We start from the raw sequence: 278,556 nt of genomic DNA, 5'->3' as shown, positions 1-278,556 counted from the left end.
GATTGAAAATCGAACCGTAACCTCCTGGTTCATAGGCCGACACTCAACCATTGAGCCACACCGGCCAGGCCAAGCATTTTCATTTTGTTTTAATAGTAGGAAACTGAGGCCCAGGTGGGCAGTTAGAGATGGGCTGGCTCTAGGGGGGAAGGGCTGGTCTCCCCAGTCTTCTCAGCCTGCTTCCTCTGCTGTCAGACATTGGACCTGCCCGAGATGGTGGCTGGGGGCACATCCAAAGGTTACATGCGGGTGTGTGTTCATGTCTGGAAGCAGCATGTGGCCCCCCGAGCAGGAATGTGTGGCCGCGTGGGTACCCGTGGAAGTGTGGGATGTCCACCCAGAAGTGCGAGTGGGTCTGCAAATTTTGTGCCTACAGCCCTAGCCGGTGTGGTTCAGTGGATAGAGCGTCAGCCTGTGGACTGAAGGGTCCCGGGTTCGATTCCAGTCAAGGGCACATGCCGGGGTTGCAGGCTTGATCCCCAGTGGGAGGCGTGCAAGAGGCAGCCCATCAATGACTCTCTCTCATCATTGATGTTTCTATCTCTCTCTCCCTCTCCCTTCCTCTCTGAAAGCAATAAAAATATATTGTAAAAAAATGTGCCTACAAAAATGTGTGCTTGTACCCTAGTCGATTTGGCTCAATGGATAGAGCATTGAGCCAAGGACTGAAGGGTCCCGGGTTCGATTCCGGCCAAGGGCACGTACCTTGGTTGCAGGCTCGCTCCCTGGCCCTGGTGTGGGCATATGTGGGAGGTTGCTTCTCTCTCTCTGTCGCTCCCCCTCCCTTCCACTCTGTCTACAAATCAATGGGAAAATGTCCTCGGGTGAGGATTAACAGAAACATTAAAAAAAAAAATGTATTTGTGAAGGGGTGTGTGGAGGAGGGAAGGGATATTTTGTGTCTGCGAATGCTGTGTGTACCCACCTAGAAAGGGGTAATTGTGGATAATTGCACCTTCGCAAGAGGTGAGTGTGAGTGTGTGTGCACCCATGGGTCCTGCACCCCCCTCTCCCCACACTGAACCCCCAAGGCCAGGCCCTGAAAGAGGAGGGAGGGGTGAGAAGGCCAAGGGACACAGGCCCCGGGGTGTGGGGGGGGTGTCCAGGTCCCCATGCCCAGCAGGCTCTAAGGAGTCACAATTAGGGGATACTTCTCCTGGGCTGGAGGGGAGGAGGGGAGAAGGGGAGGAGGAGGAGGATTATGGCAAATTCATTTCTATTTTCCAGCCCAGTAGGCCTGCAGTGTGTCTGGGGTGTTAGCATGAGAATGGGCCGGGGCTCCTCGCCCCCCCTCCCAACCCCCTGACCCCTCCCCACCACGTGAATAGGGGGCTCCCAGCCTCTCCAACCCCTTTCTGTGAAGCCAAGCCTCCTCATCGGGTAATTTAATATATTGGAAGCCCCCGGCGCTCTATTTTCCCTCCCGTTCGGGTTTGTTTTAGGCATTCACGGCTCTCGCCCCGTCATTAGACGGCCTTGTTTGACGGATGGAAGGAGCCGCCATGAGCCCGCGGCCCTTTGTGTCGCCCACATAAGCTGCCTTTCCCTGTAATTAGAATGGTGTTCCCAGCCATTGAGGCCTTTCAGAGGCGGAACAAAAACTCCCCGAGACGAACATCCCCCAACTCTCAGCCCCCGCCCCCTCCCGCCCCCGGCTGGGAAAGGGGCTGCGAGTTAAAGGTACTCTTTAGGGAAGGCCGTTTGGGGACGGACAGCCGGGGTCCTGCCAGGGTGCAGGGTGGGGACTTTAGGGGCCATGGGGAGTGGGCGCCAGACAAAGGCTCTTGAGGTTGCCCGTCAACACCAGTGACTTATCCACACGCCCCACGCGCTCAGCCAGCCTAGGACCCGCCTATGTCCACGGGATCGAGGGAAATGGAGCCAGGCTGGGGGGCCGGGGGGGGGGGGCGGGGGGGGTACATGTGCAACACACACTCACACGCACACTGAGTCATCCAGACCCAGACTCAGATGCGGCTTCTAAACACCCCAAAACCACCGTCACTCACATAGGCTTGCATTACCCTCTCAACACGCATGCATGCGTGTACGCCGACACGCTCAGACATAAGACCGCATGCCACAGAGCTCGGTTGGGCCATCCACAGCTGGGCATGGCTCAGGGGTTGAGCGTTGACCCAGGAACCAAGAGGTCACTGGTTCGATTCCCGGTCAGGGCACATGCCCGGGTTGCAGGCTCAGTAGGGGGCGTGCAGGAGGCAGCCGATCAATGGTTCTCTCTCACCATTGATGTTTCTCTCTCTCTCTTCCTCTCTCTGAAATCAATAAAAACACATTTTAAAAAAAGATTTCGCCTTTGGAGGCAGGTACCTGGCTCTCTGGTACATCTGTGGCTTTTTCCCGGTCCCAGAAAGGCGCTGATACTAGGTCTGAGCAGCTGCAGAAGAAAGATTCCAACCTACCACCTGCCCCCCAGGGAGGCAAGCCCATGGAGAAGTGGTGAGGGCTCAGGTAGGGGCAGGGCGGTCACCAGCCAGGGATACTGCGGGGGAATTTATGTAATTCAGCCCCTCCTCTGTGTCAGATACAAGCCTTTCTTCAAAGGAACTTACAGCCTATTATTTATCCATTTATTTATTTATTTAAATACATTTTTATTGATTTCAGAGAGGAAGGGAGAGGGAGATAGAAACATCAGTGATGAGAGAGAATCATGGATCGGCTGCCTCCTAAGGGATCGAGCCCATAACCCAGGCACGTGCCCTTGACTGGAATCGAACCTGGGACCCTTCAGTCCACAGGCCAACGCTCTATCCACTGAGCCAAACTGGCTAGGACACTTTGAAGCCTCTTGCGATGTCTTTTTTGTTTGTTTGTTTAACCACAGTGTTGCACGGTGTAATGTAGGGGTTGAGGGTCTGGGCTCTGAATGCACCCAAGTTCAAATCCACAAACAACAACAAAAACCCACATACCAGCTATGTGTGACCTTGGGCACCTCTCTTGGGGCCGGAGAGTCTTCAGCTGTAAAGAGGAGACGATAACAGTCCCGCTCTGCGAGGGTTAAGTGAGCTAAGACAAGCCAATGAAGTGCCTTGCATGCAGGAAGTGCTCAATCAGTGTTAGCCAAAGTAAGTTTTTGTTGGGTAAATGAGTACGTTTTTCATTTTGTTTGCCTTTAGGATAAAGTTACAGGAAAATAAGAGTTTCCTGGGAGCCTCTTGCGTGTAACTTTGGCAGGAGATGAGGGAGGGGTCAGTCCGCACAGGGTGGTTGGAGGGTCCCTACAGCTTAAACACAAGCTTTCCAGCCTTCTGAGCTGGGGCTGGCCCCGGTTGTTACCCTGAGCGCCAGCAGGGGGAGCCCGAGCGGTCACAGCGTGGGAGGAAATGAACACATAACAGCACCTACTGTGTGCAGTGCACATACTGGGCAACGCAGCACCCTCAGGAAGTTGGGGGTGTGGATGAAGCAATCAGTTGCCCTAGGGCCAACACAGACGTGGAGGTCAGACTTGGACTGGGGAAGCCCAGTGGGTGGGGACCTGCTCTCAAAGGGCCATCTGGTTCTCTGCTTCCCCACTGCACCCTAAGCACCCACCTCTGACCAATGGACTGAGACCTGCTCAGTCCAATCAGAACTCTACAAATTGCACCTAATTTGCAATCTATACTGACCAATCAGAAACCTCGTTTGCCTGTTTTGTAATACTCTTTTGGGGAACTTTTTGTTGATAGAAGTTTCTAAAATGGTGGGGGGGCAAGGGGAGAAGGAGAGGCCTTTAAAGTCACTGGCTGAAGGCCAATGTCCCCTTCAGCCAGGGTCTGGGTCTGAGGAACTGAAGTGGGACCCTGGCAGGGGAGGTCACCTCACTTTTCCCATCTGTGTAATGGGTGTGAACATGTCCGCTCACCCATCCTCAGTGGAGGTGGCCAGTTGTCCTGGCACAGACATTTTAATGACATAATGACACTATGGGGGCTGTGATAAGAGGTTTAACTTGGCCCGAGCTGGTTTGGCTCAGTGGATAGAGCTTCGGCCTTCGGACTGAAGGATCCCAGGTTCGATTCTGGTCAAGGGCACATGCACGGGTTATGGGCTCGATCCTCAGTAGGGGACGTGCAGGAGGCAGCCGATCCATGATTCTCTCTCATCACGATGTTTCTCTCTCTCTCTCTCCCTCTCTCTTCCTCTCTGAAATCAATAAAAATACATTTTTTTTTTTTAAAAAAAGAGGTTTAATTTGTCTCAGTGACCAAAAGGAAGTTCTTCTCACTCATTTCTCAGGTGGAGAAACTGCAGCTGGGAGCCGTTAAGTGCAAAGTGACTTGCCCAAGGTCACCTGGGGAGGGGAGGAGCTGGGAGTTTGGAAGGCAGTCTGGGTCTGGCCACCCCTTCATGCCAGGAAACCGAGCCCCCCACTTGTTTGTCTGCCTCGTTGTCCCCTGAGGGCCTGTCCTTGTTCAGGAACAAGTGGCTGTGGGGAGGCACTGAGTCCTCCCCCCTGGAGGGTCTGAGAGAAGAGGAGGGAGAAGACCAGGAAGGGCATGTGGGGTGGTCCAGGACCCGGACAGCGGTGGGGAACCCCAAACCCGGAGTCATTTTATTTTATTTTTTAAAAATATTTTTATCGATTTCAGAGAGGAAGGGAGAGGAAGAGAGAGAGAGAAACATCAATGAGCCCTAGCTGGATTGGCTCAGTGGATAAAGCGACAGCCTATGAACTGAAGAGTCAGTCCCAGGTTCGATTCCGGTCAAGGGCATATGCCCGGGTTGTGGGCTTGATCCCCAGCGTGGGGCATGCAGGAGGCAGCCGATCCATGATTCTCTCATCATTGACGTTTCTAGCTCTCTCTCCCTCTCTCTTTTCCTCTCTGAAATCAATAAAAGTATTTTTTTAAAAACAATAATGAGAGAGAATCATGGGATCAGCTGCCTCCTGCACGCCCCACACTGGGGATGTGCCCTGATGGGAATCGAACCAGTGACCTCTTAGTTCCTGGGTCGATGCTCAACCGCTGACCCACACCGGCAGGGCTCCCCCCTGCATGTTTAACTCTCCAAAAATCGGGGCCATACAGTCGGAAACTGGGACGGAAACTATTTGAAGGGGCCAGCCCCTCCCATCGGGGTCCCCAAGCCCGAGGTGGCGGGTTCCTCCGCGCTCACAGCGGCCTCGTGTGGCGGCGCGTGGCATTGCTACCTGGGCGGCCAACCCAGGTGTCGGAGGGAGGCGCTTCCCGGGCGGGGTTACTATGGAGATGAGAAGCGAGAATGCGCGTCTAAAGCGCTTAGCACAGTCGCTACCCTTATTACTATTATTGTTGTCGTTGTTGTTGTTGTTGCCATGGCTCTGAGAAGGGGGAGGGGACAGGGAGGCTGGGGCTGAGCGTTTTCTGCCCCATCCCCGGTGCCAGGGGCCGGCGGGCAGGGGAGGGGCCGCGTGCCTGCCCAGGCCGGAGAGCAATTTCCTGGAGGAGCTCGTTTGGTGCCTCTGATTCCAAGTTAATTAAACATGGCCGCTGGGGGTCGTTGCCATGGTGACAATTAGGCCGGGAAGGAGCCTCATTAAGGAGCAGTTTTAACGAGGCCTGTTGTTTTTACCCCGAGATCCGTGCGCGCCGAGAGGAATTCTTCGGGTGGCTTCCTGTTCTCCTTTTGTGCATTTTTAAAATATATATTTATATATTTTTATTGATTTCAGAGAGGAAGGGAGAGGGAGAGAGAGAAACGTTAATGATGAGAGAGAATCATTGATTGGCTGCCTCCTGTACGCCCCCTAGTGGAGATGGAGCCCCCAACCCGGGCATGTGCCCTTGATCGGAATCGTCCTGGTTCATAGGTTGATGCTCAACCACTGAGCCATACTGGCTGGGCTCCCATTGCTGCATTTTGGATCCATTTTCAGGGAGATGTTGAGTAAGAACAAGATAGAATTCCTGGTTGAGTCCCTCTGAAGAATCAACAGGGCAACAGATTTTTATATATATATATAATTGATTTTTATTTTATTTTTTAATATATTTTATTGATTTTTTACAGAGAGGAAGGGAGAGAGATAGAGAGTTAGAAACATCGATGAGAGAAACATCGATCAGCTGCCTCCTGCACATCTCCCACTGGGGACGTGCCCGCAACCCAGGTACATGCCCTTGACCGGAATCGAACCTGGGACCCTTGAGTCCGCAGGCCGACGCTCTATCCACTGAGCCAAACCGGTTTCGGCAATATAATTGATTTTTAGAGAGAGAAGGAGGATAGAAAGAAACATCAATGAGAGAGAAACATCATCAAGCAGCTGCCTCCTGCATGAGGCACTGGGGATGCCCCCCACTGGGGATCACCCCCAGTAGGGACATGTGGGAGACAGCCAATCAATGAGTCTCTCTCATCATTGATGTTTTCATTTCTCTCTCCCTCTCCCTTCCTCATATATATATATATATATATATATATATATATATATATATATAATGTTCCAACTGTACAAAGGATAGATAGGAAAGGAAGTTGTAGTGGTGGTGTGCCCGGGAATGGCACAGACCTGCAGAAGTCAGGGAGGAAGTGGACGGAGCAGCCTGTCAGGGCTTCAGGCCAAGGACCACGTATGACGTACTCAGAGGGTGGAGCTGGGAGTCTTTGCGTATGAACAAGAGGTCGTCTTGAATATGCTTTCACGTCCGGCATCTGGCATAGCGGCCACAGGTAGCGCTCCGTGGATGTTTCTGGATGAATGACTAAGTGTGGGATAGAATAGAGCAGTGGTTCTCAACCTTCCTGATGCCGCGACCCTTTCATACAGCTCCTCGTGTTGTGGTGACCCCCACCCATAAAATTATTTTCGTGGCTACTTCATCACTGTCATGTTGCTACTGTGATGAATCGTCATGTAAATATCTGATATGCAGGGTGTATTTTCATTGTTACCAATTGGACATAATTAAAGCATAGTGGTTCATCACAAAAACAATATGTAGTTATAGATGTGTTTTCCGATGGTCTTAGGTGACACCTATGAAAGGGTCGTTCCACCCCAAAGGGGTCGCGACCCACAGGTTGAGAACCGCTGTGCTAAAAGCTCTATAAAAATATATTTTAAAGCCGAAACCGTTATTGATTTGGCTCAGTGGATAGAGCGTCGGCCTGCGGACTGAGGGGTCCCGGGTTCGATTCCGGTCAAGGGCATGTGCCTGGGTTGCGGGCATATCCCCAGTGGGAGATGTGCAGGAGGCAGCTGATCGATGTTTCTCTCTCATCGATGTTTCTGGCTCTCTGTCTCTCTCCCTTCTTCTCTGTAAAAAATCAATAAAATATATTTAAAAAATATATATATATATTTTAAAAATAAATAAAATAAAGTGGGATTAGGTTCTAGGCTGAGATTTTTCCTAAAAGTCACACACAAGAATGTCTGAGATTGTCTTTCTAGTGACTGCCAGTGCCCACAAAGTCCCAGCTAGCCCTGTGTCCATCCACTGACCACCCCCACCACACACACACACGGATTGTCAGGAGTGGACAGCAGACAGCCCCAGCAGCGACCAGGCCCTCTTGCCCAGAGCTAGGAATGTGAGTCCTCAGAGCCACGGCCTGGAGAATGGCCCCTGGAGACCCATCTGTGCCCCCCACCCCTCTCCCCGGGGCTCCTCAGTCACTTCTTTCATCTCAGTTCTGCTACCTTCAAAGTGTGCACAGGCCCGGCCAGCGTGGCTTAGTAGATTGAACATTGTCCCATGTACCCAGAGGTTGCTGGTTCAATTCCCGGTCAAGGGCACATGCCCAGGTTGCAGGCTCAATCCCTAGTAGGGGGCATGTAGGAGGCAGCCGATCGATGTTTCCATCTTCCTCTCTCCCTCTCCCTTCCTCTCTCTTTAAAAAATCAATAACGGTGCCCTGACCAGCTTGGCTCAGTGGATAGAGCATCGGCCTGCGGCCTGAAAGGTCCCAGGTTCAATTCTGGTCAAGGGCATGTACCTTGGTTGTGGGCACATCCCCAGTAGGGAGTGTGCCGGAGGCAGCTGATCCATGTTTCTCTCTCATGGATGTTTCTAACTCTCTATCCCTCTCCCTTCCTCTCTGTAAAAAATCAATAAAATATATTTAAAAAAAAAAAAATAAAAAATAAAAGCTACTGCCTCTTGTCCTGCCCTCCCATCATCCTGCTAATCCATGCTACTGTTAAAAAAAAAAAAAATCAATAACAACTTTTTTTAGAAGTGAAAGTTTTTTTTTCAAGAAAAATGATTTTAAATATACTAATGTTATGTGCAATAAACACCAATTATTCAAGAAAAAACTATCTTAAATGTAATACTAGAGGCCCAGTGCACAAAATTCATGCACAGGTAGAGTTCCTAGGCCTGGCCAGTGATCAGGGCCAAGCTGTGGGGTGACCAGCAGGGTGATCAGCCCCCCCCCCGCCCCTCCCCTCTACCCCTGCACCCCCCTTGGCTGGCCTGGGGCCTGCAGGCTGGGGGCAGCTCCTGTGTTGAGCATCTGCCCCCTGGTGGTCAGTGTGCCAGTCATTCTGCCATTCCGTCGATTTGCACATTAGGCTTTTATTATATAGGATTACGTGCAATAAGCATTAATATTTCAAGAACAAAAGGATTTTAAGTATAATATTATTATCCAAACTCTACTAACATAGTATATCACAAAAGTTGTAGGAAATATTAAAAATCTGCAAATAACAAGATTACTTTTATTATATTCTAGAAAAACTTTTTTTAAAAAAAAGTGTGCACTGCCCTAACCAGTTTGGCTCAGTGGATAGAACGTCGACCTGCGGACTCAAGGGTCCCAGGTTCGATTCCGGTCAAGGGCATGTACCTTGGTTGCAGGCATATCCCCAGTGGGAGGTGTGCAGGAGGCAGCTGATCAATGTTTCTCTCTCATCGATGTTTCTAACTCTCTATCCCTCTCCCTTCCTCGCTGCAAAAAAATCAATAAAATATATTAAAAAAAAAAAAAAAAAGTGTGCACAGCCCGGGTGGCGTGGCTCCAGGGTTGTGCGTCAACCTAGGAACCAGGAGGTCACGGTTCGATTCCCGGTCAGGGCACATGCCCGCGTTTTGGGCTCGATCCCCAGTGTGGGGCCTGCAGGAGGCAGCCGATCCATGATCCTCTCTCATCATTGATGTTTCTCTCTCTCTTCCTCCCTCTCCCTTCCTCTCTGAAATCAATAAAAATGTATTTTTTTAAAAAAAGTGTTTACACAGTAACTCCAGTTCGACTCCCTCCCCCTCCAAGCATGGCCCTCCCTCCGTGGGCTGCAGTGCGATCCCCTTTCAAGGCCCACAGATGAGCCTGTGAAAGGTCCTCAGAGCTCGTCTGATTGGGGGGGAGGGGGTCTGAGGGCGCTGAGCCAGGCGCTGGGAATCCCGCATCCCCAGAGTGAGCGGCCCTGACTCACAAAGAGGGCGACAGTCACACTTCCTTCCCAGCTCGGAGGTTCCCAGGCCAGGGGGGGCGGGGCGGGGGATGGGGGAGCCCCAGTTTCCTGAACGGAGGTCAGCTCCCGGCGGCTGGCACTCCTTGGGGGGCCTTGGCTGTGGCGAGTAGGGGAGGCGGGGGCTTGGCACGGCCTGGCCGGGGACACAGAGTCCCGTGTGTGGCTCCAATGGGCATTCAGAAGCTCAGGGCCTGGCAGGCTCCGCCAGTCAGTGGTTCTCAACCTTCCTCATGCCGCGACCCTTTAGTGCAGTTCCTCATGTTGTGGTGACCCCCAACCATAAAATTATTTTCGTGGCTACTTCATCACTGTCATGTTGCTACTGTGATGAATCGTCATGTAAATATCTGATAGGCAGGATGTATTTTCAGGGGTCGCGACCCACAGGTTGAGAACTGCTGCGCCGGATGCTAGCAAAGGAGCCGATGGGGCCCGTGGACGCCCTGAACCCGGGGTGGATGGGGCCCAGGGGTGCCCACAATCAGGGGGGTCAAGTCCTGGCTCTGAGCTTGGAAGTCTTAGTCTGAGCACTACTTTATTTATTTATTTTTTAATATATTTTTATTGATTTCAGAGAGGAAGGGAGAGGGAGAGAGAGAGAGAGAGAGAGAGAGAGAGAGAAACATCAGTGATGAGAGAGAATCATTGATCGGCTGCCTCCTGCACGCCCCCACTGGGGATCGAGCCTGCAACCCGGGCATGTGCCCTTGACTGGAATTGAACCAGGGACCTTTCAGTCCCCAGGCTGATGCTCTATCCACTGAGCCAAACCAGCCAGGGCTGAGCACTGCTTTTTACAACTAATGTAGAACTGATGATCACCCACGTTCAAACAGGGCCTGAGAGAGACGGCTGCTGTTTATACAGCACAGCCTGTGAGTCAGAGGCCCGACAGCCATCATCCCGTGTAAGGCACACCCCATCCTGTCGTACAATCACGGTTTCTGGCCCGGGCGGCGTGGCTCAGTGGTTGCGTGCTGGTCTCTGAACCAGGAGGTCACGGTTCGATTCCCAGGTCAGGACACATGCCCAGGGTGTGGGCTCGATCCTCAATAGGGGGCGTGCAAGAGGCAGCCGATCCACGATTCTCTCTCATCATGGATGTTTCTCTCTCTCTCCCTCTCTCTTCCTCTCTGAAATCAATTAAAAAAAAGACCTGTTTCTTTACTAGCGCTGCTTAGCAGTGAAGCCACTGAGGTCACATGGCCAGAGCCGTGGCGCCCAGGCGTGCCTACACCTGAGTCTGGGCACTTCCGGGCGCTTCCCACGGTGCCAGGCGCTTGGGGGAGGTTCCTGTCTGACCTCTCAGTTGGCTAAGCACATGATCTTGTCGATGTGATTGGCCAGTTGGGGGTCAGGGGTCAGAAGAGGGGATATATCTGAGTGTCCTGAGCTGCCCCCCCAGTTGCCAACCAGCCACCCCTCAGGAGGTGCACCCCTCCCCAGAGGCCCGAAGGCCTTTCGGAAACCCACTCTCATCTGTTGGCAGTTCCTGCTGCTTTCGGGGGAATAAGAAAGCAGCATTCTAGCCTGGCCGGTGTGGCTCGGTGGTTGAGCGTCGACCTAGGAACCAGGAGGTCACGGTTCGATCCCTGGTCAGCGCACATGCCCGGGTTGCGGGCTTGATCCCCAGTGGAGGGCGTGCAGGAGGCAGCCGATCCGTGATTCTCTCTCATCATGGATGTTTCTCTCTCTCTCTCCCTCTCGCTTCCTCTCTGAAATCAATAAAAATATATTAAAATGGAAAAGAAAGAAAGAAAGCGGCCTTCTAGCTCCCCCAGCTGCCCAGGCTGGGGCTCTGCTGGAACTTCCCGGGGCCCAGGGCCAGCTGGGGGGCTCCCTCCGCTTTCATGAACTCAGCACAGCTGCCCGCGCCCTGAGTGGCTGTGGTCCAGCTGGCCCTCCTGGGGGGTGTTGGGAGGACGCCTGGGTGGGAGGGTGGGAGAGCCGGCTTCCTGGGCCTCCCCGGGCGCTGAGCAGCGTGGCCACTTCTGAAGGCCCCTTTGTTCGGCCCTTTATCCACAAGAACGGCTGCGATTGTGCAGGGCACAAAGCCCCCGTGGCCCTGACTTCCCACCCCCGCCTGTGGCCGGGGCGGGGAGAGGGTTTCCCAGGCTCCCGGTAAGGCGGCCTCCTGCCCCTCCCGGCCGCCCGACACCCGTTCCCTTCATGTGCAGAGCCAGGACCTGTCCGTCTGGCCCACGTCAGCTTCCCCCCTGCCCCCCGGGCATTCGCATGGGTCCCCAGCTGGGCTCCCTCGTCCTCCAGGGCCCATCCCTGGACACACGGCCAGCGGCATCCACGCTAAATGCTGGGGAGACTCCGGAAGGTGCCCCGAGCGCCATTCACAGGCCGAAAAGCCTTGTCCGGGGGTTGGCGGACGTGCGGGGCGGACAGAGTGGGAGCCACCCCAGGAAGCAGCTGGAAAGTGGGGCGAGGCTGGGGAGGGGGCAGGAGGGCGTGTCTGCGGGGTACTTGTACCCGAGGAGGGAGGAGGGAAGAGGAAGCAGGGAAGGGAAGTTCCTTCCCTTCACCCCCCACCCCTATAAGCTCTTTATTTATTTATTTATTTTTAATATATTTTATTGATTTTTTACAGAGAGGAAGGGAGAGGGATAGAGAGTTAGAAACATCGATGAGAGAGAAACATCGATCAGCCGCCTCCTGCACACTCCCCACTGGGGATGCGCCCGCAACCAAGGTACATGCCCTTGACCGGAATCGAACCTGGGACCCTTCAGTCCGCAGGCCGACGCTCTACCCACTGAGCCAAACCGGTCAGGGCTACTTATTTATTTTTAAAAAATATATTTCAGAGAGGAAGGGAGAGGGGGAGAGAGAAATATCAATGATGAGAGAGAATCATGGATCAGCTGCCTCCTGCACACACCCTACTGGGGATCGAACCCACAACCCAGGCATGTGCCCTTGACCGGAATTGACCCTGGGACCCTTTGGTTTGCAGGCCAAGGCTCTGTCCACTGAGCCAAACCGGCTGCAGTGGTCGGCAAACTCGTTAGTCAACAGAGCCAAATATCAACAGTACGACGATTGAAATTTCTTTTGAGAGCCAAATTTTTTAAACTTAAATTATATAGGTAGGTACATTGTTATTCACTGAATTAGGGTCCTCCTAAGGCTTAGGAAGAGCCACACTCAAGGGGCCAAAGAGCCGCATGTGGCTCTCGAGCCGCAGTTTGCCGACCACTGGGCTAGGGCCCCGCCTCCTCCTTTTAAGCCCTTTAAACCGGAGGTGGGCTCAGCCCTGTGCCCACCATGATGCATTCACTGCTGCCAGTGTTACCCTGTCCCAAGGTGGAGAGAAGTGCCTGACTGTCTCAAGGCCTCATGGCTCATACGTCTCTGACCCCTAAGGCCGTGCTTCTAGCCCAGGGGTGGGCAAACTTTTTGACTCGAGGGCCACAATGGGTTCTTAAACTGGACCGGAGGGCCGGAACAAAAGCATGGATGGAGTGTTTGTGTGAACTAATATAAATTCAAAGTAAACATCATTACATAAAAGGGTACGGTCTTTTTTTTTCAATAGTTTTATTCATTTCAAAGCGGGCCGTAGTTTGCCCACGGCTGTTCTAGCCAGTCTTTATGAAAGAGGGCAGCAGGCCCGGCCGGTGTGGCTCAGTGGTTGAACGTCGACCTATGAACCAGGAGGTCACGGTTCGATTCCCAGTCAGGGCACATGCCCGGGTCTCAGGCTCCATCCCTAGGGTGGGGCGTGCGGGAGGCTGCCAATCAGTGATTCTCTCTCATCATTGACATTTCTATCTCTCTCTCCCTTCCTTTCTGAAATCAATAAAAACATATATTTAAAAAAAAAAAAAGAAAGAAAGAAATAGGGCAGCAGACTGCAGGCCAGGCCCCTGCCAATGAGGGCAGGGAGCATCCTGGGAGAAGGCCGGTGGGGGGCCTGGAGCACCCCCCTCCCATCTGTCCGCCCACCCGGGAGCCTCCCTCTGAGATGTCACATGAATTCAGTGGTGACAAAAGCCGGGGGCAGAGGCGGGAACGCAGCACAGCTGCAGGGACGAGGTGGGAGGGAGGCGGCCAGCCAGGGATCTTCCCAACCCCAGCCGCCCCTAAATTCACGATAGAGCATCGGCCTGCGGATTGCAAGGTCCCGGGTTCGATTCTGGCCGCCAGGATGGACACAGGTCTTGTCAGGAGAGAGGACGCTGGCGCCCCACACCTCCAGGGCTGAGAGCACCTCCTCGGGCGTGGGCATTGGGCAGGTCTTGGAGGCAGGCAGGGCAGGGCTGGCATCCCCGGGGCCTATGGGGAACCCGGGGGTGACCTGGGCGTGGAGGTGCGGGCCCTGGGCTGTGATCCACCCTCACCTGTGGTTGAGCACCACCCGCTCCCGATACCAGGCCTTCCTCCCACACTCCAGCCCCACCCTCCTGGGAAGAATGAGGAACAGAATAAAGTTCTCATTTCCATCACATGTGCCGTTTCCTGGTCTAAGTAACATGTCAGGAGAGTGATGAGCTAGAAGCTGCTGATGGTCGTGGCTCCAAGGCAGCCGCCAGCGCCAGCGAAGAGAGCCAACATCAGACGTAACGTGGTCCAGCCTGTTTGGGGTGCCTAACCCCGCAGTTAATCAGCACTGGCGTTGGGGGGGGGGGGGCGGGGGCTGTGTGCTCACCCCCAGAGGTGGGGAACCTGGCAATTAAAGGGAAAGACACCCTCTCCTGTCTGGGGGATGGTGGTGAGGTGTGAGGATGCCTGGAGGATGCAGGGACCAGGGCAGAGTCCCCAGGAAATCAGTCTGGTTACTTTGAATTCAAACACATAGTGGGCCCGAGCCTGGCTGGCTCAGTGGATAGAGCGTCGGCCTGCAGATGGAAGGGTCCCGGGTTCGATTCCGGTCAAGGGCACGTACCTGGGTTGCAGGCTTCTCCCTGGCCCCGGGCCCTGGTTGGGGCCCATGCAGGAGTCAACCAATCGATGTGTTTCTCTCACATCAGTGTTTCTGTCTGTCTATCCCTCTCTCTGAAAATCAATGGGAAAATATCCTCTCCCCTGGGTCGGCAGCTAAAGTCTGCAGCTTGTTTGCAAGCGTGTTTCAAGCATATGGTACCAGCCCGGCCGGCGTGGCTCCGTGGCTGACGGCCGGTGTGGCTCCTATGAATCAGGAGGTCACGGTTCGATTCCCAGTCAGGGTACATGCCCGGGTTGCGGGCTCGATCCCCAGTGTGGGACTTGCAGGAGGCAGCCGATCCATGATTCTCTCTCATCATGGATGTTTCTCTCTCTCTCTCCCTCTCCCTTCCTCTCTGAAATCAATAAAAAATATATATTTTTTTAAAAAGCATATGGCACCTTAGGAATAAGGGAGTCTGGGCCCTGGCTGCTGCTCACACTGACCAATTGGACTCGTCCGAGTTCTTCACGTCGATGGCACCTGTGATGTCAGGCACCACCGCCGGGATTCGGGGCTCGGGCATTCCCGCAGCCGCCCCGCACGCCTGGAGCCCCTGTGCAGCGGGGCTGTGTTCTGGGATTCAGGACCTGCCAGGGCCCAGGGGGAGGCTTGGAGGTCGGGCCAGGGGGGCTGCAGATCGGGCCATGGGGGCGGGCAGCGTGCCCTGCTCCATGGTGGGACTGCGCCCGGGTTCTGGGTGGAGGAAAACCTTCCGATCTCTTGCCACAGAAGCCTCTGAGCCCACAGGCTCTTTTTTTTAAATTATTGATTTCAGAGAGGAAGGGAGAGGGAGAGAGAGAAACATCAATGATGAGAGAGAATCATGGATCGGCTGCTTCCTGCACGCCCCCCACTGGGGATCAAGCCCGCAACCTGGGCATGTGCCCTTGACTGGAATCGAACCCGGGACCCTTCAGTCTGCAGGCTGGCGCTCTATCCACTGAGCAACACCAGCCAGGGCCTGGCCGCAGGCTTCTGATCTCCTGATCTTTGCCCCCTGAGGATCAGTAAATTAATCCACTGAAGAGGCCTGGTTGTGTTTATCTCACTCCTAACACGCCCCCTGCCCACGCCTAGTCCCCTTTGTACATACACCCCGGGGCCTGAGAGACCGGACAAGACTAAAACCCACAGAGGGGTCAGAGGGGAGCGCCTGGCAATTAACCCCACATCCTGAGCCGGGTGGGGTCAGGGGTCAGTGGGGCGAGGGAAGGAGCTGGCCACCAGCTGCCACGCCCAGGAGGAGGCCTCCAGGGGCACCCACAGGTGGGTTCCGGCCAGGTCGTCCCCCCCATTCCCCCCCCCGCAGTTGGGCAGAGAGAGGGCAGGAAGTTCTTGCTCCGGCCCCACCCCCGCCACCAGCCCCCAGCCCCCTGAGAAGGAGCCTCTTTGCTTTGCTCCAGCACCATGGCCAGGGCCCACCCTGCTCCTGGGGGGTGGGGTGGGAGGCTCTTCCTGGGGTGGGACCCTGCCCCCCCATCTCTGAGCAGCAGCTGATTCTCCATCCCTCCCCGCTCTCTGCTTCTGGAGGAGAATAACCTGCGATAATTTTTTTTCTTCTTCTTTCTGGCAATTAATGGCCTCCTTAAATAGCAAAAATTGCGGCCTGTAATTAAGATCTTGCTTTTTAAATGATTAATCATTGTAACCCCTTTGAGCAGCATCCTCGTTTCCACTCTTCGCACATTGAAATGCAGATCGCTGGCAAAGGGAGGGAGGCGCTCCCAAGCCACGGAGGAGCAATTAAACCTTCCCAGCTGTCACTTGTCCCCGGCTGCCTCCTGGCCTGTCCAGACGCCGCCAACACCGCCACCGCCACCGCCACGTTGGAGAGAGCACCACGGGGTCCCTGTTCTACGCCACACGCACCAGTGGCCTGGCCAGGAGGGAGGGTGGGGCGGGGGGTACCGGCAGGCCTGCCTCCCAACCCGACCCTGGCCCCTGGCTCTCGGAAACTCCTGGGAACGCAGATAACATTTGTTGAGCGCTTTCTCTCTCTTTAAAAAAAAAAAAAAATTCATTGATTTCAGAGAAGAAGGGAGAGGGAGAGGGAGAGAGATAGAAACATCAATGATGAGAGAGAATCATGGATCGGCTGCCTCCTGCACGCCCCCTGCTGGGGACCGAGCTCACAACCAGGGCATGTGCCCTTGGTCGGAATCAAACCCGGGACCCTTCACTTCACAGGCCGACACTCCATCCACTGACCAAAACCGGCCAGGGCTGTTGAGCACTTTCTTTCGTGTGTGTGTGTGTGTGTGTGTGTATGTGTGTGTGTGTGTGTGTGTGTATGTGTGTATATATGCGTGTGTGTATGTGTGTATGTGTGTGTATGTGTATGTATGTGTATATATGTATGTATGTATATGTGTGTATGTGTGTATATATGTGTATATGTGTGTATGTGTGTATGTATATATATGTGTGTGTATGCGTGTATATATGTGTATGTGTGTATGTGTGTATGTGTGTATGTGTGTATGTGTGTATGTGTGTATATATATATGTGTGTATATGTGTATGTGTGTATATATGTGTGTGTGTGTGTGTGTGTGTGTGTGTATGTGTGTGTGTATGTGTGTATATGTGTGTGTATATATGTGTGTGTATGTGTGTGTATATGTGTGTGTGTATATATATGTGTGTGTATGTGTGTGTATGTGTGTATGCATGTGTGTATATATGTGTATGTGTGTATGTGTGTATGTGTGTATATGTGTGTATGTGTGTGTGTATATATATGTGTGTGTATGTGTGTGTATGTGTGTGTATATATGTGTGTGTGTGTGTGTGTATGTGTGTGTATGTGTGTATGTGTGTATGCATGTGTGTATATGTGTGTATATGTGTATGTGTGTGTGTGTGTATGTATGAGTGTGTGTGTGTGTGTTGAGCACTTGCTACACGCCCGGCACTTTAGCCATCAGATCTCTTCCAGTGTTCCCAGTAGCCACGGGTGAGAGTGTGAGGGAGCCTCGTTTCTCCGAAGGGGTGGGTGGGAGGCTCCAATTCGCCAAATGAGTGAGCAGGTTTCCAACAAGGCTGGGCTGATCCCAAACCAAGACCCCCGCTGACTCTTCCCCGCGGTGGGTGGGAGGCCCCGGGCCACCCCGCTGACCGCGCTGGCGGGCCTATGTACACGCAGTTCCTCCCCAGCCTGCAGCGCGCCCTCTGGGCTGGTCGCCTGTAAGCCACCCTTGCAAACAAGGGCCGGCATTTACCAGCCCACAGAAGTGTTTTCCAAGCTTCTCCTCCCTTTGAGGCAGACATGGACTGGCAACGTGACTTTGGAATGAAACATCGTTAGAGCTAGGAGGGGACTGTGTCCCCAGTTTGGCTCAGGGGATAGAGTGTCGGCCTGAGGACCGAAGGGTCCTGGGTTCGAATCCGTCAAGGGCACGTATCTCAGTTGCAGGCTCCTTCCTGGCCCGGGCCCTGGTCTGGGCACGTGCAAGAGGCAACCAATCAATGTGTTTCTCTCACATCGATATTTCTCTCTGTCTCCCTCTCTCTTTCCCTCTCTCTCAAAATCAATGGAAAAATATCTTCGGGTGAAGATTTAAAAAAAGAGAGAGAGAGAGAGAGACACTGGGGCCCAGAGGTTAGGGGACTTGGCCAAGAGGACATATCACATACACAGCCCTGAGCGGGAGGCTGGCCAATCTTGGCTGCTCACGTAATCGTCGAATGAGCAAACCCAGGTTGACACACGTCTGCCCTCAGGGCCCCACTCTGCATGTTTCGGAGGGATTTGTGTTTGTGTTTGAGGGGTGGCGGCGGTCGCAGGGATACCCCCTTAGAAACTGTTCCAGCGGAAGAGGCAGGAGAGAGAATGGACTTGGGCGTGAACAGGCCGCCCTGTGTGCGTGTGCCAGGTCCCTGCACAAGGGCCCAGGGCTGGGAAGGCTGAACGGCCGTGCACTGCTGGCCACACCACGGTGTGTGCAACCAGCCAGGCAGGGACACGCCCTCGCTAAGAGCCTATACGCCGTGTCCTGGGGGTGGGAGGCGGCACCTGCCCCACCACGGACCGTTTGGCAACTTATCACCATGTCATGCCCTAGCCCAGTGGTTGGCAAACTGCGGCTCGCGAGCCACCTGCGGCTCTTTGGCCCCTTGAGTGTGGCTCTTCCACAAAATACCACATGCGGGTGCCCACGTACAGTGCGAAGTTGACTTAAAACTTTAAAGTTTATTAAGTTAATTTTAGGGAACGTTGTGGAGTGAAAGAAGATGCAGTGTCGAGGATGGAGAAAGGTGTGTGGAGATGGTTTGGACACACAGAGAGAATGAAGGAAAGGAGACAGATGAACAAGTATACAAGATGCGTGTGGATGGGAGAGTTGGAAGGGGTCGACCTCAGCGAACGTACCTCCATCGGATTGAGGACGTTTTTAGCAAAGGCCAGCTTAGGAGTTCCCTAATGAAGTTAATAACAATGTACCTACCTATATAGTTTCAGTTTAAAAAATGTGGCTCTCAAAAGAAATTTCAATCGTTGTACTGTTGCTATTTGGCTCTGTTGACTCATGAGTTTGCTCAGTGGATAGAGCGTCGGCCTTCGGACTGAAGGGTCCCGGGTTCGATTCCGCTCAAGGGCGCATACCGGTTGCAGCCACGTGCGGAAGGCAAGCAGTCGATGTGTCTCTCTCACATCGATGTTTCTCTCTTTCTCTCCCCTTCCTTTCCATTCCCTTTAAAAATCAGTGGAAAAATATCCTCGGATGAGGATTAACAAAAAACAAACACACAAACAAACAAAACAAAAGTCACCAATGCCCCTGGGTTTGTCTCAGCAATCCCCCTCCTGGGAATGTATCCGACAGATACACTCACACTGTTGAGAACTGACTTCTGTTCACGGTTAGTTTGTAAAAGCCAAAGGTTGTGCCCGCTCCGGTTTGGCTCAGTGGACAGAGCATCGGCCTGTGGACCGAAGGGTCCCGGGTTCGATTCCAGTCAAGGGCACGTACCTCGGTTGCGGGCTTCTTCCCGTCCCGGGCCCTGGTCGGGCTCATGCAGCAGGCAACCAATCCATGTGTCTCTCTCACATCGATGTTTCTCTCTGTCTCTCCCTCTCTCTTGCACTCCCTCTAAAAATCAATGGAAAAATATCCTTGGGTGAGAATTTAAAAAAAAACAAAAAAGACAAAGGTTGAAACAATACTATGAAGCTGATAAAAGGAGGGAGAAATCAGAACTCACGTTTGCACTGGCTTGTTGATGTATGAAGACACTCTACCGCGGTTCTCAACCTGTGGGTCGCGACCCCTTTGGCGGTCCAACGACCCTTTCACAGGGTCGCCTAAGACCATCCTGCATAGCAGATATTTACATGACGATTCATCACAGTCGCAACATGACAGTGATGAAGTAGCCACGACAATAATTTTATGGTGGGGTCACGACAAGAGGAACTGTGTTTAAAGGGCCAGAAGGTTGAGAACCACTGCTCTAGAAGAATACCTGAGAGACGGGGAAGAGTTATTGTCTTTTTAGGGAGTCGTGAGAACAGATGGGGGACATGGACAGGAGGGAGACCTCCCTGCCGATGTGACTTTCGTCCTGGGTGAAAGTATTGGCTGTTCAGACAAGTTAAACACCGACGATCTTTCTTTTTTTTTTTTTAAATATATTTTATTGATTTTTTTACATAGAGGAAGGGAGAGAGATAGAGAGTCAGAACCATCAATGAGAGAGAAACATCGATCAGCCGCCTCCTGCACATCCCCCACTGGGGATGTGCCCGCAACCCAGGTACATGCCCTTGACCGGAATCGAACCTGGGACCCTTCAGTCTGCAGGCCGACGCTCTATCCACTGAGCCAAACCGGTTTCGGCACCACCGACGATCTTCAGTGCCGTCGGCGATGCGATCTGTGCTTACATAGAGGCTCGCACCAGGTCCTGCCCCGTCAGCTGGTCCCGGTTGGTTCAAGGGCACACGCCCACCCCAGTGGGCACACGCTCTCGTACCCGGTGCCCACGAGACGGCACCACGGTGGCCTGTCTGTGGGAGCTGAGGCGCTGTCCCAGGTCCTCACACCCCCCATGGCCATGTCCCTGCCCCTCACGGTGGCTCTGAGTGGCACAACCCCTTCCTTGTGCCACTGTGGGGTGCAGGACCGGGAACGTGAGCCCCGGCTGTTCTGTGTCACGTGGGGTTGTACCCGGCTGTACGTGAACCACAGCCGGATGGCTGGGACGGGCTTAAACGGATAGAGTCGTTCACCCCCCAGGGCAAGGGGGCGAAGGGTGGTCCCCGGCTGGCATGGAGGCTCAGTGATATCAGGGAATGGTTTGGCATCTCTGGTAGCCCTGGGACTTGAACCTCAGGCTCTCTCTTCGTTTTGTTATTTTAATATATTTTTGTTGATTTCAGAGAGGAAGGGAGAGGGAGAGAGACATAGAAACATCCATGATGAGAGAGAATCATGGATCGGCTGCCTCCTGCATGGCCCCTATTGGGGATCAAGCCTGCAACCCGGGCACGTGGCTTTGACTGGAATCGAACCCAGGGCCCTTCAGTCCACAGGCTGATGCTCTATCCACTGAGCCAAACCAGCTAGGGCTTAATTTTTTTTTTTTTAATCCTCACCCAAGTTTATGTTTATTGATTTGAGAGAGGCAGACAGACAGACATCAATGTGAGAGAAACACCCACCGGCTGCCTCCATGCACACCCCAAGTGGGGATGGACACTGCAACCTTTTGGTGTTCAGGACGGGATGATGCTCCAGCCCACTGAGCCACACCAGCCAGGCGAACCCCAGGCTCTCTCTCTCTTTTTTAATTTATCTCTTTTCTCTTTTTTTTTTTTAAAAAAATACATTTTATTGATTTTTTACAGAGAGGAAGGGAGAGCGATAGAGAGTTAGAAACATCGATGAGAGAGAAACATCGATCAGCTGCCTCCTGCACACCTCCCACTGGGGATGTGCCCACAACCAAGGTACATGTCCTTGACCGGAATCGAACCTGGGACCCTTCAGTCTGCAGGCTGACGCTCTATCCACTGAGCCACACCGGTCAGGGTGACCCCAGGCTCTTGTAATGCCGTCCCCTCAACACGCTCACCCACGCCTTCAGGAGAAAGCGCCAGTGACCCCTGACCCCGGCCACCCTGGCACCACACAGGCCTGGGAAGGAGGCCTGACTGAGGTGGGGGACTGTGGCTTCCAGATGGCCTCCCTCCCCCCATGTCCCCCTCCAGCCCCCCTGCCCCCGGCCTCGCCTGGAGGAGAAGGGAGGGGAACCCCCCCCCCGCATTCCAGGACAGGGGTAGGAGGGGGGTCAGGCCCCCCAGCCCGTTCCCATCCTCCCCAGGAGGGATGAATGCAGGGCCGCTCAGCAGAGTCACAATCGCCAAATGAGGCCGGGAAACACCTCCCGGCTGAAAGGGGGCGTCTGGAGCAGCAGACATCTTCATTCACAGGGTCTGCAGCTCCGTCTGGAGGTGCACAAAGCGCCCGCGCTCAGCCGGCCGGGCAGCCTTTATGTCGTCCCCCTTTCATCTGGCAGCCAAAGTGTACAGGCCGCCCGGCGCCTCCCATCCCAGGGCCCCCACAGAGGCAGCGCTGCACGCAGCGGCCTCCTGGGGGGCTTTACCTCCCGGGGAGACGGGGGTGCCTAACCCAGCGCCAGCCCCTCCCCTCCTGCCAGCCTGGCTGGGATAGCCGCTGGGGGTCGGGGGTGGGGTCCCGGCTCACCCAGAGACAGGGTGGCCCCAGGCAGTCAGGTCTGAGCGGGTGGGTGCACCTGAGGCAGAAGAAGAGGGAAGCTTGCCCTGGCCGGTGTGGCTCAGTGGATAGAGCGTCGGCCTGTGGACTGAAGGGTCCCGGGTTCGATTCCTGTCAAGGGCACATGCCTGGGTTGTGGGCTTGGTCCCCAGTAGGGGGCATGCAGTAGGCAGCCCATCGTTGATTCTCTCTCACCATTGATGTTTCTAACTCTCTCCCTCTTCCTTCCTCTCTGAAATCACTAAAAATATATATTTTTTAAAAGTAGGAAAAGAAAGCCAAAACCGGTTTGGCTCAGTGGATGGAGCGTCGGCCTGCGGACTGAAGGGTCCCAGGTTCGATTCCGGTCAAGGGCATGTACCTTGGTTGCGGGCACATCCCCAGTGGGGAGTGTGCAGGAGGCAGCTGATCGATGTTTCTCTCTCATCGATGTTTCTAACTCTCTATCGCTCTCCCTTCCTCTCTGTAAAAAATCAATAAAATATATTTTTTTAAAAAAAGTAGGAAAAGAAAGAAAAATAGTGTACAGCCCTGGCTGGTGTGGCTCAGTGGATAGAGCATCAGCCTGCGGACTGATGAGTCCCGGGTTCGATTCTGGTCAAGGGCACATGCCCGGGGTTGCAGGCTCGATCACGTACAGCAGGCAGCTGATCAATGAGTCTCATCATTGATGTTTCTATTTCTCTCCCCCTCTCCCTTCCTTTCTCTCTAAAAATCAATAGAAAATATTTTTTAAAAAAATAGTGTACAGCCCTGACTGGTGTGGCTCTGTTGGTTGGAGCATCGTCTGATACTCCAAGGTTCAAGTTCAATCCCCGGTCAGGGCACATACAAGAATCCACCAATGAATGCATAAAAAAGTGGAACAACAAGTTTCTCTCTCTCTCTCTTTCTCTCTCTCATCAAAAAAGCAATAAAAAAAGAAATAAGACTATCCCAAGAAGAATAAGGTGATCATACGCCTGACCCTTTGCAATTATATTGTTAGTTTCATAAAATTCTCCCGCAATTGTTATATCTAGGATCATAACAAAGCCGGCCTAAATTATAGGTAATTATGTGAATTATACCTAAAACCCCGCCGCGTTTCAGTATTTGATGGGAAGACTCGATACTGTCAAGATGTCAATCCTTTCTAAATTAAAACACCCAGTCGACGCCGTGCCGTTGAGACGGAATTCAGATGCCGATTCTAAAGTTCATTTGGAAGAGCAAACGTGAAAAGTTAACCAAGAACATTTTGAGAGGGAAGACGTGTTCTCAGGAGGCGCAAACACACAAATAAAAGGACGTATCGCCCTGGCCGGTTTGGCTCAGCGGATAGAGCATTGGCCTGCGGACTAATGGGTTCCAGGTTCGATTCCAGCCAACGGCACATGCCCCGGTTGCAAGCTAGATCCCCCCAGTAGTGGACGTGCAGGAGGCAGCCAATGATTCTATCTCATCATTAATGTTTCTATCTTTCTCCTTTCCTCTCTGAAATCAGTAAACAGTATATATATTAAAAGAAAGGACATATTTTTTTAAAAACTTTTTAAAAAATTTTTTATATTTTTTTTTATTGATTTTTTTACAGAGAGGAAAGGAGAGAGAGAGAGAGTCAGAAACATCGATGAGAGAGAAACATCGATCAGCTGCTTCCCGTACATCTCCTACTGGGGATGTGCCCGCAATCTAGGTACATGCCCTTGACCGGACTCGAACCCGGGACCTTTCAGTCCGCAGGCCGATGCTCTATTCCCTGAGCCAAACCGGCTTCGGCAGAAAGGACATATTATAGCACATGTTTTTGTTGCTGTTTGTTTTTTAAATATTTTTAATTGATTTTAGAAAGAGAGGAAGGGAGAGGGTGAGAAACATCGATGTGAGAGAGAAACATCCATCCGTTGCTTCCTGTAACCGGGACTGAACCCAGAACCTGGGCATGTGCCCAGACTGAGAATTGAACCGGCGACCTTTCGGTGCACAGGGACCAACTGAGCCACATCGGCCAGGGCTGTAGCGCAGGTTTCAATGACACGGAATTGAAAACACCCTGAAGTTCCCTCCCCAGGGGAATTGTTAAGTAACACAGAGGGATGGGTCTCAAACTGGAGCCAGCACAGGGGGCTGGGGAGGAAGGACTCTAGGATTCTGCATTTTTAACAAGTTGCCAAGTGATGGCGGTGCGGCTGATCCGGACCACACTTTGCGAACCACTGATTTAGAGCAAGCATGTCAAACTCCAAGGCTGACACGGGCCAAACAAACAAGGTTTACGTTTACGTGGGCTGCCAAAAAACACAAGCTTCAATTTTCTTTTTTTAAAAAATATATTTTATTGATTTTTAAAAAAATATATTTTATTGATTTTTTACAGAGAGGAAGGGAGAGGGACAGAGAGCCAGAAACATCGATGAGAGAGAAACATCGATCAGCTGCCTCCTGCACGCCCCCTACTGGGGATGTGCCCACAACCAAGGTACATGCCCCAGACCAGCATCGAACCCGGGACCCTTCAGTCCGCAGGCCGACGTTCTATCCACTGAGCCAAACCGGCTAGAGCTTTAATTTTCATAGAAACGTAGGTTTATTTAGAAAAGTATAGCATAAAATAGAACAAGAGCAATGATAAAATTCGTGTTTTCTTACATACCGTTATATTGGCTGGGCAGCAAAAATATTCGTTGTGGGCCGGATGCGGCCCGCGGGCCGAGAGTTTGACACGCTTGATTTAGAGATTCTGTTAGCAAATACTCCGAAGCCGATCCCAGGACAAGGCGGATGAGCTGCAAAACCACAGCGTGCAACCCTGAGGGTCCCCTCCCCCGGCCATCTGCATCCTCCGTGCCTCATGCACCCCGGGGCGGACTGTCAGCTCTGCTCGGAGGAAGGGACTGACTCATGATGGGGGTGGGGCGGAGGCGGCAGAGGATCTGATAGAGCTGGATTCCTACTTCTGCTTCTCGCCAACTGGCTGTGTGTCCTTGAGCAAGTCGCCGAACCTCTCTGGGCCTCACTTTCTCCATCTGTGCAATGGGAAGCCCAGTCCCCACCTCCCAGGGCTGCTGTCCAGCTTCGCGAGCTGCTGGCTGTGTACAAAGGACAAAGTCGCGTGGCTGGGCCTGGTGCCTGTGGGGAGGTCAGGAGACTGGAGAGAACTTTCTCACATCCTGAGTCCCCTCGGGCCGTGGCTCTTCCCCCCAGGACCTTGTCACTCTGGTACCTCCCGGGCTGCTCCCACCCTGTCCCAGCCTCAGCCTGGCCCACGTGGGCCCAGGCACGGGGACAGAGAGCTGCCCACTTCACCCTGAAGGAACCTGGCGGCCACCACTCTGTCCTCTCTTGGGGTCCTCGCTTCCTTCCCCATCCTTCATCTTTTTTTGTTGTTGTTAAATCTCACCAGAGGATATTTTTCCATTGATTTTAAGAGAGAGTGGGAGGGAGGGGAAAAGAGAGAGAGAAAGAGAGAGAGAGAGAAATATCGATGTGTCCCACATCGACTGGTTGCTTCCCACACAAGGCCCAACCAGGGCCGGGGATGGAGCCTGCAACCGAGGTACATGCCCTTGACCGGACCCGAACCTGGACCCTTCCGTCCACAGGCTGACGCTCTGTCCACGGAGCCAAACCGGCCAGGGTCCCCGTCCTTTGTCTTAATAGGCCCTTAAGGACATCCCAGAGCACACCCCCCAGCTGGAACTTTCTGGAATGCTTGGGGAAAAGCCCCACACTGGGGGGAGGATTCCCAAGGCCCGGGCGCCCGAACCCTGGGCACCTGCACCCCCAGCCAGCCCGCTCGGGGGAGAAAGGTCCCGGTACCTCCCGTTTTCCCAGCCAGGAGGCCTGCGGTTCCCACATTATCACATGAATGGAGCACAAGCCCCCTGTCCACTCGAGCAAACAATTTGGCTAGCAAATTGACATAATTACGAGAGACAGAGGGGGGAGAGCGCCCCCCGCCCGGGGCCCCCCAGCAGGCGGCTCCCCGCAGAGCTCCTCCCGGCCTTTGTGGGCCGGGCGCCCCAGCCGATGAGCAGTCTTGTGGCCTTTTCAAGAGCCCTAAGTGATGGGCCCCCTTAATCTGATTACAATTTGCAGAGCCCTTCCAGCCGGCGCTAAAGGGCCGCTCTCAAGCACCCGGCTTCATGGTGTGTGCACAAGAGCTCACACACACACACACACACACACACACACACACACACGGCACCCACTCCGCCAGCAGGTGGAGGCCTGCCTCTTTCCTCCACATGTCTGGGACTTCTAAGCGGCCCCAGTCGCTGCCCTAAGGCCCCGCGCCCCTCAAGACGGGGTCTTAGCCCAGCCGGTGTGGCTCAGTGGTTGAGCGTCAACCCAGGAACCGAGAGGTCACAGGTTCCATCCCCGTTCGGGGCATAGGTCCCAGTAGGGGGCGCGCAGGAGGCAGCCGGTGTTTCTCTCTCATCCGTGTTTCTGTCCCTCCACCCCTCTCCCACTCTATCTAAAAAAAATCAATAAAAACATTTTTAAAAAAGAGAGGCTTTAAACCTCAGATACACGCAGGGGCTAACGCCGCCCCTCCCACCCTGGGTCACCCACGGAGGGAGACACACCACCCAGGCCAGGGGCCCAGGGGCACACTCACACCCCTGGGCACAACTCCCCGCCTCCCAGCCCTCCTCAGGGCCGCCCCCCTCAACACCCCAGCGCCCCCCCCCAGCAGCCTTATTTCAGGGGCCTCTCTGGCGGCAGCTCCCAGGGGATTAGGCCTGGCAGGCGGCCTGTCCTAGACAGGGCTCCGGCTGCTGGGACCAGCCCCCCTGGGAACGCACGCAAGGGCTGCCGTCCACGGCCCCCCCGCCTCCTCATCCACTTTGTAGCTCTTAATCCCCAGGATCAGCCGCAGTGGCCCTGTTTGCCATCCTCGCTTCTGGGGCGCAGGACCCGGCCCGGCCCCCACACCCCGAACGGAGGCCTTCAGCTCCGGATGAGAGTGGGGTGGGGGCAGATCTGGGGCAACGCACACGGGGGCAGAAGAGGGGGCTGTGCCCTTGTTAGCTAAGCACCCCCACCCCAGTGACCCCAGCCCCACCTGGGTGTGTATGATGCTCCCCCGCGGGGGGGCTGGGAGGTGAGGGCACAGGCAGGGCAGGCACCCAGCGTGGCACCCAGCGCATCCTTTGAGTGGGCAACGGAGGGGACTTGGGGGACAGCCGACAAACACGCACATGGGGGGCAGTCTGGGGGTGCCCCTGCAGCCCTGTGGGCAACTCCAGGCTCAGCAACGCTCCGTGAGGCCCTTCACAGCTGCTTTGCCAAGACAAGCTTCCCAGTTGCCAGCATTTTAAAGACTTCATCCCCCACCCTGGCCGGGGTGACTCAGTGGTTGAGTGTGGACCTATGAACCAGGGGGTCACGGTTGCTGGCTTGACCCCCAGTAGGGGGCGTGCAGGAGGCAGCCCATCAGCGATTCTCTCTCATCATGGATGTTTCTACCTCTCTCTCCCTCTCCCTTCCTCTCTGAAATCAATTAAAATATTTTTTAAAATAAATGAATAAAGACCTCACCCCCGATCACATGGCCCGTAGAGAGTCTGGGCAACAGGGTGAGCCCAGATCAGTCTCAACATAGAGGGGAGGTGACTGCTGGCCCTGCCCTGGGTGCGCTCCCTGCATGGCCCCCAGACCCAGGGCACATAATGGGGGGAAGGCCCCCCCTCCCCCGCCCCGCAGCCTGGTCTGAGGTTGAGCCTCGTGCTGCTGTCAGGGAGACTGCTGGCTGCCCTGGCATGCGGGCTGGGGCACCTCCTCCCCCCTGCACCCCTCCTCTCCCCCTGGTCCACAGGCCCCTCCTCCGCCCTCCTGGGCGTGCCGGGAGCCCTATCAGCTGAAATCAAAGCGCCGGCCCCTCCCGGGCGCGCACCCCTCCGAGCACCCCGCTGCTCCAGGCGCACCTCCTCCTTTGTCACAATGTTTTTCACTCGGTGGAGCAAACTGTCCAATTAGAGCCGGGCCCTCCGGCTTCCATCTTCGCCGACGTTTAATTAACATGCTCCTCTTGGCAGCTGCTGACAAGTTCCAGAAACAGGTTGTGATGGGTTTTTGTCTTCCCCAGCGTGGAAAATGAGGGTGTTCCTCGCCGGAACATGAATAGGTTGCGTTGCGGCTCCCTCCTCTCCTCCTCCTCCTCCTCCTCCTCCTCCTCCTCCTCCTCCTCCTCCTCCTCCTCCTCCGCCCCTTTGGCAAGGGGAGTGAACGCCTGAGTGAGTGAGTGTGTGTGTGTGTGTGTGTGTGTGTGTGTGTGTGAATTGTGATGGGGCAGGGAGGGCGGATTTGCCGGCAAGAGAGACCCTCTCCGCCCTTTCCCCTCAGCCCTTCTTTGGGGTCTTTGCGCCTCAAAAGGATCTGGATTCTGCTTCTTAGTCGCCAGCTGCCACACTTTTGCCTCACCTCTCTTTCCCTCCATTCCCATCCCTGAGCCTCTGCCCATGCTGTCGCTTTGCCAGCCTTCTAGTAAACTCCTATTCAGCCTCCAAAACCCTACTCAGGTGACCCATTCTGGGAAGCCACCGGGGCACAGGAGGCATGGCCATTTCACATGGGTGTGTTTCTGGGATGGCTAATGTGAAGTAAGAAGGGGCCCTTGGGGAAATACCCAAGTCCCCAAGCTGAGCCTTGCCAGGGGGCTCCAGGCAGGGGCCGGCTCCAGCACACCCAAATTCTTCCCCGGAAGCCTGGGGTAATTTCCCTTGCAGCGTGGATGGCAGCTTGGGGTGGGCGGTCACAGGACTGGGGCTGGAAGCCAGGTCTCTGCATCCTGTTCTCCTTCAAACTGTTGCAGTGTTTGCACCCATGTTACAAAGAACACCTAGAACTTTTATTCACAGAGGCCGCCATGGGCGTATGGCACAGAGAGGTCTGGGTGGGGTGGGGTGGGGGCAGGGAGCATGGGTCGTGCAGGCCGAGAACCCAGCAGCTGGGGGCTGGCAGTCAAGTTGTTGCCCGGGGAGGGCTTGGGTCCCCTTCCAGGCTCAGCCCCGCTCCTGCCTGAGTGAGGCCACTGGGATCCCTGGTGGCCGGCGTCCTGCAGCCGGAACCTGGCCTGTCCGTCCACTTTGTCTATTCCTCCTCCTTCTTCATGTCCAGGCAGCGAAGGGGAGCGAGGGTGGCGGCACCCTGGGCCATGCCAGCAGGCGGGGTGCTGCTCCCCTTGCCCTTGCGTGCCCAGCTTGGCCGGCACCGGCTCCTCCTGGGCGCCGGGACTGTCTGTGGAGCCTGCAGGGAGAGAGCCGAGAGGAGGGGCCACGGTCAGGTCCTGCTTAGCCTTGTCAGGCACCAAAGCCACTGGTCACAGCCTGGCCTTTCTCTTTCCTTAAACCCCCATGTCCTCTCCTGCCCCAAGTTCATCCACTTGTGAGCTGTGTGACCCGGAAGCTCAGAACCTCTCTGAGCCTTAACTCCCTCGTCTATTCAAGGGAGGGGAGGCCCTGGCCGGTTTGGCTCAGTGGGTAGAGCGTCGGCCTGCGGACCGAAGGATCCCAGGTTCAAGTCCGGCTAAGGACAGGTACCGTGGCTGCAGGCGCGTGCAGGAGGCAACCGGTCAGTGTGTTTTTCCCACATCGATGTTTCTCTCTGTCTTCCCCTCTCTCTTCCACGCTCTCTGAAAACCAATGGGAAGATATCCGCAGGTGAGGAAAGATAAGTAAGTAAATAAAAGAATGGAGGGGAGTAATCGCACCCGTTTTGTGGGGGTCTCTGGAGGGTTGGATGCAGAAGGCTGGAGAAAGGGCTCGGTGCCTCCCCAGAGGGGCAAGGAAATGTGAGTTGACAGAAAGGAGGAAGGAAGGGAGGGGCTTACTCCAGCTGATGGACTGAATAGAGCCAGTCCTGCCCTCCCCACTTTTATAAATGAGACTCAGGCCCGGCCGGCGTGGCTCAGTGGTTGAGCGTCGACCTATGAACCAGAAGGTCAAGTTCGACTCCCGGTCAGGGCACATGCCCGGGTTGCGGGCTCGATCCCCAGTAGGAGGTGTAAGGAGGCAGCCGATCCATGATTCTCTCTCATCATTGATGTTTCTATTTCTCCCTTCCTCTCTGAAATCAATAAAAACATATTTAAAAATACAAGTAAGGGAGACTGAGTCCCCAGAGAGAGGAGACCCTCAAAGGCACTCGGCTGTGAAGCGGCAAAGCCATCATTCATTCCAGACCCGGGCACCTCGCCCACATCCCTGTGTGTGCCACGCGGTCTGACCCCGAGCGTCTCTCCCACCAACGCCAGCGTGCCCACTCCAGGCAGGAGGGCTCTATTCTATTTCTTTGATGCTTTCTCTTTGCCCCTTTGCTGGTGGTATCTGAATCCCAGGGCTGGGCCCCCCGCTGGGAGAACCTGCCCATCCATTCCCCCACTGACAAGCCACGCTCCCCTTACCTGCTTCTCACCTGCCCTGGGAGCTCAGGGTTCTGGTGCCTTGAGGGTAGAGTCCTCATGATGCGAGGCAGCGTTCTTGGGCTCCTCGGGCACCTGCAGAGAAAGGAGGCAGCTCAGAGGAGGACCCGGAGGGCGGGTGTCCCCCATGGAACTAGAACAGCCTGGGCAAGTCGGGAGCCGCAAATGGTGTGTGGCGGGCGCCACCTACTGGTCATCGTGTGGATTGCACGTCGAGGAGCAGGGCAGTCTTTACTGTGCATCACGCCCCTAGGTCACGTCTGCCACTGTCCAGGGTGCTGGGCATTCCAGGACGAGACAGAGTGATGGGAAAGCATTCGAGTGTCCTACATGCACACGAGAGGCTGATAACCCGGCCTGGGGGGCTTCCGGTGGTGCCGAACCCACTTGTGTGCCCGGTGAGAGGCAAGACAGCATGCTAAGCTCCCGGAACTGCAGGCAGCTCCAAAAGTGCGGTGAGGGCCCTAGCCGGTTTGGCTCAGGAGATAGATAGAGCGTCAGCCTGCAGACTGAAGGGTTCCAGGTTCAATTCCTGTCAAGGGCATGTAGCTTGGTTGCAGGCTCAATCCCTGGTCAGGGCATGTGTGGGAGGCAACCAATCGATGTGTCTCTCTCACATTGATGTTTCTCTCTCTTGCACTCTCCCTCCCTTCCACTCTCTAAAAATCAATGGAAAAGTAAAAAAAAAAATCTATATATATATGTGTATATATATATTACTAAATAAATACAAATAAAATAAAATAATTCAATGGAAAAATATCCTTGGGTGAGGGTTAACAAACAAACAAACAAAAGAAGTAAGGTGGGGGAGGCCAGAAGTGGATCCGTCAGTTGTGTGGGGTGAAGAGGGCCAGCCCTGCCTTAGGATTTAATCCTAAAGACTGCTATCTCCCCCCTCCCTCTGGGAAGTCATATTCTAGATGAACCTCCCAAAGTCCAGCCCCACAGTGGCTCACTTCCTCGGGCACAGGATTCTACTGAGTGCGGCTGAAGGGTATACAGCAGGGAAAAGGTGTGAACTTAGAGTCCTATATAATAAAAGGCTAATATAATATGCAAATCGACTGAACGGTGGGACAACCAGTCGCTCTGACGTGCACTGACCACCAGGGGACACTCAATGCAGGAGCTCCCCCCTGGTGGTCAGTGGGGGAGCCTCTCCCACCTCTGCAGCAGCCGGACATCCCCCGGGGGCTCCCGGACTGTGAGAAGGTGCAGCCCGAGCTGAGGGCCCCACCCCCCACCCCCAGTGCATGAATTTCATGCACCAAGCCTCTAGTAAATTATAAATATCAAAACAGAACCTGGAGCAAACATTGATGGTGTTTTTTTAGTTTGTCTCATTAGCATTAAATCCATGTGGGTTGTAACTGTGGTGTCTAAAATAGTTTAAGTTCTGAGTTTAAATATGAAGCGAAAATAATTATGCTGCTAAAACAGAGAGTTTAGTAAGAATGAACGAAACCGAACACTTCTGGTGAGAGGTAAAGAGAAGGAGCAGGGGACCAAATTGGTGTATAATACCATCTTGGCTGTGCAAGAAAAATCTAGGCAAATCATTAAAACAAAAAGAAAGACTTGAGCCCTAGCCAGTTTGGCTAGGTGGCTAGAGCGTCGGCCTGCGGACTGAAGGGTCCCGGGTTCGATTCCGGTCAAGGGCACATGCCTGGGTTTTGGGCTTGATCCCCAGTAGAGGTTGTGCAGGAGGCAACTGATCAGTGATTCTCTTTTATCTTTGATGTTTCTCTCTCTCTCCCTCTCCCTTCTTCTCTGAAATCAATAAAAATATATTTTAAAAATACAGAACCAAATGAAAGGCCATCATGGGCCGACCCTCATATCAGGGGCCACACACACAGGCTAGGTCCCCGTCTTTGTCATGAGGGGAAGCGCAGGCGACAAGGAGGGGCCCCAGCCATCCTCATCATCTAACAAACACAGGTAAACACCTCCCATATGATTCCTGGGGAGGAAGGCCTGCCCGAAGTCACAGGGAGCCCACACCATGGCATGTTTTAAAAGACATCCCACGACTTTCAGCTTCTAGAATGATGTTTGCAGGTTGGGTTTCTGCACAGGCACCCACAGCAGCCCTGAGGGAGCTGGGAGTAAGCCTCCCCCGTAGAGGCAGCCCTGCTTCTGGGGGACGGGGGGCGGGGTCTGCCTTGGGGAACAGGCTCTGGAGGCAGACATGCTCCCCCTGAGTTTCGGATTCAGGAGGGACAAGTTCTCAGGGGATGCTGATGGGGACCCCACTCTCCGATTCATTGCTCTAGACCAGTGGTCCCCAACCTTCCTGTGGCCACGCCCCATCTAAGCGTTTCTAACATCCTGATGCCCCGCCCCTCCCCCATGATATAGAATTCTCATTATTCAAACACTGAGCTCCTATTCATGTGGAAGAAGCCTCAAAGGCCATGAGCTTGGTCTCAACAAGCTTCCAAAGAACATGGCATCCATGACAGAGAAAAATGAAAGAATGGAAGGACAGTTGAAGTACCGAGGAAGAAATCGCTAAGAAATTGTTGGAAAAATACTAGTAAGAATAATATGAAAAACTAGCATATAAAGTTTTAAAACATAGAATAGAGGCTGAAATGCATAAATATATCACAATATATATTTATAGACTGTACATGAGGCCCCTAGAACCAGAAGAAATGCAAAAAGTTCACTGTTTTTTAGTTTTTTAAGTAATACATTTTTTATTGATTTCAGAGAGGAAGGGAGAGGGAGAAAGATAGAAACATCAATGAAGAGAGAGAATCACTGATTAGTTGCCTCCTGCACGCCCCCTACTGGGGATCGAGCCCACTACCCAGGCAAGTGCCCTTGACCAGAATCGAACCTGGGACCCTTCAGTCCGCAGGCCGACGCTCTATCCACTGAGCCAAACCGGCTCCGGCAAAAGTTCACTGTTAATAACTCATTTTCGAATTGCCCCCCTTAAAAATCAAATTGCCCTCCTATGGGGCATGTGCCCCATGTTGGCAACCACTGCTCTAGATGAAAGCCTTCAACCCCAGGAGACAGCCTCCGGGAGGAAGGAGCAGGTAGTGTGGGCTCCGTCCCCACCCCTCAGTACCAGGCTCCCCAGGCCCCAGCTCAGGGGAAAAGGGAGACAGCATCTTTGTGCCGGGGGTGGGGCTTGGGGCGAGACAAGTCCGTAGAACTCACCTCCCAGTAGACCGCATCCTCGAAGCAGTTCTCATCAGAAGCTTGGCCCCAGATGGGTAATTTCAAAATGCCTCCTAAGGAAAGTCAGAGGTCACAAGAGGTCAGGACCCACTTCCTCTCGGCCTAACCCGACCTCTAAATTCTTGGGCTCCCCGACCACCAAGTGTCACAACGGCCCCGCCTCCCCTGGCCCAGCCACTTCCACTCACCCACAATGAGGCCGCCCACGAGGGCCATGGCCAGGGACACGAAGATGCCTGCGGCCTGGAAACTGCCCTGCAGGCTCGCGGACCATTCAGTCTTGAAACCGTCAAGGTTAAAGGCGTGGGCAAGCCTGGGGTGGAGACAGGAGGCAGGTCAGGGCCCCTCAGGGAGGCCACGGAACCCCGTGCTGCCACTCCACAGATGTGAGCGGGCGCCACTGTTCCACAAGCCCCGGGCCTCAGCCTTGCCATCTGCAAAATGGGGGCATGGGAGCGATCAGACGGTCTCAGACGTTTGTGGAAGGACAGAGCTTGGGGAGAGAGACCCGTGAAAAAGAGGCGTCCCGTTGGGGAAGGACCAGAAGAGAGACACAGCCTTGGTCCCCTGCATCTCCTCCATCTGTACCCTTCCTTATTTAAAAATACATTTTTATTGATTTCAGAGAGGAAGGGAGAGGGGAGAGAGATGGAAACATCAGTGATGAGAGAGAATCATGGATCGGCTGCCTCCTGCACGCCCCCTACTGGGGATCGAGCCTGCAACCCAGGCATGTGCCCTGACAGGGAATCAAACCGTGACCTCCTGGTTCATAGGTCAATGCTCAACCACTGAGCCACGCCGGCCGGGCCATACGTACCCTTCCTGTCCATAAACTTGACTGTTGGCGCAGGCCGCCGTCACAGCACCCACGATGCCGCCTATGATGCCGGGCATGCCATGCAGGTTGTGGATGCCACATGTGTCCTGGATCCGTAGGCGGGACTCCAGGAATGGCTGGGGAGGGGAAGGGGTGCTGCTCAGGCCCAGAGCTAAGGCTGGGGGCGGGGAGGCCAGGATTCTGGAAGTCTCAATACAGAGACCCAGGATTCCCCATCCCCCCCTTGCATCCCCCCACTCCGCTCCGAGCCTCACCGTCAGGTACACAAAGCCCAGCGTGGAGACGATGCCGCAGATGAAACCGACAATGAGGGAGCCGTAAGGCATGAGCATCATCTCGGCGGCGGTGCCCACGGCCACCCCTCCGGCCAGCGTGGCGTTCTGGATGTGCACCTGGGCAGGGCGGGCAGGGCGGGCGGGACGTCAGGCCTCCCGCACGCAGAGCTCTGCGGAAAACCAGCTATGCAATCGGGACAGCTCTTTTCTCTCTGAGCCTCAGTTTCTTCATCCGTGCAATGGGTACAACGATCCTTACGCCGCCTGCCTCACAGAGTCCTTGGCAGGGCCTGGGGATGTGTGCCCACCAGGCATAGGCGGTCGGAGCTGCACCCCTCCCCAGGTCCCCACGGCCTCCCCCCCCTCCCCGCCCCCTGCTCACCATGTCCAGCTTGCCCTTCTTGTGCAGGGCGCTGGACAGCGCCACCGCGGTCAGCACGCAGGCTGCCAAGGAGCAGTAGGTGTTGATGGCGGCTCGGTGCTGGGCGTCTCCGTGGTTGGACACAGCCGAGTTGAAGCTGGGCCAGTACATCCAGAGGAAGAGGGTGCCTGTCCAGACCAGACGGGGCCGGGGGCGGGAGAAGAGGCGTTAGATGGGTGGGCCATGCCCAGCTGTCTCCCGTCCCTGTCCCTGTACTCACGCTGGGGGCTCTTCTTAAAGGTCCCCCCCGCCCCGCCTCGCTCACTACCTCACGCCCCCGAGGATATTTTTCCGTTGATTTTAGGGAGAGTGGAAAGGAAGGAGAGACAGAGAGAAAGATCGATGTGAGAGAAACACATCGATTGGTTGCCTCCTGTCTGAGCTCTGACGAGGGCCTGGGCGGGGGAGGAGCCTGCAACCGAGGTACGTGCCCTTGACCGGAATCGAACCCAGGACCCTTCGGTTCGCAGGCCGACGCTCTATCCACTGAGCCACACTGGCTAGGTTTTAAGAGACCAGAGGGGGTGGCGGACATGTGTGTTCTCTGGAATGAATGGGCACAGGGAGGAGATGGAGCACCCCGCCCTGGCCCCAGGATGGGAACCACAGTGTCGGCCCCGGGGCAGCCTGGGGAAAGCACAGGGTGGCTGCCAAAGCATCGGGGATTCTGGAAGGGTCCGTGAGCACCCTCCCTCCCCCCACGGGGAACCGGCAGCGACCAGTGTGACCACAGCGGCCCTCAGGCATCACGTGGGCCCTCAGTCCCTGTGGCAGCCTCACCGATCATGGCAAAGAGGTCCGAGTGGTACACGGCGCTCTGTCTGGCCTTGCTCTGGTACAGGTTGGGCCGGTAGAGGACCCAGGTCACTGTGAGCCCGAAGTAGGCGCCGAATGTGTGGATGGTCATGGAGCCCCCTGCGTCCTTCACCTTGGGAACAAGGGGCCAGTCACGCTCTGATGTCCTCTCCCCTCCACCCCCCCGCACGCCCTCGCCAAGCCACGCACAGACAATGCCCAGCTGTCTCTGACTTCATGAGCCTGGGACTCCCACAGACCAGTGCACTGGGGAGGGGAGAAGGTGGGGGTCCCTGAGCCCAGGCTGTACGCATGCCCAATATATGTCCCTGCTCCCACTTTAGAGACTGAGTTCATAGGGTTAAGAGACGTGCCAAGGTTGAACGGAATCCAGCTGGCATGTCTCCCCAGGCCTCTCTCTCGCTACCCCTCTGCGGTCTCCCCAAGTGTCCCCTCCACCTTCACCCCCATTCCGACCCCTGCTCACATTGAGCAGGCTGAGGAGGATGAACTCATTCACTGAGAACAGGGTCACTTGGAAGAGAGTCATGATGAGCAGCTGGATAGGGCTGACTTTGCCCAGAATTGCCCCGAAGGCCACGCAGACAGAGCCCACGCAGAAGTCGGCGTTGATGAGGCTGTGGGGAGACGGGTCCGGGAGGGGCTCAGGGGCTGCGGTGTCAGGACGAAGGACCCAGTCCCCGCCCCTGGAAGGGAGCCGCTGAGGTGTCCCTGCAGCCTCAGACTTAGAAGGAGGGGGAGGGAGACACCCTTAGAACACCCAGCCATCCTGGAGACTCGCTGATCGGGAAGCAGAGTGTGTGTGTGTACGCACACGTGTGGTGTCTGTCACAGGCTCCAGGCTCGGGGTACCCAGGTTGGATGATGAGGAGTGGGTTCAAAGCCCCGTAACTCCGAGGCCCCGCCCCCGGGCCCACCCTCACCCAGACACTGCCCCTGGACCGGCCTTTAATACAGGCCCCGCCTCTCCCCAGAAGCCCCGCCCCTCACCCAGCTCCACCACTCAGACCCCTGGGCCCGCCTTTCAATGGCCCCGCCCCCATCCGGGCCCTCACCCAGGCCCCGCCCCCAGCCTGCCCCACCACCCAGACCCCGCCCCTGGACCGGCCTTTAATACAGGCCCCGCCTCTCCCAGAAGCCCCGCCCCTCACCCAGCTCCACCACTCAGACCCCTGGGCCCGCCTTTCACATGGCCCCGCCCCCATCCGGCCCCTCACCCAGACCCCGCCCCCAACCTGTCCCACCTCCCCTGAGCCCGCCTCTGGCCCAGGCCCCGCCCCTCGTGAGGCCCCGCCCCTCAGCCGCCGGGCCCCGCCCCCGCCGCACTCACTTCTCCACGCCCACGAGAATGTAGCCGTCGTGGAAGGAGTGAAACCAACCCTGCATCAGCAGCGCCCACTGGATGCCGAAGGCCGCCAGCAGGAAGTTGAAGCCCACGGAGCTGTAGCCATAGCGCTGCAGGAAGGTCATGAGGAAGCCGAAGCCCACGAAGATCATCACGTGCACGTCCTGGAAGCCTGTGGGGAGAGTGCAGCCGCGGGTGATGCCAGTTCTCGCTCATCAGTGACGTTTCTCTCTCTCCCTTCCTCTCGGAAATCAATAAAAATACATTTTTAAAAAATAAAGGCGGCTCTCTCTCAGGACACCCCTCTTCTTTCTTGTCTAGTTCTCATTACAATTTGCAGGCCCACGCCCGCTGTGTTCACTCTGGTGTTCCCCAGTTCCTAAGAAAGTGCCACGGAGACTCTCCATAAATATCCATGAATGCCTGGCCGGCGTGGCTCAGCGGTTGAGCGTCAAGCTCTGAACCAGCAGGTCACGGTTCGATTCCCGATCAGGGCACGTGCCCGGGATGCAGGCTCGCTCCCCAGTGTGGGGCGTGCAGGAGGCAACCGATCCATGATTCTCATCATGGATGTTTCTGTCTCTCCTCCCTTCCTCTGAAATCAATATTTAAAAACAAATAAATAGCCCTAACCGGTTTGGCTCAGCGGATAGAGTGTCAGCCTTCGGACTCAAGGGTCCCAGGTTCGATTCCCGTCAGGGGCATGTACCTTGGTTGCAGGCACATCCCCAGTTGGGGAGTGTGCAGGAGGCAGCTGATCGATGTTTCTCTCTCGTCGATGTTTCTAACTCTCTATCCCTCTCCCTTCCTCTCTGTGAAAAATCAATAAAACATATATTTTTTAAAAAACAAATAAATAAATAAATATCCATGAATGGAGTGGTTGTGGTGGGTCCCTCAGCAGCACCCAGATGTGCCCGCTGGGCAGAGAAACCCAGGTGGGAGTTCACAGGCAGGTGAGGCAGCAGCCCCGTAAAGGCGGAGAGGCCCTGGTGCCCACTGCAGCCTGGCCACGGCGAGGGGCAGCCACGGGGAACGGGCACATTGCAGAATAGGGGGCAGGGGAGCGGCCACGCAAGCTGATGCAGGAGAGCTGTGGGGCTCTGAGCTCTGAGCTCTGAGCTTCTGCGTGCAGACCTGAGTGAGCTTCCACAGACGGCAGCTCGCCCCGCGTTCACAGCGCCTGCCTCTGACTCCGTGTCTTACCGCATTTCATGGGTCAGCATGCTTCCAACTGCGGTGGGGACACTGAGTTAATGTGTGTGAAGCAGCGTGCCTGGCACTGTGGTTATTCTTGGGAAGGACAGATGGGATGGGTGACAGACCGGGGGAGAGGTGTGAGGCAGCGGGAGGTGATATCTTCAGACCACAGCTCAGGGAGGGGAGCTGGCGGGGCTGTTGATAAACACAGGGAAGTGGGAAGAGGTTGCGGGGTGGGAGGGAGTGCTGGGTCTGGTGCTGGCTGTGGGGGTTGGCGATGACCCCGAGGCCGGGGGTGGGGGTGGTGAGGGATGGGCAGGGTGGCATGAAGGAGTGGGGTCTGAGATTGGGCAGACCTGCAAATAGAGCTGTGAGTCAGAAAGTGAAAGCGATGAGGGGGGAGACAGACGCTGAGAACTGGCAGGGAGGTGGGAGGAACAGAATCGGGGGGCCTTTGGAGGAGAGGGGTGTCAGCTGTCTTGTGGTATGAGGACCCTGGGGGCAGGGGCAAGGCTGAAGAGGAAGGGGGGATGGGGAACCCCACTGGATACATGTGTGGCTTGAGAGCAGGGACAGGGAGCCCTCTGCTTCCCATGCTTCCCCCTGCCTGTCCCCCTCTCTCCTGTCCTTCTCCTTGCCTCTTGTGGGTGCCATGACCTCCCCCAGACCCTGTCTGGGGCTGTCTGTTTTCCCCCTCCCTTAGGCCAGCTCCCCTCCCCCCTGTCAGTACCTCCCCAATTAATTCTCTTGCTTCCTTTCTCTTTACCTCCCACACTGTTCCTAATTTACAACCCAAACCTACCAGTTTATTAATGTATCTATACTAATAAAAGGGTAATATGCTAATTAGACCAGACATCTTCCGGACAAAGCCACGGTGGCCGGGGCCAAGGCAGTGGCAATTAGGGGCAACCAGGCTGGCAGGGGAGAACAGTTAGGGGTGACCAGGCAGGCAAGCAGAGTGGTTAGGGGCGATCAGGCAGGCAGGCAGGTGAGTGGTTAGGAGCCAGCTGTCCCGGATTGTGAGACATCCGGGCCGTCAGACATCCCCGAGGGGTCCTGGAATGGAGAGGGTGCAGGCCAGGCTGAGGGACCCCCCTATGCACGAATTTTGTGCACTGGGCCTCTAGTGTTTCATAAAGCTTGCAGCTACCTAAAATGTTTTTATCTTTATTTTTGTTTAATATATATCTTTATTAATTTCAGAGAGGAAGGGAGATGGAAAGAGAGATAGAAACATCAATGATGAGAGAGAATCATTGATTGGCTGCCTCCTCCATGTCCCTTACAGGGGATCAGCTGACAACCCAGGCATGTGCCCTTAACTAGAATTGAACCTGTGACCCTTCAGTCCGCAGGCTGACACTCTATCCATTGAGCCAAACCAGTTAGGGCTAAAATGCTTTTAATAGTAATGGTTTAAGCCCTGGCCTGTGTGGCTCAGTTGGTTGGACGTTGTCCTGTGCACTGAGAGGTTGCTGGTTCGATTCTGGTCAAGGGCACATGCCTGGTTGTGGGCTCCATCCCCAGTAGGGGGCGTGCAGTAGGCAGCTGATCGGCGACGTTTCTCATTGACGTTTCTATCTCTCTCCCTCTCCCTTCCTCTCTCTCTCTAAAACAAAATCAGTTAAAAAATAGTAATGGTTTGAAAGTTCAGTCTGTACGACCTTCAAGGACATAACCTCTGATCTGCTGTGTCTTTCCCTGTAACATGGGGAGTCGTGGCGGAGCTCAGGCAGGGCTCACTGCTTGGGTTTTGGGAGCACATTTAGTGAGGTGATCCAACCAGCGCCCAGACATAAGCCTGGCTTTTTAGCAATTGCTCAATCCTGTTAGCTACTGTTTCTCTTTTTGTCTTTCAGGACTGACCAGCTTTGCATTCATTGAGTTCGCGACTTGCTGAAGGTCAGCGGAAGTTGGTAAGACACCCCTAATGCCCACTCTTTCCCCAGCGGGGGAAGGGGGGGGGTGGCGGGAGACTCAAGCAGCCCCGCCCAGAACCCATTCTCTCAACCTGGGGTCCTTGTGGGGCAGGGTGGCACGCTGGCTGCCATCCTGAAAGCTGCCACCAGGGGGCACCAGTACACAGCTGCTCTCACTCTCGGCGTCCGAATCGGCTTCCTAGCTCACTCTTCCCTCCCGGGATAGTTCTCAGAAATCTCCAAAATCTGAAGACAGAGTTGCCCACCCCAATGGGCCACGGCAGCCCAGTGGTACCCCAAAGCTCTGCAGGCCAGCCCAGCCTAAACTGCTCCCTTTGGGGACTGCTGGCCCGACCCTCAGTTCCCCAAGGCTCTGTACCCATCTCTCCCACACTCAGGGCCACCCGCAGAATCATGCCATTGCTGCAAAATCTCTTGAGGACGTAGCCAAGGGCTGGCAATGCCACAGAGTATGGGGGGAGGGAAGCAGGTGGGCTGTGGGAGGGTGGGGGTGGGCGTGGCTGCATCCCTTGCAGGTGCCACTGACCAGTTGAGAGCTTTGGGCAAATCTCTAAGCTCCGTTTCCTGCACCACAACAAAGGAACAAATGCCACACCAGAGAGCATTTACAATGCAAAAGACAGCCCAAAGGAAGTGCCATGCTATGAGTTGAAACCAGTATTCAGGGAGCTATGCCTTGGTTACCTCTCGAAAGAGATGTTGAGCCTCCATTTCAATACAGTCAGCGACGGAGCACCCACTCCCTTATTGAGGAAACTCGGTGCCATGAGATGTGTCCTACCAGGCACCTGCCACCTTGCATCTTCCTAAAGGACCTGTGCATTCAATAACATGCCCATTTCACAGATGGGCATGCTGAGGCTCAGAGTGGCTCAGAGTGGCTGGGGAACGGGCTCACTCCATTTAGTGATGGGCCCAGATCTGTTTCATTCCCGAGTGCAGGCCATACTGCCCTCTGTTCGTGAGACAGCTTGAATGGGGGCAGTCCTCCCAACTCCTGTGTTGAATGCTTTTCTGGTAATTTTCCATCGTGAAGTGAAGATTCCATGCCCGGCACTGTCCCCCCAGCCTCACCCCTCCCCTGGAAGGCAGGTCGGTCTGATTTGTCATCCTCATTCCACAGGTGAGGACATTTGCCTAAAAAGCCACCCATCTGGGGAATGGCAGAGGCCGTGCTAGCAGTGAGGTCTGGTGATGCCAAGGCAGGCTCTTAACCTCGGCACTTGGGTGCTCCTTCTCCCTCTCCCAGCCAAAGAGGGTGGGGCCACGGACCCATACACCTCTCCTCTCTCCCAGCAGGAGGCCTGGCAGGCCAAGGAGCCATCCCTGTGGCCCCAGAACAAGGACAGGATGGCACAGCTGGGCAAGGGAGCCGGGGTCACCCCCTGGCTGGTGACCAAGATGGGGCTCGTGTCTTTTGGGGACATCAGGCAGGGCTCTCTAACAAGGAGGTTGGGGGGCACCTGGATGAGCTAGGTGAGTGAGGGTTCCCTATAGAGTGGAAGAGAGAGACATCCATGTGAGAGAAACACATGGATTGGTTGCCTCCTGCACGCACCCTGAACAGGGCCCCTCTGGGGAGGAGCCTGCCATCGAGGTACGTTCCCTTGACCAGGGAATCGAACCTGGGACCCTTCCATCCGCAGGCCGACGCTCTATCCGCTGAGCCAAACCGGCGAGGGCCCCTTTGCCACAGGGAAAAAGGAGGTTGTGCACATCTGGCCAGTTCTCCAGCGTGATTCCTAGAGAGGGGCGAGCGCCTGAGCGGAGCGGGGCCCAGACTGTGAGCGGCATCTCCCGCGCGCTCGCCCTGGTTCCCAGCGCCCCAGCTCTGGGCCGGGTGGGGACCGGCCGGGATGCGCTGGCCCTGGGCCTCCAGGGCGGTGGCACTTACTGGGATAGCGATAGTAGAATTCGTTCTCCAGGTCGCTGGACCGGTTTCCCGGCTCCTTCCCCTCGATCCAATGGGCGTCGGCCTCGGGGCTGTAGCGCACGAACACGCCGAAGAGGACCACCATGGCCACCTGCAGCAGCAGGCAGGTGAGCGGCAGCCGCCAGCGCAGGTTGGTGTTCCAGGCCATGTTGCGGGGATCCCTGGGCGCGGCGGGAACCCCTGGCCGGGCGCTGCGGGGACCCCTGGGCGCTGCGGGGACTGGGGCAGGGCGCGCTGCGGCCGGAATCGGGCGCTCGGAGGCGGACCGGCTTATAAAACCCGAGCAGGGTCGGGGCGGGGCGGGGCGGCCCCAGCGAGTTGTGGAACTGCTGACCCAGGTGCCGCCCCGATCGCTGGCGCCCAGCCGGGGAGGGGACCCGCGGCCCGGATCCCGCCTTCCCCCACCCGCCACTCCCGCCCCGGCCTCCCCACCCGGGGGCCCAGAGGCGCCAGCGCTGGGAAAAGGAACAGCAGCGAAAGCAGGGCCCACAGGGCAATGGGTAGGGGGGCCCTGACCTCTGTGGAGACCCCTGCATATACCTTCTGGGGTACCCCCCCCCTTTTAAATATATATTTTTTATTGACTTCAGAGAGGAAGGAAGAGGGAGAGAGAGATAGAAACATCAATGATGAGAGAGAATCATGGATCGGCTGCCTCCTGCACGCCCCCCCACTGGGGACGGAGCCAGCAACCCAGGCATGTGGCCCGACCAGGAACTGAACTAGAACCTCCTAGCCAGCCATGCTGGCCAGGCTAAAAAATTATTTTATAAACAAATCCTCAGATGAGGACTTTTATTTCATTTATTTTTTTTATTTTTTTAAAAAAAATATATTTTTTATTGATTTTTTACAGAGAGGAAGGGAGAGAGATAGAGAGTCAGAAACATCGATGAGAGAGAAACATCGATCAGCCGCCTCTTGCACACTCCCCACTGGGGATTGCCCGCAACCAAGGTACATGCCCTTGACCGGAATCGCACCTGGGACCCTTGAGTCCGCAGGCTGACGCTCTATCCACTAAGCCAAACCGATTAGGGCTATTTTATTTTTTTAAAATATATTTCTTTATTGATTTCAGAGAGGAAGGGAGAAGGAGAAAGAGATAGAAACATCAATGATGAGACAGAATCATTGATTGGCTGCCTCCCGCACGCCCCGCACTGGGGATCAAGCCCACAACCCAGGCATGTGCCCTTGAGCCAGAATCGAACCTGGAACCCTTCAGTCCGCAGGCCGACGCTCTATCCACTGAGCCAAGCCGGCCAGGGCTACACATCGTTTTAAATGGCAGCATAGACCATGCTCTATGGAGCCAATGCCTGGTGTTGGACAGTGAGGTTGTTTTTTATTTGATTGGGATGAGAAATGTCGCTGTCATGGACATCCGGGTACACAAGTCTTCGCACAGGCTTCAGTGAATTCCTAGAGGCAGGCTTGTTTTGAGGCAAATTGTTACATGTCCCCCCAAACAAAGCACGCACCTCATGGCTCAGGTGTGAGTGTGGTACCCATGCCCCCTCGCCGATGCTGGATTTGGAAAAAAAAAAAAATTGTTGCCAGTTTGGATCCCAGGTTTGTAAAAGCCACCAATGCCACATACAATGCCTGGAGCTGAGCGCCTGAGCAGTGTGCTGGGGGCTGGACCGTGGCCCACTGCACCAGCACAGGGCACCGGGGTGTCCCCTCTCCCTTCCCAGGAGAAGCAGCCTGCTTTAAGACACAGCCAGCCCCAGCCAGTTTGGCTCAGTGGATAGAGCATCGGCCTGTGGCCTGAGGGGTCCTGGGTTCGATTCCGGTCAGGGGCACAGGCCCAGGTTGTGGGCTCGATCCCCAGAGAGGACGTGTGTAGGAAGGAGTTGATCCATGATTCTCTCTCATCATTGATGTTTCTCTCTCTCTCTCTCTCCCTCTCCCTTCCTCTCTGAAATCAATAACAATATATTATACTGGAGGCCCGGTGCATGAAATTTGTGCACTTGGGGGGTGGTGGGCAAGGCCAAGGGACCCCATCGGTGCATGATCAGGGCCGGGGAGGGACACGGGAGGTTGGCCAGCCGAGGAGGGACCGCGGAAGGGCTCGAGGGCATGTCCGGCCCATCTCACTCAGTCCTGATCAGCCGGACTCCAGCAGCAAGCTAACCTACCAGTCAGAGCATCTGTCCCCTGGTGGTCAGTGCATGTCATAGCGAGCAGTTGAGTGGCAATAGCATATCATTAGCATATTACCCTTTGATTGGTTGAACAGCCCACCCGATGACTGGACACTTAGCATATTAGCCTTTTATGATATAGGATATTTTTTAAAGAGACACAGCCAGACACCACAGGAACAATGCCAGCCAGCGGGGCCAATTATTACGTGCCTGCTGTGGCCCGACCCTTTAAACATCTTCTTCTATAATAATGAAAGCGTAATATTCAAATCGACATCCACTGGCGCCAGGCCAGCCAAGGCGGGTGTGATGCGATTGATGGGGGACGTGGGGGGGCCATGATCACCCGCAGAGGGAGGCCCAGGCCATGGGCCAGTGGGGCAATCAATGGGTGGGGGTGGGGAGGACTCTGCAACCGCTCCCAAGCGGCCAGTGGGCGGGGCCTCCCTCTGCAGGGCAATCCATCTTGTGCGCGGGGCCTCTAGTATTCCAATGATCCGCAACCCTTGCAGGGCGTACATTGGAGTCCGCAGATGAAGAAACTGAGTTCCCAGAGAGGCCAGGGATCATGCCGGAGGCCGACACTGGGCCGTATGCTCTCACTACACAGCGTAGCCCCTCTGGGCAGAGGCAGAAAGAAGGTCCGACGTCAGGTATGAAAAACATCTGTGCGCCCAGCAAGGGGAGCCGACGGAGGGCAGGGAGGCGAGGGCTGGACCTTTGGGGGCGAAGTGGGTGGGAGCACACAGGCCTCTGGAGTCACCCACTCCCACGGGCGCCAGGAGCTGCTTTAGGATAGAGGCGATGTCTTATTTTTTTAAATATATGTATTATTGATTTCAGAGAGGAAGGGTGCCGGGAGCCAGTTCCAGCATGTCATAATGGCAAGAGTTTCATCGAAAGGTTGAGGGAACCTGGGGACTCGACAAGGGCTGAGTCACCTATGTTGTTACCTGTTGGGAATGGCTGAGGGCATTTCCCCAAACCTGGAAAGGGATGATTGCTTGCTGCCAGACAGCTCAGGGCATCTTAATCTACATGGTATTGCCTCCTACTGGCCAGACACCTGAACAGCCGCAGGCGAATTCTGCCATTCTGACAATGGACTGTGTGCTGTATATGAAACCCTACCCTTTGAAGTGTATAGCTCCACCTCGCCTCAGCACAAATAGTGTTCATAGAAAGCAAGGGGTCCTGAGGCAAGGAGATCTTAGTTTCTTTGGCTAAGCTCCTCTGACTCCCTATAATGCCTTTCAAAATTATATTTCGAAGTGGAGGAGGGGGGAGAGAGAGAGAGAGAGAGAGAGAGAGAGAGAGAGAGAGAGAGAGAGAGAGAAACATCAATGATGAGAGAGAATCATGGACCGGCTGCCTCCTGCCCGCCCCACACTAGGGATCGCGCCCGCAACCTGGGCATGTGCCCTGACTGGGAATCAAACCGTGACCTCCTGAGCCAACCACTGAGCCATGCCAGCCAGGCAGGGGTGACATCTCATTTATAACTCTCTTCCCTGCAGACAGCACAGGGCAGGTGAGGAACAGGCACTCAGGGCATGTTCTGGAAGGGTGAAGGAAGGCGTGAATGATGTTCTGTGACACCTACTATGTGCCAGGCCTGTTCTCGGTGCTGGGATATACCAGTGAGCAAAAGAGGCAAAATGCCTGAACCCATGGAACTTGCGTTCATTTTGTGTGTGAGTGGCTGGGGGAGGGAGGGTGACAGAAAGCCAACAGATGGCTAAGTCAAGTATGTAGTATGTTAGAGGGTGACAAGTACAAGGCACAAGTAATTTACACCAGTGGTTAAAGCAGAAGCAAGCATTTTCCTAGGTCGTTGAGGGCTTGGGGGTTGGGGGAGGGGGCATGGGGTGATTAAGGTGGGCTTCATGGAAGAGGTGAGTTGATCTGGGCTTTGCAGAGCAGTTAAGAGGTCGACCTTTCCCCTTTGCCCTCTGGCTTTGTTCTCTCTCATCCACCTCCCACTCGAGGATTCTAGGCCACCCTCCCCACCCCAGCCCCATGATTCTCCTGACCATCAGGAGGCTGGAGTTCTGGGTTTGTCCTCTGAGACCGGGGTTCAAGAAACTGGTTGCTCAGGTTAATGGGGCCAGGCAGGTGTTTCCCCGGGAAGCCAGCCACTTCCTCCCAAACGTGGGTGCCTAAATGAGCAAGGATGACAGGGAGGGTGCCCTCCCCAGGGGCGAGGGGCAGGGCATCACAGCCATATTGACAGACAAGGGGGTTCCGGGTGGGGGGGGCTGTGGGTTGAGAGTCAGGGGATTCAGATTATCGTGCTTTGAGGGGAGTCTTCCCGCTCCAGGCCTGGTGGCCATAGTGAAGGGGACACACAGGGACAGTCACTGTTTCATCCTCCCCTCTGTCCATCCCTCTTGTTAGATGACCCTTAGCATCCGTGGCTTCAGTCCTGGGAGCAGCTGGCGGTGGTGATAAGGGCTCTAGGCCAGGACTCACAAGTTTTGGGGGTGGCCCTAGCATTACAGATTTGGTCAGAATGCCTAACCTCTCTGGGTTTTATTTCCTCTGTCTGCAAATGACTGTTCCTAGCGGGCCCTGCCCACTGCCCTGATCTGCCATGAGACTCCAAGGAGAACATGGGCCCTGGCCGGTGTGGCTCAGAGGATAGAGCGTCGGCCTACAGACTGAAGGGTCCCGGGTTCGATTCTGGTCAAGGGCACATACCTCGGTGGCAGGCTCCTCCCCGGCCCGGGCTCTGGTCGGGGTTCGTACAGGAGGCAACCAATCGATGTGTTTCTCTCACATCGATATTTCTCCCTGTCTTTCCCTTTCTCTTCCACTCTCCTCGGGTGATGATGATGAAGAAGGAGGAGGAGAAGAGAAGGAGGAGGAGGAGGAGAACATGGTATGTAGTAATGTAGTACCTGGACACAGAGGCTCTAAGGAGCCAGGGTTCAAGCCCCAGCTCTGCTGGGTGAGCTTGGGCAAGCTGCTTAACCTCTCTGGGCCTCCATTCCCTCATTCATACCATGGCGTGACAGTGGCATCCCCACCTTAGGAGGGATGTGCGGGCTAGATGACTCTGAGGCAGCTCATGGGCGTGACGCCCAGCTCATGGAATGGATGACTTCATCACCAGTGGGTGCTTTGAGGAATTGGCCGCTCTTATTTGCATGTGGGAATGAACGGGCACGTCCTGGGGAAGATGTCATAAATAGAACTGGGCTTGTTTCCATGATGTAGACCGGAGGTTTTCAACCGGCGTGTCACAAGAACCTTTACAACGTGCAGTACCTGACTAGTGAGTCAGGAGCACTGACCTCTTTTCCCTCAGTCAGGGGTGGGGAACATCAGGCCCGCGGGCCGTATCGTTTGGTCTGGCCCTGCCCAGACAACTGCAGGCGGGACTCGAAATTCAATAAATCCGGGAGCTTTTTTCATAGCAACGTAATTTTAAAAGAATATGTTTTTATTGATTTCAGAGAGGAAGGGAGAGGGAGAGAGAGAGAGAAACATCAATGATGGAGAGAGATTCATTGATCGGCTGCTTCCTGCATGCCCCACATTGGGGATCGAGCCTGCAACCCGGCATGTGCCCTTGATGGGAATCGAACCCGGGACCTTTCAGTCCGCAAGCCAATGCTCTATCCACTGAGCCAAACGGGCTAGACCCTCATTGATTTTTAGAGAGAGTGGAAGGGAAGGGAGGGAGGGGGAGAGGGAGAGAGAGAAACGTTGATGTGAGAGAGACACATCGATTGGTTGCCTTCTGCACATGCCCAACTGAGCTGGGGAATCTAACATGCAACCCAGGTACGTGCCCTTTACCGGGAATCAGACCCAGGACGCCTGGTGCACAGCTGACACTCTAACCATCGAGGAACACTGGCCAGGGCCAGATCACAGCTTTTTAGAAGAATTATGGAGCAAAGAGACCAGTTCTCTCACCAGTTCTTTCTTTCTTCCTTCTTCCTTCCTTCCTTCCTTCCTTCCTTCCTTCCTTCCTTCCTTCTTTCTTTCTTAAATATACTAGGGGAGCCGAAACCGGTTTGGCTCAGTGGATAGAGCGTCGGCCTGCAGACTGAAAGGTCCCAGGTTCGATTCCGGTCAAGGGCATCCCCGGTGGGAGATGTGCAGGAGGCAGCTGATCGATGTTTCTCTCTCATCGATGTTTCTAACTCTCTATCTCTCTCCCTTTCCTCTCTGTAAAAAAAAAAAAATCAATAAAATACATTTAAAAAAATATATATATATACTAGGGGCCCGGTGCATGAAATTCGTGCACTGGGCGTGTGGGGGGGAGTGTCCCTCAGCCCAGCCTGCCCCCTCTCACATACTGGGAGCCCTCAGGCGTTGACCCCCATCACCCTCCGATCGCCTGATCGGCCCCTTGCCCAGGCCTGACGCCTCCGCCAGAGGTGTCAGGCTTGGACAGGGGACCCCCATCTCCCCCCGATCACTGGCTCTGGCCCCCGCCCAGGCCTGAGGCCTCTGGCCCAGGAATCATGCCTGGGCAGGGGACCCCCACCTCCCTCTGATCGCTTGCTCCACCCCCCGCCCACGCCTGACGCCTCTGACCCAGACTTCAGGCCTGGGCAAGGGGACCATCATATCCCCCCAACTCCCGGCTCCGCCCCCCACCCAAGCCTGACGCCTCTGACCCAGACTTCAGGCCTGGGCAAGGGGACCATCATATCCCCCCAACCCCCGGCTCCGCCCCCCGCCCAGGCCTGATGCCTCGGCCAGAGGAGTTGACCCTCATCACCCTCCGATCACCAATCACCGGATCGGCCCCTTGACCAGTCCTGAGGCCTCCGGCAGAGGTGTCAGGCCTGGGCAGGGGACCCCCAGCTCCCTGCGGTTGCAGGCTCCGCTCCTGCCCAGGCCTAACGCCTCTGGTCTAGGCGTCCGGCCCGGGCAGCGGGGACCTGCAGTGGCAGCGGGGGGCGCTGTGATTGTGGGCTTCGCTTTAGGCCCAGGCAAGGGACCCCTAGCTCCCGGGACTGCCAGCTTCGACCGTGCCCAGCTCCCATCGCTGGCTCCACCCCTACTTCCTGCTCTCACTGGCCAGGGTGGCAAAGGCGCCTGATTCTCCGATCATGGCTGGGGGGTCGCCTTTGCCCTGCCCCCCAGCTCTTAGCTCCCCCCTGGGTTTCCGATCACTGTCAGTGGCAGGGGGCTTCTTCCTGCTTTCCCTTTCGCCTCCCTGCATTGTGCCTACATATGCAAAGTAACCCCCATCTTGTTGGCAGTTAACTGCCAATCTTAGTTGGCAGTTAATTTGCATATAGCCCTGATTAGCCAATGAAAACGGTATCGCCGTACGCCAATTACCATTTTTCTCTTTTATTAGTGTAGATTTTTATTGATTTCAGAGAGGAAGGGAGAGGGGGAGAGAGAGGTAGAAACATCAATGATGAGAGAGAATCATGGATCGGCTGCCTCCTGCACGCCCCCTGCTGGGGATGGAGCCCGCAACCCGGGCATGTGCCCTTGACAGGGGAATGGAACCCGGGACCCTTCAGTCTGCAGGCCAACGCTCTATCTACTGGACCAAACTGGCTAGGGCAGTGACGGCGAACCTTTTGAGCTCGGCGTGTCAGCATTTTGAAAAACCCTAACTTAACTCTGGTGCCGTGTCACATATAGACATTTTTTGATCTTTGCAACCACAGTAAAACAAAGATTTATATTTTTGATACTTATTTTATATATTTAAATGCCATTTAACAAAGAAATATCAACCCAAAAAAATGAGTTCGCGTGTCACCTCTGACACGACGCGTGTCAGAGGTTCGCCATCCCTGGAATAGGGCCTCACCAGTGTTTGCAAACCTTGGGGAGAAAACAAAGACACTGGGTGCAATGCAGCAGTAAGATCTGGGCTCCAAAGAAGGAAGAAATGAGGGTGAGAACCACGGAGCCTGGGCATGGCCTGGCAGACACAGTTGGGCGAACCCCTGCGGAAATCCTAAACACAAGCACAGACCCTGAATCAGCCGCGTCTATGGGGTGGGCCCGAGCCCAGCCCTGCACTCGGGGCTGCTGCCCTTGTAGGACCAGGCAGGCTGGGCGGCCAGGGAGGCAGCGGCACACGATGGTCCGGGCGTTACCCCAGCCAAGGCCGACTTCCTGGAGGGCTGGTTCTGTGGAGCAGGAGGGCCGGTCAGGACCTGCTGCAGCAATAGACTTGCCCGTGAGGATTGAGCTCTTGTCCATTTTCTGTTTTTCTTAAAATATATTTTGAGTGATTTCAGAGAGGAAGGGAGAGGGAGACAGAAACAGTAACGATGAGAGAGAAACATGGATCGGCTGCCTCCTGCACGCCCCCGGCTAGGGATGGAGCCCGCAACTTGGCCACGTGCCCTGACCGGGAAGCGAACCAAGACCTCCTGGTTCGTACGTCGATGCTCAGCCACTGAGCCACACCGGCCAGGCCGGGCTCTACTCTTATGCTACCTCCTTGGTGGGGGTACCTACTGCTCAGGCCTCCTGGGTTTCACCTGTTCTCCAATCCTGGCCTTCCAGCCTCTCTCAGCTCTGTGAACCCTAAAAGCTGTTGACCCCACAAAGAATATACCTGTCAGCAAGGACTGCTTGTGGGTAACTGGGCCCTAATTCGTAATCAGAGTCTTATAGCTGTTGTTTACAGGGACCCCTCGTGCACCCTGCGCGGGGCTGCCAGGCCTCCTCTACCAGGTCCCCGCTATCTGAGCTGACCCTTATAAAGGTGCTCCTGGGATTGTATTTCGACCAATGGGCTGAGACCTGCCTGCCTCATCCAATGGGAGCTGCACAGCTTTGCCCTCATTTGCATCTTTACTGATCAATCAGAGCGGCTCCATCATGACCAGTCAGGGCTCAAGATTCTGACCAATCAGGACAGTGTGAATCGGACCAATCAAAGGATGCACATTTGGATCCTTCATTTGCATTGAAACGGACCAATCAGGGACCAGGGCAGACATGTGCTCTGTATTATCGGGCCTCCCCTTTGTCTCAGGGGAACACACTTTCAGTTTCCTGTGGAGGCTTCATTGCCTCCATGTGCAGAGTGTTCACATGAATTAAGTCTCTCCAGATCGGGGACTCCTGTTGGCTTGGTGGCAGAGACCTTTTGTGAACAAGACCTTCCAAAAACGTTTGCTTAAGCCAGCGGTTCTCAACCTGTGGGTCGGGACCCCTTTGGTGGTCGAACGACCTTTTCGCAGGGGTCGCCTAAGACCATCCTGCATATCAGATATTGACATGACGATTCATCCCAGTAGCAACATGACAGTGATGAAGTAGCCACGAAAATAATTTTATGGTGGGCTCACAACATGAGGAACTGTATTTAAAGGGCCAGAAGGTTGAGAACCATTGGCTTAAGCTAACCAGAGCCAGCCTCTGGAGTTCATGAGCAAGAACCCTAACTGATAAAAGCCCCAATTTACATACAAATTTGTGAAGAGGGGATGTCACGTCCTATTTCCCCAAGATGGCCTCGGCATCTTCCATCCCCCCTGCTAATCTACATGGAAGCTACTCCTTCCATGGAGAAGTAGTTCTCCGTCCCCTCTCGGATCTGGGCAGGCTCCCAGAAATAGAGTGTGGCAGAAGTGATGTTATGTGACTTCTAAAACCAGGTCTAGCCCTAACTGGTTTGGCTCAGTGGATAGAGTGTCGGCCTGCAGACTGAAAGGTCCCAGGTTCAGTTCCGGTCAAGGGCATGTACCTTGGTTGCAGGCACATCCCCAGTAGGGAGTATGCAGGAGGCAGCTGGTCAATGTTTTTCTCTCATTGACGTTTCTAACTCTCTATCCCTCTCCCTTCCTCTCTATAAAAAAAATCAATAAAATATATATTTTTAAAAATAAAACCAGATTTAAGAGGCCATGAAGCTTTGGCCTGGCCCCTTGAGATGCTTGCTCTGGTGGGGAAGTCAGCCCCCACGTAAGAAATTCAACACCTCCATGCTGCACAGGCACCTGTAGATGGTCCGGTTGACAGTCCCAGGCTCCGCCCAGCCAACAACCGGTATCAGCTGCCAGATGAGTGAGTGCGTCTTCTTGGACATCCAGCCCAGTCGAGCCTTCGGATTATGGCAGCCCCACCCAACAACTGCCTGGGAACCCCCCAGCGAGACCTGTCCAGGTAAGCCTTCCCAAATTTTCGACCCACAAAACCATGAACGAGAAACTAATTGTTTTAAGATGCTAAATTTTGAGATTACTTGTTACTTGGCAATAGAAACTAGACACTCTTGCTTGCTTACTTATCCCACAGAAAGTGATATTTTCTCAGCAAGAGGAAAGATAACAGGTTAAAAGGCAATGAAACCTACATTTATTGAGGCCTACCCTGTACGGATCCTTTTCATGTACCGCCTCATATAAAACCCTGATGAGTCTGTGACTTGGGGACAATTATCCCTTGGCTGAAAAGAGGAATTGGGTGGCCAGCTGGTGTGGCTCAGTGGTTGAGCATCGACCTATGAACCAGGAGGTCACGGTTGGATTCCGGTCAGGCCACATGCCCAGGTTGTGGGCTCGATCCCCAGTGTGGGGCGTGCAGGAGGCACCCCATCAATGATTCTCTCTCATCATTGATGTTGCTCTCTCTCTCTCTCTCTCCCTTCCTCTCTGAAATCAATGAAAACATATATTTAAAAAAAATAAAATAAAAGAGGAATTGGGGCCCAGGGGGAGACAGGCAGCTAGACAAGTGCCAGCCTGCAGAGCCGGCGTCTTTTCTGCTGGCACAAAGCTCCCAAACGCGAGGCTGAAGGAGCAAGTGAGGGAAGAAAGTTTAACAACATGATGTTGTTGTGAGAGTCAAGATGACTGAGCTCTGGGATTAAAGTGTCCACTTTGCTTCGCCCCACGCATTAGTCAGATGACAGATGGATCATGTTGCCCGTGAGGTGGGGCTGAGGAATGGGAGCGTTCACAGAACCTTCCTGGTGCACAGTGTCACCAAGCGTGACCTAAGTGACCTCGGGTGCTTATAAACCCCCTCCTTTAATATATATTTTATTGATTTTTTTTTTTTTTTTTTTTTTTTTTTTTTTTTTTTTACAGAGAGGAAGGGAGAGCGACAGAGAATTAGAAACATTGATGAGAGAGAAACATCGACCAGGTGCCTCCTGCACACCCCTTACTGGGGATGTGCCTGCAACCAAGGTACATGTCCTTGACCAGAATCGAACCTGGGACCCTTCAGTCTGCAGGCCGATGCTCTATCCACTGAGCCAAACCGGTCAGGGCAATCCCCCTCCTTTAGTTCCCACACCAGCCAGCACGTGGTTCGCCTTGAGACATAGAGACAAAATGCATTCACATGAGGATGGGAACCAGGTGGCTTAGTAATACCGTGGGGCCCGGCTGGTGTGGCTCAGTGGTTGAGCATCGACCTCTGAACCAGGAGGTCACGGTTCGATTCCTGGTCAGGGCACATGCCCAGGTTGTGGACTTGACCCCCAGTGTGGGGTGTGCAGGAGGCGGCTAGCTGATGGATGATTCGCATCATTGATGTTTCTCTCTCCCTCTCCCTTCCTCTCTGAAATCAATACAAATATATATTTTAAAAAAGAAAAGAAAAGAGGAATTGGGGCCCAGGGGGAGACAGGCAGCTAGACAAATGTCACCCTGCAGAGCGGCGTCTTTTCTGCTGGCCCCAAATCCCCCAAACGTGAGGCTAGAGGAGCAAGTGAGGGAAGAAAGTTTAACAACATGGCGTTGTCCTGAGAGTCAAGATGACTGAGCTCTGGGATTAAAGTGTGCACTTTGCTTCGCCCCACGCATTAGTCAGATGACAGATGGATATTGTTGCCCTTGAGGTGGGGCTGAGGAATGGGAGCGTTCACAGAACCTTCCCGGTGCACAGTGTCACCAAGCGTGACCTTCGTGACCTTTGGGTGCTTATAAAGCCCCTCCTTTAGTTCCCACGCCAGCCAGCAGGTGGTTCGCCTTGAGAAGCAGAGACAGGATGCATTCACATGAAGATGGGAACCAGGTGGCTTAGTAATACCGTGGGGCCCGGCCGGTGTGGCTCAGTGGTTGAGCATCGACCTATGAACCAGGAGGTCACGGTTCGATTCCCGGTCAGGGCACATGCCCAGGTTGTGGGCTCGATCCCCAGTAGGGGGCATGCAGGAGGCGGCTGATGGATGATTCTCTCTCATCATTGATGTTTCTCTCTCTCTCTCTCTTCCTCTCTGAAGTCAATAAAAATATATTTTTTAAAAAGCCAGCAAACAAGACAAAGTAATACCTCAGTGAGTTCCTGTGAGGAGCCAAGCGCCGTATGACATTTCCCTAATCCTGCGAGATTGGCTGTCCCAGGGTGACAAGTGGTGACACAGTTGCAGGTATGAAGTTATGTGTCTCCAACGTCAGCCAGTGAGGAAGTGCAGGTTAAAGGAGGGTCCCTCTGGGGTGGAGAAGGCAGGGTGGCAGGCGGGGACAGGCAGGGATTCAAGCCACAGGCCCCCAAGGCAGGGATACAAGCTGTGGGCACAGAGGCCAGGCCCTGGAAGAAGAACCAGCAGAAGGTGGGGTCCCCAGAGGCCATGGAGTCAAAGCTGCCGGGGAAGGGTCCATGTCCTCCCCCACCTATGGACACCCCACGGACCCACCTCTCACATTCATTAACTCCCCACTAGAAGGGCCCATTATAAGTTTTATTTTTTAAAATAAATTTGTATTGATTTCAGAGAGGAAGGGAGAAAGAGAGAGATAGAAACATCAATGATGAGAGAGAATCATCGATCGGCTGCCTCCTGCACGCCCCCTACTGGGGATCGAGCCTGCAACTCGGGCATGTGCCCTGACTGGGAATCGAACCGTGACCTCCTGGTTCATAGGTTGATGCTCAATCACTGAGCCACGCTGGCCGGGCCAACCTCTTCCATTGAGACGAGGCACCTGCGGCCAGAGAGGACTTGCCTAAGGCCCCCAGGTGGCAGCTCCCGATTCCTGGACCAGTCCCCTTTAGAGTCACCTTCCTTTGGTTCTGGGGATCAAACTTGGGCTATCGCCAGGGTGACCCTTTAATGTGTCATCCAGACCAGAGCGAGAGGGGGCATTATTAATAATTACACCAGGACAGCAGGTGTACACAGGGCTGCCCTGGGCTAATGGGACGGATGGTCACCCTAGCGTGACAGCTGAGTGCCACCCGCCTGCCCACCAGGAGGGCCTCTCTGTGGCTGAAGGGACCTGAGACCTCATCAGCAGCCTCCACACCTGGTGAGGGGCTGGGGGACACAGCAGCCGTGAGGGTCCCACCTTCCCCGGGAGGTTCAGGGTGCTCAGGACTGGCCGCTCTGTAACTGGACTCCCTCCCCGCCTGGGGCTGTGTATGCACAAACAGAGCCTGTGTGTATGGTCCCCACCCATCGGGGGCCCCGTGTCCTGCCCGGCCCCGTAGAGCTCCGGTTTCGGGTGCTTCCCTCTGGTGCTGGCCACTGACCCGGAGCTGTCCCCACAACAGCGCTGTGACACGGGCCGGCCGTGGGCCACAGGGAATCGGTCTCTCCCAGCCTGGTAGCCGGGTCCCAGCAGAAGCTTCTAGGATGCCAGGGATAGGATGCTGGGGCTAGGATGCCGGGGCCTGGGCTAGCTGTGCCCTTTGCTCCCCCTCCCTCCCACCTCTGCCCTCTCCTAAGAGTCACAAGCACCAAGCACCGCAGACTTCAGGGGTCTTGTGAAATGGCAGGTCCGGTCCTAACCGGTTTGGCTCAGTGGATAGAGCATCGGCCTGAGGACTGAAAGGTCCCAGGTTCGATTCCGGTCAAGGGCATGTACCTGGGTTGCGGGCACATCCCCAGTAGAGGGTGTGCAGGAGGCAGCTGGTCGATGTTTCTCTCTCATCGATGTTTCTAACTCTCTGTCCCTCTCCCTTCCTCTCTGTAAAAAAAAATCAATAAAATATATATTTTTTAAAAAAATGGCAGGTCCGGCTCCTGCAGGCCTGGATCGGGGCCCAGTGGCTGCCTTTCTAAGGAGTCCCAGGCAATGCCAATGCTGCCATTGCAGGGACCACTTTTCTTTTTTAAAACATTTTTTACAAATATATTTTATTGATTTTTTTACAGAGAGGAAGGGAGAGAGATAGGGAGTTAGAAACATCCATGAGAGAGAAACATCCACCAGCTGCCTCCTGCACACCCGCTACTGGGGACATGCCCTTGACCGGAATCGAACCTGGGACCCTTGAGTCCGCAGGCTGACGCTCTAGCCATTGAGCCAAACCGGTTAGGCCTTTAAAACATATTCTTATTGATTTCAGAGAGAAAGGGAGAGTGAGAGAGAGAGAGAAACATCAATGATGAGAGAGAATCATGGATCGGCTGCCTCCTGCACGCCCCCTACTGGGGATCGAGCCAGCAACCGGGGCATGTGCCCTTGACCTCCTGGTTCATAGGTCGACGCTCAACCACTGAGCCACACCGGCCGGGCTGGTTGCTTCTTATATGTGCCCTGACCAGGCACCTAACCCGAAACCTTGGCGTACCGGGATGATGCTCTAACTAACTGAGCTGCCGGCCAGAGCCAAGACTTCCCATTTCAGAGGCTGCGGGATTCTGTGCCCTGTCAAAGCCAAACCCAGGGGTTCCTGCTCCCGCCTCCGCTCTCCTCCTCTCTCCCCAGCTATTGGTTTCGTCTTGATCTTCCCTTCCTCCTCTCAGTGGAACGGTCAGTGGGACTCTTTCCTGGCTGGGGACAGGTCTGCTAGAATTTTTAAAAAAATATATATTTCTTTATTGATTTCAGAGAGGAAGGGAGAAGGAGAGAGAGAGATAGAAACATCAATCATGAGAGAGAATCATTGATCGGCTGCCTCCTGCACACCCCCTACTGGGGATCGAGCCTGCAACCCAGGCATGTGCCCTGGGCCGGAATCGAACTTGGGACCCTTCAGTCCGCAGGCTGACGCTCTATCCACTGAGCCAAGCTGGCCAGGGCCTGCCAGTATTTCTAATAAAAGAAAAAAGAAATGCTTACATAGACCCCTGTCACAAACCTGACACTCCAACCAGGACACCCCCTCCTAGAAGGCAAGGATCTCGGGGAGTGTCTGGCCCAGCCCCCCTCTTTCCAGATGAGGAATCTGAGGCCCAGAACGAGGGCGGGACTGGCCCAAGGTTCCCAGTGAATGAGGCTCAGAGCCTGGGACTGAACACGCCCCTTCTGGTCCCAAGCCCATCATGGTCCCTTCCCCTTCCCCTTCCCCCTGACTCGGTTCCCTGGGGTGGGAAGGGGAGGACTCCAGGCAAGGACCTGGCTCTTTAAAACCCTCCCCCATGTCCAGGCCGAGCAGAAGGGGGCTGTGCAATGAGCCAGCCCTGGAGGTGACCTTGGTGGGGTGGGGGTGGGGGTGGCATGGCAGCAGAGATTTGATGCCCAAGATAAGGGAGATCTGCGGGGGAGGGGAGGCAGCCAGCTGAGACTATCGCTGGGCACAGCAGCCAGCCCTGTTCCCAACCACCTACCCACCCAAGGGGGTAGAGAGAGGAGGGTGGGGTGGGGAGGGAAGAGGAAGGCATGGGGCAAGGACCAGCAAATGCATATCGCCTTCCCAGGCCTCCCCACTGCAGGGGTCCTGGGCTCACAGAGAAGGTGACCAAGTGAAATCATAGTGCTGCCTGCCTCTGGCTCCCTCCCACCTCCCTAACCCTCCACGTCCCCCCCTCCAATGACACCACCGCCTCCCCAAGATGCCTGTGGCCAGGAGGGCGAGTCATGGCATTTGTTGTGGTGTTTCTCAAACTTTAGCGTGTGTTCGTGTGTTCGCGTCCCTGGGGCTGGTATTAGACGCAGATTTCAATGTGGCAGGTGTGGGGTGGGCCTGAGGGTCTGTCTTTGCCATGATTCCATGCTGCTGGGCCAAGGGCCACACCTGTACTTTTATTTTTAATTTTTTTTAAATATATTTTTATTGATTTCAGAGAGGAAGGGAGACAGAGAGAGAGCTAGGAACATCAATGATGAGAGATAATGACTGATTGGCTTGCCTTCTGCATGCCCCCTACTGGGAATTGAGCCCACAACCTGGGCATGTGCCTTTGACTGGAATCGAACCTGGGACCCTTCAGTCCTCAGGCTGACGCTCTATCCACTGAGCCAAACCAGCTGGGACTACATTTTATTTTATTACTAGGGACCCAGCACACGAAATCGCGTGAGACCCAGACCCGGCGCCCTGCGGGACACAGTGTCAAGTCCCCGCCCACCCACTCCCGCCTCGCTGTGCACGCAGCCTCCAGGTGACCAGTCTTTGGTCGTTACGGCATGACGGCATCACAACCAAGGAGTTTATATAATAGAGATTATGTTTTGTTTTGTTTTTTGTTTTTAATATATTTTATTGATTTTTTACGGAGAGGAAGAGACAGGGATAGAAAATTAGAAACATCGATGAGAGAGAAACATCGATCAGCTGCCTCCTGCACACCTCCCACTGGGGATGTGCCCGCAACCAAGGTACATGCCCATGACCAGAACCGAACCTGGGACCCTTTAGTCCACAGGCCAGCGCTCTATCCACTGAGCCAAACCAGTCAGGGCAAGAGATTATGTTTTTTAAACATATTTTTATTGATTTCAGAGAGGAAGGGAGAGGGAGAGAGAGAAACATCCACGATGACAGAGAATCACTGATCAGCTGCCTCCTGCAAACCCCGCACTAGGGATCGAGCCCGCAACCGGGGCATGCGCCCTGAGCAGGAATCGAACCGTGACCTCCTGGTTCAGAGGTTGATGCTCAACCACTGAGCCACGCCGGCCGGGCAATCTATGCGTAATTCTTAGCACAGTGCTTAGCACATGGGAAGCACCATCTAAGCTTCATTGACTGTAACTAAATTATTATTTTCTGCCTCTAAGCCACGGGGTGACACCTGAGTTTCAGGATGGCTGGCTGCTGAGCTCACATGTACCTGGACAGTCAAGTTCCTGGTTCAAGTCCAAGAGGAAGGCGGGAGCCTGGCCAGGTGCCTCAGGAGAAGGTTGGGCCAGGTGAGCTGGAACGCGTAGAGTCACTGGGCATGGACACCTTCCTCTTCCTCTCACCCTGTGCTCTGGGCGGATGGCGGGGCTCTAGGCTGCACACAGCTTTATCCCTTCAGTGTGATCCAGAGAGTGAGTCAGAGAGCGGTGTTGGGACAAGGCTGCGATAGATCATTTGGCTCATTGATTGGGAGAACTCTGTGTGCTCTTTCTTAATATCCTGAGTCTACCTGTGGGTGTGTGTGGCTTGTCTGTTTCCTCTCTCTCTTTCCTCGCCTATATCCACAGCACTTAGTCTCTGGGAATCCTGAGGATCAAAGAATCATGGGGTGAACCAGGAGGTCACGATTTGATTCCTGGTCAGGGCACATGCCCGGGTTGTGGGCTCAATCCCCAGTAAGGGGGCATGCGGGAGGCAGCTGATCCATGATTCTCTCTCATCGTGGATGTTTCTTTTTAAAAAATATGTATTTTTATTGAGTTCAGAGAGGGAGGGAGAGGGAGAGAGAGAGAGAGAAACATCCATGATGAGAGAGAATCATGGATCGGCTGCCTCCTGCACGCCCCCTACTGGGGATCGAGCCCACAACCTGGGCATGTGCCCTGACCGAGAATCGAACCGTGACCTCCTGGTTCATAGGTCGATGTTCAACCACGGAGCCACACCGGCCGGGCTCATCATTGATGTTTCTATCTCTCTCTCTCTCCCTCTCTGAAATCAATAAAAAAATATATTTTAAAAAAATCGGGGGGTCAAGGGGATCCTACCCACTGAACTCTGGGAGCATCGGAAAGAAATTTTCATCATCGGAGATTTTAAGTTTCCACGGGGCTTGAGGGAAGATCCACTGGGCTGGCTTGGCAGCAGTTCAGCTCTCATTTGTCTGATCTGATTCATGCAAATAAGGCCTCCGTGAGTTTCAGGCAAACGCAGATGCCTTCAAGGGCCAGGCAGGTAAATTAGGGACTGAAGTGAGCGGATGGAAGGGCGCACAAACGGACGGACGGACGGACGGACAACCGGAGCAGCCGCTGCACGGAGCCTGATGTTTCCGTTTGGAAACACGGTCCCAGTGGCCGGCCAGACCCTCTGAGGGCTCCAGACAAGCCAGAACTCAGGGTTTCTTTCCATGAAATCTCCGGATGTTACCGTGTTTGCTCTCTGCCCTGCTCAGCGGCCAGCCGGGCCCCCATCTGTCTTTGCTCCAGCTCCTCCCGGCTTCCTCAAGGAGCCTGGGCTGCCTCCCCGGGGGACCTTCCTTTTGTCCTTGGGTTCCCACGTCAGTGAATGGACCCAGTGTTCCAGGCCATGTCCCCAGGGCCCAGGTGAGGGGTTTCTGGGCTCTGTGTAGTCCTGATAAGGCAGGTCTGGGCCACGCCTCGCTGGCTGCAGCCACAGCTCGGCTCTCCCAGGCAGAAAAGGGAGGGCAGTTCTGCTGGCTCTGGGGTTGCTGTGGCCCAGTGGTCGGCAAACGGTGGCTCGCGAGCCACATGCGGCTCTTTGGCCCCTTGAGTGTGGCTCTTCCACAAAATACCACGTGTGGGCGCGCACGTACAGTGCGATTGAAACTTCGTGGCCCATGCGCAGAAGTCGGTATTTTGTGGAAGAGCCACACTCAAGGGGCCAAAGAGCCGCATGTGGCTCGCGAGCGGCCGCAGTCTGCCGACCACTGCTCTGGCCTCAGACACGGGGAGCCCTGCTGGTGGGCGTGGAGTGGAGTAGGTTCCTAGGCCTCAGGCTAACAGGGGTCAGAGATGAGGGGGGTGGTGGGGGGTGAGGAGGGTGGGGGGGGAAGCAAGCACCGCCCCGCCTTTTCCCTACATTTTTTTCTTTTAAAGCTTGGAAGAGTCATAGCTCCTTTTTTTTTTTTTTAAATATTGTTATTGATGTCAGAGAGGAAGGGAGAGGGAAAGAGAAATAGAAAAATCAATGATAAGAGAGAATCATTGATCAGCTGCCTCCTGCACGCCCCCTACTGGGGATCAAGCCCACAAATCTGGGCATGTGCCCTTGACTGGAATCGAACCCAGGACCCTTCAGTCTGCAGGCCAACACTCTATCCACTGAGCCAAACCAGTTTGGTCTCTATCTCTGAACCTGGCCCTGCACCTCCAGTAAGCAGAGGGATGTCCAGCAACTTAACCTCTCTGAGCTGTAAAAATGGGGATTTCTGCCCTAACCGGTTTGGCTCAGTGGATAGAGCGTCGGCCTGCGGACTGAAGGGCTCCAGGTTCGATTCCAGTCAAGGGCATGTACCTTGGTTGCGGGCACGTTCCCAGTGGGGAGTGTGCAGGAGGCAGCTGATCGATGTTTCTCTCGTATCCATGTTTCTAGCTCTCTATCCCTCTCCCTTCCTCTCTGTAAAAAATCAATAAAATATTTTTTTTTTTAAATAAATGGGGATTTAAAAAACCAAAAGACCCAGAAGGGTTTGGGGATGATTAAGTCTGAACGCTTTTACCGCCATGGGAGACCCCAAGACAGTGTATGGTAAACATTCTCTCCCTTTCTGCTTGCTTCTCTGTGGCAGCTTCCTACACGTGGCTGTGGCTCCATCAAGGTCGCCAGGCGCGCGGGGAGTCCCCAGGTGGGCGGAGAAGCCACTCTTGTCTCTTTGTGCCCAGAAACCCTGCCCCACATGCATAGCTTCCCCCAGGGGCCACCAGGTAACAGCACAGTCCTGAGAGCTTGGACTCCGGCTGTGGGCTCCCCAGGGGGGTGCGTGCAGGAGGCGGCTGATCCGTGATTCTCTCTCATCATGGATGTTTCTATCTCTCTCCTGCTCCCTTCTTCTCTGAAATCGATAAAAATATGTTGAAGGAGGGGAAGGACATCTTCATTGTCATCGTCCCCCTCAAACGGAAGCCAGAGTCCTAGGTCTGGAGGGAGTTGACTCATGTGCCCAACTGCTCCCCTCTCCCCCATCCAGTGCTGTTAGATCCTTGGGGGTGGGGCCAGCTTTGGGTGTTATTTAAAGACTCCCGATGCCTCTAATGTGTAACCAGGGTTAAGAACGACTGGTCTAGTCCAGCCTCCTCACTGTGGAGATGAAAACGCACCGGGGGACAAACAACCCCAGGAAGATGGAAAGAAAGATTTAAAGAGACAGAGTCTAATGCAGAATCTAAGTGCCCCAAGAGGGGGGCTAATTGTGATGTCATTATTCATTATTTCTCTCATCGCTCTATTAGGGTCGATGCTCTGCTGGCATTTAACATTTTTTTTTAAACAAGGGGTCCCATGTTTTCACTTTGCCCTGGGCCCTGCAAGTGATGGAGCTGGTCCTGGCCCTAAGCAGTGATGGCAAACCTTTTTTTTTTTTTCTTTTAATATATTTTATTGATTTTTTGCAGAGAGGAAGGGAGAGAGATAGAGAGTTAGAAACATCGATGAGAGAGAAACATCGATCAGCTGCCTCCTGCACATCTCCTACTGGGGATGTGCCCGCAACCAAGGTACATGCCCTTGACCGGAATCGAACCCGGGACCCTTCAGTCCGCAGGCCGACGCTCTATCTACTGAGCCAAACCGGTTTCGGCAGATGGCAAACCTTTTGAGCTCGGCGTGTCAGCATTTTGAAAAACCCTAAGTTAACTCTGGTGCTGTGTCACATATAGAAATTTTTTTGATATTTGCAACCATAGTAAAACAGAGATTTATATTTTTGATATTTATTTTATATATTTCAATGCCATTTAACAAAGAAAAATCAACCAAATAATGAGTTCGCGTGTCACCTCTGACACGCGTGTCATAGGTTCGCCATCACTGCCCTAAGCAGAGTGGGTTATCACCCCATTAAAGAAAGAGGAGGGGGGCCCGGCTGATGTGGCTCAGTGGTTGAGCACTGACCTATGAACCAGAAGGTGATGGGCTCAAACCCCAGTGGGAGGCGTGCAGGAGGCAGCCAATCAGTGATTCTCATAATGGATGTTTCTTTCTTTCTTTTTCTTGATTTTTAATACATTTTTATTGATTGTAGAGATGAAGGGAGAGGGAGAGAGAGAAAGAAACATCAATGATGAGAGAGAATCATTGATTGGCTGCCTCCTGTAAGCCTCCTACTGGGGATCCAGCCTGCAACCCATGCATGTGCCCTTGACAGGAATCGAACCCGGGACCCTTCAGTCTGCAGACTGACACTCTATCCACTGAGCCACACCAGCCAGGGCGATGTTTCTTTCTTTTTTATTTATTTATATTTTATTGATTTCAGAGAGGAAGGGAGAGTGAGAGAGAGATAGAAACATCAATGATGAGAGAGAATCATTGATCGGCTGCCTCCTGCACGTCCCCCACTGGAGTTCGAGCCTGTAACCTGGGCATGTGCCCTGAGCGGGAATCAAACCCTCATCTCCTGGTTCATAGGTCCATGCTCAACCACTGAGCCACGCCGGCCGGCGGGCATCATCATCGATGTTTCCATCTCTCGTTCCCTCTCCCTTCCTCTCTGAAATCAATAAAAATATATTTTAAAAAAGAAAAGAAAGATGAGGGACATACTCAGGGCCCAGAGGCTTGCTGGATGTAGGCTGGGCTGGCCTGGCTCTCCATTCTCCAAGGAGGTTGTCTGCTCCATCCCGGGGAGGGGGCTGTCCTCACATCTCTTTCGAGAAGCAGTGCAGAACTTTGGGCTCCCTCTTCCTAGCTGTGAGGGGCCCTATGAGCCTCAGTTTCCCCATCTGTAAAGGGGAGGATATAATGCCTGCCCTGCAGAATTGCTATGAAGCGTGCATGGAATCATGGCTGTCCCACTAGTGCGGGAAATATGTATCTTCCCCCCTTTTTTTTTATTGGGGAGAGAGGGAAGCATCCTTCTCCAAAAGAATGGGCCCTAGCCAGTTTGGCTCAGTGGATAAAGCGTTGGCCTGTGGTCTGAAGCGTCCCAGGTTCGATTCCCCCATCAGGGCACATGGTGAGGTTTTGGGCTTAGTCCCCAGTAGGGGGCGTGCAGGAGGCAGCCAATCAATGATTCTCTCATCATTGATGTTTCTATCTCTCCCTTCCTCTCTGAAATCAATAAAAAATATTTTTTTTTTTTTAAAAAAAGAATGGGCCAAAACCGGTTTGGCTCAGTGGATAGAGCGTCGGCCTGCAGACTGAAAGGTCCCAGGTTTGATTCAGGTCAAGGGCATGTACCTGGGTTGCGGGCACATCCCCAGGAGGTGTGCAGGAGGCAGCAGATCGATGTTTCTCTCTCATCGATGTTTCTAACTCTCTATCTCTCTCCCTTCCTCTCTGTAAGAAATCAATAAAATATATTAAAAAAAAAGAAAAAAAAAAAAGAATGGGACCCTTTGCTCCAGGTGCAGCCTTGTCAGCCACCCCAAGGACATTGGTCTCCATGGGAGGCCCAACTATAATAAGTTCCCAGACGTCTGCTTTTCTCCCCCAAACTAAGGACAAGCAGTGGGGTGGGGGGTGTGTGTGTGTGTGGGGGGGAGGTTTCATTGTGAGTGGGACGTATAGGCATCGGAGCCCTTCAGTGCAGGTGAGCTACTGCCCTCTGGTGGTGATTCACCTGTACCTGCACCAAGTCCTGAAATCCTTCTTGGGAAGAGATGCTGGATAACATAAGACAATAAGATTTTAAAAAATAATTTATGGCTACGCTGCTAGGCAGGAAGGATACAGAGACAGATAAAGCACCGTTCTTGCCCTCTCGGAACTCACGGTTTAGAAAATAAAGCAGCCGAAACCGGTTTGGCTCAGTGGACAGAGCGTCGGCCTGCGGACTGAAAGGTCCCAGGTTCGATTCCGGTCAAGGGCATGTACCTGGGTTGCGGGCACATCCCCAGTAGGAGATGTGCAGGAGGCGGCTGATCGATGTTTCTTTCCCATCGATGTTTCTAACTCTCTATCTCTCTCCCTTCCTCTCTGTAAAAAAATCAATAAAATATTTTTTTTTTTAAAAAAAGAAAGAAAATAAAGCAAAAGTCTTAAAGAGGTGGCTTGAGTCCCGCACAACGTGCTAAGTTATCACACAAACAATGCAAACAGAATGGAATGGATGCACTTATGCCTGCTCTCCCCACTAAGGAAAGCGACGAACCCCCCAACAAGTCTGTAAGGAGACTGGGAGGTTGAGGAGTCTTCACTTTGCAGCAAGATGATTCTTTTTATTCATTAAGGATATTCCTCTCACTGTAAATGTAATATAGAAATACTGAATTGTAGAAAACTTAGAAAATTCAGAAAGTGTAAAATCAAAATTTTTTTAAAATCATCATCATCTTATCACCCAGAGACAATAGCAGACAAGTTTCGTGCACAGATTAGCGTAGCAGTTTAGAAATATACAAATGGACACAAAATCCGGAGATCTCACTGCATGTGCTGTTACATACAGTCTTTTTTTTTTTTTAATGTAACATCATAAAAAACATTATTTTAAAAAGCTACCCACGACGTTCTTTCTCCTAGGGTGCCATTCCCATTCGAGTTGTTTCCAATTTTTCTCAAGTTAAAGCCACTCTATGGATCTGATTGCCTCATTCAGAGAAACTCAGCTCTAAGTTAACTTGGCCAAAGGGAGTGAACTTTTCTATTTTCATAACTTTACTTAAAATACAGAAAATTAAAGTCCTCGCATTTGATTCTACCCCATAGAAAGCCCAGGGTAACTTCAACCCAGACGGATCCCCGGCGGGCCGGCCGCCGCGCACCTGCGCACAATCGCCCAATCGCACACCTCCTTCCCAGGAGGGAACTTTACAAGACGCCGACCTAGCACCACCTCTTTAAATTTTAAAACGAAGCCCCTGGCCAATCAGCGTTAAGTTCTTCCCCGGAACACAGGGCCCCGCCCACAGGCACTCCCTCCACCAACCGAGCAGAGGATTTCCCCAACGCCCTTCCAATCAGCGCCGAGGAGGGCGGGCGCTCACGTAAATTACGTAAGGCCAGGGACCAATAAGAGCTGTGATTGGGAGCTGGCTCCACCAATAGTGGTGTTTCCTGGAGAGCGCGGGAGCCTTTTGAGCAGGGTCCCCGGGAGCGTGAATGGCGCTGGTTCCCTGAAGCGGGGTCTGGGGGAGCCCGAGCCCCCCGGCGGCGGCGGCGGCAGCGGCCATGGCCTGTTGTCACAACGTCATGCTGCTGCTGGACACGGCGGGCGGCGCCGCTGGCCGGAGCCCGGTCCGGCGGGCCGCTCTGCGCCTGCTCCTCTACCTCAGCTGCCGGTTCGGCCTGGCGAGGGTCCGCTGGGCCTTCCGGTTCTTCGACTCTCAGGGGGCGCGGGGCCGGCCGTCCCGCGTGTCCGACTTCCGCGAGCTGGGCGCCCGCTCCTGGGAGGACTTCGAGGAGGAGCTGGAGGCCCGGCTCGGGGACGGCGCGGCCGGCGCCCACCTGCCGGGCCCGGCGCCCAGGGCGGCGCACACGCACGGCGCCCTGATGGAGACGCTGCTCGACTACCAGTGGGACCGGCCCGAGATCACGTCGCCCACCAAGCCGGCGCTGCGCCGCCGCGGGAGGCGGCTGCTGGACGCGGAGAGCGAGGCCGCGGAGGCCGGCGCGGCGCGCGGGGGCTTCGGGAACGCCGTCTTCCTGCTGGGCCCCTGCCCGCGCTCGCAGCGGGAGCTGGTGCAGTTCGTGTCCGGCTGCGAGGCTCAGGCCCAGGGCCCGCCGCCCACCCCGAAGCAGGTGATGGAGAAGTTGCTGCCCAGGAGGGTCCAGGAAGTCATGGTCACCCGGAAGGTCACCTTGTACTGGGTGGACACCACCGAGCGGTCCAAGGTGAGGGGGTCGGGAGCTCAGACTTAGGGCGCCGTGCCCTCGGGGTTCACCAGACTGGGCAGCCTACACCATACACTAGGCAGGGCCCCGGAACCTGCCAGGTCCAAGTGTGGGCGCCCCAGACCCGCACCAGGTGTGACACCCTCGGAGTCGGACCTGACCCCGGCTCAGCAAACTCAGTAGGTACTTGAGTTCTGCTAAGAAAAATTCAGCCCGGCCGGTGTGGCTCAGTGGTTGAGCATGGACCTGTGAACCAGGAGGTCACGGTTCAATTCCGGGTCAGGGCACATGCGCGGGTTGTGGGCACGATCCCCAGTAGGGGGCGTGCAGGAGGCAGGCGATCAATGATTCTCATCATTGAGTTTCTCGCTCCCCCTCTGTTCCCTCTCTGAAGTCAGTAAAAATATGTTTAAGAAAGAAAAAAAAAGTGAAAAATAGAATTCAGAGCCAAGACTCGGGTTTATTTAGAAAGTCACAGAGGTGGAAGAAGTGAGCGGAGAAGGAAGGATACAGGTGTCCCGTCTGGGGGAGAGCATGTCAGGTCCTCTGTCCTCAGTGCTTTCGAGGGGGCGATTTTAGGGGGGTCCCAGGGGGAGCATCGCAGTAGAAGATGCGGCTGCGTTTCCAGGTGCGTCCTTTCAGGGTCCTGGTCTCCTCTTATTGGTGGGCGCCGGGGGTCATTATTCAGTGCAGCTGGTCCTGAGGCCAGCCATGGCATCGCTTGTCTGGTTTGGCTGCTTTTCTCGGCCTGGAGCTGAAACGCTACTGAGGCCTAGATCAGCGGTTCTCAACCTCTGGCCCTTTAAATACAGTTCCTCATGTTGTGGTGACCCCCAACCATAAAATTGTTTTCGTTGCTTCTTCGTAACTGTCATGTTGCTACTGTGATGAATCGTCATGTAAATATCTGATATGCAGGATGGTCTTAGGCGACCCCTGTGAAAGGGTCATTCGACCGCCAAAGGGGTCGCGACCCACAGGTTGAGAACCGCTGGCCTAGATGTTATCCCTAAGGGTTAGTGCCTAAGGGAGTGGGGAGGGGGACCCTTGTTCCCCCTCCAAGGGGTTCTACCCCAGGGGAGGAAAGGTCAGGGGGCATCCAACTAGCCATATGAAATGTCAAGGGGTCAAACTGCCTGACCAGCGACATGCCAGGGGAGGAAAGGTTATCCTGGGGGCTAGGTCCTTGCTTTGCCAGTTTTGCCCATCGCCAGGCACCTGGGGCTTTCCACCCTGGCGACCTTCCGTGCCTGTGGCCCTATCTCTGCTCGAGTCTGACTGCCTGCCTACCACGAAGCGTTTAAGGTCCTTCACAATTTGGGCCCTGTCTGCCTTCCCCGACTTTACGTGTCCTACGCACGACCCATATTCCCGCATATTGCAGCCCAGTCTAGCTGGGCAGCGGGTTTGGCTGCTTGTTTGGTTGGTCACCAGGAATTCCAGTCCCAGCCTCACTCTTTAAGGCCCTGCCCAGATGGCAGCTCCTTGGTGTCAGCGTCTGAGTTCCATACTTTTGCGGCACTTGTCCCTTCTCCTTCTGTGTTCTAGTTGTGCGGCCTCCCCTCCCACATGGTCTAGAAAGACCTTTTTTAATTATTTTTTTAAATATATTTTATTGATTTCTTACAGAGAGGAAGGGAGAGGGATAGAGAGTTAGAAACATCGATGAGAGAGAAACATCGATCAGCTGCCTCCTGCACACTCCCTACCGGGTATGTGCCTGCAACCAAGGTACATGCCCTTGACCGGAATCGAACCTGGGACCTCTGAATCTGCAGGCCGACGCTCTATCCATTGAGCCAAACCGGTTAGGGCTAGAAAGACCTTAATAAAGGCGGGCACAGGCATCTTTTATCCCCTGCAGATGTGTGTTGAGCACTGTGGTTGTTCAATATTCGCTAAATTAATTCTGACGTACTTCGAATTCACCTTCCTAAAGGGCTAGTTTGGATTTTTGCTGAGGCAGTGGGGCCCTGGCCCCAGTTAAGTGCTATAATTAAAAAAAGTGTGTGTGGCCCTAACCGGTTTGGCTCAGTGGATAGAGCGTCGGCCTGTGGACTGAAGGGTCCCAGGCTCGATTCCCGTCAAGGGCACGTACCTTGGTTGCGGGCACATCCCCAGTGGGGAGTGTGCAGGAGTCAGCTGATCGATGTTTCTCTCTCATCGATGTTTCTAACTCTCTATCCCTCTCTCTTCCTCTCTGTAAAAAATCAATAAAAATATATATTTAAAATTAAAAAAAAAGTGTGTGGGTGGGTGGGCACCATTTCTTCCTGTCACTTAATTTAGACAATAAATAGTCCCTGAGAAGCTACCAAATTGAGTACCTACTACCAGCCGTGGGCAAACTAAGGCCCGCAGGCCGGATCCGGCCCGTTTGAAATGAGTAAAACTAAAAAAAAAAAAAAAAAAAGACCGTACCCTTTTATGTAATGATGTTTACTTTGAATTTATATTAGTTCACACAAACACTCCATCCATGCTTTTGGTCCGGCCCTCAGGTCCAGTTTAAGAACCCATTGTGGCCATCGAGTCAAAAAGTTTGCCCACCCCTGTTTTGGGCTGGGGACGAGGTGGCCAGCCAAAGTGGAATTTTCCTTCTAGGGCAGCGGTTCTCAACCTGTGGGTCACGACCCCTTTGGGCAGTGATGGCGAACCTTTTGAGCTCGGCGTGTCAGCATTTTCAAAAACCCTAACTTAACTCTGGTGCCGTGTCACATATAGAAATTTTTTGATATTTGCCACCATAGTAAAACAAAGACTTATATTTTTGATATTTATTTTATATATTTAAATGCCATTTAATAAAGAAAAATCAACCAAAAAAATGAGTTTGCGTGTTACCTCTGACACGCGTGTCATCACTGCCTTTGGAGGTCGAAAGACCCTTTCACAGGGGTCGCCTAAGACCATCAGAAAACACATATATAATTACATATTGTTTTTGTGATTAACCACTATGCTTTAATTATGTTCAATTTGTCACAATGAAATTGGGGGTCACCACGACATGAGGAACCGTATTAAAGGGTCGCGGCATTAGGAAGGTTGAGAACCACTGTTCTAGGGGGAATTATATAGGTGAGACTGACAGATGATATGGCTGAGCAAGTCAGCCATAGGATATCAAATAGTGCTCTGAAGAAAATATTAAAGCTGGGGGAGGGGTGTGGCAGAGGATGTACGAGTGTGTGTGGATGTTGTGCACAGTAGGGCGGCAGTCAGGGAAGGCCTCTTGGAACAGAATTGTACCGTGAAGGAGGAGAAATGTGAAGGTTGGGAAAGAACATTCCAGGCCGAGAGAAGAGCTGATGTACAGATCTGAGCGAGAGATGAGATTAGTTGGTTTGTTGGGAGTCGAGAGAGGAAGTTAGGAAAGGAGAGGCTTATCTCTCTGTAGGCCCAAGGTCGGGAGGTCGAGTTTTGTTCTAATTGATGGGAAGGTGTGGTTTAACCAGATGGACAGTGATTCCAGTTTGTGGAAACGCATGTTGCTAAACTAGCAGTGGGTTAAATTGTAAGATTACAGATGGAGAATGAGCCCTAGCCAGTTTGGCTCAGTGGATAGAGCGTCGGCCTGCAGGACTGAAGGGTTCCAGGTTCGATTCTGGCCAAGGGCACATGCCTGGGTTGTGGGCTCGATCCCCAGTAGGGGGAGTGCAGGAGGCAGCTGGTCAATGATTCTCTATCATCATTGATGTTTCTTTCTCTCTCTCTCTCTCTCTCTCTCTCTCTTCCTTTCTCTCTGAAATTAATAAAGAAATATATATTTTTTTTAAAAAAGGAGAATGAGAAGATATTTAAATAATGACATAGTATGTTAAAATTTTCAACACCTTTCACATACAAAGCCCCCCCAAGGTGTAGCAAAATGCAAAACAAGGCAGCAGGCTTGTCAAAGAAAAGGGAAGGACAGAAGTGCTTAAGGGGATGGTAGACATTTGTTGGGGAAAATGGAAACCTAGGACTTAACATTTGTTCAGGCAGCAAAGCAAAAGTTGGGCACAGCACACAACACAGAAGCGCTTGATTTGGGATAATATCAAATCATATCAAATACTGACTAGAACTACATCTTTGCAGGTGGTGTCTGGAGATTCTTTTTCTCGCTTTCAGAATAATATTAAAATAACTAGGTTGACAGGATATTTTTCTTTTTTTTAAATTTTGTTTTATTGCTTAAAGCAGTGGTTCACAACCTGTGGGTCGCGACACCTTTGGGGGTTGAACAACCCTTTCACAGGGGTCGCCTAAGACCATCGGAAAACACATAGGTAATTACATATTGTTTTTGTGATTAATCACTATGCTTTAATTATGTGTAATTTGTAACAATGAAAATATATCCTGCATATCAGATATTTACATTACGATTCATAACAGTAGCAAAATGACAGTTATGAAGTAGCAACGAAAATAATTTTATGGTTGGGGGTCACCACAACATGAACTGTATTAAAGGGTCGCGGCATTAGGAAGGTTGAGAACCACTGGCTTAAAGTATTACAAAGAGTTATTACATATGTCTCCTTTTTTTTTTCCCCTTGACCTTTCCTGGCCACCCCTACCCCCAGTGTCTTGTGTCCATTGGTTGTGCTTATTTGCATGCATACAAGTCCTTCGGTTGATCTCTTACCGCGCCCCGCCCCCCCCCGCCCCCCAACCCTCCCCAGCCTTCCCACTGTAGTTTGACAATCTGTTCGATGCTGCTCTGCCTCTGTATCTATTTTTGTTCATCAGTTTATAATGGTCTTTATTATCTAAAAATGAGTGAGATCATGTGGTATTTTTCTTTCATTGACTGGCTTGTTTCACTTAGCATAATGCTCTCCAGTTCCATCCATGCTGTTGCAAATGGTAAGAATTCCTTCTTTTTTACAGCAGCGTAGTATTCCATCGTGTAGATGTACCCCAATTTTCTAATCCATTCATCTGCTGATGGGCACTTAGGTTATTTTCAAATCTTAGCTATGGTGAATTGTGCTGCGGTGAACATAGGGATGCATATATCTTTTCTGATTGGTATTTCTGGTTTCTTGGGATATATTCCTAGAAGTGGGATCACTGGGCTGGGTCAAATGGGAGTTCCATTTTTAACTTTTTGAGAAAGCTCCATACGGTCTTCCACAGTGGCTGCACCAGTCTGCATTCCCACCAGCAGTGCACGAGTGTTCCTTTTTCTCCACATCCTCTCCAGCACTTGTCATTTGTTGATTTGTTGATGATAGCCATTCTGACAGGTGTGAGATGGTACCTCATTGTTTTGATTTGCATCTCTCAGATGATTAGCGACTTTGAGCATGTTTTCATATGGCTTAAAGTATTACAAAGGCTCAAGGCTTTCTCAATGTCCTCTTTTGCAAAGTGTCTATTTAGGTCCTTTGGCCATTTTTTGATTGGATTGTTTATCTTCCTTTTGTTAAGTTGTATGAGTTCCCTATAAATGTTGGAGATTAAACCCTTATCGTTGATAACATTGGCAAATATGTTCTCCCATGCAGTGGGCTTTCTTGTTGTTTTGTTGATGGTTTCTTTTGCTGTGCAGAAGCTTTTAATGTTGATGTAGCCCCATTTGTTTATTTTCTCTTTAGTTTCCAATGCCCTAGGACAGTGGTTGGCAAACTGCGGCTCAGCAAACCGCGGCTCGCGAGCCACATGGGGCTCTTTGGCCCCTTCAGTGTGGCTCTTCCACAAAATACCATGTGTGGGTGCCCATGTACAGTGCGATTGAAACTTTGTGGCCCATACACAGAAGTCGGTATTTTGTGGAAGAGCCGCACTCAAGGGGCCAAAGAGCCGCATGTGGCTCGCGAGCCGCGGTTTGCAGACCACGGCCCTAGGAGCTGTATCGGTGAAGAAATTGCTTCAGCATATGTCTGAGATTTTGTCGCCTTTGGATTCCTCTAGTATTTTTATGGTTTCCCGTCTTACATTTAAGTCCTTTATCCATTTTGAGTTTATTTTTGTGGTGGTCTAGTTTCATTTTTTTGCATGTATCTGTCCAATTTTCCCAACACCATTTATTGAAGAGACTGTCTTGACTCCATTGTATGTTCTTGCCTCCTTTGTCAAATATTAATTGAGCATATTGGTTCGGGTCGATTTCTGGGTTTTCTATTCTATTCCATTGATCTATATGTCTGTTCTTGTGCCAGTACCAGGCAGTTTTGAGAACAGTGGCTTTGTAATACAGCTTGATATCTGGTATTGAGATCCCACCTACTTTGTCCTTCTTTGTCAGGATCGCTGCAGCTATTCGGGGTCTTTTTTTATTCCAGATGAATTTTTGGAGAGTTTGTTCTAGGTCTGTGAAATATGCTATTGATATTTTAATGGGGAGTGCGTTGAATTTATAGATGGCTTTGGGTAGTATGGACATTTTATTTTTTATTTTTTTAAAAACATATTTTATTGATTTTTTATAGAGAGGAAGGGAGAGGGATAGAGAGTTAGAAACATCGATGAGTGAGAAACATCGATCAGCTGCCTCCTGCACACTCCTCACTGGGGATGTACCCGCAACCAAGGTACATGCCCCGGACCGGAATCGAACCCGGGACCCTTGAGTCCACAGGCTGATGCTCTATCCACTGAGCTAAACCAGTTAGGACAGTATAGACATTTTAATGATGTTGATTCTACCAATCCATGAACATGGTATGTTCTACCATCTGTTTATGTCTTCCTCTATCTCTTTTTTCAACGTCCTGTAGTTTTCTGAGTAGAGATCTTTTACCTCTTTAGTTAAGTTTATTCCTAGGTATCTTAATTTTTTTGGTGTGGTGGTAAATGGGATTGCCTTTTTAGTCTCTCTTTCTGCAAGTTCACTATTTTTTTTTTAAATATATTTTATTGATTTTTTACAGAGAGGAAGGGAGAGGGATGGAGAGTGAGAGGAAGAGAGATAGAGAGTTAGAAACATCAATGAGAGAGAAACATCCATTCAGCTGCCTCCTGCACACCCCCTACTGGGGATGTGCCCACAAGCAAGGTACATGCCCTTGCTTGTAATCGAACCTGGGACCCTTGAGTCCGCAGGCCGACGCTCTATCCACTGAGCAAAACCAGTTAGGGCTGCAAGTTCACTATTGGTGTATAGAAATGCCATAGATTTCTTGGTGTTAATTTTGTATCCTGCTACACTGCCGAATTCATTTATTAAGCCTAATAGTTTTTTTTTTTTTAAGTTCAGATAATTTTATTTTATTTTTAAAAATATATTCTATTGATTTTTTACAGAGAGGAAGAAAGATAGAGAGTTAGAAACATCAATGAGAGAGAAACATCCATTCAGCTGCCTCCTGCACACCCCCTACTGGGGATGTGCCCACAACCAAGGTACGTGCCCTTGACTGGAATCGAACCTGGGACCCTTCAGTCCACAGGCCGACGCTGTATCCACTGAGCCACACCGGTCAGGACAAAAGTTCAGATAATTTAAAAATTGTTTTCCCGGCCTCCTGTCTTCTCAGAAAGGAAGAGCTTAAATCAGGGGTGGGCAAACTTTTTGACTCGAGGGCCACAATGGGTTCTTAAACTGGACCGGAGGGCCGGAACAAAAGCATGGATGGAGTGTTTGTGTGAACTAATATAAATTGAAAGTAAACATCATTACATAAAAGGGTACGGTCTTTTTTTTTTTTTTTTTTAGTTTTATTCATTTCAGCGGGCCGTAGTTTGCCCACGGCTGGCTTAAATAATTTTTAACCCCCCCTCCCCAAATATGTTTTTAATTCTCCCATTTTTCTCTAACTGTAGAAACATATTGGCTTTAATATAAAATTACATGATAGAAGGCCCCATTTTTAAGGGCATTAAATTTTTCTTGTGGGACAATAAGAAAGTGTCAACATATCAGTGCTTTAAAAAAAGTGAGATAGAAAATCAGGGCTCTATTGGGGTCAGGCCCCAGCAGGTCCAGGGGTTCCCCAAGGTGTGGATGGAGTCGACAAAGAGGGAATGACACGGAGACAGCGTTCAGTCGATCATCATAGCAAGGTTCTCCCTCCAGGATCTCCAGCCAAGTTCTAGGTTCTCCAGCCAAGTTCTGTAGCCATGTTCTCTCGCTACGTTCTCCAGCCAAGTTCTGTAGCCATGTTCTCTCGCTAGGTTCTCCAGCCAGGTTCTCCAGATTCTCCAGCCAGGTTTGGTCACCAGGTTCTGTCTCCTAATAGTTTTTTGATGGAGTCTTTAGGGCAGGGGTCCTCAAACTTTTTAAACAGGGGGCCAGTTCACTGTCCCTCAGACCATTGGAGGGCCGGACTATAGTTTAAAAAAAAACAACAGTCGCCCTAACAGGTTTGGCTCAGTGGATAGTGTCGGCCCGCGGACTGAAGGGTCCCGGGTTCGATTCCGGTCAAGGGCATGTACCTTGGCTGCGGGCACATCCCCAGTAGGGGTTGTGCAGGAGGCAGCTGATCGATGTTTCTCGCTCATGGATGTTTCTAACTCTCTATCCTTCTCCCTTCCTCTCTGTAAAAAATCAATAAAATATATTTTTAGAAACACACACAAAAAAAACAGTCGGCTGCTAAGCAACAGGCAGCGGCAGCAAAAACACCCGGCGGGCCAGATAAATGTTTTCGGTGGGCCGCATGTTGCCCGTGGGCCGTAGTTTGAGGACCCCCCTCCTTTAGGGTTTTTTATATACAATATCATGTCATCTGCAAATAAGGACAGTTTTACTTCTTCTTTTCCAATTTGGATGCCTTTATTTCTTCTTCTTGTCTAATTGCAATGGCTAATACTTCCAGTACTATGTTGAACAGGAGTGGTGAGAGTGGGCATCCCTGTCTTGTTCCTGTTCTTAGAAGAAATGGTTTTAGTTTTTGCCCATTGAGTATGATGTTGGCTGTGGGTTTGTCCTATATGGCTTTTATTATGTTGAGGTATGATCTTTCTATTCCCACCTTGCTGAGAGTTTTTATCAAAAATGGGTGTTGGATTTTGTCAAATGCTTTTTCTGCATCAATTGATATGACTGGTTTTTTTCTCTCTCAATTTGTTTATGTGATGTATCACGTTTATTGATTTGCGGATATTGTACCATCCTTGCATCCCTGGGATAAATCCTACTTGGTCATGGTGTATGATCTTTCTGATGTACTGCTGGATCCGATTTGCTAGGATTTTGTTGAGGATTTTGGCATCTATGTTCATGAGGGATATTGGCCTGTAATTCTCTTTCATTGTGTTGTTTTTATCTGGTTTTGGTATTAGAGTGATGCTGGCTTCATAGAATGAGCTTGGAAGTGTTCCTTCCTCTTAAATTTTTTGGAATAGTCGGAGGAGGATAGGTTTTAGTTCTTCCTTGAATGTTTGGTAAAACTCCCCTGTGAAGCCATCTGGCCCCGGGCTTTTGTTTGCTGGAAGCTTTTTGATGACTGCTTCAATTTCTTCCACAGTTATTGGCCCATTGAGATTTTTAGATTCTTCCTGATTGAGTTTTGGAAGGTTGTATATTTCTAGGAATATGTCCATTTCCTCCAGGTTGTCCAGTTTGTTGGAATAGAGTTGTTCATAGTATTTTTTAATAATTCTTTGTATTTCTGTGGGGTCTGTTGTTATTTCTCCTCTTTCATTTCTGATTTTGTTTATTTGGGTCTTCTCTCTTTGCTTCTTGGTGAGCCTGGCTAGAGATTCATCAATCTTGTTTATCCTTTCAAAGAACCAGCTCTTGGTTTTGTTGATCTTTTGTATTGTTTTTTTGGTCTCTGTGTCATTTATCTCTGCTCTGATCTTTATTATTTCCTTCCTTCTGCTTACACTGGGCTTTTCTTGTTGCTCTCTTTCTAACTCTTTGAGTTGTAGGGCTAGGTAATTTATTCTCATTGTTTCTTGTTTCTTGCAGTAGGCTTGTAGAGCTATGAACTTCCCTTTCAAGACTGCTTTTGCTGTGTCCCATAGGTTTTGGATTGTTATGTTTTCATTGTCGTTTGTTACCATGGTGTTTTTTATTTCTTCTTTGATCTCTCTGGTAACCCAGTCATGGTTTAATAGCATACTATTCAGCTTCCAAGTGTTTGAGTTTTTTGGATTGTTTTTTATTGTAATTGATTTCCAGTTTTATGTCATTGTGATCTGAGAAGATGCTTAATATGATTTCTATCTTCTTGAATTTGAAGAGACTTTGCCTATGACCCAATATATGGTCTATCTTTGAAAATGACCCATGTGCACTTGAGAAGAATGTATATTCTGTGGCTTTGGGGTGAAATGTTCTGAAGATGTCAATTAGTTCCATCTGATCTAGTGAGTCATTTAGGATTGATGTTTCTTTGCTGATTTTTTGTTTAGAGGATTTGTCCAATGGTGATAGTGGGGTGTTAAAGTTCCTTACTGTGATTGTATTGTTGTCAATCTCTTTCTTGATATCCTCCAGAAGTTTTTCTTATGTATTTGGGTGCTCCTGTATTGGGTGCATATATGTTTACCAGAGTTATTGCTTCTTGTTGGATTGCTCCCTTTAGTATTATGAAGTGGCCTTCCTTATCTCTTTTTATGTCCTTCACTTTGAGATCTACTTTGTCAGATGTAAGTATTGTTACCCCAGCCTTTTTTTTTTTCATTTCCATTCGCCTGAAAAACCTTTTTCCGTCCCTTCACCATCAGTCTGTGTGTGTCTATTTTTCTGAGGTGGGTTTCCTGTAGACAGCAGATATATGGGTCATGTTTTCTTATCCACTCAGTTACCATATGTCTTTTGATTGGGGCATTTAATCCATTTACATTTAAAGTTATTACTGATAGGTACCTATTTGTCGTCATTTTTATTCTTTACCCCTGTGTTCCTTCTTTGCTTCCTATTTCTTCTTTTTACAGCAGATCCTTTAGCATTTCTTGCATTGCTGGTTTGGTGGTAATGAACTCCCTTAGTCCTTTTTTGTCTGTCAAGCTCCTGATTTCATCCTCAATTTTGATTGATAGCCTTGCCGGGTACAGTATTCTTGGATTTAGACCCTTGCTTTGTATATTTCATTCCATTACCTTCTTGCTTGATGTGTTTCTGTTGAGAAATCAGTCGCTAGTCTGATGGGGGATCCTTTGTAGGTAACTTTCTGTCTCTCTCTGGCCGCTTTTAAGATTCTTACTTTGTCGTTGGTGTTTGCCAATTATAATGTGCCTTGTCGTCGGTCTATTGAGGTTCATTTTTTGGGGGACTCTGTGAGCTTCTTGGATTTGTGTGAGTTTTTTCTTCCCTATATCAGGGAAGTTTTCTGTCATTATTTCTTCAAACAGGTTTTCTATTTCTTGCTCAGTTTCCTCTCCTTCTGGCACCCCTATTATGCGGATGTTGTTTTGTTTTGTATTGTCCCAAAGTTCTCTTAGGCTCTCCTCCTGCTTTTTAATTTTTTTTTTTTTTTCTAGAAGCTGCTCTGCTTGGGTATTTTTTCCTACCTTGTCTTCTAGCTCACTGATGCGGTCACCTGCTTCTTCTAGTCTACTGTTGATGCTTTCTATTGAGTTCTTTATAGCAGTGATGTCATTTTTCATTTCTTCTTGGTTCTTCTTCCTTTCCTCTTGGTTCTTACACATATTGTTGAATTTGTCTTCCATTCTTTTCATCCCCCTTATGACCATTTCTCTGAATTCTTTCTCTGACAGGTTGCTTGCCTCCATTTTGTTTACTTCCTTTTCTGGTGATGCCTGTTTTTCCTTCAAATGCGAGCTGTTTCTTTGTCTCCCCATGATCTCTCTTCTCTGGGTGTCTGGTTATGTAGTTCTCTCCTTATCCCAGGTGAAATCTGACCTTTCCGTGAGGGGGTACAGAGCTCCTCTGAATCCATGTGCTCGCGCCACTTGGGGACCGGTGTTTCTGGGTTCACAGCTGTTCGCTGGGTGCTATTGTTGTAGATTCCTGGGATTTTCAGGCTTCCGACAACATCCACTCTCCCCTTCAAGATGGCGTGGTCTCCGCGTCAGAGCTGGTCACTCCGGGAGGGATCCCAGCAGCAGTGGAAGCTGTCCGGTCAGGGGAACCCCGTCCGGCAATCCCGCACAGTCCTCTGGAGTATAGCTGTCCCTCAACTCACAAACACTCCCCATGCGACCACACACTCTCCCTTCGTTTTCTCACTCATGCACTATCTTGCAGTCTGCCTTCCCGTAGGCAACCATCTTCCTTCTATCTCAACAGGATCTTTATAAAGCTCCCTTCCAGTTCTGATATTCTACCATCTGAGGTTTGTTGCATCTGTTAGGTTGTTTCCTGTAAGAAAATTTGAGTCAGATGATCTTAAGCTTTTCTGGAAATTTTTTTTTTTCCTGCTGATGCTCTGTCTTTTCCCTGTTCAAAAGCCTCTGGCCAGCCAAACTGTGGAGGCAGAAGGGAGTCCTGGGCTCTGTCCTTGGGGCGTTCTCTCCACAGGGTTAGGAGAGGGAAGAAGAGAAAAGGCAGAAAAGTCATATGGGGAGACACAGCCTGGACTTATGGATGGGGGCGGGGGGGGTCCAAGCTCACAGAACTCTGTACAGATGGAGGATGCAGGGAAGTAGCGTGGACCCTGACACAGGATTATGCCTCTGTATTATTCAGTACATATTATTACATACCTGCTTGGTGTGCTGGTGAGCCAGACAGGTTACCCTATCATATGCATAAAAATGAAAAATTTAACCATACTCTATATCCTGTTTGTGGGTTTTTAAAAAAAATGTGCATATATTATTTTTGTTGTTGTTAGTCCTCACCCGAGGATAGTCTTCCATTGATTTTTAGAGAGAATGGGGGGAGAGGGAGAGATAGAGAGAAACATCCATGTGAGAGAGACACATTGATTGGTTGCCTACTGCATGCACCCCAACCAGGGCAGGGGAACCTGCAACCAAGGTACGTGCCCTTGATTGGAATCGAACCCAGGATCCTTTAGTCTGTGGGCCGACGCTCTATCCACTGAGCCAAAGCAGCCAGGGCCATATATTACTTTTTAATCAAAAGTTAATGTTCTTTCAACGCTTATTGAAGTTTTACCTTTTGTTTGATAGGCAGTCGTGTGCCTCCCACCCCCACCCACCCCGATACCTCTGGCTGAAACAATTTGAACATATTTTCTATTCAGGTTTTTTTCTTTAATGTTGATTATAAACCAGGCAACTGATTCATCAAAGGATCCATCTAAGACCATCAAAGGGCCCCACTTTCATTTTAAAAAGCACGATGCAAGATAGTCCCTGGTCTTTCACTGCCTTGCCGTGACCTTGGGCGTTCTTCTGCCCCCTTTGAACTTGAATGGAAAGTTTGGCGATGACCTAGATGGCCTCACCTGCACCTACCGATTCATGGTCTCCAGTTGTCCCTGTGGAGTAGGAATCCAGCGTGATGATCATTTCCCAGGGTAGATGCTCCTCCTTCGTGTTCCCTTTGTTCCTGAACATCATCATGTTCTATTGTGAGGCTGAGTTAAATATTACACGTTGTTGCTGTTTTATCACCCTTATCCCAACTTGAAGATTCTAGAAGGCAGGGAATACGTCTTGCTAGATCTCAGCACATAAAGGCTGCTCAGTAAAAGTTTGTTGAATGAAGAGTTGGCTCTGTGTGAAGGAGTGAGGAACGGCTTTTGCAGAGAAAGCAGGATTTGAGCTAGATGGAAGTACTGTAATTAACATCCAGTTGGTGAGCAAGGAAGGGGAGGGTACAGGAAACAGAATCAGCAGAAACATGGAAGCATTATAAACTATGGCGTGTTCAGCGCACAGCAATGATTCAGAAGGTAGGGATGGAGGTGGGAAAGATCATGTGTTTGGAAAGGTTTAGGGTTAGGTTGTGAAGAGTTTTTCTTTTTAAAAAAAAATAATTTTAGAGAGAGAAGCATCGATTTGTTCCACTTATTGATGCATTCATTGGTTACTTCTTGTATGTGCCCTGACGGGGAATGGAACCCGAACCTTGGGGTGTGGGGATGATGCTCTAGTCCAGCGGTCGCCAACCTTTCAGACCTCACGGACCACCGGTGGTCCACGGACCACTGGTTGGCGACGGCTGCTCTAGCCAACTGAGCTACCTGGCCAGGGCTTTATGGCTGTGCTGGAGTTACTTTATCATGGAGGCTGTGGGAAGAAGTTTTTAGAGAAGTAGCAGGCTCCAGATGTGTGCTCAGAAGAATACTTCTTAGAGCAACAGGGAGAGGAGATTAGAAGCAGGGCACAGGCTTTATAGGCTACGGTAGAGTCCAGGTGAGAGGTGACGAGGGATTTGGTGAAGGTAGAATTAAAAGACCTATTTGGTCCCCACACAGTGCTGTGGGGCTGTGTGATCACCCTCCAGGAGGTTCACCTGCCTCATTCCCGTGATACCTGGCCATTGTTGTGTGGGACAGAATTATGTATTAACGTATCATGGTTTTGTGTTCCTTCTGACTTAACATTTTATGATGTATCCCCAGTGATTTGCTCCACTTGTGTTTGACAGGAAACAGAACTGAAGTTGTCTTTTCACTAAATGGCCACTATCTTGAAGGCGTATTATATAGTAACTAGAGGCCCGGTGCACAAAAATTCTTGCACTGGGAGGGGAAGGCGGTCCCTCAGCCTGGCCTGTGCCCTCTCGCACAGGAGCCCTTGGGGGATGTCCACGGAGTGGGTCTAAGCACAGTCTGGCCTCCTTCTGCAGGAGGCGACTGGCAGGCCCCGCCCCCAATCACCCCTCTGCCACCATCCCCTCTCTTTGCCCACTGGCACCTTCTTTGGCTGGCCTGGCACTGCCCGCTTGCCAGCCCTGCCCCCCGCCCACTGGTCGTTCCACCGTTCAGTCAATTTGCATATTAGGCTTTTATTATATAGGATTACATTCTTGGACTGTATGGTAATAGGATGCTGGCCATTTTCTGTGTTGGGTCCAAGAAATACATTATTGTCATTTGATCGTTTAGTGTAGCAATCACCTTTCCTTCCTCCTGATTTCCCTTAGATTTATTTCTGAATGCCTCCTTTAGAATAACTTGAGGTTCTTTGTCATTCCATTCTAGCTGTGGGAGTCCCCAGACCACCTTGGATACTGGACAGTATGTGAACTGCTCCAGCACCTGGGGGGCACCGTCTTGCCGTTGGAGACTTTGAGCCCAGATGGTACGAAAGCTGGGGAGACCCTGTTCTCACGTGAGCCTCACCTCTCCTCGTGGGTGTCAGCTCTGCCAACAGACTCCATCTTAAACTGTGTGCTCTATAATTCTCCTGAGTATGAAGCCTCATTTCCACGGACAGAAGGAACGTTATTTCTCCCTGTTGAAGGTAAGCAAATAATGTTTGGGTGGGGGAGGGGGGGCCTGTGGTGTCAGTTATATTCATTTCTTTAAGGCAGGCCTATGCTTTCAAACTCTCTAGAATTTCCACAGCCCAGGCACTCAGTGTTTGTAATTAAAGTATATGCCGAAACCGGTTTGGCTCAGTGGATAGAGCGTCGGCCTGCGGACTGAAAGGTCCCAGGTTCGATTCCGGTCAAGGGCATGTACCTGGGTTGCGGGCACATCCCCAGTAGGAGATGTGCAGGAGGCAGCTGATGGATGTTTCTCTCTCATCGATGTTTCTAACTCTCTATCTCTCTCCCTTCCTCTCTGTAAAAAATCAATAAAAAATATCTTTAAAAAAATAAAGAAATAAAGTATGTCTGAGCCAAGTCAGGTGCCACAGGAAAGGATGGAACTCAGGTGTGGTACACCTGCCAGCGTTGTGTAAGAAGGCGAACGAGTGACTTCAAAGAGCTGCTCAGCTGTGTGCAAAGAAAATACTATTGCCCAGGTGCCCAAGCAAATGGGTGGTGAGGTTTCATTGCCTCCTGGAAGAGACTGATGAAGTGGGAGCCCACGGTGAGACTATGATTGATAACAAGCTAGTCAAAGGGAGCTGAAAGTGTTATCAGGAAGAGCCAGCATGCGGAATCTTCCTAACCTTCCTTTGCCGTATTATTCACTGTATAGCGAGTCTCATTTCTGAATCATTCTCACAGAAGTAATACTTTATAGAGATGTATACATAAAACTACATTAGACATTATTTGCAGTTTAACAAATTTTTTTTAAAAAATATATCTTATTGATTTTTTACAGAGAGAAAGGGAGAGAGATAGAGAGTTAGAAACATCGATCAGCTGCCTCCTGCACACCTCCTACTGGGGATGTGCCCGCAACCAAGGTACATGCCCTTGACCAGAATCGAACCTGGGACCTTTCAGTCCGCAGGCCGACGCTCTATCCACTGAGCCAAACCGGCTACGGCAGTTTAAGAAATTTTTTAAAAATATATTTTTATAGATTTCAGAGAGGAATGGCGAGAGAGAGAGAGAGAGAGAGAGAGAGAGAGAAATCGATAATGAGAGAGAATCATTGATCATCTGCCTCTTGCATGCCTCTTACTGGAGATCAAGCCCACAACCCGGGCATATGCCTTTGACTGGAATCAAATCCGGGACCCTTCAGTCTGCAGGCCAACACTCTATCCACTGAGCCAAACCAGCTAGGGCTAAGGAAATTTCAAGAGTAGCTTGGTTTAAGCAGTTTCATCTTTAGAATTTAATCTCCTCATAAGATATGTTGTGTACTGTATGTTATGGATTTAAGAAGTGATGTCTTGTTCTAGCTGGTTTGGCTCAGTAGATAGTGTCAGCCTGTGGACTGAGGGTCCCAGGTTTGATTTCAGTCAAGGGCACACACCTCGGTTGCAGGCTTCCGGCCTTGGTCGGAGAGCGTGCGGGAGACAACCAATCGATGTCTTTCTCACATCTATGTTTCTGTGTCTTTCCCTCTGTCTTCCACTCTCTCTAAAAATAAATATGCCGAAACCGGTTTGGCTCAGTGGATAGAGCGTCGGTCTGTGGAATGAAAGGTCCCAGGTTCGATTCTGGTCAAGGGCATGTACCTGGGTTGCGGGCACATCCCCAGTGGGAGATGTGCAGGAGGCAGCTGATCGGTGTTTCTCTCTCATCGATGTTTCTAACTCTCTATCTCTCTCCCTTCCTCTCTGTAAAAAATCAATAAAATATATTTAAAAAATAAATAAATAAATAAATAGATAGATAGATAGAAAAATATCCTTGGATAAGGATTAAAAAATAAGTAAAATACTTACTATTAAGTCTACTTTTAGTAACTGTTAATTACATTCTGATTTTAATGTTCATTTCTAACAGGTAAAGAGACTCAAGAAGCATGGACAGTCATCCTAGAGCCCTTGGCCATGCATCAGAGACATTTTCAGAAACCAGTCAGAATTTTCCTGAAAGGCACAGCCACCCAGTGGTCTCTCCCCACGAGTGGCACTTTGGGCACTGATAGCTGGATGCTCCAGAGTCCAGAGGAGAATAAGTCAGCCCACGGGACATTGTTTCAGCAGCTGGTCCACAGGCTGACTGCCGAAGAGTTACATCTGGTAGGTCTCTGCCACACCCTAGGTCATCCTTGTCAAATACAGCGGTCGCCAGCCGGTGGCTCTCGGACCACTGGAGGTCGGTGAGGTCCGAGAGGTTGGCAACCACTGGTTTAAGGAAACCTTTGGAGCAGCGGTCGCCAACTGGTGGTCCGTGGACCACTGGTGGTCCGTAAGACCAGTGGTTGGTGACCACTGGTTAAAATCATTGGTAAAGGGAGGGAATAAGTGTGTTTGTGAAACACCCAGGGTTGTCCTCTATAATATCATCTCAGTGAAACAGGTGATGCTTTTGTAAATAATATTAATATTGTCTACATTGTAGATCATGACAATGCTCATCAGTGAAGAAACAGTTTATAACATTGCATGTACCTGGAATCCCATTAAGCTAAATTATATTCACATAAGAAGAAAGGGCGTGGGCCAAATGCAGTGACTGTATTAGGGTGGTGAAGTGATGGGACAGTAGCCCCCCTTATCCACGGTTTCACTTTCCACGGTCAAATGCAGTCTGAAATATTAAATGGAAAATTCCAGAAATAAACAGTTCATACAGTTTTTTCTTTTGTTTGTTTTGTTTTAATATATCATTGATTTCAGAGAGGAAGGGAAAGGCAGAGAGAGATAGAAACATCAGTGATGAGAGAGAATCATTGATTGGCTGCCTCCTGCACACCCCCTATTGGGGATCGAGCTCGCAACCCAGGCATGTGCCCTTGACCGGAATCGAACCCAGGACTCTTCAGTTCACAGGCTGACACTCTATTCGCTGAGCCAAACCGGCTAGGGCAACAGTTCATATGTTTTAAATTATGTGCTGTTCTGAGAAACGTGATGAACTCTCCAGAAGTCCTGCCTGGGACTCGAATCATCCCCTGTCCAGCGTCTCCATGCTGTGTACAGCCCCACCCATTAGTTTAGTAGCCAGTTTGGTCATCAGATCGACTGTCTCGTGTCACAGCGCTTGCGTTTTAGTGACCCTGATTTTAATAATGGTCCCAAAGTGTAAGGCTAGTGATGGCGACAAATCAGAAATGCCAAAGAGAAGCCGAAAAGCGCTTCGTTCAAGTGAACAGGTGAGGACAGTACAGTGAGGTATTCTGATATAGAGAGAGAGCATTTCACATAACTTTTATTGCAGTATATTGTTGTAAGTGTTCTATTTTATTGTTAGTTATTGCTGTTAATCTATTACTGTGCCTAATTTATAAATTAAACTTTATCAGAGTGGTTGGGAGGATTCGGTGGATTATAATAAGTGCATAATACATGCACAATAGGCCCGGCTGGCGTGGCTCAGTGGTTGAGTGTGGACCTGTTAACCAGGAGGTCACAGCTCAATTCCCGGTTGGGCCACATGCCTGGGTTGCGGGCTCGATCCCCAGTAGGGGGCGTGCAGGAGGCAGCCGATCAATGACTCTCTCTCATCATTGATGTTTCTGTCTCTCTCTCTCCCGCTCCCTTCCTCTCTGAAATCAATAAAAAAAAAATTAAAAAAAAAATACATGCTCAATAATTATTCCTAGTATATTTAGCCTTTTCTTAGTTGTAAATCGAGGAGTTAGGATTACATAATCAGTAAGTTCAATTCTTGCACTAATATCCACCAAGCCTGTGTCTTCCATAGGTTTTTATATTAATAAGCATCTGGGGAAACTGTCATTGCCTTTCACTGCTGCGTTCTCCTTTACGCACGTCAGCAATGTTCTCAACCAGCTGGAACTTCTCCTGTAGGTCGCCAGCGTGGACCCCGGTGACGGCTGGCCCCCCGTCACAGGCGTCATTTCCCCGCTCTCTACCAACACTACGGTTCTCACCGTGTTCCGCACCGAGGAGGCTGCATTTCAAAGGCATTTTCTCCAAACAGCCGTGGCCGAGAACCCTCTGGACACCGCGTCCCTTTGTTCCGATGTTATGGGTGTCATACTGAGTCCGACCTCTGGTTTACTGGGAGACCCTACCACCTCCGGTAAGTTTGCAACCAGCAGCTGACACTCCAGGGCGGTGGCTGCAGGACTTCCCCCCTGCCCCCCATCTGCTCTCAGTAGAACCCCAGTATCTGTTATAAAACGGGTGAAAGCAAACTAGTACTTCAGGCAATTTAAATCGTCATTATTGATAGAATCCTGAAGCGGTTGGAGGAGGCCAAAGGCTCTGTGGAACCGCTTCGAAATTAGAGAATAAGATGAAACCTGGTTTTAACATATTTACTAAAGACTGCATGTGAACCTGTCATGATTCTGTCTGCCTTCCAGCTCATGGCATTGTCACTTACTCTAGGTAGATGAAAATGCAATTACCTTGGTATTTCTTCCATTTGCTCATTTATTCAACAGATTGAGCAAGTGCCTGCTGCATGTCAGGCGCTGTTCTATGTATTGGGAATAACACACCATTGAACAGAGTAGACAAAGCTCTCGTTCTCACGGAGTTTACCATTCAGTCGGAAAACAGTACAATAAACTAAATAAGGGAATTATATAGGATATTTGAAAGCGATAAATGCTATATAATAAATAGGAAAAGGGGAATGGGGTAGTTATGGGGTAAGAGGGGTGCCATTTTAAGCAGGCCTGGTTGGAAAGCCACTGAGCACAGGCCTGCAGCGTGCGCCTGCTGTGTTTGAGGCGCATCGAGGAAGTGTGCGCTTGTGCGTTGTCAGAGCAGCAGTTTTCATAGACACAGGCCCGTGGGAGTGGGTGCAGATGAAGGAGGGTCGCTAATGCTGCGCTTTGTATGTCCTTGGTGAGACGGCAGTCAGTCCTTGGCAGGCGCAAGAACGGGGATGTCCGCTTTGGTTCTCATGCCTCTTTTCCTCCCATCTCTGCTCCGTCCCTGCAGCTCCTCCCTGTCCAGAGTGGGCCCAGCAGGAGCTCGGCCGCACCGCGCCCTGGAGAGCTGCTGTTGCCGAGAGCTGGTTTCCCTGCTCCAACCTCAGTGGCGCCAGTTCGAATTTGATGGAGTCATTTTGGTAAAACTCCTTTTATTTCTCTGGGAACTGATCATTGAAATCAGCTCTCAATTATCTCGATAGGAGTGGTGGTGTTTTTTTTTTATAATAGACACATTTTATGGGTATAGTTCAATAACATTAAAAAGTAATTACATAACTATGTATGGTGCCAGGTGTGTACTAACTAGACACTTTGTAAATCATATAAATGTCTAATTGCTATGCTGTACACCTGAAGCTAATATAAAATACTGAGTGTCAACTGTAATTGGGGGGGAAAAAACAATTCTGAAAAGCAAATTTAAAACCAGTAGGATCATATTAAAAACCACTTCTACTGAAATTAATTTCTAGCTAAAAAAATAAATAAATGAAAACTAATTACAAATGGAGAGTGTTGTTTAATGGGTGTATAGTTTCAGTTTTACAAGATGAAGAGAGTGCTGGAGATGGATGGGGTGATGGTAGCACAACATGAATATACCTAATACCTATTTATTTGCACATGAAAGTATATTGAGTACAATCAAAATTGCAAAAGGATGGTATAGTATATTTTTAAATAATTTACAACATAAAATAGCAGGTTTTGCTGGTTTTAATCCATATGTTGTATGTCTCTATAAATAAGACACAAATTTAGAATTAGACTTTCAGCTTTACACCAGCTTTCTTGACTTGTTCACAGGCTGCTGCAGGCTGCCTCGCCCACGAAGGAAGAGTCTTCCAAGACTGAGAGTGAGTTAACACGCCGCCTGGCCGAGCTCTACCTGAGAAGGTCTCGCGAGGAACCCGCCGTGGCTAACCAGGAAGACAGCAGAAAGAAACGTACGCTCATACCAAGGAGGTTCTTGAGTGTTTTTTGAGATTGTATGTTTTATAAAGAGTTAATTCTCCCTAAAATGAGGTTGAAATGGTAACCGAATACACAAGGGCATGTTCTTCTATTTCAAATTTCAAAATAATTACGTTAGTACAATAGTGATTAAAATATCAGCCATAGCCCTGGCCCGTGTGCTCAGTGGTTAGAGTGTTGGCCTGTGCACTGAAGGGTCTCAGGTTTGATTCTGGTGGGGGATGTACCTGGGTTGCAGGTTCGATCCCTGGCCCTCGTTGAGGGGTGTGTGCGAGAGGCAACCAACCAATCTTTCTCATGTTGATGTTTCTCTTTCTCTACCTCCCTCCCACCCTCTTTCCACTCTAAAATTCCATGGAAAAATTATACTTCAGTGAGGATTAACAAAATAATAAAAAATGAGCCACAATTTTACCTTCTTAATAAACCATTTTCATTTTTAGTTATAACAAATTTAAATACAACTTTGCATGTCATTTACAGGATTAATTTGTTCATCTGCTACCTTGCCTTTTCAGTTACTATTCCACCTCACTACTTAACAAAATTTACAGAATTCTTTTGTTGTTGAATATTTCGATTGCTATCATTATAAATCAGGAGTCCTCAAACTATGGCCCGCGGGCCACATGCAAATACAAATATTGTATTTGTTCCCGTTTTGTTTTTTTACTTCAAAATAAGATATGTGCAATGTGCATAGGAATGTGTTCATAGTTTTTTTTTTAAACTAAAGTCCAGCCCTCCAACGGTCTGAGGGACAGTGAACTGGCCCCCTGTTTAAAAAGTTTGAGGACCCCTGTTATAAATGATACCGTAGTGTACATCATGCATATGATTTGATTTGTTCTTTAGTGATTTCGTTAGCATAAGCTTCTAGGAAAAGTTTTTGCATTATAATGTGGGAAAAGTAGCTCTTAGTGCAGAATTAAAGCAGTGGGGTTTTTTGGTAACTGAAGTAGTTCTTGGTCCACGGGGGTAAAATTTCTTTTACTTTCCCTCCTATGATGATTGGTAGGAGGCGTCCCTCGCACGCCAGTGCGGCAGAAGATGAAGACCATGTGCCGCTCCTTAAAGATGTTGAACGTCGCAAGGCTGAACGTCAAGGCTCAGAAGCTGCATCCAGATGGCAGTCCAGAGGCCACTGGGGACAGGGGGACCCAGCAGACAGCGGGCGGGAGAACGGCGGGTAGATTGGAGCACAGAGGAAAGACACGAAGAAGCGCCAAACCTAAAGGTACTCCTCACTTCAGCATTCAGTGTCTGAGTGCCTGTGTACCCTTTTATACCCTCACTAGAGGCCTGGTGCACGAATTCGTGAATAGGTGGTCTCTCTGGGTACCCTGCAGGGATGGGGCCGAAACCCGCAGTCCAACGCTGCCTGCAGCTCCTATCTGCTGCTCCCACTTATTCCTACCCTGATTGGGAGAGGCTGGTGCCGCAGTAGCACTCACCAGCCATGAGCCCTGCTTCTGGCGCCCTCGTAGGGGAGTGGCTTGCGGAATCGGGCCAAAACCAGCTCTCTTACATCTCCTGAAGGGTCCTGGATTGCGAGAGGGCACAGGCCAGGTCAAGGGACCTTACTGGTGTAAGATCGGGGCCAGGGAGGGACCGTGGGAGGGCTCCAGGGTGTTTCAGGCCCATCTCACTCAGTCCTGATCGGCCAGATCCCAGCAGCAAGCTAACCTACTGGTCTGAGTGTCTGCCCCCTGGTGGTCAGCACATGTCATAGCAAGCGGTTGACCACCTTAGCATATCATTAGCATATTAAGCTTTGATTGGTTGAACAGTCGACTGGTCACCAGAGGACCAGACACTTAGCATAATAAACTTTTATTATATAGGATATTTTTATGCATTTCAGTCATATTCCTCAGGCAAGCACAGCCTTTACCCACTCTGCCATCTTTACTGGAAGTCCTTAGTTTAACTTTTTTTTTTACAGATTTTAAAACTGAAGAGGAGCTACAATCTTACATACATGAAAATTACCAAAAGACTATGGCCACAGGAGAAACCGTGTTGTATTCATGTGCTCAGAGCATGATCTCAACCATTAAAGCATTTCTCAAGTCCAAAGGCACCAAGGACTTAGAGGTAAAAGCGTCCCGATGAATGCTTATTGGCATCCATCATTGCTTATTGGCGGGTTTGGTTCACATGTTTCTATGCAGGGCATGATTCATACATGATGAGGGGAGCAGGGAGGTGAGCGGTGAGCTCAGGTCCAGGTCTTTCTAACAAGGCAGAAACGAAGGGCATGGGTTAGGCCGGTAATGCGATGTGCTCTCCTCTGTCCTTATCTGAGCTGCGTGTGAGCCGCATGAATTAAGCCAGTGGCCCTCAGTCCTGCCTGGACTGTAGAGTCACCTGCAACGTTTTTGCTTGTTTTTTTGTAAATCCTCACCTGAGGACATTTTTTTCATTGGTTTTCAGAGAAAGGGAGAGAGAAACATAGGTGTGAGAGAGACACATTGATGTGAGAGACACGTTGACTGGTTGCCTTCCACACACATCCCAACTGGGGAGCAAACCTGCAACCCAGGTACGTGCCCTTGACTGGGACTCGAACCCCTGACCCTTTGGTGTGCGGGCCAACGCTCTAACCACTGATTAACACTGTCTGGGGCACGTGGGACATTTTTTAGTACCTGATGCCTGCCTTCCTCCAGACGCAGTGAAGCAGATGTCTGCATGTTGCGACCTGGGTATCTACATACTAAAAGCTTCTCACGTGACCCTTATGCACAGGGATGTTGTAAACCACTGTTTTAGACCAGTTATTGCTTCTATTCAAGGCTAGTGAAGCCAGACTCCTCTTAAGTGAACAGGGGTTGTTTATAGTATGTAGACATCTCAGTCACTACTGTATGGAATCTTCCTTTTAAGAAAGGTCAAGCCCTGGCCGGTGTGGTCCAGTGGTCAGAGCGTTGGCCTGCACACTGAAGGGTCATGGGTTCAATTCCTAGTCAAGAGTGCATACCTGGGTTGCTTGTTTGCTCCCCATCCCTGGTTGGGGCCTGGGCTGGAAGCAGGTAGTCAATGTGTGTCTCACATCAGTATTTCTCTTTCTCTCCCTCCATCCCTTCCTCTCTCTCTGAAAAGCAATGGAAAAAATATCCTCAGGTGGGGACTAAAAAAAAAGGTCAAATCTGCAGGCGTGAAGATAGAAAAGAAGAACATTTATCTCACCATTTTTTCATTAAAGTGAAAGAAGGGGCCCTGACCGATTTGGCTCAGTGGATAGAGCGTCGGCCTGCGGACTGCAGGGTCCCAGGTTCGATTCCGGTCAAGGGCATGTACCTTGGTTGCGGGCACATCCCCAGTAGGAGGTGTGCAGGAAGCAGCTGATTGATGTTTCTCTCTCATCGATGTTTCTGACTCTCTATCCCTCTCTCTTCCTCTCTGTAAAAAATCAATAAAATATATTTAAAAAAATAAAGTGAAAGAAGGGGGAGTGTGTAAGGGAATGTACTTCCCTTTGGCATTTGTCAGCCGTGAAGAAATTAGAAATGACGACAAGGAATGTCACATTTTCCCATGTGACACTTTTGCATTTTCAGATGAGCTGCCTGCATCAAGTCAAAAGTAACCTCTTAAAAACTAGCAAAAGTCTTAGACAAGACATGGGAGAAAACCGGGATAAAGAGGACAAAATCAGAGAGTAAGTAACCTTTTTTGTTTGTTTTTTAACCATTGCTCCAAAACGAACTCTAAGACTTGCTTGTAGTCATTTAGAACAGATAGCGAATTGCTCAAAGAGGCTTTTGTGGCTGATTCTTTTTTTTTTTTTTTTTTTTAATTCTTTATTAGGTGAGGTATTACAAATGTGTCCTTATCCCCCCCCATTAACCTCCCCCCCCCCCCCGGGTTCTTTATAATCTAATGCAGTTTGAGTCACCTGTTTACCTGATAACCATGTTGGTAGAGCAGCGGTCACCAACCTTTTGGACCTCACGGGCCACCAGTGGTCGGCGGACCACCGGTCCGCAACCGCTGATTTAGAGAAAGCCATGGTTCTCCGTTTTGTTGTTTTGTATATAAGTAGATCTATGACTGAGGAAGGGGCCTCAAGTTTAGTGACCTTCAGAGTAGCTATAACCTAGTGCAGCGGTTCTCAACCTGTGGGTCACGCGACCCCTTTAGGGGTTGAACGACCCTTTCACAAGGGTCGCCCAAGACCATCAGAAAACACATATAGAATTACATATTGTTTTTGTGATTAATCACTATGCTTCAATTATGTTCAATTTGTAACAATGAAATTGGGGGTCACCACAACATGAGGAATTGTATTAAAGGGTCGCGGCATTAGGAAGGTTGAGAACCACTGACTAGTGTTTCTCTCTTTCAAGGTGCCAGCTGCAGGTGTTTCTCCGTTTAGAGATGTGTGTGCAGTGCCCGTCGATACGTGACAGCATAGATGACGTGGAGCAGCTGGTGGAGGAGGTAAGTATATCGCTCAGGGCCGTTGGGAATGTGCTAGAAGCTCTCAGCGTCCCGCAGAGGCGTGTAGTCATCCGAGAATCTCCTTCAGGTGGCGGATTTGCTGCGCATGGTGTGTTTAACTGAGGACTCGGCATACCTGGCGACGTTTCTGGAAGAAATTCTGGCATTGTAAGTTTGAGGACTGCGTATGGCGTTTCAGAATCCTGGAACTGGAGAGACCATTTCTCATGCAGGGCGAGGAGGGGATGGAGGGGCCCCCTGACGGCTGTTCCACATGTAGCCAACCTGCCCACAGGTACATTGACTCCATCCCGAAGACACTGGGGCAGCTGTACGACAGCCTGGGCATTGTGGTTCCTCAGAAGCTGGCGGAGGTCCTGCCGACAGACTTCTTCAGCGACGACTCCGTGACACAGGAGAGCAAGTCGCCGCTTTCCTCTGGGCCCCTCATGGCCAGCGGCGGCAGGTCAGCGCCGGGCGGCACGGACTCCGACCGGCTGGAGGAGCTGCGAACCCGATCGGCTAAGAAGAGAAGGTAGGAGGGCGTTGGGAATTGAAGGCCTTCCCTGTATACTCCAGTTCTGACAGAGGGGGTGTTTAATTATTATTTTTTAAATCCTCACCTGAGGGTATTTTTCCCAGAGAGTGAAAGGGAGGGAGGGAGGAGCGGAGATAGAGAGAGAGAGAAACATTGATGTGAGAGAGACATCAACTGATTGCCTCCTTCACAAACCTCAACCTGGGGTGGGAAGCGAACCCACAACCTAGTGACATGCCCTTGACCGGGAATTGAACCTGGGACTCTTCAGTCCGCAGGCCGACGCTCTGATCACTGAACAAAACTGGCTATGGCCAGAGGGTGTGATTAAACCACAGTCCAGTAGTGTGTGTTTGTCATTCATCGACTCCCTTGTGCCCTCCTGTGTGAATCACAGAAGCCAGTCCCTGGAGTTTCTGCTCTGGTTCCTGGGTGTACGGAAGAGTGTCAGGAGCACGTGACACTTATCCAGGGAACACACAGTATTTGCCACTGAGTCCCCAGAGCCCTTGACTGTCCGTGGGATGTCCGGGAACTAGGAGCCTTGTAGGAGATGAGCCTAGGGTTTCAGCTTGCTTTATAAGTTTTCCTTTTATGCTTTTTCATTGTTTAAAACTAGTTGAATTTATAGTACTTACTTTTGGAAATTCTGGGATTGACTTGCTTTGCTTTAAGTTCTGTCCAATACCAAGATCACTGACCTTTATCTAAAGAATGTTTTAGCCCTAGCCGGTTTGGTTCAGTGGATAGAGCTGTGGCCTGTGGACTGAAGGGTCCCGGGTTGGATTCCGGTCAAGGGCACATGCCCGGGTTGCAGGCTCAATCCCCAGTGTGGGGCGTGCAGGAGGCAGCCGATCAATGATTCTCTATCATCATTGATGTTTCTACCTCTCTCTCCCTCTCCCTTCCTCTCTGAAATAAATAGAAATATATATTTTAAAAAAGAATGTTTTATTTTGCACTGTAGCTTCCATCTAATTTAACTACATGTAACTGCTACTGAGTGTACATTGACTGTTTCTTTCTCTTTCCAAAAGGAAAAATGCATTAATAAGACACAAAAGCATTGCAGAGGTCTCACAGAATCGTCGACAAATTGAAATCCCCAAAGTGTCCCAGAGATCCGCGAGAAACGTAAGTCGTTTCCCAGAGACAAGAAATGGCGCCAGAGACCTAGTCCTTCTGCACAAGCCACGGGAGAACATAACGAAGGACGGTGTCTGCGGTGGGGAGTGGACGTGGCGCTCACAGAAGTCAAATCAGATGTTTGTTGTTTTAATTCTCACCTGAGGCTATTTTTCCATCGATTTTTAGAGAGGGCGGAAGAGACAGGGAAAGACAGAAATATTGATGTGAGAGAAACACACATGGATCGGTTGCCTCCTGCACTCGCCCTAACCAGGGCCTGGGAGGAGCCCTTGACTGGACTCGAACCCCGGACCCTTCTGTCCGCATACTGATGCTCTATCCACTGAGCCAAACAGCCTAGGGCGAGATGTTTTTATGAATGTGTGTGCAACTATAATCCACAGACTAAAGAAATATACATGTGTTACATATTAACCCTTTTACCCAAAAGTGTGACAGACGTAATGTAAATAAAACAGCAAGCCCGAGTTAGGAAGGAATGAGTTCATTTAAAATCTTTAATGTAGATGAGAATTCTACTAAATACTGACTAACATAAGCCAAGAGGTCTTTGAATAATGGTGTGCAAGCATAAAAGGAATCTGGCTGCGTGCCAATATGTATGTTTTATTTCCATAAGACGTGAAAGAAGTGTGGGGTGGGTGGCTGGTGCTGTTGTCCCACGGGAACTTGGTTGTGGAAGGTGTAAGGACTTGAGGTTTGTTGGTGGCAGAGAAGAAGAAACCCAGGTGGAGTCTGTTTACTGAGTAGAATGAATGCCTTGGTAAGAATTCGGTGACACTTGTGAACTGCACAGATTATTGAGAAGTGTTAAAAGTCTATGAGAACTTGCCCTGGCCGGTTTGGCTCAGTGGATAGAGCGTCGGCCTGCGGACCGAAGAGTCCCGGATTCAATTCCGGTCAAGGGCACATGCCTGGGTTTCAGGCTTGGTCCAACGTGAGGAGGCAGCCAGTCAATGATTCCTTCTTGTCATTGATGTTTCTCTCTCTCTCCTTTCCTCTCTGAAATCAATAAAAATATATTTAAAAACAAGTGTATGAGAACTAGCTTTAGAAGCATTAATCATTACAGTGGTGGTTTGCTGTCTGTTTATCGAGATTTGTAACTGTCCTTTGGAATCTGGAGTGGGATTTCTGTTAAAGAGGTAGTGTCTTCACTTTTTGTCCTTACTCGAGGGTATTTTTTCCATTGACTTTTTTTTTTTTTTTTAATATATTTTATTGGTTTTTTACAGAGAGGAAGGGAGAGGGATAGAGAGTTAGAAACATCGATGAGAGAGAAACACCGATCAGCTGCCTCCTGCACACTCCCCACTGGGGATGTGCCCGCAACCCAGGTACATGTCCTTGATTGGAATTGAACCTGGGACCTTTCAGTCCGCAGGCCGACGCTCTATCCACTGAGCCAAACTGGTTTCGGCGACTTTTTTTTTTAAGAGAGACTAGAAGCGGGGGAGAGAGAGACACATGCACATCCATTGATTGCCTCCCACACTTGCAGACCGGGGTGGGATGAATCTGCAACCAAGGTATGTGCCCTTGAGCAGGAATCAAACTCTCAACCCTTTGAGAGAAACTGGCCAGGGCTGTGCTCACTTTCTCAGTAGACCTTACTATGTGAATAAGATGCAAATCTGATGTGTCTTGGAGTCCTGATTGGAGAGGGGGAGATCCCAAAGTGGACGGCCCGGAGGTGTCAGGCCGCCCTCAATAGACCTGAGGATGATTTGTCGTCGTTCATCACTGCGTGTAACTCATCCTTCGAAAGCTGGTGCTCATGGGACTGAAACTTCATTTCAGACCAGTCAGGAAAGCTTACTCCTTTAAAACTAGATTTACTGAGATTGTTTGTTTTTTTCCTATTCTGCATTTTGCCTTTTCCCATTGTGGACCTCTTTCTGTGTTAGAATATCCAGGTCTTCCTTCCTTCTCTATTCTTACACGCCTTCCTAATTCTGTTAATATCTGCATTGGATGGATGAGCCATCATTTATTTGTTTCCCTCTTTATGGATAGTTAGGGCGTTTCTTATTTTGTATTATTATTGCAGCCTTCAGTGTCCTTGGATCATGTATCTATTTTTGTGCGTTTTGCAACCATTTGTTATGGATTCCCGTAAGGAGAACTGTCAGGGTCAAAGGGTTCCATGTGGAATTTTTTTCCTTTATTTTAAATGCATATCTGTTTTCTTACTGGGTCTTCTCATCTTTCAGGAGAACTCTCGCCCCACTCTCCCGCAGCCCTCACTCCCAGTGAAAGATCCAGTACAAGGTATGCTCTGTTCTCTTGGCACCTGCTCATTGACTAGAAGGACACATTTATTCACTTGCATGTATTTAAGCAGCTGCCTAGTTATGGGCAGTTGTTGGTTAATGAAATATGTCCAGATAACATATACTAGGTGAATGAGGTGTTCAGGTGGTCTCAAAATGCTGCACTCTACAAAATAACTGGCCTGAAATATATATATATATTTTGGTAAAGCATTTCTCTTTTAAAAAATATATATTTTGCCAAAACCGGTTTGGCTCAGTGGATAGAGCATCGGCCTGCGGACTGAAGGGTCCCAGGTTCGATTCCGGTCAGGGGCATGTACCTGGGTTGCGGGCATATCCCCAGTGGGAGATGTGCAGGAGGCAGCTGATCGATGTTTCTCTCTCATCAATGTTTCTAACTCTCTATCTTTCTCCCTTCCTCTCTGTAAAAAATCAATAAAATATATTTTAAAAAAAAAAAAAAAAAAAAAATATATATATATATATATATATATATATATATATTTTTATTGATTTCAGAGGAGAAAGGAGAGATAGAAACATCAGTGATGAGAGAGAATCATGAATCATTTGCCTCCTGCACACCCCACACAGGAGATCGAGCCCACCACCTGGGAATCGAACCGTGACTTCCTGGGTCATAGGCATGTGCCCTCATACCCAGGAGACATGGGACTGAGAAGTCTTGTGTCTGCCCTTCCTCTGCAGGGTGGGGGTGGGAAATACTACAAATGGGGGGGGCACAAATGTCGACAGTGTGTGAATTTTAGCAACAACTTGTTTATTGTGTTATTCTTTGAAGTTTTCTGTAGATATTGAATTTTCCAAAAACTGGGGAGAAACAGAAAGTAGCAAGTCCAGGTTAGCTGTCAGGTCGCAAATCAGGTTCATAGACAGCCTCGGGCAGCGAGCAGGGCTCTTATGTGGAGCTGGAAGAACCTTTTTTAAACTTTGCTGTGTGATTGGGGTCCTTGGGTTACTGTATGTCACTGATGGGAAGACGTGAGGGGGCCTCCCAGTGTGTGGGCCTGCTTCCTTTGGTTTTCTTTCAATGACTGGCTCTTAGAAGACTTTACCGCAGGGCAATTATCGAGTAGCCTCCACGAGGCCACCCTAAGATTAAGAAGCCGTTTTCCTCGTGTTGCCAAGTGTTTCTTGACTCTTCAGCTTCCCCCCTCAACTTTGAATCTAGACCAGGGGTGGGCAAACTTTTTGACTCTCGAGGGCCACAATGGGTTCTTAAACTGGACTGGAGGGCCGGAACAAAAGCATGGATGGAGTGTTTGTGTGAACTAATATAAATTCAAAGTAAACATCATTACATAAAAGGGTACGGTCTTTTTTTTTTTTTTTTTTTAGTTTTATTCATTTCAAACGGGCCGGATCCGGCCCGCGGGCCGTAGTTTGCCCACGGCTGGTCTAGATGGTCACAGCTTTCATGCTGTTGAGTGAGGAAGGGCATTTAAAACAACCCAGAAATTTAGTCAAATATTTGTAAGAAGATTAAAATCTTTGAAGTTAAAGAACAGTTTCTACTTGAGGCTGAGCTGAATACACAGCAGCGAAAAAGGGAGGACAGTCCTAACTCTAGGGTGTGTTGAAAGGCCCGTGCTCTGACTTAGGGTTATGTCCATTCTTCAGCGAGCAAAGCTTCCAGGGTAAGTGTTGTGGGCCTTCCGTGTGTTCCTGAAGGTTGAGTTTACATTGAATTTATAAAAGTAAATAATTTTAGCCCCGGCCCGTGTGACTCAGTTGATTGGGCTTCGTCTGTGCACCAAAAGGTTGCCAGTTCGATTCCCAGTCAGGGCACATGCCCAGGTTTCTGGCTCAATTCCCAGTAGGTGGTGTGCAGGAGGCCGCTGATCAATGTTTTACTCTCACATTGATGTTTCTCTCTCCCTTTCCCTTCCTCTCTCTCTAAAAATCAACTTAAAATAACTTTAATGTACCATGTGAGTATAGTAGTTAAGGAAATTCCCCAGTAAGTGTCTACTAGCATATAGTAGTCAGTCTGTAGGATAGTTTCCTTAAGCAGCTTCTCTCTGTTGTGGATAACTTTCTTTCCCCAGATACGGCATTTATAAGTGATAATACTTGTCTTTTTTGTTTGTTTTCAGAAGTGACCAAAGTTCGAAGAAATCTCTTCACCCAGGAAATTTCTCCTTCAAAGAGACCGGCGAAGCGGGGGCTGCCGAGAAGCCACTCCGTGTCGGCCGTGGAAGGCCTGCAGCGCAAGCTGGACAGTGTGGGCAGGACCCGAGGTAACTTCACAGCGACCCGGGCAAGGGCTGCTCGCCCCAGCCAGTCCCGAGGCCCGCTTTTCGGCAGGAGCTCATGCATCTCCCGTTTTCACCTTCTCTGTGGTTGCCTCCAGCTACTCTTCCCCTCGGGGTCGCTCCAGCTGGGATGGAAATTAATCCTGGTCTCTCTCAGCCTCCCTTCCCAGTTACCCCTGCAGACACACATCTATTTTATAAAACCACTTCTCTTATAAAACACAGTTAAAAAGAAATGAAGAGTAGTGATTAAATAGTTTTCTAGTGGGGTTTTTGTTTGTTTGTTGTTGTTTTGTTGTTATTTTCAAATGATTGAGAGATCATTCATGTATTGAAGTATGTGATTCAGAGGTTTTGGTATCTTCCAGCCCGTTTTCATCGCTCCAGAAAGAACCTCACGCCCATTAGCAGGCACTCGCCGCTGTGGGCAAGAGCCAGTCTGCCTTCTGTGCCTATGGATTTGCCTTTGGTGGGCATTTCCTGTAAGTGGCATAAGTCATACGACAGGTCCCAGCGCTTCGTGTATTTTTAGGGCCAGCGTACATCACTGCATGGATAAACTGCATTGTACTTACCCGTTCACCAATTGGTGGGCATTTGAGTTGTTTAAAATTTACAATTTGGCCATTGTAAATGCTACAGACATTCATATACAAGGTTTTGTATAGATGTGTTTTTAATTCTCAGGTATGACTAGAAATGGGTTTGCTGGGTCATTTGGTAACTCCATGTTTAATTTTTTGAGGATTACCAAATTATTCCCAGAGTGGCTGCCCCATTTTACATTCCCACCAGCAATGTATGAGGGTTCCTCCGCATCCTCATCACCACCTTTTACTGTCTCTCTCTCTCTCTCTTTTTTTAATCTTTATTGTTGAAAATATTACATATGTCCCCTCCCCCCTCCCTACATTGACCCCCTCCAGCCCGCCCCAAGCCTTCACCACCCTATTGTCTGTGTCCGTGGGTCCTGCATATATGCGTACAAGGTCTTTGGTTGCTTACCTCCCATCCATCCGCTTCCCCTGCCTTCCCTCCAAGATACTGTCTCTCTTTCTTATTCTACCCTTTCGAGTGGGTGTGTGTCCAGTCGTATCTTACAGTGGTGATGAGTTGCATTGTCCTGATAACTGACGTTGAGATCACTGGCTATTCATGTACTTTCTTTGGAGAAATGTCTCTTCAAATTTTTGCCTATTTTTCCATTGGGTTTGTCTTTTTACTGTTGAGGTTCTTTATCTATTCTAGGTACTTATGAGATCTATGACTTGCAAATATTTTATCCAAACTGTGGGTTGTCTTTTTACATTCTTGATAGTGTCCACCAAAGCTTTTAATTTCGATGAAGTCCCCTTTATTCAATTTAGCAGCTTTTGTTGTTGCTTGTGCTTTTGGTGTCATATCTAAAAAACCACCATGTAACCCAAATCTTCTACTGTAAGCTCTGACATTTAGGTCTGATTCATTTTTGTATATGACATTGTGGGAGACAGGAGTCCAGCCTCACTCTTTAGCATGTGACTATCCAACTGTCCCAGCCCCATTTGTTGAAAGGACTATTTTTTTCTTTAAAACAGGAAAAAATGGCAGCCTGGTCTACAGTCAGTTGACCACATGTGATACAGTGTTCATTCCTCTTTCATTGTGGGTAGAATTCAGCAGGGAAGCCATCTAGTCCGAGCCTTCCTTATGGGAACTCTTTTGAAAATGAATCCCATCTTTGTACTTGTCAGGGTTTATTTAGATTTTCTGTTTCTTCTTGTGTCTGTTTTCAGTAGTTTGTGTCTTTCGAGGGGTTTGTCCATTTCACCCAGGTTATCTAATTTTTGGCTACAATTGATCTAGTATTCCCTTCTACTCCGTCTTATTTCTGTGAGAATGAGTTATGTCCTCTCTTTCATTTCTGATTTTGTAGGTTGAGTCTCTTTTTTTGTCAAACTAGCTAAAGGTTTGTCAATGATTTTTTCAAAGAATCAACTTGGTTTCTTTTTTATTTTTTTAAATATATTTTTATTGATTTCCATCCCTATTCCTCTCTGATGTCATTACCAATGACATCTTTATAAATTATGTGCCCATTAACGCAGATTTATAATTATTGTTTCATGCATTTGCCTTTTAAATCATATAGGGAAAAAAGAGAGATTGCAAACCAATTTCATTTCTTCTTCCAGCTTCCAGTCACTGTCTAGTGTCCTTTCATTTCAACCTGAAGGACTGCTCCTATATAGTTACATTTCCCACCCTTTCCTTTTTCTGTTGTCATACAAGTTACATCTTTATACATTGTCTGCCTTTTGATACAAATTCATAATCATTGCTTTATATTTTAACTCACAGGAGAAAAAAAACAGTTACAAAAAATGGTTTTACACTGCCTTCTGTATTTATTTATGCAGTTACCTTTCCCAGAGCTCTAACTCCTCCTGTGGATGCGAGTTACTCTCTAGTGCCCTTTCCTTTCAGCCTGAGGACTCCCTTTAGTATTACTTATGGGGCAGGTTTGCTGGTGACGGTTTCTATGGGGTTGGGGGGGGGCTTGTTTTTATAATCAGGGAATGTGCTCATTTCTCCTTTGGTTTTGAATAATAGTTTTGCTGGATACAGAATTGTTGATTGACTCTTTCTTCTTTTGACACTTTGGATATGTCATCACACTGCCTGATGAGAAATCAGCTGTAGATCTTACCCAGGATCCCTTGTAGCTGATAAATCGCTGCATATCAACATTGTCACATACTTTATTTTATTTAATTGTAAACACAAGAGCCACCAACTAGGTGCACATCTGTGTTAGCGGCAATCGGTGAGCAGTTCATTGCTCAGGACTGCTTATTGGGGGAACATTTCACACTTCCATCGGCTTATGTGCTCTGTAGCCTCTGACAGTGGTGAGAAGCCGTGACGTGGGGCCCTGGGGTTAGGCCTCCGTCCACAGCCCCGCGGTCCCTGCGGCCGAGGGACCGGCCGTGTCTGAGGGACCCTGTGCTGCTCGCCTTGCAGGGCACCCCAGGCTGCTGACCAGGACTGTGGCCGAGACCCCGGAGCACAAGCAGGTCTCCGGGCGGCTGCTGCACCGGCAGATCAAGGGCAGGTGAGTGACACCTGTGCGGCCGCCCCACCCCCCAGACAGCTCTCCCAGCCCCATGGGCTTCGTGACTCAGGTCCCGACTGTTTCTTACAGCCAGAGGGCACCCTGTCAGCTCCGAGGGCCAAGAACCCGCGGGAGGGGCTCTGTCTGGCCTCGCACACCTGGCGAGTGGTTTTGAGATTTACCCGTGGTGTTCCCGTGTCAGTTCATCCCTTTCTGTTACTGAGCAATATGCTGCTGAATGGATATTCCACATCTTTTTTATTGATTTCAGAGAGGAAGGGAGAGGGGAAGAGAGAGATGGAAACAGCAGTGATGAGAGAGAATCATTGGTCGGCTGCCTCCTGCCCACCCCACACTGGGGATCGAGCCCACAACCCAGGCATGTGCCTTGACCGGGAATCGAACCCTGATCTTCTGGGTCATGGGTTGATACTCAACCATTGAGGCACACCAGCTGGGCTGGCTATTTCACAATCTTAAAATCCATGTGCTGACACGGGGAAGGAGGGCGGTCTTCATTATGGCCAGGCAGGGCTGGGGTCTAGAGTCCCAGCTTCCTGTGCTGAGGGGCGGTTTCCTGGCAGCTGCCTGGGCAGAGCAGGTCTCCCCTGACAGTGTCTGTCCTTTGTGACCCCTGTCCCGGTTCTCAGAGGGCAGTTTGGCCGCACCTCTGGGTGTGTTCAGGGTGTCGGCCTCTCCAGCACCCGTGGGACCTGAGGAGCAAAAAGGAACTTCCGGGCGCTCACTGCCCGTCTCTGGGTCCTGAGTCCCAGCCAGGGGGCCCTGCTCTCCGCCCTTGTCCTCCTTGCAGCTGCTGCATGTGACGCACAGGAAGACTAGAGAGGAGCACGTGTGTGTCTTGTCAAGGCTCTGTCTTGTCATTACTGGTGTTTGGGTTTCACATACTTGTGCCAGTTTTTCTACAGAATAAATGGTAAGAAGTGAACTTTGCAGGTATTAGAGAGAATGGAAGAGACGGGGGGAGAGATTGCTTGCCTCCCACACATGCCATTAGCTGGGCCGGGGTCAAACCTGCAACCCAGGTACGTGCCACTGACCCTTTGGTGTGTGGGCTGATGCTTTAACCACTGAGAAACAGTGGCCAGGGCAGAAGTATACATCTTTAGTTAATTTTGAAGTTGTATAGAAATGTTTTAAATCCTAGCTGGTTTGGCTCAGTGGATGGAGCATTGGCCTGTGGACTGAAGGGTCCCAGGTTCTATTACCGGCAAGGGCACATGCCCGGGTTGCGGGCTCGGTCCCCAGTAGGGGGCGTGCAGGAGGCAGCCAGTCAATGATTCTTATCATTGTGGTTTCCATCTCTCACACCCTCTCTCAGGACTATTTTTTAAAAATGTTTTAACTCTGATAGTGTGAGAGGACTGGCCAACGGCAGTGCTATCAGACTTGCGGGGGAGAGGCTGTATCTCCTTAGTGTGTTCACTGTGAATTAATTCGTGATTCTGACTAATCCTTGTGCTCTTGGTTCCTTGAGGTCCTCTGACCCTGGTCCTGAAATCGACGTGGTCGAGGAGTCCCCGGAGAAAGGTATCTACTGCCTTTGGGTGGGAGTTTCACCTCCTTTCTGTGGAAACCTCCTGCCCTGGGCCGCTCAGCCTCTGACCCTGAGACAGGGATGGGGAAGGTCAGGCCCGTGAAATCATTTGTTTGGCCCTGCCAAGGCCCTAGGGGTGAAGTTGATAGTTTTGTATGGTCCCCACATGATCGTTATTATAAATAGCCAAATGGCCCCTGGCAGGAAAAGGTCCCCCACCCCTATTCTAAGCTGGTCACAGGTAGGTGACAGTGCTGCACACACCAGCAATCCTGAGTGGTGAGTGCCTTTTTAAAGGTATATGTGGTGGAGTTTCCCAAGATTGACTTTTTTTTTTAAATCAAGATACATGTTTATTGTCGAAAAATCAGAAAAAAATAGAAAAGCCAAAATTTCGATAGTCACTTGGTAATCCCATAACTCTGAAATACTGTTAATAGTATAATATATGTGACATACGCATAAACTGCAATTTTTAAATTTAAACATTTTTACAAGCGTGACTACTTTACACATTTCTCACTCCCCATCGTGCTTCACGGTGGCCGGTCATGACACTGTCTGAGGTGACAGGCTGGGGCCACATAGCGCATGCCTCTTATCTTTGCTACAACAATGAAGTCTCAGCCAGTGGCGTGTCAGGCTCCTGTCTGCATTTAGTGAGACATGAGTGTGGCTCACGTGCACATGGGAGGTCAGGTGGCGTGTCTCCCTGCTGACGGCTGTGGCTCTGCTTCTGTAGAGGTGAGTCTGAGAAGAAGCCCTCGCATCAAGCAGCTGGCACTGGGCAGGACGAAATCTGGTCCCTTCTATTCTGCGTCTCAGCCGCAGCCTCGAAGTGTGCAGAGGGTTCACTCGTCTCAGCAAAGCCAGTCAGGTAAGGTGCCTGCCCTGCTTCCACGCTGACTTGGTGGGGAGTATTTTTGGGAAAAGCCGTGAAATGTGGCCGTGATGTGGGAGAAGTAGAGCCGGTGAGTGTATTTGAGGTTCGGGTGAGGAGCAATCCGGGGTCTTTATGATCCGCATCATCCCTTTGGAGTCTGACAGCAGCCGCCCACACCATTCCCATGAGGAATGCATCCCCTGCAGAGAGCGTGACCTGTGATTCCCAGCCTGTGCTCACGTTCTACACGCGTCCCAGGGGAAGGCGGTATCTGTGTCTCTTTTGCTCTTATAATTACACATGATAATGTTTCCTACCATAGGGCCTGGGGTTACCCGCAGTCTCATTAACACTCGGGGAGGGAGCATGATCGTAGTGGTTGCTGACGTCATCCCCCTCCTGTTCGACTGGCGGTGGAGGAATGAGACGCTGTCCTTGTTCTCGCCTTGCAGACCAGAGAGGATCGCCTCCCATCCCGAGGATTCGGTCTCCGAAGACGCTGCTTTTCGGGGCCGTGTCCGAGGTGGTCAGGCCCTCGGAGGAGGGCGCGGCTCGACGTACAGGGCCTTCCGGAGACACGCTGGCCTCTGAGATGCCGACAGCTTACCAGGTAGGACACGTCTATCGTGTTTAAAACCGTCTCGGGGAGCAGACAGACGGCCAGGGAGACACTGCGCAGTGACGGGGAGGCTCACGGTGCTGAGTCGCCTTCCTTAGTGACCAGCTGAGGTGAAAGTTCCAACAGGCAGCGTTAGGTTGGCAAAACGTTGGACCCGCCTTTAAAACTTTTATTTAAAGTTGGAGATTGTCCATATTTCATTGCCCCAGCGTTTAGTCCTGAGAGCAAGTCTGGTCAGTGAAGAGGTCGGCCTCAGTGCACCAGGCAGGCTCCCACAGTGAGGCCTGCGTGTGAGCAGCCGTGTGCGTCTGCAAAACAAAAGGCCCTTTAGATCAGGGACAGTGAGTAGAAGAAAGAATACAGACAGAGCGCAGAGGGAGAGGAGAGGCAGGTCAAAGACAGAAGTGAGAAGAATGAAATCAGGGAGGAAAATGAGTTCTGAAAAGGAGAGAAAGATCAGCGTAAGAGAGAATTCAGAGAGAAGAAGATCGGGAAATTAGATTTGAGAGAAGGAAGAGATCAGATAGAAGAGTGGGATAACGGAGGGAGGTGAGTGAGGAGTGAGAAATGACAGGCAGAAGACAGATCTCTGAGATGGAAATCGGGGACAAAAAATTAGAACAGAGAGAGATCAAAGAAGAATGAGTTCAGAGAGGAGAAGAAAGAGTGGAGAGAGAAGAGACGGGGCAGGGAGAGGAAGGTGAGATCAGAGAGAAATGAGAGAGTAAGATCAAAGAGAGAAAATGAGTTCTGAGAAGGAGGAAGAAGAGTGGGGGCAAAGAAAGAGTAGCCGAGAGATCAGAGAGAAGGAATGGTGCAGATCAGAGGGAGAAAGTAATGATTGAGAGAAGGGGGAGCAGACAGAAGGAGAAGAGAGGGGAGTAAGAACTAGAAGACAGATCAGCGGGAGAGGCAGATTTAGGAGAGAAGAGAGGGAGCTCAGCAGAGGGGAGAGAATAGAGGGAAATTAGAGAAATGAAAGGCAGAAGATATATTTCAAAGAGGGATGAGAGAGACCAGATAGAGAGGAGTGGGATGAGAGGAGGAGTTGAGAGAGTTCAGAGTAAATCAGGGGAAAGCTAGATGGAGAGACGGATGAAGCCAATAGAGAGAGGGGAAAGTGAGATGTGGGATGAGGTAGGAAAAGAGGAGTGGGAGCTCAGGGAGAGAAAAGACAGATGAGCAACGGAGCTCAGACAGAAAGAAGAGAGAGAGGGATGAAGGGAGTAAGAAATGAGGAACACGGAGGACAGGGAAGAGATTGAAAGCAGAGCAGGAGAAGAAAGAGTGTCGAGAGAGAGAGCTCACAGAGGCAGAGAGAAGAGTGAGAGAGAGCCATCAGAGGTGATCAAAGGGAGCACGGGGAGGAGATGTGAGAGGAGTAAGATCAAAGAGAGAGATAAGAGTGAGTTCTGAGGCCGAAACCGGTTTGGCTCAGTGGATAGAGCGTCGGCCTGCGGACTGAAGGGTTCCAGGTTCGGTTCCGGTCAAGGGCATGTACCTGGGTTGCGGGCACATCCCCAGTGGGAGGTGTGCAGGAGGCAGCTGATCGATGTTTCTCTCTCATCGATGTTTCTAACTCTCTATCTCTCTCCCTTCCTCTCTGTAAAAAATCAATAAAATATATTAAAAAAAAAAAAGAGTGAGTTCTGAGAAGGAGGAAGGGCGCACAGAAGGTAGGAAGAGAGAAGAGCGCGAGATCGATCAGGAGTGAAGAGTTTAGAGGGAATGAGAGAGTTGGAGATCGGGGTGTGGGAGAGAAAAGATAGGGAGATGAAGGATCAGAGTGGGGTAAGGGAAAGAGTAGAGGGAGCTCAGAGAGGAGATTTATCAAGAGAAGAGGCAAGTCAAGAATAGAAGAGTGAAGTGAGAAGAATGGGATCAGAGAGAAGTGAGTAAGATCAAAGAGAAAAATGAGTTCTGAGAAGGGGAGAGGAAGGACATGAGAGAGGGAGATCAGAAACAGAAAAAAGGGAATGGAGGAGATCAGAGCGAGAACTGATGGAAATTAGAGAAGAAGAAGGGGGGAAAGGGAGAGCTCAGAGAGGAGGAGAAGAGATATATCGAGAGGTGAGATAGCTCAGGGAGATGAGAGATCTCAGGGAGAAGAGCCTGAGATTGATTGGGAGAGAGTTCAGACATGGAGGGAGATCAGATAGAGGAGAGAGAAGAGTGGGATGAGAGGGAGTGAGGAGAGAGCAGGATCAAAGAGAAAATGAGTTTTGAGAAGGGGAGAGGAAAAGGAGTGGGGGAAAGAGCAGCAGAAATCAGGGGAATAGAGGGGAGTTAAAGGAGATGAGCTCCATCAAGGAGTGAAGAGGGAGCGATCAAAAGGAGAAAAGGGTTCATGAGGAGAGAAGGAGGGAGCTCAGAGAGACTGGATAGAGGAGAGAGACGCCTGGGTAAGAGAGAGTAAAGGGAGCGCCGGGGGGGGGGGGGGGGGGGGATGAAAGCAGCACACAACTCAGAGAGATTGGGGCGTTCAGGGGAGAGAGAGAGAAAGAGGTTGAGATAAAAGAGTAGAAGGGGAGAGAAGAGAGAAGTGAGAAGAATGAAGCCAGAGGAGGAGAAAGAGTGTCAAGAGAGGTGATGAGAGAATTTATGAAAAAAAGGGTAGAGTGAAGAGGCAGGTCAAATAGAGAAGGCAGGAGTAGAGAAAAGCAGATGAGAGAGAATAGTTCACAGAAGAGAGGGAGGTCAGTGAGGGAGTGCGGAGAGAGAAAGGAAAGGCAGAAGATAGCCCTCAGCGATGGAAATCAGGGTTCAGAGACAAGAAATTAGAAAAGAACATAGAAGAGAGGTCAGAGGGAGAAAGAAGTGACAAATAGAAGAGAGTGGAATGAGAAGAATGAGATCAGAGAGAAGGTTAGAAAAGAGGGAATGGAGGAGGTCAGAGTGAGGGAGAGACCCGAGAGAGAACAGAGGGAAATGAGAGGAGGGAGTTCAAAGGGAGAAGAGGTTGAGCTCAGAGAAATAGGGAAGAGCAGGAGATGAGAGGGAAGACAGACAGATCAGAGGGAGAGCTCAGAGAGGAGGAAGAGCTCAGGAAGCGAGAGCTCAGAGAGAGAAGAGCCATACTGAGAGGTGAGAGAGTTCAGACAGAAAGAAGACAGAGTTATGGAGAGAAGCAGACAAGGGAGGTCTCAGAGAGGGAGGGAGATCAGATAGAGGAGAGAAGAGTCGGGTCAGAATGAGGGATGAGGAGAGAAAGGAAGACGGAAATCAGAGTTCAGAGAGAAGGAAGGGAGAACAGTGGGCAGAGAGAAGAGATACATTGAGAGAGGCCACAGAGAATTCAAGAGGGAGAGCAGAAGGGGAGAAGAAGCCGGGAAAGAGCAGGATCAAAGAGAATGAGTTCTGAGAGGGGAGAAGAGTGGGAAAGAAAGTAACGAGAGATCAGAGAGGGATCAAAAAGAGAAGAGTTCATGACGAGAGAAGGAGGGGGAATTGGATAGAGGAGAGACGACTGGGATAAGAGAAAGTAGAGGGAGCTGGGGGGTAAGAAATGAACGAACATACAGTTCAGAGAGAGATGAGGGAGTCAGAGAAGAGAGCGAGAGAGAAAGTTCACAGAGGGAGCGAGATGAGAGAACAGAGTGACATCAGAGAGAAAGAAAGACGGGTGGAAACTCAGAGAAAGAGGGGAGATGTGTGAGAAGAGTTGGGGGAGAGATGAGGGAGGTCAGAGTGAGGGAGAGAGAAGACATCAGCGAGGAGATGGGTGAGGAGAGAATGCAGAGACAATAACGGGATGGGAGACTGAGCTCAGAGAAACAGAGAAGAGCCGGAGATCAGAGCAAGAATAAGTGCAGAGAGGGAGATGCCCAGAGAGAAGAGGCGTCAGGGAGATGCCCAGAGAGAATAGAGGGAAATTAGAAAGAGAAACGAAGGGCAGAAGAGGTAGAGAGGGAAGAGAGGGATAAGGGAAAGAGTGGAGAGAGCTCAGAGATTAAAGAGGAAATGTGGCAGATGAGAGGGAGTGAGAGAGAAACGAGGGAAGACAGAGATGAGAAGAGTGGGAAGGGAGGGCTGGGACACTGATGGTAAAGAAGAAAAGTATTCACAGATAGAGAAGAGACATATCGAGGGAGATCAGAGGGGGGTGAGAGACAGAGATGTGAGGCCGATATTGACAGAGGTCACCAAGAGAGGAGAGAGACAGAGAGACAGGAGAATGGGATCTGAGAGAAAAATGAGGGGGGAGAAATAGAGAAGAGAGAGGGAAATTAGAGCGCGAAATGGAAGGCAGTAATGGGTCATCAGAGAGAAAACAACGAAGAGAGAGGAGAGAAGGAAAAGAAAGGGAGAGCTCAGAGAGATGATCAAAGAGGAGAAGAAAGTGTTAAGAGAGGTGATGAGAGAATTTATGAGAAAGAAGATAGAATTTAGAGTCAGACGGGGAGAGAAATGAGAGTGACAGCAGAGAGAAGAGGCAGGTCAAACAGAGGGAGTGAGGAGAGAGAAAGGAAAGGCAGAAGATAGATCTCAGAGGTGGAAATCAGGGTGCAGGGACAAGAAATTAGAAAAGAACGTAGAAGAGTGGAGAGGGGCAGAGGGAGAAAGAAGTGACAAGAATGAAATCAGACACAAGAGTGGGAGCTCAGAGAGAGAGCAGGGCAATATGTGAGAAGAGACAGGGAGAGGAAAGTGAGTTCTGAAAAGGAGGAAGGAGAGGGGAGAGGAAGGAGAGTGGGGGCACATAAAACGCAGCATGAGATGGGGGGAAGAGAGAAGAGCAGGAGTTTAGCGGGAATGAGGGAGTTGGAGATCACAGGGTGGGAGAAGAAAGCAGAGGGAGCCCAGAGGGAGGGACAAGGGAATGATGCAGATCAGAGGGAGAGTGAGAGAAATGATTGAGAGAGAAGGCAGCAGACAGGAGAGAGGGGAGTAAGGAATAGAAGAGAGAGAAGGAGAGGAGGAGGAGGATGGAGGGAGTAAGAAATGAGAAGCAGATCACGGAGGACAGGGAAGAGATTGGAAGCAGAGCAGGAGAAGGAAGAGTAGAGAGAGTTCACGGAGGCAGAGAGAAGTGAGAAGAATGAAACCAGAGAGAAGAGGGGGAGCTCAGAGAGGTGATCAGAGGGAGCACGGGGAGGTAGAGAAGAGAGAGCTTGGAAAGCGTGAGCGCAGAGAGATGAGACAAAGAGGCACGTCAGACAGAAAATAGGGAGATGTGAGACGAGTAAGATCAAAGAGCAAAAAGTGAGCTCTGAGAGGGGGAGAGAGAAGTGAGGAGAATGAAATCAGAGACGAAGAGTGGGAGCACAGACAGAGACAGCGGACAGGGCGATATGTGAGAAGGGATGGGGCAGGGAGAGATGAGAGCGGTCTCAGAGAAAATGAGTTCAGAGAGGGAGGCAGAGTGAGGGGTGAGGAGGGAAAGGAAAGACGGAAATCAGACAGAAGAGTGGGAGCTCAGAGAAAGCAGAGGGAGAGCGAAAAGACAGGGAAAGCGCAGGATCAAAGAGAAAATGAGTTCTCAGAAGGGGAGAGGGAGGAGAGTGGGGGATAGAGGGGAGTTAGAGGAGTGAAGGAGGAGAGGTCAGAGGGGTGAAAGAGAAAGTTCGTGAGGAGAGAAGGAGGGAGCTCAGCGGGGGAGTGAGAAAGGAAAGACAGCATACAATTCAGAGAGCGATCAGGGAGCTCAGGGAAGAGAGAGAGAGGAAGATTGAGATAAAAGTGTAGGGAGTGGAGAGAGCGAGAGAAGATGCATGGAGAGAGAGATGAGATAGAGTGACATCAGAACGAAGAGGCAGGTCAGATAGTAGGGAGAAGTGAGAGCTCAGAGAAAGGGGAGATGTGCGAGGAGAGACAGGGCCGAGAGGGAAGAGAGTAAGATCAAAGAGAGAAAATGAGTTCTGAGGAGAGGAGAATGGGGGGAGAGGTACGAGGGAGGTCAGAGGAGAGAGTCAGAGTCAGAGTGAAGGAGCGGAAAGGGAGACGTCAGAGGAGATGAGGGAGGAAAGAATTTAGAGCCAGCAGAGGGATGTGAGACTGAGCTCAGAGAAATAAAGAGCCGGAGATCAGAGCAAGAATAAGTGCAGAGAAGGAGATGCGCAGAGAAGGAGATGCGCAGAGATAGGAGAGGATAGAGGGAAATTAGAAAGAGAAATGAAAGGCAGACGATAGATTTCAGAGGGATGAGGGAGAAGAGTGGGATTAGAGAGAACTGAGGGAAGATAGAGATGAAAAGATTCAGAGAGAAGAGTGGGAAAGGGGGAGAGTAGGTATTGAGATTAGAGAGAAGAGAGGGCTGAGACACTGATGCTAGAGAGCGGAGAAAGTGCTCACAGATAGAGAAGAGGGAGCTCAGAGGGGGGATGTGAGGCTGATTAGAGAGGGTCCATGGGAAGGAGAGAGAAGAGTGGGGTAAGAGAAAGAGAGGGGCCTCGGAAAGAAGAGAGTGGCATTACGGAGATGACAGATGCAGAGAGGGGAGTAAGAAATAAGAGAGGAGACTGCGATCAGAGAGGAGAAGGAAGAATATACAGTGAGAAGAGCTATATTGACAGCGGTCACCGAGAGAGGTGAGAGACGAGGTCACAGAGGCAGAGAGAGCAAAGTGAGAGAGAAGTGATCAAAGAGACAGAAAGATGAGAGGGAGAGCGGGAAGGGTACAGAGAAATGAGTTCTGAGAAAGTGGGGAGGGGTGGTGGGCATCTGAGAGAGAAGCAGGAAGCAGAAAAGAGATCAGGGAGATGAGAGACTAGAGGGCAATTGGAGAAGGGATTTCAAAGCGAGAGGCCAGATCAGAGAAAGTTGAGAGAGAAGAGTGAGTTCAGAGAGGGAGGTGAACAGAGAGAAGAGACGTCAGAGAAGACAGGGAGATGGGAGAGAATAGAGGAAAGTTGGGAAGAGAGAGGAAAGCGGATCAGAGAGAAACAAGAGACAGAGGAGAGGGAGGGGGGAGGGGGGAGAGTGTAGAGAGAAAGATGAGACCAAGGAGAGAAGACAGGAGATGTGGGATAGGAGTGAATTCATGGAGGGAGAGAGAGGAGGGAGAAGAATGAAATCAGAGACAGAGAGACTGCAGAGAGACTAGATGGGAGAGACATCTGAGAGAGGAGAGCAGGGGAAGGTCGGGAAGATGAAAGGGCGATGAGAGATGTGTGAGGAGAGAAGAGGGGGCTCAGAGCTGAGACAGACTAGAGAGGCCACTCACCTGCTTTCTGCTCACCTGCAGCAAGTGGATTTCCTTGTCTCCACAGCGTAGATTTCAGATTTGGGGGTGGCATTCACAGTTCACCATTTTTATTTCAAACTAGGCTGAGACCCAACATTAGAACATTTTCTTGCTTACCTGTCTTTTGTCTCTGAACCTCTTGGGGAGCAAGAGCGGGATATTAAAGGTTTTTTGTTTTTTTTTACCTTTACTCATAATTTTTTATACCCACAGTTCCCTCCCACCCCCAAATCCTTTTTTAACCCAGTTTATCTTTATTGATTTCAGAGAGGAAGGGTGAGGGAGGGAGAAATAGAAACATCAATCACGAGAATCATCCATTGACTGCCTCCTGCACACCCCCTATTGGGGATGGAGTCCACAACCCGGGCTTGTGCCCTCACCTGGAATCCAACCGTGACCTCCTGGTTCATAGGTCGATGCTCAACCACTGAGCCACACCAGCTGGGCCCCCTTCACCTGTTGATACTCTTTCTTGGGTATCCCCCCTGATCCCGCCCCAACCCCGGTCTCCATTGGTCTAACAGCGAGCTGTCCTGCAGCTCCCTCTGGCCCCATGCAGGCTCCTGACATTGCATTAGCCACACGCACTGTCCCGTCCACCCCCCGTGAGCACCCGACTAGCAGGCAGTGTTCCCGTCAGGGTGCAGCCGTGGGAGGCGTGTGGGCTCCTGACCTGTGGGTCTGCAGGCTCTTGCCATGCGGGGAGTCATTTCCTCTCTGGTGCCCTCTGTGTGTGTCCCACGCTCCCCCGCCCCACACTCACACATACACACACGCATTGCCTGGCGCACAGTAGGTGCTCAGTGATCCCCTGGTGGCCGTGGGTGTGCGGCCGGTGGTGTGACAGCAGAGGCTGCCTCGGGGACCGGTGTCCTGTAGGAGGAAGGTTAGCTGAGCTGTGCCCGAGTGAGATATGCAAACACTGAGATGACTGGGCTCAGGGAGACGGGCTGGCTGTGCGCTTGGCGTTAGCAAACGTGGCCAAGCAGCGGCGAGTCCTGCTGTGGCCGTGGACTCGGGTCATTGCCAAGATCGTGCCTTCGGCAGCCTGCCGATCTCCCACTCGCCTTTCTAATCGCCCCAGAGGTTCCTAGAGAGTGTGGGTTACCGCGTTCAACCACTAAACTCAGTTTTCCTTGCAGACGCCTAAGAAGAGTTCCTGGAAGCCTCCCTGCTCTCCGAGAGCTACGCCCCCTCATGCCCGAAGGCCCCCTCATGCCCCTCGCACGCCGCAGACTCCCCTGTGCTCCCCCCAGAGGCGGCAGAAGCCCTGTGCAGCCCGCACACCCGCCAGACAGGGCCTGTTTCAGTCCCCTAAGGACTCCGCGCCCCACGGCCGCCACTCAGCTTCTCTGCTCGGAAGACCCCTGCCCGAAGGTGGCGCCTCTCCCCTGGGAACGAGCCCAAGAACTCCCCGAAGGCCGGGCGGCCAGCCCCTGCGGCTTCTGCAGAGCCCCCCCTGGCTGCCCTCAGTGGCTTCCAGTCCAGAAAGCACCCCGCATCCGGCAGCCTGGGGGGCGCCCAGAGAAGCTGCCTGCGTGGCTACACCTCCGACTCAGAAGCCCCAGCACCCCCACCACCTCGGAGCCTCTTGGGGCGAGGAGCCGGCACAGAGAGGGAGAGTGAACCCTGGTCAAACCCCGACAAGACCAGGGGACATAGCCGAGCCCGCTTCCCCGCTGGCGTCTCCTCTCGCCTCCCCTGCGGGTGGCTTTCCCGAGAGTCCCCCCAGGACAGCCTCGGCCGAGTCCCCTCACCCTGGACAACTGGACGCGAGAGAGCCCCCCAGGACCTCAGGGCGAGCCAAGCCTGACGCCAGCCACAGCCCCCTCCCCGCTCCTGAAGGGGGGACGAGGCTGGGAAACACCTCCAGTCCCGAGAGGGGCTCCCTGGAGGGCCAGCCCCGTCCCTGCACCGCTCCTGCCCACGGCACAGACACCAGGAGGCAGCAGCAGGAGGGGGGCCCCTCTCCGCCCTCTGAAGGGCACGGCGACCCCGGGCCTGGCTGCAGGACCGGCTGGCACACGTCCTCCCCTGTGCTCGCTGCAAGTGACACGGAGCCCCTCCCTGTCCCGGGCGAAGCCGAGGACGGGAACAGCCACAGTGCTCCCCTGGGAGACGGCGAGGGGTTAAGGCCGGCGGTTGCCGGGGAGCAGCCTTCTGACCCTGGGACTCCTCCTCCTGCGCCCCGCTCTCCCCGGACACCCCCTGGCGCCCTGCGCTGTGCGGCCCCGCTCGAGCGCCTGCCAGTGTCCGCTCAGCTGTCGGAGGCCCCTGCCCACCCCCAGGCCTACGAGGTGGAGCTGGACGTGCAGGCTGGGGGGCTGCCCAGGCTTCAAATCAAGAAGGTGGACACCAGCCCGGGGCCAGACGCCGAGCCGCTGAGAAGGGAACCAAGTGTCCCCCCCGGCCTGGCCGTGCCCAGGGGCAGCAAGGCCTCGAGACCCGACACCTACACGTCCCCCCCCTGCCTTCGCCCCGCGCACAGCAGCCCCGGCAAGAACGGCGGACAGACCTACATCTGTCAGTCCTGCACCCCCACCCGCTGCCACTCGAGCACCCCCAGCCCGTTCCAGGCAGACACTGGGGTTCCTTGGACACCATCTCCCAAGCACAGCGGGAAGACAACCCCGGACACGATCAAGGACTGGCCGCGGAGGAAGCGGGCGGTGGACGGCAGCCTGGGCACCCCTGTGGGCAGGGCCGACGCGGGCACAGACCTTGGTGCGGGCGGGTCGCTGCTGCGGCCGGAGGGCACAGAGCTGGACCTGGAGCTTGGCCTCCACAAGACTCGCATCCTGGGGGACTTTGAGCTCGAGGGGGTGTGTCAGCTGCCAGACCAGTCCCCTCCCGGAGCCGGAGATGGGGTGCCAGCCTCCGAGGATGCCTACCCCTGGGGGCCGTCTGGGCGGGGCCCCAGGAAGAGGCTGCTCTCAGCTGAGGACGCCGAGTGTGAAGCCAAGAGAGCCTGTGGCCAGCGGAGAGAGGACCCAGAGCCTCGGGGCGAGGCCAGGTCTCCAGGGCCGGACCTGCAGCAGCTCCCGTCCGCAGGCGACGACGAGCCGTGGGTCTCGGGTGAGTGGTGACCGCGCTGGGCCTGGCTTGGGCTTTGGGGCACCTCGGGCCGTGCTGACCGCCCGCCGTTGCTGTAGGTTCCACGCCCCCTCCCGGCCGTGCGGTGCGCAGCGGCCTCTCTGCCCGCGGGCTCCAGGCCCTGACGCAGTCCCCGCTGCTGTTCCACGGGAAGACGCTCGCCTCGCAGGGCAAGGACGCCCCCGGTAAGTCGTGGGAGGGCCCACACGTGGGGTGGCCTGGGCTGAGCGCAGGGCTGCCGGGCAGCTGCGTTTTGCAGGAGGCGTAGGGACAGTGCCGTGCGCGGTGCCCACCCAGGAAACCCACAGTCCTACCAAACACTTGAGGTTCCTGAAAGCGGTGGCAGGCGGCGCACGGGGCAGTCCCTGGGGGCTGAGCCGTTCCTCCCGTGTCTGCGCGGCCGTGACAGGCCGCCCGCAGCCTCGGAAAGCGCTGAGCCTGTGCTGCAGGTTAGACGGTTCCTCCGCGCTGGTCAGGGGAGCAGGAGGGGCCGTCCGTGGTCCCGCCCCTGAGGCCACGGCAGCCTACGAGACCCCACGGACCTGAGACAAAGCAGAGCCGGTGCAGGCGGGGCGGCGGGGAGTCGGGGAGGCCCAGCCTCTTCTGCGCCCTCAGCTGCCCGTCTGCCTGGCTCTAGATGAGGACTCGGATGTGTTTCCCGCCACGGAGGACTCCCCGTTCAGCCGAGCCTTTTCCAGGACCCGCCCCGTCAGCAGGACGTACTCGCGGAAGAAGCTGATCAGCTAGAAGGGGGCCGGCAGGCCTCTAACCAGACACTACAGAGCTGCCCGGCCCCTCCCTACACACGGCCGCTGCTCCCTGGGCGCGGGAACGCTGTCTGCACGGGGAGCAGGTCCCACAGGTGCCCGTGGGCACCAAGGAGCTGGGGGCTGGGTCCCAGCCTCAACCTCCCAGGCCCTGGGCTGCCCCTGAGGCTGCCTGGGGGGCCGGAGCCAGACGGGCCCTGTCAGGTCAGGAGCCCAGTCCAGGCCCGCGACCCGCGGCCTCCCTTGTCTTGAAGGGAAGGACCCCAGGACAGGCCGGGGCGGCGCTTCCCTTCCCTCCGACAATAAAGTTACCTCTGTACTTGGTGTGGCGTCTGTGAATGTTCCCGCCGGCGCCTCACTGACCTGCCCTGAGCTTCGTGGGCAGCCACGCAGGGGTCTGGCTGTGCCCGAGCCGTCCCCGCACAGGCCTCGCGCCACTGGGGAGACGCACCGCACCGGGTCTCGGAGTCACAGCGTCCCCAGCCTGACTCGCTTCCGAGCTGCTGTGTCCCCAGCTGCTTCCATCACACTCAGCGGGGAACCCCGGTTCTCAAGCCGTTGCTCTCATTTATTATAAAATGGTTTCACAAAATTCTACAAAACGTTCCCCCATTTTCCCAGGTCCGTGTGCCCATCTAGACACGGCCGTCCTGTGGCCGGTGCAGGTCCCGAGCCCGGAACGGGCCAGAGGTGGCCGTGGGCCCCGCAGTTGGAGGGAGGGGGTGGCGGGATCCGCCTTAGAGGCCAGTTCACGCGGCCGGTGGTCATGGTGAGGCGGCCGCACGCGGCACCGTACCTGCCAGGCCGGCCCCAAGGCGCGGCGGGACTACAGCGGGTGCCTCCGCACGTCGATCATGCCCGGGCTGGCCCTCCGCCGCTCCCGCCGGGGCCTCGCCAGGGGCCCGAGGTTCCAGGGCGGCCCCGCCTCCCCCCCAGGGAGCACTCGCCCCAGGGGGGGCTCCGCGGCCTCCGGGGCGCCCTGCTCCTCACCGCCCAGGCTGGAGCGCTTCCACGTCAGCGGGAGCGGGGCGTGCACCAGGTCCCGCACCTCCTCCCGGGCTCGGGGGGCGCCCTCCGCGAGGGGGGGCTGCCAGAGCTCGTCTTCGTTTCCAGGCGGCTGGCGGGTCTCCGGGCACAGGACCTTCTCCCCACCTGTCACGGACGACACCCTCGTCAGAAAGGGGGTGGCAGCCTCTCCTCAGCCCCAGCTCCCGCGCCCAAAATGACCCGGGGGGGGGGGGGGGGCGCGACCCGCCATGGGCAAGGCCCCGAGCGCTCACCCCGGCTCTGGCCCGCGGCGCTGCCCCCGCTCAGCCTCTGCCTCAGCTCCTGGTTCGCCCACACGTGGCGGCCCAGCTCCCGCTCCAGGGCCTGGATCCTGCCCTCGTACTGCCGCCTGCTGTCGGCCAGCCCCTCGCCCAGGTGGTCTGGGGGGACAGAGGGGAGGGTGGCGGGCGGCAGGCGCTGGGGGGCGCGGGGGCGGGGGCGCGGGGCTGGGAGGCGGCCTCACCTCGGCTCTGCTGCAGGAGCAGCTGCACCTTCTGCTCGTGCTCCTTCTGCTGCAGCGTCAGCTGGCGGTCGGTCTCCAGGCGCTGCCGCTCCAGCGCCGCCTCCAGCCAGAACACCAGCCGCTGCTGCTCCTCCAGCTGCATCTCCAGCTCCGAGAAGGCCACCTGCTGCTGGTGCTGCTCCTCGCGCAGCGTCACCACCTGCCGAGGCCGCCGCCCAGGCTCAGATCCAGGCGCCCTCGCCCAGGGGCAGTGCCCACCGCTAACAGATACTGAGAAACCGCAGGCCTCAGCCGCCTCACGGCACTCCAGGCAGTGATTCCCAAGTCAGGAGTGTCACTGGCCGTCCCCACCTCCAACCTTAGGGCTGCAGGGGGCCAGGATTTCCGCCTCCACACGGACATGTGAGCCTGTCCTGTGTGTGGCAGGAAGCTGAGCAGCATCCCTGGCCGCTGCCCCTACTGTTGTGACAAAGCCCCGCAGACACCTGTCCCCTGGGGCCGGCAAACTCATCCCGCTGAGAGCCAGTGACGGGCAAAGGCCACCCTGAAGGTGCCAATCAGGCGGGGAGGGCAGGGGAAGGGAGGGGAGGTGGGGGTGGAGGAGACGGTCTGTCTCACTAAATAGAACAGGCTTTGCAGCGGTTCTCAACCTGTGGGTCGCGACCCCTTTGGTGATCAAACAACCCTTTCACAGGGGTCGCCTAAGACCATCCTGCATATCAGATATTTCCATGACGATTCATCACAGTAGCAACATGACAGTGATGAAGTAGCCACGAAAATAATTTTATGGTTGGGTCCCAACATGAGGAACTGTATTTAAAGGCCAGAAGGTTGAGAACCCCTGCTTTAGAGAGAGAATGAGGCGGCCGGGCTCCGGGCGGAGCGGGCTGGCGCTGCCCCACCTTGTCGAAGTACTTGCAGAGGAGGGCCCTGGTCTCGGAGGACGAGAGGTAGCTGAGCTTGGCCATGAGGTTCATCTCGCACTGCGACAGCAGGGAGGCCGAGGCCCGCAGCACCCGCTGCCGGGAGGTGATGGCCTCGTTCTTGTACTCGATGGCCGCGTCCAGGGCCTCAATGGCCTCGTCCAGCTGGAACAGCGTCCGCTCCTCCTGCGGGGACGTGGCATGCGTGGGGTGGGGGTGACCTCCGGGGTCTTGGCATGCACGGTGGGGGGTTCCCCATTTCCTAAACAACTAAGTCCTAGCACACAGCCACAACTGACCCCTAAGTGTCCCCTTGCCCTGGGCTGTCACAGCCAGACCCTGGGGAGGCTGGGGCTCTGCCTCTGGGGGGCTCTGCACTCGGGGAGCTGGGAGTACCCTACTCTGAGGGAGGGCCTGGCAGGACTCATGCCCACAGGGGAGCTGAGAGGTGGGGCGGCGCAGTGCACGCAGGATTCGGAGTCCGGTGCAGATGGAGGGAACGAAGAGCGGCAGCCCCGGCCCGTGTCCCCGACCAGGGCTAGAGCAGGGCCGTCCGGTCCAAGCTCCAGCCCCACCCTGTGGGCCAGGCCGGCGTACCTCGGGCGACAGCAGGCCGCCCTGCCGCAGCTTGCCGTCGATCTCCAGGCGCTGCTTCAGCAGCGAGTCCTTCTCCTGGCGCAGGGCGTCGATCTCCCCGCGAATCTGCTGCTGGCTCTGGGCGCTGCCCTGGCGCAGCTGCCCACTCTTCTCCGACAGCTCCCGCTCCAGGTGCTCCAGCCGGCTGGACACGCGCACGATGTCCTCGGTCAGGGCCTGGGCGGCACCGGGCGTCAGGGGAGGGGCCACCTGTCGGATGCTAAGCAGGCCTCTCGGTCCTGCAGAAGCTGGACTGGGGGCGGGGGCAGGGTTGGGGGCGGGGGGGGGGGGGCAGAGACGGCCGGGAGGGTGCGGACAAGCGGAGGCTGAGGCCCTCCTGACGGGGACACATGGACCAAGGCAGAGCGGGGTGGGGGGTGGCCCCTCACTGAGGTGACTTGAGTTTGTGATGGGAATTATGGGAAATTAGGGGCCAAACCCCAAAGGCCTTTCCGGGAGCCTGAAGTGGGAGGAAGCGAGGGCTCGAAGGACCACAGGACACGGATAACCCAGCAGCACCCTGGGCCCTGCACCCGCTGCTGGGACAGGCTCGGGGCTCTGCGTCTGACACCCCTCAAATCCCACGGCAACGTGAAGGGGGCCCAGGAACATCCTACTCCCCCAGGGAACCAGGAAGCCCGGGGGCCAGGGCGCTGCCTCCTTGGGCCCCTCACCACCCACCCTGTCTACCTGCTGCTCCTTCTGCCTGGGCAGTCCCCGAGCCGGGGTTACAAAGGGGGAACAGCCCAGGGCGGTTTGGCTCAGTGGATAGAGCGTCGGCCTGTAGACTGAAGGGTCCCGGGTTCAATTCTGGTCAAGGGCACATGCCCAGGTTGTGGGCTCGATCCCTAGCAGGGGTCATGCAGGAGGCAGCCAACCAATGATTCTCATCCTTGCTATTTCTCTCTCTCTCCCTCCCTCTCCCTTCTTCTCTGAAATCAATTTAAAAAAATATTGTTTAAAAAAGGCCCCAACCGGTTTGGCTCAGTGGATAGAGTCAGCCTGCAGAATGAAGGGTCCCAGGTTCGATTCCGGTCAAGGGCATGTACCTTGGTTGCGGGCACATCCCCAATAGGGAGTGTGCAGGAGGCAGCTGATTGATGTTTCTCTCTCATTGATGTTTGTAACTCTCTATCCCTCTCCCTTCCTCTCTGTAAAAAAATCAATAAAATATAAATATTTTTTAAAAAGTTAAAAAAAGAAAAAGGAGGGGAACAAATTGTGGGGAGGGTACTTGGAGAGGTTCCACCCTGGCAGCAGAACCTGCAGGATCCGTAGGCTTATACAGCCCAGCAGGGCGGGTCCCACCTGCCCGGACTCAGGGGCGGCCCCCACCTGCCCGGACTCAGGGGCGGCCCCCACCTGCCCGGACTCAGGGGCGGCCCCCACCTGGCTGGACCGCAGGCGCTTGCTCTCCAGCCCCGTCTTCTCCTGCACCAGGGCCTCCTTCTTGGCCAGGATGGCCTCCCGCTTGCGCAGCTCCTCCCCCAGCTCCTCCAGCGCCCGCCGCTGCTGCAGCACCTTCTCCATCTCCTGGTCCAGCCACTTCTTCTGCTCCTCGATCTTCTGAGGGGGATGGAGGGGGCGGGGCGGGCGCTCAGCGCTCACGCCTGCTGTGCGGGCAGCACCCACTCCCCAGGTGCGGCTGTGGGTGCCCGGCGCCCACCTGCTGCTGCTCCAGGGTGAACACCGAGCCGCTGCTGCCGCTGCGCCGCTTCCTCTGGAACGCCGCGATCTCCTCGGTCTTGATGCGCAGGATCTTCTGCTGCTGCTCGTGCTTCAGCTCCAGCTCCTGCGGTGCGCAGGGGAGAGGCTGGGGGCGCGCAGGGAAGGGGCTGGGGCACGCAGGGAAGGGGCTGGGGTGCACAGGGGAGGGACTCGGGGAGCGCAGGGGAGGGGCTGGGGGCGCGCAGGGGAGGGGCTGGGGGCGCACAGGGGAGGGGCTGGGGGCGCACAGGGGAGAGACTCGGGGAGCGCAGGGGAGGGGCTGGGGGCGCGCAGGGGAGAGACTCGGGGACCGCAGGGGAGGGGCTGGGCGCCGCAGGGGAGGGGCTGGAGGGCCTCAGGGGAGAGACTCAGGGTCCACAGGGGAGAGACTCGGGTGTACAGGAGCACGCGCGGGGGGCCGGAGGGGGGCACAGATGGGGCGCACAGGGGAGGGGCTGGGGAGAGGGCGGGGCCAGCTTCTGGCCGGAGCCTAGGTGCGCCTGCCCCTCCGGACTCAGCCCTGCACAGCCCCCCCCTCCCCCCCCCCCCCCCCCCCGGCCCCACACCCCCGGCCCCATGTCGCTGGGACCAGCGCACGAAGCAAACACTGGCAGGGCTCCTACAAGGTGAGGTGCCCGCCGCCTACAGGGCTGGTGACCCTGGCCTTGACTTTCCTGTAACCCCCCCTCCCCCCCGTTTCCAGGGAGAGACCCTCGGGAGGGCCGACCTTGACGCGGTGCTGCCGCTTGCTCATCTCCGTCTCCAGGCGCCGCTTCTGCTCCGTCTCCTCGCGCAGCCGCCGCTGCAGCTGGCCCTGCTGCTGCCGCATGAGCTGCACGTTGCGCTCCAGCTCCCGCAGCCGCTTCTCGCTCTGGGCCGACAGCGACGCCAGCCGCTCGGTCGCCTGCTTCTTCTCCCTCAGCACCTGCGCCCAGCACAGCCTCCGTGGGCCGAGCGCCCCGCTCAACAGGGGGCAGGACCCAGGGAGAGGAGCGGGCGGAGGGACAGACAGACAGACGGGAAAGCGGGAGGATGGGCCCAGCCGGTGTGGCTCAGTGGATAGAGCAACGGCCTGCCGACTGAAGGGTCCTGGGTTCGATTCCCGTCAAGGGCACATGGCTGGGTTGTTTGACCAAGGACACACAGCGAGAAACTGGCAGAGCTGGCATTCAAACCCAAACCCCTCCCAGAGCCCGTGCAACTTGACGGCTCTACTGATGGTGTCCTGGCCGCCCGACTGAGCAAAGAAGGAATGAAGGGTGGATGGACAGCTGCAAAGACAGAGGGACTGCAGGATGGATGGACAGAAAGGTGGATGGGACGGATCATGGAAAGATGAAAACCAGGATGCAGGGATGGATGGAAGGGAACAGAAAGAGGGAAAGGTGAAGGGGTAAATGGACGGTTAGTCACATCAGCTGATAAGCACGGATTAGAGCAGGCATGTCAAACTCGTGGCCCGCGGGCCGCATGTGGCCCACAATGAGTATTTTTGCAGCACAGCCAATGTATGTAAGAAATGATGTGCCGAAACCGGTTTGGCTCAGTGGATAGAGCATCGGCCTGCGGACTGAAAGGTCCCAGGTTCGATTCCGGTTAAGGGCATGTACCTGGGTTGCGGGCACATCCCCAGTGGGAGATGTGCAGGAGGCAGCTGATCGATGTTTCTCTCTCATCGATGTTTCTAACTCTCTATCTCTCTCCCTTCCTCTCTGTAAAAAATCAATAAAATATATTTAAAAAAAAAAAAAAAAAAAAAAAAAAAGAAATGATGTAATAAAAATTTCGCAACTTAATTTTCACAATATCCTGTTTTACATAATTTTTAATGACGACCTACCCTAATGACTGGTTACTATTATCATGTTGCATTCATTTCCCTAACGCGCCTTACGCACAGGCGCACCATTCCTCTCCACTAATACCGGCAGCGAATATTTTAGCCGCCGATGGCCACGTCATTAGTCCTGGACGGCCGTGCTTGGTGGGCGCCACAGGAAATGTTTCGCTCTCGGAGAACAAGAAAAACAGGTTTATTTGCCTGACGCTTATTCAATTGTGCAGTTATTCAGCGTCTGATTAGCTAATGTTCAAGAAAAATATTAATTTTTATTAAAATGTTCTATTGTATGTGACCGATGACTCGTTTATCTCAGCGTGTCTCTTTGCGTTCAGCGTGTCTCTATCGAAATAAACCCACATTTCTATGAACACGGAAGCTTCTGTTGTTTTGTGGCCACATCCACGCAAACCTTGTTTATTGGGCCCGTGTGAGCCTGTGAGTTTGACATGCTTGGATTAGAGGGCCGCAGGCTGCGGGGGGACAGAGGGACGCAGGCTGCGGGGGGACAGAGGGAAGATGGGCGGAGAGGAAAGGGAATGGGAGCTGGAAGGACAGACGGACGGACGAGGGCAGGGGGGGAGGCTGCATGAGGAGGGTCCATGTTCTTCCCACACCCACGGCTCACCCTCCGGGTGGGGGGGTGGGGTGTCAGCAGGACCTGCCTCCCCTCCTTGGCTCTGCCTAAGGCTGAGCCCACCCCTGGCGCTGCGGCCCCGACACAACACCAGCCTCAGCCTGGGGGCCCGCAGGGCGTCCGCACCGCAGCCCAGGACCCGCACGCGGCCTGGGCCCCACCGCTGCCCCCCGGGTCCCACACGGACCTGCACCTGGCTCTGGGCGGCGGCCACCCGCCGGCGGAACTCCTGCAGCCGCGACCGCTCGCCCGCGTCCTGGGGCTCCCGGCCCTCCAGCTCCCGCAGCTGCCGCTGCCCCTCGCTCAGCTCGGCCCGCACCCGCTCGGCCTCCTGCTCCAGCTCCCGGATGCGCTGGCTGTGCTGGCGGTTCAGGGCCTGGGCCGCCTTCCCTGGGGAGGGGCGGGGGGGGCGGTCAGCACGGGCGCCCGTCCCCCACCGGACCGTCCGCTGGGTCCCCTGGGAGGCTCCCCCGACCCGTCAGCCACGGACACACACCCGGGGGTTTGCCCAGCCTTTGATCCACCAAAACCATGATCTACTCAGGATTTCGCTTTACACTGACTCACCTTTAATTTTTTTTTTTAAATATATTTTATTGATTTCCCACAGAGAGGAAGGGAGAGAGATAGAGAGCCAGAAACATCGATGAGAGAGAAACATCGATCAGCTGCCTCCTGCACACCCCCCACTGGGGATGTGCCCGCAACCCAGGTACATGCCCTTGACCGGAATCGAACCCGGGACCCTTCAGTCCGCAGGCCAACGCTCTATCCACTGAGCCAAACCGGTTTCGGCAAACCTTTAATTTTTTAAAAATATTTTTTTATTGATTTCAGAGAGGAAGGGAGAGAGAGAGAGAGAGAGAGAAACCTCAATGATAAGAGAGAATCACTGATCGGCTGCCTCCTGCACGCCCCCTACTGGGGATGGAGCCCGCAACCCAGGCATGTGCCAGGACGGGAATTGAACCGTGACCTCCCGGTTCATAGGTCCGCGCTCAACCACTGAGCCACACCAGCCCGGCTCGACTCACCTTTTAAATCAGCCTCATCCATAACAGTGACCCCGGGACACTGGATGAACTAGCATTTTTGGCAAAAACGTGCTAAAATGAATACACACCGGAGCCTGCACACACTTAAGCCTCTAAAACGAACTTCATGGGCAGGGAGCGTGGAGGATGAAGGGCAGGGCAGGTGACACCACGGGGCAGCAATCGCATCCCCGGGATATTGGGGTTGGCAGCACCCCACAGCGCGGCTGAGGGGTGAGAGGAAGGGAACGCCGGAGGCCCGACCAGCGGACGGGACGCGGGGAGCACATCTGGAGCCGGAGCCAAGCTGCCAGCGAGCGGCACACGGACGAGGCTGAACGAGGGAGACGTGTGCTTACGCCCCGGACACCGAGGCCACGGCTCTGAACGAGGTGCGAATGGCACTCGGTTTGGAAAAAAGAAAACGTCCCCCAAAAAGCTGAAAGCTGTGGCCCGAGGTGACACGTCTGGGGTTGGCTTCGCGGTATTTCGGGGGATGACGTCAGCATGGCAGCGGAGTGAGAAGACTCCAGGGACTACCCCTGAAATTTATTTTATTTTATAAAATGTATTTGTATTGATTTCAGAGAGGGAGGGAGAGGGAGAGAGAGAAAGAAACATCAGTGATGAGGGAGAATCATTGATCGGCTGCCTCCTGCACGCCCCTCACTGGGGATCGAGCCGGTAACCTGGGCACGTGCCCTGACCGGGAATTGAACCCAGGACCTCCTGGTTCATAGGTCAATGCTCAACCACTGAGCCACACCGGCCGGGCTCGCCCTTAAATTTACAAGTTGGACAACTAGAGCTCAATGAAGGACCCTCTGTTCAACACACGAGCGTGCCCGACACATCCCTGCGCTGGGACGTGGGAAGGTGGGCGTTGGGAACCAGCAGTGGGAGCGGGAGACACCAGGCCGCGCCCTCACACCACCGCCTGGAGCCGAAGTCGGGCAGAGCAGTTTCCCCAGAGAAAAGGCATCGCCCTTCCCGCCTCCCATCTCCCCTCACAAGGGAAAGGAAAAAAACACGCCTCTATCCGCCCAAAGCACAACACAGGTTCCCAGCAATCCCTAAAGCTCCAGTCACAAACACCCCCCCCGCCCCCGTGGCGTTTTTCAAAGAAACAGAACCAAGAATCCACAAATTCATATGGAACCACATGAGACCCGGAATAGCCAAAAAAAAAACCCTGGAAAAGAGAAGAAATGAGCCCGGCAGGTGTGGCTCAGTGGTTGAGCATCGACCTACGAACCAGGAGGTCATGGTTGGATTCTCGGTCGGGGCACATGCCCAGGCTGCGGGCTCCATCCTGTGTGGGGTGTGCAGGAGGCAGCCGATCAATGATTCTCTCTCATCATTGATGTTTGTATCTCTCTTTCTCTCTCCCTTCCTCTCTGAAGTCAATAAAAATATATTTAAAAAAAGAAGAAGAAAGTGAAGTTATTAAACTCCTGACTTCAAACTACACTACAAAGTTATAGTCATTGAAACAGCATGGCATGGCAGAGAAACAGGCACACAGACCAACGGGACAGAACTGAGAGTCCGGGGGAAACCCACGTGGATACGGGCAACTGGTTTCCCATGAAGGAGTCAAATCATGCAATGGGGCAAGCGAGGCATCTTCAGCAAACAGTGCTGGGAAACCTGGGAAACCGCCCACAAAGGCATGAAGCCAGTCGGCGTCCGACACCACACACATGTGCGCGCACATGGAGACCAGACGTGTTCAAAGAGGGAGGGCTGTGGTAGGTGTGAAAGTTTCTTTTTCATAAACGTAATGGGAACGACACACACAAAAACCAACACTGAGACACAGAGCTTAAAAAAAGAGGAAACAGGAGAGAAGTGTGGAATACCACCCAGCAGAAACAGGCGGGAACACACAGGAAAAGAACCGACGCAGCCCGGCCAGCGTGGCTCAGTGGTTGAGCGTTGACCAATGAGCCAGGAGGTCACGATTCCATCCCCGGTCAGGACACATGCCGGGGTTGCGGGCTCGATCCCCAGTGGAGGGTGTGCAGGAGACCGTTGATCAAGGATTCTCTCTCCTCATTGATGTTTCTATCCCCATTCCCTTTTCCCTCCCTCTCTGAAATCAATAAATCCTATATAATAAAAGGCTAATATGCTAATTGTCCCCTGCACCAGGAATTCGACCAGGGGTTGCGGGTGGCCGGTCAACCTCCTGTGTCCTCTCCCCAGCGCTGGCCTGGCCCGATTGGCCCCAATCCGAACGGGGTGGGCCAGCCAGACCCCGGCCGTGCACGAATTCATGCACTGGGCCTCTAGTATGTATATAAAACAAAACACAAACAAACAAACAAAAAGAACCAATGGAGGCACCAAGCTTCCGGAAAACAAAGGATAAATTGGGCATAGCAAGTCCTCATAATCACTAATTACTCTAACTGTAAATGAACAATTCACCATAAAGAGGCAGAGAGTAGCAGATTGGATCAAAAAACAAAACCCAACCATACGCTGCCTACAAGAGACGCCTCTCAGCTGCAAAGACGAAGGCAGAGACAAATTGGAAGGGTGGGAAACGATTTCCTAAGCCAGGGGTGGGGAACGTCCGGCCCGCGGGCCGGATAAGGCTCCAGATATCATTTGGTCTGGCCCTGCCCAGGCATTAGGGACGAGTTAATTAAATGTTTGACCGAGTAGAGCAGGCTAATTTTTAAGTTGATAATTCTGTATGGCCCACAAACGATGTTATAAACAGCCAAACGGCCCTTGGGAAAAAAGGTCTCCCACCCCTGCTATAAGCAAATAACATCCACAGGAAAGTAGGTGTAGCCATACTCATATCTGACAAAATGGATTTCAAGACAACAGGGGGCAAAGATGAATATCCTATCTAATAAAAGAGAAACATGGTAATTGGCGTACGACCGCTACCCTTCCCATTGGCTAATCAGTGAGATATGCAAATTAACTGCCAGCCAAGATGGCGGCCGGCAGCCAGGCAGCTTGAAACTAACATGAGGCTTGCTTGCTTCAGTGACGGAGGAAACCAACGTTCCCCGCCTGCCTTGCCAGCCTCTGAGCCTGCAGTTTAAGAAACACTGTAACAAATATAGAAGCTAAACAAAAACCCAGAAACCTGCTTTCAGAGAGCCCGGGATCTCAGAGCTGGAGTTATACATTGTTTCGATTATAGAACCTAAATAAATCAGATACCTGCTTTCAGCAGCGGAGGCCTAAGAGCTGGAGCCTCAGAGCTAAAGGTGGCCCAGAATAAAAAAAAAGAAAAAAAGGAGCAGTTGGGAGCTTCAGTCAGCCTGAAAACAGCCCTCAGCCCCTCACCCAGGCTGGCCAGGCACCCCAGTGGGGACCCCCACCCTGAAGGGTGTGTGACCAGCTGCAAACAGCCATCATCCCCTCACCCAGGCTGGCCAGGCACCCCAGTGGGGACCCCCACCCTGATCCAGGACACCCTTTAGGGCAAACCAGCCAGCCCCCACACGTGCACCAGGCCTCTACCCTATATAGTAAAAGGGTAATATGCCTCCCAGCACCGGGATCAGCGTGACAGGGGGCAGCGCCCCAACCCCCTGATTGGCCCTGCTCTGTGCGTGACAGGGGGTGGTGCCACAACCTCCCCATCCACCCTGCCTTGAGTGTGACAGGGGGCGGTGCCCCAACCCCCCAATCGGCCCTACCCTGAGCGTGACTGAGGGTGGCATCGCAACCTCCCAATCCACCCTGCTCTGTGCATGACAGAGGGCGGTGCCCCAACTTCCCAATCGGCCCTGCTCTGAGCCCGACCAGGGGCTGCACCTAGGGATTGGGCCTGCCCTCTGCCACCCGGGAGCAGGCCTAAGCCAGCAGGGTGTTATCTCCCGAGGGGTCCCAGACTGCGAGAGGGCACAGGCCGGGCTGAGGGGTCCCCCTTCCCCCCCCAAGTGCACAAATTTTTGTGCACCGGGCCTCTAGTCTATTTATATAAAAGGCTTATATGCAAAGTGTCCCCTCCGGAGTTTAACCGAGAGACAGGGAGTTTAGTCACTCGCTATGACGTGTGCTGACCACCAGGGGGAGGCACGGAACGAAGGAAGGCCCCGGCCGGCAGCCGGCAGCTGGGGAAGGAAGGCCCTGATCACTGGCCAGGCCTAGGGACCCTACCTGTGCACGAATTTCGTGCACTGGGCCTCTAGTTTTATAGCGATAACAGGGACACTACAGCAAGAAAACGTAACACTTCTTAACATATATGCATCCCACCAGGGAGCATGGAATATATGAAAAACTACTCACAGAACCAAAGGGAGAAACAGATCAAGACACAATCATAGCTGGGGACCTTAACACTCCACTGGCAGCTCTACACAGATGATCCAAACAGAAAACCAGTAAGGAAATATCAGCCTTTGATGACACCTTCAATCAGCCTCCATTACACCAAATGGACATACAGTGTGGCCTTGACTTACGAGTGTCCCGACTAACGAGTTTTTCGAGATACGAGCCGTCTCTCGGCCGATTTTTTGCTTTGAGTTGCGAGCTAAAATTCGGGTTACGAGCCAGCTTCAGACACCCCACCGCTAGTTGGCGCAGCAAACGTCACAGTGAACGCCACAACATCAGCCCAGCATCGCGTGTCTCACTCGTTCACAATGGATTTGACATACGAGTAATTTGAGTTATGAGCTCCGTCACGGAACGGATTAAACTCGTAAGTCAAGGCCCCACTGTACTTGACGTTTACAGAACCTCGCATCCCAGAACGTCAGATTATACCTTCTTCTCCAGCACACATGGGACATTCGCAAGGACAGACCATATGCTGGGTCACAAACTAACGTCCACAAATTCAAGAAGATTGAAATTATACCTTGAGCCCTAGCCGGTTTGGCTCAGCGGATAGAGCACTGATTCCGGTCAAGGGCACATGCCTGGGTTGTGGGCTGATCCCCAGTGTGGGGCGTGCAGGAGGCAGCCGATCCATGATTCTCTCTCATCATTGATGTGTCTATCTCTCTCCCCCTCTCCCTTCCTCTCTGAAATCAATAAAAATATATTTAAAAAAAAAGAAATTATACCTTGAAATTAAAAATGAGCCATAGCTGGTTTGGCTCAGTATCAGCCTGTGGACTGAAGGGTCCTGGGTTCGATTCTGGTCAAGGGCACATGCCCGGGTTGCGGGCTCGATCCCCAGTGGGGGGCGTGCAGGAGGCAGCTGATCAATGATACTCTCTCATCATTGATGTTTCTATCTATCTCTCCCTCTTCCTTACTCTCTGAAATCAATAAAAATATATTTTAAAAAATAATAAAAAATAAAAACAAAATGCAAAAAGGAAGTAAAGAAACCCACAAATATGTGGAGATTAAACTCCATACGACTAAGAAGTGATCGGATCAGCCGAAACCGGTTTGGCTCAGTGGATAGAGCGTCAGCCTGCGGACTGAGGGGTCCCGGGTTCGATTCCGGTCAAGGGCATGTACCTGTGCTCGCTTCGGCAGCACATATACTAAAAGGGCATGTACCTGGGTTGCGGGCACCTCCCCAGTAGGAGATGTGCAGGAGGCAGCTGATGGATGTTTCTCTCTCATCGATGTTTCTGGCTCTCTATCTCTCTCCCTTCCTCTCTGTAAAAAATCAATAAAATATATTTTTTTTAAAAAAAGAAGTGATCGGATCAAAGAAGAAAAAAAAGGTGAGATCAAAAGGTCTACAGAGACACATGAGCAGGACAACACAACATAGCAAAACCTCTGGGATGCAGCAAAAGCAGCCATAAGGGGAAGGTTTGTATCATTACAGGCTTATCTCAAGAAACAAAAGAAATCCCAAGGTAAGAACCAGCATTACATCTTAAAGAACTAGAAAAAGAAGAACAGTAGCAACCCAACGTCGGCAGAAGACAGGAAATCATAAAAACTAGAGAATTGTGTGAGAGAACAAAAGGACGATAGAAAACATTAATACAACACAGAGCTGGTTCTTTGAAAAGATGAATAAAATTGACAAACCCCTGGTTAGACTCACTGGGAAAAAGAGAAAAGATTCATATAAACAAAAGCAGAAATAAACACGTTGCCACAGACATTACAGATATACATCATATAAGAACACCAGGGCAGACGAGATGCCACCAAATTCAGTGACCTAGAAGAAGTAGATACATTCTTTGAATCGTGAAGAACTGGAAAATCTAAATAGACCGATCAGCAGTGAGGAAATCATAAAAAACAACACATCAAAAAACATCCCAAAGCCCAGCCAATGTGGCTCAGTGGTTGAGCGTCAGTCAACCCATGAACCAGGAAGTCACGGTTCGATTCCTGGTCAGGGCACACGCCCGGGTTGTGGGCTCGATCCCCAGTAGGGGGCATGCAGGAGGCAGCGATCAATGATTCTCTCTCATTATTGACACAGAGCAGATTAGCATGGCCCCTGTGCAAGGGTGACACACAAATCTGCGAAGTGTTCCATCTATAATAATAAAAGCATAATATGCTAATTAGACCGGGCATCCTTCCGGACGTCCTTCCTTCCAAAGCCGTGGCGGGCAGGGGCCAAGGCAGAGGTGGCCACCGCGGCAGCGGGGGCCAAGGCCCTTGCACAAATTTCGTGCATCAGGCCTCTAGTATTTTAGAATTAACATCATTAAAATGCCCATACTACCCAAAGCAATCTACAGATTCAACTCAGCCCCTATTAAATACCAACGGCATATTTCAAGACCTAGAATATTACAAATACTTCTATGGAACCAAGGACCCCGAATAGTTGCAGCAATCTTGAGAAAGAAGAACAAGGTTGGAGGGATCACAATACCGGGTATGAAACTATATAACAAAGCCATTATAATCAAAACAGCCTGGTACTGGCACAAGAACAGGCATGTAGATCCATGGAACAGAACAGAGACCCCAGAAATCCACCCACGCCAAGAGGGTCAATTAGTATTTGACAAAGGAGGCAAGACCATACAATGGAGTCAAGACAGTCTCTTCAATTCATGGCGCTGGGAAAATTGGACAGATTATGCAAAAAAATGCAACTACACCACCAACTGACACCATACACAAGAATAAACTCACAATGGATAAGAGAGTTCAATATAAGTCATGAAACCATAAAAATCCTAGAATAAAACATAAGCAGTAAAATCTCAGGCATCTTATGTAGCCGTCTTTTCACCAATACATTGCCTAGGGCAGTGGTCGGCAAACTGCGGCTCGCGAGCCACATGCGGCTCTTTGGCCCCTTGACTGTGGCTCTTCCTAAGCCTTAGGAGTACCCTAATGAAGTTAATCACAATGTACCTACCTATATAGTTTCAGTTTAAAAAATCTGGCTCTCCAAAGAAATTTCAATCGTCGTGCTGTTGATATTTGGCTCTGTTGACTAGTGAGTTTGCCGACCACTGGCCCAGGGCCAGAAAAACAAAGGAAAAGATAAACAAATGGGACCACGTCAAACTAAAAAGCTTCTGCAAAAGAAACCATCGACAAAATGAAAGGGAGACCTCCCCTGTTCGAGGGCACACATCCACCAGTGACACATCTGATAAGGGGTGAACTTTTGAAAATACAAAAAGAACTCATACAACTCAACACCAGGAAGACAACCCAATTACAAATGGGCAAAGGAGCCCTGGCTGGGGTGGCTCAGTGGATAGAGCACTGGCCTGCGGACTGAAGGGTCCTGGGTTCGACTCCGGTCAAGTGCACATGCCCCGGTTGTGGGCTCGAGGGGGCATGCAGGAGGCAGCCGATCAATGATTCTCTCTCATCAGTGATGTTTCTAGCTCTCCCTCTCCCTTCTTCTCTGAAATCAATAAAAATATATATTTTAAAAATTCAACCGGTCACCACCTAAAGTCACCCCCTATCCTGTCACACACATCACCAGCAGACACAGCACGATTTGGGGATGCTGTGCCCGTGACGCGACCGACCGAGAGCTGTGTGCCCGCCCAGGCAGCGCCCGCACACAGCAGGCACTTGATAAATCACAACACGTAACGCTTCCTGGGAAGCAGTCTGAGCCCTTTGCCTGAATTAACTCATTTCATCCTCAGAACAAACCTAGAAGCAGGTGCAACTGCCGCTCCCATTTCAGGAAGGAAAACGGCGGCACAGAGAGGTTACTCCACTTGCTCGAGGCCACACAGCCGCAGAGGCTGAGCCGGGCATCACGCCGCCAGCGCCCGCCACTCACCGGTGCGGACCAGCTCGCCGATGAGCTCCTCCTTCATGCGGATGTTGATGGCCAGTTCCCGGATCTTCTGCTGGGCCTGGGCCAGCCGCCACTCAGAGGCCGCGGCCGCGGGGGCCTGGGCCTTGCCCCCCTGGACCACTGGACAAGGCCAGCTGTCAAGGCTGAGGCCCCAAGGACAGAGTGGGGAGACAGGGGGTAGAGGGGAGGAAGGGGGTGGAGGAAGAGGCAGCAGGTTGGAGGGGAGACAGGGGGATGGAGGGGAGAGGCAGGGGGGTGGAGGGGAGGCAGCGGATGAAGGGGAGAGGCGGGGGGGATTGAGAAAGACAAGGGGGTGGAGGGGAGCGGCAGGAGGGTGGAAGGGGGAGGCAGGGGTTGGAAGGGAGAGGTAGGGGTTGGGGGAGAGGCAGGGGGTGGAAGGGAGAGGCAGGGGGTGGAGGAGGCAGACAGGGGGGTGGAGGGAGGAGTCTGGGGGAGGAGGGGAGAGGCCAGGGGGTGGAGGGGGGAGTCTGGGGGTGGAGGGGAGAGGCAGGGGGGTGGAGGGGAGAGGCAGGGGGGTGGAGGAGGCAGGCAGGGGGTGGAGGAGGAGGAAGCTTGTCAGGGCAGCTAGGGTTGGTGTGGACTGTCCAGGGTGGCCAGTGAGGACCAGGGAGGAAGGAGGGGTCGGGTCCTCTCTGTGTCCCACCGAGCTCACCTCTGGGCTCGGGGACGGCTGCACCCAGCTCCTCAAGGTGAAGCTCCGGGCCCTTCCTGCTCGGGGGGCTCCCTGGGCCGGCCTCCACCCGCTGGCTGCACTTGCTAATCCCGTTTCTGGGGGGCAGAGCAGATGCCTGTACCCCTCCCCAGCCCCCGCCCCCACCTGGCCACCTCCCAGGCCAGAGGCAGGAAGACAGGTCGCTGCCTTCCACCCCATCATCGCTGGCACCTGTCCGTCCAGCAGATCCCGGGGCCGGGGCCAAGCTGAGGGGTGCAGGGGAGGAAGGGGCGCCCAGGACTTTCCCACCGGCAAGCGCTTGGCTCAGAGCCCACAGCTCCCGTCTGCTCCCTCGAGGGCTGGCAGGGGCGAGGCGGGTGAGGGCACCGAGACCACAGGTCCTCTTCGGCCGCAATGGGGCCACTCACCGGCGCAGGGGCAAGGTCCTCCGGGGCGGCTCTCTCTCCTCCCCCTCCTCCTCCTCCTCCTCTCCTTCTGATGCAGCAGAAGAGCCACTGTCCAGCCCATCGTCCTCTTCCAGCAGCTTGGCTCCCGCCGCCCTGCCCTCCGGCACCTGCCAGGGGCACCGGGGTTTCAGGCCAGGAAGCCTCCCGGGCGCCCTCTAGGGGCCGTTCCCGGCACCAAGTCTCTGCGTCCGCCTAGCCCAGGGGTCGGCAAACTCATGAGTCAACAGAGGCAAATATCAACAGTACGACGATTGAAATTTCTTTTGAGAGCCACATTTTTTAAACTGAAACTATATAGGTAGGTACATTGTTATTAACTTAATTAGGGTGCTCCTAAGCCGGCCTTTGCTAAAAACGTCCTCAATCCGATGGAGGTGTGTTCGCTGAGGTCGACCCCTTCCAACTCTCCCATCCACACGCGTCTTGTATACTTGTTCGTCTGTCTCCTTCCGTCCATCCTCTCTGTGTGTCCACACCATCTCCACATGCCTTTCTCCATCCTCGACACTACCTCTTCTTTCACTCCACAACGTTCCCTAAAATTAACTTCATAAACTTTACTTAAGGTTTTAAGTCAACTTCGCCCTGTATGTGCGCGCCCGCACGTGGTATTTTGTGGAAGAGCCACACTCAAGGGGCCAAAGAGCCGCATGTGGCTCGCGAGCCACGGTTTGCCGACCACTGGCTTATGCCATGCCCTGCCCTGCCCTGGGCGCCCACCCTCACCTCCAAGACCCAGCTCAGTGACGCCTGGGGGAGCCAGAATGGGAGCCGCCCCCCCTGCACCTCCCCCGCCCCTGCCCCCAAAGCACCCAGAACGCCCAGGTCACGTGACCATTTCTCTCTGGTACACAGGTCACCTGCATCCGAGTCTCATCTTGCCAACCTCGCCGGCCAGAGTGGAGGCTGCGTGACAGGCCTCTGCCGACCCCCCGCCCCACCCCCCCTCCCCAGGCCCTCGGGGCTGCAGGGCCAGAGGACCCCGAGCTTTCGGGCAGATGCAGCCTGTGTCCAAAAGGCCCCACGTGACAGAACCAGAAGCAGAGACCCGGTTCAGGGGAAAGGAAACTTGCAAAGAGAGGGGGCGGCCTCACAGGTGATGAGCTCCCCGTCCCTGGAGGTGTGCACGCTTCCCATCCAGCGCTGGAAGCCAGAACCCCCTCTGCAAGCTCCAAGCAGCCCCAGATACACTGGAGATTCCCAGCAGCATCACCCCCCCACCCCCCTCCCACCCACCCCCTGCCCATGGCTCTGGGGTTGAGCGTCAACCTATGAACCAGAAGGACACAGTTCTATTCCCAGTCAGGGCACATGCCCATGTTTGGAGCTCAGTCCCCAGTAGGGGGCGTGCAGGAGGCAGCCGATCCATGATTCTCATCATTGATGTTGCTCTCTCCCCCTCTCCCTTCCAATCTGAAATCAATATATATATTTATTGATTCCAGAGTGGAAATCAATAAATCAATATATATTTTAATAGCACCACCTCTCTGAGAGGGCCCCGTCACCCAATCTTGGCCCTTCCTCTACGGACACGAGAAGGGGCACCCACAGCTGCTCCCATGAAAGCCTGGGGTGAGGGGCACACTGTCCAGCACTGCCCAGTCCAACAGGCCCAGCGGGCACGGGTCTCGCCACCTCCTCACCTCTCCCCAGTGCTCGGGGCCAACTTCATCTCCAGGAAGGCACGCGGGGGGCACCATGCCCAGCACGTGGGCGTGGGCACCCGCCAGGGGGGCTGTGTGAGGCCGGGGCACAAAGGACCCCGGAGGCAGGCCCTGCAGGAGCCCTGGGCCCCCCCAGCCTGGCCGCACCAGCTCCAGCCGCAGACGCAGCTCCTCCATCTCCTCCTGCTGCTCCCGCAGCCGGTCGCTCTGCAAGACAAGGTCCAGGTGCTGAGGGGGGACGTGGGGGGGGCTGTGCGGCAGCGATGCCGACAGGAAGAAGTGCAGGCCACCTCATGGTCATCCCCCTATCTCCCTCCCTCCCCCTCTCTCTCTCTCTCACACACACACACACACACACACACACACTGCACTAGTTCAGGCTCAAGCTCTCACCCCACCCTGCCTGCCCTCCACGTCCATGCCAGTCATCGCCACCAGAGGGCGCCAGGAGCAACGCTGACCGGCTACCTTGGGACAAAAGGAAGGACCCGTCTGGCTCCAATGCCCCATCCTGCCCCCCCCCCCCCGCCCCCACCCACCCGCACTGCTCCTCGCCCGCACGCTTGTGCTCATCTGTGCCTGCCCCCACCTCTGCCCGCCGCCAGAACCCACCCACCCCGGCTGGTTTCCTCTCCTCTGGGGAAACCGAGGCAGCCCACCTGCAGCTTGTACTGCTCCATGGCGTCCTCCAGGGCGGCCAGGAAGTCTCGGTTCTCCTCCTCCAGGCGGGCCACCTGGCTCTGCAGGGCCAGCAGCGCCCCCTCATCGTCCTGTGGGGCAGGGAGCCGGGGTTCAGGGCCAGGGGCTGGCAGGGCGAGCCTGTCTGTCCTTGGGACCCAGGGTGTTCCATCGACCCCGCCAGGGTTCCCCCAGCCCAGCGCTACTCTGCTCCCACGGGGTTCTCCCAGCCCAGCGCTACTCTGCTCCCACGGGGTTCTCCCAGCCCCAGCGCTGCTCTGCTCCCACGGGGTTCCCCCAGCCCCAGCGCTGCTCTGCTCCCACGGGGTTCCCCCAGCCCAGCCCTACTCTGCTCCCACGGGGTTCCCCCAGCCCCAGCGCTGTTCCCACGGGGTTCCCCCAGCCCAGCACTGCTCTGCTCGAACGGGGTTCTCCCAGCCCAGCGCTACCGTTCCCACAGGGTCCCCCCAGCCCAGCACTGCTCTGCTCCCATGGGGTCCCCCAGCCCAGCGCTGCTCTGCTCCCACGGGGTTCTCCCAGCCCCAGCGCTGCTCTGCTCCCACGGGGTTCCCCCAGCCCAGCGCTGCTCTGCTCCCACGGGGTTCCCCCAGCCCCAGCGCTGCTCTGCTCCCACGGGGTTCTCCCAGCCCCAGCGCTGCTCTGCTCCCACGGGGTTCCCCCAGCCCAGCGCTGCTCTGCTCCCACGGGGTTCCCCCAGCCCAGCGCTGCTCTGCTCCCACGGGGTTCTCCCAGCCCCAGCGCTGCTCTGCTCCAAGTCCTACCTGCATCCTCTCTGCAAGCCATTTGGGCCACCTCTTGTAATAACCAATCCTTCTTTAAATTAGCAATGAGAACATCGCCACTATTATTACAACTTGCTGAGCCTTCACTGCCTGCTGGGCCCGTGTTACACCCTCAGCCCTTACATCCCCCCCAGGAGGTAATGCCAATGTCACCCCTACTTTACAGACGGAGCGCCCGAGGCCCAGCGGGAGACCTTATGGTACGTGGCCACGGTCACCAGCAGCCGCGCCTTTGAATGGAATTGACGGGGCAGGGGCACTGCTGTCTGACCTCCGGCCCCTTCCCGCCCCTCCCCAGGCCACACCCGGCCCTCGGCCACCTTTCTGCCACCCGGTCCCTGCGTGGCCTGCTCCTCGGGGGCGGCGGAGGCGCTCTCGATGCCGCTGTCCGGCCCGGAGGCGGAGCTCAGGGCGCTGCGCTCGCCCTCGACGGCGCACAGCCAGTCCCGCACCTTGCGGGCGGCGGCGCAGGGCAGCCCGGGCTCGGCCTGCAGCTCGCGCAGGAGGCTGTAGGCGGCGTCGGTGCGGGCCCGGTAGCGCGCGCACTCGGCGCCCAGGCGGGCTGCGGCCACGGCGGGGGCGGCGGGGGGGCCCGGGCCCCGCCGGCCCCGGTGGATGATGCGCGTCTCGGAGCGGTGCCGCGGGGGACCCCGCGCCCCGGCCGCCTCCTCGGGCGCCCGCTCGGGCTCGGGCCGCCAGTTGACGGTGGCGCGGTTGCAGATGTTCTGCGCGCGGCTGGCGTAGTTGAGGGTGTTGAGGGTCTCGTCGAAGTCGCAGGACGAGGGGCTGACGCAGGCGATCATCACCGTCTTGGCGTTCCCGCCCAGCGAGTCTTTGAGGATCCTGAGGGCGCCGGAGGGGCGCGTCAGGGACCCCGGGGCGCCAGGATCGGGGTCCCAACCCCCCATCAGACCTGAGGCTCGGGCTGCATGGTGCGCGCCCCCTTCCCCCGCGCTCACCGGGTGATCTTGGAGTCCCGGTAGGGGATGTGGCTGCCGCGCCGCTGCGGGTCGCCCAGCGCGCTGATGACGTTGCCGAGGGCCAGGAGGCTGCTGTTGATCTGGATGCTCTCCTTGAGCCGCTCGCCGGTGCTGCCCGTCTTCAGCACCCGCTCGGAGCCCGCCAGGTCCACGAAGCGGAACTTGGAGACGAGCAGCTGGGCGGCGGCGGGGCGCGGCAGGCGGCTGGGGGCGCGCCCCCGCTGCTCCAGGGTCACGGTGAAGACCGTGTGCGATCGGCTGGACAGGCGGTTGAGGTGCGTGGCCCCCGTGTGCCGCGCCGCGTTGCCCATCTCCAGGACGCTCAGCACCTCGTCCAGGCCCTCCACGTCCACCTCCTTCACCCCACACAGCACTGCGGGCGCACGGGGCCGTGAGCGCAGGGCAGGGGCGCCCCTCCAGCCCTCCCCGACCCAGGGGCCCCCCTCCCCCATGCCCCGGGCTCCTGCCCATCTTGGTTTGGGCTGGGGGGCTCCAGCTTCCCCCATGCCCATCTCAAAGCTGGTGCAGACAGAGGAAACCACAGCGGAACTTTCCAGAGCGTGGGTTTCCCCTCCAGCCAGGCGCCCCCTCCCAGCCAGGGCCCCGGGGGTTCCTCACCGACGTTCCCACGCTCGTCCTCGCGGAGCTGGATGTCGCGGCTGGCGGTGCCCACCTCCAGCAGGTCCCGGAACTCCTCCTTGTACACTTCCAGGTAGGACACGTGCACCAGACAGTCCAGCAGGTCGTTCTCATCGATGAGCTTGAAGGCCTCGGCCATGACCCGCGGGATGATGCCCTGCTGGTCCTCGTGGAGGGAGGCTGGGGAGACACGCGGGGCCTCCTGCCACGTGCCGCCAGCTGGGTCTCCGAGGCCTCCCGTGCGCCCCCCCCAGCAGCTGGAGGATGGGGCTCCAGGTGGAGAAGGCAGCAGCCGGAGCCAGGCCGAGCGCCAGGGTGGTCAGGCAGAACCATAAAACTTCAGAGTTGGAAGCTACCTCTCAGGGGTGAGCCAACCCCTTTCCTGATATAAGCACCGCCCCCTACATTCCTGCCAGGTCACCAGACACCCTTGCTTGATTACCCCCTGGGACAGGGAGCTCATTACCACAGTCTATGCTCAGTTACCTAAAGTACCTCCTACATTTATCCCAAAGTAATAAGAGGGTGTTCAGAGCAGCACTCGTCTTCATAACTTAAAAAATAAATAAATAAAGCAAACATCCTAAGCATCCATTTCAAGATCCATAGGGGCTCTGGTTACATAAATTACCTTACCTTATAGTCACAATGGAATGCCAGGCAGCCATGAAAAAAATCAGATTGAAAAATACTTAATGATGTAAAGACCTGTTCATGATATTTGTGAAGAAAATAAAACAGGATGTCAAAGATTGGGTACAACGTAATGCTGTTTTCTTTAAAAGGATAGACAATTCCGCAGAGAAAGAAACTGGAACCCTAACAGGATGCATGATTTCTGAAAGGCAGTTTTATTTCTGTGTGTTTTTCTGAATTTTCCTAAATTTTTTATGACAAACATATACTTACATAACCGAAGAGAAAACATTTGTACGACCTAAAATGGGCAGTTCCGGCCCTGGCTGGTTTGGCTCAGGGGATAGAGCGCCAGCCTGCGGACTGAAGGGTCCCAGGTTGGATTCCGGTCAAGGGCACATGCCCAGGTTGTGGGCTCGATCCCCAGTAGGGGGCGTGCAGGAGGCAGCCGATGAATGATTCTCTCTCATCATTGATGTCTTTCTCTCTCTCTCCCTCTCCCTTCCTCTCTGAAATCAATCAAAATATAGATTTAAAATGGGGCCCTAACCGGTTTGGCTCAGTGGATAGAGCATCGGCCTGTGGACCAAAGGGTCCCGGGTTCGATTCCAGTCAAGGGCATGTACCTTGGTTTCGGGCACATCCCCAGTCGGGAGTGTGCAGGAAGGAGGCAGCTGATCGATGTTTCTCTCTCATCGATGTTTCTAACTCTCTATCCCTCCCCCTTCCTCTCTGTAAAAAATCAATAAAATATATTTGAAAAAAAAACGGGGCAGTTCCCTTCATTGGCCTGAAGTATCTCTCCCCAAATCTGCTCTAGCTCCTCCTGGAACCAGCCGGGGCCCGGCTACGAGGCAGCCAGAGTGTGTCTCTCCCAGGACAGTCCCCACCCCGGCCACCCGACCGGCACATGGACTCCTCACCCTCACCAGCCAGCCGGACACCCTGCAGAGACAGGCCAGCTCCCCCTGCGGCCCCAGAACCAGACGGCCTGGCCCCATCTCTATGGAGGGGAGAAGGCCACTGGCCTCCCAGGCCCATCGGCCTCGCCCTGCCCAGCCCCCCACACAGCTGGCCCCACCCTGGGCTGCAGACCTGCTCAGGACATTGCTCTCCCTCCCCAGGCCCTACCTCCAACAGGGAGCAGCAGCAAGAGGCAGGGGACCCAACGCGGGAGCCACTGAGCGCCCCCCGCCGCCTCCCACAGGCAGGCCACTCACCCACACTGGCCTCCCCCATGGTGTAGGTCTTCCCGGAGCCCGTCTGACCGTAGGCGAAGACGGTGGCATTGAAGCCCTCGAAGAAGGCCTCCAGCAGGGGCTGCACGCAGGCCTGGTACACGGCCTCCTGCCCGGCGGCCTCGTCCAGCACCACGTGGAAGCCGAAGCTGCGGTCCCGGCCCAGGGTCACCCGGCCGCGCTCCGGCTCCACCCGCAGGCAGCTCTGGTGCCCGTGCAGCAGCTCCTTGGGCAGCAGCGGGCGGACTCGCAGGGCCACCCTCACGGGGGCCGCCTCGGCCCCCGGCAGCCTCTGGGCCTCCAGCCCCATGGTGAGGGCGGGCTGCTCCAGGGGCCCTGTGGAGAGAAAGAGGCCCCCAGTCAGCACCTGTGCCCCAGGGGCTGGGCTCCCCCTGCAGGGGACCTGAGCCAGACCCTGCAGCTCCTCACCTGGGAGGGATGGAGGGGACGGAGGTCAAAGTTCAGAGCATCCTCTGTGCCCCAGCCTGGGGCCCAAATGCTGCCAGGGCCACATGCACCCCCACACAGCATGTCCCGGCTCTCATCACTGTAAGCAAGGCCCGAACTCCGCCACCTGCCCCCAAGCGCCTGTGTTCGAGCGGCACCTTCCCCTGTGCCCACCTCCTAGGAAGCACACACAACACGCACACGCACACACATGCACACACAACGTGCACACGCACACACACGCACACACACACACGACACACGCACACTGAGGTGTCCAGTCTCTGCCTTGTCACATCACACCCCCTGCCCCACCTTCTTCAAAAGTCAACAGATCTTGCCCGGCCGGTGTGGCTCAGTGGTTGAGCATCCACCTATGAACCAGGAGGTCACGGTTCGATTCCCATTCAGGGTACATGCCCGGGTTGTAGGCTCGATCCCCAGTTCGGGGCGTGCAGGAGGCAGCCGATCAGTGATTCTCTCATCATTGATGTTTCTCTCTCTCTTTCTCCTTCTCCCTTCCTGTCTGACATGAATAAAAATATACTTTAAAAAAGAAATAAACAATTATCACAATAAAAGTGATGTGAATGTAGCCCCTTGTTCGTTTTAGGGGGGCCCTGGCCGAAGTCCTCGCAGAAGCTCGATGCTTTATGCCCAGCACGCTGCCGTCAGTGGGAAGGTCAGTGGGAAGGTGCTTTCTGTCCGGGTCTCCCACCCACACACGTCATGCCTTTTCCACCGTAACCAACACCCATCACACGCGAGGGCCATAACTTCTGCAGTTTGAGGCGCGACAGCAAAGTTCTTTTTCCTCCACAATTTCACGGAAGATTCGATCTTACTGCAGATCTTCCCAGCCCAGTATTCAGACACGTTGTCCCTGTCCTGGTGAAGCAGGTAATTCCCCTGTTCACTGCACGGAACACGTCCCTCCCGGCTTCTCCCGGCCAGATCCGAATGGCCAGCATCGCTGGGGGCCACTGTTAAGTAAAGTGAGGGAGACCTGAACGCAGCCTGACACTGGCTCTGGGGGGAGCGGCTGCCCCGTGTGGGCAATCTGCCACTTCACTGCGCCTCACAGGTGTTGCTTGCTTTTTTATTTCAATTTTTTGTTGTTAATCCTCACCCGAATATATGTTTCCGTTGATTTTTAGAGAGAATGGAAGAGAGAGGGAAAGACAGAGAGAGACATCAATGTGAGAAACACATCCATTGGCTGCCTCCTGAACGTGCCCCAACCAGGGTCCGGGCCGAGGAGAAGCCTGCAACCAAGGTCCGTGCCCTTGACCGGAATCGAACCCGGGACCTTTCAGTCCGCAGGCCATCGCGCTATCCACTGAGGCACAGGTGTTGCATTTTTTACAAACTCATTCCCTTCCAGGGCAGGAAGAAGACATCGCGAGATTTCATCGCACTACTCGGCACACATTAAAACTTATGAATTATTTCTGGAATTTTCCATTTAATAGTTGCGTCCACAGTTAACCGGGGTTAGGTGAAATCGTGGAAAGTGAAACCATAGCTAGAGTGGGGGCCGTGACCGTATTCTCTGGTTCACCTGCGTCTCCTCAGCCTGTGCCAAAGTCCCGGCCGCTGGTGGCCTGACAGGGTGACCTTTGCCAGGCCCTAGGGCAGTGGTTCTCAACCTTCCTAATGCCGCGACCCTTTCATACAGTTCCTCATGTTGTGGTGACCCCCAACCATAAAACTGTTTTCGTTGCTACTTCATCACTGTCATGTTGTCACTGTGATGAATCGTCATGTAAATATCTGATAGGCAGGATGGTCTTAGGCGACCCCTGTGAAAGGGTCATTCGACCCCCAAAGGGGTCGTGACCCACAGGTTGAGAACCGCTGCCCTAGGGGGTGTGTCCCTGCTCCTCCTACAGGGCAACTGGGGCATCTTTCAAAAATGCAAACTCTTGCCCTAGCCTGTTTGGCTCAGTGGATAGAGCATCAGCCTGCGAACTGAAAGGTCCCAGGTTCGATTCCGGTCAAGGGCACAAGCCCAGGTTGTGGGCTCGATCCCCAGTGGGGGACTTGCAGGAGGCAGCCGGTCCATGATTCTCTCTCATCATTAATGTTTCCATCTCTCTCTCCCTCTTCCTTCCTCTCTGAAATCAATAAAAATATATATATTTTTTAAAAATGCAAATTCTTGCCCAGCCGGTGTGGCTCAGTGGTTGAGCATCGACCTATGAACCAGGAGGTCGAGGTATGATTCCTGATCGAGCCCAGGCTTCAGGCTCAATCCCCAGTTGGGGGCGTGCAGAAGGCAGCCGATCCATGATTCTCTCTCATCACTGATGTTTCTATCACCCTCTCCCTTCCTCTCTGAAATCAATAAAAAATATGTATATTAAAAAAAAAAATGCAAACACCATCTTAAACCGGCAGGTAAAGAAGCAGCTGGGAGGCAGGGACCCCGGACTGCTGCCCAATAGGGACGCATAACATTTATCCAAGGAACTTCCCCATCGTCCACCTCCCTCATCACAGTCCTCCCCCGCCCGCCGGCCCCTGACTCACTTTATTGATCACAGGTGTACCTCCTTTATTGGGCTTTGCTTTACTGCACTTCACAGGTGTTGCTTTTTCTTTCTTTTTTTTAATTTTATTTACAAACCGAAGGCAAGGCCTTCCCCCAGCCAAGATCACAGCGGCTTCACCGCACGCACAGCTCACGCGGCGGTGATGCGGGGGGAGGTGAGCCTCCTGCGCCGCCAGGCACAGAAATACACCGCACACAGGACCGCACCGTCCTGGTCACGATTAACGCCTACGTGACGCTTTGTTCATTCACTAGCTGTACTTTTCATCGTTTCTACTTATGTTTTTTCAAAAAGTTGGCTGTGAAATAGTCCCGCGTCTCCTGATTGAACCCTTTTCTCCCGTGTTTGGTTTTACCTCATTTTTGCTTTTTTGGGGGGTTTTTTGTCAATCCTCACCCCCCAAGGCTATTTTCCCATTGATTTTTAGAGAGAGTGGAAGGGAGCGGGAGAGCCAGAGAGGAACATCGATGTGAGAGAGACACGTCCACTGGCTGCCTCCTGAACTAGGACCTGGGAACCTGCAACCGAGGCCCTTGACCGGAATCGAACCCGGGGCCCTTCAGTTCGCAGGCGGACGCTCTACCCACTGAGCCACACCGGCCAGGGCTTATCTCGTGTTCTGTTCCGTGTCACGCTGTGCAGGCCCGTGGCCCAGGCTGCGTGCACCCATCCAGGGGTGCGGTGCGCCCCGTGCGGTTGGCGCGCCTACTATCATCCACTTCTCTCAGCGCCGGTAACGGTTTTTGTTCACGAAACCATTCCGTCCCCGCGGGGTGTCCGGCGCCGGGGACACAGCGGTCCCCGCCCCGCTCACCCTGAACTTTTCCAGCCCCTGGCGCTCCCGCTTCTCCGCGCCCCAAAGGCTCCCAGAACCGTGCGCCGGGGGCGGGCGGGAGCGCGCAGGGGGCGGGCGCCGGGGAAGTTCGGAAAAGCGGTCAGAGATGCAGAGGCGACCCTCGCAGCCGGGCGCCCCCTCCCCGCGGCCAGGCCCGGGGTGTCGGCCTCCGGCCCCGGACGTAAGGAAGGGGGGGCCGCGCGCCCCGGTAAGAGCCCTCCGGAGGCTGGTCAGCCAGGATGGGCTCCCCAGGGTGGCGGCTCCCAGGGCGCCCCGCCGGCCTGCGCAGGGGGCGACCGCGCCTCCCGCCCGCCCCGTCCTCGCCCTGCACCCCCCTCCCGGCCCCCACTCACCGGCAGGGGTGCAGCCAGCCTCCGAGCCCTAACGCCGCGCGCTCTGATGCCGTCACCACGACCCCCGCCCCCTAAATAATCCCGCCTTCCCCCCCGCAACCCCGCCCGCCCGGGCTCGTGGGGGCTGAGGCGCTGGCGGGGCGGCGCCGCCAAGTCTGTCCGCAGGCGAGACGGGGGGCGGGGCGATGGGGCGAGGGGCGGGGTTGTGGGCGTGACCTCAGTTGGTATGGGCGTGGTGTCTGGGCGGGGCCACGTCTAGGGGCGGGGCCACGTGTCCCTGGTACCTCGACGCCGCCGGGGAGTCACCGGTGTTGCTCCCTGATCCCAGCACAGACTCATCAAACTCTGGGGACACAGCGACCCGAGAAGCCGGCCTGATGGCCAGTTGTAACGCGTAAGATGGCGAAAATTAACTAGGGGCCTCCCCCCGCGCGATGGAGGGCGGATTTCCCAGCTTCGTTTGTTGATTCAGGTGTAGACCTGCCCTCCTCCCACCGCCGCATCCCCCTCTCTGCACGCCCCGCCCCCGCAAGGCTCTCCCTCCCCGGGCGCCGGGAGCCTCCACCTCCCTTTTCTCCTCGGATTTCACGACTCTTCTAAGGCTGAGAGGATTCAGCCCCCATGACTTTCAGGGTTGGGCTGGGGGCGCGCTTCTCCCGGGGGGGTCGGGACCCTGGCTGCACCAGGAAGTCATCGCTGTGCCCCTTCTCTGCCCCAGACCCGGGGTGGCCACGCATGAAGCCACCGGGATGAGGTCTGACCCCTGAGTCGGCCACCCCCCAGGGCAGGCGCTGACAAGGCCTGGCCCACGGCTCTGGCTGGAAAGGACCCCACCTGCACCCCTCCACCCGCCTTTGGAAAGGGCATGGGATCCATGGGCCCATTGGTAGATTCCACTGCCAGCAGAGTCGACTTCCTGGGGGGACCACTGCCCCCAGGAGAGGCCACTGGGGGGTGAAGGTTGCTATGGAGATCTTAGCCCACCCACCTACCCAGGCTATTCTGTGGGAAAAGGTCCGCGGGAGCCTTTCAGAGGAGTTCATCCTACACCTGCCTGGGCAGGTGCTATCCAGGTGCTCCCTCCCACCCCGTCACTCGAACATCCTAGACCAGTGGTTCTCAACCTTGGCTGCACATTAGAATCACCTGGGAATCTTTTTTAAAATCCTGATTCCTGGGCCTCATCCTCCGGAAATTCTGTTTCTTTGTTACTCCTGTTGTGGCCCCACCCCATAACAAAGAAACAGAATTTCCGGAGGATGAGGCCCAGAAATCAGGATTTTAAAAAGATTCCCAGGTGATTCTAATGTGCAGCCAAGGTTGAGAACCACTGTTCTAGACACTCTTCTCATATGCACCCCCAAGCCCTGATTTGCCTCCCACAGTAGCTTCCAGTCCAGGCAAGTGTCTTTGCAAACCCCACAGCCTCTCACCCTCGCCCCACTGTCTCTGGCCTGGGTGGGTGCAGAGCCTCCTGGCTGGTCTCCTCCTGCCCCTGTAATACAGGCAAAAAAAAAAAAAAAGCCCTGGCCGGTTTGGCCCAGTGGATAGAGCATCGGCCTGCGGACCTGGTTCAATTCCAGGTCAGGGCACAGGCCTGGGTTGTGGGCTCGATCCCCAGATTCTCTCTCATCATTGAGGTTCCTATCTCTCTCTCCCTCGCCCTTCCTCTCTGATATCAAGAAAAACATATTTTTTTAAAAGTCAGAATAAAAACTGAGCTCTGATTAGTAGCAACATTTAATTCATTTTGGATACAGGAGATTTCTACAGAGAGGCTGTCAAAATTGCCAAGACTCTGGCTGCATCTGCATAAGGAAATCCTCAGCCTCAAGGAACAGAAGTCACTACATGAAGCGGGTTGAATTAAGTCACCTGACACCTCGGCGAAGAGAGAGACCAGAGGAGGCAGCAGGCTGAGACGGGGACGCTGTGACAGAGCACCTGGCCTTTCCATGTCTCCTCCGCCATCACCTTCAGACAGAAAACACCCGGGAAGGAAGGGAGCGAGCACTTAATTATCTGTGCAGCTGCAGATGGAAATAATAAGAACAGAGTCTGGTTTGGAAGCCTACTTAGCAGTAGCTAACAATTTCAAAACATAGATACCCTTCCGCTCAGCCGGCGTGGCTCAGTGGTTGAGCGTCAAGCTATGAACCAAGAGGTCACAGTTTGATTCCCGGTCAGGGCACATGCCTCGGTTGTGGGCTTGGTCCCTAGTGTGGGGCATGCAGGAAGCAGCCAATCAATAATTCTCTCTCATTATTGATGTTTCTATCTCCTTCTCTGAAATCAATAAAATCCTATATAACAAAAGGCTAATATGCAAATAGACTGAACAATCGGTCGCTATGACATGCACTGACCACCAGGGGGCATATGTGCAGAACATGGTGGTGCTTTGGTGGCGGCGGGGGAGTGGAGCAGGTGAGTGGGGGCACCAGACCAGGGCGGGGCGCCAGTCGCTGTCATCGGGGCAAGCCTCTGGTAGTTACTGAAAATTCTTTGCTCCTGTGCACGCTGCGGTCCTTCCTGATGCTCGCACCCACTGCCGGTGTCCAGCGCTGGCACCGATCACTTGGCGCCATCAGTGGGTGTGAGCAGCAGCTGCGGCCCCAGTCACCCCTGAGGTCTTCTCCACCTCCCCCTGCTCCTTAGGGGCAATCAGGGCTCGCACCCACTGTCGGGACAGCCCCACTCACACCAGCTGCTGGCACTGGCCCCAATTGCTCTGCTCTGTCAAGGGGAGCGAGCAGGATGGCACCGTCAGCGCGTGGGAGTGGCGGCAGAGGGAGTGGGGCTGCCAGCACACAGGGGACCAGGGACCCCAGTGGGAGGGCCTGGGCGGGGGTGCGGAGGGTGGGCCGAGACCCGCCCCTGTGCCCACTGCAGCCTCGTGGCCCACAGTTCCTTTCAAGGTGCACGAATTCATGCACTGGGCCCCAGTATATATATAAAACAATAATAACAACATAGATACCCTTTCGCCCATCAAGTCACGGTTCCAAGGGATAAGTTCACCCTAAAGATACATCCACACGTGTACACAGACATGCTGTATAAGGACATTTATTGCGGTACTGTCTGCAGTAGCAAAAAAATGGCAACAACCTCAAAGCCCTTCGTCAGGGAACCAGTTACATCAATGACGGTGTGAGGCACTTACTATGTGGCCACTGAAAGGAGCCAGGGGGACTTACGATGTCTAAGGTGAACCGTGAGGTGAGAAGAGGCGAGTACAGCACCTCACGGCTGTGGAAGCGTGGGAAGTACGCACACACGTGCCCGCACTAGCGCAGCCGGCAGCTGGACGGATTCAGGAGGCTGGCACCGAGGCTGTCTTTGTGAGAGGGACCCCGGGACCTCAAGTTGGGGAGACACGCATCCTCTTGCAGTGTTTGAATTTTAAATTATATGTGCTCACTTCTTAGATTTACCAGATATTAACATTTTCAAAACGTGAACTTGGAACGCTCTAATAGTGCAAACTTTCTACGTGAAGGGTCACCGCTGTGGTCCCCGCACACCAGGGCGCCAGCAGTCCAAACGGGACCAGCAGGATGAATGAATGAATGAATGAATGAATGCGCATGTGCAGGCCAGGCGGGAAGGCGGCAAAGGGGTGTGTTTTGAGCCAGAAGGTGGCGCTACGAGCGCAGCGAGGACCCAGTCTGTGAGACGCGGTGTACTAGGTGCGCAAAATGACGCTGATGTTTCATACACACACACAAGAGCTTTCACACCTGATCACTCCTTCACAGCAGCCTCCCGGGAAGCTCACGGGCAGGAATCTCTGGGCTTAAACCGTGCCCGGGCCTCCTGCCGGTTGGAGCTGCAGGGTAGCAGCATGTAACTCACTGGTGGCAAATACTTGTCTCCAACGGAGGCATCTAATCTTAGAAACGGTCTAATGTCCTTTGGCTGCAAGTTGGCTTAAAGGGTGAGACATCAAGTGAGGCAATTCACCTTTTAGTAAAAAAACAAGACAGGCCCTGGCCGGTGTGGCTCAATGGATAGAGCCCCGGCCTGCGGACCAAAGGGTCCCAGGTTCCATTCCGGTCAAGGGCACGTGCTTTGGTTGCAGGCTCCTCCCTGGCCCCCGCCCTCATCAGGGCGCGTGCAGGAGGCAACCAATGTCTTTCCCTCTCTCTTCTCTCCTTAAAAATCAATGGAAAAATATCCTCAGGTGAGGATTAACAAAAACAAAAGAGAATCAAAGCAGGTTGCTGCTCTGATTTTTCTTAAAAATTGACTGCAGACTTAGCCCCAAAAGGATGCTCAAAAGATGGGGTGCGGGGCGCCGGGTGCCAGGGCTGCTTTGAAGAAGTCCACGCTCTCGGACGCGGAGGTTCTTACTCGCTGGCGACGCGGGCTCCCGGTGCGGCGGGCAGCCGGGCGCTCAGCTCTTCTTGCGCAGCTGGTTGTACTGCGCGCGGCCCAGGATGGGCTCCATGTGGCTGGGCCGGAAGAAGCTGTCGCTGACCCTGCGCGCCTTCTCGCGGGGCACGGCCGGGAACGTGTTGCTCAGCGCCGTGGGCAGGTCCCCTCTGTCCTCCAGGCCCGGCCCCCTGGCGCTGCGCAGGCTGCCCCGGTGCTGCGCCGGGCGCTGTGCGGGCTCCGGGCAGGTGGGCGCCGCCGATGCCCTGCGCTTCAGCTCCTCGATTTCCCGGAATTCGCTCTCGGGCTCCATCAGGGACAACCTGGGGAGCTGAGACCAGGCAGCCGCCTCAGGGCCCCGTTTGGTCTCGCCTTGAGCCTCTGACCCACCCCCGCGGCCCCCCTCCCAGGAGCAGCCATCAGCAGGGCACAGGCTGGGGGGGGGGCCAGGGCCTGTGGTACAGGGGTGTGGGGTGTGCTGCACCCAGGCAAGGCAGACCCTCCTAAGGTTTCTAGACCCCTGGTGCCTCCTCCAGGCCCTCTCAGTTGGAGGCCAGTGGCTTTCCTGACCCGTCCTGGGGCCTGAATTGTAGGCCAAGCAGGGCCCACACACTGCCTGGTTCTGATCTGGCCCAAGGGAGCCGAGCTGGCTGCCAAGAGCCCTGCCACACCTCGTGGTGGGAGTGACTGACCGGGTGACCCCAGGTCCTGCAGGTGGGAGCTGAGGGGTGAGGGCCAGGCCACAGGGACCCCCATTCTGACCCGGAGGAGGGAGGTGGGGGAAGGTCTCAGGCCAGGGCACCAGGTCTCTCTATTCCTGGGGCCCCAGGGGGTCAGCATGTTGCCCGGGCCCTGAGGGGAGGGGGGTGGCGGGTGTGACTCACCGGCACGTAGTGCACCACCGTGTCCACCACGTTGTCCGTGACCCCCTTCAGGGCGTCTGACAGCGACATGGCCCTGCTCTTGGTCGAGGTGGCAGCGGGGGCCGACGTGAGGTGCAGCATCCTCCCCGCCGTGCCCAGCACAGCGGTGGGCGCCCACAGCATGACCGAGATGGTGCCCTGGACAGCCTTCTGCAGGGTGTGCACCGCGCTGCCCAGGAGGCCTTGTGGGCGTGCCAGGTCTGCTGCCTGGGGACCAGAGCAAGGTCAGGGCCTCCCGCAGCACCCCTGGCCCTCCCCCTCCCCCCACCGCAGGCCTAGAGGGACAGAACATGGCCCCCTGGCCCGGCTGCTGTGTGGCCTCGGGCAGGTCACTTGCCCTCTCTGAACCTGACTATGCTGTGAGCAGGGCATGGAGGTCCTGGTGGCTGGGCCTCTGCTTCTCACCCCCCGGGCTGTGCACCCCTCAGCTCCCTCTCACCTCGCTGAGCTGCTCCTCCGTCTCCGAGTCCGAGTCCTCCTTCTCCTTCTCCTTGGCCTCGTCCCCCTCACTGTCTGTCTGGTCATCGTGGTTCGCCTCGCGGGCGGCAGCGGCGGCGGCGGCCAGGTTGTGCAGCCAGGGCACCCGCACCTCGCTCGGCCGCCGGATCACCACCTGCGAGGCCGCTGACGCTCCCCACTGGGCCAGGCTGCTCTGTGGGTGCCAAGGCGGGGGGGGGGGGGCTCTGGCATCACAGCCCCGCAGCCAACGGGCCTCCCCCGGGTCAGGGAGGGGAGGTCACAGGGCCTACCCCAGGGGACTGTTCTTAGAACTTCTCACTGAGGCAAGTGACACACAGGGCACACGCCTGTGTGATCAGCGCAGGTCAAGACGGAGACCACTCTCAACACCCCAGGGCGCTCCCGTGACCCCCACCCGGTCAGTACCCCGAGGGTGACCTTCTGCCCTCTCACCAGGCACTGGTTCTGCCTATTTCTGAACGTCACCTAAATGGACTCCTACTGCGTGTTTTCAGGAAGAGCTTCTTCGGTTCAGTACTATGTTGTGAGGTTTACGCATGCTTTGCAGGCCCAAGTGGCCCTCCTTTTTCACCCCTGTGTAATATTCCACTGTCGAAATGGACCACATTTGCCCATTCTGCTGTTGGCGGCCATCGGAGTTGTTCTCAGTTCTCGGCCAAGGGTACAGCTGAGGGGATATCGGCTCTCATTCTGCTGGCGGGATTGCCAGGTCTCCGGGGAGGTGTGTGTTTCTAGTAAGTGGTTGCAGATCTTTACAGAGTGACAAAATCAGGTGGGCCAGAGTCCGATGGGAGGAGGCCAGCAGGCCCCACTGGTAAATGGCCCCGCGGTGCCTTCCTACTGGAGCCGCAGAACCCAGCGCACAGTAGGTTCTCAACTTGAATGAATGGGCCAGTTCTGGCGATGCTTTTGAAAAGATCACCCGGATGATGGCTGAAATGTGTTTGCTGACCTTGATGCTTTAATACTGCCTTTATTTCCTTTTCGGCCTTAGTTTCTTACTAAAGTTCCCTATGAAAAAATCCAGCCCAGCCAAGTCCGGCCGGTGTGGCTCAGTGGTTGAGCATTGACCTAGGAACCAGGAGGTCACGGTTCGATTCCCGGTCAGGGCACATGCCCGGGTTGCAGGGTCGATCCCCAGTAGGGGACGTGCAGGAGGCAGCCGATCCATGATTCTCTCTCATCATTGATGTTTCTCTCTCTCTCCCTCTCCCTTCCTCTCTGAAAGCAGTACAAATATGTTTTTTAAAAGTCCAGCCCGTCTCTGCTGAAACACACAGAGAGATGGGGGAAGAGAGAAGCTGCCCCTCCCTGGGCCTAGGAAAGGCGGCTCTACCTCGGGTGCAGGGGGTGCAAATTGGACGCCTCCAGAGGGGAATCAGAAACCTGGGAACGGCGGACACAGCCCAGCTAGAGCTTCCCCAACAGAATGGACTGTGCCTTGTTTATTGACATGCCCTAGTGCCTGGACAGCCGCTGTGTGTGTGGGGGGGGGGGGGCGCGGGGGAGTTCTGCTCCCTCACAGGTGGGAGGGCCCACAGCGAGAGGCCCAATTGGAAATGAAGGGGGATGGGACCCAGTGGGAGAACGGGTGGTGGGGCAGGACCACCTAGCAAGGCACCACCCTCAGCTTGCATCCTGGCCTTTCCTCTTGTCCTTAGACCTAAAGTCCCAGCCCAGGCTGTGGGGAGCAGCGGGGGCGGGGAGGGGGGCAGTCAGAGCTCAGGGCAGACACTCACCAGGGGTGCCACCCCGGGGATCCACATGGCCAGGGCGTGGCCCTGCTTCAGCACCTGCTTTGTGGTCTGGAAGGTGTGCTGAGAGACGGTGTTGGCCAGGTTCCCCACCCGACTCATGAGGCTGCGATTGGTCTTGGGAGGCTTCTGGGCCTGCTGGCGTCCCGGAACGGGGGCTGGGGAGGAGTTGGGGGGAGAGAAGGGAGAGCGGATCAGAGGTGCAGGGAAAGCTGGGCTGGGTTAGGGCTGCTGCTGCTGCCCCAGCTCCACAGGCTCATGGTGACCTGGGCCACCCACTTTCCCTGCTTGCAAACGGGAGACGGGCTAAGCGAGGATGGGCGCATCGGAAACCCCGCGGGGCCTCCCCTGCTCCGGAACAGGGGCTGGATGAGCCCTTGCCCCCTTTGCTCATTTCCAGGGGCCAATTCACTCCCCAGGGCGGGACTGGCAGCCCCTGCGGGCAGATACCTGACTCGTCCTTGGCTGGAGGGATGAGGAACTCCACCACCTTCTCCATACCACCCACGGCCAGCTCAGCGCCCCCAGAGGCCAGCCGGCCAACTCGGGTTTTGGCGGCGTACTCCGCTGTGTCTTTGGCCACCCCCAAGGCGAGCTCACAGCTGGCCAGGGCGGCCCCCAGGACCTTGTCCGACGTGCTGGCGATGGGCACGCTGATGCTGTTCCGGGCGCTGCGGAGGCGGGTGGAGATGGTGCCCTTCAGCTCGGAGGCAATCTGGGGAGAGGGGAGGAGGGTCAGGTGCTTGAAAGGCCCAGGGGAGCCCGGCCGGTGTGGCTCAGTGGTTGAGCATTGACCTATGAACCTGGAGGTCACGGTTCGACCTCCAGTCAGGGCACATGCCCGGGTTGCGGGTTTGATCCCCAATAGGGGGCATGCAGGAGGCAGCCGATCCATGATTCTCTCTCATCATTGATGTTTCTCTCTCTCTCCCTCTCCCTTCCTCTCTGAAATGCATCACAGACGTCTGTTCTTCAAAACTCCTCCGTCTGCTCTGACCTCCCTTCAGAGCACTGCTCACAGCCCGGCTGCATCTACAGCGATTTATGGATGGGGCTGAGCTTCTTGCACGTTCTGCAGTGAAAGAACGTGTCTCGCCCTAGCCGGTTTGGCTCAGCGGATAGAGCATCGGCCTGCAGACCAAAGGGTCCCAGGTTCGATTCGGGTCAAGGGCATGGACCTCAGTTGCAGGCTCCTCCCTGGCCCAGGCCCTGGTTGGGGCTCGTGCAGGAGGCAACCAATCGATGTGTTTCTCTCACATCAATGTTTCTCTCTGTATTTCCCTCTCTCTTCCACTCTCCCTAAAAATCAATGGAATTATATCACGGGTGAGGATTAAAAAAAAAAAAGAAGAAGAAAGTGTCTCTCCCATTAGCCTGGGACCTCCTTTGTGACAAAGATGTTGCCCTTCATCGGGGAAAAAGAACACAGCAGAGCACAGGCCTGGGAGCCAAACAGACCCAATCTCAGGGCCTCCCCGGAGGCTGTGAGACCAGCGGGAAGTCACCAGTTTTTCCATCTGTAAAATGGGGACAAGCACCCATCCCCAGGACTGACAGGAGGGTGACATGAGACAGCTCTAGAAATCACGCATTCCGGCCCTGGCGCAGGACGGGGGCGGGTGGGGGATGAGATTTAGTTACCATAACAAATACCCAGCAACTATGTATCCAGGGGCCCTGCCTCCTCAGCCTCAGGCCCATGCAGTGGTCGCCCACCTTTCAGACCTCACAGCCCACCATTGGCGACCACTGATCTGGAGGACAGGGGCCTGCAATCCTGGGATCTGCGGGTGTGACCAGGATCTTAGGTGGCTGCGGACACCACTGGGTCCAATGCAGGCCCCCGGGGGGTCTCAAGGGGGGGGGGTGTTGGGATTAGGGGACCCACCCTGTACCTGCTGGTGCCAGAAAGCCTGCCTTCCTTCGGCTCCACGGGGCCAGGAAGGAGCGCAGTGCGTGGCCTGGGGGGCAGGCAGCGCCCCCAGCCTGGGAAGGCGCTCGCCACAGAAATGAACGACTCCTGGTCAGGGCATCCAGGGCCTGCACCCCCCTCCCCTGAGAGAAGAGAGAGGGGCTCACCTTCTCAGGGGGGTACTGGAGGGCCGGGATCTTCTCCTCCAGGGTGTCCAGGCCTCGGCAGGCCAGCTCATTAGCGGCTGTGACTGGAAGCAAAGGGCCGAGTGACAACCTTGCGGTGGAGCCCTCAGACCCCCCAGCCCTGCTCCCTCCAGAGCATCACGGGGCCCGAGGACCTCTGTCCCCTCCAGCCCCCGTCTGCCGTGACCTCTGGAGACTGGCCGGCTCCTGCCCTCCGTGTGGGCACTGGAGTCAGGCAGACCTGCACTCGCGTCTACAGTGAGTGGCTCTGGGCAAGTCACAGCCTGCCTGGCCCCAGGTCCCTCACTGTCAGTGAGGATTAACGGTGCCTGCCTGGCGGGGTGGGGGTGGCGGAGAGAAAGGGAGGGAAACTGTGTGAATCAGCCGCTAAGACCGGCGGGAGCAGAGGTGGGAGAGGGGGCAGCAGGGCCTGGGGGCCTTGGTGGGGCCAGGCCTGGCGCTACCCAGAGGCGACAGACTCCCAGTCACAGCCCGTCCAGGCCCCAGTCTGTCCCCAGCCCCTCCTTTGAGCCTCTAGGAGTGAGACGGTCAACAGTGCGCAGGGCAGAGAAAGGAGAGGCGCCCTGGGCGGGGCAGGTGCCCGAGGAGGCACAGGCACAGGAGACCCTGCCCAGGGACAGGGGGACCAGCTCTGCCATTGGCCATGGAGATGGTTTTTTGTTGTTGTTTTGTTTGTTTGTTAATCTTCACCCAAGGACATTTTTTTCCGTTGATCTTTTAGAGAGAGTGGAAGAGAGAAGGAGAGACAGAGAGAAACATTGATGTAAGAGACACACATCGATTGGTTGCTTCCTGCACGTGCCCCGACCAGGGCCCAGGCGGTGGAGGGACCTGCAACCGAGGTACATGCCCTTGACCGGAATCGAACCCGGGACCCTTCGGTCTGCAGGCCGATGCTCTATTCATTGGGCCACACTGGCCAGGGCTGGAGATGGGTTTTATATGTACCCTTTCATATGCTCTTACGCCAGGTATCTTATTTCTCTTTACAAAGTTTTTAGTAGACAGCCCAGATGACCTGGCCGTCTTCTGACTGGGCAAAAGGAGACCAAAGGATTATCTGAGGAGCGTGTAGGGGGGAGGTGGCCGGGGCCTGGGTCCTCCCCACCCCTGTGCTCTCCTGCTTGCTGTACGGACTCCTCAGACCCTGTGATTCTCTAATCAGGATGGTGGGAAGTTCCAGGCTTCCTGGTATTGCTGGGGTTTCCCTCACACCCCCCACCCCCACCCCCCCACCCCTCACACACACCCAGGGCTGGGCCTGGGAGGCAGGTTTACATGGGGGCAGGACACTGATCAGGGGCAGGTCTGGGAAGGCGCAGGGAGGGGTGCCCTGCCCCGCTAGGGCCCAGGCTGGCAGCTCTCTGCTGCCCCCGTGTGTCATGAGCTGGTACCACCAGCGGCTGAGCCCCGAGGGCTTCCCTGGCCTCCGCTCTCCACAGCCCTGGCAGGCCAGCCTGATGCCCGCCGCCCCTGCCTCTGTGCCGGGCTCTGCTAGTTCCTGTGGCTGCATCTGGAGCTGAAGTGGGTGTCTGACCGGCCACGGGGCCCACTCCCACCACCGCCCACAGCTCTGCCCACGCCTCCTGCCAATTCCTTGGCCCATCACTGTTATCCTAGGAAAATGGCAGCTGGATATCTTTTGACAAGAAGAGTTGCCGAAACCGGTTTGGCTCAGTGGATGGAGCGTCAGCCTGCGGACTGAGAGGTCCCGGGTTCGATTCCGGTCAAGGGCATGTGCCTGGGTTGCGGGCACATCCCCGGTGGGGGATGTGCAGGAGGCAGCTGATCGATGTTTCTCTCTCATCGATGTTTCTAACTCTCTCTATCTCTCTCCTTTCCTCTCTGTGAAAAATCAATAAAAATATATTAAAAAAAAAAAAAAAAAAAAAAAAAAAAAAAGAAGAGCTATATCTACATCCATCTCTCCATCTCCATAGCTCCATGATCCATATCTATCAATGAGAAGGCTATGCAGTGAGTCAGACACACGTATAAGCAGACAGCGCAGCAAGCTGTGAGACGATCAGACAGACTGACGGTGGACACAGACTGGCAGGCAGGCAGGGAGCATGCGTGAGGACGCGGGCGGCCCACGTGCCACAGGGACTCACACTGGGTGGACAGCCTGCGGACCACGGGCTCCATGCTCCAGGCGGCCAGGCTGCTGGCGCCCTGAACGCCCTTCTCGTAGGCGTTGCACACGGAGGCCACCAGCGGGTGGGCCTCCTTGGTGCTGGTGTAGGTCTTCTGGACGCACTCGCAGGTGCCGCTCACCACGGGCAGCTGCAGGACTCGCTGCAGCACATTCTCCTGCTCCTGGAGTGGGAGGAAGACAGGCCAAGGTGTGCGAGTGGTCACACCTCCCTCTCCCGCCCCTGCAACCCCCTAAGGCGGCCCCAGGGCCACAGAGCCCACTGGCGAGGCCAGCCTGGGTCCAGTGACCTAGCAGGAAGCCAGGTCTCGGTGGTCTCTTCACACCCCCGATGGGAAACGGGCCACAGCCCAGCTCTGCAGGGCTCCCAGGGCACGGCGCCCCCCCAAGCTCCAGCCCACCCACTGACACCGTCGGGCGCAAAGCTTCTGTCCATGTTGGTTTGGGGGCTTTATCTAAACACTAGAGGCCTGGTGCATGAAATTTGTGCACTGTGTGTGTGGGTCCTTCAGCCTGGCCTGCGCCCTCTCACAGTCCAGGAGCCCTTGGGGGCAGTCGGATAGCCTTAGTGCTGCCACGGAGGCGGGGAGAGGCTCCTGCCACTGCTGCTGCACTCACCAGCCATGAGCCCAGCTCAGGGCTTCTGGCTGAGCTGTGCTCACCGGGGGCAGCTCCTGTGTTGTGCATCTGCCTTCTGGTGTGTCTTATAGCAACTTGTCATTCCGCCATTTGGTCAGTTTGCATATTAGCCTTTTATTATATAGCTGGTTTGGCTCAGTGGGTAGAGCAGACTGAAGGGTCCCGGGTTCGATTCCCGGTCAAGGACACATGCCCGGATTGCACGCTCGATCCCCAGTACAGGGTGTGCAGGAGGCAGCCGATCCATGATTCCCTCCTATCATTGATGTTTCTATCTCTTTCTCCCTCTCCCTTCCTCTCTGAAATCAATAAAAATACACTTTTTAAAAAAAGGAAAAGAAGAAAGGCCCCCAGCTCTGACTCGCTTTGCATTTGCCACTGGTACATGGTTCTGCTGGGAGGCGAGCTCCCAGCCGTGTCCGCGGGTGGGAGGCTGAGCGACAGACCCACCCAGAAGGTGTGAGCGTCCACTAGATCCAGGCTACAGTCTCTGAGCTTCCTGTCCTGCAGGTGAGTTTGAAATCTGAGCCAGAAAAAGATTATGACTGACAACAGCAAACCTTTTCTTTCATGTTTTGGACAGAGTCCTTAGGGGTTCTTTTAGGCAAAGCCAAGGAAGAGAGAGGTCCTGGGAAGAAAATACCCCCCCTACAAATACACATTAGGATGGCTTCACTGTGCACCTGACCAGCTTGAGCCTCTGTGTGCTCCACGATCAACACAAAACTTAACACGGCGATTCCCAGGGCAAAGGGTAAGTAAAGCTAACTTGGGACAAGGTGAGTATGGTGTGGCTTCATCATTTTTTCATTTCAAAGTTTTTAAAAATATATTTTTATTGATTTCAGAGGGGAAGGGAGAGGGAGAGAGAGAGAGAAACATCAATGATGAGAACCATCAATCATGGATCGGCTGCCTCCTGCATGCCCCACACTGGGGATGGAGCCCGCAACACGGGCATGTGCCCTGACCGGGAATCAATCTGTAGCCCACCCCACCCCCCCGGCTCATAGGTCGGCGCTCAATCGCTGAGCCCCGTAGGCAGTTTCACTATTTGAACTGTGTCTGAATCAGAGAGGCTTGGCCAGGAGGTTAGCAGGTACATCCAAACATGTCAAACCATCCCAAATCACGTGGGAACCAGCTGGACACAGCCCTGGACACGCGCCCCTCCCCTGTCCCACAGGCAGCAGTGCAGGCTGTGCCCTGTGTGACTGCGAGGCGCCACGGTCTCAGACCACGGCAGGAACAACGCCTGGTTACAGCGCGCAGCGGCTCCTACTGCAGGGACCTCCGCCTGGGCGGACAGAGCGTGGGTCTCCGTGCCCGGGTTTAGAATACAGTGGTTCTGTCCGGCCGGTGTGGCTCAGTGGTTGAGCATCAACCTAGGAACCAGGAGGTCACGGTTCGATTCCTGGTCAAGGGCACAGGCCTGGTTGTGGGCTCCATCCCCAGTGGGGGGTGTGCAGGAGGCAGCCGATCTATGATTCTCTCTTATCACTGATGTTTCTGTCTCTCTCTCCCTCTCCCTTCCTCTCTGAAATCAGTAAAAATATTTTTTTTAAAAAAAGAAAGAATATAGCAGGTCCCTTCTCCTCTCCCTCCCAGCTGGTATTTCTGTCCTTTTTCTCCAAAGTCCTTTGTTTTGAATGGGCATCTTCCCTGCTCCACCCCCCCCTACCCCCCACCCCCCACCCCCGATCCTCTAACAGCCCTCTGCAGAATGAAGTGAGAGCAAGAATAACTAAGACCTAACGGTCAATGAACGCCAATGTCCGCGGACCACTGGTTGGTGACTGCTGCTCTCCACGCATCTTGCTCCACGTACCCTGAGCCTCCCTCACGGGTCCACCCCACCGCATGCGCCCAGGTTACTTACGGGGCAGTCTCCATCCATCAGGGTGGGGCTCTTGTTCACGGCCATCGTAGCTCTTCACGCTGCAAAGCAGAAGGCCCCGGTGCATCAGCAAACCCTCAGCTGCAGACACCCAGGGCCAGTCCCTCCCTCTCGGGCCTCCAGCTGGGCCCAGGCTGCCTGGGAGCTGGGGTGTCCTGAACAGGAGGCACTAGGCTGGAGGGCAGATGGCACAGACAAGCAGCCACTCCTGGGGTCCCACTGGGATGAGGTGCCCACAGCCTGCTTGTCAAGACTGGTGTTTCTGCCCGGCTGTCGTGGCTCGGTGTCGTCCCATGGACCAAGAGGTCCCCGGTTCGATTCCCAGTCAGGGCACGTGCCCGGGTTGCAGGCTTGATCCCCAGTGGGGGTCATGCAGGAGGCAGCTGATCCATGATTCTCTCTCATCATTGATGTTTCTCTCTCCCTCTCCCTCTCCCTTCCTCTCTGAAATCAATAAAAATATATTTTAAAAAATTTAAAAAAAAAAGAGTTAAGAGGTTCTGCCCCAGCCGAGTGACTCAGTTGGTTGGGCATCATCCCATACATCCAAAGGTTGCTGGTTCGATTCCTGGTCAGGGCACATGCCCAGGTTGAGGGCTTGATCCTCATTAGGGGCGTGCAGGAGGCAGCCGATCCATGTTTCTCTCTCTCCCTCTAAAATCAATAAAAACATATTCCTTAACAAAGAACAAGTTTTGCATGAACACTTTTTAAGAAGGCATACCTGCCAGCCCTCCCCCTCTGTATTCAACCAGGCGAGAAAGTAGTTGCTGGCTATTTTCGACTGCCTTCTAGAAAAGCTAGCAGCCCCGGACTATCGAATCTACACTCTCGGTCATTCACCCGGCAAATTCCCAGGAGACCTCTCCCCGCCCGACCCTCCTCTGTTTTCCTTTGACTCTGAGAGACCAACCAGGTAAGGCAGGTAAGGCAGGCGTCCCGGGACCCCCACACTCACTCCGGCTGACGCCTCCTCTGTCCCAGAGCCCCGGCTGCAGTGTCTCCTCCGACAGAAACAATCCCGGTCGCTCCGAGGAGTCTTGGGCAATGCCACTGACACCTCCCAGCTAGAGGAGGGCAGAGACAAGAAAGCTTAGTCAGCCCGTTGCCATGGTTACTAGACCCAGGGTCCCCCGGGGCATACCCTAACTTGTGTAAGGTTTAGCCAACTGGGAGGGAGGTAGATGGCGGAGCCGACGGGGATCCGGGCTCACAGCAGTCATTATTCCAGAGCTTTCCATCAGTTCTGTAGCAGGTTTCTGGCTCCCCCAGTTCTCAAAACCCCGTTTTCCATAAGGAAAGTGCGGGGATACGTGTCATTAAACGTGGATGCTATAACCTTTCGCTCCCCTTCCATAGAGGGTCCCGCGGGACTGTTTTCAGCCCATTTCCCATCCCTTATTATCACTATCGGAGGGAATTTCTTTAAAAATTTGTATTGATTTCAGAGCGGAAGGGAGAGGGTGAGAGAGATAGAAACATCAGTGATGAGAGAGAATCATGGATCGGCTGCCTCCTGCACGCCCCCCACTGGGGATCGAGCCCGCAGCCCGGGCATGTGCCCCTGGCTGGAATTGAACCCGGGACCCTTCAGTCCGAAGGTCTATCCACTGAGCCACACTGGCTAGGGCTCTTGGTGAGGAAGCACCCAAGCTGGGGTGAACTCCCTGACCGTCCAGCCTTTGAGGGAGCAGCTTCAACCTCTGCCCATTCCTACATTTCAAGGAAGTTTCTTGAACTCCACCTGCTCTAAGATGCCACCAAACATGCCGCTGGAGGGCCACCTGGATTCGCCCAAGAATCTGTCACTGGTCAGCAACCAAGAACTGTGGCCTCGCACCCCTGCCTTGGCCACAGGTCAGGCTGAGCCTGGTTCCTGGCTGCAAATGATGGAGGGCGATGGTGTGAGCCACGGTGTTCACACTGAGGACGGCCTCTCAATGACAACGGACAGGAGAGCAACCCTGACTTCCCTTGCTGTTGGTGGGACTCTGTATTGTTGACGCTCTAGGTCAGCGGTTCTCAACCTGTGGGTCGCGACCCCTTTGGGGGTCGAACGACCCTTTCACAGGGGTCGCCTAAGACCATCGGAAAACACATATATCATTACATATTGTTTTTGTGATTAGTCACGATGCTTTAATTCTGTTCAGTTTGTAACCATGAAATTGGGGGTCACCACAGCATGAGGAACTGTATGAAAGGGTCGCGGCATTAGGAAGGTTGAGAACCACTGCTCTAGGTTGTGTGCTGTGGGCAGTGGAGGAGGAGGTGGAGGGTGGGGCCCGGCCGGTGTGGCTCAGTGAGCATCAACCTATGAACCAGGAGGTCACAGGTTTGTTTCCCCGTCAGGGCGCATGCCCGGGTTGCAGGCTCCATTCCCAGTGAGGGGCGTGCAGGAGGCAGCCGATCGATGATTCTCTCTCATCATGGATGTTTCTCTCTCTCCCCCACCTCCCTTCCTCTCTGAAATCAATAAAAATATATATAAAAAAAAAAAAGAGGGGCAGAGGGTGGGGGAAAACTGAGCTCTCTGGTAGGTCCTCATAATCCAGTCGGTATCTGTGAGACAATAAAGCAGGAACTGGGAGGTGAGGAAAGGGAGAATCCAGCGGGAGTCGTATGTGAAACGTTCACTACTTATGGGTCCGACCCAGACTTCAAGAAGGAAAGGCGGTAATGGGGGGGTAGGGGGAGTGTCTAAGGCATGGCCTCTGCCCTCGGGCCGTGTCTGGAGAGCAAGCTGGCCAAAGGGCAGCTCCAGCCCTTGGAGAAGTGGCTGTGGGCCAGAGGGAGGAGAGGGCGCTGGCCCGAAGCGCTGGCTGCTGACATCGCTGGTCCTCTGGCCGAGCTGCCGGGAAGCCGGCGTGTGGGGGAGAGGTGAGCGAGGTGAAAGGGCCAGGGGAGTCCCTTGGGAAGGGTCCGCTTTCCAGCAGCAGCTTCAAGGACAGGGTTACCGTCCTCCCCCATCTCTGTCTGCCCGCCCCCCGCCACGCCTACCACACACACACAGGGACCTTGCCATCTGTGCACAGTGGGTCCCAGAACTAGGCAAGGCACTCAGACGCTCACCCCTGAATGCATTTCTTGGGCACTGGGTTCAGCTGTGAGGTGCTGGCTTGTACGTTTATTGGGAGGGTCTGGCTTTTTGAATCACTCATGAATGTGGAGGCACGGAGGTGGGGGTGTTACCTAAAAAGGTGCACAGGGAGGGAGGTACCAGGGCGCACACATTCTAGCTCTTCACAAATTCTAGAAGAGGCGCCTTCCCCGGACTCCCCACCACCTACTCCAGGGATGGCGAACCTTTTGAGCTCGGCGTGTCAGCATTTTGAAAAACCCTAACTTAACTCTGGTGCCGTGTCACATATAGGAATTTTTTGATATTTGCAACCATAGTAAAACAAAGACTTATATTTTTGATATTTATTTTATATATCTAAATGCCGTTTAACAAAAATCTACCAAAGAAATGAGTTCGCGTGTCACCTCTGACACGCGTGTCATAGGTTCACCATCACTGACCACTCTAACTTGGAGAGGACAAAAGTACCACCATGAGCCTGGCCGGTGTGGCTCAGTGGTTGAGTGTTGACCTATGAACTAGGACAGTGGTTGGCAAACTGCGGCTCGCGAGCCACATGAGGCTCTTTGGCCCCTTGAGTGGGCCACGAAGTTTCAATCGCACTGTACGTGCGCACCCGCACATGGTATTTTGTGGAAGAGCCACACTCAAGGGCCGCAGTTTGCCGACCACTGAACTAGGAGATCACGGTTCGATTCCTGGTCAGGGCACATGCCTGGGTTGGGGGCTCCATCCCCAGTGTGGGGCGTGCAGGAGGCAGCTGATCAATGATTCTCTCTCATCATTGATGTTTCTATCTCTCTCTCTCTCTCCCTCACTTCGTCTCTAAAATAAAATAAAATATTTGGAAAAGGAAAATAAAATAGTACCACCACGATACCACTGTAACATGCCTCCAGGAGAAGCAAACCCCGCCTTCGGGCCTGACAGAGGACCTCGCCTGGGTAGCAGCGGATGAGAGCATCGAGAGCCTCTAGCGACCCAGGTGCTCTAGTCTAAGTCCCTCTTCGTCCTCCTCCTCAGCCGGGGTTCCAGGCCTGAGCGCACGCCGCCCTGTGCAGACTCTGCTGAAGGTCGTCTCGGGACCGCCTTCCTTTGAACGCTTCTCCATGCCCACGACACACTCACAGAGAGAGTCAATTTTGTCTAGAGATTTAATTAGACATGTTTCATCTCTTAGAGTAAAGGATCTGGACAAAGTATCAAGGGTTGTTTAAATGTTTCATGTGCCCTCATCTAGCCGCTTTCATGTCTCTTAAAATTCCCCCAAGGTTTCTTCTCAAATCCTGACTCTTGATCGCTTTAAAATAAAGAGCCAAGAACCGCCGAAACTGGTTTGGCTCAGTGGATAGAGCGTCGGCCTGCGGACTGAAGGGTCCCAGGTTCGATTCCGGTCAAGGGCATGTGACTTGGTTGCAGGCACATCCCCAGTGGGGGGTGTGCAGGAGGCAGCTGATCGATGTTTCTCTCTCATCGATGTTTCTAACTCTCTATCCCTCTCCCTTCCTCTCTGTAAAAAATCAATAAAATGTATTTTTTTTTAAAAAAAAAGAGCCAAGAAGCTGAGCCTACTTTCTAAGAAGCTCAATCACTTGTACCTGAAGCTTAGATCTGTGATCACAAAAGAACCCGGCACCCAAGACGGGAAGTAGGAACACGAGGAAGTGGCCTCTGCTCAACACTGAGACATCTCCTTCACTAATGCCTACGGCTCCGTCCACCGCCCAACCCCCTACACACACACACACACACACACACACACACACACACACACACACGGAGCGTGACTGGTCATAGAAAATTGCGACCCGCCGACATTCAGAGTATTTGTGAAACTTCATTGCATAAATTTATGTGCAAATGCCCAAACTGTCCTATGGCTTTAAATAACACCATCTTGCTGACAAGTCTAAATATACAGGGTGTCCCCCCCCCAAAATGTATATACACGCTAACAGCTCAATTTTGAAAGTAAGATGGATTTTAATAAACACTGCCTTTGTAATTACTCAAAGTGTGTGTATACATTTATTTTTTTTGGGGGGGGGGACACCCTATAGTTTTAATTTTTGTAGAAAATAGAAACCACTGACCAACACAGAGTCTCAGAAAGGCTGCTTGCACCGGATCCGGAGTCTCCCACTCCCCTCCACCCGACGGCAGTGAGCTATCACGGAGGTGATGCCACGACTGATCCTGGGTCCCAGTCTGGCTCCTGCACTCACGACTGAGGGGCCTTGGACTGGCCGTCAGGGGAATGAGGTGCTGGCCTCGGCTTTCTTTCAACCCCGTTTCCCCATCTGTCACAGGCCACCCCGTGGTGACCTTCCATGTTCTTTTTGCCTCAGGTTCTTTCTAAGTGCTTCTGCCTTTTTGCTTGGTCACTGCACTACCTCAGACACAACCGAGACCTTGGAGGTGCCTGATGCATTTCTGTTCCACTTCCGGGCGGGGGCCAGGCGGGCAGTGATGTCAGGGCGAGCGATCCCCGAGGCCGGAAGCCCAGCTGCCACCGTCCCGCATGGGCTCCGGGGAGAAAGGGGCCTCTGCTGGCTCTGAGGGCTGTGACTCAGAGCTGCTGTCGGTGCGCAGAAGCAGTGAGGCGGCACAGCCCCCAATGACTGTGTATCAGCGTTCACTTATTGGTTTGGACCTTTAAAAACTTGTTTTCTTTCAATGTTTAGTCATTCAGCAAACACGAAGCTCCTACTATGTGCAGAAGAGAGGCGCAATGAATGTTAGACGAAGGGAAAGTACTCAGAAATTCAGAAGTGATCGCAGCACTCCACAAAACATGTCAATCTTCATGCTCTCCCTCCTCCATCCTTGGCCCGACCTCCGCTCACGCACCAGGTCAGAATGCTCATGCGAACGAGTCGTTCAGCACAGACTGACCCAAGCATGGTCCATGCCCAACGCTAATGTCCGTCCCCCCAAGAGGTGCGAGTCTTCAGCTTCAGGTGAGGCCAGGCCACAGTGATGATGCCGGCGACCGAGGACACGAGCCCCCCGAGCCCAATGATGCCAGGGTTGGACCTGTAGATCCCCAACTGGTCCAGAGGGTTCAGGAGGTCGCAGAGGTTCTTCACCGTGTCCAGGAGCAGGGGAGGGTGCTTGCGCAGCGACCGGAACAAGAGCAGGAGAAAGGACTGGAGCCATTCTGTCTCCTCATCGGCCACGCTGTGCCCCAGAGGATCCTGGGAGAGCGACCTGTCCCTCTTTGCCTTGTCCTGCGCGGCCTGTTCCATCTGCAGGGAGATTTCGTACAGGTCCCTGGCCAGGCTCAGCAGGAGGGAGTAGTAGTAGTGGCGTGCGGCCCACAGTCGCCATTTCTCTTTGTTAATGCCGGAGGCGAGCCCTACGCTCCTCACCCAGAGGACGGTGTCACAGATGAAGTAAACCACACGGTTCAGGTTGGCGAGTGTCAGGCAGAAGCGGGGCACCAGGTCCGTGGCGTGGATGCTCTGCTGAGTGGCCTGTACAGCGTGGACCACGTTGCCCAGCCGGAACCCTGCAAGAACCCACGGCAGCAAACGGTTATTGAACTGTGTGCGGCAGGAAGGCAGGGCCCTGGTCCCTGACACCACACTGTCATTGAGGCTCTGTCCTTGCTCAGGAAAGGAGAAAGACTACACTTCACAGTAGACCTCAGGCACCTAACGTGATCCCAGCCCTGGCCGGTGTGGCTCAGTGGATAGAGCGTCAGCCTGCGGACCAAAGGGCCCAGGTTCTATTCCGGTCAAGGGCATGGACCTCGGTTGCAGGCTCCTCTCTGGCCCGGGCCCTGGTCGGGGCTCGTGCAGGAGGCAACCAATCAATGTGTTCCTCTCACATCGATGTTTCTCTCTGTCTTTCCCTCTCTCTTCTACTCTCCCTAAACACCAATGGAGATATATCCTCGGATGAGGATTAACAAAAATAAACCAACAAATAAATAAATAAAATGACACAGGAAGAGACAGACAGTGGCTCTTTGACTTCCCTGCCTCCACTGCAGTGAATGCTCAGCACCGCCTTACAACACTGGGCAGCTGAGGTCAGGAACCAGTGTCCATCTGCCCAGGACCAGCTTACACTTTACCAGGAAGGCTCTATGGCAACAAGAACTCCAGATGCAGCATCCTTCTGGAGGGTCTGATGCCCTACATTTTATTTACTTCCCACGCAAAAGGTTGCTTTGAAAACAACACCATTATCTGCTGAAACCGGTTTGGCTCAGTGGATAGAGCGTCGGCCTGCGGACTAAAAGGTCCCGGGTTCGATTCCGGTCCGGGGCATGTACCTGGGTTGCGGGCCCATCCCCAGTGGGAGATGTGCAGGAGGCAGCTGATCGATGTTTCTCTCTCATCGATGTTTCTAACTCTCTATCTCTCTCCCTTCCTCTCTGTAAAAAATCAATAAAATATATTTAAAAAAAAAAAAAAGAAAACACCACCATTATCAATTTGCCATTTCTCTGGCCCAACCCCCTTTGGCTCCTACTGTCAAGACAAAGTAAATAACTGGCTCAGTGGTTGAACGTTGACCTATGAACCAGGAGGTCACAGTTCAGGGCACAGGCCCGAGTTGCTGTCTCCATCCCCTGTAGGGGGTGTGCGGGAGGCAACTGATCAATGATTCTCTTTCATCATTGATGTTTCTATCTCCCCTTCTCTTTTCCTCTCTGAAATTAATAAAAATCTGTATTTTTAAAAAAGAATTTAAAAAAGAAGTGAAGGTGGTGGGATTTAGTGGCTAGGACAACGAGTAATATTGTCATATATGACTCCTAGTGAATTACATCCATCACTGCAAGACATGCCTTTCTCTGAGCCTGTAATTCCATTAATCAGGGAGCTATCAATCAAATATTTATGCATCAGTCAAATACTCAGTATGCGGTACCGTCCTAAACACTATGGAGGGTACAAAAGAAGTACTTTCCTTCAAGAACTGTATCTTAGACTCAGCAAATGCTCGGAAGCAGCTTCCCTGAGGAAACTTATAATCTCAGAAGAATGTTTGGTGACAACTTATCAAAGGCAGTGCAGGACACAGAACGCAAGGGATAATCCTGGGCTCCAGCTCGCCTCTTGCACTAATGACCGAGTGACCTTGGGCACGTCCTTTCTGGACTCCCGAGACGGGGACTGCAAAGGGCCTCTGAGCGCCAACACTGTAGAGCATCTGAGCACGTCTATTCTTGCTCTTCAAAGCCGTCCAGAAAGCTCACCCTGCCCTTCCCCTCCCGCTTGACAACGTTAAGTCTTCTCTAGTCAAACCAGTTTTCTCACTGAGCCGCTAACACAGCGGTTCTCAACCTGTGGGTCGCGACCCCTTTGGCCGTCGAAAGACCCTTTCACGGGGGTCGCCTGAGACCATCCTGCATGTCAGATATTGACATGACGACTCATCACAGTAGCAACATGACAGTTAGGAAGTAGCCACGAAAATAATGTTATGGTTGGGTCACAACATGAGGAACTGTATTTAAAGGGCCAGAAGGTTGAGAACCGCTGCTCTAACACACCTGTTTGCTCTGAAGAGTCTGAGCCGTCACTGGAGGAAACCGCCCCAAGACGCTCGCTCTCCGTCCTCCTCTTGCTAGCCACGCCCCCAGCCCACCTCCTCAGAAGCCTTCCTTGTCCTCCACCAACATATCTGGCACTGAATCTAATCGCACTGTTACACCATGTGCTCTCAGGTCTCCCACAAAGCCCGGGACGATGCCTCCACGAAGTCGCTGCTCACAAGTAATTGCGCAACATCTGATTTCTCCATTTCCTCTCGGTCCCGGCTCACCTGCTGCAGCAGCTTCTGGCTCCCCTCCGACAACACCACTGCTACTGGAAGGACAGGTTTCCCACTAAGCCGTACTGGCCAAGTGAACTAAGTGAGCATAAAACACTTGACTTCACATTTTGCCTTTAACGTGAAACCATGCCACCATTGGTCTAAGGAAATGTACCTGCCCCTAGCTGGTTTGGCTCAGGGGACAGAGCGTCGGCCTGTGGACTGGAGGGTCCCAGGTTTGATTCCGGTCCAGGGCACATGCCCAGGTTGTGGGCTTGATCCTCTCAGTAGGAGGCAGCCAACAATGATTCTCTCTCATTATTGATGTTTCTATCTCTCTCTGAAATCAATTATATATATATATATATATATATATATATATATATATATATATATGGAATGACTCCATCCATTTCCCCTAGCAATCCCTAAAGAGAAGAAGGGGAGAAGGGGTCCAGGATAATACAGCTATTCTGTTCTTCCACAGAATACAAGGGGCTCCCGGAGGCAAGAGCTCATGTCGGGGACTGCCCAAACGTGGGGATTCTAAGAACTAAAGGTGAACCAGCCCTGGCTGGTGTGGCTCAGTGGATAGAGCGTTGGCCTGCAGACTGATGGGTTCTGGGTTCGATTCCAGTCAAGAGCACATGCCCGGGTTGTGGGCTCGATCCCCCTCCCCAGGAGGGGGTGTGCAGGAGGCAGGTTCTCTCTCATTATGGATGTTTCTCTCTCCCTCTCCCTTCCTCTCCGAAATCAATAAAAATATATTTAAAAAATAAATAAATAAAGGTGAGCTAACACAGTGTGCGTCCCAAGGGTTGTGATTAAGCACAAAGATGTGGAGCAGCACCGACGGGGAACACAGCAGGTGTTTGTGAATGGTTTGCAGCAGCAAAACAGTCCCCTTGTGGGGCCTGTCATTCCATGAGGGCAGACTGACCGGCTGGCTTCATCAGCAAACCTGACTAGAAAGGAATGTTCTAGAAAGCGTTCTGTGAATTACAGAGCCCGAGGATCCAAGCCAGGGCCCACTGGCCCTGGAGAAACAGGGTACTTACATTTGCGGCCAGTGCTCACACTAGACTCCAGTTTCTTGAGCTTCATTACCACCTTCTCTGTGTCAGGTTTAGGCTCTAACAAATACCTAAGCAACATGCATGTGTACTGAGTGGCTCTGAAAGGGAAAAATAAAAATAAAAATGAAAATGAGGAGGATGATTGACAAGCCAAATAAAACTGGATTCATGAAGTAAGGGAAGGAGGGGCAGGTCTCGCTAGAGGCAAGGCTTCCCAGACTATTTCTCATGCAAGCAGCTCTCCCAAGAGCAGGATTCTGCAACAGGCACTGCACGGGGCCAAAGGGTAGGACGCGTGATGGAAATGCAACTCAAAGGTGATGCAGGAGATCGCGCGATGACACAGAGAACAGCCCCTCTGCGGGCCTTTGGCTGGCACCGGGGTAAACCGCACAGAAACCTCCCTCATGCCAAGTCTGCAAAGACCCAGAGTCTGTATTTTCTCAAGTGCAGAATGATTCTGCAGATTTCTAAAGTGAACTTTTTGCCGTAGAGTTAACCAAGCACTTATGGAATGGCTTAAACTAGAAGCCAATGAGAAGTCCACAGCGTGAATAGTGTTTGATTTTTTTTTATGGCGAGCAAATGCACACCCATACATAACTAAGTTTAGATATGTCTTTCTAAGCTAATTAGTATTGTATATAAATAAAATACAGACAGACCCGTTTAATAATACCAAGTGTTCAATAAAATGATTATTGTCATGCCTACAAATAACAATGCCCTACTAACAGAAATAAAGCAAATGAGCAATTTTATTCATAATCGAACATCTAAATGCACTTGGCAGTCTATTTATAAAGTAGGTGCCTGTTTCCCGCTGTTCTGTAATGTATCTGAATCCCTTTGTGCTATGAATATTACTCTACCTCTGGTCTAATAATTACATCTACATGAGACAAATTAACCAGAGACAATAATCAAATTTAATTGCATATGTTCCCATGGGAACCCCACGTACAGGAAGGGTTCAGACACAGAAAGGGAAACTGAGGCATCTGACATTCTGAGCTAAGGATGAGGTAAGGCGCCTTAGGGCTTGAGGGAAGGAAGGTCATTTGAAGGACAATAAGATGCACAGATGTTCAAAAATTAGAAGTTTGCTCTGCCCTACAGCGAGGTGATAAAGTTATTTCTGGTGACAACTCTTATTACGGGCAAGGCCCCTAATTTAAATTCTTCTAGGTAGTTAAGGGGGGTAGGGCAGAAATTTTTCTTGAGCCTGAGGGGGTCTAGGTTGCCTTTAGCTCAAAATAATCCACCTATCACAGAGGACATCTTGGGGTGACTCGTTCTGATCTCCTATACTCTCAATTAAAATGTAACACGTTGTTCTAGCCAGTTTGGCTCAGTGGATAGAGTGTCGGCCTGTGGACTGAAAGGTCCCAGATTTGATACTGGTCAGGGCACCTGCCCGGGATTCGGGCTTGATCCCCAGTAGGGGGTGTGCAGGAGGCAGCCGATCCATGAGCCTCTCTCATCATTGATGACTCTCTCTCTCCTTTCCTCTCTGGAATCAATACAAATATATTTAAAAAACAAAAATAAAATGTAGCACGTTTTCCAAAGCGATGAAGTATAAAATAATCACACACACACACACTACAAGCCCCTTAAAGTTTGCTTCCTGGCTGGAGGGCTCAAGCTGGTCACATTCTCAGATTTGGTCAAGCAACGGGAATGCGTCCAAAAACAAGGCATTCTTTTATGAATGCCAGTTTGTTCTTAGAAGCTGTAGTTGACCAAGAGGATTGGGAAAGGAATATGAGGGATTTCAGACCGTGCTGAGTACTTATTTCATTAGCCAGCCTCATCGATGACCTTGGGGGGGGGTGGGGGGCGGGGTACAGTCTCCATCCGCTGACTGCAGGCTTCTATCTGCACGAAGCTTGGACATGATGCATCTATTCTCTAAATCCCCCCCGTTACCGAGGAAGGTGGTTTGGCCTGGTGGGCAGAGAGGTGGGCACTGGCGTCCACTGCGGAAGTTTCAATCTCTCAGCTCTGCCGCTGAAACCTGCGTGGGTTTCTCCCTCTGTGAAACGGGGGTGGTCGGAGCATCGCTGGCTCCGAGGGCTGTGATGGGGGGGGGGGGGGGGTCCACGAGCCGTGACCCACTCTGGACAATATCGGGGGACAGTACCGGGGCCACGCTCCCTGGCCTGCTTGTGCCAGCACCTAACACCCAGAAGAGAGGAAAAGCTGTTCAATCAAATTGCAACCGTAACCACGTTTTTTTTCCTTCTTTTTCAATAAATGTAGAAGAATCAAAAGAATTCCGAAAAGTACACGAGGCGCTGCCCGACAGCGTGGCTCAGTGGTTGAGCCGCGACCTATGACCCTGGAGGTCAAGGTTCAATCCCCGTCAGGCCGGGTTGTGGGCTCCATCCCCAGTGGGGGGCCTGCGGGAGGCAGCCGATCCACGATTCTCTCTCCTCATGGATGTTTCTCTCTCTCTCTCCCTCTCCCTTATGTTCTGAAATCAATTAAAATAAATAAGTAAAATAAAAATATCAGGAGCTCATTGGAATGCTTCCGGCAGCACCGCGGGCGCCTCCGAGGGGCCGGGTCCCTTCCAGGCTCCGGCGCCGCGTTCAGTTCCCGGTTCCCGGCTCCCAGGATGACACGGAAGGCGGAGAAGGCACCCCAAGGGCTCGGCTCTCTGACCACAAAAGCCGCCCCCAAGTTTCTTTAAAAATCAATGCTCGCGGCACGCGGGGCGGAGAACCGTGTCCCCCGGCTGGGAGAAGGGGGCGCGGCTCCCGGCCCCGCCCCGCCGAGCTCGGGGTGACAGGCTGGACCCCAGCGCCCCCGGAGCCGGCGGCCCGCTCTCCTTCCCGGGGTGCGGGTCGGCGGAGGCGGCGGCACCTGCCTCACCTGAAGAGCCGGTCGCGGCCCTGGGTCTGGTTGGTGAAGCGGGTGAAGGCCTCCATGGCGCCGGCCCGCGGCCACACGGAGCCCGGCCCGGCCGCGAGTCCTCGGGGCGCCGCGGGGCCCGCGGGAGGTCGGCCTCGGACGCCGGAGGGGCAGAGTCTCTCCGCCGGCGGGACCGGCGAAGCGCGACTTCTCAGCTTCCGGTCAGGACCGGAAGTTGTGGTTACTAAGGCGACGCCAAGCCGCCGGCCAGGTGAGCGGAAACCCCGGCTTCTGCTCTGCGGTGCAAGCGCTTCCCACGTGCCCTTGGGCTCCCATCACATCCTGGGTCTCCTCGAGGGGCTCCAAGGGGCCCGTCTCCTGATCTCAGGCTATTCCCGGCCCCCCAGGAACCCCAGGTAGGATCCGAATGGAGGTTCCCCTGAGCTTCCGCTTGGGGACCGCAGGGCTAAACATTCCCAGATCTGTGCCTCCGCGTCCCCGGAGCAACGCCAGCTCCAGCTCTGGGAAGCACAGGGTCAGAGCAGAGATGAGCCGGTTGGAGGAGTGTATTTCTAGCAGGAGGGCCGGGTCAAGGGGGAGAATTGTCTGTTAGGATTACTGAATGAAGACTGCTACCGGAGGAAATCCTAAAATGGTTACCACGAACAAAGTGGGGGCAAAAATAGATGACAACGAAATTGCACCAATGCACGGACCTCCTGTGGGGCTTGAAGACAAGGAACCCCAGCCATTCCAGAGCAATGTTTTAATTTTTGATTGATTGATTGATCTTAGAGAAAGAGAGAGAGGGGGAGAGAGAGCAACATGGACCTGTTGTTCCACCCATATATGCCTTTATTGGTTGACTCTTGTATGTGCCCTGATCAGGGATCAAGCCCACAACCTTGGAGTATCTGGATGACACTCTAACCAACTGCGCTACCTGGCCAGGGCCACAGCAGCAATTTTATAAAATGCCCCCCCCCCCCATAATTACAAGTTAAGGTCGCCTATTTTTTTAATCTTTAGTCCCTTGTTCAGACCTACCCCTAACACTTGCAGGCCCCCGGGAGTAGCAGTACAAATAGAGACCCACATACCATACATTTAAATATTTAAAAGTTTTAAATCAAAGTAACACATTGTTAAATATGTTCTGTTCTCTTCTCCTACCTTGACAAATATCTATATATATAAAAGCCTAAGTGACCGAATGACCAAATGACTGGCTGTCCGGTCGCTATGACGTGCACTGACCACCAGGGGGCAGATGCTCAACACACAGGATTGGGCTCCCTCCTGACCTGATCGGGCTTGTGGGGATTGGGCCGAAACCGATTCTCCGACATCCCCTGAGGGGTCCTGGATTTCGAGAGGGCGCAGGCCAGGCCGAGGGACTCCACCGGCGCACGAATCCGTGCACCGGGCCTCTAGTACTTTCGTAAATGATCTAGAAGTCATTTCACATTCAGAAATCTTGGGCTCTTTGGAATACCTGGAAACACAGCCAGAATATTGTACTCTGGGGAGAGCTGGCCCCAGGCCCTTCCCACTGCTTCTCTTCCCATTTCTGGCTCCCACCCACATCACCGAGTGTGTGGATACCCCAAACCACATCCAAGTTCTGCCCATACCCCTTCGATCAGCCATGCCTTGGTCACCTTTCAGGTCTAGGGGTGCACACATTAGCAGCTGGGGGAGAAAAGCCAGGAAGAGGCTCTTGCAGGTACCATTTGGGCAGTAAATTTCAGGGGTATAGGTGCCCTGAACATGGTCTAGACTTCAGGAGGAGGCATCTGGACTTTGGGGTGGTATATCCTCTCGGCCCCACAAATTTACCCCTTCTTGCACAGGGCAGTGCCTGGAACAGAGCCAGAAGTATTCAAGTTCATAACCCAGGGCAGGGCATTACCGCAAGAAAATAAGAATTTGCCGAATGCTGGCTATGTACCCACCACTGGAGCTCTGGGCCTCAGGTATTAGGTTACTGAGGGACACAAGTAAATAGCTAAGCACAACACACGTTCGACAGCAGTTACGGGAAGTGCTTGAAATGCCCTGGTCGGAGGGGAGGGGAGGAGAGGGAAGAGTCACTGCTCAGTACCCAGCTGGCTGGAGCACAGCCATTTGCAGAGATGGCAGAACCAGGAGAAGACATGGCGGGGGGGGCGGGGGGGGGCGGGGGGAAAGAAGGTGAATTCTCTTTGGCATAGAAAGACCGCCTCTCCTTTATCAGGAGGTGAAGAAACGCAACACGATTTCCAGAGTCCTGCATTTCCACCCTAGCACACCTCATCTTCGGCTGGCCTGCCTCTGCTGAGCGTATCTTAGTAATGTGATAACCATCCCGTAATAAACATGGGAAGTGCCAGTTTCTAGAATAAATAGGCCCCATAGACCAGGGGTCCTCAAACTACGGCCCGCGGGCCACATGCAAAAACAAACATTGTATTTGTTCCCGTTTTTTTTTTTTTTTCCGTTTTGTTTTTTTACTTCAAAATAAGATATGTGCAGTGTGCATAGGAATTTGTCCATAGTTTTTTTTTAAACTATAGTCCGGCCCTCCAACGGTCTGAGGGACAGTGAACTGGCCCCCTGTTTAAAAAGTTTGAGGACCCCTGCCATAGACTGTTATGCTTGTGCTAGAGATGATATACTGTTTGAACTTCACTATTTATTTTTAAATATATATATATATATTTTAAATATATTTTTATTGATTTTAGAGAGGAAGGGAGGAGGATAGAGACAAACATCAATGATGAGAATCATTGACCGGCTGCCCCCTACTGGGATCGAGCCCACAACCCAGGCATGTGCCCTTGACCGGAATCGAACCTGGGACCCTTCAGACCACAGGCCTACGCTCTACCCACTGAGCCAAACCAGCTAAATATATTTTGATTTCAGAGAGGAAGGAAGAGGGAGAGACATAGCAATGATGAGAGAGAATCATTGATCGGCTGCCTCCTGCACGCCCCCTACTGGACCCAGGCATGTGCCCTTGCCCGGAATTGAACCTGGGACCCTTCAGTCCGCAGGCCGACGCTCTAACCACTGAGCCAAACCGGCTAGGACTGAACTTGGCTTATTTTCTCTAATACCTTTACTTCCTCCCTTTAATCAGCTCCTCAGTCTCAGAGCCGTTCCCAGTGCCGCCTTCTGTGATGTCATTCCTCAACGGAAGCCGCGCCCAGAAGATGAGGCTGCCTTTGTTTACACAAAAGGGACAGCTGGAGGTGCCGACCCCGTCGGAGAAGGACTGGTCGAAGGATGATGAAGAGAGTTATGTCTTCAAGGATCCACACCAGGAGCTGGATTCCCTGCCTCAGCCGTATCGAATGATCAACAAGCTGGTGAACCTTCTGTTCGACCGGGCGTGGGAAATTATTGAGGAGAGGGACGCGCTGAGGGAGGTGGAGCTCAGCCGGGTCCGGCCCACCGTCTACCCTCCAGTTTTAGAAAGCAAGGTATGGAGAAGCTGACCAGGGGCCCCTCCCTGTTTCCCAGCTGAGTGTTAGTAAATCAAAACATGGCCTGGCTGGTGTGGCCCAGTGGTTGCACATCAACCTATGAACCAGGAGGTCACGGTTTGATTCCCGGTCAGGGCACACGCCTGGGTTGTGGGCCCGATCCCCGGTGTGGGGCGTGCAGGAGGCAGCCGATCAATGATTCTCTCATCATTGATGTTTCTCTCTCTCTCTCTCTCCCTCTCCCTTCCTCTCCATATCCTATATAATAAAGAGCTAATATGCTAACTAGACCAAACAGCAGGACGACCATCCGGACGACTGTCCAGACGACCTTCCGGATGAAGCCGGGGCTGTGAGGGCCTACCTTTGCACCAATTTCATGCATCAGGCCTCCAGTAAATAATAAATGAAAACACCTCATCCAGGGAAGGAATTCCTACCAGGAACCTTCATTCAATAAGACAGCTGCATTTTTATTTTTTTTTAAAGATTCTAGGCATGCCGGTGTTGCCTGGAATGGATTTGGTCCGTGTCTGTGGAAACGGGGGTTCTGGCTAATGGAGGATGACACAGCAGGTCTTTTATGTCCAGCCGCCGTTATTTTGATATCTTTCTGAATGTAGTCATCACTCTCTTGCTTGATGGGTGAGAATCTGCCAGCGCCTCAGCGATAGCTCTTCCCACAGTGTTTTCTGGTTTTGTTTAATATATATTTTTATTGCCGAAACCGGTTTGGCTCAGTGGATAGAGCGTCGGCCTGCGGACTGAAAGGTCCCAGGTTCGATTCCGGTCAAGGGCATGTACCTGGGTTGCGGGCCCATCCCCAGTGGGGGATGTGCAGGAGGCGGCTGATCGATGTTTCTCTCCCATCGATGTTTCTGACTCTCTATCCCTCTCCCTTCCTCTCTGTAAAAAATCAATAAAAAATATATTTAAAAAAATATATATATATATTTTTATTGATTTCAGAGAGGAAGGAAGAGGGAGAGACAGAGAGAGACATCAATGGTGAGAGAGAATCATGGATCGCTGCCTCCTGCACGCCCCACACTGGGGATCGAGCCGGCAACCCGGGCCTGTGCCCTGACTGGGAATCGAACCGTGACCTCCTGGTTCATAGGTCGACGCTCAACCACTGAGCCACACTGGTCGGGCCACAATGTTACAGATGAATGTGGTACAGGGTCTGTGGCCACACACAGTGTAGTGACTAAACATTTACTCTCCACTTCTTTGTTTTCTCTGGCCCCGCTCCCCTAAAAGTGGAGTGCTATGACTTCCTCTCATTTTCCTTTTTTTTTTGTGTGTTCATCCTCACCCGGGGATATTTTCCCATTTATTTTTAGGGAGAGTGGAAGAGAGAGGGAGAGACAGAGAAACATCGATGGGAGAGAAACACATCGATTGGTTGCCTCCTGCCCTAGCCCCAACCAGGGCCCAGGCCGGGGAGGAGCCTGTAACCAAGGTACGTGCCCTTGACTGGAATTGGATCCTTCGGTCCGCAGGCCAACGCTCTATCCACTGAGCCAAACCGGCTAGGGCGGCTATGACTCCTTGATACGTGGGCACAATATGGAAATGAGCCCTGTGTTTGGGGAGGATATTCTATCTAGGAAGGGCCCACATCCCTCTTTGAAATGTGAACATGATGCTTGCAGACAGTGGCAGCTGAAAAATCCTTTTTTTTCCCCTCTCTCTCTTTGTTCTTTGTTCTCCCAGCTCAGCAAAAGGCCAAGATGCCTAGCGGTTTCCCAAGACTATGTGTTTATTGCAGGAGCCAAAGGCTTCTCCATCTACAGTCTGCACGATGCTAAACAAATCTACGTTTACGAGAAATTTAAGGCCGAGGTCATGTCCATCTGGGCCACAGACTTGGGGAACGAAACGCTTATGGCTCCTGTGGATGAAATGGGTACTTGTTCTTCATCTTCCTTTCGCCTCATTTACGTGCACCTGTAGACCAAGCGTGTCAAACTCAAGGGCTAACACGGGCCCCATAAACAAGGTTTAAGTGTATGTGGCCGCAAAAAAACAAAAGCTTCCATTTTCATAGAAACGTAGGTTTATTTCGAAAAGTATAGTATTTATAAAAACAGCACAGGAGCAATGATAAAATTCATGTTTTCTTCCTGACACTTGGCATCTCTCTGCTACCATCTTTCCTACTTCGGAGGGAAGTCTTGTTCACAGCGATCACTTTTAAAACTGACCCACAGTGAATGTCAGTAATTCTGGATCTGACAGGAGACTTATTTCCTTTCATAATCCTATATAATAAAAGCCTAATATGCAAATTGACTGGTGGAATGACCCGTTGCTATGACACGCACACTGACCACCAGGGGGAAGATGCTCAATGCAGGGGCTGCTCCCAACCTGCAGGCCCCAGGCCAGCCAAGGCAGGTGCCAGCGGGGGGCCCCCAAACCCCCCACTGTCAGCCCACAGATCAGCCCTGATTGCTGGCCAGGCCTAGGGACCCTACCCGTGCATGGATTTCGTGCATCGGGCCTCTAGCAGTACCAGTAAATAACTGCTCACACTGCTATGTTGGCTGGCCCACAAAAATATTTGCTATGGGCTGCATGCGGCCCGTGGGCCACGAGTTTGACATGCTTGCTGTAGACCGTTGTTCCTTTCCTTCCCAGGGGTGGGCAGGGCCAGGCATTGGCAAGTTCTCCCTGATCATGTACGGTGTGCCAGGCACTCTCCCAACATTTCACATACTGGCCCTTTAACCCTCAGCACAGCCCTAGGAGGTAAGTATACTTTTCAGAGGAGGCAACCAAGGCTCGGAGGTGAAATGACTCACCTGAGGTAACACAGGAAGTAAATGGCGCTGGCGGGATTCGAACCAGGTCCCGGAGTCCACACCCCGCGGGCACTCAGCAATCCTGCCGCTCACAGAAACCAGGGCTTGCTCTCCCCCTCAGCCCGAGGACGAACCAGGCCCTCACGGGGACTGCAGCATAGAGGGGCCGGGGGCCCCGTCTCTGAGGGTGGCTGGGCCCGGTGGACAGGTTAGGAAGGGCGCACTGGTAGGAGCCTGCAGAAGCCGGACAAGAGGCAGAGAGACGAGAAAGAACCGCTGTGTGCACTGAGGGGAGAAACGATGGCCTGGACCAGGGCAGGGGCCGTGCACATGATGAGGAAGACAGCACCGTGGTTACATGCGATGCTAACACCAGGGGAAGTGAGGTGAGGGACATCAGAGAATTCTTTGTGCTATTTTCGCAAGTTTTCTCTAAGTCCAATATTAGTTCAAAATAAAAAGTTTTAAAAATGAAAAGGAAGCCCTGGCCGGTGTGGCTCAGTGGATAGAGCGTCGGCCTGCAGACTGAAGGGTCACGGGTTCGATTCCGGTCAAGGGCATGTACCTGGGTTGCAGGTTCCTCCCAGGCCCAGGCCCTGGTTGGAGCACGTGCAGGAGGCAAGCAATCGATGTGTTTCTCTCACATCAGTATTTCTCTCTGTCTTTCCCTCTCCCTTCCACTCTCTCTAAGAATCAATGGAAAAATATCGTTGGGAAGATGTAATGGGAAAACTGGGTGAGTGATGGGGTATGTGTATGGGGTGGGGGAGGGAAGAAAAGGACTCCATTGTGCCTTAGATCACAGCTCGATGCTGAAGCCGCTGTGGGAGAATAGGGCTTCAGGGGTCGGTGCGTTCCATTTGCACGTGCCCAGCTTTGGTCTAATCACGCTGTATCTGGTCGGGTTCACGCGTGTGTGACCCTCGACGTGATGAGTCTGAGGGCAGGGGCTGCCTGGCTCGTCCCCAGCACGTCCCTGGCCGGAGAGCAGGTAGCCCAGGGGTGTGTACTGGGCGCACTTAGACCTCCACCCCCGTAGGCCGGTTGCCTTTGCAAGGCCTCTGTTACGGGCGGAGGGGCGGGTTCTGAGTATCTGGGGGGCACCTAAAGGAAGAGGCGAGAAGTCATGGGGGATGCGGATCCTCTACTGGAGGGAGCCCGTAGGTTACACAGTAATTAGAATGACGCAGATTTCTTGTGAAATCAACAAAATCAACTGTATGAGGAACTTGCTGGGGCTTGACAGGTGAGGCACATAGAAGAGTGGGATATGACCTTTCCCGCAAAGAACCTATGACCTCGCTAGAGGAATAAAACACAGCCACAAGCCCGGCCGGCGTGGCTCCGTGGCTGAGCGTCGACCTATGAACCAGGAGGTCACTGGTTCGATTCCCGGTCAGAGCACATGCCCGGGTTGCAGGCTCGATCCCCGGCGTGGAGCGTGCAGAAGGCAGCTGATCAATGATTCTCTCTCATCATTGCTGTTTCTCTCTCTCTTTTCCTCTCTGACATCAATAAAAATATATTCAAAACAAAACAAACAAAACAGCCGCAGGACACAGGTGGGTAACCAGGTGAGGCAGTATAGGATGATGACTAGCACAGGCGACAGGAGTCAAGGAGAGGGGACCGGCGTGGCCAGAGGGCCCATGGGAGGCTCCCAGGAGCAGGGGACGGGGCTGGGGTGGGCAGGTGCCGGGTGAGGAAGGCAGGGAGACCCAGGCCCCACAGCGGCGGAGGGATGGGAGGCGGCCCGAGCTGCAGGAGCTGCCATCGCCCATCTCAGGAAGCCCGAGAGACAGTGACAGGTCTCCTTCGGCTCCCTCGTCTGTCTCACATTCTTACTCACTTTTCCGTTTCAGGAGTCGTTAGACTGTTTTATCTCTGTAAGGAGGGTCTCTTCTTCATCAAAACCATCAATGAAGTGGTAAGTTCCTAGAGCGGGGCCGCGCGCTGTAGCCAATCAGGTTCACTCTTAAGGTGGAGGCGAGGCCCTGGCCGAGTAGCTCAGTGGGTTAGAGCGCCGGGTGACACACCAAGGTTGAGGGTGCGATCCCCGATCAGGGCACGTACAAGAATCAGCCAAAGAATGCATACATAAGTGGGACAGAAGCCATGGTTCTCTCTCCTTTCCTCTCTCGCTCTGAAAAAAATCAATAAATAAAACTTGTAAAACTGTACTAAGCCCTAGCCGGTTTGCTCAGTGGTTAGAGCACCGGCCTGTGGAATGAAGGAGGAGTCACAGGTTTGATTCCGGTCCAGGGCAGGCACCTCGGTTGCAGAATCGATCCCTGGCTTCGGTGGGGGCACATGCAAGAGGCAACCAATCGATTTGTCTCTCTCACATCATGTTTCTCTCTGTGTGTCTCTCCCCTTCTCTTCCACTCTCTCTTAAAATCAATGGGAAATGCCCTAACCGGTTTGGCTCAGTGGATAGAGCGTCGGCCTGCGGACTGAGGGGTCCCGGGTTCGATTCCGGTCAAGGGCATGTACCTTGGTTGCGGGCACATCCCCAGTAGGGGGTGTGCAGGAGGCAGTTGATTGATGTTTCTAACTCTCTATCTCTCTCCCTTCCTCTCTGTAAAAAATCAATAAAATATATTTTAAAAAATCAATGGGAAAAATATCCTGGGGTGAGGTTTAACAAGAAATAAAATTAAATTTAATTTAATTTAAGATGGAGGCAATGACAGCTGTCCTAGAATAGTAAGAAAGAGACACCTCCCTGGTCCAACAGCCTTCTCCAAAGTAGTCAATTAAAAGGTTCCCTGACCATCAGAGGTGGGAGCTGAATACCTTGGACTTATTACCATGTGGTTGAGAGGAGAGAATTACGAAGGAACTCCGGTCCAGGCTGAGCACCAGCCCAACATATCCGATAACTCCTTAAGAGTCCCTAAAACTTCTGGGCTGCCTCACATCCTGTTCCCGGCCCATGCTGTTCCCTGTGCTTGGAGGACTCTCCCTGCCTCCCTACCTACTGTGCGTGCCTCTTACATTTCTCCCGTGCCTCCAGGCCAGCTCTCTAACGTACTCTCCCTCCTCTGTGCCACCACCGTACAGAACACAATTTCCTTCGCGTTTTCTCCCCCGCATCCTTGCTTGTTTACACGATGGCTTCTTCCCTGGGATGTAGGCTCCCTGAGGGTAGGGCCGCATCTTACCCGTGCATCCCTCGTTCCCACACACTGCCTGCATGTTGCTGTAGGTTCTCAGAATGTGGGCTTTTATTTTTTAAGATTAATGAATCCCCAAAAGAGAGAGTATTGTTCAGGGTAGATTTCTTTTCTTTTCTTTTTTTTTAAAAATATATTTTATTGATTTTTTACAGAGAGGAAGGGAGAGAGATAAAGAGTTAGAAACATTGATGAGAGAGAAACATCGATCAGCCGCCTCCTGCACACTCCCCGCTGGGGATGTGCCCGCAACCAAGGTACATGCCCTTGACCGGAATCGAACCTGGGACCTTTCAGTCCGCAGGCCGACGCTCTATCCACTGAGCCAAACCGGTTTCGGCCAGGGTAGATTTCTTTTTTTTTTTTTTAATTTTTTTTATTTTTTTAATTTTTTACAGGGTAGATTTCTAATTGCAGTTTATCTTGTACAAAATGTTACTGATGGGCCCAGGGCAAAGAAAGTATCCTATATAATAAAAGCCTAATATGCTAAGTGTCCAGTCATCCGTTCAACCAATCAAAGCGTAATATGCTAATGATATACTAAGGCTGCTCAACCAGTCGCTATGATGTGCACTGACCACCAGGGGGCAGACGCTCCAACGGGTAGATTAGCTTGCTGCAGGGTTCCAGCCGATTGGGACTGAGTGAGACGGCCGGACACATCCCAATAAAAATATATTTAAAAAAAAAAGAAAACAAAAAATCCAGACAGACTGGGAAGCATATCTGAGACATAAAGTTGAACCGATCACTCATTAGTTGCATTCCTAGGCTTTGACCCGAGAGAAATACAAACACGTGTCCACAGTGGGGCATCTCTCCGCGCCCCCGGCTTGGAAGGGTTTCTGTGAACGCGGTGGGAACACGCCAGCCCCCGCGGCCCCCTCTCGGTCAGCGGGCGGCCTGGCTCTAGCAGCCTCTCTCTCCGTTTCAGGATGACACCAACAAGCAAACCATCTGCCTGAAGATGGACATCTCTCACGGAGGGGACTTCGCAGCCTTCCTCCTACAAGGCAAGACTCACGGGGGCCGTGAGGAAAGCCCGGGTCTGCAGTCTCTCCTAGAGAATCCCCCTTCCCCGCGAGGACTCTTCAGAACTGCAGGGGCCGGGCAGAGTCCTCGTACCCTCCGCCCAGCTTCCCCAGGCACTTGTCAAACTTACTAGTGAGCCAATAACATGGGTACAATACGATTTTTTTAAAGGTAATGTCCTTTGTAACATTGAATTGCTTTTCCTTTTTTTTTCTTTTTTTTAATATATTTTATTGATTTTTTACAGAGAGGAAGGGAGAGAGAGAGTCGAAACATCGATGAGAGAGAAACATCGACCAGCCGCCTCCTGCACACTCCCCGCTGGGGATGTGCCCGCAACCCAGGTACATGCCCCTGACCGGAATCGAACCTGGGACCTTTCAGTCCGCAGGCCGACGCTCTATCCACTGAGCCAAACCGGTTTCGGCTGCTTTTCCTTTTTTTTTTTTTTTTAAAAAAAATATTTTTATTGATTTCAGAGAGGAAGGGAGAGGGAGAGAGATAGAAACATCAGTGATGAGGGAGAATCATTGACCGGCTGCCTCCTGCATGCTCCCTACCAGGGATGGAGGCTGCAACCCGGGCATGTGCCCTTGATTGGAATTGAACCTGGGACCCTTCAGTCTGTGGGCTGATGCTTTATCTACTAAGCCAAACCAGCTAGGGCTATAATACTATTTTTAAAAATATTTTTTAATTGATTTCAGAGAGGAAAGGAGAGGGAGAGAGAGAGAGAAACATCAATGATGAGAGAGAATCATGGATCGGCTGCCTCCTGCACGCCTCCCACTGGGGATCGAGCCCGCAACCCGGGCATGTGCCCTGACCGGGAATCGAACCGTGACCTCCTGGTTCATAGGTCGATGCTCAACCACGGAGCTCTGAGGGTCAGTCAGGAAACCACATTGCATCCAGTCTCACGTCTCCTTGGTCTATTCCTGGCTGACAGTGTCTGGGTCTCTCCTTGTTTTCCGTGACCTTGACATTTCTGAAGAGCTCCGGTCAGATGTTTTGAGCAACGTCCCTCAGTTTCATGGTTTGAGTGTTTCTCGTGGTTCCACTGGGGTTAAGGATTTGGGGGAAGATACGCAGAGGTGAAGGGCTTTTTTCCCCGCATCGAACCAGGGCCAGCGTGACAGCAACGTGACTCTCTGCTGCCCATGTTGACCTTGACATTTAGTTAAAGTGGCATCTGCCAGGCTTCCCCCCTTCCCCCCGCCATCGGCTGAGCCCTGTCCGAACTCTGTCAGAAGGGAGTCACCAAGTCCAGAGCACACTGAAGGGGAGAGAGAGCAGGGCCAAAGAATTTCCGGCTGAATGCTGAAACCGCCACAGTCATCGAAAACCACTTCGGGGAGATACTTTGAGATTCTACAAATATCCCGTTTCTTCTTAAAGTTTTGCCCACCGATTTAAGCAATGTTGCAATTATTATTATGGTGATGGACTTTTTTATCCCTTCCAAATGGACTGTTAGCTTGATTTTTTTAACTTTTGAATATTTAGACATATGATTTATGGGCCTCTATTTTATTTTTATTTTTCTTACATTTTATTGATTTTTTACAGAGAGGATAGGGAGAGGGATAGAAAATTAGAAACATCGATCAGCTGCCTCCTGCACACCCCCTACTGGGGATGTGCCCGAAACCAAGGTACATGCCCTTGACCGGAATCGAACCTGGGACCCTTCAGTCCGCAGGCCGAGGCTCTATCCACTGAGCCAAACCAGTTAGGGCCTCTATTTTATTTTTTATTAATTTAATTTATTTTTTATATATTTTTATTGATTTCAGAGAGGAAAGGAGAGGGAGAGAGAGATAGAAACATCAACGATGAGAGAGAATCGCTGATCGGCTGCCTCCTGCACAACCACCACTGGGGATCGAGCCTGCAACCTGGGCCTGTGCCCTTGGCCGGAATCAAACCTGGGACCCTTTAGTCCGCAGGCCAACGCTCTATCCACTGAGCCAAACTGGCTAGGGCTGGGCCTCTATTTTAAAAAAATATATTTTTATTGATTTCAGAGAAGAAGGGAGAGGGAGGGAGGGATAGAAACATCCATGATGATGAGAGAGAATCATGGATCGGCTGCCTCCTGCACGCCCACCACTGGGGATCGAGCCCGCAACTGCGGCATGTGCCCTGACCGGGAATCGAACCGTGACCTCCTGGTTCATAGGTCAACGCTCAAGCTCTGAGCCACACTGGCCGGGCTGGGCCTCTACGGAGGTCCCTCCCAGGTCACGTGCTTGAGGAACATGTGTACTTACACCGCTTTATGCAGCAAAGGAGACTTTGATTCTGCAGCAGTTTCCTAGGGCGGCCCGATCAGTGCCACACTGGGTGGCTTAAAGCAACAGATCACTATTTTCTCCCAGGACTGGAGGCTGGGAGAAACGCTGTAGTCAAGGTGACCAGTTGATCACTTTTTTGTGTTTTTTTGTTAATCCTCACCTGAGGATATCTTTCCATTGATTTTTTATTTTATTTTTTAAAAATATATTTTATTGCCGAAACCGGCTTGGCTCAGTAGGTAGAGCGTCAGCCTGCGGACTGAAGGGTCCCGGGTTCGATTCCGGTCAAGGGCATGTGCCTGGGGCTGCGGGCACGTCCCCAGTGGGAGGCGTGCAGGAGGCGGCTGATCGATGTTTCTCTCTCATCGATGTTTCTAGCTCTCTGTCTCTCTCCCTTCCTCTCTGTGGAAAATCAATAAAATATATTTAAAATATATATATATATATATTTTTATTGATTTAATAAAAATATATATTTTATTGATTTTTTACAGAGAGGAAGGGAGAGAGATAGAGTTAGAAACATCGATGAGAGAGAAACATCGATCAGCCGCCTCCTGCACACCCTCCACTGGGGATGTGCCCGCAACCCAGGTACATGCCCTTGACTGGACTCGAACCCGGGACCTTTCAGTCAGCAGGCCGACGCTCTATCCACTGAGCCAAACCGGTTAGGGCTCCATTGACTTTTTAGAGAGAGTGGAAGGGAGGAGAGAGAGAGAAACATCGATGTGAGAGAGAGACGTTGATTGGTTGCCTCCCACACGCACCCGGACCAAGGCCAGGGATGGAGCCTGCAACCTAGGTACGTGCCCTTGACCGGAACCGAACCCGGGACCCTCCAGTCCGCAGGCCTTCGCTCTATCCACTGAGCCAAACCGGCCAGGGCGACGAGCACTTTGTGAAGGAAACCTTTAGCCTGGAACCCATCCCACCAGAAAGCAGCCCCTCCCCCAATGGGCAGGTACTCGGTACAGAGCTGAGCACATTTCTATGACAAGACAAAGTCCCCCCCCCCACACACACACAGGTTGTCATCTGCCCCAATATTGGTCAGAAGGATTCTCTTGGGGCATCACTCCCAGTTGTAACCCCTTCTCGGCCTCGCCCTGCCTGGTGCTGGTTCCATACGAGCGGCCTTCCCCCCTAGAGAGGAATTGCTGAGACACCATGTCAGTGGGGTTTGCCATTGGGGAACACCTGGGGACGGGCCCAGCAGAGTCTGATTAGAAACAGGGTTCCCCTAGCCGGTGAGCTCAGTGGTTAGTGCGTCGGCCTGTGGACGGAAGGGTCACGGTTCGATTCCCAGTCAGGGCACGTGCCTGGGTTGCGGGCTCCATCCCCAACAGGGGACGTGCAGGAGGCAGCCGATCCATGATTCTCTCTCATCATGATGTTTCTCTCTCTCCCTCTCCCTTCCTCTCTGAAACCAATCAACCAACCAGTAACAGAAACTGCTGGGGCAGTGCCGGTGCGGTGGCCTCGGGGGAGCGGCCCAGCCCCCCGGCAGCGAGGGCCCTGCCGTGCGGGGTGTCTGCCGGCCTCCGTGTCAGGGGTTCCGCGGAGACAGGCCGTCCTCAGAGGACACGTGGCGCCGGCCTGCCGTTGCTCAAACAGTCCCTGGCTTTCCCAACGCAGGGGCTGGAGACACTTGGCTGGACGTGTACAAGTTGCCCAAGGAGGCTTGGGTCAAGGAAGTGGAACACCCCCAACTGGCTGTGAACCCAAAGAAAAAAACCAAACAGCTCCAAGCGGTAGGAAGCCAGCCTTTAACCGCGGCGTCTCTCCCTCCCCTGGCCCTGCATCCCGCAGGAACCCTCCTGGGGGCGTGGAGATGAATGGGGGTGGGAGGGAGGCCAGGCACCCTGGCCATGTCTCCCAAACCATTCGCTCTGGTTCAAACCAGACGTTAAGGGGCAGAGGACTCCCAGGCATTGCTCTGGGGGCCTTTCCTCTTGCCTCCCAGGCAATTTCTCTTCCCTTCGGGGCTGATGTAACCCTTTCATGCCCCGCATTCCCCTGAATTTCCAAGACTCTGATATAAACAGCTTGTTCTCAGTATACAGAAATGCAGGTATTTTTTAAAAAAATGTATTTGCATTGATTTCAGAGAGGAAAGGAGAGGGAGAGAGATAGAAACATCAATGAGAGAGACTCACGGATCGGCTGCCTCCTGCGTGCCCCACTCTGTGGATCCAGCCCGCAACCCCGGGCATGTGCCCCGACCGGGACTCGAACCGTGACCTCCTCGTTCATAGGTCCACGCTCAACCACTGAGCCATGGCCAGGCGTGGGTTAAAGTCTACCACTTTGCTATTTACTCTCTATTGTCCTACCTGTTTTTCTTCCTTTTCCCTCTTTGCCTGCCATCTTTGGAATTATTCTGGTGTGTTTTTTTTCCCTTCTCTGTGGTCTTTTTTTTTTTTTTTTTTAAATATATTTTGTTGATTTTTTACAGGGAGGAAGGGAGAGAGATATAGAGAGTTAGAAACATCGATCAGCCGCCTCCTGCACACTCCCCACTGGGGATGGGCCCGCAACCCTGGTACATGCCCTTGACCGGAATCGAACCTGGGACCCTTCAGTCCGCAGGCCGACGCTCCATCCACTGAGCCACACCGGTTTCGGCCCTCCTCTGCGGTCTTATTAGCTGTGCCTTTTCCTTATCGTAGGATGGCAGCACCTGTTGTCTGGCGGAGTTTAAGTTGAGTATTCCAGTCCAGGTCATGAAGATCAAGCCGCCCAAAGCCATTACAGGCCAGTATGATTCCACCAACACTCTCCTTTGGCCATTGACTGTGCATCGTTTTTCTTTTTGTGGCCTTTTCCCACCTTTCCCATCTTTTCTATTCATTGGCAGCAATATCTAAACCACAAGTACAGTTCTGGAGAGAAAATGTTCTTTAAGCGATGAACTCTGGGACCTAAAGACACACGTTATAAATGTCACGGGGATGCTGTTAACTAACAGAATGGGGAGACCAGGAAAGAGAGAAGTCTTTCCTGGTGCTGATAGGAATTCATTCCTTTTTAAAAAAAATTTTTTTTAAGGTTTTTTTTTTTTACATCGGTTTGTTTGAATCAGAATCCAAACATATTAATTGAGTTGTCATGTCTTGTTTGTTTGTTTGTTTGTTTGTTTTTTAAATATATCTTTACTGATTTCAGAGAGGAAGGGAGAGGGAGAGAGAGAAAGAAACATCAATGATGAGAATCGTTGATCAGCCGCCTCCTGCACATCCCCTAATGGGGATCCAGCCTGTAACCCAGGCATGTGCCCTTGACTGGAATTGAACCCGGGACCCTTCAGTCCACAGGCCGACGCTCTATCCACTGAGCCAAACCGGCTAGTGCTGGCGTTCATTCATTGCTACACCCCCTGTTAGTTCATTCATCAGTACAGTCAGCAGTAGGTTCTGCACATGGAAGTGAAACGATGTATAACGAACCGGTTAGACCAGGGACGGTGAACCTTTTGAGCTCGGCGTGTCAGCATTTTGAAAAACCCTAACTTAACTCTGGTGCCGTGTCACATATAGAAATTTTTTGATCTTTGCAACCATAGTAAAACAAAGTCATATTTTTGATATTTATTTTATATATTTAAATGCCATTTAACAAAGAAAAACCAACCAAAAAAATGAGTTCGCGTGTCATAGGTTCGCCATCACTGGGCTAGACCATCCATGGATGGAATATGCTACTGTGAATTTATCAACGAGGAGCCTGCTGTAGAGAGCTACACCGCACACTGATACCAGTGGCTGCCCTGGGGAGGGGCATCCGGGCCACCGTAGGACCTGGCAGGCAACTTGAGGGGCCTGGGCACGTGCCAAAGAGTCCCGAGTTCTGACAGTTGGGGGTGCGGACCCAGAAAAGACATCGCCCGGTTTTCCTGGGGGCTTAGGGACAGATGACAGGCAGGAAACGAAAGGTTATGGGAAGGGGAGTGATGAAGACGGTGACTGACAGAGGGAGGCGGCCTTGAAAAGGAAGGTAGTTGCAGGAAACTAAACAGAGGCAGAGACAGGACTGTCTGCTGCGCTGGTGGGGCAGCGACCGTGCCCTCAGGTCTCTGGTGATGTGGGGAACACCCCCTGGAGATGCTGTACCCCGGGGTGAGGACCTGCGGTGGGAGGGAGACGCGGAAGCAGAAAGGGTAGCAGAGAGGCCCGGGAAAGACAGCGCCTGGGCTCACGGACGGACAGACGGACGGACGGACGGACAGAGGGTTGCAGGCGGGACTGGGTTTCTGAGGAGGCGGGATTCTGCAGGGAGCTGGGAAGCGTGGGGGAAGGAGGGGAGCCTCAGGAAGCGGGAGCCGGACGGTCTGGCTGACTCTGGACTGTGTCGCACGCAGGTAGCCTATTTAAGAGCCCCCTGGAAGTGTTTGCAAAGATGGAGGGCTGCTACGGGCTGGGCTCCGGCCAGAACCACATCATCAAGGACAGTCAGTGGGAGCAGCACACGGCCGTCTTCAACGCCACCTACAGGAAGTACCTGGACGGGGAGTGGGAAGAGGAGCCGCTCAGGTGAGCCCTCGTCCTGCGCCCCGGGCCCCAGGGCTTCTCCCCAAGGACCTGACTCAATCCGGGGTCTAAAAGCTTCTGGTTTGGGGCAGCTTCCTGAGAACTCCAGCAGATCGCTTGAGAAGTCATATATATATATTTTATTTATAATAAGTCATATGTATATATTATTGATTTCAGAGAGAAAGGGAACAGGAGAGAGAGATAGAAACATCAATGATGAGAGAGAATCATCGATCGGCTGCTTCCTGCATGCCCCCTATTGGGGATCGAACCCGCAACCCGGGCATGTCCCCTGACTGGGAATCAAACCATGACCTCCTGGTTCATAGGTCGATGCCCACCCACTGAGCCACGCTGGCTGGGCGAGAAGTCCTATCTTTTTGAGATTTTTTTAAACAGGACAAAGGCTGAGAACATGGATTTCAAGAAGGAGTAGATAGTAGCTATGGAGATGGCAAACAGCTTATTATACTACTGTAGGTATGATGCCATCTCTCAGCATTTTGTCCTAGCTATCCAGACAACACGGAAGACCCTAGACGTAGAACTGTAAGTCACTACCGTTAACATCTGTCTCCATTCCCAGCGGGCCCCACTCGCCCCACGTCCTGACGGTAAAAGCAGAGCCCAGCCGGGGAAGTGTCTACTGGGGACGGAGCCCACCACCCGGGCGTGTGCCCTGCCTGGGAACCGAACCGTGACCTCCTGGTTCAGAGGTCGATGCCCACCCCCTGGGCATGAACGCTCTCATCTTGCTCTCATTGGGCCTTGAGTTTGCTCCGTCAGGACACAGCCCTGGGGCTGAGCCCCCTGCACCCCGCTGCACCCCGGGCTGGAATGAGCAAGGCTCAGGGGAGCGCTGCCTGGCGAGGCGTTTAGGAACCTGCAGGCAACTGTTAAACCGCTGGTTACTGTCCATTGCGAGAGTGTTTACACCACAGAAAGCCACAGCCCTATAAATCAGGAATTGGGGCTTTAAAAAAAAAAAAGCCAAATTTTTCAGCACAGCATGGCTGTACCACCCCCAGGATAAGAGGGCTTTCGGGCACATGGCCCAAGCCTGGTCCTGAAGGGGTCTTCCCGGGTCAGAGAGGGTGCTGCCCAGGGCTGGGCGCTGGTCCCGCCTGGGAGAGGCTCCCACAGCCCCGCCCCCTGCACCCACCAGGACCTGCACCCAGAATGCCATGTGCCTCGGGGCTCTGGACCCCATTTCCGGTCCTGGTACCGAGACTACCAGCCTTGCTCCTTGCCAAGGAGTCTGCCATGGCTCTGACGAGTCTCTCTCTCTCTCTCTCTCTCTCTCTCTCTCTCTCTCTCTCTCCAGTATGGCCACGTTCCACTTCCTTTTCCATAGCTGCCTAACTGTGATGCCAGCAGAGGTCAAGAGCCCCCCAGGTAAGTGACCATGAAGGAGTGGCTGCCCTGGGCACGTGGCCAGTCACCTTGGGCAATGCCTCAGCAAACCCCCCAGAAGGGTCCCCACAGCACACCTTGCCTGGGGGGAGGGGACCAGGTGGAAGCGGCTCCGGCTGTGGCCGCACTGTCCTGGCTGGGCTGTGGCCCAGAGGCGGTGAGAATGGGGCTGGCACTGTCTTCCGGGAGTGACCTGCCTCTGGGGAGGGAGCCAGGCTGTTCTGGATATGAATTCACTTCGTACAGGAAGTGATTTAAAAACTGACAGCCAGCCCAGCCCACGTGGCTCAGTGGTTGAGGGTCGACCCAGGAGCCAGGGATTCCCGGGCAGGGCACATGTCCGGGTTGCTGGCTCTGTCCCCAGTGGGGGGCCTGCAGGAGGCAGCTGATCAATGATTCTCTCTCATCATTGAAGTTTCCCTCTCCCTCTCCCTCTCCCTTCCTCTCTGAAATCAATAAAAATATATTTTTAAAAATATAAGTAAAACACTGACAGCCAGATGGACACGAATGATCTAGAAGCTGTGGGAGCAGCCGAGGGCAGCTGCGGCCACTGTCCCTCCCAGGAAGGGGAGCTGGCCCAGGAGCAGCCCTCGGGGTGCCCCGCCCCTGCTCTCCAGGACGCTCACCCTTGTGGTGGGTGCCGCCCATTGGAACAAACTACTTTTTAAAAATGCTTTTTATTGGTTTCAGAGAGGAAGGGAGAGGGAGAGAGAGAGAGAGAGAGAGAAACATCAGTGAGGAGAGAGAAGCATGGATCAGCTGCCTCCTGCACGCCCCACCCTGGGGATGGAGCCTGCAATCCGGGCATGTGCCCTGGCCGGGAATCGAACTGTGACCTCCTGGTTTATAGGTCGACACTCAAACACAAAGCCACACCAGCCGGATGAACAAACCATTTTTTATTTCAAACCGACTTCCCCTTGGGCAAAGGCCACCCCGGCTCCTTACTGACGCCCCCTCCTCTCCTTCCCCAGGGGTGGCCAGTGTCCTCGGCGTGCACTGGACGGGCCGGCACAACTTCTTCCTCTATTCTCTCAACCGCAACCTGAGGGACAGAGTTGGTACTTGGCTGCCTGAGCTCGGGGCCCTGGGAACACATCCTGCTCCAGCTTAGCCGAGAGCACGTGGCTGGCACATAGTGTGGCTGCAGGGACCAGAGCCGTGCGGGCAGACGTGGGGGATGTCGGGGACGTGGGGGCGGTGGTGTGGCCTGAGGCTCTGTCTCAGAACTGTCCTGCTTCTTTTTAAAAAATATATATTTTTTTAATTGATTTCAGAGAGGAAGGGAGAGGGAGAGAGAGATAGAAACATCAGTGATGAGGGAGAATCACTGACCGGCTGCCTCCTGCACGCCCCACACTGGGGATCGGGTGCACAACCGAGGCATGTGCCTTGACCGGGAGTCGAACCGTGACCTCGTGGTTCGCAGGTCGATGCTCAAGCACTGAGCCACGCCGGCCGGGCCTGTCCCGCTTCTTAAAGACGACAGGTCAACAGGGACAAAGCCCAGACAGGTCCCCAGGGCCCCTGGGCAGCGAAGGTCAGGAGAAGGTGGCCTTGACCTCAGAGGGCCAGGGCCAGAACCCGGCCCGGCCCAAATGCCTGCGAACTGTGCAGTCTCAGGCCAGTCACCTGACGCCCCAATCCCCCGACTTCTCCTTTGAAACACAGAGCTGGTTAATGACCATCCTGTCTCCTGCTCACACTGGCTGTGAGCAGCAAAACACAGAGTTTCTGTATGTGAAAGCCCTTTGGCATCGACAGGCCCTTAGGAAATACATTTGTTTGGTTTTTACATATTTACGGGGACCGGTTACACAAGTAAGTTCACGCTGTGGTATTTCCTTGAGCTGAACACTTATGCTGTATTTTAGAGTTATGCTTCCCAAGTACCTTTCAGCCTTCAGAAAAGCAGCCTGGCCTCTAACCTGGGCTTGGCTGCTGACTGCCTAGGTGACCTCTGCCTCAGTCTCCTCATCTGTAAAATGGGAGCTGGCAGGACCCATTCATAGGACCCTGTGGGAATTCAATGGAGCCATGCGGGAAAGCGCTTCCCACAGCGTCTGCGCTCACTGATCATGAGCTGCAGTCTGACAGGCGTGTGACGTGTTCTGTCATTCCGAGCAAGGAGCTAGGGCTGCATGGACGGGGGCGAGATGGGAGTCCACCCCAGCCCTCGTCCCAGACGGGCAGGCTAGCCTGGTCTCAGGTGGTGCCGGTGGAGGGGACGGCGGGTGTGGGGCCTGGGGGGGGCACCCCGGTGAGTGTGTCCTTCCCGCTAGACCCCGAGGGCGTGTGGCCTTGTGCCGCGCCCATTGCCTTGTCTCAGCTCAGCGACTGCGGCTCCTACCTGGTGCTGGCCTGCGAGGACGGGGTGCTCACGCTGTGGGACCTGGCCGAAGGTGAGCCCCACCTCTGCCCGGCACTGAGACTCCAGGAGCTCTGAATTCCTGCTGATCTTAAAGGCCCCTTGGAGGGCTGGTCCTGCTTTCCTCTCATTCACTAATTCATTCAACAGACATCACCTCCCAGCGCCACACGCCCTAGCCCTCCACCTGCCCCCAGGCTCTCAGAACAAGCAAGTCTTCCTTCCTGCTCCCCCAGCCCCCCCCCCCCCCCCCCGACAGCAGGAACCTCCTTGCTGTTGAAGCTAAGAGACCTGGACAGCGATCAGTTCCAGGCTAGCAGCTACTGTGGGTGGGCAGAACGATCACAACTTCACAGTCCCTTCCAATAGCTTGTTTTCATCTTCCTGGATATTGATAAATTCTTCTAAGGCAGTGGTTCTCAACCTTCTGGCCCTTTAAATACAGTTCCTCATGTTGTGACCCAACCATCAAATTATTTTCGTTGCTACTTCATCACTGTCATGTTGCTAGTTATGCATCGTCATGTAAATATCTGATATGCAGGATGGTCTTAGGCGACCCCTGTGAAAGGGTCGTTGGACCGCCAAAGGGGTCGCGACCCACAGGTTGAGAACCGCTGTTCTAAGGGGTACTTCGAAGGGGTCCCCTGAAGGGGGCGCTCACTGCTTGATTTTTGTCCTCGCGGCCCTCAGGCCCTTGTTGGCTGCAATCCCGCACCAGGGCTGCATCCCTTTGTCCCCCTTTTTAAAAAAATGTTTTTATTGATTTCAGAGAGGAAGGGAGAGGGAGAGAGAGAGAGAGAGAGAGAGAGAGAAACATCAATGATGAGAAGGAATCACTGATCGGCTGCCTCCTGCACGCCCCACACTGGGGATGGAGCCTGCAACCCAGGCATGTGCTCTAACCAGGAATCGAACCGTGACCTCCTGGTTCCTAGGTCGACGCTCAACCACCAAGCCACGCTGGCTGGGCCCTTTGTCCCCTTTCCGACCTGCACGCGTGGCTTCTCTCCCCAGGACTGCCTCTTGGGGTCATCGCTCTTCCTGAGGGGTGTTCCTGCCAAAGCATTCACTTCCTGAAACACAGCTTGGTCCACGAAGGGCGGAACGTGTACCCTGAGGGGGCGGCCAAGTCCCAAACGACCTTCGTGGTGCTGTGCACGGACTCGTCCCTCCACCTGGTGACCGCCGCGGGGACCCGAGGCCCCACCATCAGCATGCTGGTGGAGAGGTCGGTGGCTCTGAGGGGAGGGCGGGGGCAAGGATCCGCCAGGGCTGGACGCGAAACAGCGACCACCTCCCAGGCCGGAGCCCACCACTTGCCCCACAGCCACCCCCCTCTCCCGATGAGCTGCTCAACATCACGTCTTCCCTATGTGGGTGTCTGTAGGCAGCAGGGTCCCAACAGAATGGTACGATGGCAGGCAACCCCGTTCACAGCCCACACGGCCAAGAAGAGGGTCGTTTCTGCCAAAATAGCCTTTTCTCAGTTTCCCCACAGTCCCTCTCTCTTCTTTATTTTTTTTTTAAATATATTTTTTATTGATTTCAGAGAGGGAGGGAGAGATAGAAGCATCAATGATGAGAGAGAATCACCCACTGGCTGCCTCCTGCACGCCCCCTGCTGGGGATCGAGCCCACAACTAGGGCATGTGCCCTGGCCTAGAATCGAACCGTGACCTCCTGGTTCATAGGTTGATGCTCAATCACTGAGCCACGCTGGCTGGGCGGGCGAGAGAGTCCACCTTTTTTTTAAAAAAAATATATTTTATTGATTTTTTTACAGAGAGGAAGGGAGAGGGATAGAGAGTTAGAAACATCGATGACAGAGAAACATCAATCAGCTGCCTCCTGCACACTCCTTACTGGGGATGTGCCCACAACCAAGGTACATGCCCTTAGCCGGAATCGAACCTGGGACCCTTGAGTCCACAGGCCGACGCTCTATCCACTGAGCCAAACCGGTCAGGGCGAGAGTCCACCTTTTGATGGGAGTTGGTGTCAAACATCACGGCCGATTTTTTTTTCAATCCACCACAGCGTTTTCCTAAATTCATTCCGTTGCTTTCCTTTAAGAATTACCCACACCCTTGGGCGTGTGTCCCCACGCAGCGCCTGTAGCTGTGCATATGGAGGGAGCGTGTAAATGGCGCCACGGTCTAAGCATCCTCCCACTTATATCTCAGTGCTATTTATTCTGTCACTTGCTCTGCATGTTCATGAGGGTGCCCGGGAGGCCGCCCTTGGCCGCGGGCCTCGTTCCCACCGCTGCGCCGTGTTCTGCGGTGCACACACCAGTTACTGACGCTTCTCCCACTCGTGGAGACTTGCACTGCTCCCAGTTTCTGCCGCTGTGAGAGTCCCCAACATCTCTCCTGCTGCTTATCTGCAAGAATTTATTCAGGATGCACGCCTGGGAGAGGAGAGGGTGAGTGTCTGTCCGTCCGGTGCCCACAGGCCCATCAAGCACCCAGAGGAGGCTCTCTGCGCCGTGGCCCCCGTCCCGGCCTTGCCTGGCATGGTAGGTTCCTCGTGCCTCTCACTCCCCTGCAGCGACGGCTGGCTCACATGCCTCCTCCTCTCTGCTGACGGCCATCATGTGCCGGAGCTCACAGCTCCGTGGGGACGGCAGGCGAGTCCCCAGGCCGCTGCCCTGAGCTGGGTCCGAGCCGCGTGCCCCGGAGCACATCGGTTCTCTGTGTTCCCGCTTCCTGCCCGGCGTCTCGTGTCCCACGCTGGGGCGAGGGCCCCCGAGAGAACCCCGTGCCCATCCCGCTGCCCCCAGGTGCTGACCTTCTGCAGGAACGGCTCCGTGCTCCTGCTGGACGTGGCCCGGCCTCACGTCGTCTGTGCCTTCGCGCCCCCCAGGCCTTACCACCTGGCGGTGCCCTGGAAGCCGGTGTTTGCCGTGTCTTCGCAACACCCGTTCTTCCTGCTCCGAGGTAGGGAAGGGGGACCGTGAGGGCGCGCTGCCCAGGCCTGGGGCCTGCTGACCGCTTCCCTGACTTCCTCAGGGGCCCCTCCCGAAGTCCTAGGGCGACCCCACCCAATCTGCTCCCCACTCTTTTTGTTTTTTTAATATAGAATTTCATTGCTTTCAGAGAGGAAGGGAGAGGGAGAGAGAGAGAGAAACATCGATGATGAGAGAAAATCATCCATCGGCTGTGTCCAGCACACCCCCTACTGGGGATCGAGCCTGCAGCCCGGGCCTGTGCCCTGACCGGGAATTGAACCATGACCTTCTGGTTCATAGGTCGATGCCCAACCACTGAGCCATACCGGCTGGGCTGCTCCCCACTCTTCGTCCCCCCCCCCCCCCCCCCCGCGCCCCACCACAGCCCCAGAGTCCTCACCAGATACTCAGGAGAGACGCCAGGCAGGCCTTCTCTCTGGACCCCTGCTCCTCCAGACCAAGTGGGCCCTCCCGGCTCAGCCCCAGTGACCCGGCCCCACCTGGGCCACAGAGACACGGAGAAGGTGATGCTGACACAAACGCGCACTCTCGTCTCATCTCAGGAGACCATCCGATTGGGGACAGTGACACCCCGAGTTCTGTCTTCTACTTCAGTTTCAACGCCTGCTCACTCCTGGAGAACATGTCAAACAGCTGCTGCATTCCCCAAGCGGACTTGGACGCCGCGGGCTTCCCCCAGGCGTTGTCCCTGGAGAGGAGATGCGAGGGCATCTTCCAGAAGAGGTAGCTCCCGGCTCTCCCCACCCCTGCCCCGGGCCTCCCCACCCCTGCTCCCCGGCTCTCCCCACCCCTGCCCCGGGCCTGGCCTGGGCAGGAACAGTGGAGTTGGTTTGCAATCAGTGATTCTCTCTCATCATCGATGTTTCTATCTCTCCCTCTCCCTTCCTCTCTGAAGTCAATAAAAATATATATATATTTTAAATATATTTTATTCATTTTTTACAGAGAGCAAGGGAGAGGGATAGGGAGTTAGAAACATCAATGAGAGAGAAACATCGATCAGCTGCCTCCTGCACACCCCACACTGGGGATGTGCCCGCCACCAAGGTACATGCCCTTGACCGGAATCAAACCTGGGATCTTTCAGTCCGCAGGCGGACGCTCTATCCACTGAGCCAAACCGGCCAGGGCAATAAAAATATATTCTTAAAAATACATGCAGAGCACTAGGCACAGAGTGGTCGCTCAATAAACGGTAGATACATGCCGATGATGACGACGACGTTAATCCAAGTTCATGCCAGGGAAATTCTACACATCACCACCGGGGGGCGCCGCAGCGCCTCCTCCCTGACCGCGGCTCCTCCCTGGGCTGCGGGTGGGTAGCTTAGGTGGCTTTCAGTATCTCCTGGAGGGAAGCATGGGGCTCATCCGGAGAGGAATACGGCCAAAGGGTCCTGGGCAAGGAAGACAGTGAAGAGAGGGACAGCGACGTTTCCCGATTAAAGATTTACCCAGAGTGCTTGTCTGCCTCTCACATGGAGGTCGGACACCCCCTCCCCCCCGGGAATGCCCCACAGTGCTGAGTGGGTGGAGGAGCCGGCCTCCCAGAACATTCTGCAGGGAAAAGGGCGGGCAGCGGGGCCCTGGGGGCCAGGGGCATGGCTTGGGGCTAGCCAAGCAGTGGGAACTTAGGGGAGTGCTCCCGGGTCCAGGGGCTGGGAGGGGGCGCACTGTGTGGCTGTGGCAACCCTGCTGGAAGGAACCTTTCCTTGGACCTAATCACGGGGTCCCAGTCACACCCATTTTGTGATCTGGGTCCCAGCGATCCATTGGGTAACACCACGATGTAAAGAAGGCTTTCCTGTTCTGTTTGCTCGGAGTTAGATATCGGGGGCTTTCCCACCCCATTTTTTTTTATATATATTCTATTGATTTTTTACAGAGAGGAAGGGAGAGGGATAGAGAGTTAGAAACATCGATGAGAGAGAAACATCGATCAGCTGCCTCCTGCACACCCCCCACTGGGGATGTGCCTGCAACCAAGGTACATGCCCTTGACCGGAATCGAACCTGGGACCCTTGAGTCCACAGGCCGACGCTCTATCCACTGAGCCAAACCAGTTAGGGCTTTCCCACCACATTTTGTCACGAAAACTTTCAAACACACAGCAGCTTTGAAAAAAATTTCCGCGAACACCCGCATACTCACAACCTAGGTCTGTCGTTTACATGCTACTCTCGCCGTTTAGCACACACATCCATGTACATCTAAAGGCTTTAATCCCATCTTATTTTTTTTTTTCTATTTATAGCTGGTGTCTGGAAGTTTCCATTGGCCCTGAATCTAGGTGAAACTTGAAGGCAATGGGTTGGTGAGGCAATAGAGTCAAAGTTTCAGGCCTGTCATGGTCTGTCCAAATTGCTTTTACAAAATCCGTCCCGGGGCTTTCGCAAGCAGCAGCGTGAACCAAAGTCCGCCTTCAGGGCCCTAAAAGGGGGCCAGTGCTGCCAAGGGTGCCCACCCCCTCCCGCTGCGCCCCGCCTGGCCTCTGCCCCATCCAGCCGGGGCCTCAGGGGCACCATTTCCATATGGCTCCCCTCCCCATCTGTTCTAGTGTCTGCCATCTCTGACTGGGCCAAACATTTGACCACAGAAATTTCAGGACACCAGGAAGCAGACAGAAACAGTCTGTCCCTCTCCCTTTAATCCCCGTGGGTTACAGAATACAGGCCAAGCTCGGTCCAGGTTCCGCCCACCCATCTTCCTGCCGTAAGTGGGCTTCTGGGTGACCCCACAGACCCGGGGCTCACAGGGCACAGGGCTCCCCTGGCGAGGGGCTGGGCAGGCCCTGTGTGGACACCGGGTGACATTTCCCTCGAGGCTGGAGGAGGAGGGGAAGGGATGGTGTGCCAATCCCCTTTGTTAATATCCTTGGGGAGGAAAGAGTGCGCCCAGCCTAACTTTCCTTTGCCTTCCTTGAGAAACAAAGGGACGACTCCCTGGAAAATCCCCTACAGACACAGCCCCCAACGTGCAGTCAGGCAGGCTCCTGGAAGTCAAAGGCTTTGCAAGGCACTGCAGGCGTCCCGTGCACTTGAAATGAACGTGAACGTGCACTCGTTTGTTATTAAAACAAAACACGAAAGCCCTGGCCGGTTTGGCTCAGTGGATAGAGCCTCGGCCTGAGGACGGAAGGGTCCCACATTCAATTCCCGATCAGGGCACGTGCCCAGGTTGCGGGCTCGATCCCCAGTGTGGGGTGTGCAGGAGGCAGCCGATCCATGATTCTCTCTCATCGTTGACGTTTCTCTCTCTCTCCCTCTCCCTTCCTCTCTGAAATCAAAAAAATATATTTTAAAAAACTGAAAACAAAACGAACCCACCGTGACTTTTTGAAAACCCCTACTCAAACCCGTCCTCTCCTGGGAGCACCCCAGGCGACGCTCCCTTCCTCCTCTCTGCGCGTGCGTGACCTTCGTGGCGCTCAGATGCCTCCTGTCACAGTGCTCTCTCACTCTGTCGCCCCACCCCCTGGGGACAGGGACGTGCTGTGTGGTCACTCTGGCCAGCCCGACACTTGCACCAGTGCCTGCCACTGGCGGGTGCTCAAGAAACGCTTATGAAACGGCGCGCTGCCATCCCGGTGTGTGCAACGCGGTCCGCGCTCACAGACCTCAGTTCCTGAGTGCCCTGTGCCGCCGGCCACTGTCCAGCTCACGCTCTGCCATGTCACCCTCCTTCCCCCAAAAGTGTGTCCGGTTTGCCCGGCCGGCGTGGCTCAGGGGTTGAGCATCGACCTATGACCCAGGAGGTCATGGTTCGATTCCTGGTCACGGGCACATGCCCAGGTTGCAGGCTCGATCTCCAGTGTGGAGTGTGCAGGAGGCAGCCGATCAACGCTTCTTTCTCATCATTGATGTTCCTGCCTCTCTCCTCCCTTCCTCTCTGAAATCAGTAAAAATATGTATTTTTTAAAAGGAGTTCCAGGTGCCCGCCGTGCTGGCCCGGAGCGTTCCTGATGCTGGCACAGGGTGGTCAGGCCCGCCCTGGGGAGCCGGGCCGGTTGGGGGCGCGGCACCAAGCACGCCCTTCTCATCTCCACCCCCAGGTTTCAGAAGCTGGAGAACAAGGTGATGGAGAAGGAGCACTGGACCCGGCTGCGGAGGTACTCGCTGTTTCTGCAGAGAGAGAGCATCAGGAAGTGACGGGGCCACGCCCCGAGGTGAAGGGACAAAGGGCCCAGGGGCCTGGACTTGGGGCCTGGGACCCCCGCAGAGCCAGCAGGGGGAGAGGGACTATTTGGGGGGGTTCAGTCACGATGCCGATTGTCAGAGACCTCGGGCAGGCAGGGAGGTGTCACCCAAATAAACGGCGATATTGTTTCCAGCTTCCAGGGTGGTGTGGGGTGTAGCCCTCTGCTCCCACCCAGGCCCGACCAAGCAGGGCCCAGGCCTGTGAGGACCCCTGCCCGACGGACAGCCACTCCCGCACCAGCTGCGGTGTGGCCCCCCTCTTCTCCACCCCTTTCTCTTCCCACTCGGTGCTGCCTCATAACGGCATGGAACCGCCCTGGAGAGGCTGGGGCTCAGAGTGGGGGAGTGTCTGCCTGAGCTCACACAGACGGGAGAGGCAGAGGAGCCAGGCGAGGTGGCAGGCGGGGACCGGGCCATGCTGCCCCTCGCCTCTGGCCCAGGAACCCGGGGGGGCACAGGAGAGGGGCAGACGGGCACCTTTCTTCTCTAAGAAACCGCCTTCCCAGGAAAACTGGATGGAGGGCGCCCGCAGCTCAAGGGCCACGCCCGCCTCTCTGAGGACACCGTGTGGTGCCTTTGAGAACTGCAGGGGGTCCGGAGTCCCAGTCTCCATGATAATCTGTCCACAGACGGCAAGCCGGTTTTTTGTTTTGTTTTTTTAAATATGTTTTTATTGATGTCAGAGAGGAAGGGAGAGGGAGAGAGAGAGAGAGAGAAACTTCAACGATGAGAGAGAATCACCCATCGGCTGCCTCCTGCACACCCCCCACTGGGATCGAGCCCCAAACCTGGGCATGTTTCCTTGATCAGAATCAAACCTGGGACCCGTCAGTCCACAGGCTGATGCTCTATCCACTGAGCAAACTGGCTATAGCAAGCAGGATTTAAAAAAATAGATATATGTTCTTACTGATTTTGAGAGAGAGAGGGAGAGGAAGAAGGAAAGGGAGAGGGTGAGAGAGAGAGAAAGAAACATCAATATGAGAGAGGAACATCCATCGGTTGCCTGCTGCACACACCCTGACCAGGGATTGAGTCTGAAACTTGTGCCCGGACTGATAGATCCTCCCCCCACCCCCCGCCCCTCCACCCCCGCCCACCAACTGGTGGGCGGGGTATGACGTAACCTGCAGCCTGGAAACACCTGAGTGACTAACCAGGTACCTTATATGGACTACACACCGGACCACCAATCCACACCTGCCAAATCCCCTAAGCCCTTGTCCTATATGGACAATGCAGTGAGCCACCAATCAGTATGTGCCGAGTACACTAAGCCCCCCACCCCTTCCCATTCCGCCCCTCAAAAGGCGTGCCCGCCCCTGCACCCGCTGCTGTCCTCCCCTTGCCAGACAGCCCGGCAGGTCCTGCTCCTCTAATAAAGCCTGTAGTCCTGGTTTTCGGCCTCTGTCTGATCTTTCACTGACGAGGAATTGAACCGGCGACCTTTCAGTGCATGGGATGACGCTCAACCCACTGTACCACACCGGCCAGCGCGTGACGGCAACTTCTTATGCATCCCCACCTCCCTCCTCCCCTGGGTCACACACTTGCTCCCTGGTGGCGGGACACCTCCCCACGATGCTGGTACTGACTAGCTGATGCTCCCCTTCCTCTGCACCCCAACCAGGTTCATGGTGTGGCCCTGGTATGTCCTTGAGTAGGATGGGCTTAGCTGCCCCTCCTTAAAACACTGGCTCACCCGGCTGGCGTGGCGCAGTGGTGGAGCGTCGACCTCTGAACCAGGAGGTCACTCGGTCAGGGCATATGCCCGGATGGCAGGCTCAGACCCCAATGTGGGAGCCGATCAATGATTCTCTCTCATCACTGATGTTTCTATCTCTCTCCCCCTCTCCCTTCCTCCCTGAAATCAATCAAAACATATTTTAAAAAGACAGCAACACTGGCCCATCCAGAACCAGCATCTACACGGCACAGCTGTCCCAGGAGGAACATGTGGTTGACACGCAGAAGCACGTGTCCTGCCCATGCGCACGAGGAGCTTTATTTCACACCCGAGACACACGCATGCACACACGCATGCACACACACGCACGCGCACTTGCCTGCCAGGGCTGTGCCGAAGACCGGAATGGTCACCAACCTCCCATCCTCCTCCCCACCCCAAACGCCACATACTGGTTTCGTGAAAAATTCCTTAACCTTCCTCATCCCGATCTGTGAAATAGCGCACACCGCCTGCCTCCCCCCGGCTCTGAGGCTAAAATGACTTGAAATCAGATGGTGGATTCCATGTCTGACGCTCAGCGCCTGGCCCATAGTCACTGCCCTTCGCTTCTCCATCACGTGAGTTCGAACCTGTCAGGCTGTGCAAGTGCTGTGACGAGGTGACCGGGGTCAGCCCGGCCCGGCGGCGTCCCGTGCTGATGCTGTCGCTCTCTCTCCCACCATCCAGACCAGGGCACCCTGCCAGGGCCCCGGGTGAGGTGAGGTGAGCCGCCAGCCAGCTCTCAGCTGTCACAGAGGCAGCACACCTGTGAGTACCACAGGCTCTGGAGTCACATCTGGGGCCCCATCCCAGGGCCACCACTGAACATCTGTATGAACACGGTATCAGCCTCTTCTTTACAGCACTTTTAAAAATACATATTTTTTATTGATTTCCGAGAGGAAGGGAGAGAGAGAGAGAAACATCAATGATGAGAGAGAATCACTGATTGGCTGCCTCCTGACCACCCCCTACTGGGGATCGAGCCTGCAAACTGGGCATGTGCCCCTGACCGGAATCGAACCCGGGACCCTTCTGTCTGCAGGCCAACGCTCTATCCACTGAGCCACACTGGCTAGGGCTTCCTTACTGCACTTTGCCACCCTTTACCTAGGGCTCACCTCACAGATTAGCTGAGAAATAAGAGCATGCGACAACGTCTCACCTACCTGGGTGCTGGTGACCGTCCTGGCCCTCTGGGTGGGCACGGCTCACCTACCTGGGCGCTGGCGACTGTCTTGTCTTTCTGAACAGGCATCAGGGCTTCCGCCGCTGGTTCGGTGCGGCTGGCCCAGGAAGGGGTGGGACGACAAGCGGTGGGAGGTGATCCGTCCCATCTCCTGCCCTCCGTCTAATTAGCAGAGCCCTGTTAATGAGAACCACACTCATGCGCTAATAAACGGCAGGAGGCCCCCAGCTCTGAGAGGCAGCAGAGGCCCTCCGCAGGGGAGGGGCCGGCCAACAAGCCCCACTTATCTGTGAAAAGACTTGCTAATAACTTTAATTCCCCCTCCCACCCTGCGGGGCCTTTGCCATGCAAATAGACTTTCTAAACCGGGTAGGATCCTGGAGAAAACGATGCCCCGTCCCCCCAGCTTAGGGTCCTGGGAGGGGAGAGTGATGTGGGGGTGGGGGTGCGGGAAAGTGGGCCTCACCCCCACTGCAGGGACTGTGCTTTGGGATCTCTCTCTCTGAAGACAAACATGGCAGGGTGCCCCTGAAATGCAGGACAGTGACACCCCCCCCCCCCCACACACACACCGTGAATTACTGACCCTCCTGGCCTGAGCAGGAGCAAGACAAACCCATCAATGTCAACAGGTAAATAAACTGTGGTCTATAAATACAATGGAATACTCCAGGGCAAAGAAAAGAAACCGAAAACCGCCCGCTAAGTGAAAAAAGCCAGACACAAAAAGTCACATATCCTATGGCCCATTCATACGAAATGTTCAGAAAAGGAAACTCTCTACAAAGTAGAGTAGTGGGCTGGGGCTGGGGCGCAGCAGTAGAATAGTGGGGAAGGACTGCCAATGGAAACAAGATTTTGTTTTGATTGAAGGTACTGGGGTGGCATTGGCTAATAAAATTATACAGGTTTCAGAGTTTCCTTCTGGGGGGTGATGAAATGTTCTAAAATTAGTGATGATGGCCTAGCTGGTTTGTCTCAGTGGATAGAGCATAGGCCTCTGGACTGAGGGGTTCTGGGTTCGAGTCCAGTCAAGGGTGCATGCCTGGGTTGCGGGCTCGATCCACAGTGGGGGGCATGCAGGAGGCAGCTGATCAATGATTCTCTCTCATCATGGATGTTTCTATTTTTCTCTTCCTCTCCCTTCCTCTCTGAAATCAATAAAAATATATATATTGAAAAAAAATTAGTGGTGACAGCTGCATAACTCCCTGAATATATGAAAATCATTCAAATATACTCTAAAGGGTGAACTTTTTATGGTATGCAAATTACATCTCATTAAAGAGCTTATAAAAAGCAAATACCAGGTCCTGTGTTTCAAAGAAGGTTGAGGGGGTGCAGGGGAGAAGCAGGTGTCCACCGAGGCTGAGGGACCCTTGGACAGGGGATCTGTCCCCCTGCCCACCTCACTGGCCAGGGCCGGCTGCTCACCAGACCCCCGGGCCCAAGCCAGGCTCCTGGCCTCAAGCCTCCCCTCCCCCTCAGCCCTTCCCTAGACTGAATCCAGCCAACCTAGACAGGGGTGTGGCAGCTTGGCCTGGTGCTAGGTCAGGTGGGCGGCCCTGAACGCAGTCAGATGGGCCTCAGCCTCTGGGAGGTCAAGGCTCCATAAACTCAGGATTGGCTCACTGTTATTTTATGTCCCTAAACCACGTGGGAGCGAAGGAAGATGGGAAAATCCCAGCGTCCAGGCCAGGATGCTCCAGCACCAGGGGAAGAAAGGGCTTGGGACATGGGAAATGGCCCCTTAGAACCGGCGTCCCCGAAGTCCCTGGAATGGACGGAGCTGACAAAATCCTACCCGCGCTGGAGGGTTGACCCTCAGTTAAGGCTTCTGCAAAAAGGTTGTTTGGGTATAAAATGTGTAAAGGCCCCGATGAGTCAGTACTCACTGATGGAGATGTATTTATTTTCTAGAGATCCCTTAGTTTTCTCCAGCCCCCCACCAGCTTCAAAGAAAAGATGGACGGACTCCGTTTCCTGCCACTTTCCCGTAGAAAGCGCCTGCCTCCCACTCCAGGCTGACCCGTCTGAACAGGAGGTGTCGGGGGCCAGGTGCTCTGCGGGCTGAAGATGCTCCCTGGAGGAGGGGGTGGGAGCTTTGCATCCACGCAAAAAGAGAAACCGCCAATTGACACCAGCGCAGTTTATTCACAAATAAATAAATACACTCTAAGCCCGGCCTCAAAGCGTCCCGCCTGCGGGTCCCATCGGGCAGGGGCTGGGGAAGGTCGTCCAGGTGGGACCGGCTCTCACCCGCCGGCGCGCCCTTCGCCTTGGCCAGCCTCGCCGCAGTCCCCCGCGGGGAGGGAGTCCGGACAGGGACCCGGGAAGGTGCCGAGGCCGAGGAGGCCGCAGTGCGCACACAGGACCAGCCGTCCGCCGTCCCTTCAACTACTCAGGCCGGGCGGCCACTCCAGGGGCGAGCGGGGCATCCAGGTCTCCAGCTGGGGCAGCACGTGGCCGGGATAGGGCTGCGTGGGGAGAGGGAACAGCGTGACCCTCGGCGCTCCTGGGCTGCGCTCCTGGGCTCCCCTCCCGGGGGACCCCGCCCCTCGCGTGCCCCCTCCCTGCCCTCACCGCGTGGGCGCCCGGGCACCCCAGCTTCGAGGCTCTGGGAAGCCAGCGGGAGGCCGGGCTGCGCGTCTCGGACGCCGACACTGAGCGGCGCCCACACGACGGCGGGGGCAGGAGATACTAACCGGAGACGAGGGGCCCGGCTGCATCGCAAGCCCTTGCGGGCGCGCTGCCTCCTCGCAGCGCACGGGCACGGGCACCGCTGCGGCGCCGGGACAGGCGGCCGGGGACCCCCAAGACCCCGCCGCGCGGACGGCGGAGCCCAGGATCTGGCCGCGCGCCTGCGTCGGCGTCTGCGTCTGCGCCTGCGCGGGGCCGCCGTCGGGGCAGAGCGGACAGCCCCGAGGGGGCGTCTCGTCGCAGCGTCGCGGGCGCCGGCGCCGCAGGCCGTCCTCGCTGAGGCCCAGCACGGCCGACAGGTGGCCGATGTAGCGGATGGCCAGGCGCAGCGTCTCGATCTTGGTCAGGCTCTGGCCGGCGGGCGCCACGGACGGCGGCAGGAAGCGGCGCAGCTCGTGCAGCGCGCGGGCGAGCGTGCGCATGCGCAGCTTCTCGCGCTCGCTGGCGCTCTGCCGCTGCCCGCTGCCCAGGCGGCCGCTGCGGGCGCCGCGCCTCCCGGCACGAGGGCCGCGCCGGGGGCTGGGCGCGGGGCTGCCGGCCGGGGCGCTGCCCCAGGAGTTCGGGGACGAGGCGGGGGAGCAGGCGCGGCCCCAGTCGGAGGGCGGGGGAGGCGGAGCGGCGCCCCAGCCCGCGGGGAAGATCCAGGGCTCGGAGAGCGGCGGGCACAGGGGCTGGGCCATGGCAGCAGCGGCGCGTCTCGGGACGGCGGCCAGCGACCTTTTTATCCCCGAGGCGGCCGCTCTATCCGGAGCCCGAGGTGTGAAGTGGCCCCTTCCAGGCCCCATCAGCACTTCAAAGCGGCTCGGGGCCTGGGGGGCGGGGCCCGAACCTTTGAACCGAGGGGGGGGGGGGCGAAGGTGCCGGCCGCTTGGCTGCACCAGGTTGGCCCCACCTGAGCCATCGCAGGGCACCAGCCCCTGCCACTCGGGCCTCCTGCCGGCGCCCAGCCCCGGGTGTTGGGCCAGCTCAGCGGGTAAAAGGAAGCAGGCTCACAGACCTTGAAGTCCAGTACCTAGGTCTCGGGCTGTCCTCACCTGCTGGGGACCTTATGCAAATAAATGAATGTTCTTGCACCTTTGTTCCAATTTGTCTAATGGGATCCCAGGGGCCTGCTGCATCCAGGTCTGCATCAGCGAGGGCCCATTCCCGCTGGAGGTGAGGGGAACAGCAATCCATTCCTCCTCGAGGCAGGCCGTCCTGGATGCCCCCGCCGCCCTAGGTGGTGAGTTGGGGGAGCCACCATGAGGAAGCTATCCCAGGCTGCATCTGGTCAGGTTGCTGGACCATCTGGGCTGAGGGAGGGGTGAGCCCTCGGCCTGGCAGCCTCGGGGGCTTGGCCTAGTGCCACCCCGGCCTCTGGCTGGTGTTGTCACTCTGGGGCAGGTGTAACAAGCTGTGCCGTGGAAATGACACAGAGAAGACATCTGACAAAACTCAACGCCCCTTCACGATAAAAATTCTCAGCAAACTAGGTGTAGACCGGAACTTTCTCAACCGTCTAAAAGGCATCTACAGTCCTAGCTGGGTTTGCTCGGTGGACAGGGCGTCGGCCTGGGGACTGAAGCATCCCGGGTTCGATTCGGGTCAAGGGCACATGCCTGGGTTGTGGGCTCGATCCCCAGAGGGGTGTGTGCAGGAGGCAGCCCATCAGTGATTCTCTCTCACCATGGATATTTCAATCTCTCCCTCTCTGAAATCAATTAAACACGTATCTAAAAAAACAAAAGGCATCTACAAAGAACATACAGTTGACATCACATTAAATAGTGAAAGACTGAAAGCTCTTCCCCTATTAGTGAGAAGAGGACGAGGATGTCTGCTCCTCCCCACGCCTATTCAGCATCTTCCCGGAGGGTCTAGCTTGTGCAGTAAGAAAAAAACGAAAGGCTCACAGATGGTCTCTATTTACAGACAACATGACTGTCACATAGGGAATCTCTCAGAGGATTTATTTATATTGCCTACCTGGCCGCTCGAGTTGGTGTCAGCACCCTGTCCTAACAGCTACTTCATGCACGAAGCCCTCCAGCTGGGCTGGGCGGTACCTGGTGCCTGGCTTCATGTGTTTGGGGAAAGTGCCAAGATCTACTGTTTTGCATCCTCCACGGCTTCCAGCCTCAGGGGACCGGTGGGTTAGCTGGTAGGAGAGAAAGGAAAGCAGCTTGGTTCCTTCTCCCCTGGCATCTCAGCCCACCACCGCCCTCCCCTTGTCTCTCTCTCTCTCTCTCTCTTAAAATATTTTTTTATTTATTTCAAAGAGGAAGGGAAAGGGAGAAACATCAATGATGAGAGAGGATCACTGATTGGCTGCCTCCTGCACGCCCCACACTGGGGATCAACCCCACAACCCAGGCATGTGCCCTTGACCGGGAATCGAACCTGGGACCTTTCAGTCCGCAGGCCGACAGTCTATCCACTGAGCCAAGCCAGCGAGGGCTCCCCTTGTCTCTTTATCTTCTAGGCAGTGACCTCCTCTAACACCTTCTGTAACCCTCCTTGGCAGTCTGTCTCAGGATGATTATGCCCAGTCACAGCCAGGAGAGGCAGTGCCAACCCGCCTGGGTGCACAGCACAGGGCCCATATACAGTGGGGCCTTGACTAACGAGTTTAATTCGTTCCATGACGGAGCTCGTAACTCAAATTACTCCTATGTCAAATCAAAAAGTGAACAAGTGAGACATGTGATGCTGGGCTGATGTTGTGGCGTTCACTGTGTGTGTGCTGTGCACAGCACGGGAGGGTGCGGGGCAAAGGCTGAGAGGCAGGAGGGTGGTGGGTCTCAGAGGGCCCGGGCGCCTGTGGCCAGCCTCCTGAATATCAAAAAATCCCTCCAATCCCCTCATGGTTGTGATCTCCACTGGTTTGTTGGCAACGATGCTCCGAAGTGAATTTGTATTTCATTAAGGACAAAATCAAGTGTACGTACTTGGACAAGACTGTCCTGAAAACACAGGTCCGGCTCCCGAGGGATCTCAGATCTGGGACCTAATACCTAACATTCACTGAGCGCTTACACGGGAGCCAGCGAGAGATCGGAGCAGGAGAGGGCACCACAGTGGTGTGTGACAAGCGGGTCTCTGTTGCAGGACTGGGGGAGGGTTAAAAAGGCCCAGGGGAGCCCTAGCCGGTGTGGCTCAGTGGATAGAGCGTTGGCCTGTGGCCTGAAGGGTCCCTGGTTCGATTCCAGTCAAGGGCACATGCCCAGGTTGCGGCCGATCCATGATTCTCTCTCATCATTGATGTTTCTATCTCTCTCCCTCTCCCTTCCTCTCTAAAATCAGTAAAAAAATATTTTTAAAAAGTTTAAGTTTCTCACTCTCTAAAATGGTTGTGATGCCTGGTCCTACTTTCCAAACCGTTCTTCATTAATATATGCACACAGAAATATATATTCACAGAAAACTCACATATGGCAACTTGTGGAAGTCTTATTCTGTTATAAATTATAAATATAGAATAATAATAATAATAATAATAATAAAAAGACCCAGGGTGAGTGTGGAGACAAGGAGCCCACAAAAATGGCATGAAAGAGGCAGGGTCTCCAGCCCTAAATGCTAACAAACTGGAGATGCCACGTGTGAGCCCCCCCAACGCCCCCCCCCCCCCATCTCCTGGGGTCTCTGGGCCCAGACTGTGCAAAGGCTGTGGTCCCTCGGCCTGATGGAGCCCAGTGGGGGCAGAGGAGGGACCCCCGATCTGCAGCCGGGCCCTGCCACCTCCTGCCAGCCAGCCTCCCTCTCCCCTTCCCCATGCCTGTCACCTTTGATCTCCTTATCACCAGCCTCTCCGGTGGGTTCATTTGGGAGCTGCCCGAGTTAATGAGTTCTCCGGGCGGCAGGGCCGCGCGCCCTCCCGCTGGGTGAGGACTTCACACCTCGGGGCCCTGTGTTTTGACAAGTGCCTGGGCCAGTGGCTCCTGCTCCCCTGCCCGAGCCTTCCCTCGGCTGGCCAAAGTGTAAGGCTGGGAAATGAGGACTGGGAGCCGCCCCACTGAGCAGAGGTGAGAGTTCAGGGGGGTGGGGGCAGCCAGGACAGCACCCCCGTAAGCCTCTGCCTTCCTGCTAGGAACCAGCCGGTCTCCTCAGGCCGAGCCCAGCCGGGGTCTGGGCGCTGCCCCCCTCTCCCACCTCCCAGCCCCAGTGCCCGCATTTCCCAGAAGCCCCTCGACATAAGGGTGCTAATCGAAGGTGCTATGTCAATATGCCCCTGGCAGCCCTTCATTCCTGTCCGGCTGGAGCCGGAGCCCCAGGGGAAGGAAACAGCCAGGCGCATCCCCTGGGAACCTCCTAATTTGGGGGTCCCCTCCTGCCAGGGGTCCTCCAGCCCTAGGACACCCCTCTGGAGTGTGGGCTGGGATCCCTGACCTGCCATGTCCCATGTCCTACCTGTGTCACTCACTGTCTGTCTCTGAGCCCCAGCTCCTGCTTCTGTGCCTCGGGGGGTGTGAAGACGTGGGGAGGATCGAGTCACACCCACAGACACGCTTCGTGCAGCACCTACGTGCACGCTAAGCCTGCCACCTGGGGCCTGGCACGGTGCTGGGGCCCGGCTGGGTCACAGCTCACAGCCATGCTGCCACACAGGTGTTACGGACTCGCTTGGTTGATGAGGCAACGGAGTGGCGAGAGGGTGTCCCCTGTCACATGGCTACAAAGGGCAGAGCTGGGGTCCGTCTGGCTCTGTCTGGGGCCACAGCTGGTGTGGCCCCTGCCACCTCTGAGTCTGGGGGGCTCGATGGCTTCTATCCTCCAGGAGGGCTGCCCTGAGCGTGACGGTGCCAGGCGGGGGTAGTGCCCTCAAGTCCCCTGGAAACCTGCTCCATGTCAAAGGGACCTGTGGACATGAAAAAGAGAAAGGTATCCAGCACCAGAGTCCCTGAGGATGGAGCCAGAGAATGCGGATCTGAAAAGTAACACCTCCCAGACTCTAGTGAGCCGCCTCCCAGTGCAGAGCGTGGACGAGGCCCGGGGTGCCTGTTTCCGCACCCCCACCCATGGGTCCGAAGCAGAAGCATGAGGATGTGCTTGGGCTGGAGGCGGGCTGAGGCCGCCTGGAGCCCAGAGCAGTCAGAGGGCCCAGCATGAGGCTCCCAACTTCTCCTCCTCCCTCCCTCCTTCCCCAGCAGCCGCCCAGCTCCAGCCCGAGGCTCCCAGGGAGGCCCTTCCCACTGGGATCACCCCCCCCCTCCTCACACCTCTGGCTCCCGGAGCCACTGAGTTGGCAAGCCATATGGAATAGATTATTCTGGAACCACGATAATCTGATTATCCTGGCCATGGATCAGCTGGATATGCAGCCAGTGGAAGTCACAGGAGGCAGAGGGGTGATGAGGAGGGAGGGGGTGGGAAGAAAGGGGAGAGATTTGGCGGATTCCGGGGAAGGATCAAGAGAAGCCCGGCCAAGCAGACCCTGCCTCTGCCCTTAGGGGGGGTCACACGCTCTCCTTTGCTTCATCTGGGTACATGGCGGGGGGTCTGAGCTTTACAGTGAAAGGTGGGGAAACTGAGGCATCAAGTGGCCTGTTTCTCCGACTGTAAAATGCAGCAGGGACTCCCGATTGCCTGCCCAGATGTCCTGGGAGCTCTGCACGTTTGGTGAGAAAGCCCGTCTCAGGCCACAGTGCTGACGCGGAGTCACGCACACAGCACACACTATGGATAGGTGGGCAGGGTACAGCGTCCTTGCATTTCCAGCCACAGGCAGCAGAGGGCGCTGCCCCGCCGCCTGGGATCTTAGGATCCATACAAGGCAGACCTACCTCTGACCAGTCAGAGGCCTTTCTCCTGGAGCCAGGGCCAGCGCAGGGGGGAATGGTGGGCACGGGGAGCTAAGCGATGTGCCAGAGGTGCCAGAGGTGCCAGAGGTGCCGGGCTGGCCTACGAAGGGGTGAAGCTGGCTCGGCGCCGGCATGATGGGCTCTGTGACCCCGACAGACCGCTGGCCTTTTCTGGACCCGTTTGCTCCATCCGTCCATGGGCACAGAGAGGCAGAGCACGATGGAGCCCAGAGGGGAAGCCGGGCAGGGGTTCGGCTCAGGAGGGCTGGGGACAAGCAGGGCTCAGGTCCCTTCCCGCCTCCCCACACGCAGCCCTGGAACGAAGGCTGAAAGAGTCAAACCACAAGCCGACCGAAACTCCAGGTGGGACACCCTGGGCTCTGAGCCCTTGCCAGCTCCCTGGAGAGGACCTGCAGGCCCAGCTTGGCTGCCAACGTGGGGCACATGCAGTCCCAGCCCCCCCGAAAGCACAGGACGCAGCTCTCTCCAGGCAGGGTGTCCAGGTTTCGGGCCCCGCTAGCCCCGCCCCGGGCCTGGCTGACTGCTCACAGCAGTGAGGTGCCAGCACAATGACCAGGCCGCAGGGCTAGGAACCCCCTCCTGGGCTCCCACACCAAGTCGCTGGGTGGCTGGGGCCCTCAGCCAGGTCCAGGTCCTCCTTCCCAAGGGCAGGGGGAGGAGGCCACCCCGTCCCACCTCCCCATCTCCCCAAAGGTACCTGACTTTAGACCCAACAAAAAGCAGAGTGGAGGGGGCTCGTAGACTGAGCTGGAATGCCTGGGCAGGGCCTGGGGTCGTGCAGAGTCTGTGCGGCCTCCTTTGCCAGAGGCTGGGGGACAGGGATGTCCCTGGACCGAATGGGGAACCTCTAGAGCAGCGGTTCTCAACCTGTGGGTCGCGACCCCTTTGGGGGTCAAATGACCCTTTCACAGGGGTCGCCTAAGACCATTGGAAAACACATATATCATTACATATTGTTTTTGTGATTCATCACTATGCTTTCTTTTTTTAAAAAATATATTTTATTGATATTTTACAGAGAGGAAAAGAGAGGGATAGAGAGTTAGAAACATCAATGAGAGAGAAACATCGATCAGCTGCCTCCTGCACACTCCCTACTGGGGATATGCCTGCAACCAAGGTGCATGCCCTTGACTGGAATCGAACCTGGGACCTTTCAGTCTGCAGGCCGACGCTCTATCCACTGAGCCAAACCAGTTAGGGCCACTATGCTTTCATTATGCTCCATTTTGTAACAATGAAAATACATCCTGCAAATCAGATATTTACATGACGATTCATAACAGCAGCAAAATGACAGTGATGCAGTAGCAACGAAAATAATGTTATGGTTGGGGGTCACCACAACATGAGGAACTGTATGAAAGGGTCGCGGAATGAGGAAGGTTGAGAACCACTGCCCTAGAGGAAGTGCAAGAGCTTAAATGGACCAGATAATGAATCGAGCAGAAGGGTCTCACGTGATCCGTATTGCTTATGGGCCCCAAACTGAGGATAGAATGAACTCCGTCCTCGGCTCTGGAGGGTCCCCCACCAGGAGAAATCCCGCATGCAATCCTGGGCCTGAGCCAAGGAACTTTTCTTCCCCCTTGGAGGTCATGCCCCAGCCCAGGCCCTGGGCATGCGCGGTCAGCGTCTGGCACAGGCGGTCACACAGATATGCCAGCCCGAGCTGCTGGCCGCCCATAACCCGGTCCCCACCTCTGGGGACCCCCTGGGGCAGGACTTCAGGGACAGCCTCAGCGTGCCCTTGCCCAGCGGTTCCCCTGATGCGAATTCATCCTGATTAGAAAAGATTAAAGGCACCAGTGAAGGCATACTGCTGAGTGACAGAACCAAGCTGCAGAAAAAAAAACACAAAAAAACCCACACATTCCGTGCGGCACCATGGATATAAGCAAAAACATCAGAAAACAAGAATCTAAAAAATCCCTACATAGAAAGTCATCGAATGACACCCTGCATTTTGTAAAGATCTACTGTGCAAAAGCACCGACGAAGGCCCCAGTTCTCACCAAATCCCTAATAACGGACCCCGTCTTATTTGGTGGGAGGGGAGGTCTGGGTTGGGGGGGGAGAGAGTCAAGGAAGACTTTACTCTTCACCTGTAATGTTGACATTTTTGACAAGGAGATTATATAGTTTAAAACTGCATGTTAATGTACAATTTTAAACTACAGTAGGGCCTTGACTTACGAGTTTAATTCGTTCCGTGACGGAGCTCGTAACTCAAATTACTCGTATGTCAAATCATAAAGTGAACGAGTGAGACACGTGATGCTGGGCTGATGTCGTGGCGTTCACTGTGACGCTCGCTGTGCCAACTAGCGGTGGGGTATCGGAAGCTGGCTCGATAACCTGAATTTTAGCTCGCAACTCAAAGCAAAAAATCGGCTGAGAGATGGCTGGTATCTTGAAAAACTCGTTAGTCGGGACACTCGTAAGTCAAGGCCACACTGTGTTTGTAAAATTGGAAGTATAAGGATATTCCTCTGTGGAAAACTGTAAGGCATCTCAGTATATACCAGAGAACTTGTTACTAAAGTGTTACCACCACACCATGGAGTACATGGCAGGCCTCCAAAATCTCGGTTTAGAAATACAGGTACTGCCCTAGCCAGTTTGGCTCAGTGGATAGAGCGTCGGCTTATGGACCAAAGGGTCACGGGTTCGATTCCGGTCAAGGGCACGTACCTCGGTTGCAGGCTCCTCCCCGGCCTGGGCCATGGTTGGGGCGCGTGCAGGAGGCAAACAATCGATGTTTCTCTCTGTCTTTCCCTCTCTCTTCCACTCTCTCTGAAAATCAATGAAAAAATATCCTCGTGTGAGGATTGAAGAAAAAGAAAGAAATAATGTACAGATACAGAAAATGATCTTAATACATCAGTGAGAAAAACTGGTCACAAAACAATGTGCTCTTTAAATACCCACAGGGTCTAGAATAGGTAATTGTAAGGCAAACATTCATATCAGCATTAGTCACTGGTTATCAGCAATAACCAAATGGTGGAAACAACCCCCGTGTCCATTGACTGATGAATGAGTAAACACATGTGGTAGATCCATACAATGGAATAGTATTCAGCCATGAAAAGGAATGAAGTTTGGACACATGCTACAGCATGGATGACCCTTGAATACATTATGCTAAATGAAGTAAGCCAGACACCAAAAGACAAATACTATATGATTCCACTTATAGGAAATACCTACAAAGTCAAATTCAGAAGCCCAATAGAGGTTACCGGAGGTTGGGGGGAGGTGGGTAAAGGAGAGTTGTTGTTTAATGGGGTACAGAGTCCTACCTGAGGTGACAAAAAATATTTTAGAAATAGAAGTGGTGCCGACACCGGTTTGGCTCAGTGGATAGAGCGTCGGCCTGCGGACTGAAAGGTCCCAGGTTCGATTCCGGTCAAGGGCATGTACCTGGGTTGCGGGCACATCCCCAGTGGGAGATGTGCAGGAGGCAGCTGATCGATGTTTCTCTCTCATCGATGTTTCTAACTTTCTAGCTCTCTCCCTTCCTCTCTGTGAAAAATCAATAAAATATATTTTAAAAAAAAAGAAATAGAAGTGGTGATGGTTGCACACATTGTGAGTGTAATTAATTTCACTAAATTGCACACTTAAAATGATTAAGATGGCAAATCTTAATATATATATATCTATATCTATATATATATCTATATATATATGTCTATATATATATAGATATATATATATCTACAATTTAAAAAATTATAAATGTGCCCTCGCCGGTTTGGCTCAGTGGATAGAGTGTTGGCCTATGGACTGAAGGGTTTGATTCCGGTCAGTGGCACATGCCTGGGTTGCAGGCTCGATCCCCAGTAGGGGGCATGCAGGAGGCAGCCAATCAATGATTCATTCTCTCTCTCTCTCTCTCTCCTCTCTCTCTCTCTCTCTCTCTCCCCCTTCCTCTCTGAAATCAATAAGAATATATTTTAAAAAATGAACAGGTGAATGTATTGTATGTGAATTGTATCTCCATTAAGTTCTTTTTTTTAAATTAAACCTATCGGGGGGACACTGGCTATCATATAGGTGTCAGGTGTGGAATTCCATGTTACAGGATCTGTATATCACACTGTGTGCCCAACACCTTTCTTTCTGATATAAAAAGTTATTTATAAAAGTAAAATACCAGGGTATATATACAGAAGAACACCCACAACACATAAAAAGCCCGACACGCTCTCTCTCATGCCTCCATGTATGTGCCCGTGTATTTGTGGGGATGCCTAGAAAGGGTTGGGATGCAGAGAGATGGACCAACATGCCATCGTGGTTCCCTCTGGGTGGATGAAACTGGGGGCGTTTAAGATCCCCTTCTTTTTGATTGTCTGTACAGGGTATCATCTCGATATTCTTTTTTAAAACATATTTTTATTGATTTCAGAGAGGAAGGGAGAGGGATAGAAAGATAGAAACATCAATGATGAGACAGAATCATTGATTGGCTGCCTCCTGCTTGCCCCCTACTGGGGATCGAGCCCGCAACTCAGCCATGTGCCCTTGACTGGAATCGAACCTGGGACCCTTCAGCCCGCAGGCTGACGCTCTATCCACCCTGCCAAACCAGCTAGAGCTCATCTCAATTTTCTGTGACAGCATTCCTTGCTTTGGTAAAGTAAAGAAAAAAGGGAAGGAGGGGAAGGAGGGGAAGAAGGGTGGAGAGAGACTTTGCAGAACCACCCCCCACGCTTGTTTGCATTCCAGCAAGAGTGGGCACCACTTATTCTCCCCTTCGTCCCTCCCATGAGCTGCAGGACTTCGGACGGTCACTCCTCGCCAGCAGGGCGGCAGGCAGGATTTGTGGAGTGCCACGAGCTGAACACATGGTGCCAGCCCTAATCATCTCAGCAAAGAAACCCATTTCACAGATGATAAGACTGAGGCTCAAGGGGATTGAGCCCAGGCAGGCTGGCTCTAGGCTTAAGCTGCCGCTACCGGGCCCTGGCACACCAGCCTCCTCAGCTCAGCTTTCTTGTTGGAGTGAGAGCAGGGGGGTTCCCTCCATGCCCTGCCTGCTGGGTACCTGTGGCCCCCAGCCAGCTCCCCATCCCTGTGCTTCTCCAGCCAACAATGGCCACATTCTTCCCTCCTTCCTCAGAATTTCTGTGGACTCATTGCCTCCCTGAGCCCAAACTCCTCACCCAACAGGAATTCCAGCTCCCGTCTGCTCATCCACACCCTTTCCACCCGTCCCCATCCCCGTCCTGGGGTCCCAGCCCGCATGGCGTTGCCCTGGGCCTTCCACTCCCAGACTTGGGCTCCCACCTTTCCCCGCTGCCTGGAATGTCCCACCTCCGCTTGGAGGAAACCCCGCAATTTCAGGCCCCTCCTTTCCTTCTGCAACCCGCCCCACTGACCAGCCAGGGAGCAGGTCTGTCGCCCACGGGCTCCCAGCACACCAGGCCACCGCAAACCCAGAGCCCACTGGCTCCTCTTTCTCCTCCGGCTCGAGCTCCCAGCGGGCAGCGACTGGTCCCTGCTGGAGCCTGGGCCCCGGGCGGGGGGAGTTTCCCGGTGGTGTGGTGCGCGACCCTTGTGGGGTCAAATCCTGGCTCTGGGGACCTTAGGCAGAGGATGGGCCTCTCTGGGCCTGGTTCCCACCTGAGCAAGGGGAGAACAGTGGGCCGAAGTCCTGGGTTTGTGCCCTGAATGGCTATGCAGGCAGCGCTGGGCACTGACGTTACAGAAGGCCTGGGAAGACCGGGGCAGGGAGCTCCAGTTCCAGCAGCTGCTCTGTGACCTCGTCCTGGTGGCTGTCAGTCTCTGGGCCTCCCGGTGACACTGATGGCGCTCTGCCTGGCACGGCCTTGTCATTGGGCTTCCCTGGCTGTGCCCAGAGTCATGACCAGCACCTGGGCCGGGGAGAAACAGTATCTGGGCAGGCGGACTCAGGGTGTCCGCCCTCGCCATCTGGGGACATAGAATCTGCCTTTCCCTGGGGCCCCCCAGAGTGGGGACCTGCAGCTCCCCACACACACACACCCCAGAAGTGCGCTCCAGGAATTCCAAAGGGGCCTGCTGCCGGCTGTTTTGGAGGCCCCTGCACACCCTCGTTCCCAAGGTGACACCTCGTGCCCTGAGGGAGGCAGCCTTGTGTCAACAGGCAGAGCAGAGGTGTGAAGGCAGCCACAGTGGCCAAGGGGGCGGCTGGGCTGGCCCGCACTGCTGGCTGGTAATGAGAATACCACATGGCACCGCAGCCCCACACGCTGGCCTCCCGCCTTCCCTCCCCTGTTCCCACAGCCGGTCCACCCCGAGGGCCTGAAGGGAAAGACAACCTACGGGGCAGGGGCCAGGCCGTAACCTGCCCCCAGCCTTGGACCTGCTCCCGGGGGCCCTGGATGCCCGCCCGGGAGAAAGAGCAGGTGCAGAACAAACGGGGAGGCCTGCGCTGAGCCACCGAGAGCAGACCTGGAGCAGCCCCCACCCCCACACACCCCAACAGCCCTTCTCATCTGACTGCGGGTCGGGGGCAAAGTCCTGGGGAGTCCACAGGGGATGATGGGACGGAGGCGTCAGTGTCCTCACCTACATAATAGGTGTATTGACGTGGGCACTGCCGGCCTCACAGCGCCCAGCCGACTGCAGCCGCGCAGACAAGCTCAGCCAAAGGTGGAGGTGGCTGTGGTTCCAGCCCCAGAGCAGGCCCGGCTGAGCCAGAGCTTCGGGCTCCGAGGAGAGCAGGCCTGGGGGCGTTCCCAGTGCCAGGGAACCTGTGGGGCCCCTGAAGCGCCCTGTGGCTCCCTCACCTAGACTGCCCAGAGCCCAAGGCAGCATCCCCCCTCCTCTCCTGCTTCTGGGCTTCAGCTCTAAAAGGACCTCAGGCCTGACGGCGTGGCTCAGTGGTTGAGCATCGACCTATGAACCAGGAGGTCACTGGTTTGATTCCCGGTCAGGGCACGTGCCCGGGTTGCGGGCTCCATCCCCAGTGTAGGACGTGCTAGAGGATCCATGATTCTCTCTCATCATGGATGTTTCTCTCTCTCTCTTCCTCTCTGAAATCAATAAAAATATAAAAAAATAAAAAGGATCTCAGGGTTGTCAGGTCCAACTCTCTGCTGGTGGAGCCTGTCAGGTGGGCAGAGGCAGGACCAGCCTCCCACTGCACTGGGCCTACCGAGCAGGCGTCTGGCCTCTCCTTGGTCACCTCCAGGGACGGGCCACTCACTCCCAGACAGTCCCTCTGACCTTGGAGAGTTCTTCACTCTCTCGGGAGTGTTCCCCTCCAGCCGCCTGGAGACATCCCATCGCCTACTTTTTTCCTTTTTGGACAAAGCACCGAGGCCTTTAGCTATTTCTCTAGCGACCTGGCTCCAAGCCCCCTCGCCAGCCGCCCTCCCCTGTGTTTGTCCTTGTCCCTCAGGAGCTGTGGCCCCCAGGCTGAGACCAGCCTCCGTGGTGGAAGACCTTGCTGGTCCTGATCGGGAAGGGGATCACATCTGCTTCTCGTGGCCTCGAAGCCTGGAAGGCAATGGCTTCCGTGCCCTTTCCGAACGTGCAGCTGGTGACACGGTGCCCCCTGGCCCTGGGCTTAGAGGGGGGCACACAGGGCTCCGTTGATGCCACCGAGTTAGATCTGATGCTGCTTCCAGCCTGTCCAGGATATCCTAGATCCTGGCTGTTACCCAGTTCACGCCTCGGGTTTGGCTCTTACCCTACATGAGGTCCGTTCGTATCTTCATTCAAGTCCACAGGCTGCCCCGGCCAAGACTGGGAACAGAGCTGGCGGCACATCACGAGGGACCTTCCTCCAGGGAAACATCCGCCCATTCATCTGTGGGGACAACGAAACTGTGATGAATCCACTAAACTGTCATCCAGCTCACATGGCCCCCGTGTTCAGGAGGGTACTCTGGGAGCGTCTCCATCACGCGGACAGGAATGGTGTCTGGCTGCTCATTGCACGCACCCAAAATGACAACGACCTGAACAAGACGGTGGGGCCCGGCTGGTGTGGCTCAGTGGTTGAGCGTCGACCTATGAACCAGGAGGTCACGGTTCGATTCCCGGTCAGGGCATGTGCCCAGGTTGCGGGCTCGATCCCCAGTGTGGGGCGTGCAGGAGGCAGCCGATCAATGATTCTCTCTCATCATTGATGTTTCTATTGCTCTCTCCCTTCCTCTCTGAAATCAATTAAAAAACAACAACAAAAAGCAAGATGGTGATTCATTTTCTCGCACATTAAAAAAACTCACGGGCAGACAGTCCGGGGCTAGTGTGGCACTTCTGTGTCGTCACTGATGCCTCGGGCTTCTTTCTGCTCCACCACCCTCAGTGCGTGACTTCCGTCCTTGAGATTGCCTCCCGGTCACAACATGGTTGCTGGAGCTCCAGCCATCACACCTATTTTCCAGAAAATGCAAGTGGTTAGAGCAGCCGTGGGCAAACTACGGCCCGCAGGACAGATCCAGCCCGTTTGAAATGAATAAAACTAAAAAAAAAAAAAAAGACCGTACCCTTTCATGTAATGATGTTTACTTTGAATTTATATTAGTTCACACAAACACTCCATCCATGCTTTTGTTCCGGCCCTCCGGTCCAGTTGAAGAACCCATTGTGGCCCTCGAGTCAAAAAGTTTGCCCACCCCTGGGTTAGAGCCACAGGAGGATACCTCCCTGCTTTAAAGCACTTTCCTCAAAGCCCCATTCAATACTTCCACCAACATTTTATTGGCCATTCCATCTGCAAGGGAGGCTGGGAACTGTAGGGGCTTTTTTTTTTTTTTTTTTTTAAATAATTTATTTTTATTGATTTCAGAGAGAATGGGAGAGGGGAGAGACAGAAACATCCATCATGAGGAGAATCATCGATCGGCTGCCTCCTGCATGCCCCACACTGGGGATGGAGCCTGCAACCTGGGCATGTGCCCTGACTGGGAACTGAGTCTCGACCTCCTGGTTCATAGGTCGATGCTCAACCACTGAGCCACTGTGGCCAGGGGGTGGGGGTGGGGGGGTGGGGACTGTAGGCTTTTAGCTGGGCATGTAACCGTCCACAATACAGACTCCTGTTATTAAGGAAGAGAGAAGAATAGAGGCTGTACCACATGCTGTGTGGACAAGTACAAGTCCCCGCCACACTTGTCAACATTCTACTGGCCCTGTTTCATAGATCTAAGCACCAGCTATCTCTTCAGCTGGTTAAGGGTGCAGCTGAGACTCCAAAACCCAGGTCTGTCCGGTTCCTCAGCCCCACCCCTAACCATTAGGCTACACTCCCTCCCTGTGCAAAATGGAGGCCCAGTGGGAGGATGCAGTTGGTCTCCACCTGGTGAGTGGGGCTGGCAGACAGTGCCCCTGGGCCGCAGAGCCTGGATCCCAGGTCCCCTGAAGAGCCACAGGCCAGAGCAAGCCAGGCCCCAGGCCCCACTTTCCAGAATGTGTGCCCTGACATCCCACAGTCAGTCTAAGGCCCAGGCTCTGCGGCGAGCACAGACCAAGAGCAAAAAGAACGCAGGGCTCGGTGCTGGGTGGACTCCCATCATGCACCCAATCCTTTCCCAGGAAATCCCTCTGGATTGGCCCCAATGGGTGATGTGAGGGTGGGATGGGAGAGGGAAGGAATAATTCTGGGTGTTTATTTTTTAAATATATTTTTATTGATTTCAGAGAGGAAGGGAGCAGGATAGAGAGAGACAGAAACATCAATGATGAGAGAATCATTGAGCGGCTGCCTCCTGCACGCCCCACACTGGCGATCAAGCCCGCAACCCGGGCATGTACCCTGACTGGGAATCGAACTGCGACCTCCTGGTTCATAGGTCGATGCTCAACCACTGAGCCACGCCGGCTGGGCAATACTGGGTGTTTAGAACCTTCCTGAAGTTCACAAGGGTACTGTACCACTCCAAATCTAGCCGACTGTGCACATGGCAGCGCTCCTGGGCCAAAACTGAAAACATTCCGAAGTTCTATCAATAGGAAACCGACTAGCCTGGCTGGCTTGGCTCAGTGGATGAGCATCGACCTAAGTACAAGGTCACTGTTTGACTCCCAGTCAAGGGCACATGCCTGGGTTGCGGGCTCAATCCCCAATGTGGGGCGTGCAGGAGGCAGCTGATCCATGATTCTCTCTCATCATTGATGTTTCTATCTCTCTCTCCCTTCCTCTCTGAAATCAATAAAAATATTTTAAAAAAGAAAGTGACTATGGTGTAAGCAGGCTGTGGAATATTATACAGCAGTTAAAAAGGGTGAGTTGGAAAGCTCCAGATCAACAGCACATGAATCTGAAACTTCAGAATCCAGATCCAGAAATATACATGAAACCTGATGAATTTCATTTACAACTGTCAATTTCATGCATATAAATTCCTTGCTAGTACAATCTGTCCAAGCTTTACAGTCCTGTGTAGCTTTGGATGAATGATTATTTACTTGCGTTTGCCATTATTTCAACCTCAAAAGTGTAGGACGCCCTGGCCGGGTGGCTCAGTTGGTTGGAGCATGGTCCTGTACACCAAAAGGTTTCGGGTTCAATTCCCGGTCAGGACACATACCCGGGTTTTGGGTTCGATTCGCAGTCGTGGATGTGGGAGGGAACTGATCGCTATTTCTCTTTCAATCTCTCTCCCGTCTTCTCTCTGTAAAAATCAACAAAAACATATCCTCGGGTGAAGATTAAAAAAACAAAAGCAAAACAGAAGAGCAGGACTGAATGTTTTCTAAGTCCACTCTGCCCTCAGGAAAAAGCACTTTGGTATTTTTTTAACCTGGGTTGAAGCCCTTTTAAGTCATGAAATGTTGCGTAACTAACTGCTTCTTTCCAAAGAAAGCCTGTTTAAAATCAGGCATGGTTAACGGATTCCATGTTCTTTTTGTGTTATGGATAAAGTTTCCTGTCCTCATCCATAGCAGCTACAATAAACCACACAACAGCTGCCCTGACCTGTTACTCCAGGCCAGTTATTACTTCATCATCATGTTACAGTGCTAACATGAGCATCTTTTCTCCAACATATTTTAAAATAAGTTCTGAGGAGGCCTAACCGGCGTGGCTCAGTGGTTGAGGGTTGACCTATGAACCAGGAGGTCATGGTTCGATTCCGGTCATTACCGGAAACGAGAGATGGCTCCATCCCCAGTGTGGGGCGTGCAGGAGGCAGCCGATCAATGATTCTCTTTTATCATTTTTTAAAATTTTTTATTAGTTAAGGTATTACAAATGTGTCCTCATCCCCCCCCCCATTTCTCTTTTATCATTGATGTTTCTTTCTTTTTTTAAAAAAAATATATTTTTATTGATTTCAGAGAGGAAGGGAGAGGGAGAGGGAGAGAGAGAGAGAGAAACATTAATGATGAGAGAGAATCATGGACCAGCTGCCTCCTGCATGCCCCACACTGGGGATCAAGCCCACAACCCAGGTACATGCCCTTGACCAGAATCGAACCTGGGACCCGTCAGTCCGCAGGCTGACGCTCTATCCACTGAGCCAAACCGGCCAGGGCTATCATTGATGTTTCTATCTCTCTTTCCCTCTCCCTTCCTCTCTGAAATCAATAAAAAAATATATATTTTTTAAAAATTATCTTCTATGATGGAAATGGATGAACACTGAAATCAACTACGACCAACTCGAGTGAGCTCCATATGTCCTCACGTGGAATGCTCTAATATACGCTGCCGAATGAAGAAAGAACAAGTTATAGGCTGGCATGTGCAACGGGCCATGTTACTGACTTTATTCTCTGTGTGACTTCTAAGGACATATGTTGACTGAGGTGAATGCATGGACCAGGTGTGGAAGGACACCTGACGACCCTTTACCAATACCTGTGCCCATTCGGGGGAAGGGGGGGTTTACAGGGGCTCCAGCTCTAACTCTTGTTTCCATTTATTACAAAGAGAATGTATTTATTATGTTATTTGTGTAACTAAAAGTTAATTTTTTAAAAGCAGCCACAAAATACTAGAAAGCCATTTACTTTTTTTCTTTTAAAATATGTTTTTATTGATTTCAGAGAAGAAGGGAAAGATAGAAACATCAATGATGAGAAAGAATCATTGATCGGCTGCCTCCTGCACAACTGCCGCCCACCTCCCCCCCCCCCCCCCCGCCCCCACGTGTGCCCTTGACCGGAAATGAACCCAGGACCCTTCAGTCCACAGGCCGACACTCTATCCCAGGGATGGCGAACCTTTTGAGCTCGGCGTGTCAGCATTTTGAAAAACCCTAACTTAACTCTGGTGCCGTGTCACATATAGAAATTTTTTGATCTTTGCAACCATAGTAAAACAAAGACTTATATTTTTGATATTTATTTTATATATTTAAATGCCATTTAACAAAGCCCTAGCTGGTTTGGCTCAATGGACAGAGCGTAGTAGGCCTGCAGACTGAGGGGTCCCAGGTTCGATTCCGGCCAAGGGCCTGTACCTGGGTTGCAGGCACATCCCCAGTAGGGGGCGTGCAGGAGGCAGCTGATCGATGTTTCTCTCTCATTGATGTTTCTGACTCTCTATCCCTCTCCCTTCCTCTCTGTAAGAAATCAATAAAAAATATTTTTAAAAAATAAAATAAAATAAAGAGGGGTCTGACTGGGCAGGCCTGGGAGGCCCACTGCACCCCATTCATTCTCCTTCTCCAGGCTCCTGTTGTTTTTCTTTTCTTTTTTTAAAATCGATTTCAAAGAGGAAGGGAGAAGGAGAGAGAGATAGAAACAACAATGATGAGAGAGAATCATGGATCGGCTGCCTCCTGCACGCCCCCCACCAGGGACCGAGCCCACAACCAGGGCCTGTGCCCTTGACCAGGAATCGAACCCGGGACCCTTCAGTCCCTAGGCCGACGCTCTATCCACTGAGCCAAACCGGCTAGGGCTCCTCTGTGGTTTTTCTGGAACAGAAACGAGCTGCGGGCAGCGAGAGGCCTTTCTCGGTGTCTCTCAAAAATCTGCAAGTGCAGGCTCCAGAGAACCCGGGAAGGGGTCCCCCTGCACGCCCCCCCCCCCCCCCCCCCCCCCCCCGGCTCATCGCTGCTGGAAGGTCCCTCGAGGCTGGTCCCGGGACGCTTGCAGGCACCGGGTGTAAGTTCCTGGGCACAGCGCGCTCCCCACCCCCCGGGGCTGGTGGGGAGAGAGGCGCAGGGGTCCCTGGGTCCCTGGAGAGGCAGCTTGGGCGCCGGGAGACAGAGGCGATGGCACTGCCCGCCGCTGCCGGGCTCCTGGGCACTCAGCCTGCGCAGGGCAGCGCAGTGGACGGGACGGGGCGGGGTGGGTGGGGGAGCGCGGCGAGAAGCTTAGCAGCTCCATCCAGATGCGAATTGTCCCCCCCACACTTCCCGGGCGGCAGGGGCCTCCATTAGAGCCCCCCGAGGAGTCAGAATCCACACCTCCGCAAATGGGCCCGCTTTCCCAGGGCCCCCCTGCCCAGACCTTCCCCGGGCTCTGTGGGTTTTGACACCTCTCTGCAACCTGGCGGGAGGCCACCTCGCACCTCTGGTCCGGATAAAAAGCTCGGGGCCCGGAGGTGGCCGGCCCAGCCTCGCGGAGCCCGCGGCCCGGCCATGGCCCAGTCCCCGCCTCTGCAGACCCTCGACCCCTGGATCTTACCCCAGGGCTGGGGTTGGGCCGGGCACCCGGACTCCACGTCCCCGGCCTCCTCCTCCTCGGACTCGTCGGGCTCGTGCCCCTGTGACGGCGCCCGCGGCCCCTCGCAGCCCACGCCCCCCGCCCGCGGCGTCCGGACCCCACCAGCCGCCCCGACGGCGCCCGGACGCGCGCGCCCCGCCCCGGCCGGCGGGCAGCGGCAGAGCGCCAGCGAGCGCGAGAAGCTGCGCATGCGCACGCTCGCCCGCGCGCTGCACGAGCTGCGCCGCTTCCTGCCGCCGTCCGTGGCGCCCGCCGGCCAGAGCCTGACCAAGATCGAGACGCTGCGCCTGGCCATCCGCTACATCGGCCACCTGTCGGCCGTGCTGGGCCTCAGCGAGGACGGCCTGCGGCGCCGGCGCCCGCGACGCTGCGACGAGACGCCCCCTCGGGGCTGCCCGCTCTGCCCCGACGGCGGCTCCGCGCAGGCGCAGACGCCGACGCAGGCGCGCGGCCAGATCTTGGGCTCCGCCGCCCCCGTGGCGGGGTCTTGGGGGTCCCCACCTGCCTGTGTAGGAGTCCCAGCAGCGCCCGAATGCTTGGGAAGCAGGGTCCCCGACGTGGGTCCTTGGGTTTCACCCCCTTACTGTTCCGGGACGCAGTCGCTTCCGCAAGTGTCCCCACGTAGGGCCCCCGATGCGGCCCTTTGGACGCCGCCCGAAGCCGGTTCCGGAACGCAGACACCTGGAGTGCCCGGGACCCCGGCCACGACCTGGGCGCCGCCCCCCGCCGCCCCGGAGCCCGCTGCAGCGTACCAGGTACCGTGTCCAGGCTGCAGTTGGAAATGGACGGGGTGGGTAAGCTCTAGTCTGCAGTAGATTCTATAGTTTTAAGATCCCGATTATCCAATCCCACCCGGGTTAGGGGTGGAGAGAAGCTGAAGGGGAGATGGAGAGGGCGCTGACCCCTTGGGGAAAGAGGTGGGGCCCTCGCAGTTAAGGCCACCAACACCTAGAAGTCCTCACTCAGACTTGCTCCTTCCGCCCTGGCCTCTGGAGGTGGCAGGAGCCATGTACCAAGGTGCTCCATTCAGGGCTGGGAGTAGGGAGGGAAGCCCGGGCAGCTCCAGGATTAGGGGCTTCCTGATCGATGGTGACCTTTATGTTTCCTTCCAGCTTCATTCATTCATGAGGCCCATGAATCATGGTCCATAAAATAGCATATTCATAACCAAAATGTATTACTGGGCATGAATTGACTCATTCTGCCCTGCATCAGCCCTATGAAGTAGGTGTTGTCATCATCCCAATTTACAGAGGGGAAAACTGAGACTAGAAGAGGTTATCTTTGTTATCTGGTGAATAGCAGAGCTGGGATTCGAACCCCGGCAGTGTACCTGCAGAGCGGACACTCTTAACCACTTTGCTTCGCTGCATCCAGGATGCCAGGGCTGTTCCGGAGCTGCCTGCCACACTCTGAGGAGCATCCAGGTTCGAGATCTCAGGGCATCAGGCAGGAGCCCACTAACCAGCTGCTCTTGTCTTTCTTGCAGGGTATCTGTGTGTCTCCAGAGTCCTATCTGCTGCCAGAAACCCCACCCCTCCTGCCAGGCCCAGCATGCCAGAGACTGCAGCCTCAGACCCAATGGGGATACTGGAGCCACAGTGCAGAGGGGCTCCCCAGCTCAGAGCACCAGGGACCAGGCCCCACCTTCCATTTCAGTGATGAAGGCCCTCTCCAGAGCTCAGGCCTGCAGCTCAGTGGCTGCCCTGAGCTTTGGCCAGAAGACTTGGAGGGGGGCCACCTGAGCATCTTCTACTAATGGCCCTGCCTGTCCCCTGTTCAACTAGGAATCAGGCCTGTAGTGTGGGCGCCCTCATTTGCGAGGTCAGCGGTGTTCAGACTTTCCTTTAGCCCAGGATCCCTTTTCCAAGTGTTGCCTTTCGTGGAAGCAGTGTTTGGTGGCCTCCCTGGCTGGCGTGGGGGCTGGGGCAGTGCCCTCTGCTCCTAGGCACCCCCCAAAATGACTAGTGCCCTGAAGAGCACAGCCCAAGCTGCAGAAACACCCCAGGGCTGGGGTTGGGCCGGGCACCCGTGGCCCCTCGCAGCCCACGCCCCCCACCCACGGGGACTGCTTGACCACCAAGTTGGCAGGGCTGGGACTGACGGGGGGTGGATTGGGGGAGTGGGGTGGGCTGAGGGCAGACCCCTGTATACTTTGTGTTTGAAGAAACACAACACAGCGCTTGCCGGTTTGGCTCAATGCATAGAGCGTCGGCCTGTGGACCAAAGGGTCCCGGGTTCGATTCCAGTCAAGGGCACAGACCTGGGTTTCAGGCTCCTCTCTGGCCCTGGTCAGTGCGCATGCAGGAGGCAACCAATCTATATCTTTCTCTCACATCAACGTTTCTCTCTCTAAAAAAAAAAAGTCAATGGAAAAAATATCCTCGGGTGAGGATTAAAATGTAAATAAATTTTTTTAAAGTTGCTTTGTTCTGTGTTTATTGACTTGACTTTTTATGGCCTCTGGGAAAGGGGAAATGTTCCCATGTCCTGTGGGGAACAAGTCCTGCCCGACCAACGCTGATGTGGGCCCTCATCACGTTTGCCGATTATCCAATCTTGCCGATCTGACCATGTTCATTGCGCAAGGTCTCTCTCTACCTGGCCTGCTGTGCAAGGTGGCAGAGCAGGTTGCCTCGTAGACCTGTTCACCTGCACCAGCCCGGTGCCCCTTTCCATTTTCCTGGGGGACCTTCCTGCTGACAATTACATGAAATTGTTTTCAAAGGATGCCTGTGAGAGGCCCCCAGGGACTCGGCTAGTGCATTAGTGGGCTCAGGCTGCCCTGACAGAATACCACAGATGGAGTAGCTAAACAACCAAGCTTTGTTTTCTCCCAGTTGTAGAGGCTAGAAGTCCAAGATCAACGTGTCAGCAGCAGGTTTGGTTTCTTCGAGGCCTCCCTCCTTGGCTTGCAGGCGGCCACCTTTTCCTCACTGTGTCCTCACATGGTCACCCCTTGGTCTGTGTGTCTATCTTAATCTCTTCCTCTAAGGTCACCAGTCATAGGGGATTAGGGCCCGCTCATCTGACCTTAATTACCTCTTTACGGGCTCTCTGAACCCCAAGCTGGGTGTGGATGTCAAGGCCCTGACTCCCCACCCAGTGCTCTCTCCTTCCCAAGAAAACCCAAGGTCTTGGCTCCAGTCTCAGGGCATCTGCCCCGAAGGCAGCACTGAACACCTGCCCGTCTCCTTCCTTTGGCTCCCACCCATCCGGGGTTCATCTTAAAGGGACAGAGAGAAGTATCCCTGGCCCAGTCACCCATGACTACGCCTCCCTCCCCCCAGCTCGGAAGCCCTGCCAGGGCTGGCATAGAGCCCAAGAGTCCTGGCCTTTAGCAGCAGCAGCCAGAGCGGCGTGTCTTCTAGAACTTGGCAGCTCTGCTTTCCCAGGCTCCCTCAAGAGGTGTTCCTCTAGGACAGCGGTTCTCAACCTGTGGGTCGCGACCCCTTTGGCGGTCCAACGACCCTTTCACGGGGATCGCCTAAGACCATCCTGCATATCAGATATTTACATGACGATTCATCACAGTAGCAACAAACATTACAGTGATGAAGTAGCCATGAAAATAATTTTATGGTTGGGGGTCACAACATGAGGAACTGTGTTTAAAGGGCCAGATGGTTCAGAACCACTGCTCTAGGAGGTGCCAAGACAGAGGCAAGAGGCTGCCACCACCCCGGCTGGAGTTGCCTGAGAGACATCCTAGATCAGTGATGGCGAACCTATGACACGCGTGTCAGAGGTGACACGCGAACTCGTTTTTTGGGTTGATTTTTCTTCGTTAAATGGCATTTAAATATATAAAATAAATATCAAAAATATAAGTCTTTGTTTTACTATGGTTGCAAAGATCAAAAAACTTCTATATGTGACACGGCACCAGAGTGAAGTTAGGGTTTTTCAAAAAGGCTGACACGTCGAGCTCAAAAGGTTCGCCGTCACTGTCCTAGATGCCGCTGGAGTCGGGGAGCAGGGCCCAGGGGGATGGGGCTAATCCCACCCCTGTCCTCACCCTCTGGGAGGGAAGCTCTTGGGAATAGCAGCCCCTGGCCCCCATCCGTCCGGTCTGTGGCTCCATCCCAGGCCGGCTGCTCTCGGCTGCACCTCTGCCAAGTGAGGGCAGGGGAGGAGAGGTGCCGATGCCAGTGCCCATCCTGGGGTGGCCGGTCTACCCGCACCTTCCTGGGGATCCCAGTCAGCATCTGGGCGGCTGGGCACTGGCTGAGTGCCTCATTCAGGCCTTTTTTTTTTTAATATATTTTATTGATTTTTTACAGAGATGAAAGGAGAGGGATAGAGAGTTAGAAACATCGATGAGAGAGAAACATCGACCAGCTGCCTCCTGCACACTCCCCACTGGGGATGTGCCCGCAACCCAGGTACATGCCCTTGGCCGGAATCGAACCCGGGACCCTTCAGTCCGCAGGCCGACGCTCTATCCACTGAGCCAAACCGGCCAGGGCATCATCTAGGCCTTTCAGTGGCCCCACAGTGTAGAGAAGGACATGCCTCCCGGATGGTGGGGAGCAGCACTGTACCCCGGCTGCTTCCTGCAGACCCTCAGATCCTGCCTTCCCCTGGGGCCTCGAGCCCTAGACAGACAGGGAGTGAGCAGTCTGGGTGCTAGTGGGCTCACGCTCTGTGTGTGACCTTGAATGAGGTTCTGCAGGCAGGTCTCGCTCTGTCCTTGCTGCAGCCCGGGAACTGGTTTCCTCCAGCCACACAGGGCCTGGTGAATGCCAGCGAAGTGAGTTGTCAGGTGGCCCTGGCCGAGCATGTGGGGTGTGGCTGGCACAGACCCTGCCTCAACGCCACTCACGCAGGGGCAGGGGAACCAGTCTCGGGCCTCCTTCCAGCCCCACTGAGCTGTGACTTAACCTCCCTCAGCCTTTTTCCTTATCGGCAAAACCTAGATAAAGACTGTGCTTATCTCCTCCTGGGACTGGTGGGAACGAAATGAGATAATGCGCATAAGTGCTGAGCCCAGTGCCAGGCACAGAGACTAGGATCCTTGCTGACTCTTCTCCCTGGAGGCCAGCTCTCCCCCAGGGACACGAGATGGCGGGGCTGACCCCTCCCCCAATGGGGACCCCCTAGGGGCCCCGAACTCTGGTCCCTGAAGGTCAAGTGCCAGCCGCTGCTGCTGGGCACTGGCGACAGGAAGGGCTGGCCCAGAGGGGACCTAGTTAGTGGAGGGACCCCACTCCACCCCGGCTGGCCCCGCCCCACCCTTTGATGTGCAGCCACCAGTGGAGCACAGGGGAGCCTGTGAGGGGAGAGGGCCTTGAACCCAGAGACAGGGCTAGGACCATCATAACAGCCACTTCCTCTTACCCGTCAGCCCAGTGGTCAGTACGCGGACTCCTTCCATCCACACACCGATCCTAGGGTCAGTCTTCTTTTTTGCACAGATGACGAAACCAAAGTCCCGGGTTCTGGTCACTTGTCCAGGACACAGGGGCTGACATATCTGAAACCAGGCCTCTGGACTCCCAGGCCCCAGCAGCTGGAGCCCTGCAGGCCTTCAGTCTGTGACGCCCTCTCTGCCTCCCACCCGCCCCGCAGGCTCAGCTGGGCCTTATGGGGCTGAGGCCCAGGAGAGCTTCCTACCACCTAGCTCAGGGGTCCCCAACCTTCTTTGGCCACGCCCCACCGAAGCATCTCTACCATCCTGATGCCTCCCACCCTGTGACATAGAATTCTTTTTTTTTTAAAAATATATTTTTATTGATTTCAGAGAGGAAGGAAGAGGGAGATAGAAACATCCATGATGAGAGAGAATCATGGATCAGCTGCCTCCTGCGAGTCCTCCACTGGGGATTGAGCCCACAACCCGGGACACAGAATTCTTATTATTCAAAAAGTGAGCTCCTATTCACGTGGAGGAAGCCTCAAAGGCCATGAACTTGGTCTAAACAAGCTTCCAAAGAACATGGCATCCATGAAAGAGAGAAATAAAAGAACGAAAGGACAGTGGAAGGACTGAGGAAGAAATCACTAAGAAACGGTTAAAAAAAATAATAGCAATATGAAGTGATATGAAGAAATAGCAAATAGCCGAAACCGGTTTGGCTCAGTGGATAGAACATCAGCCTGTGGACTGAAAGGTCCCAGGTTCGATTCCAGTCAAGGGCATGTACCTGGGTTGCAGGCATATCCCCAGTAGGAGGTGTGCAGGAGGCAGCTGATCGATGTTTCTAACTCTCTATCTCTCTCCCTTCCTCTCTGTAAAAAATCAATAAAATATATTTTAAAAAAAATAAAATAAATAGCAAATAAAGTTTCAAAACATAGAATAGAGCCCTAGCCGGTTTTGCTCAGTGGATAGAGCATCGGCCTGCGAACTGAAAGGTCCCTGGTTCGATTCCGGTCAAGGGCACATGCCCGGCTTGTGGGCTCAATCCCCAGTGAGAGACTTGCAGGAGGCAGCTGACCCATGATTCTCTCTCATCATGGATGTTTCTGTCTCTCTCTCCCTCTTCCTCACTCTGAAATCAATAAAAAAAATTATATTAAAAAAAACATAGAGAACTGAATTGCATAAATATACCACAATATACATTTATAGACTGTTTATGAGGCCCTAGAACCATAAGAAATGCAAAAGATTCCCTGTGAATAACTCATCCTCAAGTTGCCCCCCTTAAACATCAAATTGCCCCCCTGTTGGGCGTGTGCCCCACGCCGGGAACCACTGACCTAGCTCTATTTGCCAAGAAATTCCCAGCAAGTCTGATGAGGGCTGTGGAACCCATAGGTCCCAGGCCTTGCCCTCAGTGTTGGCCCTGGCCACCAGCTCCCCCAGGGGACAGGGGGCCCTGCCGTTTTCAGCATGCTACTCTCGATAACAAGGTCACGAACTGACATCACACCCACCCACCATGGACCCTGGGGAGGTGGCAGGACCTGCCCTTCCCCTCGCTGTCCCAGGTGTGCGGCTGCGGTGCAGGAAGAGGGACACTGGCAGGCCCCACTCTGGCTGGCACCCCGCCCGCCATGGGACGCTGTGCCTGGGCCTGCCCTCTGCTCCCCAGGCCCCCAGCACCCACAGTACTCAGGTGAAAGGAAAACGCAGCAGATAGCGCCCACAAGTATTCTGCAGGAAGGCCCAGCACCCCCCACCTCCCCCCACCTCCCCCCCCCACACACACACCGCTTCCCGCCAGCCCAGGCTCCCCAGCTGCTGTGCGGACCCCTCCTGTTCTGAGTCTGGAAGTCATGAGTCTGGAAGCTCATCTAGAAATCCTTTATCTATATTTTCTCTTAGAAAAAAAATATACAGATCTGGTGTCTGGTGGAGTCTCCAGGTTTAGGGTCTTCATGGGAAGGTGAGAGAGGGTGCAGGCAGCTCCCCAAGGCCGACCCAAGTCCACGTAGGGCTTTGCTGATCTGGCCCTGGAGCTGGGCCTCCCTGAGATCAGCCCCAGGGCCCTGGGCGACAGGAGCCATGCCGGGCCTGGGGTGCGGTTGGCACGAGGGGCGGGGGCTGGGAGGTGCTTGAACAGTCGGGCCGCCAGGAGCTGGACTGGCTCCACGGACAGAGCGGAGAGAACGTGGGTTAGGACGTAGTCCCTGAGGGAGGACGTGGGGCCTCAGGGTCCAGGAATGGGGGTCCCGCGGTGGGTGGGCCACTGGGACAGATGCCTGTGGGCACCTCACAGGGGGGCCAGGCGACTGCGCAGACCGGGGACTAGTTGCTGTGGTCTTGGAACCACTTGTGCACCACCTCCTTGTTCTCCTTCACCCACTTGATGTTGGCTTTGGTCTTCTCCAGGGCCTGCTCCAGGGCCCGCGTCGCTGAGCCGAAGCCTGTGTCCATGTTGTTCTTCTTGAACTGCTCCAACTGCCGGGGAAAGAGAGCGGGGCTCAGCCCAGGCTGGTCTCTCGCAACTCTGGGCAGAGGGGCCGTCCTGGTCCTCCCACCCCCCTGGGGCCAAGTCCTTATCTGGAGCAGAGCTCAGCGATCACAGCCCCTGGGGCTCAATCCGGCTCCTAGATTAGCCTTCGAAGTGCGATTCTTTACTGCACCGACTGTCGGTTTTTAGTTGAATTGCAGTCTCAATCCAATCAAGGGAGGAGAGAGTGGCCAATGAAACACACACCATGACAACTGAGCAGCTAGATTAAAAAGGTGGCCACTTTCATAATACAAACGACCCAGTTGCTTCGACCAATAAATTTTTTTTTTTTTAAATAGATGTTACAGATTAAAAAATGCATTAGTACTGGACGTTATAACTAGGGCAATTAGACAAAAAAGGAAGAGGTAGAGCTGTCTCTGTTTGGAGAGGACATGATCTGTACACAGAAAATCCTCAGACATCAACAAAGGAAGTTATTTGAACTAATGAGTCCAGCAAGGTTGCAGGATACAAGAGCAATATGTTAAAAATCAATTGCATTTCTACATAGAAGGTATGAAAAATCTGAAAACGAAATTAAGAGAGCAGCTTCATTTGCAATAGCATCAAACAGAATAAAACACTTGGAAATAAATTTGACGAGAGAAGTACAAGACTGGCTGGTTTGCTGAAAACTATGAAACATTTTGGAAAGAGATTAAGAAGACCCAAATGAAAGGAAAAGAGACCCAAATAAATGTTAATGGATTGGAAGATGTAATGTTATTAATATAGCAATACTCCCCGAGTGGATCTAGATTCGATGCAATCCCTATCAAAGTTCCAATGGCCCTTTCGTGCAGAAATTAGCATCCAATTCTAAAACTCATACAGAAATTCAAGGGACCCAGAAGAGACAAATAAGCTTGCAAAAGAACGAAGTTGTATTATTCATATTCCTGATGTTAAAACTCACTACTACAAAGCTACAGTCATCAAGACAGAGTGGGCCCTATCTGGTTTGGCTCAGTGGGTAGAGCATTGGCCTGCGGACTGAAGGGTCCTGGGTTTGATTCTGGTAGGGGGCACATGCCCAGGTAGTGGGCTCGATCCCCAGTAGGGGGCGTGCAGGAGACAGCCGATCAGTGATTCTCTCTCATCCATGATGTTTCTCTCTCTCCCTCTCTGAAATCAATAAAAACATTATATATATATATAAAAGAGTGGTACCGGCATAAGGCTGCACAGATAGATGAATGAAATGGAACTGAGAGTCCAGATAGAAGCCCTCACATTTGCGGTCAGCTGATACTCAGCAAGGGTGCCAAGACCATTTGATGGGGAAAGAACAGTCTTTTCAACAAGCGGGGCGGCGGCAACTGGATAGCCACATGCAAAGGAATGAAGCTGGACCCCTACCTCACACCGTATACAAAACTAAGGAAAAATTTATCCAAGTCCCAAATGCAAGACTTCAAATGGTAAGACTCTTAGTAAAAAGCACAGGTGTAAATCTTGGTGACTTTGGATCTGGCAACTGTTTCTTAGATATGACACCAAAAGCACAAGCAACAACAACAACAAAAAAGAAAGTTGGCCTTCGTCAAAAGAAAAAAACCTTATGTATCAAAAGACACCACCGCCAGGCCGGCATGGCTCAGTCGTTGAGAATTGACCTATGACCCAGGAGGCCACAGTTAGATTCCTGGTCAGGGGGACATGCCCGGGTTACAGGCTGGATCCCCAGTGTGGGGCGTGCAGGAGGCAGCCAATCGGTGATTCTCTCTCATCATGGATGTTTCACTCTCTCCCTCCCTCTCTGAAATCAATAAAAATATTTTTAAAAAAGAAAAAGAAATTGGCCCCCTTATACATTGCTGGCAGGGATGTAAATTGGTACAGTTTCTTTGGAAAACATTTTGGCAGTTTACCAAAAAGTTAAACATAGAGTTGCCAAATGACCCAGCAATTCCACTCCTCAGTGCAGACCCAGGAGAAATGAAGACACATGTGTTCACTCAAAAATTTGTACATGAATGTTCATAACAGTGTTATTCATAATAACCAAAAGGTAGAAACAACCCAAATGTTTATCCGCCGCTCAATGGATTAGCAAAAGTGGCACATCCATACAGTGGAATAGGACTCAGCCATAGCAGGGAGTGATGCGTGCTACGCCATGGATGGACCGTGAGAACATTATGCTAAGTGAGAAAAGCCAGACACAAAAGGTCACATGCTGTATGTGTCCATTGTATGAAATGTCCAAAGAGGCAAGTCCATAGAGACAGGAAGTAGGTTAGTGATTGCCTGGGGTTGGAGATGGGAATGAGGAGTGACGGCTAATGGGTTGTGGGGTTCCTTTTAGGCGTAATAAAAATGCTCTAGAACAGTGGTTCTCAACCTTCCTAATGCCGAGACCCTTTCATACAGTTCCTCATGTTGTGGTGACCCCCAACCATAAAATTATTTTCGTTGCTACTTCATAACTTAATTTTGCTACTGTTATGAATCATCATGTAAATATCTGATATGCAGGATGTATTTTCATGGTTACAAATTGAACATAATGAAAGCATAGTGATTAATCACAAAAACAATATGTAATTATATATGTGTTTTCCGATGATCTTAGGCGACCCCTGTGAAAGGGTCGTTTGATCCCCAAAGGGGTCGCGGCCCACAGGTTGAGAACCGCTGCTCTAGAATTAGATGGTTGCACAACTTTGTAAATATACTAAAAACCACTGAAAATGGTGAATTTTATGATACAGGAATTATATCTCAAAAAAAATTTTTTTATATCTCAATTTAAAAACAAGACAAATCAACCTAAGGCAATGAGTTCACTTTGGCTTCTGAATTCAAACATATCAATGACAAAAAGAAATTAAAGAAGAAAAAAAACTTAGAAAATTTGAAAACGGCCTGAGTATAAGATGGTCATTCATTTTCTTGGGTTTGCTAATAACAGTGGCATAATGTTTTAAAAATTCCTTTGTTTGAGATATGACTAAAGTACTTAGAGGTGAAATTACATAATATCAGTGATTTGCCTGAAAATGTATCCACCTCGCAAAGTGTCGGGAAAATGTTGATAAGTGTTCTGAGTGATGGGTTTATGAAGGTTCATGATTTTATCCTCTTTCCTTTTACAAAAATTCCAAGAGAACTTTTTGGGTTGAGCTGTCACCATTGAAGAAGTCTGGACACCCAGCTTCCCTTCTCAATGCGGAGGCCTGTGCCCTGTGACCACCCTCAGAGGGAGCTGAGTGGTGGCCGCCCCCTCAGATCCGGGATGGTCCCCGGGGCCCAGGGCTGCTTACCTGCTGCAGCTCGTGCTCAGTGGAGAACCGTCGCGTCACGGCCTGGATGAGGTTGGAGAAGGAGAAGGAGCCGCCACCGTAACTGCAGGGCAGGGAGAGAGATGAACCGTGAGGAGGGCGGGAGCTAGCACTCAGTGATTGACAGGCGACACTGGATCCTCACATCCGCCCTGTGATCGGTCCATCTTGTAGATGAGACGAACCGGCCCACTCAAGGGGGCCTGACACAGCTGTCACCACGGTGCCCTGGCTCCCGTCTCTCCAGACATCACTCCCACCAGCCCGACTTTTTCTTCCTTCCAAGTAGGAAAAGGGACCGCCCGTCCCCCATCTGCTCTGCAGGGCTCACCCCCCTCTCCCAGCCCCGCGTGTCCTGTGCACAAAGACCACCCTCAGGGCCCCCCTGACATGTTCTCAGCAGACTCACTCGTTGAAGAGCTTCTTCCAGTTGATCTGGACAAAGTCCCAGGCCAGGGTTTTCCCGATGATGTTGCCAGCGATGCTGCTGAGGGTGGAGGTGGCGTCCTGCTTCCGGATGAGGTTGGGGTCCAGGGTGTACTCCAGGTACCTGTGCGGGCAGGATCCGCGTTAGTGACCACGTCCAAGGGCTGCAGTCAGATGACTCGCCCGAGAGCCAGGCTGGCACAGGAGCCTGCCCTCCCCCCACAGCTGTCCTCCATCCTTTGCCATCCCCTCGGCATGCCAAGGGCTAAGACCCCTTGTTCCTGCCTCCCTCTTGTAGCTGGGACACGGAGGCCCCTGTGCAGGGTCGCTGGCTAGGCCTGGTGTCATGCCGGACGTGGACCTGGCATTTGACAGGTATCTGACAGGGAATGAAGGAACAAGAGCTGCGAGCCCTGTCCCATGTAGGGTGGCCACTCCTGCCTTTGACTGAGGGTGGTCCTGCTTTACTGGGGTCTAGGAGATGGCGTCTGAGGCACACAGTGGGAGCTAGGGGCCCTCATCAAGGGCTTGGGGGTTGGTCTGGACATCCAGAAGGACTGAGGTCCAGCTGTGCCACAGCCCTTCACAGAGAGGGAAACTGAGTCACTGTCAAGTAAAGGCTAAGAGGCTGCAGCAGTTAAAAGCAGAGGACATGAGCCCTAGCTGGTGTGGCTCAGTGGATAGAGCATTGGCCTGTGGACTGAAGGGTCCTGGGTTCGATTCTGGTCAAGGGCACATGCCCGGGTTACAGGCTGGATCCCCAGTGTGGGTATGCAGGAGGCAGCCAATAGGTGATTCTCTCTCATCATTGATATTTCTATTTCTCCCTCTCCTTTCCTCTTAGAAATCAATAAAAATATATTTGAAAATAAAAATAAAAAATAAAAGCACAGGACATGAGCCCGAGCTGGTTTGGCTCAGTGGATAGAGCGTCGGCTTGCGGACTGAAGGGTCCCAGGTTCGATTCCAGTCAAGTGCACATGCCCGGGTTGGGGGCTCGTTCCCCAGTAGGGGGCGTACAGGAGGCAGCCAATCAGTGATTCTCTCTCATCATTGATGTTTCTTTCTCCCTCTTCCTTCCTCTCTGAAATAAAATAAATAAATAAATAAAAATACGAGAAGAATGAAATACTTAAAGAAGAAAAAAGCATAGGACATGAGCCCAGACTTGGGCTTGAATCTTGACTCTAACCCTCCTCGAAGCTTCTTGGCCTTGGGCAAGCTGCTTGGCTTTTCCGAGCCTCAGTGTCCCCATCTGTGAAATGGGAACACCCTGCCCCACTGTGCCGTTTGGTGAGTGTGGAGGCCCCTGTGAGGCTGGTTCTTTCCCTTCTACCCCGGATCCCAGTGGGGAAGGGAACTCGCCCGCCGTGCCCGCAGGCCCTCACCGGTTCAGGATCCAGACCTCCTTGCTGCAGGCCAGGGCTGCGCGGAGCTTGTCCGCTTCGTTTACCAGGGTGGCTTTCCGGAACTGCTCCCAGGCGAAGTCCCACTCCGCCTCGCCGCCCTGGGCGATGGCGTTGCAGTAGATGGTGGACCGCAGGTTGGGGTGGATCCTGGCGTGGGGGATGGGATATGGGGGCGGGGAGTCAGCCGTGAGCAGCAGCGGGGAGGGTGGGACCAAGGTCTGATGAAGACAGGGCTACGGGCTTGAGGGACGAATGAAGATGGGGGAGGACCAGGGGACACTCACGGATTGTTATTGGGGTCAGCCATCCACTTGGAGAAAAGGTCCGACGCCAGTGTCTTGCATTCCGGGACCCCACTGGAGCAGGCGGTGCTGATGGCATTAACCTCGTTGTACCTGCCCCGGGGGACACTTGGTCAGATGCCCGGCCAGGACTCCCCAGCTGACACACGGCTCCAGGAGGGGTGGCCAGGCCGGGCGCTAAGGCTGCAGCCCGCCATGTCCTCTGGGTCCCCCCTTTGCTCTATGCCTGGGGCAGCCTGGGGACCCACAGCTTCCCCATCTAGGATCTCGATGACTAATCGGTGAGGGGACCTCGGAGTTTCAGTTTGGTCCCTTGTGCGAAGAGGCCAGATGGGCCACAGGCCCCACAGGGGCGGCAGGGCCTCGGCTGCTGGGGGCTCCTCCCTGCCTGGTGCTCCCAGTCCAGCCAGGAGTGGGGAGGTCCGGGGGGACACGGCCTGGGTGTTGCTCTGGACTCCCCAGGTCAGGGTGGCTGGGGCCCCCATGACCCTCAGACCCAGAGGAGGTCACACTCACTGGTCCATCAGGTTTTCAGGGCGCTTCGTCCAGTTACCGGTGACAGTTTCAAAATGACGGAAGAGGGGCGTGACCTGCTTCTTCAGGTATTTCTGAGGAAAAGAGAACAGGAACAGCTTCAGAGGCTAGACTCCAGCCTGGCCTTCCGAGAGCCCCGAGGGGCCTTGCGTGGGTGGGCAGGTGTCTCGAGGGCTTAGCAGTGGTTCTCAACCTTCCTAAAGCCGCGACCCTTTAATGCGGTTCCTCATGTTGTGGTGACCCCCAATTTCATTGTGACAAATGGAACATAATGAAAGCATCGTGATTCATCACAAAAACAATATGTAATTTATATGTGTTTTCCGATGGCCTTAGGCGACCCCTGTGAAAGGGTCGTTCGACCCCCAAAGGGGTCGCGACCCACAGGTTGAGAACCGCTGGGCTGGAGGCAAAGCGCCCAGAAGCTCGGGCCTCCCCCAGGGCGGGATGGCACTCGGAGCCCCCGTCCCCCAACCCGTATCCGATGATGGAGCGGAGGCTCTTCCCTGCAAAGCCTCAGCCGCCCTGACACTCTAAGCATCACCATTTCTTTTTCTTTTCTTTTCTTATTGTTTAAAGTATCACATATGTCTCCTTTCCCCCGATTGACTGCCCCCTCCCCGGCCACCCCCGCCCCCCAGGACAAGCCCCCACCGCCCCAGTGTTCGTGTCCATCAGTTATGCTACGTTTGTTCATATAGGGTTGGGGCCCCTCGCGCCCCCCTGCCCCGCTCCACCTCCTACCCCGCCACCTGATTGTAAATGTTCTGTGTTTATTGTGGGGAGTTTAGGAAGCGGCGGCTCAGCCTGCAACTCGAAAGAGGAGACCAAAAGCCACAGAAGACGCAGAGGAAACCGGTCAACGGAAGAAAAGGAAGTTTCGGGCAAGCCTGTGATGACTGCCCTTGGCCCGGATGGAGGCACAGACGCTGGGCCCGGAACAGCCCGGGGAAGTTTACAAAGACGAGCGAAGAAATGAACTGAACACAGCCTGTGGAGGAGAGTGGGCGGGCAGAACAAAAAGTCAACACGCTGCCAAACACCAGAGGGAAGAAGATGCGAGGACCAGGCCGCCCAGAAAGAAAAGGAGGAAGGAAGTTCGAAGGAGCAACACAAAACTGTGCAGAGCTGAAGGATGAGAAGGGCCCGCCAGGATTGAAGGAAGAGCCACAGCTTCCCGAAGGGGAAACTGGCCACATGCAAAGAATCGGAAAAGAGACAGGCTCGCCCTGGCCGGTGTGGCCCAGTGGATAGAGCGTCGGCCTGCAGACTGAAGGGTCCCAGGTTCAATTCCAGTCAAGGGCACCTGCCCGGGTTTCAGGCTCGATCCCCAGTAGGGGGTGTGCAGGAGGCAGCCCATCCATGATTCTCTCATCATTGATGTTTCTCTCTCTCCGTCTCCCTTCCTCTCTGAAACCCATAAAAATATATATTAAAAAAGAGAGAGAGAGAGAGACAGGCTCTCGGTTTCTCAACAGAGACTAGAGACATCAGTGCAGCAAGACCTGACGTTTTCGAGGAGTAATTTCCAACGTAGGAACTTCTAAACCCAGGTAAGCTCACTCCGGTGTGAAGGTGGAATAAAGGCATTTCAGGCCATCTACCCTGCAACCTCCACCTCTTACAAACCCTTTCTCAAAACTCCTGGAAGATGAGACAGAAAACTCGAGGAAGAACCCAAGGACTCGGAGTCCAGGAGAGCATCCTGGCCTAGGAGCTGGGGGTGCCTCCGGGGCCGGGGAGGGGGGGCGAGAAGAAAAGCGACGCTGCTGTATTACCTGATACATTTGCATAAGGAAATAGAAGCATAGCATTCTGTGCGGCTCAGCCGCGAATGCTGCTTAAATAATGGCAACAAAGTGAATGCCACACACTGAGGTAACCCAATATTGTGACTGAGCCGCATCAGGAAGATGAGGTGGCTCCAAGGTAGGTGGGTTCATGAGCTGAAACGAGTTACAACCTCATTCACCATACCTCATCATCATAGGAAGTTCATGTGAAAAATGTTTAATAAAAAATGACCTCTTCAAGTATGAGCCAATGGCTACACAGTATTCCACCAAATGGATATGCTACTCAACCAACCCCAACTTTGGAGCCTGTCAGTGTTTTGGGGCCGGGCCGGCATGGCTCAATGGTTGAGTATCAACCCATGAACCAGGAGGTCAGGGTTCGATTCCCGGTCAGGGCACAGGCCTGGGTTGTGGGCTCGATCCTCAGTGTGGGGCGTGCAGGAGGCAGTTGATCCATGATTCTCTCTCATCATTGATGCTTCTATCTCTCCCTCTCCCTTCCTCTCTGAAAGCAATAAAAATATATATATTTTAAAAAGTATTATGGGGTTTTTGGTCTTTTATAAACCACATGGCAATGAACATCCTTACAGATCCAGCTTCCTCTTCTGGTCTCTGTAGAGCAGCGGTTCTCAACCTGTGGGTCGCGACCCCTTTGGCGGTTGAATGACCCTTTCACAAGGTCACCTAAGACCATCCTACATATCAGATATTGACATGACGATTCACCACAGTAGCAACATAACAGTGATGAAGTAGCCACGAAAATAATTTTACGGTTGGGGGTCACCACAACATGAGGAACCGTATTTAAAGGGCCAGAAGGTTGAGAACCACTGCCGTCGTGGGAGTCTCCTGCTTTAAGGCTGTTAACACCTGCATCTCCCTTCCCTTCTGCCCCGTGGGCTGGCGAGCCAGGTAGACGTTTCACAGACGGCTTCTCTGGGCTCAGGCAGGGTCCCCAAGGCCATGTAGCAGGTAAAAGACAGGCGTCCGGCGCCCCAGCACAGTAGCCTCTTCTGAAAGTGCTAACGTCCAAACCCGCCAACTTCGCCGGAAGTCTGGGTCCTTGCCTGGCCCCTCCCTACCTGCCCACCTCCTCAGTGCCTGCGGCCCTCACTCCCGATCCCTCCTGCGCTCACCAAGGCCCTGGGCCGGGTCAGCCTGGAGGCTGTCACCACGCTGGGCGATACTTGCATGGACTTCCTAATGGCGCAATGTCAGGCCCCGCCAGCCTGGCCCGCCCTCCGTACCTGCATGGAGCCGTAGACCTCGGAGCCCTCGAACATGAGCTTGAAGTAGCTCAGGCTGCTCACGGCGGCCTGCCAGGGCAGGTATTCTGTCTCGTTGATCAGGAAGAGGGTGTTGTCCAGCGCCAGGGTGACATTGACCTGGCGGGCACTGGGGATCAAACAGAGGGGCTCAAGTTAGCACCCCCAGTTACTCCTCTCTGGGAACCCCAGCCGCCTCCTGGAGCCTGAGGTCCCAGAGCCCCAAGTGAGCCAGCTCGAGTGTTCGCTGGGGTGGGGAATGTGGGTGCTGGGCGGTTCCATAAACAAGGCCAGCCAGTCCCTGCCCTCACCCATGGCCAGTCACAATCCCTTGCTTATTTATTGTCCCCATTTCAAACATGAGGCCCTGGCCGGTGTGGCTCAGTGGATAGAGCGCTGGCCCTGTGGCCGAAGGGTCCTGGGTTTGATTCTGGTCAAGGCACATAGCTCAGTTGCAGATTTGATCCCTGGCCCTATCAGACTCAGGGTTTCTCATTATGGACATGCACTTGCTCACGGCACAAGGCCTTCCCGGCAGAGCCCGTCTGGGCCCGAGGAGGAAGGTGACACTCACCTGGCCAGGTCAAAGGCGTCATGGATGACTTGCGCCCGATTGAGGACCGGGATGACCTAGAAGGAGCAACACGGGTGTGACCTCAGGCCGTGACCTTGGGATGGGCCTGGGGCAGGGGCCCGGGTCGCGGTGGCAGATACCCACCGACAGGTCGTTTTGCAGCTGATTCTGAATCCTCTTCCAGTTGTCTAGGTCGTAGTTCACCTGGTAATAGCCCGTCACATCGACATTCAGCAGGACCCACTCGTTTGTCGTTTTGAACATTGCCTCAGCTGTGGGGAGACCGACCAGAGCTGGGGTGGGGTAGCTCAGAAGACTCGAGGCTGACCCTTGACCCTCCTCCCTCCAGTAAGAGCAGCCTCGTGCAGCCAGGCAACAGCCGGCCACCAGCCTCTGGGGCAAAGCCGAGGGGAGGGGCGGGGAAGGGGCTGCGGCAGGCTGCCCGGCCGACCTCTACCTCTGGCTGGCTGGTGACCTTGGCCAGACCACATGCCATGCCTGAACCTCAGTGCCTGCCCTGCCTCCCGGAGCTCCATGTGCCCGGGCCAGTGCCAGCTACCTGGATACCTCTGCCCTCACACCTCCAGTCCACTCAGACTCCCATCCAAGCAGCCTCCTGGCCCAGCCCGTCTCTTCTGTGGGGCTGAGCACCGCCTCCTCCCGCTTTCCCTTCTAGCCTTTCTCCTGGCAGCCAGAGGGGACCCGTCCGCACCTGCAGGTCAGACCCAAACATCTGCCAACTTCCCAGCTGCCCCAGCTCCGCCTGGCCCAAGTGTCTCCTGCATCCTGCAGGGACGACTGCTCAGTCCCCATGTTCTCTCCTGCCTTCATGCCTTGCACTTGCTCTTTCCTCTGCCTGAAATGCTTTGCTTTGCTTTTCTTTCTATTTTAAAATATACTTTTATTGCTTTCAGAGAGGAAGGGAGAGGGAGAGAGAGATAGAAACATCAATGATGAGAGAGAATCATCAATCGGCTGCCTCCTGCACGTCTCCTACTAGGGATCGAGCTCGCAACCCGGGCCTATGCCCTTGGCTAGAATCGAACCCGGGACCCTTCAGTCTGCAGGCTGACGCTCAATCCACTGAGCCAAGCCAGCTGGGGCCTGAAATGCTTTCCTATGCCACCATTTCCTATGCTACTTTTCCTCTAAGACTCAGGTCACCTCCTCCGGGAAGTCTTCCCTGACCTCTCCATGAGGTTGAATCTCCCTTAATCCCAGCTCCTGGCCCCTGTGCCCAAGTAGCCCAGAGGCCAGACACGCCTCTGTGGAAGCACTCAGCACAGCTCGGCAAAGTTTTAATTGCTTGTCTTCCTTCCATTCATCGCAGCCTTGGCCTCGGGCAGAAGGTGACCTGGCTTCCTCAGGGCCTGGCGCTGTCTAAAACATTTCGTGGGGATTGTCTCCTTTAATGCTCACACAATCCCGTGGGGGTAGATGCCGAACAGCCCCATTTTATAGGTGAACAAATGGAGACCAGACAGGGATGGTAACTTGCTCAGGGTCACAAAGCTGGGCAGCAACAACAGAGTAGAGATTAGAACCAAAGAAGGCAGGCCCGACCAGCGTGGCTCAGTGGTTGAGCATCAACCTATGAACCAGGAGGTCATGGTTCGATTCCTGGTCAGGACACATGCCCGGGTTGCAGCTCTAGCCCCAGTAGGGGGCGTGCAGGAGGCAGCCGATGAAGGGTCCCAGGTTCGATTCTGGTCAAGGGCATGTACCTGGGTTGCGGGCACATCCCCAGGGGGTGTGCAGGAGGCAGCTGATCAATGTTTCTCTCTCATCGATGTTTCTAACTCTCTATATCTCTCCCTTCCTCTCTGTAAAAAAATCAATAAAATATGTTAAAAAAAAAAAGAAAGAAAGAAAGAAAAGAAATGATGAAGGAAGCCCTGGCCGAGGTTGCCGGAACCCCAGCATATGGGCCAGGAGCTGGGAGTGGGGGGCGGGGCTCCCATCTACAGGGGCAGGTCTGCATTACTTTTTGTGGCTCCCTCCAGCCAGGTGTCTGCCTGCTTAGCGCCATTTTTCAGAGATGAGATGTGAACAATCCACTGGTAGCTGCAAAAGAGACCCGAGGTGGGGCGGTGAGAGCCGGCAGGCCGTGGCCACCGCCAGCGCAGAGCAGCCCTGCCCCGGCTCCCACTCTCTGCCACCAAGCGCCCCCTCCTCCTGGCCCAGGAAGGAGAGCCTGTGGACCGCCCCTGGGGCTGGGACCACCGCAGGCGAGGCCCCTGGGGACCCGCATGAGGACACCCACCGGCCCTGGGACCCGGTCTGCTCACCTGAAGTTTGAGGGGCGGGTGACGACGGAGTCAGGGTCAAGCAGGAAGTGCTTCTGAGAGATGCTCCCTGTCTTGGTGTCCAAGGTGATGACAGGGAAGCCCATCTGCAGGATCCAGGGGTCCATGATGTTTTTCACAGACTGAGGCAGCTTGATGGCCGTCTGCTGGTCCACAGCCTGAAGAGGACACACAGGTGAGGGAGCAGTCAGAGCGAGGGCGAGAGCCGTGGACACCCCGTGGGGGCCTGGGGACCGGCTGAAGGTGGTGGCTACTGTACTCCGTGGTCTTTTTTCTCTCTTCCCATCCATACGTATTGTTTTCAAGATAACAGCAACATGCCAACAATGTCTGTTAATAACTGAGAAAATAAAAACAACAACAGGGCAAAGAAAGGCGGGCAGGAGGGTGTGTTGGAGGGTACAGGCTGAGAAGGGGGGAGGCCCCGGGGGCTGCAGAAAGAAGGGGCTCAGGGAAAGAGGGAACCGGAGGGAGGGATGGAGCTGGTGGGGCACCTGGCATGGAGGAGGGCTCATCTTCGCAGGAGGCTTGGGAAACTGAGGCAGGGCAAGGCAGCCGGTGGAAGTGGAGGGGAGGGACCGAGTCGGTCTGGGAGGAGGGGAGGGGGACCAGGCTCCTGGCAGATGGACCCTGAGCTGGAGGTTGGCCAAGAGGAGCCTGGAGCCCCGCTGGGACTGTGACAAAGCCCTGGTCCCCCTCCCTGGTCAGACTAGCCTTAGAGCCAGGGCACCTGGGGGCTGGAGGGGTCATTTGGGGTGAGGAGGGCCCCAGGAAGGGGTGGGGCCGCTGGGAGGGAGAGGAAGAGGTGGGGATGGAGGAGAACGGGCAGACTCCAGTCTAGGAGCAGGGAGGGGCGGCGGGAGGTGGTCAGAGGGTCTGCCCCACAGACAGGGCTGCTCTGGGTCTGAGTTGACAGGAACGTAAGGTGGGGCCGGATGGGAAGGTCCCAGCTTGTGCTGAGGGTGCTGGGGTGCAAAGTCGTGCTGGGGAGGGGCCGGGAGGGCACAGGGCAGCCAGGACTGCTGAGCAGGTTGAATGGCTCCAAAGTTCCCGGCAGAGGAGGGCTCGGGCCTGAGAGCCGGGAGGCCCGTGTCCTGAGCACACAGAGGCGTGGATTCCTGGGCTCCCATCACGGAGCTCACGACGGGGTGCGGCAGGCCGCCTGCGGGGCCTTGGCCCACGGTTCTCACACCCCCTCCTTCAAGGACACCCCCTCCTTCAAGGGGTTATCATAGCTCCCATTTTCCCAATCACCAACCAAGGCTCCAAATGACCTGCCCGGGCTGGTGGGCAGTGAACGGGACACATTTTTTTACACTGGTGCTCCCCTCCCCCCCTCCCCCAGGGACATCCAGCATCTCAGCACCCCAATAGAATGGCTGGGGGGGGGGAGGGCAGGCTGTTACCCACCTTCTGCAGGTGCTCCCACAGGTCCAGGTAAGTGGTGCTCTTGTAGGAAAAGGTCTGGAGATAGGACTGTGGAAAGAGGCCGCGTTGAGGGCTAAGCTGGTGTCCCAGGCTCCACCACTCCGCCGGGTGGTAGGCTGGGCTTGGGGACCAGGGCAGGGCTGGAGGGAAGCCCCCCCTTGCCCGCACCCCCCACCCAGGGCTGCCCCAGCACACTCACCGCCAGGCCCTTCTTGAACAGGTCCTCCGTCAGGAAGCTGGAGAGCATCCTGATCACAGAGGCTCCCTGGGGAGAGGAAGGGGTGCTCAGAAAGCTGTGCCCAGCCAGCAGGACCCTGTGACCCCACCCGGCTGGGACAGGTGCTCCCAGACCCCCACCCCCACCCCCACCCCCTGCTCCCGGTGTCTGGAACTAGCACGCATGCCGGCAGCACCTTGCTGTAGGAGATGGAGTCGAACATCTCGCTGATCTGGGCCGGCGTGTTGACCTCCTCGGCTGGGGTGCACAGCGGGTGGGAGGAGGCCAGGGCGTCCACCGCCATGACACGGTACAGTTCGTTCTGCACGATGATGTCTTTCTGCAAAGCCCCAGCTGCCATCAGGAGACCGTCCGGGGAGGGGTGACCCGGTCCTCCCCCAGCCCCAGCCCCACCCCCAGGCCCCCCGCACAGCGGGCTCACCAGGTTCCAGTGGGGCTCGGCGTGGTCGGCACCCAGGTACTCCACGTAGGAGGCGAAGCCCTCGTTCAGCCACAGGTCGTTCCACCAGGCCACCGTCACCAGGTTCCCAAACCACTGTGAGGGCAGGGCGTCAGCCCTGGAGCTGCTCTGGCCTCGTGGCCACCAACATACCCAGAGCAGCCCTTCAGGAGTGCCCCCAGGTGCCAGGCCGGGGCTGGCGACTTCTGACATCATCGTGACTCCCGCCTGCTACCTCCCTTCCCAGCTACCGAGGGGGGACCTGTGCCCTCCCTCCCGGAGCCCACCCCCTTCCCTGCACTCCCCATGCTGCGCGGGCTACCTGGTGGGCCAGCTCGTGCCCAATCACGGTGACCACACGCTCCTTGTTGCTGCTGGAGGAGGAGTCGGGGTCGAAGAGCAGAGAGTTCTCCCGGTAGGTCACCAGCCCCCAGTTCTCCATGGCGCCGGCGTTGAAGTCGGGCAAGCCGATCTGGTCTGGGGAGGCCAGGAGGTTGGCAGGACGGCCTCTGGACGCGGAGACACCCCCCCCCCCCCCCCCCCGCGCGAGATCCCTCACTCACCGGATTTATCAAGAGGGTAGGGTGTGTTGTAATGTTGGGCAAAGAAGTTGAGGATGCGGCCTGTCACGTTCAGGGCATACTGGCCGTGGCCCGCCGCGGTTGCGCTGGGGCGAGCCCAGATCCGGATCTGCAGAGAGGATGGAGGTAGGTCAGGGGCCCTCTTGGTCCTGGCGCAGGTGGGCCGAGGCCAGGGCTTGGATGAGGTTAAACCAGGCGGCCTGGGCAGCAGAAGAGAGGGCTGGGGGTCCCTGAGAGGGCTTGAGTCCTAGGGAGGCTTCTTTGGGGGAGAGCAACAGCCATAACCACCACGTCTGTCTGGCACCCGGGGGGTCGGGAACTCCCTCCATGAGGAGGGACCCACTTTTCAGATGCAGAGACCGAGGGTCAGGGAACTCCCCAGAGCTGGGATTCAAACCCTGGCCTAACAAACTCAGGGGCTGGGGTAAACAGGAAGATCCCTCAGGCAAGGCCAACCCGGGCAAGGCCAGGCGGGCCCAGCTTCGTACCAGGACGTTTTGATTGGTCGACATGGTCTCCGTCATGTTCACATACGTGAACTCGCTGACGATGTAGGCCAGCAGGTATGTAGACATGATCGGGGTGGTGTGGAACTCGGTGACGTGCCACGTGGGGTCGCCCTGAAGTGGGGTGCTGGGACCTGTGCGTGGAATGTTCAGGTAGGTGGGCGGGCACCCTGTCTCCGGCCCCACGCCCCCCGCCCTGGGGCACCAGCTCCCTGAGGCTGTGTGGCCCCAGGAGAGACCTGCTCACCTTTGGGCAGCATGTTGGACAGGGCCGTGAGGTTGTGGGGGTGGATGAGGGTGATGTTAAACCTGGCCTTCATGGCGGGCTCATCAAAGCAGGGGAAGGACTTCCGGGCATCGGCAGACTGCATCTGGGTCGTGGCCAGCACCCTGCCCAAACCAGGTGTTAGAGGCGAATGCCTTCACCCGTAGGGGTGGGGAGGGGGCTTTAAGGGGCTGCTGGGCCTGCAGGGGAAGGGGTGCCCGGAAAGCCGGTCTGGCTTAATCCCTGCCCTCCCCTCCTGTCCAGGCAGCCCCTGATAGGCCAGCTGACTCTGGGAGATCAGCGCTCCTTCCGGACTCAGGGTCAAAGTCCTGGCAGCTCCATCCCGTGTCAGCTGGAGCCCATCTTTCTTTCCGCTGATCGGTTTTCCTGTCTGAACCGGGGACCCGTTCACCACTCATCCCTGACTCCCTACGGTGGGGCAGGGAGGCCTCCGGGAAAGGGTTTGTTGTCTTGGTAGCTGCTCCCCGGGAGCTACAGAGGAAGGAAGGGCCCGGCGAGGGCTCCCCCAGGTTCCAAGGCCTCGAACCCACGCCCTCCCTGGGCCCCCAGGCTCCAGCTCTGCCTCCGCGCCTGGATCTGCCCGCGGCACCGGGCAGGCCGAGGTCCAACTTACTTTTTTTCGTTGCCGTCCATGTACTCGCTGCGGTAGAAGCCCGCCAGGTCATCAGCCAGCTCGCCCTGGAACTTGCTGCTCATCTCGTACATGACGCCCGCCTCCAGCTGGCTCTTGAGGTGCACCACCAGGTACTCGGTGACCTCTACCAGCTCGGTCCTGTCGATTTCGGGGGCCTTGGCGCCCCCCAGGGCCTGCAGGGCCACCCTGTGCCCCTGGATGTCGGTGTAGTTGAGCTTCTTGCTGTGGATGATGATGATGTTGGTGGGCTCCTGGCACGTGAAGTGGACGGTGCTTGAGCCCTCGAAGATGTACAGGCCGTGCTGATTGGGGGTGAGGTAGGGCCTCAGCGTCACCTGGTAGGAGTCGGGTACCAGCGACCTGGGGAGGCGATACCGGTTCCACGGCTTGCTCTGGTCCAAGGTGGTGGTGGGCGTGGTCGCGGTGGGCTTGTTCTGGTCCGTGGTGGGCAAGGTGGTGGCGACCTGGGCCGATAACTCGGCATTCTTGTTCTTCTCCTGGGCGTACACCACGGACAGGGCGATGATGGTGCAGGCGGCCGCCACACCCAGGACGATGCCCAGGATGCCCAGGGCCTTGGAAATGTAGAAGCCCTTGGCCATGGTGAGGGTGGGAGTTCGGGAGGCTCAGGCAGAACAGGGCACCCTGGGGCCAGGCTTATATCCCAGAGGGGAGGAGCCCACAGCCCTCAAACTGGGCAAAAAATTAACCAGGGCTCAGACAGGCAAAGGTCACTGGACTGGGCAGGGGCGAGCTCTGCCAGGCTCCGGAGAGGAGATCCAGGAACCGTGCACCTGCTGGAAGCAAACAGGATCCAGTTACAGGCTGCTGGCTGCCTGGAGCCTCACACACACCCCCTTCTCCCCCGCTCCCCCCTCCTGAAGGGTAGTGGGAGCAGCGCCATCTGTGTGCAAGCTGAGATGGTGGGGGACAGGAGAAGGGGGATCGAGGTGAGAGTGAGGGAGGGACTTCCCGGGAACAAGAGGTGGGAGGTGCAGAAAAGGGGAGAGTGGGTTTCCGAGTTGGGAATACACCGGGTCTCCCCTGCGGCCGGAGCTGGAAGGCTGCCGGCCCCCTGCATTCCTCCAGAGCGGGCAGGCTCCCAGGTGCAACCCCACCCCCACCCCCCGCCTTTTCCTTTTTCCTCAATTCTCAGCTCACCGAGTAGAATGAAATAAGTTGTTTTGCCCTTTTTTTTCCCTTTGGTTAATCCTCACCGAGGATCTTTTTCCACTGATTTTTAGGAAGAGAAAGGGAGAGACAGGGAGGTTGAGAAACACATCAATTGGTTGCCTCCTGCACGGGCCCCAGGCTGGGGAGGAGCCTCCAACCCAGGTGTGTGTACTTGACCGGAATCGAACCCGGGACCCTTTGGTCCTCAGGCGGACGCTCTATCCACTGAGCCAAACCGGCCAGGGCTGTCTTGTCTTTTTTTTTTTTTTTAATGTATTTTATTGATTTTTTTACAGAGAGGAAGGGAGAGGGATAGAGAGTTAGAAACATGGATGAGAGAGAAACATGGATCAGCTGCCTCCTGCACACCCCCCACTGGGGATGTGCCCGCAACCAAGGTACATGCCCTTGACCGGAATCGAACCTGGGACCCTTCAGTCCGCAGGCTGACGCTCTATCCACTGAGCCAAACCGGCTAGGGCTGTCTTGTCTTTTTAAGACAGGAGGCCGCTGGAGGCTTAATCTTGACCAGCCCTGACCTTGGGTGGGTGGCTTTATCTTTCGGAAACCTCTTTCCTCATGATAGTACTTGCCTCTCTTGTTCACGGAACAGATTTAATGAGACAAGATATTGAACACCACAGAGCAGAACCGAAAAGTCACCCGCTCAGCCACCGCCTCTTTTCCTATCCTTGGCAGGAATGAGAACAGTACTCATCATTCTCAATAAAAAGGCTAAACCGCCCCAGCCGGTTTGGCTCAGAGGAAAGTGATGTCCATTATTACCCTTCCCATCCACCAGCCTAGTTCCTCAAGCCCTGACACCGCCTGGCCTTCACCCCCACAGCCAGTACCCCCCTGCCCTGATCTCACCACGCCCGGGGTCAAAGTCTGTCTCATTTTTTAAAAAATATATTTTATTGATTTTTTACAGAGAGGAAGGGAGAGGGAGAGAGAATTGGAAACATCGATGAGAGAGAAACATCGATCAGCTGCCTCCTGCACACCCCCTACTGGGGATGTGCCCGCAACCAAGGTACATGCCCTTGACCGGAATGGAACCTGGGACCCTTCACTCTGCAGGCCGATGCTCTATCCACTGAGTCAAACCAGTCAGGGCGCCTCTCTCATTATTTATGTGGACACTGCTGTGCCCTCACGGACTCCCCACACCCCACTTCCACTCAGCCCCCCTCAAACCTCTTCACCAAACAAACTGGATCATTACTTTCTACTGAAACAGGTAGAATACAATGTTCCCCAAAACTGCTCCATCGAGCCAAGCCCACCAGAACGACGGCAGTTGTCAATAGGCAGCTGTAAAACCATGGTCGAGAAACTACCATGACATCTTTTAAGTTTGTTTTTCTGATCTAAAGCCAAGTCATCGCCAGCGGGGTGTGGCTCAGCGATTGAATGTCAACCCAGGAACCAAGAGGTCACTGATTGGATTCCTGGTCAGGGCCTATGCCCAGGTTGTGGGCTCCATCCCGAGTAGGGAGCATGCAGGAAGCAGCCAATTCTCTCTCATCATTGATTTTTTTTTTTTAATATATTTTATTGATTTTTTACAGAGAAGAAGGGAGAGGGATAGAGAGTTAGAAACATCGATGAGAGAGATCGATCAGCTGCCTCCTGCACGCCCCCCACTGGGGATGTGCCCGCAACCAGGGTACATGCCCTTTACCGGAATCGAACCCGGGACCCCCGAGTCCGCAAGCCGACGCTCTATCCACTGAGCCAAACCGGCTCGACAATGTTTTTATCTCTCTCTCTCCCTCTCCCTTCCTCTCTGAAATCAATAAAAAAATCTAAACATATAAAAGGCTAATATGCTAAGTGTCCGGCCGGGTAATGACATCACATAGCAACACGCAGCTTCCGCTCCCTAGCGCAGTGGTTCTCAACCTTCTGGCCCTTTAAATACAGTTCCTCATGTTGGGACCCAACCATCAAATTATTTTCGTGGCTACTTCATTAACTGTGATGTTGCTACTGTGATGAATCGTCATGTAAATATCTGATATGCAGGATGGTCTTAGGCGACCCCTGTGAAAGGGTCGTTCGACCGCCAAAGGGGTCGGGACCCACAGGTTGAGAACCGCTGCCCTAGCGACTAGCCTCCTTGCAATTTCTTCCTCCCAGGAACACGACTTGCTTTATAGCCAGGTGCAAACATTTCACATTTTAAACAAATGTCTATGAAGTGTTTTCCCGTGCCCCATCTTATTTGATCCTCACAGAAGTCCTGGAGTAGGTAGATAGGAGACTCAGTAGAATCCTATTTTTTTTTTTCATTAGCCAGAAAACAGAGATTTAGAAAGCTTAGAAACTTGACCCGACTGAAAAGAAGTAAGAAATGGTGGACCTGGAAAATGACTTCTCCCCGGCCAGCGTGGCTCAGAGGTTGAGCGTCGACCTGTGAACCAGGTCAGGGTTCAATTCCCGGTCAGGGCACATGCCTGGGTTGCAGGCTCGATCCCCAGTGTGGGGTGTGCGGGAGGCAGCCGACCCATGATTCTCTCTCATCATTGATGTTTCTATCTCTCTCTCCCTCTCCCTTCCCCTCTAAAATCAATAAAAATATATTTTTTTAAAAAAGAAAATGACTGAGTTTTCTCACTGCGCAGAATATAGTCAAACACTGCTGCAGCTAAATATTTTACCCTTTGTTCTCCCTGCGTGATCTACAATAATAATCTGCTTCGTGCTGATATTTACTGCTGTGTGACTGACAATTACCTGAAAGAGAAGTTGGGGTGCTTCACTGGGCTGGAAAAAATTTAGCTACATCAGAAAGCAGGTCTAATTAAGCAAGTTTATTCTATATCTATAAAAGGCTAAGTTGACTAGCGCATGTGCAATACATAGAAAGCTCTCACTGGTGCCAATCGCACGCATGTGTTTCCACCTGTCATTGTTGATCTGGAATTTGGTTGACACTTCTATTATAGAGAAAGGGTGAATAGCGATATTAAAATATTTCTTCTAATTAATTTCCTTTCAATGTGCATGCATTCATGCACAGGCCACTAGTATATACATATTTTAAAAACCAAGCCATCAATCACTTAGGGACCAATTCAATATCTGGTTGGGAAAGTCCCTTCCCACATCCCGTAGTAAGTGTTGCACAATCCCAGAATGCTTTACTTTGCTGACATATACCCAGATCTCAGTGTTCCAATAAAGAAAAAGCCTGCTAACTCACTCTTTGTTAACCCCAACAACTTCCATGTTCCCAAGCCATAAAAACCCCAAGGCCCCACAGAACCTGGGACCCTATCTTGGTGTTCTCACCCTCTGCAGAGCCCCAGTAAATCTGCCTTCGCTTTTATCAATGTCCCTGGTCCAAATTCTTGTATAGCAGGAGACAAGAATCCAAAGTTGTTGGTAACACTACTTAAGGCCTTCCTTTTGGTCTTAGAATCTAAACCAGATCTAAAGGGACCCAAATTTGAGTGCTCTCAGCCTGCCCACTGCACAGCCTCATTCTCACCGCACTCCCCTCTTGGTTCTCTGGCCTTCATCCAGCTCCCTCACCACAGGACCTTTGCACATGCTGTTTCCTCTGCCTGGGTCATCTTCTCTCCCTTCTCACCCTGGTTAATTCCTATCCATCCTTCCAGTCTTTCTCAGAGAAGATGCCTGACCTCCCTGACCAGGTCAAGCTCCTATTAGCTCCATCAGCGCCACACACCTCTTCTTCAAAGCCCTGTATCTCAGCGAGTTTTCGATTTGATCTGTGTGGTTGATGACTCGAGCCCTGCCGATTTCCCCAAGGGACTGGAGGCCCCGAGAGAGCAGGGGGCCTTGGCTGCTTCTGCTTACCAACACTTGGCATATACCTGGCACAACAGTAGGGGCTCAGCACATACTTGTTCAGTGAACACATACATGGCGAATGAATAAGTGAGTGAGTCAATTCCAGGAGGCTCACCTGCTTGAAGTCTTTCTAGCCCAGCCGTGGGCAAACTACAGCCCGCGGGCCGCATCCGGCCCGTTTGAAATGAATAAAACTATTGAAAAAAAAGACCGTACCCTTTTATGTAGTGATGTTTACTTTGAATTTATATTAGTTCACACAAACACTCCATCCATGCTTTTGTTCCGGCCCTCCGGCCCAGTTTAAGAACCCATTGTGGCCCTCGAGTCAAAAAGTTTGCCCACCCCTGTTCTAGCCCATCTCCACTCCTATCCCTGCCCCCATGCTTGCCCTGGGAGAACGGCTTGCCCCTTCCACCAGCCCACTTCCATTCACAGTGAGCAGGCAGGACTCTTGTTGGGGCCAGATGCCCCTCAGGACTCCCGTCTGTCTGCCCCATCAGCTTGCCAGCTCCTGGAGGACCTCATTCACCTGCCCCTTGCTGAGCCTGCACGAAGGCCTGGTCAGTGACTACATGTGTGAACCAACGCAGAGATGAGTTCATTCCGGCATAACCGCAAGAGTGGATGGCTGCCACCGCATCTGGCCAGGGGAGGCCAGGGTCTGAGGCAGGGGTGGGCAAACTTTTTGACTCGAGGGCCACAATGGGTTCTTCAACTGGACCGGAGGGCCGGAACAAAAGCATGGATGGAGTGTTTGTGTGAACTAATATAAATTCAAAGTAAACATCATTACATAAAAGGGTACGGTCTTTTATTTCAATAGTTTTATTCATTTCAAACGGGCCGGATCCGGCCCGCGGGCCGTAGTTTGCCCACGGCTGGTCTGAGGGCTAGGTCTGCAGGGGAATCCTGGGTGCCCATCTTCCAAAGGGAGGGTGCTCCCAGCTCTCAGCATTTCCCTTTTTCGCTAGAGACCTGTTCCCAGGGCCCTGGTCTGGTCAGTGTGGACTTCCCCCTGCAGTAACTGGCAGCCACCCCATCAGGCCCGGGCTGATGGCCAAGGGACACGAGTGGGAAGCCAAGTGCCCAGGGCAGGGCTGCAACTTGGGCACGGTGACAGAGGGAGTGGCAACACCCCAGGGTGACGTAGCGTGTGCTTCCAGTTCCCGCCATCGGGCTAGCATTTGCCAAGGAAGGCCATGAGTGTGGTACCCTTGAAGGCTGGCCCCCAGGACCCGTGCCACCCCCCTGAATTGAACCTCACCGTGCCCCTGGCTGGCCTGCAGCCCCCTCTCACCCCTGGAGGGAAAGACCCACAAATCCAAATCCGCTTGGCCTAATCCCTTCTCCAAACAAAGAAAGAGGCGCAGCCTGGCCCACCGTCGGCTTTTCCTGTTTGCTTTGGACCCGGACCACGGGCCCAGCTGGCTGGGATCTTCACTCCCTGGGAAAGGGCCTCTGGTCTTCAAAGTGGGCGCAGCAGGCGGCCCACTGGCCTGTAATGTGAGGTCCCTGCTCTGGGCACCAGGCCGGCCCAGCCGGGGGCGCCCCGCTGCTGCGGTACCGCTCAGGGCCCCCTCCTCGGTCCCTGCTGTGGCCCGGCCCGGCCATCGCCACCTCCCACCAGACACACCTTGGCCGGAACCTTCCTCTCCCGCTCCAGCCCGCTCTCCGGCTCCTCGCTGCCCGCAGGATGAAACCTCCACTCTGGCTTGAGCCTCAAGACCTTCTGTGAACTTGACCCTCTGGCCTCTATCTCCAGTGCCCGCCGTGGCTCCGGCTGCCGGCATCTCCCCAAGCCCTCTGGGCCTTTTCGTGTCTCTGTGCCTTTGCTTTTCCTGTTTCCCCCGCCAGGGATGTCTTTTCTCTCCCTCCTGTCAAAGCCCTACTTACTCATCCTTCAAAACCGGGCTCAGATGTCACTGCCTTCATCTGTCCGACAGCCCCTCTGTACTCCCCTGGCCTCTGATTCACCCCTTATCACAGCACTTACGACAAGGCCCTCTGCGTGTTCAAACCTAGACCGAGGCACCTGGGGGGAAGGCTCGGTGACTGTACGCCCTCCACACCCAGCACAGAGACCAGTGCACATTGGCTGGATGAACGACAGACAGCAGCTACCGTCCCTGCTGGGGCTCATGGTCGGTGTGATCCAGACCCCATGATCCTCTGGTCTCGTCCCTCTAACCCGGCCCCTCCCCCCTCTGCCCCACTGTCTTCTGGTTTATCAAGCCCGCCAGGCTCTCCCCCTGCCCCACACGCCTCCAGTGGCCCCACATAAGCTGCTCTTTGGGCCTGGAGCGCTCCTGTCCTTCCTTCACACAGCACCCTCTCGTCCTGGAGGCTCATTCAGCGATGCTGCCCCAGGACAGCCCCCTGAGTATCCCCGAGACTGAGCGCCATGAGGACAGTATCCTCCCCGCCAGTACACAAGCGCCTAGTACACACTGGGGGCCACACATACTACTAAGTACACAAGCACCTAGTACACACGGGGGCCACACATACTCCTAAGTACACAAGCACCTAGTACACACGGGGGCCACACTACTAAGTACACAAGCACCTAGTACACACTGGGGGCTACACATACTACTAAGTACACAAGTGCCTAGTACACACTGGGGGCCACACATACTCCTAAGTACACAAGCACCTAGTACACACGGGGGCCACACTACTAAGTACACAAGCACCTAGTACACACTGGGGGCTACACATACTACTAAGTGCACAAGCACCTAGTACACACTGGGGGCTACACATACTACTAAGTACACAAGCACCTAGTACACACTGGGGGCCACACATACTACTAAGTACACAAGCACCTAGTACACACGGGGGCCACACTACTAAGTACACAAGCACCTAGTACACACTGGGGGCTACACATACTACTAAGTACACAAGCACCTAGTACACACGGGGGCCACACTACTAAGTACACAAGCACCTAGTACACACTGGGGGCCACACATACTCCTAAGTACACAAGCACCTAGTACACACTGGGGGCCACACATACTACTAAGTACACAAGCACCTAGTACACACGGGGGCCACACTACTAAGTACACAAGCACCTAGTACACACTGGGGGCCACACATACTACTAAGTACACAAGCACCTAGTACACACTGGGGGCCACACATACTACTAAGTACACAAGCACCTAGTACACACGGGGGCCACACTACTAAGTACACAAGCACCTAGTACACACTGGGGGCTACACATACTACTAAGTGCACAAGCACCTAGTACACACTGGGGGCTACACATACTACTAAGTACACAAGCACCTAGTACACACTGGGGGCCACACATACTACTAAGTACACAAGCACCTAGTACACACGGGGGCCACACATACTACTAAGTACACAAGCACCTAGTACACACTGGGGGCAACACATACTACTAAGTACACAAGTGCCTAGTACACACTGGGGGCTACACATACTACTAAGTACACAAGCACCTAGTACACACTGGGGGCCACACATACTCCTAAGTACACAAGCACCTAGTACACACGGGGGCCACACATACTACTAAGTACACAAGCACCTAGTACACACTGGAGGCTACACATACTACTAAGTACACAAGTGCCTAGTACACACTGGGGGCTACACATACTACTAAGTACACAAGCACCTAGTACACACTGGGGGCTACACATACTACTAAGTAGACAAGCACCTAGTACACACTGGGGCTACACATACTACTAAGTACACAAGTGCCTAGTACACACTGGGGGCTACACATACTACTAAGTATACAAGCGCCTAGTACACACGGGGGATACACATACTACTAAGTACACAAGCGCCTAGTACACACGGGGGCTACACATACTACTAAGTACACAAGCGCCTAGTACACACGGGGGCCACACATACTCCTAAGTAAACAAGCACCTAGTACACACTGGGGGCCACACATACTACTAAGTACACAAGCACGTAGTACACACTGGGGGCTACACATACTACTAAGTACACAAGCACCTAGTATACACTGGGGGCTACACATACTACTAAGTACACAAGCGCCTAGTACACACTGGGGGCTACACATACTACTAAGTACACAAGCGCCTAGTACACACTGGGGGCTACACATACTACTAAGTACACAAGCGCCTAGTACACACTGGGGGCTACACATACTACTAAGTACACAAGCACCTAGTACACACTGGGGGCTACACATACTACTAAGTACACAAGTGCCTAGTACACACTGGGGGCTACACATACTACTAAGTATACAAGCGCCTAGTACACACGGGGGATACACATACTACTAAGTACACAAGCGCCTAGTACACACGGGGGCCACACTACTAAGTACACAAGCACCTAGTACACACGGGGGCCACACTACTAAGTACACAAGCACCTAGTACACACTGGGGGCCACACATACTACTAAGTACACAAGCACCTAGTACACACGGGGGCCACACTACTAAGTACACAAGCACCTAGTACACACTGGGGGCTACACATACTACTAAGTACACAAGCACCTAGTACACACTGGGGGCTACACATACTACTAAGTACACAAGCGCCTAGTACACACTGGGGGCTACACATACTACTAAGTACACAAGCGCCTAGTACACACGGGGCCACACATACTCCTAAGTAAACAAGCACCTAGTACACACTGGGGGCTACACATACTACTAAGTACACAAGCACCTAGTACACACGGGGGCCACACATACTACTAAGTACACAAGCACCTAGTACACACGGGGGCCACACATACTACTAAGTACACAAGCACCTAGTACACACTGGGGGCTACACATACTACTAAGTATACAAGCGCCTAGTACACACGGGGGATACACATACTACTAAGTACACAAGCGCCTAGTACACACGGGGGCCACACATACTACTAAGTACACAAGCGCCTAGTACACACGGGGGCAACACATACTTATGAAGCAGATGCATAAATAAGAAGAGAGACGGTGACTAAAGATGGAATTCAGTGTCATTCAACCCCTTGATCCTGGGTACAGGTGTTCCCTCCATCCCCTCTCCCTGGGGTCCCAGGTTGTGCACACAAACTACCTTTCTGAGCTGCGCCATATCTGTGAGCCTCCTGCACATGACTTAACATTTCCCTGTAAATCAATTCATGACTTCCTGTCCTTCTGAGCAATAATGGCCATGAGATGGTGGTTGCACGTGTTAACGTTGCATTTTTTCCGTTACACGTTTCAGCTCATGACTACTGACTGAACACCATTCATCTGGGAGACGCCTAAAATCATCCTGCGTAGCCACACCCACTCTGGGAATCACTGCTCCGTCCCGCGTGGTGCTGGGGGTGGAGTGGAGCCTCTCCTCCGGGGAACAAGACGTGACCGAGTACCTCCAGCCCCATCCCAACCAAAGGGCTTTCCCATGGGCTCACATACGTCTGCCCTAAGTTTTGGTCCAGAAAACAAAAGTTACTCCAAATTTAAAATAGATACATTAAGGTTGACAACGATCACGCAAGAGAATATTTAAGGCAGAGTCACACGTGTAGAAGGCATCACCTGAAGGGGAGAAGGCAGCTTCGTCTCAGAGGTGGGGGGACAGGTTGCCTTCTGAAAATGCCAGGGGCCTGGAGGGGCTATGGCGGGAGGACCAGCAAGCAGCAAAGTACTGTGAGCTACAGGCTCCCTCACTGGCCACTGGGGCCTTGAGTAAGCTCATCACACTCACTCCGTCCCCCTTCCCCCATCCTGTCAGCCGCAGGGCTGGGGGACCTGGGAGCAAGGTGGGAGCCTAAAGCCCACCTGTCTGCTCCGAAGGAGCAGTGAGTGGGGGGCAAAGACTAGGCTGGGGCCCCAGCTCAGGGTCCCCTCTGGCCTCTCTGGCCTCTGACCTTCTCCAGGCTTCTGCGGCCTCCACCCCAGCTGCATGAGCCTGGGCCCGGGCCAGCCCCCAGGGTGCTTCCTCTGGGAGCCTTGGACATTGTCATCCTGTGAGAACCTCCGCAGGCCCCCTGCTGGGAGGTCAGCTCTGGTCTCAGCCTCTGAAACCCAATGCAGGGCCCTCAGGAGGAAAGGCACAGAGGGGCCGGGTGGGGTGGGGGGAGAAGGGCACCAGCCACGGAGGAGCCATCCTGGGCTGTAGATCCTGCCTGGCAACGCCCATCTGTTTAACTGAGCACCTACTATACCCCCTACTGAGACAATCGCCACCATTTGGCAGCTGGAGAAACCAAGGCACAAAGAGGTTAGTGTCTTGCCCAAGGACCACAGCTGGTTACTGGCATGTTCTATAGGCTTAACTACACATGCTTCCTAAAGCATTTTCCCATGCACCCTGCCTCCTCCCCCATTTTCTATTGCGCAGCGCCCGAGAGGGCTCGAGACCACAGGAAGGGGACACACCTGGCAGGGTGATACCCTAGAGGCACATCCCCACTTCCTCTTGGCTACATCTTGCTTCACCCCACCATGGCTCCACCTAGAAGACAGATGCCCCGAGGGCCCATTGGGTACAACTCCCCTTTTACAGGTGAACACACGGAGGCCCAGGGATCCAGGTCCATAGACACTCGGCCACAATCAGACCTCAGGTGTGACTGAGACCAGTGCTCTGCCCGCCCGAGGGCCCTGCCCAGCTGGTGTGATCCCTGCGGGCTGGGATGGTGGGAGGAGGGGATTCAGGTCACAAAACCCAGGTCAGGGCTCACCTGGGCCCCTGCCTGCTGTGCTGCTGAGAGTTTGGGGGTACAGGGTAAGGACCCCACTGGCCCCATTTGAAGGACCCCTCCCCAGAACAAAGGCGGGGATAGTGGGAACTTTGACGTCTCCCCAGGGAGAACCCCACAATCCCAAAGCCGCCTCCTGCACCAGGAAACCCCCATCCTGATGGGGTGGCTGCAAGGGTAGATGGGGACCGGGATTGTAAAGTGGCTGTTTAAGAAGAGAGCACCTTCCCTCTTGCCTGCGGGCCAGGGAAGGGCATTAGAGTTTAGACAGAGGCCACTTTCAAAGGTCCCAGAAGAGGCCCCGGCCATCTCCTCTGGCAGCGGCCCAACCCCCGGGGTTGTCTTTCCTCCCTCCCGCTGGGCGCACTCCCAGGGAGAGCCCGGCCTCAGCGCAGTCACCTTTCGTCCCACCGGTCCCATCACCCAGCCGCAGAGCCAGCGGGCGCAGTCCTCCCCCAGCCAGGTCTCCCCACTCCCCCCCCCCCCCAAAGCAGATCCAGCAGCCCCCTCCCTGCCCTGGGTGGGGGGGACCTCTCCAGGGGGGAGGTCTCTCCTGCCCCAGGAGGGCCAAGAAGAGGGAGCAGCTGAATCTTGGCCAAAGGAATTCTTGGCTCTCAGTGTGCCCGCCCGAGAAGGGGGCGTGGGCAGCAGACGTGGGGCTCCCTGCACTACCGCTGAGGCTCCCCAACAGCCCCGTGCCCCGCCACCCGGCCACTTGCCTAGGCCACCGGAGCCCGCTCCGGGAGGATGAGCGTACCAGCCACCCGCACGCACCACACGAGGGCCGTCCCCTCCTTTCCCAGGCTTTTTAAAGGGAAGTAACCTGACCCGACCACTACCCGTCCCGGATTAACCCTTTCAGGCCGCCGCCCACACACGCGCCTGGACTCGCCTGCCTGCTGCTCCAGGACGGCCAGCCTCGCAGGACCCCGAATGGCTCTTTGGTTCCTGGTCGCCTGCTTCCCCCCAACTCCAACACTGAGTCCTCCGGTGGTGGCCGGAGCCCAGGGCCCCGCCCCTCCACATCTGGACAGCATCTGCTACTGGGGGTGGGGCACGGAGCCCAGCCCTTCCAGCTGGGGTGGGGGAAGCCCCACTCATTCAGGAAAAGAACCCGCACGTCCCACCCACCCCGCAGGTAGGGGTTCCAGATAACTAAATCTTGCCGGGGACGGGGATGTGAACTCAGCTTTCGTGCCCCAGGGGGCCTCATCAGAAAGAAGGCAGCAGGAGCAGGAAGCTGGACCTACCAATAAAGTGACTGGAGCCAGGGGACGCGCCTCTCACCCCATCTGCATCCAGAGGCCGGGTGGGCAGGGACGGGGCCTCCGTTCTCCGCGCATCTTTAAGCCGGGGCAGCCCCAGATAGTATCAGGGCTCACTTCCTGTGGTTGCTGTAACCAAATGAACACAAACTCAAAACGGGCGGGCGGCACACTTCTTGTCTTGCAGTTCTGTTAAATCAAGGCCACAATGGGCCCCACAGGCTACCCTCCAGGGCCTCCCCGCAAGGCTTTCTTTGGGCCACCCACGGAGCATCGTGTGTGTTTGTTTGTTTGCCTTTTCCAGCTTCTGGAGCCCACATTCCTTGGCTTGTGGCCCCTGCCGTTTTCAAAGCCAGCAAGCGGCCAGTCCAGTCTTTCTGGCTATGGTGATGGGAAACGTTAATTAAGCTATAGTATATCAAGAAATATTAACCTGGCCATATTGGGGACTAGCTATGGTTATGGGAAATATTAATCAAGCTATAGTATATCAAGAAATATTAACCTGGCTATATTGGGGACTAGCTATGGTTATGGGAAATATTTCTGGCTATATTGGGGACTAGCTGTGATATGGGAAATGTTAATCAAGCTGTTAACCATGATTGCCTTGTGTTGGTTAAAGAAAGGACATGCTGACCTGGCTGGGAGTTGTAAGCCCCCAGACCTGGGAGTCAGCCTTGAACCTGGGAGTCAACCTTGGAACCATTCTCATTCGAGAACTGCCAATCATCATGGAAAGATGAACAACCTTGTTGCTCAAACAGTGGAGTCCCACCCCAGCCTCCTACCTCCCCATGTAATCCTAGTCCCGCCCCGTATAATCAGCTGGCTTATGGGGGCTGCAGAGCAGGCCTGTTGCCCTCCCATGCAGCCGGCATTATTGGGATAAACACCCACATATGATTCAACCCTGTCCCTGCTTCACTGGCTCAAGTAGTGACAGGCAGTGCGGACCCATTGATTGTCCAGTTACATAATCACATCACTCTGACACTAGCTTTTCTCCTGCCTCCTGCTTCTACGTTTGAGGGTCCTGGTGATTACATGGCCTCCACTTGGATAATCCGAGATAATCCCTCAATTTTCAGGTCCACAGATAGCAATTTTGAATTAAAAAAATACTTTTTTATTGATTTCAGAGAGGAAGGAAGAGGGAGAGATAGAAACAGCAGTGATGAGAGAGAATCATTGATCGGCTGCCTCCTGCACGCCCCACACTGGGGATCGAGCCCACAACCTGGGCATGTGCCCTTGACCGGAATCGAACCCGGGACCCTTCAGTCCGCAGGCCGTTGCTCTATCCACTGAGCCAAACCAGCTAGGGCTCTTTTATTCTTTTGAATGTGAATACGCTGCTTATTCAAAATATGAACACACTTAAAAGTGATAGACGGAAAGATCAGAGGATTAACACATTTTATGATATAAAAATGTAAAACCTTGCCCTAACCAGTCTGGCTCAGTGGCTAGAGCATCGGCCTGCGGACTCAAGGGTCCCAGGTTCGATTCCGGTCAAGGGCATGTACCTGCGTTGTGGGCACATCCCCAGTGGGAGATGTGCAGGAGGCAGCTGATCGGTGTTTCTCTCTCATCGATGTTTCTAACTCTCTATCCCTCTCCCTTCCTCTCTGTAAAAAATCAATAAAATATATTTTTTAAATAAAAAAAAAAAAGTAAAACCTTTTATGTTTATGTATGAAATCATTTGATGCCTGGGGTTTGCTTTGAAATAATCCAGATGAAATATCAAAGTCGGGGCTGGCTGCTCAATTCAGCATGATTTAAAAATAGGGTAGCCCTAGCCGTTCTGCCTCAGTGGGTAGAGAGTCGGCCTGCAGACTGAAGGGTCCCAGGTTCGATTCCCAGTCAGGGCACATGCCCGGGTTGCGGGCTCGGTCCACAGTGGGAGGTGTGCAGGAGGCAGCCAATCAATGATTCAATGATTCTCTCTCATCATTGATGTTTCTTTCTTTCTCTCTCCCTCTCCCTCTCTTTCTCTCTCTCCCCCCCCCTCTCCCTCCCTCCCCTTATCTCTGAAATCAATAAACTATATTTTTAAATAATAGGGGGAAAAATAAAAAATAAATAAAGAAAAAAAATAGGGGGAAATCAGTTGGTTAGAGCATTGTCCCGATATGCAAAGGTTGTGGGTTTAATCCCTGAGGGACAACCATTGAATGTTGTTTCTCTCTAAAAACCAATTAAAAATGAAATAGGGGAACATCAGAAACAACCTTATGGCTCAGTAACTGGGAACTGGTGAAATGAATTATGGTCCTGCATGTGCAAAAATACTATATCACCACTTAGGACATAATAAACCATGTTTTTACAAGTCCCAGAAGAGTCTGTTTTGTTTAATTAATAACCGTGGAGCTGGAAAACCTCACTAAGTATGACACAAAGCTCAGAAGCCACAAAAAGGAAGATCGAGAAATCTGACTACATAAAAGCAAAAATCTCTGCATTGCAAAACCCACCTCCAGCAACGTCAAAAGGAAAACTTCCTACTGGGCGCGGGCCTTATCTCGATCTATCGCTGCTGGAGCTCAGAGCGGAGCAGTGTGACCTCGTCATACCCTTCCTACTTTTCAGTATGTTTTCAAATTGCTGTAACAAAGAGTTAAAGATAATTTAAGTATATACAAGCTTCTCTATGGAAAAGACACTACCACACTGGACTAGAATAGTTGCAACACATAAAACAAAGGATGAATACCAATAATGTTCAGAAAGGCCCTATAAGGCAATTTAAGAGTAAATCAAGCCCTAGCCGGTTTGGCTCAGTGGAAGTGGGGACCTGGAGGGTCCCAGGTTCGATTCTGGTCAAGGGCACATATTCGGGTTGTGGGCCCGATCCCCAATAGAGGGTGTGCAGGAAGCAGCCAATCAATGATTCTCTCTCATCATTGATGTTTCAATCTCTCTCTCCTGTTGTGCCCAGATTTCAAGGTTCCCAGGACCCCCAGGGAGCCCGTCAGTCCGATGCAAAAGCAAAGAGTCCTTCATTTCGAACTAGTTCGGCTCCCCGACCACACTCACCGATGCAAGGGTAGCCCAGTGGCCAAGAGAGAGAAAACTCTGTGTAGAGAGAGGTTTTATAGGGGGTTGGGGTAAGGGGAGGAGAAAGGACTGTGGGCCCTGCCGATTGGCCAGGCGCCAGTCGGTGTCTCATTACACAGGATGTGGTCATAGTGATGGCGTGCACTTCCCTTGACTATCATTGGCCAGAGAAATTCTGGGCGTGGCCAGCAGCGGCTTGGCTTCCGGGAAGAAGCCTTGCTGAGCACATGGCCAAGGTAAGATGGAGGGCATAGCCCTTACCTTGGGGCAAGGAGGAGGGCGTAGCCCTTACCCTGGGGCAAGGTGGAGGGCGTAGTCCTCGCCCTTTCACTCCCTCTCCCTTCCTCTCTGAAATCAATAAAAATATATTTAAAAAAATAAAAATAAATCAAGATGCCACAGTTGAAAACGGAGCAAAGGATTAGATTTTAAAAACTCATGGAAGCCCTAGCTGGTTCGGCTCAGTGGATAGAGTGTTGACCTACAGACCAAAGGATCTCGGGTTCGATTCTGGCCAAGGGCACATGCCCGGGTTGCAGGCTCGTCCCCTGCCTGGGCCCTGGTTGGGGCTCATGCAGGAAGCAACCAATCCATGTGTTTCGCTCACATTGAAGCTTCTCTCTGTCTTTCCCTCTCTCTAAAAATCAATGGAAAAATATTCTTGGGTGAGGATTAAAAATAAATAAATAAATAAATAAATGAAAGGTCACATTTCAAGTCACCTCAGAGGATGATAAATGATCCTATTTAAAAAAAAAAACAAACAAAAAACACACACACACAAGAAACAAACTCACAGAACAGGAAATTTTTAAAAAGGTCAATCAACACATGAGAATATGTTCAACCTTAATCATATTCAGGTATCGCTTCTTGGCCTTTTGGCTAAGATCAAGTGTAGTATCTGTTCTTATCAGTTTAATATTCAGGTGTGGACAAAAAAAAAAAAAGGCCACATGCTGACCTGACCAGCTCAGGGGAGGCCTGCGTGGCGGTCTTGCAAACTTAAAGACCTAAAGTCACCACAAAGGACCGTCTGAAATTAAAACTTGAACTAAAAGCAGTGATGGGGGGTAGTCACGTCCTAAGCCTGTATCTTCCCTGACAAAGGTCAATCTTTACCTTAACCGAGCCTATTGTCTTTTTTGCATCTACGATAACATATCAGAGAAATGTCAAGTTACAAGTAGTAACTTCCCTGCCTCTGGGGTTCAACCAAATGTCCTGGGCCCCAGAACAGATACCACAAATCCCGTCACTGTTACTGTTATCATGTTAATTATCCATGTTGAGGATTCTGCGCCCAGCCCCAACCGGTTTGGCTCAGTGGCTAGAGCGTCGGCCTGCGGACTGAAGGGTCCCGTGTTTGATTCCGGTCAAGGGCATGTACCTGGGTTGGGGGCACATCCCCAGTGGGGGGTGTGCAGGAGGCAGCTGATTGATGTTTCTCTCATCAATGTTTCTAACTCTCTATCCCTCTCCCTTCCTGTCTGTAAAAACTCAATAAAATATATTTTTTTAAAAAAAGGATCCTGCGCCCACCTAAGTAAAAGAAGTATGTGTCTATCATTTTACTTTTTATCCAATCCCAGAGTTTCTCCCCTACACAACCCCCTGCCCCCGCCTTGCTTTCTCCCACCTCCCTAATCTATCACCAATGGATTTCACGTAACCCACTTACGTCTCCTCCTTTGATTGTAATGTATAAAACAACGTGAAAAACCACCATACTTACTCCGAAGCATTATCCTGGCAACTGTCGACAGTTTGGCTCAAATAAACTCCCCAAAATTCTTCCTTTTTTTTTTTTTTTAAATCCTTGGAAACCAAGTTCTTTTTTTAAAAAATATATTTTATTATTTTTTTTTTACAGAGAGGAAGGGAGAGGGATAGAGAGCTAGAAACATCACTGAGAGAGAAAAACATCGATCAGCTGCCTCCTGCACACTCCTTATTGGGGATGTGTCTGCAACCAAGGTACATGCCCTTGATCAGAATCGAACCTGGGACCCTTCAGTCCACAGGCCGATGCTCTATCCACTGAGCCAAACCGGTTAGGGCACTCCCAAAAACTCTTAACAGGTTTGAATCTTTTTACGTTAACACAGGAAACACAACCTCGATGTCAGTTTTGGCCCATGATACTGGCCAAGGTTTAGATGACTGATAACAGCTGGAGTTGGCCAGGGTGGGGGCAACCAGCATGACCAGTTCATGGCGCACTAGAGAATTGCTCTGACCCCTTGAGAAAGCCAAACGCCAAAACCCATTAAAAATTTAAATACGTAGCCCAGCAGGTGTGGCTCCAGGAGGTTACGCTTTAATTCCCGATTCCCGATTCCCGATTCCCGATTCCCGATTCCCGATTCCGGTCAGGGCACATGCCTGGGTTTCAAGCTCGATCCCCAGCGGGGGACGTGCAGGAGGCAGCCAATCCATGATTCTCTCTCATTGATGTTTGTATCCCTCTCTCTCCCTTCCTCTCTGTAATCAATAAAAAACATATATACATACAAAACTATAAAAACTTTAAATGCATATACCCTTCAACCCAGGGACCCTGCTTTGGGGGAATTTACCCTAAGTCAGGGGTGGGCAACCCTTGGCACGCGTGCCAAACATGGCACGGCAGTAACTTTTGCTGACACGTGAAACCCTCTTTATAATCTTCCATTTACAATTTTTTTCTTAACATTGACTTTTTTATTTTTCAGATAAATTCAGTGTAGGTGCACCTTAGATAAATAATTTTACATAACAAGTTATCTTAAAGGCCATAGACATGGATGGATGGGAGAGGGGAAGAGCAATTTCTATGCCTCTGCCTTAACTCTCCCTGCCTTCCTAGATCTGACCAGTGTTTTGGTTTCATCCACATACGCTTGCGAATCTTTGTTCTCAGGGATGAATTTTGTTAAGTCTCGTGATAGGAGTGGCCTGACGGATGACAGTAGTAGCGCGTGCATATCTCTGAAGGTCACAAAATAGAAACCTGATGTAAAATCTCTGTCATCAGTGATGCAGCAGCAAAAGTCCCACTGATAATATCAAACGGAGTCATAAAGTTTTATGCCGGACTATCAGTGTACACGTATACATGAAAAAATAAATGTATTTTTCATCATCATAGACTGTTTGTTTTTGTCGCTCAAATGAATTTTATTATTTCTTCAAGGTTCTTCACGTACATACACCTTAAGAGATACCAAGTAGGCATAACATGTTCTCAAAAAATTAGGGTTGGCACGCAGAATTTTGAGTCAGAGATTTTGCTGGTTTTGGCGGGCACTCACAAAAAGGTTGCCCATCCCTGCCCTAAGCTCAAAGGAACCCAACCAGAACTTAAAGGCCCACAGGAAAACTACACCAGCTAGAATGAGTTAATTCTGTACACATTGCTTTGAAATGGTGTCCACAGTCCGTTTTCTAAGTTTAAAAGCAAGTGCCGAAGTAATACTTGGACTATGGTCCCATCTTCACAAGCACTCAGGGTGCTTGTACACTTGTGTGGTGTCAAGAGGCTGGGATAAGGGCGGGAACACGTGCCAAGTGGTGAACCTACCTGACCTCAGTGAGTCGACTTGTTGCAGGTGGGGGAGGGAGGAGGGTGTGGAGGGACCAGAATACACGAAGGCAGGGAGAGACTACTTTTTGTCCTTATGCACCTGGGTATTCCTTGAATTGTTAGAACATATACTAGTTTTGTAGTAGCCACCACCACCACCACCAAAACCATTATAATACTATTTTATTTTATTTTATTTTTTTAATATATTTTATTGATTTTTTACAGAGAGGAAGGGAGAGAGACAGAGAGTCAGAAACATCGATGAGAGAGAAACATCGATCAGCCGCCTCCTGCACATCCCCCACTGGGGATGTGCCCGAAACCCAGGTACATGCCCTTGACCGGAATCGAACCTGGGACCCTTCAGTCCGCAGGCCGACGCTCTATCCACTGAGCCAAACCGGTTTCGGCTATAATACTATTTTAAAAAGGAGACCAGAGTCCAGCCGGCGTGGCTCAGAAACTGAGGGTCAACTTATGAATCAGGAGGTCACAGTTCGATTCCTGGTCAGGACACATGCCCGGGTTGTGGGCTCCATCCCCAGTGGGGATGTGTAGGAGGCAGCTTATCAATGATTCTCTCTTATCACTGATATTTCTCTCTCTCTCCCTTCCTTTCTGAAATCAATAAAAAATATATATTTTTAAAAAAAGAAAGAAAAGGAGACCAGAAAGCATGGGGAAGGGGGAGGTGGTAGGGACTCAGCCCTGCCCGTCCCATGTGGGGCCCCGTAGCCAGCCTGTCCTCCACGCTTGAGGCTGCGGGACAGAGCCCTGCGGGGTAATGCTGGGTCCCAGGGTGGGGAGGGGCCAGCTCCAGGCAGCCCCCCTTTGCAAACTGGAGTCCCTCGGCTGGGACAGGGGCACCCACTTCCAGGTCCCCCTCCCTGTCCACATGAGATCAGAGTGTGGACTCCCAGGCTCCCCCAGCCTTGAGGATCACAAACACTCACTGCCCCTTCCCTACACGCTTCCCTCTCCCTGGGGAACGTGTCTGAGAACTGAGCGCCTACTGCCAATGGGCCGTTCAACGGAGGCCAGGAGTGCGAAGGGCTATGGCTACCCACTCACTCATCTGGTCGGTCAGTCAGTCAACAAGCATTTCAGGAGCACACCTTACCTGCAGGCCCCAGCTCTGCTGGGCATGACGTGGTACCTGTCTTCACGGTCTCCCTGGGCAACAGCGCAGGAGTGCGCCTGGCTCAGGACTTGGCGCATTTGGGGCGGACAATGCACCAAGACCCACAAGACTGTCCTGACAGCGGGGAGGAGTGCCACTCTGGGCCTGGGAAGGGCAGGGGAGGGTCAGCGCACACTGGGGACTCGGGGTTGAGTCTCAAGGACTGAGTGGCATTAGCCTGAAGGACAGGTGGAGAAAGGGGTCCCGGGCAGAGGGAACAGCATACACAAAGGCAAGGGGGTCAGGTGCATGGAGGGGCGCGACCGGGGTGGGCGGGGCCTGGACACTGGAGCCTCGGATGTGCTGCCAAGGAGTTTAGGCTCCATGGATGCTGACAAAAGGGCACGGATGGACTTGCTTTCACAGGGAGCCTCCGGCAATCTTGGGAGCAGCTGGGGGAGGGTCCGGGGCCGGAGGGCAGGAAGAGGGGCAGGGCGCTGCAGGGGTGGAGGGGCTCCCAGGTGGAGGGGGGGGTTAGTGGACATTCGGGAGGCGAGGAGGGGCGGCGGGGGGGGCGCCGGAGCGGCTGCTTGGGCTGAAGAGGATGGTGCTAGAGTCAGCGCTTCCTGGAGCTGAGGTTTTTTATTTTTATTTCTTACTGCTGCTGTTTTCAAGACTTCAGTTTGGGTTCTAGTATGAAATTGATTAAAAACACATTTTTGGAGGAAAAAAAAAAGACAAAGAGCAGCTTTTAGAACAAGCTGTCTTGGCAGGGCAGGAAGTGGGACAGGGCCTGCTGATGTAAGTTGGCCCAGCGGGGCCAGGGCGGCGGAGGGACAGAGGACCCGGAGGCGGGGGAGGGCGGGCGGGACGGGGGGTGCGGCAGGAGCCGTGTGCCTCGGGTGGGCTCCCCCCAGTGACCCCTCGGGTCCCCCACCCCTGTGCACTGACCGCTTGCCCCGGAAGCCTCCTGCAGGCAGGCAGGGCAGGGTGCCCAGGAGGTCAGTTTTGCAGCCAGACAGGTGGCTTCCTGTCAGGGTCTGACCCTTAGGAGCTGGGCCACCCAGAGTCTAAACCGTCCTTATCTGGAAAGTGGGGGCAGGTCCTCACAGGGCTGCCGTGAGACTATGGGAGAGGAGGTGTGGGCAGTTAACCAACCTCACCTGCATGGACGCTGTGCCAATGTCTCTGACCTGGGGGCACACTCCTGTCCCCTCCGGCCGCTCCCTGGGGCACCAGTCTCCTTCCCTAGGAATCAGCGCTGGCCTCCTCGGCCACCCTTCCCGCGTCCTTTCCCAGGGCCTTGCCTGTCCTGGGTCCCCCTCCTGGCCCCCTCTCTCCCCCTCCGGGGCCCCTCTCTCCCCCTCCGGGCCCCCTCTTTCCCCCTCCGGGGCCCCCCTCTCCCCCCTCTGGGGCCCCTCTCTCCCCCTCCGGGCCCCTCTCTCCCCCTTCTGGCCCCCTCTCTCCCCCTCCTGGCCCCCTCTCCCACCCAAGAGCTCCAGGCCTCTGCACGCCTCCCTCCCTCCCTCCTTCTGTCCTTTCCGTCTGTCACCCTCTGCATCTCCCTTCTGCCCACCCTGAGGCCCCCAACTCCGTAGCAAAGTACCGCAAACTGGGGGGCTTAAAGCAGCAGGAAGTTAACCTCTTGCCATTTGGGGCCGGAAGTCTGAGACAAGGTGCCAGCAGGGCCCTGCTCCCTCTGCAGGCTCCAGGGGAGGGTCCTGTGGGGGCTCTTCCAGCCCCTGGTGGCTTCGGGGTCCTCGGCTTATGGTTGCATCACTCCAGGCTCTGCCTCTGTGGTCCCAGGTCCACCTCCTCCGTGTCACTCAGGAGGACACCTGTCACTGGACTTAGGGCTCATCTGAATAACCCGAGGTGATCTCATCCCTGGACCCTTAATCCCACCCCACACTCCTTTTTAAAACAAGCTCACGTTCACAGGTTCCAGGTATTAGGACCTGGACATATGGACCCGCTACACCCAGCGGGCTGCCCCCTAGCCTCTCCCCCGGCACCTCCACCCACTCCCCGCTGGCTCAGCTAAGGCACACACCCTCCAGCAGCAGAGAGCATCGCACGTCGGAGACCTGCTTCAACCTGCCTGGGCTGCCTCCTCTCGCCCTGGCAGCCTGAGACCTTTTGTAGAATTCCCTTTTGAAACCCCAGACACTGGGCAGCCTGGCCCCTTCTCAGCCCAGAGGCCTCCCAGGCCTCCCTTCTTCCCTGCCCCCCGCCCCCCGGCCCCATGACCAGAAGATCCCCCGGCTGCAGGCTCCTGGAATGTCTCCCCTTTGGAACCCTCAGGAGGCTGGGGGCATGACCTGTCCTGTGCTCCTGCCGCCTCCCAGCGGCCCCAAGCTGTTTGGGGAAGAGGCCCGCCCGCCCTGGGAGTCGGATGGTTCTCTCCCTGATACTCAGATTTGCACCAATCTTGGCCCCCAGGACTGGCTGTCCACAGAAGTGGGGCCGCTGCCGCCCTCTCCTGGCCTCTGGGGGGCCTGGGGTCTACGCGTGGACAGAGGTTTCAGGAAAGGGTTCCTGTCAGGGTCTGACTCTCAGAAGCTGGGCCACTCGGGGTCTGGGCCAGCCCCGTGGGCTTTGGGGAGGAGGGTGTGGACAGTGGCCATTAGTGGTCAAGATTTGTAACTGGCTGGGGAAATTATTAGCGAATGACTCCTCCGGGCAAGTAGCTTCTCTGAATCACACTTGGCCTCACGGGCTTTGGTGAAGACGAAGTGACGGAGCGGCTACTCCTCGATGGATGAACTGTGAGACGTGCAGATGGGAGGTCTTTCCCCTCCTCCCAGAGACCAGCTCAGGGCCCTGGGACTTGGATCTGAGGGCTGAGGACATGGTCCCTTTCTGCCTGGGAGGGCTGTGGAGGGACCAACCAGTGACAGGACGGTGGTTACGACAACTTAACATTCACTCGGCTCACACCACGGCCAGGCCAATTCCCAAGTGCTGCCACTTGGGCAAAGCTGGGGACCGCAGGCTCGGAGCGAAGGGACCACCTGTGAGGACACGTGATCGCAAGGCATCACGTGGAGGCCAGGGCAGCGCAGAGCTGGGCTGGGCTGGGCTGGGCTGGGCTGGGGCTGGGAGCAGGGCCACCTGGCAGGGTGTGACCTGGAGGGCAGTGGCGCAGGGAGGGGCCTTTCAGGAAGGCCGGCTTTCCTGCTGTCAACCGGGGCCAGGTGCAGCTCGATGCCAGGCAGCGTCACGGCGACGCCAGCCTGTTTGGTAGTTTGGACCCAGGGATTTCCCTCCAATCCGGTAACATCGGAGTGAACTTTAAACAGCCAATGGGTTGGCTGGCACTAGCCAGGGCCCAACTGATGGAGAGGCAGGCGGTGGCTGGGACCTGCATGAGAGGGGGATTTCAGCAGAAAACGCCCCAAATGAGAGGGAGCCACCTCCTCCCTGCCATACCTCCCAGCCACACAAAGTTCCAAAACGCTGGCTTAGCAGCTGACAGTTCAAATCCCGGCCTGTCTCCATTGCACAGGCACGTCCCTAGCAAGCAAGGACCACCTCCCAGGTCCACGTGCTGCCTTCTTCACGTCAGACACAGCAAGAGCAAGTGACCACGGCCCCTGGGAGCCTCTGAGGTCTGGAGAGGGGTCAAGGGAAGGGCACCGGTGCCCAGTGCTCAGAACCGAGGCCAGGGGAGCCGCGCTCCCAGGCAAAGCAGGGGCTTCGGCAGCGGCAGTGCCCTGGGCTCACGGCCACCTTTCGGCCTCCATTCCGCTGCCAGCTTATGAGGGTCCAGATATGGGGTGCGAGAAGGCCCCTTGCCCCTCCCACCACAGGGCTTGACTTGGAGGAAATGCGCTAATTCAGCAAGGCACACATTCAACCTGCGGGGTCTTATCTGGCCTCCTGCCCCTGCGGGGGGGGGGGGGGGGCGCGGGGGGCGGGGGGGGGGGGGGGGGGGGGCGGGCTCTAAGAACTGAACTGCAGCAGCCGCAGACCTGGCAGTCCCCGGGGGTCTCTCTGCTGTCTCAGGAGAGACGGGGTTCTGGGGGGGCAGAACCAACAGGGACCACCAGGCATGCCCCCACCTCCCCATCTGGTACCTCCACTCTGATTGGTCAGTGCCTGAGCCGTGCTGGTTGGTTAATGTTTGGAGGATCCCCTCAGGGAGGGCCTGCGCCAGGCTGTCACCTGTGCCAAGGAAAACGTACACAGGTTAGGGCCTGGTTCTGTGTGGAAGACAAGCTCCATTGCCCTCCGGAGGGCGGGGGGGGGGGGGCGCCCTAAGGGGCAGGGCGCCCCATCTCAGGTGCTCCCAGGCCAGGCTGATGTCCGAGTTGAGGGAAAATGTGGGGTTTGCTCTTGAGAAGGCCAAAGACCCCATTTTTTAGGGCAGTGTGTAGGCAGCGCCTACAGGACCCCCACCCTCAGCCAGGTCTGCGTGGCCGCAGAGCCTCTGCCTCCCCGCTGGCTCCGGGGGCAGGTCCAGGCTGCCTCCCACACCACTGGTCCCACCATCATGAGGTGCTCTTCTGTCTTCACACTCCTCTTCGTAAGGGAAGCTTCCAGAGACCCTACCGCTTCCCCCACAGCTTTACCCAGAGGCGGCCTCTACAACGGGCCCGGGACCCCACTGGCGGGCCAGGCCAACAGCCAATGTCCCCCTCCGCCTCCGCCAGGACCTGAGGCCCACGTACCAAACTCCCCAGCGCACTGCATCGCCACTGACTTCCTCCCCTTCCCTCTGCAAAACCCGTGATGGTGCAGCCAGTGTCAGTGGAGCCCTCGGTGGGCCACCTCCAGCCTGTGTAACCCCACAAACGCCCCCCCGAGGCAGGAGTTCCAAGGCCCTATGCCCAGAGCTGGACTGCGACCCGCACTCTTACACGGCCACCCCGCGGCCAGAACCGACCCTTCCGAGTCCCTCCTTTCGCTGCCTCACTTGGGGGGCCTGGTGGGGGCATCTGCACGCCCAGGAGAGGCCCCTCCCATTGAAAGTCCTCCCAGGACCTGAAGTCTTCACGGTCTAGACCAGCGGTTCTTAACCTGTGGGTCGCGACCCCTTTGGCGGTCGAACTACCCTTTCACAGGGGTCGCCTAAATACATCCTGCATATCAGATATTTACATGACGATTCATAACAGTAATGAAGTAGCCACGAAATAATTTTATGGTTGGGTCACAACATGAGGAACTGTATGAAAGGGTCTCGGCATTAGGCAGGCTGAGAACCGCTGGTCTAGACTCTCCTCTCACTTCCCCTCCCCACGGGCTGGGCCAACCCTTGCCGCTCAGCCCGTGGCCGCATCGCTCGCCCCCATGGCTCCGACCATCCCTCTGGGATGGCCACTGGCTTCCTCTCCTGCCCACGCCCAGGTTCCCGGCCGGCTGGCGGACATCTGCCCACAGCGCTGAGCAAACACCCAGTACGTCCGAGTCCTTGGAAAAGGGAGGCAGAGCAAGGCCAGAAAGGGGGGTGCCGTTTCACATGGGAGGCTCCTGCAATAAGAACGCAGGAACTCCCTAATCCTTTAAATGGAAACACCTGCTTCTCCCAGGAATGGGGGAGTGGGGAGGGTGCTCAGTGGGTCGGAGGCTCGGGGCGAATCTGGCTGAACAGCTTTTGTTATCTTACTTTTTTGAACGACACGAGGGTTTTTCCTCTTTGAACCACTCAGTCACTGAAATAGGGAAGAATGCCGTCTTTTGGAAAAGGTTAATCACTTTCAGGGAACTGCTCCCTTGAAGGGGGCCTGTTTGCATGTCTGCCACCTGCGGCCTGAACGCTGCAGGCTTGGAACCTCCAGGCTCCGAGGCCAAGGTCTGAGCCACAGGGCAGCCCCCCGGCCCGTGAGCACCGACACACGCTGGTGCACACCCGGCTGCAACGACCACTGTAGTGAGAGGATTGGAGGCTGAAGGCCAGGATGTTCGCTGGGAGCCGACCCCCCCACCCCCACGTCTCCATTACTTAAGTGGCTCACGGCCACCTTCGGGCACCGTCCCTGCTGCATCCTCTTTGGAAAGCCATGGACAGAGACCACACTCAGGAAACTGCCGAAGGCTGGTCTCTAACACAGGATTCAGCCAGCAGCCTGGTGTTACTTATAGTCGTGGGGCCAGAGAGGGCCTCACCAGGGTTGGCTGTGTAGACAGGGTGGGGGAGGAAGCGGGGAGGGCTGGCTCCTCCGTGGCAGAGGCCTGAATAACAGGAACTTGAGAAGACAGGATACTCTGACCTCATCCTCAATGTGACCAGCACAGGGCCATGACCAGCCCAGGGGGCGTGGGGGTAATTAGTGCATTGTATGGGCTGAAGGCGTGTGTCCCCCTGGATCCCCATGCTCAAGTCTAACCCTCAAGGTGAAGGCACTTGGAGGTGGGACTTAGGGAAGTGACGAGGTGTGGGTGAGCTCATGGGGTAGATCCCCCATGATGGGACTGGTGCCTTTACCGGGGGACAGAGCTTCCTATCTCCACCATCAGCTATGAAACAAGCAGCAGGTTCCCCAGGACACTGAATCTGTCGGCACCTTGACCTTGCTCAGCCTGCAGCACTGAGAAATGTCTGTTGTTTAAGCCTCCCAGCCGGTGGTACTTTTGAGATGGCCGTTTGAACTGAGACAGGCTGCTGGGAGCACTTGATGGGGTCGGCTGGGGGCGGGAAATGTATTATACTTTAAATATACCACAGAACACGGTCCCTGTCTCCAGGCTCCACAATCGGAGCACTGAGACCAGGGTAGGAAGCAGAGCCTCACCCACCTTCACTGCCTGCACCTGGGCTGGTGCCCACAGGCACTTAGAAGCTGCAGACCGACAGGTTTTTAGACTTTGATCGGTGGCAGGAGCACTGAGAACCTAGAACCCAGAGTTCGGCACCACGTTAGGAAATGCTGCGTACACCGTCCGGGGCCGAGGACTCCCACCTTCAGACCCGGCCCAGTTCCATAACGGACATCCCTCAGAAGCAGGACCTACCCCTCACCAACATCAGGCCCACGAGGGTTTCTCTTCACTCATAAAACGTTTATGACTTTGCGACAGTGGGCAAGAAAGCTCGCCGGACTTGCAGGCAACCTCCAGTAGTCAATGAGCAATGACTGCGACTTGCCCAACAGGATTGAGTTTTCCAATCACAAACCTGGGCTGAAGTGTGCGCCAGCTTAGGGGCGGTGTGTGGGGTGCTGCTGGGGTGCCCACCGGTGGAATCTACAGGACCAGCCAAGGGCTTGTGGGAACCACTGGTTTCCAGCAGCAAAACCTCTGAAGACTATCCCAGGGTCACCAGGACACTGCTTCCTGCTGTTAACGCCTTAAGCCCAAACAAACCCAGAAAAGGGACCTGGCCATAGCCAGTTTGGCTCAGTGGGTAGAGTGTTGGCCTGTGGACCAAAAGATCCCGGGTTCGATTCCGGTCAAGGGCATATACCTTGGTTATAGGCTCCTCCCCAGCCCAGGCTTTGGTTGGGCTTGTGCAGGAAGCAACTAATCGATGTGTTTCTCTCACATCAATGTTTCTGTCTGTCTTTCCATCTCTCTTCCACTCTCTCTAAAAATCAATGGAAAAATATCCTCGGGTGAGGATTAAAAAAATAAATAAAATTTAAAAAGGACCTGGCTCTCGCTCTGTGACACTCAACACACCGAACCCCCCGGCTTCCGTTTCCTCATCACTTCAACGCAGCACAGCGGGCCCTCCAGGTCCCACTCCACGATGCTGCCCACGGCCACTTCAGAAAAGCAGTCCTGTTTTTAATGTTTGTGAGAAGCTACTTAACCTCTGTGAGACTGTTTTCTTATCTATAAGAAAAAAGACAAACTTGGGAGAAGCCATCGTGAGCAGCGGAAAAGAAAAGGACTTCGGCAGGCTCGATTCGTAGCCCTGTGTGACCTAGAGCTGGTTACCTGGCCTCTAAGTCCCACTTTCTTCACCCGGAAAGCGGAGATGTCTGCCGTAAGGACCGTGGAAGGGTCCTGCTCAGCCACGTCCCAGCAGGTGCAAAATAAACACCGGTGTCCTCCCTTTGTTCCTATTTCACACTCAGCGAACGAACGAATGAACGAACGGGAGAGAAAGGGATGTGAATGTGCTAAAATGTCTGTAAAAATATTAAACCCTTCAAAACCAGATATCGCCGCCTACATTCCCCTGTCCTGACGTAAGAGGGCTTCTGACTAACACAGCCCACCTCTGAGATTACTAGAGAGGATCTGAAAGACACAGGACCATGGGCCACAGGAAGCACCACCCAAAGAGGGAAGAGGCCCTGGCCGGGTAGCTCAGTTGGTTACACCATCATCCTAACACGCTAGGGTTGCGGTTTTGATCCCCAGTCAGGGCACATACAAGGATCAACCAATGAATGCATACATGGGTGGCAGGACAGCAAATCAATGTTCCCCTCCATCTCTTTCTCTTCTCTCTCCCGCTTCTGCACACTCTCTCTCTCTTTCTCTCAAAAATCAATTTTAAAAAAATTAGAAAAAACGAAAGAGGGAAGAGACGTGGTCTGGACACATGGCCCTGCTGGGCACCATCTCTCGGGGCGCTGTGACAGCATCAGGAGGCCTGAGGAACCAGTCTG

At 54.0% G+C, this 278,556-nt stretch overlaps 9 protein-coding genes and 2 pseudogenes across 18 annotated transcripts; 5 read left to right on the top strand and 6 right to left on the bottom strand.

Moving 5' to 3' along the window:
- Positions 1-28,924: 28,924 nt before the first annotated feature.
- On the bottom strand, positions 28,925-42,728 carry RHCG (Rh family C glycoprotein). Of its 2 annotated transcripts, none has more exons than XM_036355831.1 (11): positions 42,437-42,728; positions 37,385-37,571; positions 36,521-36,671; positions 36,019-36,166; positions 35,200-35,366; positions 34,797-34,934; positions 34,522-34,658; positions 33,890-34,014; positions 33,681-33,754; positions 30,494-30,575; positions 28,925-29,326 (listed from the first exon to the last, which is right to left on the bottom strand). In XM_036355831.1, the coding sequence occupies exons 1-10, from the start codon at positions 42,621-42,623 to the stop codon at positions 30,507-30,509; spliced, it is 1,383 nt and encodes a 460-aa protein (XP_036211724.1). In that variant the 5' UTR covers positions 42,624-42,728; the 3' UTR covers positions 28,925-29,326; positions 30,494-30,506. The 2 variants fall into 2 exon arrangements, with proteins under 2 accessions (XP_036211724.1, XP_036211722.1); XM_036355829.1 differs by having other exon boundaries at positions 28,926-29,326; positions 30,483-30,575.
- A 23,920-nt stretch (positions 42,729-66,648) lies between these two features.
- Positions 66,649-116,644, top strand: TICRR (TOPBP1 interacting checkpoint and replication regulator). The gene is made up of 22 exons (XM_036355721.1): positions 66,649-67,335; positions 82,302-82,563; positions 84,458-84,696; positions 86,431-86,665; positions 87,538-87,667; positions 88,338-88,477; positions 89,524-89,742; positions 90,451-90,602; positions 92,069-92,169; positions 92,861-92,954; positions 93,043-93,122; positions 93,250-93,489; positions 94,530-94,626; positions 96,855-96,912; positions 99,035-99,178; positions 102,197-102,287; positions 103,783-103,835; positions 104,585-104,719; positions 105,178-105,335; positions 113,673-115,605; positions 115,683-115,808; positions 116,261-116,644. Exons 1-22 carry the CDS (start codon positions 66,673-66,675, stop codon positions 116,368-116,370), a joined length of 5,460 nt encoding a protein of 1,819 aa, XP_036211614.1. The 5' UTR covers positions 66,649-66,672; the 3' UTR covers positions 116,371-116,644.
- Positions 116,645-116,796: 152 nt separating this feature from the next.
- KIF7 (kinesin family member 7) lies at positions 116,797-144,923 on the bottom strand. 2 transcript variants are annotated; one of them, XM_036355722.1, is made up of 19 exons: positions 144,852-144,923; positions 140,644-140,997; positions 138,767-138,967; positions 138,128-138,521; positions 137,489-138,011; positions 136,347-136,457; positions 135,667-135,894; positions 133,982-134,127; positions 133,554-133,669; positions 132,863-133,000; positions 123,834-124,036; positions 121,897-122,094; positions 121,129-121,254; positions 120,852-121,028; positions 119,424-119,639; positions 118,806-119,012; positions 117,901-118,099; positions 117,671-117,817; positions 116,797-117,542 (listed from the first exon to the last, which is right to left on the bottom strand). In XM_036355722.1, exons 2-19 carry the CDS (start codon positions 140,969-140,971, stop codon positions 117,217-117,219), a joined length of 3,984 nt encoding a protein of 1,327 aa, XP_036211615.1. In that variant the 5' UTR covers positions 140,972-140,997; positions 144,852-144,923; the 3' UTR covers positions 116,797-117,216. The 2 variants fall into 2 exon arrangements, with proteins under 2 accessions (XP_036211615.1, XP_036211616.1); XM_036355723.1 differs by having other exon boundaries at positions 120,852-121,025.
- On the top strand, positions 131,041-131,134 carry LOC118679296 (annotated as a pseudogene).
- A 4,072-nt stretch (positions 144,924-148,995) lies between the features above and the next one.
- On the bottom strand, positions 148,996-164,508 carry PLIN1 (perilipin 1). 2 transcript variants are annotated; one of them, XM_036355812.1, is made up of 10 exons: positions 164,373-164,508; positions 160,108-160,261; positions 159,177-159,235; positions 156,618-156,822; positions 154,465-154,547; positions 152,836-153,100; positions 152,371-152,543; positions 150,591-150,803; positions 150,113-150,358; positions 148,996-149,559 (listed from the first exon to the last, which is right to left on the bottom strand). In XM_036355812.1, exons 3-10 carry the CDS (start codon positions 159,219-159,221, stop codon positions 149,251-149,253), a joined length of 1,539 nt encoding a protein of 512 aa, XP_036211705.1. In that variant the 5' UTR covers positions 159,222-159,235; positions 160,108-160,261; positions 164,373-164,508; the 3' UTR covers positions 148,996-149,250. The 2 variants fall into 2 exon arrangements, with proteins under 2 accessions (XP_036211705.1, XP_036211704.1); XM_036355811.1 differs by having other exon boundaries at positions 160,153-160,261.
- Positions 164,303-172,188, bottom strand: PEX11A (peroxisomal biogenesis factor 11 alpha). 2 transcript variants are annotated; one of them, XM_036355813.1, is made up of 3 exons: positions 172,008-172,188; positions 169,110-169,225; positions 164,303-165,790 (listed from the first exon to the last, which is right to left on the bottom strand). In XM_036355813.1, the coding sequence occupies exons 1-3, from the start codon at positions 172,061-172,063 to the stop codon at positions 165,198-165,200; spliced, it is 765 nt and encodes a 254-aa protein (XP_036211706.1). In that variant the 5' UTR covers positions 172,064-172,188; the 3' UTR covers positions 164,303-165,197. The 2 variants fall into 2 exon arrangements, with proteins under 2 accessions (XP_036211706.1, XP_036211707.1); XM_036355814.1 differs by lacking the exon at positions 169,110-169,225.
- WDR93 (WD repeat domain 93) lies at positions 172,038-200,328 on the top strand. Its single transcript, XM_036355810.1, has 16 exons — positions 172,038-172,402; positions 175,114-175,456; positions 177,179-177,371; positions 180,132-180,196; positions 182,383-182,461; positions 186,416-186,573; positions 187,450-187,538; positions 189,142-189,309; positions 190,634-190,704; positions 191,700-191,786; positions 193,008-193,127; positions 194,111-194,324; positions 195,551-195,614; positions 195,879-196,035; positions 196,610-196,790; positions 200,120-200,328. The coding sequence occupies exons 1-16, from the start codon at positions 172,062-172,064 to the stop codon at positions 200,214-200,216; spliced, it is 2,427 nt and encodes an 808-aa protein (XP_036211703.1). The 5' UTR covers positions 172,038-172,061; the 3' UTR covers positions 200,217-200,328.
- Positions 200,329-205,316: 4,988 nt separating this feature from the next.
- Positions 205,317-225,379, bottom strand: MESP1 (mesoderm posterior bHLH transcription factor 1). Of its 5 annotated transcripts, none has more exons than XR_004975193.1 (6): positions 225,268-225,379; positions 219,912-220,059; positions 219,371-219,490; positions 210,272-210,719; positions 207,848-208,019; positions 205,317-205,659 (listed from the first exon to the last, which is right to left on the bottom strand). XR_004975193.1 is itself a non-coding variant. In XM_036355826.1 (2 exons), exons 1-2 carry the CDS (start codon positions 206,560-206,562, stop codon positions 205,576-205,578), a joined length of 759 nt encoding a protein of 252 aa, XP_036211719.1. In that variant the 5' UTR covers positions 206,563-206,648; the 3' UTR covers positions 205,317-205,575. The 5 variants fall into 5 exon arrangements, 1 of the variants encoding a protein (XP_036211719.1); XR_004975194.1 differs by lacking the exon at positions 205,317-205,659 and adding an exon at positions 206,728-207,097; XR_004975195.1 differs by lacking the exon at positions 210,272-210,719.
- Positions 225,222-227,612, top strand: MESP2 (mesoderm posterior bHLH transcription factor 2). Of its 2 annotated transcripts, none has more exons than XM_036355825.1 (2): positions 225,222-226,061; positions 226,796-227,612. In XM_036355825.1, exons 1-2 carry the CDS (start codon positions 225,222-225,224, stop codon positions 227,063-227,065), a joined length of 1,110 nt encoding a protein of 369 aa, XP_036211718.1. In that variant the 3' UTR covers positions 227,066-227,612. The 2 variants fall into 2 exon arrangements, with proteins under 2 accessions (XP_036211718.1, XP_036211717.1); XM_036355824.1 differs by having other exon boundaries at positions 225,222-226,096.
- Positions 227,613-232,544: 4,932 nt separating this feature from the next.
- Positions 232,545-250,024, bottom strand: LOC118679251 (alanyl aminopeptidase, membrane). The gene is made up of 20 exons (XM_036355790.1): positions 249,207-250,024; positions 248,555-248,697; positions 248,290-248,441; positions 247,784-247,910; positions 247,543-247,697; positions 247,203-247,316; positions 246,957-247,100; positions 246,743-246,808; positions 246,526-246,591; positions 245,098-245,273; positions 244,794-244,873; positions 242,954-243,081; positions 242,810-242,865; positions 242,218-242,365; positions 239,151-239,242; positions 238,617-238,727; positions 238,312-238,479; positions 236,907-237,047; positions 236,480-236,561; positions 232,545-233,155 (listed from the first exon to the last, which is right to left on the bottom strand). The coding sequence occupies exons 1-20, from the start codon at positions 249,827-249,829 to the stop codon at positions 233,003-233,005; spliced, it is 2,925 nt and encodes a 974-aa protein (XP_036211683.1). The 5' UTR covers positions 249,830-250,024; the 3' UTR covers positions 232,545-233,002.
- Positions 250,025-266,169: 16,145 nt separating this feature from the next.
- On the top strand, positions 266,170-266,273 carry LOC118679289 (annotated as a pseudogene).
- Positions 266,274-278,556: the final 12,283 nt, after the last annotated feature.

The sequence above is a fragment of the Myotis myotis genome, unplaced genomic scaffold (assembly GCF_014108235.1).
Source record: "Myotis myotis isolate mMyoMyo1 unplaced genomic scaffold, mMyoMyo1.p scaffold_m19_p_23, whole genome shotgun sequence".
In the NCBI taxonomy this organism is placed as follows: Eukaryota; Metazoa; Chordata; class Mammalia; order Chiroptera; family Vespertilionidae; genus Myotis; species Myotis myotis.
This window is presented reverse-complemented; position numbering and strand designations above follow the sequence as displayed.

What these genes read in the sequence shown, in the direction of transcription:
- MESP2 (XM_036355824.1), top strand. Translation starts at nt 225,222, where the DNA reads ATGGCCCAGTCCCCGCCTCTGCAGACCCTCGACCCCTGGATCTTACCC. An exon ending in TGCAGTTGGAAATGGACGGG is followed by an intron (nt 226,097 to 226,795) that starts GTGGGTAAGCTC and finishes TCTTTCTTGCAG; the next exon opens with GGTATCTGTGTGTCTCCAGA.
- PLIN1 (XM_036355812.1), bottom strand. Translation starts at nt 159,221, where the DNA reads ATGGCCGTGAACAAGAGCCCCACCCTGATGGATGGAGACTGCCCC. An exon ending in TCCCCGGGGTGGCACCCCTG is followed by an intron (nt 150,804 to 152,370) that starts GTGAGTGTCTGC and finishes TGGCACCCACAG; the next exon opens with AGCAGCCTGGCCCAGTGGGG. An exon ending in CGGTGGTGCACTACGTGCCG is followed by an intron (nt 149,560 to 150,112) that starts GTGAGTCACACC and finishes GCCTGGTCTCAG; the next exon opens with CTCCCCAGGTTGTCCCTGAT.
- RHCG (XM_036355831.1), bottom strand. Translation starts at nt 42,623, where the DNA reads ATGGCCTGGAACACCAACCTGCGCTGGCGGCTGCCGCTCACCTGCCTG. An exon ending in AGAAGGGCAAGCTGGACATG is followed by an intron (nt 34,935 to 35,199) that starts GTGAGCAGGGGG and finishes CGCCCTGCCCAG; the next exon opens with GTGCACATCCAGAACGCCAC. An exon ending in AGGATGCGGTCTACTGGGAG is followed by an intron (nt 30,576 to 33,680) that starts GTGAGTTCTACG and finishes CTTTCTCTGCAG; the next exon opens with GTGCCCGAGGAGCCCAAGAA.
- MESP1 (XM_036355826.1), bottom strand. Translation starts at nt 206,562, where the DNA reads ATGGCCCAGCCCCTGTGCCCGCCGCTCTCCGAGCCCTGGATCTTCCCC. An exon ending in AGCCGGGCCCCTCGTCTCCG is followed by an intron (nt 205,660 to 205,887) that starts GTTAGTATCTCC and finishes CTCCCCACGCAG; the next exon opens with CCCTATCCCGGCCACGTGCT.
- PEX11A (XM_036355813.1), bottom strand. Translation starts at nt 172,063, where the DNA reads ATGGAGGCCTTCACCCGCTTCACCAACCAGACCCAGGGCCGCGACCGG. An exon ending in GGCCGCGACCGGCTCTTCAG is followed by an intron (nt 169,226 to 172,007) that starts GTGAGGCAGGTG and finishes TTTCCCTTTCAG; the next exon opens with AGCCACTCAGTACACATGCA. An exon ending in TGTGAGCACTGGCCGCAAAT is followed by an intron (nt 165,791 to 169,109) that starts GTAAGTACCCTG and finishes GGGTTCTTGCAG; the next exon opens with GGTTCCGGCTGGGCAACGTG.
- LOC118679251 (XM_036355790.1), bottom strand. Translation starts at nt 249,829, where the DNA reads ATGGCCAAGGGCTTCTACATTTCCAAGGCCCTGGGCATCCTGGGCATC. An exon ending in GTCCAACATGCTGCCCAAAG is followed by an intron (nt 248,442 to 248,554) that starts GTGAGCAGGTCT and finishes TTCCACGCACAG; the next exon opens with GTCCCAGCACCCCACTTCAG. An exon ending in CCTGAAAACCTGATGGACCA is followed by an intron (nt 238,728 to 239,150) that starts GTGAGTGTGACC and finishes CCCCCGGGGCAG; the next exon opens with GTACAACGAGGTTAATGCCA.
- TICRR (XM_036355721.1), top strand. Translation starts at nt 66,673, where the DNA reads ATGGCCTGTTGTCACAACGTCATGCTGCTGCTGGACACGGCGGGCGGC. An exon ending in GGAAGACAGCAGAAAGAAAC is followed by an intron (nt 88,478 to 89,523) that starts GTACGCTCATAC and finishes GATGATTGGTAG; the next exon opens with GAGGCGTCCCTCGCACGCCA. An exon ending in CGAGGAGTCCCCGGAGAAAG is followed by an intron (nt 103,836 to 104,584) that starts GTATCTACTGCC and finishes CTGCTTCTGTAG; the next exon opens with AGGTGAGTCTGAGAAGAAGC.
- WDR93 (XM_036355810.1), top strand. Translation starts at nt 172,062, where the DNA reads ATGGCGCCGGCCCGCGGCCACACGGAGCCCGGCCCGGCCGCGAGTCCT. An exon ending in TCAAAACCATCAATGAAGTG is followed by an intron (nt 180,197 to 182,382) that starts GTAAGTTCCTAG and finishes TCTCCGTTTCAG; the next exon opens with GATGACACCAACAAGCAAAC. An exon ending in TGGGAAGAGGAGCCGCTCAG is followed by an intron (nt 189,310 to 190,633) that starts GTGAGCCCTCGT and finishes CTCTCTCTCCAG; the next exon opens with TATGGCCACGTTCCACTTCC.
- KIF7 (XM_036355722.1), bottom strand. Translation starts at nt 140,971, where the DNA reads ATGGGGCTGGAGGCCCAGAGGCTGCCGGGGGCCGAGGCGGCCCCCGTG. An exon ending in AGGGACCGGGTGGCAGAAAG is followed by an intron (nt 136,458 to 137,488) that starts GTGGCCGAGGGC and finishes CCTGCCCCACAG; the next exon opens with GACGATGAGGGGGCGCTGCT. An exon ending in GCCCCGAGCACTGGGGAGAG is followed by an intron (nt 134,128 to 135,666) that starts GTGAGGAGGTGG and finishes TGCCCCTGGCAG; the next exon opens with GTGCCGGAGGGCAGGGCGGC.